The 251,906-nt window shown below is 43.2% G+C and overlaps 4 protein-coding genes across 10 annotated transcripts; 2 read left to right on the forward strand and 2 right to left on the reverse strand.

Annotated features, from left to right (window-relative positions):
• On the reverse strand, positions 2,768–39,293 carry GLUD1 (glutamate dehydrogenase 1). The gene is given in 13 exon segments (NM_001244501.1): positions 2,768–4,123; positions 5,207–5,269; positions 7,880–7,971; positions 8,745–8,868; positions 10,543–10,623; positions 10,887–11,024; positions 11,231–11,368; positions 12,075–12,254; positions 18,219–18,313; positions 23,234–23,297; positions 24,169–24,224; positions 25,473–25,553; positions 38,719–39,293. Coding segments are annotated over 13 exon segments (1,677 nt in total). The 5' UTR covers positions 39,164–39,293; the 3' UTR covers positions 2,768–4,003.
• On the forward strand, positions 39,517–155,073 carry FAM35A (family with sequence similarity 35 member A). 7 transcript variants are annotated; one of them, XM_021073592.1, is made up of 11 exons: positions 39,535–39,583; positions 66,733–66,779; positions 73,639–73,715; positions 95,308–96,846; positions 100,189–100,296; positions 113,178–113,372; positions 113,543–113,677; positions 121,481–121,687; positions 135,991–136,219; positions 139,337–139,452; positions 145,740–146,092. In XM_021073592.1, the coding sequence occupies exons 4-11, from the start codon at positions 95,313–95,315 to the stop codon at positions 145,937–145,939; spliced, it is 2,724 nt and encodes a 907-aa protein (XP_020929251.1). In that variant the 5' UTR covers positions 39,535–39,583; positions 66,733–66,779; positions 73,639–73,715; positions 95,308–95,312; the 3' UTR covers positions 145,940–146,092. The 7 variants fall into 7 exon arrangements, with proteins under 7 accessions (XP_020929252.1, XP_020929254.1, XP_020929248.1 ...); XM_021073591.1 differs by lacking the exon at positions 73,639–73,715 and having other exon boundaries at positions 39,521–39,583; XM_021073594.1 differs by lacking the exons at positions 73,639–73,715; positions 145,740–146,092 and adding an exon at positions 154,701–155,073 and having other exon boundaries at positions 39,534–39,583.
• On the reverse strand, positions 157,750–166,016 carry LOC100625711 (synaptotagmin-15). The gene is made up of 8 exons (XM_003359269.4): positions 165,962–166,016; positions 165,476–165,671; positions 164,791–164,933; positions 163,614–163,909; positions 161,952–162,122; positions 161,253–161,373; positions 160,123–160,302; positions 157,750–159,212 (listed from the first exon to the last, which is right to left on the reverse strand). Exons 1-8 carry the CDS (start codon positions 165,966–165,968, stop codon positions 159,070–159,072), a joined length of 1,257 nt encoding a protein of 418 aa, XP_003359317.2. The 5' UTR covers positions 165,969–166,016; the 3' UTR covers positions 157,750–159,069.
• On the forward strand, positions 192,860–194,229 carry GPRIN2 (G protein regulated inducer of neurite outgrowth 2). The gene is given in 4 exon segments (NM_001245975.1): positions 192,860–193,341; positions 193,344–193,732; positions 193,735–193,748; positions 193,751–194,229. Coding segments are annotated over 4 exon segments (1,356 nt in total). The 5' UTR covers positions 192,860–192,865; the 3' UTR covers positions 194,228–194,229.

Here is a 251,906-nt window from a genome sequence, read left to right on the forward strand (position 1 = left end):
CGCTGAGGTTGCAGGTTCAATCCCTGGCCTCACTCAGTAGGTTAAGGATTCAGTGTTGCTGTGAGCTGTGGTGTAGGTCGAAGACGTGGCTCGGATCTGGTGTTGCTGTGGCTCTGGCGTAGGCCGGCAACTGTAGTTGGGAACCTCCATATGCCACGGGTTGGGTCCTAAAAAAAAAAAAAAAAAAAGACGAAAGGCAAAAAAACCCAAACAAATGGAATTCGTTAATTAGTTCTAGTAGAGTGTGTGTATAGTCTACGAAGATGTTAATACATAGAACATTTCACCTGCAAATAGTTTCTCATCAGTGAATATGATGTTGGCTGTGAGTTTTTCATAAATGCCCTCTGTTTACAAATGGTCTATAATTGTCAGTTTTCCCCACAACCATTGAGTTAATTATGTGTTTCTTCCTTCTTTATGCAATTAATGGGATATATTAGATTTTCTTATGTTGAACCACTCTTGCATTTTTGGGACAAATCCTCCTTGGTCATGATGTATGATACTTAGGAGCTGTTGGATATGGTTTAACATTTTTGTACCTATGTTAATAAGGATATTCTTCATTTTTTATTTGAAATATAGTTGACTTACAAAGCTGTTTCTGGGTGTACAGCAAAATGACTTCAGTTTTAATATACATATAATTTTCTATTATGGTTTATTGTAGGATATTGAATATAGCTCCCTGTGCTATACAGTAGCAGTTTATTACACATACATTAATAAGGGATTTTGGTGTATAATTTTCTAGTGATTTTTTTTCTGGCTTTGCTAGCCTCATAGGTGTTAAGAGTCCAATTTATTTTTTTCTTGGTTTTCTGTCAAAGTTAAAAACTTGTCAAAGAACATTGAGAAAATGAAAAGACAAACCAACAGAATGAATACTTGCAAATCGCATTATTTGATAAGTTACGTATCAAGAACATATAAAACTCAACAACAAAAAGATAAACGATTTGATTAAAAATGGCAAAGGATTTGAATAGAATAAAAATGAAACATCTAAAACTCCTTCTTGGGAGTTAGAAAATGGTGAGGTGGGCATATGTACAAATTGAAGGGCCATAGGCTATATAAACCTATATAAAATCCCTACACCAGTAATTCTCAAAAGGGGGTGACTGTATTTCTCATAGGACATTTTACAATCTGAATACAATGTCACAACTGAGGGATGCTACTGACATCTATGATTAGAGGTCAGGAGTGCAGCTAAACATCCTACAGTGCACAGGGCTGTCCCCTAAAGGACCACCTGTCCCAAAATACTGACAGTTTGAGGCTGAGAAATCCCATCTAAACCATGTCTAAGCTTTGATTAAAAAAAAAAAAATTAAAAAGCCGAAAGTTATTTGTGAAAAAAATTCAGTCATTAACACCCATGTTACAAAGAAAAAAAATTCATTTGCAGAGGTATCTGTGCATGGTTCACAGATGGGCGTTTTCTTCATGAGCCATGCCTTGACTGCTTTATGCATAGCAGGGCTGAGAAAGCCTGCCAAGAATGTTTAGGTAATTTATTTAAAGCATGTGTTAAGATGCAGGATTTCTAAAAACAAAAGAAAATTAAATCGTCAATTCTAGTAAATGAGTTGCCAGATGCAGGGTTTAAAAAAAAAAAAAATCAGCTTTCCACAGGCTGCTGTGTCTGCACCATGGATATGTCCAAGAATAAATAAATGTGTTGGTGTTGCCTGTTTATCATTTATATAGTTTAAAAAAAAAATCAAGCTTTTACTTTCCTAAACTTTATCTATTAGGGTAATTAGAACATTCTGGTGAAGGGGCTTATGAGGCAACAGTTAGGTATTCTTCAGGTGCTACTTGAGTCATCTACAGCTATTTCAAAAGCAATTAACTTTAGAGTTTGTAAGTTTTAAAAAGAATTATAAGTAAATAAGAATATTTCAGTGAAGCCAAGAATAAGTGACCAGAATTTTCTAACTCAAACCTCCAGGATCCAGAGTTGACACACTAGTGCCATTTGCCTATACACAGGCATCGTGAACGGTACAAGTTTTCTAACATTAATACTGTGATGCCCATCAACATGTATCTTACAAACGCCACTATAACTACTCCCGCTATGTTAGCCAAAGGTCACAACTAAGTAACTGACTTTCACATGACCTGAATCTACTGCTCCACCCTGTATTGTTCCAAATATTCTAAAACTTGTTTTCACATTACTTCCCCTTTGGATTTTAATGCTGCCTCTTAAAGGCAAGTAGACACCACTGTGCTGGGGAAGAGCTTGCCATGGCCACAGTTGCCATGGGTTTGTTTATCTACTCCTTGACCTGATGCTCCAAACCACGGAGGAAGAATCAGGACAAAACAGACACAAAGTGCAGCCAAAAGTGATGCTCTAGATATAGCGGCTATGGAGGCTGGTGGGATCAGGTCTAGAATCTACTTCTGTTGCTTATGGTTTTCTGTCTTACTTTCTGTGACTAAAATGATTAAAAACTGAAACTGCAATCAATGAAATTTTCCTTCATTAAAACAGAGGCATATATAAATAAAGGTACATAAATTATGTCAGTCTATCAGCTTTAAGCACTATAACTTCTTCCCTAAGAATAGCCACCGATACTCTTTGAACACAGAAGAAATCAAGAACAAATTTTGGGCAGCTCACCACATAGTGGAAAGAAATGTTATGCAGGTAGTTGTTTCAAAGATTTCAGAAACCCAACTATAGTTTTTATCATCTACCAAAACAGACACTATCAAACATAAAAACACTGGAAACACAAACTTTGGAAAAGGTAGACTTTTAATAACTGCTTTTTATCACCAGGTTAAGTCATGCAGTTACAAAGTAGTTAGAAATTTCTGAAAGGATTTTATTGTTAAAAAAAAAAAAAGCTCATTCTTACATAAATAATATCTAGTACTTTATTGGGATACTACCGTTCAAAGGCCCTGGCCAAATAACTCCCAAACAAAACGCAAGCCCACGTTATTTCCAGCCCACTGGGAATGAAGCTGTGTGCCGAATTTGAGGCCTCTAAAGAGGACACAAAGTCGGGGCAAGTTGGGGCCATTGGCAATGCTCAGAGCCGCCAGCCAGACTCCAAAGAGGGAGCCCAATGTTTTTTATCTGGGACACTCTACTTGAATTACTCTTCAATTAGTCAACATAATAGATCTTTGAAGAGAAGAACAATTAATTAACATGATAAGGAGGTTACTGCATTCTTTGGACTATATGTCATAATTGTAGTTAGTAAATTCCAAGACAGTCTTAATAAAAATAGCCTCGATCATTTGCAGGTATGAAGATAACTTAATTCTCCACTGGGCTTTTTATTTTTGCTGGATGACAATATGCTATAAATGATACCGTTTTTATGTTATAAAAATACTAGCTTTTTTCATGTTTACAGGCATTCACTGCTTGAATCAAGGTTAGGCTTGTTAAGTGATTAAAGGCAATTTTATTACAGCAGCATGTACTTATTTTATTCTAAAAGAATAAAATGCAGAAAGACAGCTTTTATTTTTGTTTGCAACCTGTAAAACTGAGTTATTTTGCTGATGTAAAATACCGATAACTCGAGGACCATGTCACCTTCTGAAAACGCCATATATATACCAGTGTGTCAAAGCACTTTAGAGACGTGTCCAGAGCTGAAGGGGCAAGCAATCGGACAACAGGTGCTCTCTTGGGGCCCCAGCTGACTGTGCTGGGAAGCAGCTATGGAGCAAGGCAGCGAAGCCAGATGGAAGAGACTTTTATTAAAGGCAAAGTGCCCAAATGGCTCTCTGACATGGCTTATTTCTACTATCACATTTATTAGCTTATAAATGATCCCCTAACCTTAATTTTTTTTCTTCTTAAGGGGCTGATTTGGATTGACTTGTTGAGAATGGTATCCATTATCTAGTAAGTCATGAGAGAGAAAGAGATTTCTGTGGTTACGTGTAAACTTGTGATAGGTCTGCAGATGAAGAGGTGAAGAGGGTAGTGAAGAAGTCAGCCTCGGCACATTTATGTGAAGGTCACACCAGCTTCATTGTACACCTTGAAGACTTTCTCGATGGCATTAACGTAGGCAGCTGTTCTCAGGTCCAGTCCCAGGTTATACTTCATGGCTGTGCGCATGATTTGCTGAAATGAAAACGCAATGAAGATCACTAACTCAAGCAGCCAGGCCATCAGCATACAAGGCAGGTATGGGCCTGGTACAGTTACCCTGGCACCATTTTAGGGCTGGACTTGGGTAGCCAAAGAGAACCTACTCAGGCAGTAGAACCTCTAGTCAGGAAGGACTATTCTCTGGAATAATCACTATTATTTCATTGATAGAAGTTGTTCTTTAGAATTTAAGATGTGAGCTGACTCTATGCCCTTGTAGACATCTTGACATCTGGACCAAGTTTATTTTATTTTTTTTTGCTCCCCCCCTTTTTAGGGCCACACCCTTGGCATGTGGAAGTTCCCAAGCTAGAAGCTGCCCTCCTACACCACAGCCACAGCATGCGCGTGGGATGTGAGTTTGTGACCTATACCACAGCTCATGGCAACGCTGGATCCCTGACCCACTGAGGGAGGCCAGGGATTGAACCTGCATCCTCATGGATACTAGTTGGATTTGTTTCCGCTGCACCACAACAGGAACTTCCCGGACCAAGTGTATTTGATATACATCGGGATAATTTAAAAGAACTAAGGATGGGGTGATGAAAATGTTCTGGAGTTAGTGGTGATAGCTATACATCCTTATGAACATACTTCCAGGCTGCGAAACTGTGTATTTTATCTGCTCCTGATATTTTAATTTAAGGCCAAGTGAATATAATCTGAACTCAAAAAGAAATTAAATCTAGACTCAAACTGTGTTTAAGGCATTAAAATAAGGATTAAGTGGTCAAAGAACTTTTCGCATATCCCAAACTCTACAGTAAGGTAGCTTCCTATAGCTCTAAGAGAGTGGAGCACTGAGCTGCAATCCAATTTGGCTAACTGTCAAACATCATTCCTCTTAACTTGGCATTATTATTTATTCCCCAAGTCTGGAAAATATATTGAAGATCCTTAAAAAAACAAAACAAGACCTCATAATTTAAGACTGAAAACATGTTTTGGGACAAACAAGTAAACAGATTATGTGTGCTGTAATAGAAAATAGCACACAATTGACCTATACTTCATGTAGCTAGCAAAAAACATCAACAGCATCTGTATACGTACCCTGGCAGAACGTTCCATAGTGTAAGCTAAACCAGAGTGCACGATGTCTTTTTCAGAGGCACCCTGTTAGGAAATATAAGTTTAACAAAACCATATAAAGACATGCTTCACCTATAAAAGCACAATTGATTCTTAAGTCACTATACAGCCAGACAGAATTGCTTTGTCTTTCAGTAAAGATATACTTGATTTCTGTATAGTATCTTGATACCATTTAAATAGTCATGTTTTAACCACAATTTAGTTTTCACTCTATTTGACGGCAAACATTTTGAGATTAAGATCATGGCAAAACGACAAAGTATGGAACAACAAACATGAAGGCAAGTAGTGGGCTCAGCACTGGTCATCCATCTGAGACGCAGATCACGTTACTGAGGCCTGTCACTGTGAAGAGGGTACAGAGATGATGAAGATCAGTGAAAAGCAATGAGAAGGACTCGAGAGTGAAGAAAATCAGGATGTGGTGTCCTGGAAGCTAAGGGAAGAAATAATTTCAGGGGAGTAACCACTTGTGACAACAGCTGCTGACCAATAAAGATGAGCACTGGTAAGTGACCACTGGGTCTGGTGCTGACATCACGGGTTACTCTGACAAGAACAGTTTTGGTGCAGTGGTGGGCAGAATAAGAGGTTTGAGTATATGGAAGAACTGAAGACAAGAATACATACAACTCTTGAGGTTTTCTATTCAGAAATAAAAATGGTAAGACTTGGAAGAGGGAGTGGGATTAAGATTTACATTTTTTTTTTAAAGACAGCATTTGTTCTATTGATAGAAACGACTGAATAGACAGAAAACTGGTGATGCAAGAGATCTGCTGGAGCAGTGCATTTGAGAAACTGAAAACAGGCCATTTACTTATTTAGGTTACACCTGCGGCATGTGGAAATTCCCAGGCCGAGGATCCAATCTGCACCATAGCTGCAGTAATACCGGATCCTTAACCCTCACCACCATGAGGGAACCTCTGAAAACAGGCCATTCAATGCCTAGAATAAGACTGAGGTTTAGATGGAAGCACAGAGCTGCTCTATAACAAGAGAGAAGACACAAGACAGGGTACAGATAGCAGGAGCTGGGTAGATGTGGAGCAGGCAGGGAACTTTCACTTTTCTCTGTGAACTGAAAGCAGGTCATCAACTTGGGTGCAGGGGTGAGAGAAAAGGAGAAAATACGATATAACCAGGAGAATGAGAAAATGAAGCGAACAGGGAAAAGCAGTTAAATTGTTGGGAGCTGAGAGCCTACTTGAAGTTAATGGTCAGAGGTGAAAGAATCAGCAGGCCTCTTGCTACAGGTGAACAGGCACAGAAGGGAAAGAGAGCTGGATTCCACCAGGGCTCAGGTGTTAACAAGGGGGTGTGATGAGGCAAAACAAGTCCAGGAAGTGACAGTGATGGCGAATCAAGTTTACGTGAAGACAGAGGTGATGAGGGACAGTGAAAGGTGATCAGGTCAATGATGTAGATCCCGGCAGGGCCAGAGCATGGCTGGGGAGGGGGAAACTAAAGTAAAGGAGCTGAAAGAAAAAACTTGTTTTTCAACTGACAATTATTATATAAGACTCTTACTTATTATCAATAAAAGAAATAACATTAAAGCCTAAAATTTAAGTACTGAAAGCCTTTGAAAATCAGGATACTAATACATTAGGTGAAGATTATTTTAAAAAAGGATAAAAATGAAAGCTATCATTGCTGTCCTCTTAATTCCCAACCTAGGAATTTCACTGCTATGCGGCAGGCACTTGCTGGGACACTGGGTGACCACAGGGAGGAGCAAGAAGCCCATCTAGAACACAGAACAGTAGCAGGTCCTATAAGTTACATGATGGGAAGATGAATGAAATGCTAACACACAGTGAGGCCCTTTGAGGAAAGCCACAGAGATGCAGATACTTAAGCAGGGAGTGGGCCAGAGGGACCAGAACCAAGAGACACCTCATACTGGGTAAGCGGAAGGTTCTTTGAGGGAGCAGTGAATACCGAGAGCAGAGAAAGAATCTTTTCTCCTTCCAAACAAAACTCTTAAAACTTTTTCCCATGTTGAATTGTTTTCTTAGGATACATTACCAGAGAGGATGTTATTACAGTGTCAAAGGGCAGGAACACACTTCTGCACTGTCATCAGGATAAAGCTACAACTGTTTCACCACAGATGTGGTGAGTATAAGATCCACTGTCTTTGCTAGCTTAATACATTACAGAAATCTTATTTTAATTTGTATTTCTTTAATGGCAAGGTTAAACAGTAGGATTTTATTGTCTGTCTAATCTGTTTTCTTTAACTCTTCATGTAAATACAGCAATTTCATTTTTTTAGATAGTTCAATCTAGAGTTCACTGTCCAATTTTACTTCTCTAAAGCCTCTTAAGAGTTACAATCTACAGTAATTCTCCACAATTATGTTAGAATAACTTGTTGAGTCATCTGCATTGCAAAAGTATCAAAAGGAGAACTGTTAATCATTTACTTCAAACTAAGATTCTTAGCCCATTTTTAGAACAGAGTGAAAGAGGAAGGTCAAAAGCACACACAAGCACACAAGTCATACAATTACTGTCATGTTGACTACCACTCCTCAATTCCAATTAATCTACCCGGCCTGATCTAAAGAAGAGAGAGCAGGCTGGGTGTGTAAAATGTGACTCTGTCACAAGCACACTCACCGATATCCTGTCTTGGAACTCTGCTGTGGGTACAATGGGAATGGTTCCACCGTGCTTTCCAAATTTTCTTTCCAAACTCTCCTGAACAGACACTATAAAAAGCCAAAAATGACATAACACCAAAAGTGGTCCCAAACTATATCCACAACCCCAAAACAAGTAGTTTTAGAAACCTTTAACATTAATGTCATAAGAGGGTTAATCATTTAAAACTCAAGCTAAAAAGGAATAAAGCACGTTGCCAAATTCCTATATAAATGTGAATTTAGGTCACTGCTCTGTTTCCATAACACCCATTACCAGGGCTTTTCCTTGGCTCTTTAAAAAAGAAAATGCTCAGGGAAAAAGGAACGGAAATCGATGGGAACACTTCACCCAGATTCTCAGAGTGGGCTCAGTAAAGCTCAGCTGGAGGTCTTGGTCTTATTTCAGCTTGAGGATCATTCTAGTGTTAACTCTGGAGCCTACTCTAGCCAAAGACAAGCAGTATTCTCATCAAAAGACTCAAAAAATTCTTGACAGGCCTTTACTAAGAGCAACGTAAGATAGAAATGGATAAGTATCAATGGGAGTTCCTGGTTTAAAATGATACTCTTTATACTACTAATTTACAGCTGCTTTATAAGGTAATGCCCCTAGAACATAAACATTTTAATATAAATATATTCAAGAGGATGAATATTTGAATACGTATTAAGAAACTGTATATTTTTGGTCTAAGACTCCCAAGACCAAAAAATAGTTTTCTGTTCTAAGATTAAATTCTCTGTGAGTTTAATTAGTCCTTTTATTATATTCAGATTTTCCCCAACTTTTTAGATGGCCCAAAAGATTATCTTTGGAGAACAAGATAATCAGAACTTACTGAGCAAGTGGTAGTTGGAATCCCTTTCATATTTGAAGGTCAAACGGCCGTAGCTGACATGATTTAGATTCTTCAGCCACTCAAAGTAAGATACTGTCACTCCTCCAGCATTCAAGTAGAGATCCTATACACGAAGTGACAGGAAAACACCAAAGAAATGAGACAATGATTTTAATAAAACCTTGCAATGAGAGGAGTTCCTGCCATGGCTCAGGGGAAACAAATCTGAATAGCATCCATGAGGATGAAGGTTTGATCCCTGGTCTTGCTCAGTGGGTTAAGGATCCATCATTGCTGTGAGCTATGGTGTAGGTGGCAGACTTGGCTCAGATCCTGTGTTGCTGTGGCTGTGGTGTAGGCCAGTGGCTACAGCTCCAATTAGACCTCTAGCCTGGGAACCTCCATATGCCACGGGTGTGGCCCTAAAAACAAAAAACAACAAACAAAAAGCTTACAATGAACACAAGAGCTCAAATTTAATATTAAAGCAGATTAAGCTTCACATTTCACAAGTATATCTTAGTTTATCAGAAACTTTACGCTTAAATTTGACAACACCCCTTCGCAATCCATCTGAGGTTTTCTCCATTTGGAAGAAAACCTTTTTTTTAAAAAAATCAACATTGATTGTTAGATCCTCTTCTCCAACAAAAGTTCTGAGACAAAACTGCTGCCCACTAACCACTAGATTGGATTGTGTAAGGGTGTTTCACAAGGAGATTAGTATTTCCTCTCTCACTATGAAAGGGCAGTCTATTTCAGTTAAATTGAATTTAAGTGCTTTCATCGAAAAGGGTTCTTCATGGAGTTGCTGTCGTGGCTCAGTGGTTAACGAATCCAACTAGGAACCATGAGGTTGCGGGTTCGATCCCTGGCCGTGCTCAGTGGGTTAAGGATCTGGCGTTGCTGTGAACTGTGTGTAGGTTGCAGACGTGGCTCTGATCCCATGTTGCTGTGGCGTAGGCTGGCAGCTGCAGCTCTGATTCGACCCCTAGCCTGGGAATCTCCATATATCACAGGAAGGGGCCCTAGAAAAGGCAAAAAGGCAAAAAGACAAAAAAAAAAAAAAAAAAAAAAAAAAGAAAAGAAAAGGGTTCTTCAAAATGCCTCATGAGTCTACACTAACTTCTGATTTCCAATCACCTTTTGGTATAGATCCTAGGCACATGTTACTCATATTAGCTTTCTGAGTAAAGCAGCAAGAGACATTTGAAATGCATAAGGTTAGTAATCACAAAAATCATAAGAATTTAATAGTATTTCTAACACATTATACATTTACATAACCGGATTTTAAAGAGGGCTAAATACTTAGGCAAGAAAAAGCCTGAAATTGGAAGAAAATGTTCAAGTCCAAGTGAACTGACAGACAGGCTTATTATATTAACCACACTTATACCTTCTTTCTCTTTTTTTTTTTTTTTAAGGGCCGTACCCTCGCAATATGGAAGTTCCCAGGCTAGGGGTCCAATTGGAGCTGCAGCTGCCAACTGACACCACAGCCACAGCAATGTAGGACCAAGCCATGACTATGACTTACACCACAGCTCATGGCAACGCTGGATCCTTAACCCACTGAGCGAGGCCAGGGATCAAACTCACATACTCATGGATACTAGTTGGGTTCCTTACTGATGAGCCACAGTGGGAACTCCTCTACTTTATTTTCTCAAAAGCAAAATAAAGATGAATTCACTAAGGCTTGGGAAACCAGCAATCCTCCTTCCCCTCCAGTTTCTTGCAAAAGACAGTTATGTTTCCAAGTACATATAAAACTTGGCAAATACAGATGACTTACTGGAATAACCATAATGTTCCTTTCCAGGAAAATCTTATCAGCTTCTGGAGTTGTTGGTCCATTGGCACCTTCAGCAATGATCTGCAAGAAAGTTAGGAACATACAGAAATGTCAGTAACACGGTCAAATCCCCTCTAACTGAGCTCAAGAGATATGTGTATATAGGGAAGGGGCTGTTGGAGAGAAGTGTAATTCCACTTTAAACTGTACCCTTGGAGAATTGTATGCTATGTAAATTAATCCCAATAAAGCTATTTTTTTTAAAAAGGAGGAAACCCATAGATATTTTTTATGACACTCCACATCATTCCACATTGGTAAGACTGAACCCATCATGCTGTCACCTTGGCTTTGACTCTAGGTGCATTGGACTTGGTCAGCTGCTTCTCACTGGCAGCAGGAATCAGTATGTCACAGTCAGCCTCCAAGATGCTCCCTTCATAGATCTTTGCTTTGGGGAAGCCCAGGATTGTTCCATGTTGCTATAATTGATGGAGAACCAGAATTAATGGCTGTATCACAGTTTAAATGTTTGTTTAGTGCCTATGATATAAAGACTCATTTATTAAGAGCTTTTTGAGTTAACACTTAAAAAAAGGCAGTAGAAATAGCTTTCACTAAGACTTATTTCAACTTTACAATATTCGGATGGTCAAATATCAGATTATTAGATATTATATTAACATACCAATTTGAAGTCTTCCAGTTCCTTTGGATCAATACCATCTGGATTCCATATGCTTCCATCAGATTCACCAACACCAACACATTTAGCACCAAAACGATGTAAATACCTCATTGAGTGCAGTCCCACATTACCAAATCCCTATGAAGAACAATTATGAATGAAACAGAAATTGAAGTCCTAGCACAGATGGTACAAAATACACATTTTGTTAGCTTTGAAAAGGATTCTCAAAATCCCTGACAAAGAAAAAATGTACTAGATGATCTCTCTCTAACAATACATTTTTATGTGTAAGAATGTGGAATTCAACTCTTTGTCATCTTTGATAATACATTCTAAAGTGGTTAGATGCAGCCTTGCTGGCTCATAAAGAAATGGCAGTGGTCAACCACGCTACCTAGAACCTCAGACCCTGATGACCAAATGTTCTATGGTCATGAAAAATCACTAACCTAGAAGGAATATGAGTTTTATTTTAAAGTAGTATTCAACTTAATCTAGCTCCCTCTAAGTAACTTAATCAAACCTCAAGCAAATTCTTCCTGCAAACCCTTATGGATACACTTAATAGTATAAGAGATGTCCCTTTCTCTATATAATTTCATTTTAAATACTAAACAAAAGAAATTGGTGATAATTTCATATATGTCTGAGAGATAATTTACTTGGTTTAGTCACATGAATCATACCAAGGTTCATAAAGGATGTACTACTCTATAAGCATCCATCCCCAAACTTGAGATCTAAAGAATAAGTTTTAAAAATTGCAAATCTAAAAACACTGAAAAACATGCTATACGTGTTTCTTTAAGAAAGTTATTCTTTAAGAAAGCAAACATTTTACCTGAACAACAAATGTTTTATCTCCAAACCCTGGTGTCATCCCTAAAATACTCATGTAAGAAGCTTCATTGATGAAGTTTTCAATCCCATGGAAAACTCCACGACCAGTAGCAGAGATGCGTCCATGGATTCCACCCTGACTGATGGGCTTACCAGTAACACAGGCATGGGCATTAATATCCTGCAAGAAAAAGGTGAAATGTCAGGTTAATTTCTATGATAAACTGCAATAAAGAAGGGTTAAAATCAAAACACATTCTTATTTGACTAATATGCATAATAGAAGTGCGTATATTGAAGGTATACTTTTATCAACAGGGATAAGCCTCCCTTTTTCAAATTTCTGTTCCTAGAAAATCTAAAGCAGATTGTATTTTCTGATGTGAGAAACACAGGAATTTTCAGGAATTTAACTCAAGTTAGTACAAAGAGCAATATCACAAAAGTAGAAATAGTTCAGCTTAAAACTATTTATTATTTCTTCAAAAAATGTTTAAGTTCAACTAAGTCAGGGTCACCTATAAGTGGCTTAAAATTTACCAGAAGACTTGAGCACGTATGCCCCCAAAACAGAATCTAATAGGAAGAGGAATTATGGTGTTCTTAAATGGGACTCAACACTGTAAAAACACTTTTCTGTCAAACTAATCTGGAAATTCAATAAAACACCACTTTTAAAGAATTTTCCTTCCTCCCTCCCTCTCTCTTTTCCCCAATTTTTGGCTGCCCTGCGGTGTATGCAGTTCCCGGGCAGCCAGCTCCATTAGAGGATTAGGTCCGAGTCTTGACCTAAGCTTAAGCTGTGGCAATGCTGGACCCCTAACCCACTATGCTGGGCTGGGAATCGAACCTATGACCCAGCCCTCCCAAGAAACTGCTGATCCTGTTGTGCCACAGTGGGAACTCCAAAATGCCATTTTTTAAAACAGGAACCCTAAAAATTCACCTAAGAGTGGATTAACAAAAATATTCATTAAGTTAAAAAAAAAAAAAAAGACAAAATAACTAAGGTTTGCAAGGCAATTTGGTATATTTATCAAAATAAAAAATATCCATTAACCCAGAAATTCTATCTATATACAGTTTTTGTATATATAGCATATTCCATACTACATATATAGTTTTTGTAAGTATAGTATGGTATCACCTGAGGTTAAAAATTAAAAGGGTCCATGAGGGTGAGACACAGAGGCCCATGCCCAGGTGTCAGCAGAGTACCTTCTGCAGCAATGAACAGTTCTAAGAAGCTGAGCTCCAGAGTAACACTCTACACTTTTCTGTACTCTTTGAATTGACAATGTACACATATTCTGGCTCAGAAACAAGCATAATTAGAAAGAAAGGGGCTTGGGAGGGGTTTCCCTTCCAAGTCATCAAATAAACTATAAACTGTAGCAACCAGAATAGTGAACAGAATAGACCCATTGATTGGTGGGAGAGGAGAACCTAGAGACAGTCTTACTATGCATAGGAAATCAATATAAAATGAAAGAAGCATTTTAAATCAGTGGCTAAAGCATGGACTACTTAATAAATTTGTTAAAGCAATTTGCTACCCATGTAAAACAAGATAAAGTAAAACAAAACAAAACAAACAAACAAACAAAAACAACGTGGCGCAGCAGAAAAGAATTCAACTAGGAATCATGAGGTTGCAGGTTCGATCCCTGGCCTCACTCAGTGGGTTAAGGATCTGGTGTTGCCATGAACTGTGGTGTAGGTCACAGACGTGGCTCGGATCTGGTGTTGCTGTGGTTGTGGTGTAGGCCAGTGGCTACAGCTCAGATTCGACCCCTAGCTTGGGAAACTCCATATGTGGCCCTAAAAAGACAAGAAGACCAAAAAACAAAACAAAACAAACCCACAAGATAAACTGCCTTACTTCATACCATACCCTCTATCCCACAATGTATATTCTAGCTGGGTAAGTTAAAAAGGGACTGTTTAAATATTTTTATGAGAGAACTTAGAATTAGTTGTATAATTACCCAAAAAAAAAAAAAAAAAAAAAAAAAACCTAGTAAAGTGATTTATGGCATTTGTAGTTTTCCCACAGTTTCTCTTCATGAATAGTTAACACTTATGAATACAGAATTGTAAACCTAGTGCCAAATGCTTCTGAACAGAGAAAATGCAATGAGTGCAGCTGACAGCAATCCAGCAATCCTGTCTGAGGTCAGGCATGGTGCCGGCTGGCTGTGGGCTGCCCAGCATACCCAAGTGTCCTGGAAGCCCTGGTGGGCAGAGAACACGCTCTCCAGCGCCCACACTCCCGGGCGAGGCTGGACAAAAGGAGCTGCGTGTTCAGGTTCACTCGTTTACTTCTCTGAAAACAAGTACAAAAACTGTGACTCCTTACCCTAGGCCCTGATTTTGAATCTCCTATTAAGCGTCTTTTACCAGTGTTTAGGCCAAGGTTTAGCTGGCAGTGCCTCACAAAACTTTCTTTTGCAGTCACCTTTGGGAATGAGCTATGAATAACAATGTACTGCCTACTGCTTTGTACTATTTAATCCAATGCCTTGCTTAAAAAGGAGACAACACCCAGAGCTCATTTAACATAAGGTGACATGGAAAAGCAATCTTTTGGGGAATAGCAGTCAAAACCAAAATTCTTTCAAGTGTCTCATACTGCTCCTGTTTTATTTCAGGGGATTTGTGGAATTTAGCTGATGTAGTATTTATAAATATTTACTTTGTGCTGAGGGCTGCATTATACTATTATTCACTTAATCCTCATGACTGTTCCATTAATTAGGTCATTATTATTGTGATTTCACATATGAGAAAACCAAGGCACAGAGAGTTTTAGGTACTTGCCAGAGGTCACAGAACTGATCTGTAAAGGAGCCAGTTCTAGAATCCAAGGTGTCTGCCCATGCTCCCAAGTACACACTACACCACCACAACAGATGCCATAGCCCCTATTATCCCTCTCAGAGGCTGATCTTTCCACTAGGGTCCTTAAAGATGAATCTGGATCCAGTCAGCAGAGCAATCCCCTCATTAAATCACCCCAACCTCTACTTCTTGCACAGCAGTGTGGCAGCCCCTGGGTGTGGTTTTGAAATCTCCAGTTAACCCTGTGAGCTCACCTGTGTATGGTGCTACTATGGATATGAAACAAAACACCTAGGCTACCCTCAAGGCTTCTCATCTGCCCCTCCAGTGACTTGAGGACAGGCATGTGGAAAATGTGTTTGACATTTCTAAGGTTAGCACTTAATTCAATGATACATAAAGTTACAAGTATAGTTTCACATTCCTTTCTTACAATTGATACTCCGGTAGTGCAACTGTGTCAAATCTTAGGTGGATACACATAGTTTTGCCAAGAAGAAAGAAAACAGAAAAAAAAAAAGATGAATCTGTGGCTCACAGCCCCATCAACATGCCAAACAACAACAAAAACTTTTCTCTTTGGCATCATTCATGTTGTCTCCTTTCCAGCACCATTTTTCTTAAGTGAAGGCTACTCTTCATGCCCTACTTTCCTCTCTAAACACACCCTCCCTTGCAGTCTGGCCCCAATCTCACTCTTCTACACAACAATCTAGCTGCTGAATTGGCCTCTTCTCAGAAACCCCCTCCCTCAGCATCCACAAGTGGAGCTCTTGGAGCTTCTCATTTTTTTTTTTTTTTTTGTAACTAATTGCTTTCCCCCTAAATCACTCTTCAATCTATTCATTCCTCTCCAACACAGGCAAGCCAATATCACCTCTCTTTTGGGCTCCCATGTAGTCTCCTGCCCCATCTCTGGCAGAGTGAAGCGCCTAATGCACACTTGGCTGTGTCACACACCTGCTTACAACGAGCACTTCACTGGCTTCCCTCTGTTTTTAGGACAAAAACTGGAAGTTCTTGCTGTCGCCGACAGGGGGAGGAGAATCTGATCCGACCCTCCTCTGCCGGCTTCTCTACTCTGGCCACCACAGTCTTCTCTTAGTCTCTTAGGTTCACCTCTTTTCATGGCAGGACTTGTACCCAGGTGCTACCTTCTGCCTCCACACTTGCCCAGCGCCTCTTCAGCGGGTTGAGGTCTACTCACCTTCAGAGTGCAGCCCAGAAGGCTGTATCGCAAGGTGGCTTTTCTGATCCTACTCTAGAGATGTGGTCAGGTTCCCAGTATTCTTTTCATAGCAGCAAAACTTTTCTTTCTAGCCTCTATCCCAGTTATACTGAACTCCTTGCTTGCACTTTAAGCTTCGCATGCAGTAAGTATTTCATACATATTTTAAGCTAAATTATAAGCAGATAAGAGTGGGGGGGGGGTCCCTGGAGAAAGAGATGGTTTTCTTGACATTAAGAGAAGCCAGTTCAGGCCTAAGCCATTTTGTGATATAAGCCTGGGCACAATGTTTGTCCTTGAACAGGTCTCAGTAATTAATGTCTTAAGGTAAAAAAAAGAACTCAGAAACACTGACTGTCACAGGCAAGAAAAGTAACAATAGAAAAAGTAAAGACTCCTATTTTTGTTTCAGTGCTAAAAATTAAGTGCTCAACCACCAGATAGACTGACTGGAACCTAAAGGATGATGATAACGACCTTCCCTGACCCTTGAGATTTAAATTAACAAAAGCCTGGAGTTCCCATCATGGCTCAGCGGTTAATGAACCCTGGTCTCACTCAGTGGTTAAGGATCTGGTGTTGCTGTGAGCTGTGGTGTAGGTCACAGATGCGGACTGGTTCCCGAGTTGCTGTGGCTCTGGTATAGGCTGGCAGCTACAGCTCTGATTCGACCCCTAGCCTGGGAACCTCCATATGCTGTGGGTGCGGCCCTAAAAAGACAAAAAGGCAAAAAAAAAAAAAAAAAAAAAGTAAATTAATTAACAAAAGCTTGGACTCCACAGCATATTCCCTTTATGAACATGCAGGTACTCTTGGCTTAAAACTTGCTCAATTTTACTGTTGGAGAGACACTACTTTGGGAAAGACCCCCAGTGTTCTGACTTGCTGCAAGTAATAGATCCTTCCTTCTCCTCATCTCTGGCTTAGTTGTGTCTTCTGGCTCAACACCTACAAAGAGGTTACACAGTTTTCAGGTAACAAAATGTCTTTTCAACTCACTTTCTCTTCCTACTCTTTAAATGTTTATTTTTCAAGGTTCCATCCCTTTCAAAGACAGCTGTCATGTATTCTTTCTTTATTAGTGGTATTACTTCTGCTCAGTCCCCCAGACTGAATTTTCAAGTCCTCCTGGCCCTCTCCCACTCAGTCTTGGCCTTTTTCTTGGTCCCACACATGCAGCACAGTCCTGCCAAGTCTACCTCTGTCATGAGTCAATGATCCTCACCAGCCCTACGGCTCCCAGGTTGTGAAGGCAGATGCTGACACTGTGGAGGCCATCTATTTGCTCCAGCCTAACACTGCAGCTAACACCTCTCCCCTAAAGAAAGGTCAGCACCAAAGGATCTTCTCTGACTAGCAAGTAAAATAAAAACACTAGGACGTGAAGGAGTTCCTCTGTGGCTCAGCAGGATAAGGATCCAGCCTCGTCACTGCTGTGGCCTGGGTTCAAGCCTTGGCCCGGGAACTCCCACATGCTGTGGGTGTAGCCAAAAATAAGACAAACACTAGGACTCAAACTTTTTCTGAGTTTACTTACTTCATTTTTCTATTACCTTTCTAAATGCGCCTTATGTTCAGACAATTTGAGCCCTACAGTTTCTCTTCCTATCCCCTAAATCTCCATGTTTAAATTCTGTCCATTTTTGAGGACTAGCCCTGACCCAAACAAACAGCTCTTCCAGGAAGCCTTCTTTCAGAAACTCTCTACTTTGGTATTATACTGTCTCCATATCGTATCTGCTTATGTGTCTTAGTTCCTCTAAGTGAAAGCTCTTTGAGGGAAAAGCAGAATTGAATGCTTCTTTATTTCCCTTCTACTCTCTTACAATCCGTCCGGCTCTGATAGGTGATCTGTCTTCGAGGGTCCCACCAGGATAGGGAGTAAAAAGCTCAATCCAAGACCACTACATTTATGATTTAAAAACAGACAGAAGTAAATTAATATATGAATCAAGGTATTGCTAGAGGAGAGGAGAAAAACCCAGTGAATTCTCTTGTACATATCATCAATTGAACAATTATTTCTGGAAGACAGAAGATGAAGCCCTCAGGGCTTTTAGTAGGTTAGGTACTCACATAATGCCCTATGGTGCTGGCATAGGTGTCAGCAATCCAGGACATCTCCCGCTCGCCTGTGCTCATGTCCGGGGCAGGCACATCAATGCCAGGACCTAGGGGCACAGGGAAAGGGCATTGCACCAGTTTTTAAGATGAAAACACATAGATTCTTACAATTCCCTATAACGACAATACTACCATGGGTAGAAAACTTTAGGTTTCATCAAGGTTACTAACTGAAGTCACAGAAATACTCATTAAATGTTTCAGTACAAAATTTACACACACAGAATGAGTTCCCTTTGTGGCTCACAGATTACCAAACCTGACTAGGATCCATGAGGATGTGGGTTCGATGCCTGGTCTCCTCAGTGGATTAAGGATCTGGCATTGTGTGAACTGTGGTGTAGGTCGCAGAGGCAGCTGGAATCCCGAGTTGCTGTGGCTATGGCTAGGCTGGTAGCTATAGTTCTGATTCAACCCTTAGCCTGGGAACTTTCATATGCTGTGGCTATAGCTCTAAAAAGCAAAAACAAAACAAAACACAAAAACCCCCACAAAATTTAAGGTGTTTATGCTTGAGATGAAACTGAATTCTATCTAGGCAAGAGATGTACTTATGTATAAAAGGCAACAAGAACTCCTGGTGGAAAACCTAACAAAACCAGAGTAATCTGGGAAAGAGTAACTTTCCTCATGGAAACAGTGGCATGATTGATGCCAAATTCTGAGTCAACCTTCTTGCTAAGGCCAATGGATACAGAATCCATGTGATGCTGTACCCTTCAAGGATTTAAACTTATTGAAAAGTAAATAGATAAAAAAAAGTGTAGATTTGTTCTCTTGTTAAAAACAAAACAAAACAAAACTGATGTCCAGAGTAAGATCTCAAATGAAAATGTGTTTCAAATCTGTAAAGGCAGGAAACATAGATATAAGTCCATCAAAACAGTAAGAATAAAAAATATGGAGTTCCTGTCATGGCTCAGTGGTTAACAAATCTGACTAGGAACCATGAGGTTGCAGGTTCGATCCCTGCCCTCAATCAGTGGGTTAAGGATCCGGCGTTGCCCTGAACTGTGGTGTTAAGTCACAGATTCGGCTCGGATCTGGCATTGCTGTGGCTGTGGCATAGTCCGACAGCTGTAGCTCCAATTTGACCCCTAGCCTGGGAACCTCCACATGCTGTGGGTGCGGCTCTAGAAAAGATAGAAAAACAAACAAACAAAACAAAACAAAAAACAATCTAATTATCTAGTGGGTCAGTTAAATAAAATACAGTCTACTTATACCAAGAAATACTATGCAGCTGTTAGAAAGTATGATGTATATCCATGTAAATGACTTGGAATCATCACCAAAACATACATGCGGGAAAAAGCAGGTCTCACACAGCATGTATAATAAGTCCCATTCACATAATATTCTCTTTTACACATAATCAATATACAAATATTCCCATGCATAAACATATATGCAGATGTTTAGAAAGATATGTAAACCTTTTCACTGTGTTTGGATTTCAGCCTTGTTTATAACTTCTTATATTGATTATTGTTTCAATTATAAAATATAAACACACTATCTTCATAAAAAAGAATAATACAACTTTAAAATGGTTAAGCTACTGTCTCCCAAACAAAGTTCTAAGAGCTGTACTTAAGTTCTTTCTATAATCATTACTTGAATTAACAGAATAAGGTCCATTTTAATATTCCTTTACATTTTAGGGGCCTAAGTCCTAGAAAATTTATTTCTTTGCACAAGTTTGATGTAACGAACATAGAACTGGTGGAAGACAACTTTGAAATGCCCAAAGTTTTGCTCCATACAATCCTGCTCCTCCTTCTGCACCCAATCTGTAACCCTCCTATGTCCTAGTTCTCTTTTCCTTAGGCGTCTTACAAACCAAGAAATCTAACTTCCCCTACCCGCCCTCATCCCCTACACCCCTCCTGCCTGGAACAGTCAGTTAATGGCATATTCTAGCCTTATCTTCTGAAAAAGTCCTTCCCTGTTCCCATTTTCTCACAATTTCCATTCCTTTACAGGGACATAACTCAATTGGAAGTTAGTAAATTTGTTTAATCATATTGCTTTTCTCCTTCAATTTGTATAAATAACAAATCGCTCCAAATCCTTTTATAGGTATCTACAAAAGTATTGTACTTGTTTTCAGCAATACCAAGTTAATATTCTTGTTGCCCCAAGTAACAATTCCATTCAGAGAAAATCTATTAGCAGGTGGCACATTTGAGGTGCACGGTTTGTCAACCAAAAATGTATAATGACAACTTGTTTTCCAAAAACGGTTAGTCTAGATATGCCAAAGTGAGAGAGCTCCCCTTACCCAAATGCAAAAAATTACTAGGCTTATGAGTTTTCTACTCCATGTAAAACCAACATATGTATATAGAGATGCAGAGATTACAAGTAATTCCTGAATTACAGGCAAATTCTCAAATACTTTTGCCATCACTCGATCCCATAATAGTTAAGTATTATCCTGATAATAAAGACTTCATAAGAATACTGCATACCACTGACACTCTTAGAACAGTATCAAAAGAATAAAATACTTACTACAAAACATCTTTAAACAGCTAGAAAGATGTTCAGTGTTCATGGTCTGAAAGACTCAGTATGGTTAAGATGGGAACACTTGAGCTCCCACTGTAGCTCAGTGTTAACAAATCCAACTAGTATTCATGAAAATGAAGGTTTGATCCCTGGCCTTGCTCAGTGAATTAAGGTTCCGGAGTTGCTGTGAGCTGTGGTGTGGGTTATAGACGTGGCTCAGATCTGGTGTTGTTGCTATGGCTATGCCGTAGGCCAGCAGCTGCAGCTCCAATTTGACCACTAGCCTGGGAACTTCCATATGTTGTGGGTGCAGCCCTAAAAAGACCGGAAAAAAAAAAGATGGCAACACTCTACATATAGGTCTATAGATTCAAAGCTACCCCTTTCAAACCCCAGATGACCTTTCGGCAGAAACTGAAAAGCTGACCCTAAACTCACACAATGTGACAGGGCAGGACCCAGACTAGGGTCTAACTCACTATCTGAAACTCTCTAGGAGAGGAAAGTCAGAAAATAACAGAAAGGACATCAATTCCAAAATTGCTCAGGACTAGTTCAGTGCCCTAGAGAGGGGGAAAGAATGCCAACTGCCTTCTCGTTATGCTACAAAGCTTTCTGGGCCCAGATGTTAGTTTAGTTGCATGGTGGATTTTTGCACATAAGCAAAAAAATCAAATTGCTAATATTTAAGCTTTCAATGTTTCAAGGAATCACTCTGTAACCTTTGGAATTACAAGGTTCTTGTCAATATAGAGAAAATTAAGTTGGAAATAAACTATGAAGATTATCAGAATTAGTAAATTATTTCTGTAAAGGAGGTCCTCAACTCATTTTAACTGCACTTCCCCTGTATAATGACTACGTAAGCACAGCTCACAACAGTGCTAGGGAGGATGCTTTAGAATCCAAATGCCTTGGAGTTCCCGTTGTGGCGCAGTGGTTAACGAATCCAACTAGGAACCATGAGGTTGCGGGTTCGACCCCTGCCCTTGCTCAGTGGGTTAAGGATCTGGCATTGCTGTGAGCTGTGGTGTAGGTCGAAGACACGGCTCAGATTCCATGTCGCTGTGGCTGTGGTGTGGGCCAGCAGCTGTAGCTCCGATTCAGCCCCTAGCCTGGACCTCCATATGCCGTGCGTGTGGCCCTAAAAAGCAAAAAAAAAAAAAAAAAAAAATCCAAACGCTTTTTAAATTATGAAAGACAGACAAATCTAGTAAAGTTCTAGTGTTACTTAAATGGGGCAATTTTCAAAATTAGTATATCTTAAGTTAATAGGAACTTGTCATCAGTGTCAAGAATACTGAAGAAGAAAAACAGAAGGTACAGGAAAATAGTTTTTCTTTCCTGTTTTAGTGAGTCTTCTTAGTTTAACTATGTTAAAAGGGCAAAATTCTATTTTTTTTTTTTTTTTTTTTTTGTTGTTGTTGTTTTGTTGTTGTTGTTGCTATTTCTTGGGCCGCTCCCGCGGCATATGGAGGTTCCCAGGCTAGGGGTTGAATCGGAGCTGTAGCCACCGGCCTACGCCAGAGCCACAGCAACGCGGGATCCGAGCCGAGTCTGCAACCTACACCACAGCTCACGGCAACGCCGGATCGTTAACCCACTGAGCAAGGCCAGGGATCGAACCCGCGACCTCATGGTTCCTAGTCGGATTCGTTAACCACTGCGCCACGACGGGAACTCCCAAAATTCTATTAAATGATTTTATTGGGTTAAAACAAATCAGAGTCTTTCTAAAACAAATGAAATAGACTTAATTTGCTTGAAAAATCAAAGATTAAATAATATTTATATCAGAGAAAAGAATATTCACTTCTCACACAAAAGAACACATAGACAACAGCATAATACAAAAACATCAAGCAAACAAAGACTAGTACCCTCATAAATTTAGTCTGACTGGCAAAAACTCCTAGTAACAAATATTAGGAGCCCCAGAAAGGCTCAAAATCAGCCACTGATGGCAGAGTAAGTCAGCATGAGCCTCTGCACCTCTTAGCCTGTGCCCAAGGCTTAAAGGAAAGGCCTGCATAAGCCTTCAAGTCCTAAGGGCATCAGATTTCTCACTGTTTTTGGAACTCCACTGTAAAACTGCTTTTTGCATATGAAAAATTATTTATATTGCAGGTATTACTCAGTTCTTAAAATCGTTTTGGATGTAACAATAGAGAATGTTCAATGCTGTTATACTGATCAAGGGCCTTTCTCTATGTCTGTGCAAGGAGAAGAGGTGGAAGTGATGCCTCTTGGTGTCTACATGGCATATTGAGAATTTCTATTAGAGATGTATCATAATAGGCCCAGGTATATTCACCATATTTAACACAGAACTCGATTTCTCAAAGGAAAAGGGTAAATCTATCTACACATGTATAGAAAGAGCAGGAGTTTGAATTGAGACAATTACTTTCTAGATGTTTCCACTCTGCAGAAACCTACATAGCAATACATACCAATAAAGCCCTTCTTTGCCAGCTCCATGGTGAACCTCCTTGTGATCTTTTCCAATTCATTATCCTGTCAAGGAAAAAAAGTGAAAACAAAAATAATAATGAAAAAATAATTTGAGGGAAAAACCACTTTTGGAGATAACAGTTGCATTTTATTCTCTATTTATAGAACATTTTCTTTGTGTGATCCTCAGAACAACTCATAAAGAAGGGATATCCATTTTAAATGTTATAAAAGCAACAAATAGGATAAACAATAAAAATTTTACCTAATTAGTTAAGATATGTCACTAAAACCTTGAGATCCCAACGTAAAAATCTCAAATCATAGTTATATATATAAAACCTTATTTTATTTTTTTGTCTTTTTGTCTTTTCTAGGGCCGCACCCACAGCATATGGAGGTTCCCAGGCTAGGGGTCCAAATCAGACCTGTAGCTGCTGGCCTACGCCAGAGCCACAGCAATGCAGGATCCAAGCTGCATCTGCAACCTACACCACAGTTCAGGGCAACGCCGGATCCTTAACCCACTGAGTGAGGCCAGGGATCGAACCTGCAACCTCATGGTTCGTAGTCGGATTTATTAACCACTGAGCCACGATGGGAACTCCAATAATATATAACTTTATATAAATATATATATATATATAATATATTATATTTGGAATATATATTATAATGTAAGCACAAATATAATATGAAGGTACACAAATTACCTTTTAACCAAGTAAGAAAATGAAAAAGGACATTGGTATAAGCAGGTGACCTTTTATATGGCAAAATACTCGATGAGTTAATTATTTACTTGTTTTTTCCATTTCTTTTAAAAGCAACAGGAACCATGAATTTCACTGGTATAGGTAGGGATACACAGAGCCCAGTAATTTCAAGTCCTTTGTAAATGTACCATGTGAAATAATGTCAATTCCATACTTACGGTATAGTTCTTGGGGTTGATCTTAACACCAGCTTTAGCACCCCCAAATGGCACATCTGAAAGAGAAGGCTGAAAGTTGTTATTCCATATAAAGGGTAAAAGAATAAAAAAGCAAAAAGCAGTTATATTTTAAAAATGTATGCCCCTTTAAACTTTAGTTTCAGAAAATGCAAGAAATAAATCCACAATGATCTCTTCTACAACATTGTACTTTCTTCCCCTTTTGGCTGTGCCCAAGGCATGAGGAAGTTTCTGGGCCAGGGATCAAACCTGCACCAAAGCATCGACCCAAGTGGCTCCAGTGACATGGCTGGATTCTTAACCTGCTGTGCCACAAGAAAAATACTAAAATCTTGTTGTATTTTAATTAAAACTCCAGTGAACAGAAACTATAAGGCTAATAAACAAATTACAATGCATATTTAATCTGTGTGCCTTAATACCTCTAAAATATAACAGCATATTTATTTCCCTTCTATCATGGTCTTATTTACAAAGTATAGAAAGGGATTTAAGCAAAGATCTATGCCTAAGAAAAATCCAATGAGTTCCTATAAAAAGTTCCCCATTAAAAGAAGACTAAGTCGGAGTTCCCGTCATGGTGAGTGGAAATGAATCTTGACTAGGAACTCTGAGGTTGTAGGTTCGATCCCTGGCCTCGCTCAGTGGGTTGAGGATCTGGCATTGTGAGCTGTGGTGCATGTTGCAGATGCAGCTCGGATCTGGTGTTGCTGTGGTTGTGGCATAGGCCAGGAGCTGTAGCTTTGATTAGACCCCTAGCCTGGGATCTCCAATATGCTGTGGGTGCGGCCCTTAAAAGCAAAAAAAAAAAAAAAAAAAAAAAAGGAAACAAACTGTATCATTGATTATCTTAAAAGAGTTCCTGTTGTGGCACAGCGGAAACAAATCTGCCTAGTATCCATGAGAATGTGGGTTTGATCCCTGACCTCACTCAGTGGGTTAAGGATCAGGCATTGCCATGAGCTGTGGTGTAGGTCACAGACACGGCTTGGATCCCATGTTGCTGTGGCTGTGGTGTAGGCCGGCCCCTAGCTTGGAAACTTCCATATACCACAGGTGAGACCTGAAAAAGGAAAAAAAAAAAAAAAAAAAAAAAAAGACTAAATCTTAATTAAGATAACTGAAAAGTGATATAAGCATTAAGCTGTGCAATCTAGAAAAAAACAGAAACAAACAAAAAACATTCTGACATGGTACTCCTCTAACATCTTAAAAATAGCCCTGTATGCAAAAATATTTCCCCAAAGAATTACTATTAGGTAGCAACAAAGGAGATCACTTACCAACCACTGCACACTTATATGTCATCAGAGAAGCCAGAGCTTTCACTTCATCTACGCTCACATCAGTGCTGTAACGGATACCTGGCAGTTAAAGAAAAAAAAAAGGGAGGGGGTGAGAAAGAAGGGGATGTATTTAGAACACCCCTCTGGCATGTTGAAAAAAAGTGCTAGAAATTGAAAATGTCCACTTTTCACTGGTTATTTTTAAAAACACTTAAAAGTAGCTTATGATTAAAATCAAAGTCAAAAGAAAAAAAGCTGCTAATTAGACACCCAGAAAGAATGAGCCCTGAATTTGATTCAAGTACTCCCATATTTAAGAGAAAAAGACTGGTGCTGAAGTTCAGTTTTTGCTTTATAGTATGCTCATGGACTGGCAGTTTGAAAAAGCTTCACTAGCCACTTTAAAAAGCTGAGTTCTTGTATGTTTCAGAAAAAAATCTATCTAAACATAAATGACATGTTTCTAGAGAATTTATCTGTCTGCATGGGATCATTAAAGAAACTTTGGCCTATCAGAAAAATAAAATGAATATACTTAGAAAAGTGAAGAGTTCTCTTGTGGTGCAATGGGTTAAGGGTTCCTGTGTTGTCTCTGTAGCCGCTTCGGTTGCTGCTGGGGCACAGGTTTGATCCCTGGCCAGAGAATTTCCATAGGCTATAGGCATGGCCAAAAAATAAAAAGGGGCTGGGGCGGGGGATGGGACAGAGCTCTTATAATAACTGTATCTTGCATATAATGGGTTTCCAGATTATTTGTGGAATAAATTTACTTTTATTAAAATTTCAGAATGAGTAATGACAGGGTTTTTTGTTTGCATATAGCAGACAGCTGTTGCTATACAGCTTGCTTCCCCATTTTGTTCAGGTCTCTATTAAAATTTTTCTTCATTCTGAGAGGCCTACCCTGACCATCCCATTTAAATAGCACCTCTTTCTCATCTGCATTCTCTAGGCCTTGCTACCTTATTTAATGTGTCCCAGGGACTTTATGTTTACTCTCTGGCTTCCCCACCCAGGCAAGACAGCACCATGAGGACAGACTTTCTTTTGCTTACTGATTTAATTCTTGGTGCCTAATCCAGAAAATGGCATGTATTAATAGGCACTCAAAAAGTAAAAGCACCAGGGACTAAGAAGTATTTCAGGAAAAAAAAAAATTAAAAATTTCTAAGACTAAATATTTGTTTTTTAAAACAAAAGTTGGTTTTTTTAATAAAAAAATTTAATGGAAATACAGTTGCTTTACAATATTTTACTAGTTTCAGGTATACAACATAGTGCTTCAATGCTTTAAAGTTATTATAAAATATTAGCTATATTCCCTGTACTCTACAATACACCCTTGCAGATTATTTTATTTATTTTTTAAATTTTTTTAATTTTTATTTTTTTTGCTTTTTAGGGCTGCACTTGCAGCATATGGAGATTCCCAGGCTAGGGGTTTAATAGGAGCTACAGCTGCCGGCCTACACCACAGCCACAGTAATGCCAGATCCGAGCTGTGTCTGTGACCTATACCACAGCTCATGGCAATGCTGGATCCTTAACCCACTGAGTGAAGTCAGGGATAGAAGCCTCAACCTGATGGTTCCTAATCGGATTCGTTTCTGCTGCACCACAATGGGAACTCCTGATTACTTTGTAGTATAGTCTGAAGTCAGGGAGTGTGATATTGCTAGCTTTGCTCTTTTTCCTCAAGACTGTTTTGACTATTCAGGATCTTTTGTGCTTCCATATAAATTGTAGGATTATTTGTTCTAGTTCTGTGAAAAATGCCTTGGTCATTTTGATAGGCATCGCATTAAATCTGTTGATTACTTTGGGTAGTATGGACATACATTCCTTGGCATCCACAAGTATGGCCAAAAAAAATTAATTAAAACACTAAAATGAATAGTTATTAGTGAACAGGCATTATTAGGCATATCATTTAATGGAAACTATACTAGTCCAGAGAATTGGGCTGGGTACAGTGTCCAGCATTTCCTAACCAAGTGAATCCAGCCCCAAAGCAACTGCTGGGGACATCTGCCCTTGCTCACCTCTAGAGATGCAAACAATGCTCTTACACTTCATGCCAGAACTGCTTGGGACAATGTGTATGAGGCAGCTGGCATAGTGTCTGCAAACTTAACCACTATCACTGATATTTTCAGCGTTACAAAGAAGTGGTAAATAACAATTTTTTTTTTTTTTTTGCTTTTTAGGGCTGCACTTGAGGCATATGGAAGTTCCGAGGCTGAGGGCAGAACTGTCGCTGCAGCTCCTGGCCTACCCCACAGTCATAGCAACGCCAAATCCAAGCTGTGTCTGTGACCTGTACCACAGCTCACAGCAACGCTGGATCCTTAACCCACTGAGCAAGACCAGGGATCAAACTCACAACCTCATGGATACTGAGACACAATGGGAACTCCCACACAGTTATTTTTTTAAAGTCTAAATGGATAAGATTTTAAACAAGCAGTTCAATAAACTTTCATTTTTACTACTTCTCAAGACAAATTTACGGGGGTGGTAAAATGGTACACTATTAAAAATCAGTATTTTTCCTATTACACTTGAACTGTTTTCATTGTTCTCTTAGAATCTGTGGAAGTAGTCACTAAGTTACTAAGTTATATTGCCTTTCCTTTCTTTTTTTTGGCTACATCCATGGCATGTGGAAGTTCCTAGACCAGGGATTAAACCTGCGACATGGGAATGACAATGCTGGATCCTTAACCTGATAAGCCAACAGGGAACTCTTTCCTTGCTTTAAGTGGGAGAAGTTACTTTCCCTTACCCAGTGCTTATAACTAATACATTCAGTAGGAAACAAAAAAAAAGCTTGAAATCAGAGTTCCCATTGCTCTGCAGGTTAAGAACCCAACTATTATACTTGAGGATATAGGTTTGATTCTGGCCTCACTCAGTGGGTTAAAGATCCTGCATTGCCGTGGCTGTGGCGTAGGAAGCAGCTGTAGCTCCTTCGATCCCTAGCAGGTGTGGCCGTAAAAAGACCAAAAAAAAAAAAAAAAAAAAAAAAGCTAATTATTAATAATAAAACAAGCTTGAAATAGTAACATTCATAAATCAAACAGCAATCCTAACATTGTAGACATAAATGCTAATTAGACGTAAGGTCCCTCTTCTATAAAAAGGTATAAACAAAATGTCTATTTTATTGCAGAAGTCCTGGAATGATATGAGTCAGAATCTGTGCATGTAACAAAAAACATATTTTCACTGAATGACACCCAGGAATTCCTGTTTGCAAAGTGAAATTTTCTTTCTTAGCCACACCCATTTAGAACTCAACTGCAAGACACTGAAGAGAAGTAGTTACATCAATTACCTCTAGCTCCATTGGCATTTTCTGCAGGCTATGAACCCATGAAGACTTCTAGTGAATCGAGGCAAGGGAGGACTAAAAGCAAAGTACCAGAACAGTCAGGGAAATAAGTCCTTATTAAGGATGGAGACAGAGAAGGACCCAGAATCCAATGCAGAGGGGACCTGGGCTAAAAAGAAGATATATGCTTTTATTTTAACTTTCTAATTAATTAGTGATATGTGAATGTTTTTACTTCTGGAAGTTGGCAGATCTACTAGTACAGGGTGACTCAAGCTGTTAATCTGAAAAACAAACAAACAAAAAGCCTCTCAACATATACCAGTAAACAAAACACTGCACTAAATACCTGAAACAAGTAATGGGCTCCAGTAATATAAGGGAAAGCTAGTTACTCTTTCTCCTCTGGGATTGGAAGCCAAAGCTAATTACTAAAAAATATACTGCAACCTGAAAATTCTTAACCATATTCTAATGAAAGCTAAGAATATGACTGCAAAAAAAGATAACATTCTTTGTTCAATTTGTAAATTCAGTGGATTGGGAGGTATTAGCACAATGAAGGACAAAATGACATATACTCCAAAGTTCTGAAAAAAATGGGGAACATTTCTGAATGCCTACTGAATTTCAAATAGTAAAGTGAAAGACAAAGTCATTCAATAAAGACAAATACATATGCATAAAAGAAAGCTGGAAAAACTTAAAATACTTTAAACCAAAATGAAGAAGGATCATATTTGCAGTAGGAATATTTTTACTTTTTACAAAACCAAGCCTTTCCCCTTTCCTGTGGCAGAGAAGGCTAAGGATAAGCAAGACCAACAGGGATAGGATGGGGCACAGGGATAGAAACTAGAAGGAACAAATTTATTACAGAAATGGAGAAAAGTATATTATAGTTTTTTTTGGTATAATGAAGGCTTAGAGCACCATTAGCCTATGTTGACACTAGCATTACCAGCATTTGGAAAGAGATCAACTGGGTCTTTGAAGGACAGATGTAATAATGGAAGTAGATGCTTTTTGGAGAAGGTGGAGTCCATGGTTGGCAACACTGGAAAGGGAATTGGGTGATCATAAAAATGTTGACCACAGGACTGATGTCATTAGAAACGGGGTCTAAAATGAAGGATCACAGCTGACAGAGTAATCTGTGCTTTCAGTACATCAAAGAAAACCAAAGAAACACTGCCCTTGACAATGTTCACTATTTATCAAACTTGGCAAACTCAGAAGAAGGGTTGGTAATAGAACTTTGAAGTCACACCTCTGATTATCTAGAGATATTAACTTAATGCATAGTTATTTTGAGCTAACTAGTATCCAGATGTTTCAGAAGAACATTAATGAAATACAGGCATTTGAAAACTATACATAGCACAAAAGTATTTCTCAGCCTTTTAACTTAATTCCCAAAGATTTTCCTAAACCCTCCAGGGCCTAATGATTGGTGTATAGTAAGTAAATCAAAAGCAAAAACTGGGTAGGTTGCTATGGTGATGAAAAAAACACATCAGCTCATTACTCTGAAAAAGATGCAGTGAAAACCACAACCAAGCTTGAGCTTGAATTTTTCTTCCTTTTGCTAGATGACTCAAAAGCAAAAACATACAAAAAAGCTCCTACTGACTAAGTCACCATTGTTTTTCATGATGAATCATTAACTAAATACATTCATGAAAACTCAAATAATTTTAAAAGTTACTTGAACCTGAGCATTTTAATAGCGTTTGATTTATTCATCAGGAATGCAATTTCCAACTGTATTGTCTCTTTTCAGAAACTATTTACTCAGTAACTCAGAGTTCTACCACAAGCCTAGAATCCCAGAAAGGCAAAGAGGACTTAGAACTCTTAAAATGCATGTACTAACACTCTTACCATTTACTCATTAATAACTATTTTCTCATTTAATACTGATATAATTCCCTAACTTGTAATAAAGAGTATAACTTATTTAAAAAAGAGGAGGGAAAAAGCAGTGAGGAACCAGTACCCGCCAGCAAGTAATGACCATGAAAAATACTCAAGTCTCACAAAAATTCCTTCAGCACCAGGAAGGAGCATTTTGTATAGGAACTAAGGACAATCATACACTTTAATTGCTTTTGACGGCATCTGTGTACTATTCTATGTACGAAGGCAGGGAATAAACATTTTATATAGTTTTAACCCACTATCAAAATCTTTATTTTAAGCAGTTAGAAGAGATAAGCTTACCAGGAAGCAAATGTTTAGTTTATTCTGTAAAAACAAAATGGAAAATACTTCATTTCTTCTTTCCATTAAAGTTTTAAAATTATATAACACACATGCATATGTTTTCATCAAAATTCAAATAAAAAAAAGCTGAAGTCTTCTGATTACCATTTGTGACTCCAGTCCTTAGGGGTGACCATTCTTAGCAACTTTAATGTACACACATCCTTCCAAGTCATTTCTCTGTATTTATGTACATACATATTCTATACATATTTATAGAATATATAGCTGTTTTGTGCTTAAGTATTTAACTTACTGCCCAATGGATGGAGGGAAGAATATGCATTAAAAGGGAGATTCTGTTAATTTCTGTTTTACGGATTACTTATTCTGATAATAAATGACAGTAAACTTAGTCACACTGCATACCAAACAGGTCTCAAGAAATGATGCTAGTAAAGCTGGTGCATATAAAGTGGGTAACACTTAGTAAAAGACAAAAATAATTTGTTATAAAAGTCAAAGAGGTAAAGACTCAAAAAATTTTAGATATCCAGTTTCATATAAATTATCTACAAATCTAGATGATATCTGAGAGGCATCTTTGAGGAAGAGAAGAATTATAGGGATACTGGAGACAAGGTAGGGATAGGTTCCACAGAGACTGTACTCTTTGCAAGGGAAAGACTGAGAATATAGGCCTGTATTTCCATTTTTCCTAAGGACCATTTTACACCAGATTTCCTTTATTTTCAAAATCCAATCCTTTTTCCTGATAACGTTTTTCTCTCCCTGATTCCACCAGTTTTTCTAGCATTGTTTCAGATAAGAAAACTGAGTCATCTTTGAATCTCCATTCCATATACCCCACCTGTTGGGGGAATCCTGAAGCTACCCAGGAGCCCATCAAAAGCTGCTTCATTAGAACAAAAGGTGCTCTTACCACCCAGGAAATTCCAAGGGACTTAGGAACTTTGTGTAGGATGCTCCTACCATTCCCCATAACTCAGGAAATACAAGGGTTTCAGGAGCTCTGTGTCAGCAACTGGAGTCAAAGGCCAAATATTAGAACAATGGATGCTCCCAGCACCCCTATCACTCAGGAAATTACAAGGATTTTAAAAGCTCTGTATTAGGAACGGCAGGCAGAGACCGAATAAATATTTATCAGGCCATAAAACAACACATAGTCTGTCCCCATGTCCCAACACACACAGTCCTACCTCCAGCTTGGATTAAAGCCACCTCCTCTACTTCTCTTTATCCAAAATGACCTTACCAGGGAGTTCCCTGGTGGTCTGGTGGTTAGGACCTTTCCCTTATCTAACTCCTATCCAGCCTTCCCTACTTCCAGATCAAGACTGTATTTCTCTAGCATCTTTGAACTAGTGTAGCAACACACTGTCCAGTGTGCTTTCAACTGAGTCACTTATTGACTGGTTCCAGGAAGAGAAAATCAACCTTTATAAGTTTCACTTGTGTCATTTCACATTCTCCTCTAGCCAAAAAAGCAATTCAAAAAAATCGGAAGGTCTGGCAGACTTTCTCCAAGAAGAATCAAGAGAAATAGCAATTCATGATAAACAAACTCTTCTTAGTTTTTAGGAAGAGACACTCAGATGAAAGCATTTAAAAATTACTGCACTGAAAACCCTTGAAAAGACATGAAATCACACTCTGGTAGGGAAATGAGTTGTTCTGGCTGAAATTAAACTGTTTAAACACCAAAGCTGTTCAAATTTCTTTCAATAGAAAACTCTCTTTAAATCTAAAATGTTCTCTCATCCTAAATAACTAGAACAAAGGGACCAGTAAAGATATCTATGAATGCATTTGTTTTCTAGGAAGGTAGTTCTTCTAATAGCTTTTAACAGATTTCAAGTGATCCAAAGTAGTAGAAGTCAAGGTGCTGATGGCATGACATGGTTCTCAATCAGTGCTTACCCTAAGATACAATTTGTAACTTTTTTCATGAATAAAGTAATGACTAAGAAGATGGGTGCTGAAATCAGATGGCTGGAGCCTGAACCCAATCCCGATACTTATTGCTGTGTAATTTTGCCAAGGGAGACCTCACTCTTCAGCCTTAGTGTCTGAATTTGAAAAGCTGTGTTAACAATGTATTCATGAGGTTGTTCTGAGGAATCAAAGTGATGCACAAAAACCTTAGCAAAATACACGAGATCTTAATAGATGTTATCTATTATTGCTATCCCTTGCTTTGCCAGTTGACCTTCTGAAAGCAGACTCTCCCAGGTACAGCTGCCTTTGTGACAAGTAACTAAAAATGTCTTGAGCAGCTCTCTTGCAGACTGTCTTCTTCCCCTTCATAAAACCTTTCCTGCCTTTATTAGCAGTATTTCATACACTAACACTTCAGTCTTGATAGTGAGAACTTTTAATTTCTGCCTCTGAAAGAGGAAAGCACTGATTCTTCTGGAAAGCTAGGTCAGTTTTAGATAACAGCTGTGGACTTAAGACTGTTCATGGTTATCTTGTAGGGAAGGATTGGGAGTAGAGCTGTTTCATTTTTCATTTTATAACTTTCATTTTTATCTGAAATAAAATATATATGTATTTCAACAGCAGTTTGTTAAGTAGAGCAATTAGGGGCCATTTATGAATCAATGTCCTTCATTAAAGTGATAGTAAAGGTTTTTTCCTTTATAATTTGTATTATAAAAACCTAATTATGGACAATAGAAAAAAAAAAGATGAAAAGTCTCATTTTAGAGGGATTTTTCAAATCCAAAAGCTAATAACTTAGTCTTTATTGGTTCTTGGCAGAGCCCTGGTATCTTTAACAAAACAGGATTAAGAAACATTTTTCCTAAGCAACCTAAACTATCACCAACAGTGTGAAACCCAATTTCTTCCCACTCTGTCATAAAGTTCATATGTAATGGTCATGTCTTGTACTTAAGGATTCAAACACTGTCAGTCTTATTGGAGTTTTTTACATACTGGTGTTTGTCCTCCAATTTTTGATGCCCCAATTCCTGCAAAGCATACTTTGCATAATGAGTGAGCAGTAACTTTTTGTCTTCCTGCATGTGGGGTTTTTACTGCCAAAGCAAACTAGCTAAAGGAGAATTACACAAAGTGACAGAAGGACTGAAGGACAACCTGGCATATGGATTTCCAAGATTATCATAGCTCTTCAGTCCCTAGTATATTCAAGGAGAGGAGGGGAGTGGAGACACCTGGCTCCCCTAAAATAAAAGGACTTTTTAACAGCAATGCATGCAATTCATATTTAACTAAAAAGTATTAACAACCATAACAATAACAAAGACAAACACCTCAAGGCTAAGAGCTAGAGGGTAGAAGACAAATGACTTACATTCTGATTGAACTTTCAGATTGAGTTAAATTTTAAATTTATATATAAAGTCTACATTTACCTTGTGGCAGCGGATGTAGACACACACTCTAAAAATATTAGAAAGTGTGAATTTATTCCAAGTTACCTATGTTTGATGGTTGTCAGTTCAGCAGAGAAGAAATAAGTCAGAAACCATTTTTTCCAGTGAAATCAGAGGATATCTCATTTTAAAACACTATCAGTACTTTCTACAGTTTCCCCCAAAGCACTACCATTCACCACAAAATTAGATTCCAGAGGCCAAGGCGGACTTCAATACTGTATTGACTCCAATCCGAGCAGCCTCCTCTGCCCCCACCCCTGCATCCTGCCACCCAAAGATGAGAACAAAGACCATTGACCTCCTACAGTTTCGCTTTTTTTGTATTTTGCTCTTAAAAACAAGTCTATGGGTTAACTAGGGTATACTTTTTTTTTTTTTGGTCTTGATATCTGCAGTTAAATAAAAGATTTAAGTCAGTGTATCAGAGGAGTCCACCAACTCTATTAAAAGATAATGTTAGAAAGTTCTAAGATAAGAAGAATCAGTCACAGGAAATTTGGACCCAGTAATTTAAACCTGAAGACCAGGAGGTGGGGGTGGGGATGGTGGGGGGGTAGGGGACAGGAGGACAGGCAGCAAGAGAAAGTAAATTGTCTCCTACAATGAACTGCTGTCATCCATCTCTCTACTTCCCCCTCAAATAACTTTTAGGTAATAAATTTCCTTCTAAAAAGGCATATCAATCTCAGGTAGGTCCATGACCAATAAAATAGAGAGTTTATTCTGAGAATGTTAACAGGAATACTACTGTTAATATTCTCAAAGCCTAAGTTTCCACAAGATTCATCTTTGCTGAAAATATTTATAAGGGCTTTCTTAAAACTTCCCTTCAGGGAGTTCCCGTTGTGGCTCAGCAGTAATGAACCTGACTAGTCTCCATGAGTATTTGAGTTTGATCCCTGGTCTTACTCAGTGGGTTAAGGATCCAGTGTTGCCATGAGCTGTGGTGTAGGTCACAGACGCTGCTCAGATCCTGAGTGGCTGTGGCTGTGGCGGAGGCAGGCAACTGCAGTTCCGATTGGACCCCTAGCCTGGGAATTTAGGTCTGGCCCTAAAATGCAAAACAAACAAACAAACAAAAAAAACCTCCAAAAACCAAAATAAAAAAAAACAAAAAAACTTCCCTTCAGAGCCTTAAAGGATACTCTTTTGCAAATCCTTAACAGATGCAAATCCATTGGCTTCAGTTAAATATGGTTATGTAGGAAAAAAGTTGCACAAAAATGATATGTATTATTAAATATTTACCTGTGATAAAGTACACATCAGCCACCCTTAGGTTTTAAAACCACCTGTTTCCCTTATAGAGATTATAAATTATGATTATTGCTTTGCTTCAACCTTGAGTATTCTATTTTGGAAAACACAAGTACAACGTTGCTCTTGAGGAAAGATTAGAAAGCTGTGGATGGGAAAAAGGATGAAGGGGAGCAGACAAGTTCCCCCTCCCCCAAAGAACAGTTGCTTGACTAAGCAGAGGAATGAGAATAGGGAGAGAAAAAGGATGTTTAAGGGGGGGAAGGACCTTATTCAATGAAGTTCATAGAGATTATCCAAAGCATTTAAAAAATCTCAATCACCTAATAGATGCTGTATTTCTAAAACTTGAAACCAAGGAGGTTAACAACTTTTATAGTGTTTAATTAGAGAAAAAAAAATCACTGAAAATATTTCCCTCTTGGAATATATTCTCTGCAATAAGGGCATCTAGAGAACTTTGTCTAGATACTCGTGTTGCAACAGAACAAAGGGTGGGGAAAAAAATGTAATTGTAATGTATATATGTAAGGATAACTTGATCCCCTTGCTGTACAGTGGGAAAATAAAATAAATAAATAAATAAGGGCATCTAATGGATTAGAAGATCCCCTTTGTTTTGAAAGCAAAGCATGGATGCCTACAGTACCCAATTTTGCTGATCTATTTAGTATTATCTAAACACTTCAAAATATGTTGAAGAGCTCCCACAGGTATATAATCCTCCCCAATCCTGTTCTCTCCATAAAGTCTTTCAAATTTCTTAAGTTAATAAACCTTATACAGGCTGATTTTCCTTCATATTATACTATCTTGCAATGCCTGCTACTATTTATTAATTACAATTAAGTTTCCATTTATATGCCACGAGTTAGTAGTGCTTTCAGTAGCATGCCTTCTTGTAAATGGGATAAACAGAACAGAACTGTATCTTTCGCTCTAGCAGAATAGCTCTAGCAAGCGCAAGTGCTACAATAACAGTGTTTTGTATGGCTGATGCAATTTGTTGCTAGGTTTATTAATAGTTTGATATAAAACTGCTGTGGCAACAAGAGGAAGAGGACTGAAAAACTATGGCAATCTTGAGTTGCTTTAGTGAGTTTGTGGAATTGTGACTCATAATGATAGGAAAGGGCTTGGCATATAAAGAACAGCATAATATAAAAATCAAGGGAACTAAATCAGATTCTGCAGAAAAATAAGCTGATTTAGTTGCATATCTTTTAAATGACTGGAAAATACTGCCAAAAGGACAGTATAAGAACTTGATGTCCATTCTAAATAAACACTACACTTTAATATTTGCTAACTTTGCTTCTTCTTTCAACATTCTGTCTGATTGTCTTGGGATGGTGAGCTTGCATTCTTGGTTAGAGATTAAGGGAGTGAGGAGGAAGAAGGAAGGTGACATAGGAAATGGACAGTGTGAATGTTTTATGTAATACTGGAGCTAGAAAGAGAGATCAAAGTGGTTCAAAAGTTGGTTTTAGGGAGTTGCCCTCATGGCTCAGAGGTTAGCAAACCTGACCTGTATCCATGAGTACTCGGGTTCTATCCCTGGCCTCGCTCAGTGGGTTAAGGATCTGGCATTACCATGAGCTGTGTGTATATAGGTTGCTGACGTGGCTCGGATCCCACGTTGCTGTGGTTGTGGCATAGGCCTGCAGCTACAGCTCTGATTCGAGCCCTAGCCTGGGAACCTCCATTTGCCAAAAGACTGGGGCCCTAAAATGACAAAAAGTAGGTTTTAGGAGAGAAAAACAGAGAGCTGGAGGGTAATTAAGCTCTAAAGCTAAGTCCTAGAAGTGGGTAGGGCCAATGCAAAACTAGCAATTTGTAAAAGTAAATCATTAAGCAGTTTGAAGCAACCTTTGTTCCTATACTAAGAATGCCAGCAGAGCTCAGATTTTTCAGGTAGAGAGATTTCTAAAGATCATCCTTTTAGTCAGCTGGTATAATAGAACACCGGACCAGATTTACCCAAACAAAAGGTCTTGACAAAGATCCTCTTTATTAGCCAAGCAACCTCCAGCAAGATTCTTTACCTCCCTGGGTCCTTTATTCTACATAATTTAAAAAATAGAAATAAGTGGTTTTGCCACGTTATTTTTTAAGCACTTTAAACATGCACTGTGCAATTTTGGGGGGGGGTGTTATTTGCTCAAGAAAGCAATCTTAACTGTAGAAGAAGCCAAATCTACAGACATTCAAAATTTTAAACTACAGGATAATTTGTTAACTATCAAAATTTAACCGACTCAGCTCCTTCAAGTACTTTATCTTTTCCTCAAGCTCAAATCTAGTACTAGCTAGGATCAGTACACACCCCCCGGGCTATTTCATTCCATTGGCTGGCTGGCCGTCCTGCAGTCTAAACCCTTTAGATTTATTGTCAGGACGCCCGGTGTTTGTCAGATGTTACTCTGCTCATGTATTACCTTTTCTGTGTGTGCAAGACCGAAGCCGTCAGGGTAGGAAAATGCATAATTAATAAACATGTAATTAATAAATTCATTTAGTTAGTAAAACTGGATTTCAAACGTAAAAGGCGATTCATTTTGTATGTTCCTGTGTCATCTGTCACTGCTGTAGAAGGGTGAAAAAATCCGCAAACAATTCTTTCATGGTTTGCATTCGCATGAGTCATAGAAGCCCACAAAATCTAGCAGAGGCACAATCAGATAGGCCGGTCAATCCCTTTTCCACAAGTGCTTTTCGTTAAGACCCACCCAATTTGTCACAGACGCTAGGATCAAAGAGCGGTACGGTGTCTTCTGCAAACAGCATCAACATGCAGAAGCCGGGGGTGATGGCTAGCGGGGGAAGGAGATGGGGTAACTATACGGTGGTGATAGGGTGGAAAATTCACTATCCACTGGAGCCTGATACATCCGAGGCCGGGCTGGTGGGGCGGGGGGGACGTGGGTGGGGGACAATGCCCGCCCGGGCTGGACTGAGCCGTGGCGGGTGAGGCAGGCGGCCAGGCGGGGCAGGGCGCGAGGAGCTGGGTAGCGCTCACCTCCCTTGCAGGGCGTACGGTGCTGGCTATGCTGGGCCCGGTAGCCCTCGATAACCTCCCAGGATCCGTCGTCGCGCCGGATGGGGAAGGACAGGCTCAGCACATGGTTGCAGGGCTTGATGATCCGCAGGATGCCACGCACCCTGTTCCGCTTCTGCTCCTCGCTCTCCCGGGTCTTGAGGTCCTCCACTAGCTTGTCCTCCACGATGCTGGCGCCGCGATCGAAGAAGCCCTCCACCATCTTGAAGAAATTGGGGTCGTCCTCGCGGTCGGCCGCCGCCTCGCTATAGTGTCGCCTGGCGGGCGGCGCGAGACCCGGCTGCGGGGCGGTGGCGGGCTGCCCGCGGGTCCGGCCCAGCAGCGCGGCCGAGTCTGCCGCCGCCGAGCCCAGGGCGGCGGGCCCGGCGCGGGACAGCAGCAGCGCTTCACCTAGGCAGCGGTACATGGCGGCGGGGCGGAGGCCGCGGAGGAGAGAAGCTCTCGCAGGCCCGGGGACTGACGGACGGAGGGAGAAAGGACCCGGCACTGTCTTCCCTTTTAAGCCGCAGCTTCCTTCCTTCCTGGCTGTCCCCTCCCCTCCGCCGCTCGCCGCCTAACCCGGAGGACGGACTTTGGGGGCCGCGGGCCAACGTCGCCTGTGAATGGCAGGGCGGGGGGCGCGCGCCGCCCAGGGAGCCGGGCCTCCGCCTCCGCCGTGGCCTCGCCCGGCCTCCCCGGCGGCGGCGGCGGCGGCGGCGCGTGCCGGCGAGGCCGCTCGGAGGCGCGCAGGCGCGGGCGGGCCTAGCGCGCATGCTCGCGGGGCGGGGGTGGGGGTGGGGCGAGGGCTCCCGCAGGCTGCTGAGATCTGCCCGGAGCTGGTGTCCTGGTAGGTCTGTGCGTGGTCCCGGCCTTGCCGGGGAAGGGTTTTTGCCGGGGGAGGGGAGGCCTCGCTGGGGAAGGGACCTTCCAGCCTCTGGGGGGCGCTAAGAGTCTGGTTCCGGGACGGAGCGTGGGTGAAGGTAGTGTGGTCTGGCGGTGGGCCCGGGGCGAGTGAGTCAGGGGTATTCCTTTTTTCAGCCTGCGCGCCCTCGGGCGGGGAGTCCGTCCCGCGTCTGTCTTCCGGCGGCCGGGAGAGGCAGCGGTTGGAGGCCGGGCTAAGGGCTTGACTTTATCCGCCGAGACTGGGAAGAACTCCTGTCAATGGAGTGGAAGTTTTGAGGTGGCTTGCAGGAAGGGGAAAGCAGAAAGCCTGGGAGCTGGGGAATCCCTTACCCATTGGCTTTCACCGCTCGAAGTTTCTTATTTGTCCCTTTCAACTGTTCAGTGAGGTTGAGAGGAAATAGACATGTAAATCATTGTTGTGTCTTTCTAAAATTTACTGACTGTGCGTCCCTATTTCAGAAATATGTTCTTGAAATAGTCTGAAAACACACTATAGAAATGCAATAAAACTAGAAATTCTTCCTCAATAATATACGTATTAATGATCTAGAATAGGATTCGTAGACTTAAAGAATATGAGGGTTTGATTTTGAATTTATACTTGATGAGCTATGCTTAAGTTATAACACTCCTGTGGATAAGTTTGTTGCTTGTAAAAGTGTACTGACTCAGTTTGTAAGACAAGCTATCAAAGGCCATATTACTAGCTTTAGCATCCCCTCTGTACTTTGGTGATTTTTAAAAACGGCATCTTTTTGACTTGCAAAACGACTTTGCCTTCTGATACTGACTTTATTCACTTATTAGAGCATGGATGAGAATTTTTTTTGCCTTTTTTTTTTTTTAAGGGCCACACCCGTGGCATATGGAGGTTCCCAGGCTAGGGGTCCAATCGGAGCTGTATCTGTTGGCCTACAGGATGGCCACAGCAACGCCAAATCAGAGTGGCCTTCTCAACCTACACTGCAGCTCACCGCAGTGCCAGATCCTTAACCCACTGAGCAAGGCCAGGGATTGAACCTACATCCTCATGGATACTAGTCACATTCCCTTACACTGAGCCACAAGGGGTATTACTGTTTATTTGTTTTAAGATTTTTATTTTTTCTATTATATTGATTTACAATGTTCTTTCAGTTTCTGCTGTACAGCAAACTGACCCAGTCGTATATATATATATGTGTGTGTGTATATATATACATATATATATGTGTGTGTGTGTGTGTGTGTGTATATACTCTTTTTCTCACATTATCCTCCATCATATTCCATCCCAAGTGACTAGATAACAGTTCCCTCTGCTATACAACAGGGAGAATGTTTTAATTCTCACAATATTCTGTAAAGTATGAGGTGAGAACCTGGATCTTCACTAAATTACGTTCGGATTAAATTCTTAGATATGTTTTGAGGAAAGTGGTTTAAAAGCTTAGTTTTATTGCCTTTGTTTATCTCCTTGATAACTTTAGCCTTCAGAAAAATAAATGTTTAACTTTGCTTCTTCCAAGTTTTGTTCACCTGAATTCAAGAAGGTAGAAAGGCTATGGAAGGAAGTAAAGAAATTATTATTATTATTTTTTTTTCTGGGCCACACCCATGGCATATGGAAGTTCCAAGGGTAGGGGTCTAATCCAAGCTGTAGTTGCCAGCCTGCACCATAGCCACAGCAATGCCAGGCCTGAGCCACATCTGCAGCGTACACTACAGCTAATGGCAATGCCAGATCCTTAGCCCACTGAGTGAGGCCAGCGATCAGACCCACATCCTCATGAATACTAGTTGGGTTCATTTACTGCTGAGCCACAATGAGAACTCCCGGAAATTATTTTAATTTGAGAATCTCCTATGTATAGATGCCTTAAAAGTATCTCTAAAAGAACCCATCAAGTAGATTTTTGAATTTTTAAAATCTTTTATTTTAAAATTGTGCTCTAAAAAAGGAGGGGGGGGGAATTCCCGTTGTGGCTCATTGGTAAGGAAACAAACTAGTATGAGGATGCCCGTTTGATCCCTGGCCTTGGTCAGTGGGTTAAGGATCCACGTTGCCATGAGCTGCACTGTAGGTCACAGATGTGGCTCAGATTCCATGTTGCTGTGGCTGTGGTATAGGCTGACAGCTGCAGCTCTGATTGGACCCCTAGCCAGAAAACTTACACGTGCTGCAGATGCGGCCCTAAAAAAAAAAAAAAAAAGAAAAACTGGGATTTTGAACTCACTTGTATGTAATTCATTATGTCTCTCTGCCTTTTTCTTTTCTCAGGTTTTTTTTAACTGGAGGTTCAGTTTTTTGTTTTCCTCAGGAAAAGAAAGATAGTACATTCAGTTGTTTATTATTCAGGATACCTCACCAGTCAGTGCCACTTGATCTATGTGGGTGACCCTGTATAAAAGCAAATCTTTATTCTATCTTTAGCATTTTCTTTATAGAAATTTTAGATGAGTTGTGATTTCGATATGGGATTGGGGTTTGAAGAGTAAGAAAGCAAGTGTAAGCTAAAAATTGCAACATATCTGGGATGGTGTTAAAAGCAGACATAACTGAAAAATATACTGGAGAAGCAAAAAAGCACCTTCTTGTTGACCATCACGGAGAGATGCAGAAAAAATAGATTATATCGTGAAGTATAAATGTACATATAATTATACTGAGCTTGTTCCTTAGTGAAAGGCAGGAAAGAAAAACATGACTGAAGCAGTAGGGATTAGGGTAGAGACACTGGTAATGTGGGCAGATAAATTAGGGGGGTCCCTGGAGAAAGAGAACCAGATATGGCTTTCTTGACATAAGAGAAGCCATTTTGTCCTAAGCCGTTTTGTGATCTAAGCCTGGCCACAATGCTTGCCCTTGAACAAGCCTCAGTAATTAGTGATCTTAAGGGAATAAAGGAATGCAGGAATGGAGAAGAGAGAGTCAAACAATAATGCAGTGATAAATCAGACTCCTAGTTCCTCCTCAAGGGATATACCTAATATATCTATAAGTTCTGTAGGGAACTAAGGCCCCTACCCAAGTGGAGGGTGGTATGATGATGTTGACCTACTTGCCTTCAATCAACTAAAGCCTGGACTCTGTCCACCTTTGTCCCAGTTCTATGCTGAGTTCCCCTCTGCTCAGGCCCCTCTGTGAATATGCATGTACCCTTAGCTTAAAACTTACCCATTTTTGCTGTTGGGGAGACATGGCTTTGGGAAAGATCCCTGGTATTCTTTTTACTTGCTGCAGGTAATAATAAATCCTTCCTTCTCCCAGTCTTTGGTGTGATTGTGTCTACTGGCTCAATACCCACCAAGAGGGGAACCCAGTTTTGGGGTAACAGTAAGGGCTGGAGTCAGCTAAGGAGCAGCAGTCTAACATCCTGATGTGGATAGCAAGGAATGAACAGATATTTGCTAGCTTAATTAGTTAGGACGCTCTGGCCCTCAAGTAACGATATCCAAATAAAGACGGTTTAAACTAAAGTCATAAACCAACTGATAATTATTATCTAATAAGAAGTCTGTAGGTAAGGCAGGTATAGGGCTTAGTGATTCAGTGCTTCAGGGACCCAAGGCTTTTCTCTGTTATTTTCAGCAAGTTGGTGATATCTTTCCTCATGGTTATAAGATTGCTAAAGCAGTTCCAGAGGTCACAGACAGACACAAGTATTATGTAGAAGAACAGTAGTTTCCTCCCATACATAGCTCTCTAGTGGTGAAGAAAACCTTTTCCAAAGGCCTGCCAACCAGCTTCAACTCTTAGACCCCAAGAGCTCGGATGGTTTATTTGCCCTGCTCTTGCTGTAAAGGAGACTAGAAAGAAGAATTTCTGGCACTCTTAACTTCTGAAGTATACCCAGGCTGTGCCAGCAAGCAAGAAAGTTTTGGAAGGAATAATTGTTAAATTGGCAGCCAACGGTGTTTGTAATATTTGCCATTGAAAATAACTGACCCTCTCTTTGCTATCTTATTATGGTAATGTATTTTCCTAGGATACAAGTGCAGTTTATGAAGAGTGAAATAGAAGTTCCTGTTGTGGCTCAGTGGGTTAAGAACCCGACATAGTATCCATGAGGATGCGAGTTCAATCCCTGGCCTCTCTCAGTGGGTGAAGGATCCTATATTGCCATAAACTGCAGTGTAGGTTGCAGATGCAGCCCAGATTTGGCATTGCTGTGACTGTGGTGTAGGCCGGCAGCTCTCATTTGACCCCTAGCCAAGGAACTCCAAAAAAAAAAAAAAAAAAAGGATGAAGCATTCTTAACTATGGCACTGGGAATTGTGATGCTTAAGGTTTCATATTCTCTACATTGAGAAATCTGCAGGTTTTAGTTCCCTTTGAAAATTATCATTATTTTTCATGCTCTCTACATTAGAAATCTGCAGAGTCTAGTTCCCTTTGACATCTTATATAATGCTGATAATTTTGAGATTATACCTCCTGGCATTTGTGGTGCAGAGGAAACAAATGTGACTAGGAACCATGAGGTTGCAGGTTCTATCCCTGGCCTTGCTCGATGGGTTAAGGATCCAGTGTTGCCATGAGCTGTGGTGTAGGTCACAGACACGGCTCTGATCTGGCGTAGGCTGGCGGCTACAGCTCTGATTTGACCCCTAGCCCGGGAACCTCCATATGCTGTGGGTGTGGCCCTAAAAGGACAAAAGACAAAAACGAAAAAACAAACAAAAAAACCCTCCTTTTTTGAATGGCTTTTTACCATTTACAGCTTATAAGGCAGTCACTCCCTGCTGTGATGTTTACTCTTATCAAAAAAGAGGATAGAACAGAAACTCATCCTCAAGTTCTGGAAACAATCTGGGAATTGTAATGAAATATCAAGTACTCAAATGATTTCACCAATTTTCAGATGAGCTGCCATCAGCAACTTATTGTCATTAGTGTAACACATAGGCAAGTGGCTTAAATTAACAAGGTGACTAATCTAGCCTTTATTATTATTATTATTATTATTTTGTCTTTTCTAGGGCCGAACCCGTGGCACATGGAGGTTCCTAGGCTAGGGGTCTAATCAGAGCTTTAGCTGCCGGCCTATGCCAGAACCACAGCAATGCCAGATCTGAGCCACATCTGCGACCTACACAGCTCACGGCAACGCTGGATCCTTAACCCACTGAGTGAGGCCAGGGATTGAACCCAAAACCTCATGATTCCTAGTTTGATTCGTTTCCACTGAGCCTGACGGGAACTCCTAATCTAGCCTTTATGTTGAAATTAGAAGTTTTTATTATCTTTGTCTTAAGAGTGGAAATGACAGCCTTATTCTTAGTCTCTGTTTTATAGTAACATACTGTCGAAACACAGCTTGAGATAAGATTGTTTTGAAGATACAGGGGGTAGATATATAAAGGTGCCCTTTATACAGTTTTGTCCTCCACAGTATTCTCATCAACTGTAGAATCTTTATGATTGCATTCTTGCAGGGCCATCTAAAACCAACGAGGCACAAAGGAATTACATCTTAGATTCTAGAAGTTGATATCTGCCAGCCATCCACAATGAAAATTCCAGTCAGCTATTAAAAAAAAAAAAAATGAAGTTTGAAAAGGTGCTAATACAGAAATATCAAGACCTCAAGAATGAGGGAAGTTTGTGATGAAAGATTCAAATTAAAGCAGTTATTTATCCTTGCCTTCATGTGTTTTTTCTAGGTCGGATATAAAAAGGAACAATAATTATCTGGTATATTTTTTTAAGTCTATGCTAATGAATTATAGACTGACTATATTCTGTACTTTCATATTCTTTGTGCTTTAAAAAAATACAACACAGGCATTCCTGTCATGGCTCAGCAATAATGAACCCAACTAGTATCCATGAGGATGCAGGTTTGATCCCTGGCCTCGCTCAGTGGGTTAAGTATATGACGTTGCATGTGTCCCTTGCTTTTTTGCATAGTTGGCTTTATACCACTTCGCCTACATTGTACCTGTTTTTAATAAAAAATAAATCTGAAGAGGATTTTTGCTTTTATGAGAAAAGGCAAAAATAGCATTCAGTGTTTGTTTTGAAGGGAGCCACGCTGTTAGAGGTAATGAAGACCCTGAGCATCTCAGCATCAATTGGCCATAGCTTTTTTTTTTTTTTTTTTTTTTTTTTTTTTGCTTTTTAGGGCTGCACCTGCTGCATATGGAAGTTCCTGGGCTAGGGGTCAAATCAGAGCTACAGCTGCCGGCCTATGCCATAGCCACAGCAATGTGGGATCCAAGCTACGTCTGCAATCTCCACCACAGATCACAGCAATGTTGGATCCCCAACCCACTGAGTGAGGCCAGGGATTGAACCCATATCCTCATGGGTACTAATCAGATTCGTTTCCTCTGTGCCACAGTGGAAACTCCAAGTGACGATACCTTTAAACTGTTCCTGTCCTTTATCTTTATTTTGTGCATCCATTAGCTAGATGTTTTCTAAGATAATTGCTTTTCTGCTTTATACCATTTCCGGCTTATGAAAGCTTTCATTGGAACACTCTACTTTAAGATGGTGTGGGAAACCTGTAGTTAAAAACAAAAACAAAAACAGGAGTTCCTATTGTAGCCTAGCAGGTTAAGAATCCAACTAGTATCCATGAGCATGTGGGTTTGATTTCTTCCCCGTTCAGTGGGTTAAGGATCCAGCGTTGCTGTGAGCTGCAGCATAGATTGCAGACAGGGCTCGGATCTGGTGTTCTGTGGCTGTATTGTAGGCCAGCAGCTGCAGCTCTGATTCAACCGCTGGCCTGGGAACGTCCATAGTCTGCAGGTGTGGCCCTTAAAAAAAAAAGAGGCGTTCCCGTCATGGCTCAGCAGTAACAAACACAACTAGTATCCATGAAGATGAGGGTTTGATCCCTGGCCCCACTCAGTGGGTTAAGGATCCAGCATTGCCATGAGCTGTATGTCGCAGATGCGGCTTGGATCTGGTGTTGCTCTGACTGTGGTGTAGGCTGGCGGCTGCAGCTCCAATTAGATCCCTAGCCTGGGAACTTCCATATGCCAAGGGTGCAGCCCTAATAAGACCAAAAAAAAAAAAAAAAAAAAAAAGAAGAAATAAATTTAAAAAAAATGACTAGATATTTTCAATTTTTTCCACTTTTGCAAATTGACTCTTTTAACTTTGAAATAATTTTTCTTGAAATGATTTTTCTTTCAAAATAACTTTAGATTTACAGAAGAATTTCAAATATACTATAAGGGTTCCCTTTGCCCATCTTTCCCTCCCATAAATGTCATATAGTAATGACATACATTTATCAAAACTAAGAATTTAATGTCAGTACAGGTATATTTATTTTTGATCATTTTAGCCAAATTGATCAACATCTTTTTTGCCAAGTCACCTATATTGTTGTACTGTTGATCTTAATCACAGTCACTGCTCTGTCTTTAGTCTTTTTAGGTGGTCATGTGACTTTCATCCCCTGTTCCTCAGGCTACGGGTGACTGAATCCCTTTTTGGAAGGTGCCTTTGAGCAGTAGCTGCCTTTTGGCCAGAAACCTGTGATGTGACTTGGTCAGAAAAATGGCTTTCCAATTTTAATTTTATTTCTCATCTGTATGTATCTTAGTAATATCCCTGTCCCTTCTTTTATTTATTTATTTATTTTTGTCTTTTTAGGGCCATACCCAAGGCATATGGAAGTTCCTAGGCTAGGGGTCAAATTGGAGCCATAGCTGCCAGCCTACACCACAGCCACAGCAACGCCAGAACCAAGCTGTGTCTGCCACCTACACCACTGCTCATGGCAACGCCAGATCCTTAACCCAGTGATCGAGGCCAGAGATTGAACCTGCATTCTCATGGTTACTAGTCAGATTTGTTTCTGCTGTGCCACGACGGGAACTCCCCTGTCCCTCCTTTTAAATGTGGCCCAGGGAGTTCCCATTGTAGCTCAGTGGGTTAAGAACCCGACTAGTATCCATGGGAATGCGGTCCCTGGCCTCGCTTAATGGGTGAAGGAGCTATTGTTGTTGTAAGCTGTAGTGTAGGCCAGCAGCTGCAGCTCCGATTTGACCCCCAACCTGGGAACTTCCATATGCCGCAGGTGTGGCTCTAAAAAGCAAAAAAAAAAAAAAAGAAAAAACAGAAAACTGGCCAAATGTTTTCTTTTATTAAACGATCAAAATAGTTTGTATTCAGGAGCTACATCATGGTTCACTGTGACTGGAGTGTATGTATGTGTGTAGAGGTGGGCTGTGGGGGAGGCAGAGAGGCAGAAGAAATGGCAAGAGATCAGGTGGGGCAGCTCACCAGATGGTGTGTCTCTTCATAGGACCAATTTGCTGCTTTACAGATATCCTCTGTTATATGTTTATTCTTTGTGATTTTTGATTCTAGGTATGGGGCTCTTTCATAGGTTCTAGAACATTTTTAATTGTACCTCTTCAAATGCTCTCTCTTCCCAGTTCCATCCTCTCTCACTTTATCTTCTGTGATTCTTACCTGTTCTTTTTGTGTTTTCCACCTTTTTTTTTTTTTATGCTTTATGGGTAGGTGCCTGGGGTCAGGCAAAGTGCCACCATAATCTGAGGTGGACCATCAGATGATGCAAACCTTGGTTAAAGGACTTCAGGAACTGGTTTACTTTCAGATGACTTGAAAACAACAACAGAGAGACCTGTCTTGATTCTTTGTTGCATTTATTTGTTTCTGTTTTGCGTTTCTATTTTAAATGGCTTTAGCCTGGAGAAGGCACCCTAGGATTTTACATGCCATTTTTCTATGTAAAATTGTAATAGCATTGTTCTTAAAACAGAAATATAGGGAGTTCCCATTGTGGCTCAGCAGAAATGAAGCTGGCTAGCACCCATGAGTATGCAGGTTTGATCTCTGGCCTCCTCCAGCGTTGCTGTGAGCTCTTTTGCGGTGAGCTGTGGTGTAGGTCGCAGACTCTGCTTGGATCTAGCATTGTTGTGGCTGTGGTGTAGGCCAGCGGCTATAACTCTGAGTCGACCCCTAGCCTGGGAACTTCCATATGCCACAAAAAGACCAAAAAAAAAAAAAAAGAAATATAAACTTATTTGTGGTCTTTTATTTGACTTTGATGTTCAAATTAAAACATGGTGTCTAATTTTAATCGCCTTAATACTTACATTTATTAGAAGGTTTTAAAGTGTATTTTGTCTTTCAAATTTACTTTGATTCTTTCATTCATGTCTAACTATATACTGAACACCTATTATTGGCTAGATCCTGGGGTGAACAAGACAGGCAAGGACAGAGTTTGGGAGGTTAGATTGCAAGGAATGCTAGATAGGAAGGAATAGGGTGCTGTGCTCCTTTATATAGGGTAGTCGGAGAGGCCTCTTCAAGGAGGAAACATTTATGTTGAAACTAAAGGCTGATTTGGAGGAACCTATGTAAAGAGCTACGGGACAAGTGAAGGAAACAGCATGTGGGGAAGCCATGAGGGAGGAAAGACCTTGACATGTTTTAAGAATGGACAGAAACCAGTATGGTTTTGGTTGTCCAGGTGAAGAACAGTACGTAATTTTGGTGAGGTGGATCATGTAGGCAAGGGCTTTACATTTTACATTTGTGCAGTGATAAACTCAGAAGTATAGCAAGGGTAAATTTTGCAAACTGCAAATTTGAATGTGCAATTATGTAACTTTCATTTGTTCTCTATAACTAAAGTTTCCTTAGCTCTGGAATTTCTTATTTCTGCTGGGTAGTGGAAAACAGTCTTGCCAATTTAGGATAAAGTCGGTTGACTCTGGTTTAACTTAGTCAATTCCAGGTTAACTCAGACCCTTGAGTAAATAATTAGTCCTTTGGATAAATATTCAGTTTTTCCACATAGCTGGGTTTTTTGGTTTGTTTTTTTTTTTTGTTTTCCCTATGCTGGAAAGTATTGGTAGAGAAATCCTACAGTATTTTCTGGCATTGAGGAAGGGACATCTCATCTTTGTGCCATCCTCTGCCCTTGGCCACTGCTCAGTTGTACCCTGCATGGCCCTGGTCTGCTCTGCTGCATCTGAAGCTCGTGTTCCTATTGCTTCCATGGCCTCTGGTTAACAAGTCTGTCTGTGCTGGGTCCTTTTTAATCTCAGACCTTTTTGGGTCCCTGCCCAAAGGCAAACTCCTGAATGATTTCTATATCACTCCAGCATACTTGGGACCCTGAGGTAGCTTTCCAGGAATGTGATCTGGGTATGCCATTGACTCTTGCAAGTTTTGCTAAAAGGTTTGAAGTTCCCTGGACCATAACTTTAGGAATGGGAAACATAATTATTTTCTATTCTGGGTCCTTTTGCCAAAAACATACTGAAGATCTTTCTCATCCTTCGTCACCCTAAGACTTAGCCCCAGATGGGAGAGGAGGTAAGTATTTGGAACTTGTGTCTAAGCTATCTGCTAATTACTCTTTCCCTTGGTGCTCCTCCCCCAGGTTTTTATATCCTCTAAGTTGTTGTGGGAGAATTATACTTACGTCACCACCTGCTACTTCCTCTATGCTGTAGTTTACAGTGTAAACCCTGCCAGCAAAGTTTTCTTGCCTTGGGATGTGATATTTAAAGCCATGGTTTTGGAATTTAACTCTTAGTTTGGAGTTTAGAATTTTACTCTTAAGCCTTTAGATACTGCCATTGAAATTATTAGCTTTCAAGAATATGGTTTCAATAGATTAAAGACCTAAATATAAGAGGTGCAACTGTAAAACTCTTAGGAAAATTAAGTGTAGGAGTTCCCCTGTGGCTCAGTGGTAGAGAACCCGACCAGTATCCATGAGGATGCAGATTCAATCTCTGACCCTGCTCAGTGGGTTAAGGATTCAGCACTGCTGGATGTAGGTCTGTGGTGTAGGTCACAGATGTATCTCCCATCTGGTGTTGCTGTGGCTGTGGCATAGGCTAGCAGCAGTAGCTCTGATTCAACCCCTAGCCTGGGAAAGTCCTTATGCCTCAGGTGCAGCCCCTGCCCCCAAAAAAGACAAAAACAATAATAACAAAAAAGAAAAATGTAGGTGTAAATGCTTATAATCTTAGATTAGACAACAGTTTTTTTTGCTTTTTTTTTTTTTTTTTTTTTCTTTTTAGGGCCACACCCACAGCACATGGGGGTTCTCAGGCTAGGGGTCCAATCGGAGCTGTAGCCGCCGGTCTATACCACAGCCACAGCAACGCCAGATCTGAGCCACATCTGTGACCTACACCACAGCTCACAGCAACGCAGGGTCCTTAGTCCACTGAGCAAGGCCAGGGATTGAACCTGCATCCTCATGGATCCTAGACAGATTCATTTCCGCTGCACCGCAACAGGAACTCCAGACATCAGTTTCTTAAATATGACATCTAAAGCACAAATAGCCAAAGAAAACTTAGAGAAATTGGACTTCATGAAAATTGAAAACTTTTGTGTATCAAAGGATACCATCAAGATAAACATCCAAGTACTAATATTTTTCATAGAGAGTAAATGAGTCTAGAACTCAGGATAGAATTCTTAGCTGGAGAAATAAATTTTGTAATTATCAGTGAATAGGTTATGTAAATATGGTAATCCTGGGATGGATATGAGAAGAGCAAAGGGGAACCCTGGGGGGGTATGGCTGAGTAGAGAATGGAAGTGATGATCTGAGGGGTTGAAAAGAGATAGGAATTTTCACAGAGGCTTCCCCAACTTGATTTTAAGTTTCTTTTTCTTTTTTTTTTTTCTTGACTGTGCATGTGGCATGCAGAAGTTCCTGGGCCAGCAATCAAACCCATGCTGGATCCTTTAACTGCAAGGCTACCAGGAAATGCCTTGATTTTGTTTCTTGAGGGCTAAGACTATCATGTTCATCACTATTCCCAGTTCTTCCCATAAAGTAGGTTTTCATTAAATGTTGTTAAATGAAGACTGAAAAGTTTTAAGACAAGAATGATCAGCAGTGTCAAATGCAGAGAATGGGTCAACTACTGTAAGGACAGAGTGACAAGTCACTGATTGATCATCTTGTGTATAATAGTTTTAGGGGCATCTCTGGGGTAGAGATAACTGCCAGGTTGCTAAGAATTGAAGAGTGCGTAGTTCTGAGAGAGTGGAAGCAGGAAGTGCAGACATTCTTTTCAAAAAGCTTGTAGAGGAGTTCCTGTCGTGGTGCAGTGGTTAACGAATCTGACTAGGAACCATGAGGTTGCGGTTTGATCCCTGCCCTTGCTCAGTGCGTTAACGATCTGGCGTTGCCATGAGCTGTGGCGTAGGTCGCAGACGCGGCTTGGATCCTGCGTTGCTGTGGCTCTGGTGTAGGCCGGTGGCTACAGCTCCAATTCGACCCCTAGCCTAGGAACCTCCGTATGCCGCGGGAGCGGCCCAAAAATGGCAAAAAGACAAACAAACAAGCTTGTAGAGATAGAAGATAGTAGGCGGGGGGGTATGTTCTATCAAGATGAGAGGAAGTTCTGTATGTTTATATGCTAAATGGAAAAAGTTAGGAGGAGGGAATAGGTTGAAAATACAGTGTTGTGAGATTGAATATTGTGGAGGTAACAGTGAAAATACTGGATTTGAGTAGGAATAGGAATATGGTTTCTATTGAAGTAGGAATAAAGAGTAAAGATGGTGGAGATAGAGAAAAGTGTTTGGGTGTTAGTGAGGAATTTGAGGCTTCAGCACACTTGATGAATTTTTATCACTGAAGTGGAGGTATCACCTCATTAGCTGAGATTAATGGGGAAGGTGATGGTGATTTTAGGGTAGAGTTCGAGGAGAAAGTGAGAATTTTGAGAAGGCCATTGAAAGAAATAAGAGGGCTAACCGAATGGGTTAGCAGAATTATAATAATGCATTTTTCATGGCTCTGGTATATATAGTCGTATAATGATTTCCCCTGTACCCTTTCTCAGGCCTCAACAACCTGAAGGTCTGACCTGGCAAGTTGAACAGTTGGAGTGATTTTATGCTGAGTTTTATGGGCCGGTGTGGTATGGCAGGATAAGGAGGCAAGAACTTCTGGTACTGAGAGCATTTAAAGTGGTGGGCCATTGAATCTAGGCTGAAGAGGGAACAAATGAAGCCCAAAAGGAGCTGCTAGGATATGAAGTGATTGAGATTGGGTATTGGAATATAAGATTAAATAGAAGGAGCAGTTGCTTGTTATGAATAAATGCAAGATCTGGCTATGGAACGGGTTTCTAAAATGGGGAGAAAGTGAAGGTTCTTGGAGTTGAGCAAATAAGGGAACTGTTAAGCTAGAAATTTTATGAGAGTCAGCTATGTAGGACCTGAGTTGCTCAGAAAGGTAGCAGAATCAGGGGTGGAAAGATTCTGAACCAGGTTCCAAAGCCCTTTGGTAAATGTGGGAGAGTGACCAAGAAGCCAGTGAATGACAAGGAGAGAGAGGTAACAACAGATGACCAAATCCTCAAAAGTACCTTTATTTGAGGGTTAAGAACTGTGATGGTGAACTAGGAATGACTTCCATGCCTTGTATTTGCTGAGTGGGAGAGGTGATAGCTCCCGCCCTAATTAGAGAATAAGACTGTTGACATTTATTTAAATTGGTTGAGGTTTAGGGTATTTGTTTGCAATGGAACAGTGTGAAGAATTATCAGGAAGTATAGTTATTGCAGGATGTGTGATGGTAGAGGAGAGGGAGAGTACAGAGCAGAAATGAGATCAGAGTGGAGCAGGAAAGGAATTAATTGGAAGGGCTTACACTTTGGGCGATTGTAAGAACATGGTGGTCTTTGCTAATTTCAAATTTTAGGCTAATTTTGTAGGGAAAGGCATTGATGCTGAGAGACTGAGATTCTGGGTTCTGCATTAAACTAAATGACTTCATTGTTTTCAGATCCTTGCCAATGTTTAGCATCTGTCGCCTTTGCTCAGCATGTCATAAAGAACCCTAGCATGGGACTGTTTTCTTTTGCGGCAAGGCTTAGTCCTGGGAAGGAGGAAGGCAAAGGGTGGAAGTAGTTGGTGCTCACTTGATCTTTTGGCCTTGACAAACTTGTCCCTAAGGGGTAGATAGATGGACAGAGATAACCCTGAGTCCAAACTGGGGTGATAAAATCATTAGGTCATCAGTCCTTTGCACAGCTCAAACCCAGTTGAGGGAGAGTGTAAAAATTTCTGAGTCACAATAGGACGGAATAGTAAAATGAATAGTTCATGATCTCCTTCAAGGCATATAAATTTAGTAATATTGGAGCAATATTTAAGCCATATTTAAGTTATAAAGTATAACTCGAAATGCTATATTTAAAAAGGCTATTTTTGAAATTAGAGAAAACATATAAAAATTCATAAGTTGGAAAATAATGCTCTAAATAAGAATTTTACCTCTCCCAAAATGTCTTTTTATTTATTTCTTTTTTCCTTTTTTTTAGGGCCACACCTGCAGCACGTGGAAGTTCCCAGGCTAGGAGTCAAATTGGAGCTGCAGCTGCTGGCCTGTACTGCAGCCAAGGTAACATGGAATCCAAGCCATATTTGCGACCTATAGCACAGCTCATGGCAATGAGGATCCTTAACCCACTGAGGGAGGCCAGGGATCCTTATGGTTACTAGTTGGTTTCATCCCCATCCTCATGCATATTAGTTGGGTTCATAACCGAAAAGCCACAGTGGGAACTCTTCCCAAAAGGTCTTAATACCATAGGTTACACTGCATTAATCTTTGGCATATTTAGTATGTGCTTCCAGATTTCTTCAGGTCACAGAATACTTATAAATCATGATGCAAGGTGTTTTTGCAGAACACTAAGAAATATTGATGTGTGTGATTTCACTATACAAACGAAGAACAATTTTGCTAGCAGGAAATATGACTTCATTGTATGTTTAACCATCTCTGCCTCTCACAAACTAATAGATAACCTTTGAAAGAAATCACATTTTGTACTTTTCCCATCTTTGACCACTAGGCCAGTTTGCTTCCATATTTCTATTGCCATCTAGTAGAAATTTAGCCCAAGGCAAGCGGTATCAAGAAAGAGTTAAGCAAAATCGACGTACTTGATAAAGAAAATTTGGGGGAAAAAACTTGGGGCGTTCCCTGGTGGTCTAGCAGTTAAGGATCTGGCATTGTTACTGCTGTGGCTTGGGTTCAGTCACTGTACTAGGAACTCTTGCATGCTGTGGTTGCAGCCAAGAATAAATAAATTAAGAAAGAAAACTTGGAAAATATAGAGAAATAGGAAGAAGGGTCAGTTATGGCTCAAATCAACCACAGTGGACATTTCGATGTATTTGTAGATTTCCTTTTTGTCTTAAATTTTGATTACTTGGTATTTTGTTGGCTTGTTTTAGAAAATTATGCTTGTACTTTAAAAATAAATTAGTAACTTTCTTTTTCACATAGCATTATTCATGACCTTTAAGATATAACTTGCAATGACTGTGTAATGCAACTAATGTACCACTCTTTGTTTAATCCTTCCCCTAAAATTAGACTTTTTTCTTTTACTTTTTCTTTTTCTTTTTTCTTTCTTTTTTCTTTTCTTTTTTTTTTTTTTACTTTTTAGGGCCATACCTGCGGCATATGGAAGTTCCCAGGATAGGGGTCGAATCAGAGCTACAGATGCTGGCCTACACCACAACCACAGCAATGCCAGATCTGAGATGCATCTGTGGCCTATTCCACAGCTCATGGCAACACCAGATCCTTAACCCACTGAGCGAGGCCACGGATTGGACCTGCATCCTCATGGGTCCTAGATAGGGCCATGACCTGCTGAGCCACAATGGGAACTCTTAGACTTTCTTGGTATTTTTAGTTTTCCAGAATGTTAAAGATGTTGCAGTATGTATATTTATATATGGTTTTATCTTGTATTCTTATTAATTTCCATAATATAGATTGTTGGAAATTCATTTGTTTGATCCAAAGGTATAAGCATTTCTGAAGATCCTGACACATACTGCTTAGAAAAAATTCTAAATGGAAGGGTAGCATAATTAGCACTTCTGGTAATGACTGTAAATTTGCCAAATAGGTATAATAAATACCAAATGGAAAAAACACCATCATTTGAATATTGACTTTGAGTCTATGCAATGGATATGAGACTCAGATAGATGGCTGCATCTTGGTGATGGAAACCATTCATGTCGTTATTCAGATGATTGCAGGCTGGATTAAGACTGCCTAGGTTCCACACAATATCTTGGATAACTGAATAGTCGACTACTCTGATAAGACATGATCATTTGAAGCCACTGAGGGCTGTGAGAATGGAAAATAAAATGATGTTCCATCCTACTGCATGCACAGGCTCTGGGCACTGACTCTATGTGCTGAAATTTGTAAGGAGATATTACTGGTTTCTTATTAAGGATACAACTCAGGAACAGCCAAATGGAAGAGGTGCATAGGACAAGGTATGAGGGGAAGGAGTGGAGCTTCCATACCCTCTCAGGACTTGCCACCCCTCCAGTAACTGGGAAGCACTTACCTTGCATTTTTTAAAACATTTTTATATTAGTGGTAGAATTCTCTGTTGTTTATCACAATATTTTTTGTTTGTTTTGTTTTTAAAAGATATTAACCGGTCTTGAGGGATGGTCTGTGGAAAAGAGGGCTATTTTATAAGTTTGGGAAACTGCTACCAGATATATCCCTTTGTCCCTTTGCAATTCATGATGAACATTAGCTTTCTTCACCTTAATAAAGGCTCAGGGAAATGATATTACTACAAATAATTTAACATTTGTCAAGTGCTTATTAGTTTAAGGCTCTGTTCTAACAACCCTACATGGATTAATATTTCTAGTCTTTACAAGTCTGTCTTCTGCAGTTATCTCCTTTATTTTCACAGAAAACTGAGGCCCAGAGTGGTGAAAAAGCATGCCCCAAATCCCATGGCCAGGCTAGTGGGTAGAAGAGGCAGGAGTCAAACCCAGATAGTCTGGCTCCAGAGGACTCCCAGCACTGCATTGTTCTCTTTGTTTTACCAGCGAAGAAACTGGCTTAGCATTAAGTCAAGCATTTCACAAGCTTGTTTGACTATGGAAACTTATCATCTTTCAATATTTTTGTAGGGATTAGTCTTTCCGTGGAGTTAATTCTGAAAAATGCTGCTTTGAGCCAGCCTATGCTGGTGCTCTGCAGGCCTTTAAAAACCATTACTTTAGAATAGAACTCATTGTTGTTGTTGTTTTTTTTTAACTTGGTCTCTTTAGATAAATTTTTTTTTTTGGGGGGGTCTTTTTAGGGCCACACCCATGGCACATGGAAGTTCCCAAGTTAGGGGTCAAATCGGAGCTGTAGCTGCTGGCCTACACCACAGCTCACAGCAATGCCAGATCCTTAACCCACTGAGTGAGGCCAAGGATCAAACCTTTGTCCTCATGGATACTAGTTGGGTTTGTTTACTGCTGAGCCTCAACTAGAACTCCTATTTTTATCATTTTAAATGGTTATTTATTTATTACTTTTTCGTACTTGAAACTCTAGTATTTTGACTTGAAGACATTTTATGTTCTCTTTAACAATAACCGTCCTAGGAATTTTTTAAAAGTCAGCATTACTCTATAGGACTTTTGAGGTACTACAATAGTTCATAATCAAATCATTATTTTATTCTATTTCCTATGCTTTATTATGGTATTATCATAATTTTTAAAAAATTAATAAACTGGGAGTTCCCGTCATGGCACAGTGGTTAACGAATCCGACTAGGAACCATGAGGTTTTGATACCTGGCCTTGCTCAGTGGGTTAAGGATCTGGCGTTGCTATGGTCTGTGGTGTAGGTTGCAGATGTGGCTTGGATCCCATGTTGCTGTGGCTCTGGCCTAAGCAGGCGGCTACAGCTCTGATTAGACCCCTAGCCTGGGATCCTCCTTGTGCCGTGGAAGAGGCCCAAGAAAAGGCAAAAAGACGAAGGAAAAAAAAACAATAATAAACTGATAGGTATTTAGTGCTGTGGAACATTGTAATAATTGACATCAGAGTTTGAACCTTGGCTCTCTATCTTTATTAGATTTGTGACCTTAGAAATGTACTTCAGGAGTTACCATCGTGGCTCAGCATTTAACGAACCTGACTAGTAACCATGAGTATGCGGGTTTGGTCCCTGGCCTCACTAAGTAGTTAAGGATCCCACTTTGCTTTGCTGTGAGCTGTGGTGTAGGTCACAGAAGTAGCTCAGATCCTGCGTTGCTGTGGCATAGGCCGGCAGCTGTAGCTCCGATTCGACCCCTAGCCTGGGAACCTCCATATGCCACAGTGTGGCCCTAAAAAGACCAAAAAGAAAAAAAAAAAGAAAGAAAAAGAAAAGAAAGGTATTTCATTTCTCAAAACTTCTGTTTCTTCTGCCAAAAGGTTACTATCTTGCAGGGTGGCTATGAGAATTAAATGAGAAAATTCATTTAAGAATTTTAGCAGCTGGCACATACAAAGGTCTCAATAAGTGTTGATTACCCTTCTTTTTTTGTTTCCACTTAAGTTATCATCTCAATCCTATACCATGAATGAATTATGAAAATAATTGGAATAGAAAGATCTGTTATAAATTTCAACTGTGTCAGTGCTATGCAGACATCAGCTACTTTTCTGATAAAGTGTTGTTGTCATGATACAGGTTGTATGGGAGTTAAAACCAGTTTCCTTCCGGCTTTCCAACCAACATAATAAGCAAAACCTGACTGGGCAAACATAGACCTATTTATTAGCTCACTTATTATTAATGTTAAACTAGCTTTGGTGCTGACTTCTGTTCCTTTTGAAATTTTACTGTTGTCATTTAAAATCTGACAGACCTTCAAAAGCTTCGTAAAATGCTTAATGGTTTAAATCATCCTTCAGAACATAGAAAGTATATTTTCCAAAGTGGTCCTCTCTATCTAGCAATATGTTCAAAACTGTGCATTTAGGACAAATTTGCTTATATTTTCACATTTACTGCTGGAGGCTTGTTCAGTTTTTATGGCAATCACTTTTTACTTTAGAGGTAGTAGTTCACATGTATAACCAAGGCATGCACAATCATTAAAAACAAAGCTGTTAAAAGAAAAATCTATGGCGTTTTTTCAATTTCACAATGGTTTACTTCCTAAGCAAAAAGAGAATAGCTTTGGTTTTAGCCTTATATGGGGGATTCTTAATATTCTAAGTGCCTCGTATAGCACTGGTATACACTCAGTAAATATTTATTGACTGAATTGGTTTCTAATCCCAACTATGTGCTTTGCAACTTCTGTAACCTTGGACCTTCCTGCACCTTCTTTTTTTTTTTTCCCCTTCCTTTTTTAGGGCCACGTCTGAGGCATATAGAAGTTTCCAGGCTAGGGGTCTTATTGGACCTACAACTGCAGGCCTGCACCTCAGCCACAGTAATTCGGGATCCGAGTCGTGTCTGTAATCTATACCACAGCTCACAGCAATGCCAGATCCTTATACTGAGCAAGGCCAGGAGTTGAACCCAAGTCCTCATGGATACTAGTCGGATTTGTTACCACTGAGCCACAACAGAAACTCCTTTTTGCACCATCTAGATGTCAGTTTCCTGTTACGTGAAAAAGGAGGTATCAATATTTACCTCCCAGGATTGTTGTAGCAATTAAGTGTTTATGCATTAAAATATCCACCCCAGCACATGGAACGTAGTAGGTACACAATGCATTGCATGTTTCCCCAGACATCTCATCACTTTTTCAGTAACATTCTTTTCAAGCTCTCTTTCTCTTTCTCTTTCCCTGAAATTTAGAAGCTGTATTCAAGGAGTTCCCATTATGGTGCAGCGGAAAAAAAACCAGCTAGTATCCATGAGGATTCAGGTTCCATCCCTGGCCTTGATCACTGGGTCAGGGATCCGGCATTGCCCTGAGCTGTGGTGTAGGTCACAGACCATGACTTGGATCTGGCGTTGCTGTGGCTGTGGCCAGCAGCTGCAGCTCCAATTTGACCCCTGACCTCTAGGCTAGGAACTTCCATATGCTGCAGGTATGGCTCTAAAAAGCAAAAAAAAAAAAAAAAAAAAGAGGAAGAAGAAGCCGTATTCTAGAGGGAATATGACTGTTTGCCAGCTAAACTGAAATTGTATTCCTTTGTAGCCCACACTTAGAAAGTTTGAGCAAAAGTGGTTGTATGTCTGGCAGACCTTGGTTTGAATCCTGGATTTGCAATGTACTAGGGTTGTGACCTTAGGGAAGTTACTTACCTAACCTCTCTGTGAAGTATTGTGAGGCTAAAATAAGTAAAATATATAAAGCTTCTAGTTCCATTGCCTGATTTGTATAAGCCCCAAATAGGTGTTATTGTTTTAAGTTGAAACTGTTATTTAACCTGATAATTTACATAATTCATGTATATCAAGAGCCTACTATCCTCAAACCCCATTAAGAGCAAGCAGGAAGATTGTGAATGAACATTTGATGAATTATTATGCAGGCAATTGAATTTGGCCTTGTCTAGAATCAGGTTCTGCAGAAGTGGTATTTTCTCTTATACGTGAGGTAAAATAAATTAATGGGCTATTACTACATTTGGCATAGCCTTTATTTTTCTTTGGATATTGCTTTTCTGTATTGAATATCAATATTTTATTTTATTTTTTTGATTTTTTTTAAAGGGCTGCACCTGGGACATATGGAGTTTCCCAGGTTCTAGGGGTCCAATCAGAGCTACAATTGCCCGTCTACGCTACAGCCACAGAAATGCCAGATCTGAGCTGAGTCTGTGACCTGCACCACAGCTCACGGCAATGCTGGATCCTTAACCCACTGAACAAGGCCAGGGATTGAACCTGCATTCTCATGGTTCCTAGTTGGATTTGTTTCCGCTGAGCCACGATGGGAACTCCTGAATATCGAAATTTTAAAAAGTAAGTGTCAGAGATAGATTCATGGGGGCTAAAGCAGACCAGATAAATTTTGCTATCTAAAAAGTTTTTTTATCTTTTGCTCAACTTCTTCATTAGAAATAAACTTGTTCCGGGTTTCTCACTGTGGTGTAATAGGTTCGGCAGCGTCTATAGAGTGCTGGGATGCAGGTTCCATCCCCCGCCTGAGAGATCTGGTGTTGCCATAGCTGCAACAACTGCAGCTCAGGTGTGATTCCTGGCCTGGGAACTCTGTGTGCCTAGGGACGATCAAAAATAAAAATAAAAATAGAAATAAACATGTTCCTCTTCTGTACTAAAATTCAACATATGGAGTTCATTTGTGGCAGAGGGAGTTAAGGCTTTGGTGTTGTCACTGCAGCGGCTTGAGTTGCTGCTGTAGTGGGGGTTTGCTCCCTGGCCGGGGAACTTACACATGCCGAGGACATGCCAAAAACAAAACAAAAAATTCAACATATGATATTTGTAAGCCAAATTTAATAAGACATTCTACCCATTTTAAAATTAAATTTATTTATTTATATATTTTATAAAATTGATTTCTAACCTAGCAGAAAAAGCATTGTAAGGCTGGTGTTGAAAGTTTTATGAGAATTCATGACAATGGAAAAACTTGGAGTTCCCATCGTGGCTCAGCGGAAACAAGGAACCATGAGGTTGCACGTTCAATCCCTGACCTTGCTCAGTGGGTTAAGGATCTGTCATTGCTGTGAGCTGTGGTGTAGGTTGCAGACTTGGCTCGGATCTGGCGTTGCTGTGGCTCTGGCATAGGCCAACAGCTACAGCTCCGATTTGACCCCTAGCCTAGGAACCTCCATGTGCCGTGGGTGCTGCCCTAAAAAGCAAAAAAAGAAAAGCTTAAGGATGGTATTGGGAATTATAGAAAAAGATTCAATTTTTTAAATGTTTCTAATATCCTTATCCAAATTAATAATGTTTAAAGGGGTACCAAAATAATCATTTATTTTGGAAATTAGCTTCTCTGGTAAGATGTTAACATCTGTTTTTTGTTTTGTAGGATTTCCTTCATTAATTAAAAGTGTAATTCATATAACATTAAAGTTTCAGTAGCATTGAGTATATTCAGTGTTGTGCAACCATCACCATTATCTCATTCCAGAACTTTTTCATCAGCTTCAAAGGAAACTCCTCTGAAGTGTTCCCCCTTCTCCCAGCCCCTGGCAGCCACTAATCTGCTTATTTCGCTATGGTTTTCCTGTTCTCAGTAGTTCATATAAGTAGACTCTTTTCACTCAGAATGTTTTCAGAGTTTGTTTGTGATTTGGTGTATCAGTATTTTGTTGTTATTCTTGGCTGAATAATATTCCATTGTAAGGATATACCACATTTGGTTCATCCGTTCATCCGTTGATGGGTTTTTGGGTTGTTTCCACTTTTTGACTGTTAGGAATGTTGCTTTTATGAACACTTGTGTACAGGTTTTTATGAGGGCATATGCTTTCAATGCTCCTTGGTATATACCTAGGATGGAATTACTGGGTTATATGGTAGCTCTGTGTTTAACTTTTTGAGGAACTGCCAAACCGTTTTTCCAAAGCAGCTGCATCATGTTATATAATTGGGTTTTTGGGTTTTTTCTTTTTTTTTTTAACCACCACACTTGTGGCATATGGAAGTTCCCAGAATAGGGTCAAACTGGAGCTGCAGCTGTGGGCCTATGCCACAGCCATAGCAACACTGGATCTGAGCCCATCTGTGACCTGTGCCGCAGCTTGTGGCAATGACAGATCCTTAACCCACATAGCAAAGCTAGAGATCGAACCTGCATCCTCATGGACACTATGTTGAGTTCTCAACCCACTGAACCACAATGGAAACTCCTGTTTTTTGTTTTATTGTTGTTGTTTTTTTGCTTTTTTAGTGCCATACCTGCCACATATGGAAGCTCCAAAGCTAGGGGTTGAATCAGAGCTGCAGCTGCCAGCCTACACCACAGCCACAGCAACTCAGGATCGGAGCTGTGTCTGTGACCTACATCACAGCTCATAGCAACACTGGATCCTTTAACCCACTGAGCGGGGCTAGGGATTGAACCCACACCCTCATGGATAATAGTTGAGTTCATTACCACTGAGCTACCATGAGAACTCTTTTTTCTTTTTCTTTTTTTAAATTGGCTTCACCCACAGCATGTAGAAGTTCTTGGGCCAGGGATCAAGCACCCACAGCAGTGACCTAAGCCTCAGGACTTAACTGTTCTGCCAGGAAACTCCATGTTTTTAATGTTATTTAAGATGCTTAGAAAAAATGAGATAAAGGTTTATGAAAATGTTAACCTAGAAATGTTAGTACTCATGACAACCCTTCAAGGTTTTTCTTTTTTTTTATGGGCCACACCAGTGGCATATGAAAGTTTTCCAGGCCAGGGTTTGAATCAGAAGTGCAGCTGTTTGTCTGTGCCATAGCCACAGCAATGCCAGATCAGAGCTGCATCTTTGACCTACACTGCAGCTCACAGCAGCACCGGATCCTTAACCCACCAAGTGAGGCCAGGGATCTAACCTGCACTAGTCAGATTCATTTCCACTGAACCATGATGGGAACTCCTCATGACAACCCTTCTGACAAGTCAGATGGAAGTCTCAATTTGCATCATTTGTTTTTCAGAATGAAAACATTAAAATATAAACCTATACTATAGAAATAGTGTCAGTTTTTATGTTCTCTTATTCCTTTACCCACTCACTTCTAAAAGTTTGGAATATGCTTGAAACTGATGCTGTTTACTTTCACATAAAGATAAGGGTCTAAAAGTGACATACTCAGTTTCTCGCTTTGCTTTTCCTTAGTGAGTTTCATATTTTATTTTATAGTTTACTAAAGCAGAGAAATTGAGCATTGTTATGTCTGCAGAAAACAGTCTTGAATCAAAATTTAAAATAGATTTAATTAATTGTGGTTAAATTTTCTTGAATATAAAATTTTTTTCAAAAATATCACAGAGACCTCACTTAAAAATCTTTGTGTTAGAGATGTGTGATTACTATCATAGGTGGCTTAGAGATGATTTTGTCTCCTCTCCTAGTGATACTATCCTTGTCTCTTCTGTTGCACACCGATCAACTATTTTCAACTCCTACATTTGTTCTAACAAACATTTATACAGCCTTCATCAATTTACATGAAATCATTGTAGAAGAATAAAGTATTTTGATTTCTTTGGGGTATAGACTTTCAAAGCAGAAAGGGTATTCAAGAGAAATAATATTTATGGAGTAATTTCTAATGCTAGATTGGAGCTTACATGCTTTTCATGCCTTTCTCATTTAAGTTGATGATCCATGTGAATTTTTTTTTTTTTTTCTTTTTAGGGCCACATCCAAGGCATATGAAAGTTCCCAGGCTAGGGGTCGAATCAGAGCTACAGTTGCCGGCCTGCACCACAGCCACAGCAACGCCAGATGTGAGCCTCATCTGTGACCTACACCACAGCTCTTGGCAACGCCAGATTCCCAACCCATTACGTGAGACCTGGAATGGAACCTGCATCCTCATGGGTACTAGCAGGATTTGTTTCCACTGTGTCATTGTGGAAACTCCCTCCACGTGAATTTTATGTTTGGAAGAAGGAATGTGATTACCAATCATTCCATAAATCTTGAAGTGAGCTCTGGCTCTCTGGGATAAATTAGGCTTTATTCCTTTAAGGATGTATCGTAGACATTGAGTTGTTTTCTTTGTGTAATGAAAAATTAAAATATTTCTTTTTTAGGTAAACTTAGGTTTTAAACTATGAAAGTGAGCTTTGTGGTGTCAACATTGGATACATTGTGTACTAAATTCTGTAAATTTAACCTATAATTTCCATTGTTTTTGCAGTTATTTTTGTTCTTTTTTTTTTTTTTTTTTTTTTTGTGTGTGTGTCTTTTGTTGTTGTTGTTGTTGCTATTTCTTGGGCCGCTCCCGCGGCATATGGAGGTTCCCAGGCTAGGGGTCGAATCGGAGCTGTAGTCACCGGCCTACGCCAGAGCCACAGCAACACGGGATCCGAGCCGCGTCTGCAACCTACACCACAGCTCACGGCAACGCCGGATCGTTCACCCACTGAGCAAGGGCAGGGATCGAACCCGCAACCTCATGGTTCCTAGTCGGATTCGTTAACCACTGCGCCACCACGGGAACTCCTATTTTTGTTCTTAAAATAGTTTATATTATCATGTTAGGTAATTTTTTCTACTTCATTGCTAGAATGTCTGAGTATAGGTAGTTGCATTTGAACTAGAGAAATAGTGTGTTTTTGTCAGGATTTTCCTCTGAATATTGAGGGTTTTTTGGGGGAAGGAGGGCTGTGCCTGAGGTATATGGAAGTTCCCTGGGCCAGGACTGAACTCGAGCCACAGCAGTGACAACACCAGATCCTTAATGGCTAGGCCACCAGGGAACTTGAGTTTTTTAATAAGTTTTTTTATTATATTTTTTTGGCCCCTCATATTAATTTTTCAGTTGATAACCTTCTGTACTGACCAGAAGTAGTATAGAAACTGCAAATAAAAAATCTACCTTAGGAGTTCTTTCTTGTGGCACAGTGGAAACTAATCTGACTAGAATCCCTGAGGATGTGGGTTCGACGATCCCTGGTCTTGCTCACTCAGTGGGTTGGGGATCCGGCTTTACTGTGAGCTGTGGTATAGGTTGCAGATGTGGCTTGGATCCCACAGTTGCTGTGGCTGTGGCATAGGCTGGCAGCTGTAGCTCTGAGTCAACCCCTAGCCTGGGAACTCCCATATGCCTTGGGTGTGGCCCTAAAAAGAAAAAAAAGTCAAAACAAAAAAAGATGAATTCTGTATGATCTTACTTATATGTGGAATCTAAAAAAACCCTGAAGGTGCAGAAACAGAGAGCAAATTGGTGGTTGCCAGAGGCAGGGAGTGGGGATGGGAAATGGGCGAAGGTGCTGAAAAAGTACAAACTTTCAATTATAATATATATAAATTATGGGAGTTCCTGTTGTGGTGCAGTGGTAACAAATCCGACTGGGAACCATGAGGTTTCAGGTTCAATCCCTGGCCTCACTCAGAGAGTTAAGGATCTGGTGTTGCTGTGGCTGTGGCGTAGCTCTGATTGGACCCCTAGCCTGGGAACCTCCATATACCATGGGTGTGGCCCTTAAAAAAAAAAAAGATATATGAATTATGAAAATAAAAGGTACAGCATGGTGATTGTAGCTAGTAGTACTGTATGAATATCTTAAAAGTTCTCATCACAAGAAAGAAAAAAACAGAATTGTGTGAGGTGATGGATGTTAACTAAACTTGGAGTAATCATTTTGCAATACGTGCATATATCAAATCATTGTAGTGTACACCTTAAACTAATACAACGTTATATGTCCCTTGTATCTCAGTAAAACCTGGGGAAATCCAGATAAAACATCAGCAGCTGCTGTTTTTATTTAAGATACTAGTAAAAGGAAAGAAGCAGGGAATTTTGGAGGTCAAGTTTTCTATTATGAGAATGCAACTTAGTGATTTATACATACTTGAAAACAGTTTGAGTGATCTGTGACCAAATAGGAGAAATGACTATTATAGAGAAGGAATATCTGCCCAACTTTTAATTGTTCTTGGTGTTCCAACTCTGATCTTGTTGCCAAGATGAAGAAAAATCTTCCTTCAATTGGTAATTGTAGTGTATTTCTCCATGAAAAGAATATGGTTCAAATGTAATCTTAATTCTAGTTATTCATTTGTTAAATCAATATTTTAAGCTCCTAAAGGAAGGCAGGTACTCTGTCTTATACTGTTTATGTTTACAAGGATACAAAGATGAATAAAACAAAGTGTGGCACAGTTCCTAATCTCAAGTAGATATTTTTTTTTGCTAGATATGAGAACACAAGGGAAGTGACTGAAAGCCATCTAACATGGTTGTATTTATCCTTTTCTTTTTACCATGGTTCTTAGATACTTACGGATTAAATTGGCCTTTATTGCTCAGGATCTCAACTTTATTTCTTAATTTTGTTTCTTTGGAAAAATGTTTCTTGGGTTTTATAACAGAGTAGAACTGAACTTGGAAAGTACAATCCATGCATAAATTGGATACTTTTCCCATTTAGAAATGGGAAAATGCTTTTCTCAGCATTACTGAGTTAATGTATATTAGTACAAAGTTTTCATTTCTAATGGCTGACTTGCTCAGTGAGTGAATGATTGATCATAATCAACTGAAAAGTGTAAGATAAAGCCTGGTGGCCTGAGTATTTTTTCAGGTGCAGTCAGTTCTTTGGTATGATAAGCATCTTTACAAACAACCTTCATTAACTGTTACCTGTTATTTCTATTTTCCTTGGGTAATCAGACACTTTATCTCCTTCCTCCCCTTTTAGGAGATATGTGTGAACGGATTAGAGGCTTTGATGTTTGAGTGTACAAGGTAAGCAGTCAAACCTTTCGGTATCATTGTGGCAATTGAATGATTTGAAATTAAAAATTTTTTAATTATTTAAAAAAGAATAAAGCATCAATTGTGTTAATCATATTTATTTCTGGCATTGCTATAAGCACTTTATGTTCATTATCGGATTCAAGCCTCAGAGAAATCCTAGGAAAAGGATACTGTTATCCCCACTTTACAGGCTGGGGAACTGCCACACCGGAACCTAGGGACTTCTGCTCTTGTCATTTGGCAAGAGTCATGATAGCATGAGCATAATGTTTCTTCTTTCTTGCTCTTTTCTGCCCATCAAATAATTCACTTTTGTTATTTTTTACTTTGCAGAACAATTTTGTTAGACTTCTTAGTTTCCAGGGGTCACATTTAGTTTCCAGGGTGGTTTTATGTCCTTGGAAAATCTTTAAGGACTTTACTTCCATGTCTTCCACCTCTTTTTTAATCTTCATTTTTTTCCCCCGAAGTTACACAGTTTAATGAACTAAGTGGTTCATCAAGGATTATCCAGACAAACTGTGCTTCTCAGTCCCCACCTTCTCTTCCCCTTCTCAGAGGTAACCACTCTCAACTCCTAGCTGTTAGGAATTCCCTGTGATTTTTCTTTTTCTTTTTGTCTTTTTCTTTTTGTCTTTTTAGGGCCATAGCTGTGGCATATGGAGCTTCCCAGGCTAGGAGTCAAATTGGAGATGCAGCTGCTGGCCTCCGTCACAGCCACACCTAATTTGAGCTGCATCTGCCACCTATGCCACGGCTCACAGTAAGGCTGGATCCTTAACCTACTGATTGAGGCCAGGGTTCAAACCCACATGCTCATGGATATTGGTTGGGTTCTTAATACACTGAGCCATGGCGGAAACTCCTCCCTGTGATTTTTCTAGTAATGTATTTGAATTGAGGTTTTTAGTTTATTATTTTATTTTATTTTATTTTATTTGCTTTTTAGGGCCACACCTGTGGCATATGGAAGTTCACAGGCTAGCGGTCAAATCGAGCTATAGCTACTAGCCTACACTACAGCCACAGCAACCCTGGATCCCTGACCCACTGAGTGAGGCCAGGGATCAAACCTGCATCCTCAGGGATACTAGTTGGATTTGTTTCTGCTGTGGGAAACTCCAGGTTTTTAGTTTAGACGTACCTTGTTTATTGTTTTTTTTGTGCCTTATCACTAACTCAGTTCAAAATTTGCTATTTATTGCCCAGATTCCCTGTTTTCTTTCACATAATTTATTCTGTCAATGTTGTCATCTCAGAGAAGTCCCTGTAGACTTCCAATGGAAACTGGAAGAGTTTCCATTTTCTCAGTGTTCAGCTGTCATTCTAGGAATTTCTTTTTCTTTGTGTTGAATCTTCTGTTTCTTCTGCCCTATGTCTTCTTTCTTGGTTTACTCCCACATTTTGCTGAAGAAAGAGTGAAATGGAGGCAAATTATTTGATACCTTGCATTTCTGAAAATGCCTTTATTTTCCTCTTACCCTTGATTAATTATTTGGCTTGAATTATCCTCCATCATGTTGCATTACAAGTGATTGAATATAGTTCCTTGTGATGTACAGCAGGGTTTTCTTCAGTGATGATTTTGTTCCATTGTCTTCTAGCTTACACTTGCCTGTTGAAAATTCAGAATCATTCTAATTCTTCACCTATTGTAACCTATTTCTCCATCTCTGGCAGTTTGTAGGATCTTACCTTGGTTTCCACTATTTTGAAACTTCATAAAGATAAGCTTTAGTATGGATGTATTTTTAAATTCATAATGCTGTACATTCTGTGTTTTCAAGTAGGAAACTTCCATTGTTTAATTCTGGGAAACTTTCTTGAATTATGTCATTAATTTTTCTCCTTTGTTGTGCAGACGTTAAATCATCTTAACTAGACTGCCCATTTCTTTTTCTTTCTTTTTTTTTGACTGCCTGGTAGCACATTTCTTCTCTTATTATAATCTATTTTGTTCTTCCTTCTTTCTATTAATTTCCTTAAGTTTAATTTCCAAAGGCCTTTAGAAAAAATGTTTTTAAATGGGCACACCCACAACATATGGATGTCCCTGAGCTAGGGACTGAATCTGAGCCACAGCTGTGACCTACACTGCAGCTGCAGCAAGGCCGGATCCTTTAACACGCTGTGCTGGGCTAGGGATCAAACCTGTGTCCTGGTGCTGCAGAGATGTCGCCAATCCCATTGCACCACAATGAGAACTCATTTTTTTTTTTTTTTTTTAGTAGACTATTTACTCTTACTTCTCCAAGGACATTAATAATAGAGTTAAAAGTTCTTTTTAATTTTACAGCGCAGTGGGTTAAGGATCCAGCCTTGCCACAGCTGCAGCTTAGGTCACAGCTGTGGCTTAGGTATAATCTCTGGCCCAGGAATTCCATATGCTCTGGGCAGCTGAAAAAGAAAAAAAAGTCCTGTTCAATTTAAAATTTTCTCGTCTCTACATTGTTCATGTTCCCGCCAAGTTCTTTTTACCCCTTGCCCTTCTTTGTTTCCTTCGTTTTCTGATAGATACTTTTCTCAGGTAAGTGGTGAGCCTTAGAAAGCATCCACAAGTGTGACCCTAAAAGTTGATTGGAAGCTATAAGTACATGTCTGTTATTTGTTGATTATAAGCTTACTGTAGGGTGACCTGGCTTTGCCATGTAATTGGGAGCCCTTGATACCTGCTTCTTTCCCCTTTCCATAAAGACAAGAGTGTTTTAATCTTCTGCCTGGGATGGCGGGGGAAAGTCTGTAAGATGGTTCTCTGGAAGCTGAATGGGCTGAGGATTTCTGCATTCATTTTATATATGTATTTACTTGATGCCCCTGGTTGCATTAAGTGTATATACAGTGTGCTTTGTGTCCCTCTGTTAGGAAATCCTTTTCAGAGACTAATCCTCTACAATTTTCCCTTGGTGAAAGAGGCATAGTAACACAACCACATAGAATTTAGGAAGGCACTTAGATGAAGCCCTTCTTTTTTTTTTTTTGCTGTTTTAGGGCTGCAGGTGCAGCATATGGAAATTCCCAGGCTAGGGGTCAAATGCGAGCTACAGCTGCCAGCCTACGCTACAGCCACAGTAACACCAGATCCAAGTCAAGTCTGTGACCTCACCACAGCTTACAGCAACACGGGATCCTTAACCCACTGAGCAAGGCCAGGGATTGGACCTGTGTCCTCATGGATACTAGTCAGATTCATTAACTGCTGAACTCTGAAGCCCTTCTTAAAAGACCTTTCAATCAAACTTCCTTATTTAGTGCTCCTTTTTCCCCTATTTCTAGAGGTAACGTCTGTTACCAGTTCCTGAGCCTTTTGAGAATTACTCGGACTAAGTCAGGTTGGTTTTTGGCTTTCCATATTGCTGGTTGAGGACCCAGCTTTCTTGGATCTGCTGTTAGTTGCCAGTGGTCCATCTGCTTTCCAGCCTTTAAACTTTTGTTTATGCCTTAAAAAATACTTCATTAGCAATTTAGCACAATTTTAAGAAGGAAATGAAATTAAATGTGTGTTCAATCTTCCATCTTTACTCAGAGTCTAGTTCTAGATGTCTTTGTTTAAGCCAGCCTTTGTTTCTTTTTCTTTTTCTCTCTCTTTCTTTCTTGTAACTTACATATAAAATTATTAACCATTTTATTTTATTTTATTTTGTCTTTTTAGGGCTATACCCACGGCATATGGAGGTTCCCAAGCTGGGGGTCGAACTGGAGCTGCAGCAGCTGGCCTGTACCACAGCCACAGCAATGCCAGATCCGAGATGCATCTGCAACCTATACCACAGCTCACGGCAATGCCAGATCCTTAACTAACTGAGCAAGGCTAGGGATCAAACCTGCGTCCTCATGAATGCTAGTCAGGTTTGTTCCCGCTGAGCCACAGCAGGAACTCCCTTATTAACCATTTTAAAGTGTACAGTTCGGAAGCATTAAATACGTTCATAAAGTTGTGCAACCATCACCACTATCTAGTTCCAGAACTTTTCCATCACTCCAAAAAGAAACCCCACATGCATTCAAGCAGTCATTCCCTTAGTTCTCCTTTCTCCCAGCCCATGGGCAACTGCTGATATGCTTTCTGTCTCTGGATTTGCCTACTGGGCGTAATTCTTATAAATGGAATCATACAATATGTGGTCTTTGAGTTATGTATTTTCATTCAACTTGGTGCTTTGGAGTTTCATTTATTTATTTATTTATTTATTTTTGTTTTTAAAAATTCTCTTTTTATGGCCATGCCTGCAGCATGTGGATGCTCCTGGGATAGGAGTTGAATTGGAGCTGCAGCTGCTGGCCTGCACCACAGCCACAGCAACATGGGATCTGAGCCATGTCTATGACTTACACCATGGCTCAGAGCAATGCTGGATCTTTAACCATCTGAGTGAGGCCAGGGATTGAACTCACATCCTAATGGATACTAGTTGGGTTCATTACCCCAGAGCCACGATGGGACCTCCAGGATATACTACATTTTGTTTATCCAATCAGTAGTTGATGGACTTTTGGTTATTTCCACTTTTCAGACATTGTGAATGGTGCTGCTGTGAACATTTGGGTACAAATTTTTGTTTGAACACTTGTTTTCAATTCTTTTGAGTATATACTTAGGAGTGGAATTGCTGGGTCATTTGGTAATTCTATGTTTAATTTATTGGGGAACTTCCAAACTTTTCCATAGCAAATGCACCATTTTACATTCCTACCAACAATGTACTAGTGTTCTAGTTTCTCCACAGTCTTGCCACCACTTTTTTTTTTCCTTTAAGACTTTCTTACTATATCCATTCTAGTGGGTGTAAAGTGGTATCTCATTGTGGTTGTGGTTGACATCTCCTTATTAAGTAGTCATGTTGAGCATCTTTTCCTGTGCTTATTGGCTGCTTGAATATCTTCTTTGGAGAAATTCAACTCTTTTGCCCATGGTGAAATTGGATTGTTTGTCTTTTTGTTGTTGTTATAAGAGTTCTCTATATATTCTGGATACTTGATCCTTTTCCCAAATATGATTTGCAAATAATTTTTTCCCTCTATACATGTTTTTTTTTTGTTGTTGTTTTTTTGTTATGTATTCTGTGGTTATGATGTAATACTGACAGAAATAGTGTCATTTAGGTATATTTCTCTGGTTATTTTCTTTTTTTTAATTTTTATTTTTGCTTTTTAGGGCTGCATCCATGGCATATGAAAGTTCCCAGGCTAGGGATCAAATTGGAGGTACGGTTGCTAGCCTACACCACAGCCACAGCAATGCCAGATCCTAGCCTCATCTGTGACCTACACCACAGCTCATGGCAACACCAGATCCTTAACCTGAAAGAGGCCATGGATTGCACCTGCAACATCATGGTTCCTAGTCGAATTCGTTTCTGCTGCACTATAACAGGAATAGTTTTTTCTTTTTTCTTTTTCCTTTTTCCTTTTTTTTTTTTTTTGCTTCTCTGATTATTTAGAAGGATTGTATTTTAGGTCCCCTACCCCATGACAGAAAGTTTTGTGAAAGACTGATAAGAAATGATTAGAGACAGAAAGTGAAGAAGATCAACTAATGTAAATGTCTTAGCAAAAATGAAGTTTGTTACATTAGTAAGATGTTACATTACATCAAATAGGTATACTTGGAGTTCCCGTTGTGGCTCCGTGGGTTAAGAACTTGACTAGTAGCCATGAGGATGTGGGTTTGATCTCTGGCTTCACTCAGTGGGTTAAGGTTACAGCTATGAGCTCTGGTGTAGGTTGCAGATGCAGCTTGGATCTGATGTTGCCGTAGCTGTGGTGTAGGCCTATAGCTGCAGCTCTGACTTGGTTTCTAGCCTGGGAACTTCCATATGCTGCAGGTGTGGCCCTAAAAAAGGGGGGGGGAAGCTATTCTTGTCCATGATAAGGTGTTGTATCCAGTGTACATAGCTTGCTCCTTCATTTTTTAAAGTTGAGACTTTTTTTTTTTTTTTTTTTTTTCGGTGAGTGGCAACAAAGATGTGGACTTTATTTAGGCACAGCTACATTTCCCAACAAGTAAGAAAGTGGTTTAAAATCACAACTTCCCCAGCAACTGGTTCATATGTACTTCTGACAGGAAGGTGGGAAGTAGGGTTATAGCATTAAGGCCCAAGAAGCTCACTAGTGAGGAGGAGGTAGGCAGGAACAACAGAGAGGGAGAGAGGCCTTGGAGGAAGAAGATAAAGAGGGAAGAGAAGGGTCCTTGAGAAAGGTGGAGGAAGAAAAGGAAGAGGAGGAGGAGGAAGGGAAGGAGGCCTTGGGGGATGATGAGGCAGCTTAGGATGAAGCTGGCCTCAGATCATGTGCAAGGTTGACCATGCCAGATATCCTGGCTTGGTTCAACTGGGCCTGCTCCAGAGGAAGAAATTGCAGCAGGAGGAAGGGTCAGTGGGAGGACCCTGGAACCTAGCAAGGGTTGAGACTTTTTAAACTAAGTCCATTCTTTGTTCATTTGTTCTCTGTCTTTATCTAATCTTCTTTCTTTCTTTTTTTGGTTCCAGGTTCCCATCCAGGGTACCACGTTTTCTTTAGTTGTCATATGTCTTTAGGTCCTTTTCGGCTGTGACAGCTTCTCAGACTTCCCTTGTTTTTGATTAATTTGACAGTTTGGAGGAGTGTTGTTCAGATATTTTGTAGGATGTGCCTCGATTGGTATTTGTTTCATGTTTTTCTTATGATTAGACTGGATTTGGGGGTTTTGAAGGAAGACTACTGAGGTTAAGTGCCTTTTTCATCACATTGTATTAAGGGTGCATACTGTCAACATGATTTATCATTGTTGATCTTGACCTTGATCATCTGGTCAAAGTAATGTTTGTCAAGTTTCTCCACTGTAAAGTTACTCTTTTCCTCTTCTCGTCAGACTATACTTTTGGAAGGAAGCCGTTTATTTGCAGCCCACACCTAAGGAGTGAGTAATTATCCTCCTTTTCCTCAAAGGTGGGTTATCTATGTAAATGATTTGGAATTCTCCTGTGCTGGGAATTTGTCTCTTCTTCCTCATTTATGTGTTTATTTAATCCTTTTTTTATATTGGGATGGACTCATGGATATTTACTTTATACTCAAACTTATAATCCAGTTACTGCTTGATTAATTTTATTGGTAAAATTGTTCCAGTTTTGGCTATTAGAAGCTCTTTCAAATGGGCTCCTATGTCTCTGACATACACCCATCAGTGGGTGTGTATGTGTGTGTGTTTGTGAGTATGTCCTTACTTTTTGGCTCTATGTGGTGCTCCAGGTTCATTTTGTGTATTTCCTGCTGCCATCCTGGAATCAACCATTTCTCCAAAGAGCACTGGTTCCTATTATTAGAGAAAGGAGAAACTAAACTCTAGGTGCTAGATGTGCTTGTTGCTTCTGGAGTCTTGTTACGTATAGACCCTCTCAACTGACTGAGCCAGGACATTTTTGTGCATATACCAATCTGAATATATACTCATATCTATAAATATATCTATATGTATCCATTTATATCTATATTAATCTAAACATGACTTTGTACTAGTGTACTAAAACTCAAATCCATTATTGCATAGATTATTCTAATCTTCTTTTCTGTTTTATCTGTAAACTCTTACTCCAATAGTGAGAAACCTGGTTCACACCATCTGCCATCTGTTTCCTTAATTGTTCAGTTCTAGTATATATGTAATGTACTCTCACAGTTTTGAAAGCTGGTGGCTTAGCTGTGAAGCACAGGCAGATCTCTGGAATCCTACCTGGGCTCAGATCCCAGACCCTGCTGAAGTGAAAGTCCTGATTCCCACTTTCTAAATGTTGGAAGCTAGTGATGAACTGAAAATAGAGCTGCATCAAAGCCTTGACCCAGCTAAATTTTGGAAGAAATTGACTCAGACCTCATTCTAGTAGCCTGTCAGCAGTATTATATCTTTTTCTAGAAGTAGAATATTACTTATTTCAACCATTAATATATTTTTCTATGAAATATTTGGCTTATAATAAAAGATTACAAGGAAACACAAGTAAGAAAATGTGATCAAATGTCAAAAAAGGAAACGGTCAGTTGAGGGAGATCCAGATATATCTCTGGATGGCAGAACTATCCATGGGATTTAAAAGTAACTATGAAAAAAAATATGCTAGAGAATCTAATGGTAAAGATGGACAACATGCGTTTAAAAATGGGGATTTTCAGAGTTCCCGTCGTGGCTCAGAGGTTAACGAACCTGTCATCCATGAGGATGCAGGTTTGATCCCTGGCTTCGCTCAGTGGGTTAAGGATCCGGTGTTGCCATGAACTGTGGTCACAGATGTGGCTCAGATCTTGTGTTGCTGTGGCTGTGGCATAGGCAGCAGCTACAGCTTCAATTCAACCCCTAGCCTGGAAACTTCCATATGCTGTTGGTGTGGCCCTAAAAAGGTCAAAAAAAAAAAAAAAAGAGAGAGAGAAAGAAATGAAGAATGCATTTTATGGGCCTAACACCTTCTCAATATATGAGAAGAAAAGTTTAGTGAATGGGAATACGTATTGACAGAACATACCCAGATTGATAATGGGAACAAAGAGCAGGGAGAAGTAGAAAAGAGCTCCCAGATCTGAGGGATAATATCAGTCTAATGTACGTGTAACTGAGATTTCAGAAAGAGAGGGGAGAATGTGGCAGAAAATATATCTGAAGAGACAGTGGTCAAGAACTTCTAAAATTGATGGAAAATATCAACTTACAAATTCAAGAAGTTCAACAAACTTCAAATAGGTTAAATTAAAAAAAAGAAAAAACAAACCAACAAATAAAAAAAAAATTCCAGGAGTTCCCATTGTGGCTTAGTAGGTTAAGAACCCAACTAATATCCGTGAGGATGTGGGTTCATTCCCTGGCCTTGCTCAGTGGGTTAAGGATCTGTTGTTGCCACAGTTTGCAGTGTAGGTCACAGATGTGACTCAGATCCAGTGTTGCTGTGGCTGTGGCTTAGGCCAGCAACTGCATCTCATATTTGACCCCTAGCCTGGGAACTTCCATATGCTGCAGGTGCAGCCTTGAAAAAAAAAAAAAAACAATTCCAGACCTAAGCACATCATAATCAAACTGATGAAAATTAAAGAATAGCTCTTATAAGCAACAGAATAATAAAAGACATTAAATGTATGATAGTAACAAGGTGAATTATGGCTAAATACTCACCAGGAAAATTGAAGGCTTAAAGACAATGGACATTCAATTGTCCACATTCATAAAAGTGCTGAAAGGAGAACAAATATGTCAACCTAGAATTCTAACCAGCAGAAAGAGTCTACAAAAATAACGGCAAAACAAAGATATTTTCAGATTAAATAGTTAAAGAATATGTTTCTAGCAGATCTGGATTGCCACATTTGCTAAAAAAAATTTTCCATCAGCCAAATACAAAACAGACCAGATGGGACCCTGGGATTGCACAAAAAAACTAAAAAACACCAGGAAGGTAAATATCTGCACAAATATACAGAAAAAAAAATTTGTACCCTCACCTATAATGTATACACACAGACTATTGACTGTTTAAAGCAAAAAAAATTAATATTTATGGGTTTTACAGCATATTTAGAAGTAGGGTATAGAACCATGAGAATGCAATAAGATGGAAATGGAATTTTATTGTCATAAGTTTCATATACTGTGATTTAATATACTCTTATTTGAAGGTAGACTATAATAATTTCGAGATTCATATTTTAATCTCTAGGGCAACCACTAAAAAAAATATCATAAAGAGAAATGCTGTGGGAGTTCCCATCGTGGCACATCGGAAATGAATCCTACTAGGAACCATGAGTTGCAGGTTCGATCCCTGGCCTCGATCAGTGGGTTACGGATCCAGCGTTGCCATGAACTGTGGTGTAGGTCGCAGACACGGTTCGGATCTGGCGTTGCTGCTGTGGCTCTGGCATAGGCCAGTGGCAATAGCTCTGATTAGATCCCTAGCCTGGGAACCTCCATATACTGTGGGTGAGGCCCTAAAAAGGCAAAAGGGAAAAAAAGAGGAATGCTATAAAAAACACATCTGGGAGTTTCTGCTGTGGCACAGTGGGTTAAAGCATCTGTGGAGGCACCAGTTCAGTCTCCAACCCTGCATATTGGGTTGAGTCGGCATTGCAACAGCTGTGGTGTACGTTGCAGCTCAGGCTTGGATTCGATCCTTTCTGGCCCGGGAACTTCCATATGTTTCAGGGCCAGCCAAAAAGACAAAAAAAAAAAAGGAGTACATCTCATGCAGGATTAACTGCTGTGAAAATTGCCCTCCTACTGTAACTAGAAAACAGAATAAAAATGTATGAAATAGCTGTTTTCACATGTTGGACAACAGTCAGCACAGGATAGTGATCTCTGACAGAAGAGAAATAAATGACATGAGCATTCCAGGTTCCCCAGCATGCTGCATGTATTATTTGAAGTATTTGTAAAAGTTAGTGATGTAAATTGAAAATCCTATAACCATGGCTAAAAAATAGTACAAAGCAGAAATGATACAAACAAATAGTAATGCAGTTAAAACAGTGTTTAGAGGGAAACTCTGCATTAAATTTTTATATTAGAAAAGAAGGAAGGTCTCATATCAATGGTCTAAACCAGAGAGCAGCAAACTTCTGCTTAAAGGTCAAATCCAGCACATAATAGAGATCTCAGAAATAGATCACCAGCTTGCCAAGTCAATGCAATGGGAGAAAGACAAATGTTGCTCTAACTCAATATCTATATGGAAAATATTGAACTATCACCTCATCTCACTCTATACATAGAAACTGGTTTTCAGTGGATCATATATCTAAAATGCAAAAACAAAAACTATGCAACTTCTGTATTATCTGTTACCTCATAACAAATTCCCTGAAACTTTATGGTTTAAAGCAACAAGTATTTATTACATTGCAGTTGCTCTGTGTGAGGAACACAGGAGGAACTTAACTAGGTAATTCTAGCACAAAATCTCTCATGAGATTGTAGTCAAGATGTTAGTGAGAGTGCAATCATCGGAGTTCCCATTGTGGCTCAGTGGAAACCAACCCAACTAGGATCCATGAGGATGCGAGTTTGATCCCTGGCCTTGCTCTTTGGGTTAAAGATCCAGCATTGCTGTGAGCTGTGGTGCAGGTCACTGACATAGATCAAATCTGGAATTGCTGTGGCTGTGGTGTAAGGCTTGCATCTGTAGCTTTGATTAGATTCCTAGCCTGGGAACTTCCATATGCTGCAGGTATGGCCCTAAAAAAAAAAAAAAAAAAAAAAAAAAAGGCAATTATCTGAATGTTTGGGGCTAGAGAATCCCCTTCTAAGATGGCTTGTTTCCCTAGGCTGTTATCTAGAAGCCTCAGCTCTTCACTGGCTGTTGGCAGGAGACTCAGTTCTTTACCACATGGGCCTATTCAATGGGCTACCTTGAGTGCCCTTATAACATGGCAACTGGCTTCCCTCAGAGGGAGTGATCAAAGAGTGAGCACTTCTAGCACCTGGAGCTCAACAGAAATGAATTTGACTAGGAACCATGAGATTGCGGGTTCGATCCCTGACCTCACACAGTGAGTTAAGGATCCGGCATGCTGTGAGCTGTGGTGTGGATTGCAGACGTGGCTCACATCCCGCATTGCTGTGGCTGTGGCGTAAGCTGGTAGCTATAGCTCCAATTCAACCCCTAGCCTGGGAACCTCCGTATGCCATGGGAGCAGACCTAAAAACCAAAAAAAAAAAAAAAAAAAAAAAAAATCGAGCACAAAGAGGAAGCGGCATTGCCTTTTATGACAAAGTCTTGGGAGTCACGTATCATCACTTCCACCATATTCTACTCATTGCTCCAGCCCATGCTTAGGGGTAGAGGACTTAGTCCTCACCTCTTAGAGGGAAAAATATCAAAAAATTTGTGGATGTACATGTACTTATTTATTTATTTTTTCCTTTTTGGCTGTACCTGTGGCATGAAGAAATTCCTGGGCCAGGGACTGAACCCAAGCTATAGCAGTGACCTAAGCCGCAGTGGTGACAACACCAGATTCTCCCTGATGAGCCACAAGGGAATTCCAATGGACATATTTTTAAATGTCATACTTCTAGGGGAAAAAAAGAATGTCCTCATGACTTTGGAGTATTCAGATAGCTCTTGGATAAGATCTTAAAACATAAAAAGATACATAAAAAAATTGATAAATTGGACTTCATCTAAATTTTCATTACTGTCCTTTAAAAGATACCACTAAGAAGGAGTTCTCTTGTGGCTCAGCAGGCTAAGGATCCAGTGTTGTCACTTCTGTGACTCTACTTATAGCTGTGACCTAGCATTGGTCCTTGGCATGCTGAGACATGGGTGGATACAAAGAAACAAAAAAAGACGCCACTAAGAAAAAGAGTGCTTAAGCCCAGAGTAGGGGAAAAATATTTCTAGTGTATTATCCATCAAAGGACTTGTATTTAGGATATGAAAATAACTGTAATAACCCAATAGCAAAATGAGGAAAATAGGAATAACCCAGTAACAAACTTTCCCAAAGAGGATCTATTAATGGCCAATAGTCACTTGCAAATATACTCAACATCAAAAGGGAAATATTGCAAAGTAAACTCATCATGAGATACAATTTTACACCCTCTAGAACGGCTAACCATAGCAACAGAAGGTTGAAAGTACTAAATGTTGAGCATGATATGATGCAGTTGGAACTCATCCATTGCTTGTTGGTATGCAAAATAGTATGGTTACTTTGGAGAACTGTTTGGCTTTTTTACATGAAGTTAAACATATATCCATCCTATGATTTGGAAATTCTGCTCCTAAATATTTAATGAGGGAAATGAAAACATATGTCCCCAAAATTATAAATTCAAGAGTGTTCATAGCAGTTATATTCGTAGTAGCCCCAAACTGGAAACAACTGAAGAGTCCATGTATCGGAAAATGGGTAAACAAATCTTAGTGTATACTCACAGTACTCAGCAACTGACGCCCAAGCAACACAGGTGAATCTCAAAAGCATTGTGTTAAGTGAAAGGAACGAGATTAGCATATACTGTACTGTTTATACTAAGTCAAGAAAAGGTACACTATTTTGTAATGATAGAAATCAGAAAATAATTGTAGGTTGGAGAGGGAAGGAAGCTGTTTAGAAAAGGACGTGAAAGAACTTCCTATGGTCTGTGGAAATGTTCTGTATTTTGTTTTAAGTGACAGTTACATGGGTATAGACCATTGTCAATAGCCACCAAGCAGAACTCTTAAGACCTGTGCCTATTATTGAATGTTTAATTATACTTCAGATTTTAAAAATAGTAAACAAGAGCCCAGGGGAAGAATATTTAATGCTAGGGAATGGCTTAGTTCACATAGATGCTGAGATGTACTTGGGAATTTTAAAGGTGAAAGGAAGAAAGTAGTTTAGGTCAGGAAGTTAGCTCTGTCATATATGGTTTACTCTGTAGATTTAATTGTTAAGCTTCTTTTTTTTTTTTTTTTTTTTTTTTAAGGTACGTACCCAGGGCACATGGAAGTTCCCAGGCTAGGGGTCCAGTTGGAGCAGGAACTGCCAGCCTATATCACAGCCACAGCAGCGTGGGATCCAAGCCACAGCTCACAGCAATGCCAGATCCTCCATCCTCATGGATACTAGTCAAGTTTGTTACTGCTGAGCCAAGCTGGGAACTCCACTAAGCGACATTTTAGCATGTAATTTTTTTTTTTTTTTTTTTTTGGTCTTTTGTCTTTTTGGGGCGACACCCGCAGCATATGGAGGTTCCCAGGCTAGGGTCTAATTGGAACTGTTGCCGCCAGCCTACGCCAGAGCCACAGCAACGCCAGATCTGAGCCGAGTATGTGACCTACACCACAGCTCACAGCCACTTGGGATCCTTAACCCACTGAGCGAGGGCAGGGATCAAAGCTGCAACCTCAAGGTTCCTAGTTGAATTGTTTCCACTGCACTGCAGTGGCAACTCCATTAGCATGTAAATGTTTAATGTCTTGGAAGCTTAGCATCCTACTGCCAGAGAGAGGGAGGGAGAGGGAAGTGGAGGGACAGAGGATAGAGGGAGGGAGAAAAATTTGTCAAATATGAAGGAAGGGATTAAAAGAAAGAGAGATGTCCTCTTAAAAGACATTTATTATTCACTTCATTATTAAGTTTATAGTAAGCTTTCCAAGTGGAACTCTTTGGTAATGAAGCTCTTTTGTATTGAAGTTCGGTTCTTACCTCTCTAGATAAGCCAGTGCTTTGTGAGGGTATTTCATATGACTCAATGGCAGGATTCTGGCTCCACAGCTGTGCAAAAACAAAAACCCAGAGAGGCAGGAGTTCCCACTATGTTGCATTGGGTTGAGAATCTGACTGCAGTAGCTAGGTTGCAGCTGAGGCATGGGTTCAGTCCCTGGTCCAGGCACTTTCATGTGCCACAGGTGTGGCCATTAAAAAAAGAAAAAACCAAACCCAGGGAGGCAGTATAATATACTGGTTAGGATCTTAGGTTCTCCAGTTTGATTTCCTGCATTCCAGTTTTAGCTCCACTGCCTGCAGGCTGTGTGACCTGGGGCAGTTTCCTTTAACTTCTTTAAATCTGTGTTCTGAGTGGGGCAGGAGGATAAGAAGGGAAATCAGGTTATTGCAGATAATCCAGATTTGAACCAGGGCAGGAACAGATGAAGGTGGAGAAAAGTGGTCAAGTGCTGAATGAATTTTAAAGGTTGAGCTTAAAGGATTTGATGATAAATTGGAAGCATGAGAAAAAGAGAACAATCATTGCAGACACCAAGGTTTTTGGTCTGAGGACCTAGGAGAATTTAGTTGCTATTTACTGAGTATGCCTTTTTACAAAGGAATGTCAGAGCTTAAGTTGCAAAGTTTTAAAATTTAAAATTTTTTCCCCTTAATTTAGTTAGGTTTTTCATCTTTTTTAGGCAGTAGGTGAGAATGAGAACAACCACAGAGTTGGCATGCAGACCCCTGGGACCCATGTTATGCTTAGGAAATCCTGATTACTAGTTTTACAGTTCAGTCCTTTTGATGTTACATGCTGTGGGGGAAGGGGGAATGAAGTGTGATAGTTTAGGAATACTCCTTTGACTTTTCCTTTAGAAAAGGTAAGGCTTGGACAAGTTTACGTCTTGCTGAGACATTTTCTTGGAAGACTGGATTCGAAAGGTTTTACTCTGTTGTCTGCCGCCTCATTACCCAGAACTTGAAGCCAGGTTGTTTCCAAACTTCCAAAGAGGTTAATTCTCTTTTCTACCTCATTTAATTCTCCTCTCTCTCATAAGATTTTTTTTTTTTTTTTTTTTTTTTTTGTCTTTTTAGGGCTTCACCCGTGGCATAGGGCGGTTCCCAGGCTAAGAGCTGAATTGGAGCTATAGATAGCTGCAGGCCTACACCACTGCAACAACAACGCCAGATCCAAGCTATGTCTGTGGCCTATACCACAGCTCATGGCAACACCAGATCCTTAACCAACAAAACGAGTCCAGGATCGAACCCACAACCTCATGGTTTATAGTTGGATTTGTTTCTGCTGTGCCGTGACGGGAACTCCACTCTCGTGAGATTCTTAAGTGCATGTTATAATTTTTTGGTACAATTCAACCTTACTTGTGTTAGTATTTTTTTAATTTCTATAGGAAAATGGAACAATGCTTCCCTTTACTTAAGTTGTTCCTGCTATAATGTTTCTGATAAAATGTATTAGAAGGCACATTCTTCACTAATAGAACACTTATTCATGTATGTATTTCATGCATATATCTATACATTCTTAACTAAGCCACTATGTAATTTATCTCTACACCAAGACATTTATTTCTATTTTTTGGTATTGAAGTTTAGTTGATTTACAGTGTCGTGTTAGCTTCTGGTGTGCAGCAGTGTGATTCTTTTTTGTCCTCTTTTCCATTACAGTTTATTACAGAATACTTAGTTCCCTATGCTTTACAATAGGATAGACTGAGACATTTTTATGAGTGAAAATAGAGGGAATTTCCGTGGTGGCTTAGCTGGTTACAAATCTGACTGGTATCCATAAGGATATGGGTTTATCCTTGGCCCCACTTAGTGGGTTAAGAATCCGACATTGCTGGGACCTATGGTATATGCCACGGGTGTGGCCCTCAAAAGAAAAAAAGAAATGGAAACTGACAAAACAGGACACCAGGATAGCAAATTTAAACTGAGACTATTCTGGGTAGATCAGGTTGTCTGGTCACCCAATTCTTTTTTTTTTTTTTTTTTTTTTTTTTGTCTTTTTAGGGCCGTACCTGAGGCATAGAGAATTCCCAGGCTAGGGCTCAGATTGGAGCTGTAGCCCTTGGCCTACACCACAAATACAGCAAAGCAGGATCCGAGCCACATCTTTGACCTACACCACAGCTCATGGCAACGCCAGATCCTTAACCCACTGATTGAGGCCAGGGATCATACCTGCCATCTCATGGTTACTAGTCGGATTCATTTCCACTGAGCCATAACAGGAACTCACCTGGTTATCTTCTTAACCCATTTTTTTTTTTATTACTCCTGTGTGTCTGTGTATACACATGCTTTCACACTCCTCACGTATTATGTATTGTTGTTGTTCTCATTTGAGAGATAAAGAAACAATTCTGATTGGATATATAAAGAAATTTATTTTTTATTATGGATGTTTTCAAATATGTACAGAAATAGAAAGAATAGTGTAATGAATCCCATGTAATCATCACCTAGCTTTAAGAATTTCAAGTATAGGGGGTTCCATTGTGGCTCAGTGGTAACGAACCTGATTTAGTGTCCTTGAGGACGTGGGTTTGATCCCTGGCCTTGCTCAGTGGGTTGGGGATCTGGCATTGCCGTGAGCTGTGGTATAGGTTGCAAAGGTGACTTGGATCTGGCATTGCTGTGGCTGTGGTGTAGGCCAGCAGCTACAGATCTGATTCAACCCTAGCCTGGGAGCATGCATATGCCGTGGATGTGGCCCTAAAAAGACAAAAAGAAAAAAAAAAAGAAAAAGAATTTCAAGTTTATATTTTTAGTAAGTTGCAGAGTAGGGTTTTAACCCATATCTATCTTCCTCCAAAACCCATACTTTTAGTTACAATTCTGTGCTACCTCTTCCTTTTGCTGTCTGATACTATTGAGTAACTTTATGATGCTTCCATTTTTCATAAAATAGACAGGGAAAGGCATTATAGTAGTGAGTTTTTAGTTTGGAAATAAGAGGAAGAAAGCACCGTGTTTTAACCACATGTGTTTTGTAACATGCATTTTAGTTGGAGTGTTCTGCAAAGACAAAACCTGCTGATACGGTTCATCCTGTTTTATAAATCTTTGACCCACTCATCAGACTCTGACCACTGTAGAGATAAAGGACTCTGGTTGCATTGGTCTCTGACTGAAGTGGCCCTCTGCCGATTGAGAAATTGTATTAATTATTAACTATGGTAATGGATATGTACTTGCAAGTTTCATCTGGTATCTTAATGAGCTTTAACCCTCCGAGTACACCCAAAACATATCCTAGAATCCTTGAAATTTATAAACATTCACAACTCTTCAGTCTGTGTATTTTTGCTACAATAAATATTTTGTTTCCCTCTACCCTCACTATGTCCCATCCCCCTGCTCACAGACTCACCACTATAAATTAGAGGAATTAGTAGCCACAGCTTTAGATATGAAAACTTTTTTAAAAAAAAATGGTTCTTTTTTTTATTTATAGAACCATACTTTCTTTCTTTTTTTTAACTTTTGTCTTTTTAGGGCCGAACCTGCAGTACATGGATGTTCCCAGGCTAGGAGGCCAATCGGAGCTATAGCTGCCGGCCTACGCCAGGGCCACAGTGTTGCCAGATCCGAGTCGTGCCTGCAACCTACACCACAGCCCATGGCAATGCTGGATCCTTAACCCACTGAGCAAGGCCAGGGATCAAACCTACAACCTTGTGGTTCCTAGTCAGATTCATTTCTGCTGCGCCACAACGGGAACTCCTAGGACCATACTTTCTAGCCAGTTTTTTTTTTTTTTTTTTTTTTTTTTGGAGAGGGCAGGTAGAATCCCATATTTACAGTAGATTATGTTTCAGACAAATAAGTGAAGGCATGCTAAAGTAATTGTTATATTCAAATAACTTTGTATGTTATAGGACTTTGATTTGTTTCAGCCATCTCTGGTCCTGGGAGGTCTTCTCTGAACTCTCAAGACTGCTCTTGTGTCACCTCTGAGTGCTTCAGCAACTTCCCCAGCATAGAGGGCAAGTAGGGCTCTAAAGCTCTGTGGGCTCAGGGCCTCGTAACCTTAAACCATACCAAACTGAATTCAAGGACTATGTCTAGCCTTGATATTGGGTCACTTAGTCAGATTATTCCTTTAAGAAAGAGACTAAATACAACATGGCTTTTTGAAAAATTGAGTTATAGTTAATATACAGTATTATGTTTCAGGTATATAACAGTGATTCATAATTCTCAAAGGTTACAGTCCATTTATAGTTATTATAAGATATTGACTATATTCCCTGTGTTGTATCCTTGTAGCTTATTTATTTTATACATGGTAGTTTGTACCTCTTAATCTCCTACCCCTTTATTGCCCCTCCTTCCTTCCCTCTTCCCACTGGTAACCACTAGTTTGTTCTCTATATCTGTGAGTCTCTTTCTGTTTTGTTGTATTCACTAGTTTGTTTTGTTTTTTAGATTCCACATATAATGTTTGTCTTTCTCTGACTTGTTTCACTTAGCATGATGCCCTCCAAATCCATCATGTTGTTGCAAATGGTAAAATTTCATTCTTTTTTATGGCTGAGCAGTATTCCTCTGTGTGTGTGTGTGAATCACTTCTTTTATCCTTTCATCTGTTGATGGACACTTAGGTTGCTTCCATATCTTGGCTATTATAAATAATGCTGCTATGGACATTGGAGTGCATGCATCTTTTTGAATTAGGGTCCTGGTTTCCTTTTTAAGATATATACCCAGGAGTGGAATTCCTGGGTCATATGATAGTTCTAGTTTTAGGCTTTTGAGAAATCTCCTTAAGAACACCTTTTTTATCTACTGTGATTGTGTCAAATATGATACAATCATAGTAGATAAAAATGCTACGTGATACTTATAGAAATATAAGTCTGATGTTGGGGAGAATGGTTGATTCAATATGGACTAGTAAAGCATAATTGGATAATAAGTAGCTAAATGAATGTGGTTGGATGGAATTCTGCAGTGTTGTATGGAATGAAAACAAGAGATGGTCTAAGGAAAGACAGAGAAAGAAAAATCAGAGTGGTAGAAGAATAAGACAGGAAAGAGTAGTGTTCTAGAAACTAAGGAAATAGTTTCACAATTGGAGTAGCGAAATACTGTGGGTATTCAACAATTTGGACTTCTCTGTTGTCTTAATAGAGATAGGGAATAGAAGTCAGATTGCAGGAAATTTAGGAGAAAACATTAAGTGAGAACACAGAAGCAGTGAGTGTCTTGCACTCTTTTCCAACATTTTAGAGATTACCTCCAGTAGGTTTGTCCCTTGGATAAGACAGCTGAGGCTCCTTTACTGGCTTCTGTGTTAAGGTGGGGAGAAGAGATGCCTTGGGGCTGTATTGTACTCCTTTTTAAACGAATATATTTATTTTATTTTATTTTATTTTTTTGCTTTTTTAGTGCTACGCTTGCGACATATGGAAGTTCCCAGGCTAGGGGTCAGATCAGAGCTACAGCTGCCCGCCTACTCCACAGCCATAGCAACGTGGGATCCGAGCCACGTCTGTGACCTACATCACAGCTCATAGCAACTCCGATCCTTAACCCATTGTGTAAGGCCAGGGATCAAACCCGCATCCTCATGGATTCTATTCAGGTTCCTTAACAGCTGAGCATCGAAGGGAACTCCCTAATGAATATATTTAAATACAGTTTCAAAATTTTGTCACTAACTGTATTCCATAGGGCCTGTGAGGAATGCTGCTAATGGTCAGTCCTATTTTGGTTGAGTTTTCCCAGGCTTCTATCTCCTAGGGCCACCCCTGCATATATTCCTGTGATAGCTCAACATCACTATTTTAAAATTGTCATATTTTAGGGAGTTCCGGTTGTGGCTCAGCAGTAACAAACCTGACTAGTATCTATGAGGATTGGGTTTGATCCTTGGACTTGCTCAGTGTTAAGGATCTTCGGTTACGTGAGCTGTAGTGTAGGTTGCAGACGTGGCTTGGATCCTGCATTGTGGTGGCTGTGGAGCAGGTCGGCAGCTGCAGCTCCAATTCGACCCCTAGCCTGGGAACTTCCATATGCTGCCAGTGTGGTCCTAAAAAGAAAAAAAAAATTGTCAGTTTAGCTCTTCCATTAGACTGTAAGGTCCTTAAAATTCTTTGTTACTGTTGTTGAATTCCCAGTACAAATATCTGTCATGTACTGTTGAATATTTGTTGCATGAACGACTGAATGAATAAATCAACAGTTTTCTGTTTTTTTAAGCACAAAAGAATTTTAATTTGATGGTCTCATAGAATCAAACAAATAAAATGTTTCAGGAAGAGGGGATTGATAAACAGTTTCAAATAGCAGTAAGATAAGGGTTGAAAACTGACCTTTGGTTTTGGCTATTAGCGGTCATTTGTTTCCATAGAATAAAGTGTTGCAGCCAAATGATTGGTGTAAGAGCCATATTTAACTGGTTGAAGAATAAATGGGAAATGAGAACAAAGAAGCAACATGCAAGGTTTTTTGGTTCGTTTTTAAAAATTTGAGACTAAAGAGAAGAAACTGTTAGAAACCCAAAGGTTAGAGAGAGGGGAATCTGTTAGCATAGAAATGTTATGCATTTGATTTGAATATATTTAAGTGTTCCTGCTACATGTCAGAAAAATATATTTCTCCATCTTCCACTAATTTTTTGTTTTTTGTTTTTTGCTTTTTAGGAATGCACCCATGGCATATGGAGGTTCCTAGGCTAGGGGTCAAATCAGAGCTCTAGCTGCCAGCCTACACCACAGCCACAGCAATGCAGGATCCAAGCTGTGTCTTCGACCTACACTGAGCAAGGGCTGTGTCCTCATGGATGCTAGTCAGATTTGTTTCTGCTGAGCCACAATGGGAACTCCGTACTTGGTTTTGATATATCTTCTGAACTTGAATTTTTTTTTTTTTTTTTTTTTTTTTTTTTTTTGCTGTGCTGTTTGGGCCCCTAGTGGCTAATGAAATAATGGCACATAAATAGTAAACTCAATTAAATCCAATAAACCAATATTCCTTATGCAGATTATTCTTTCTGTAAAGATTAAATGGGGTTGGGATATGTAGTTATAGTGCTTAGTGATAATTAGCCCTCTTTGTTTTGTTATGAGTTAGGACTTGACACCTAAACTTACTATAATCTTGTTTCCTTAGTGATAATTCAGTAGTATAAACTGTTTGAAAATAACAGTATATCTTTGTTTTAGCTTATAATACAATAACAGCTGCCATCATCATTCTCAACTTTTATTTTGCATGTTGGATTTAGGTCCATTGTTGTATATCTGTATATATTGTTGTATATCTGTTGGAACATCATATTCAGTTTGAAGATGGTGAGAGAAAAGCCTGAATTACCAAACAAAAAAAAAGATTTGATTATTATGAAAATAACAAACATTAATTGTTCATCACAATAAAACTTTGGAAACATATAAATCTTTTAAAAAACCATCCTTAATCTTGTTTCTCAGTGTTTTCCTTTCTGGGATTTTTTTTTTTTTAATATTACAGAGTACTTCTGAACAATGTAAGGAGTACCTCTGTCACACTTGGTTAAAAAAATAAAACATGGTTAGTACAGTTGATGTCCTTTACAGTCCTAGCACATCATGTTCCTTCCTCCCTCCCGAAGGTCACAACAACCCTGAATTTAGTTTTGTTCTCAGGCATATCTTTAAAAACAAAAAAAATACTCAATGAATGGGAGTTCCCTTCGTGGCTTAGCGGTTAGTGAACCTGACTAGGATCCATGAGGATGCGGGTTTGATCCCTGGCCTTGCTCAGTGGGTTAAGGATCTGGCGTTACCGTGAGCTGTGGTGTAGGTCGAAGATGTGGCTTGGATCCCTTGTTGCTGTGGCTGTGGCGTAGGCCTGCAGCTATAGTTCGTTCAAACCCTAGCCTGGGAACTTCCACATGCCACAAATGCGGCCCTGAAAAGCAAAAAACTAAAATAAAATAAAAATAAACTTAGTGAATGATATGATACCTATAGTTTTTTTGTTTGTTTGTTTGTTTGTTTGTTTGTTTGTTTTTTGGTCTTTTTGCTATTTCTTTGGGCCGCTCCCGCGGCATATGGAGGTACCCAGGCTAGGGGTCCAATCGGAGCTGTAGCCACTGGCCTACGGCAGAGCCACAGCAACGTGGGATCCGAGCCACATCTGCAACCTACACCACAGCTCACGGCAACGCCGGATCGTTAACCCACTGAGCAAGGGCAGGGACCGAACCCGCAACCTCATGGTTCCTAGTCGGATTCGTTAACCACTGCGCCACGACGGGAACTCCCCGTGATATCTGTAGTTGTACAACCATCATCACAAGCCAATTTTACATTTCCATCCCAAACCCCCATCCCATCCCCCACCCCAACCTGTCTCCTTTGGTGACCATAAGTTTTTCCTAGTGTGTGAGTCAGATTCTGTTCTGCAAAGAAGTTCATTGTATCCTTTTTTTAGATTCCACATATAAATGATAGCATATTAGGTTTGTGTCTCACTGACTAACTTTACTTAGTGTGATAATTTCTAGGTCCATCCATGTTGCTGCAATCTCAGGCATATCTTAAAGCTCAATATACTGATATCATAAGTTATATATTCTTCAGATTGCTTCTTTCACTTAAAATTATGTTTGTAAAATGTATCCATGTTGACATGTAACTCTTGGTCATTTATTTTTCTGCCGTATAGTATTCTTTTGCTGAATATCTGATGTTTTATCTCCTCCTCATGGATTTTTAGGTTCTAAATTTTTTGTTTATAAAGTCTCCCATGATCATTCTTGTACTTGTTTTCTCATGTAGATATGTATAAGATCTCTCTGGGGCAGAAACTTTGAAGTGGAATTATTTGTTTGTGTGGTATGTGCCTCCTCACTTTTACCAAATTGTTCTTTAGAGCTGTGAATGAGTTCTCCAACCTTGGACATTGTTAGACTTCCTAAATCCTTTCTCAATCCTGTGGGTATGAAACGATCTCTCTCTCACTTTTTTTTTTTTTGCTTCTTAGGGGTGCACCTGTGACATATGGAAGTTCCCAGGCTAGGAGTCGAATTGGAGCTGCAGCTGCTGGCCACAGCCACAGCCACAGCAACGTGGGATCTGAGCTGCATTTGCAGCTTGTGGCAATGCCAGATCCTTTTAACTCACTGAGTGAGGCTAGGGATTGAACTGTCATCCTCAAGGATACTAGTTGGGTTCTTAACTCACTGAGTCACAATGAGAATTCTCAACAATATTTCTTAAAAACAACAACAAGAGTATTCCCTGGTGATCTAGTGGCTAGGACTTAGTGCTTTCACCACTGTGGTCTGGGTTGGATCCTTGGTCTGGAAACTGAGATCCTACATCAAGCTCTTGCATGCTGTACCAGCACCACCCACGCCCCCCTCCCCACCCCTGCCAAAAAAATTAAGACAACAACAGAAAAGAAGACTTCTGTTATAGAATATTTAAAAGATGTACAAAAGTTGAGTGATTAGAGCTGTGTGTTCCATCAACCTGCCTAGGCAGTTATCAACACATGGTGCATCTCGTTTCATCTATAACCTCCTTCCCTCTCCCTTGTGTTCTAAAGAAATCTGAGATGTCTCACCATTTTATATGGAAACATTCGTCTTGCATCTCCAGCATGTAACTCTTTCATAAATAGCCTCGGTAATATGATCCCGTAAAAAACTCATAATGTCTCACTGTTATAAAATATCAGTTTTAGTTTTTCCAGTTGTCTTATAATATTTTTACATTTATGTCTTCAAATCAAGATCTAAATAAGGTCTGTACATTGTAATTGGTCTTAATCTACAGATTTTCTCCACTCTTCCTAATAACATCTACCTTGTGATCTTAGCAGCCATTGATAATTGCCTAGAAAATCCACTAATTCACCGGGAGTTGCGAAATGGTGCTCTTCTCTCATTCTTTTTGTTATTGTTTCTGTGTTGCTTATTAGAAGTATACCTCTATAAAGAGAGGTTTCCTCTCATCAAATATTTGGCCATCTTGAGATATTGTAGGTAAAGAGAGATAGGATAAATTTTTTCCTTTTATTCACCAACTTTTAAAATTTAGTTACCCAGTATCCTCCAAAGGCTCATTGAGTGAGTTTGTGTTACTCATCTTTGTGAACTCATGGATTTAATCATGTTCGATGTGTTCCAGACCATCACAGTAACCGTCCTCATTGATGCTCAGATTGCCCAGCTTTGGCCAGTAGGAGCCTTTAAGTTGGCTTCTGAATTCTTTTGATTCAGTGCTCCTAGTCTTTGATAGTTTTGTTTCCTGGTATGGTGAAATGTTTCAAGTTCATCTTATACATCCCCTGCCTGAAACCTAGAATCAGCCATCCCTCTAAAGAGTCCTGGTCTCATAGCCATCCTCTGCCTAACACATACCAAAATGTTATGAAGTATTCATCATAATGTTGTTTATATAGACAGTTTAGGCACAGTAGACCATTCTTATCAAGGAGCAGTGGGAACCCTCCTGAAATCTAAATTCAAAAATGCCAGCCAAGGGCCCACCTTACAAGCAGGTCTTTCTAAGGACAGTAATCTCAAGCCTCCTGTGTTAACTCTTTTCTACACAGGTGGCTATTGGTCATTTTATGGAGATAAGGAATAAGTAGAAAGTTGGATAAGGGGTCAGGAGTCCAGAAGAGAGGTTGTGATGGAGATATACATCTGTTAGTCATTAGCTATTACATCAGATATACATCTGGTAGTCATTAGTCATTAGTGAAGAAGATAGACATCTGGTAGTCATTAGAAGGTATTTAGATCCTGAGGCTAAATAAAAATCACCGAGGGGGTGGGTACAGTGAGAACTCCAAGTACTGAGCCCTTGAGCAAGAAGTTGAGGTAGTAAGGAGGAGCTGAGGAGACTGAGAAGAAGCAACTGATGAGGTGGTGTGAGGTGGAATGAGAGTCAAGAGGATGTGGTATCCCTAAAGCCAGATGAAACACAGAAAGGAGTGACCAATGGTGGCAGATCCTGCTGGAAGAGTAAGTTAAAAACGGGGAGTTAACTGATGCCAACGTGGAGGTTATTGGAGACCTTGAAATATGCTATTTCAATGTAATGGCTGGACCAACACTTGACTGAAGTGGGTTTCAGAGGGAATTAGAACAGAGGGAGGATAGGCAGTTCTTTCAAGGAATTTTGTTGTAGAGGGGAGCGTGAAAATGTTGCGAGGAGTAGAGGAACATGAGGCAAAATAACAGCATGTTGCTCTAGAGAGAAAAATCATTGATGTCGGGGGAAGGGGAGAATTGTTAGAGCCTAGTAGGAAAGAGGGTGTAAGTTCTAGGAATTCCCCAGTGGCCTGGTGGTTAAGGATCTGTGTTGTCACTGCTGTGGCACAGGTTTAATCCCTGACTGGGGAACTTCCACATGCCATGGGTATGGCCAAAAACAAATAAATAAATAAGTAACGCCTGTGAGGAAGGGATAGCCCTCGCATAGAAACACAGTTAGTAATAGGAAAGTGGACAAGGAGTTCCTGTCGTGGCTCAGTGGAAATGAATCCGACTAGGACCCATGAAGTTGCAGGTTCCATCCCTGGCCTCGCTCACTGGGTTGAGGATCCAGCTTTGCTGTGGTTGTGGTGTAGGTTGCAGATTCGGCTCAGGTCTGGCATTGCTGTGGCTGTAGCTCCGATTAGATCCCTGCCCTGGGAACCTCCATGTGCCGCTGGTATGGCCCTAAAAAGCAAAAAAGAATAATTAAAAAAAACAACAAAGGAAGGTGGGCAAAGTATATGGGTGTGATGGAAGTGGGTAGGTGTGTTGCTGAGAACTTGTAAATGGAAATGGTAGCATGGTCATCAGCTGCACTTGAGAATAGGGGAGGAGATGCTGGGGATTTAAAGAGTGAAAAGACATTAAAGAGTTATCTTGGAGAATGAATGGACAGGGAAAGATAAAATTTCTGGGATTCCTGGACACCACCTTGAGGTTAGTGATAATGAACTCAAAATGAGACTCATTTTCATTGGCTACAGGTGTTAGATTAGGTAATGCTTCAACCAGGGTTTGAGTTTAGCTGGGCAAATACCTTGGAGAGGACAGCAGCTGAATTTGAGATGCATGATGATGGGGAGTGATTTAGGCTATTTAAGGAGGGAGGTAAAAAATGAGGTTGTGAAAATGTGCTGTGATTGTTGGGTTCATTGTAGATCCCATGTGGTCAACACGTTGTTGGAGTTGTGCATTTAGAAGGAGTGAGTGGAAGATAGGAGAAAGTAGTCAGGGAGTTGAAAACTGAAAATTGAAATTAAAAACTGTGCAGTTATTGATAATGGTAGGGTATGTGATTATAAGAATACTTATAATAAGAATTCTTATGTAAGTTATAAGAATGGATAACTGAGGTGAGTTGGAGAATAAAATCAATGAAGGAGAGGTGGGCAAGGCACGAAGAGGTCAGGGTACTGGAAGGAACATCCACACTGATACTGAAAGAACAAGAATTATAGGAGTTCCTGTCATGGTGCAGTGGTTAACGAATCCGACTAGGAACCATGAGGTTGCGTGTTCGGTCCCTGGTCTTGCTCAGTGGGTTAACGATCCGGCTTTGCCGTGAGCTGTGGTGTAGGTTGCAGACTCGGCTCGGATCCCGCGTTGCTATGGCTCTGGCTTAGGCCAGTGGCTACAGCTCCGATTCGACCCCTAGCCTGGGAACCTCCATATGCCACGGGAGCGGCCCAAGAAATAGCAAAAAGACACACACACACACAAAAAAAAGAACAAGAATTATAATCGGATATGTTGTTAGATTTGGAGGAGGTGACCATGATCGAATTTTCAAGGAATGCTAAGAGTGACTGAGCATTACATCTGTCATTTCCTGTAGACTACCATACTTCCTATATTTCCATATGGACTTTTCATTATTAGAAACCTTCTTACAAAGGACCCTGATCCCTGATCAAAAGTCCTCAATCATACCATGGTCTTTCATAACTCAGCCTTTTATTCTGCTCCCAGTTCATTGGTTTAGATGCTCTCAGCCACAGTGCTTGCCTTCCATAGTAGCATTCTTCCCCAGTAGACTGCAAGTTATGGTTTATAGCATATATTACATTACTTTGAAATTACTAGTTTACATTCCCTATTTTTCTCTCTCTCTCTTTTTTTTTTAAACTAGTCTGATAGTTCCCTTAAGCCAAGATCCTTGTGTGTCTTTTTGTCCCTGTAGCACTGTAAAATATTTATCAGGGAGTTCCCATTGTGGCTCAGTGGGTTAAGAGCCTGACACAGTATCCATTCCCTAGTTCCCAGGCTATGGGTCGAATTGGACCTATAGCTGTCGGCCTACTCCACAGCCACAGCAACGCCAGATCTGAGCTGCATCTGCAACCTACGCTGCCACAGCTTGCAGCAACACTGGACCCACTGTGCGAGGCCAGGAAACAAACCCACATCCTCATGAATACTAGTTGGATTTTTAACCCACTGAGCCACAATAGGAACTACCAAGCCTTCTGTTTCAGTTCTGGGAATTGAGGTCACAGTTGAAGGAAGGAGGCCCTAAACTTGATTGTCAATCCATGGAATAAAGAAAACAGGAGATTTAAAAGTGACTGTAGTACAATTAAATGCTGTTTCCCCCCCCCCCTTTTTTTTTTTTTGGTTTTTAGGACTGCACTTGTGGCATATGGAAGTTCCCAGGCTAGGGGTCGAATAAGAGCTACTGCTGCAGGCCTACACCACAGCAACAGGGGATCCATGCCATGTCTGCGACCTACACCACCACTCACAGCAACACCGGATCCTTAACCCACTGAGTGAGGCCAGGGATTGAACCCACATCCTCATGGATACTACTTGGGTTCTTAACCCACTTAGCCACAAAGGGAACTCCTAAAGAGTCTATATAAGGATTTTTGTGTGTGTGAATATTTTATTTTCTTATGATTTCCTATATATGTATCACTTTTATAATTAAATGGAATACCAATATAAATCACTTCTATTATATTTTTGATTCACAGCTATATTTGCTTTGGGCATGTTATAAGTTAATATATAAAAATTTGGGAGTTCCTGTCGTGGCGCAATGGTTAACAAATCCGACTAGGAACCATGAGGTGTGGGTTCGGTCCCTGCCCTTGCTCAGTGGGTTAATGATCCGGCGTTGCTGTGAGCTGTGGTGTAGGTTGCAGACGCAGCTCGGATCCTGCGTTGGGCTGTGGCTCTGGCATAGGTCAGGGGCTATAGCTCCGATTCAACCCCTAACCTGGGAACCTCCATATGCCGAAGGAGTGGCCCCCAAAAAATAGCAAAAAGACAAAAAAAAAATATATATATATATATAAATTTACTGACAAACATTCATTTTAGATTTTTCATTTTTTTCAGAAACCATGAGTGGAAGATCTCAAGTCCACATTTTTTGGGGTGCTCCACTTGGTCCATTGGAAATGACAGTACCTCAAGAACCAACTTCTTTAATGTCCACTGCTGACCCCTGGAAAGAAATTCAGCTTTTGTACAATCAACATCCTTTACATCTGAAGGATGAAAAATCCAGGCACAAAACCCTTGAAGACTATCAAGCCTTAGAAGCTGTGGGCTCTCCAGATCTTCCTCATGGTCACTTTCCAGCAAATTCTGTGAACAGCTCTGTTCATGTGAAAGATGACTTCATACATGGCATTTCTGAAACAAAAACTTTAAAATCCCAGAAGAGTCACCCCTTGGTTTCAAGTGATGGAACCAAGTCCAATGAGCAAATATGTGAGTTTAAGGGCAGAGTTCAGCATTTAGCTGAAGAAAAAAAGTATCAAAATCTCTTCAGTGAAAATAAGATCGCAGATGAACAACATCAAGATCGGTCAAACATATGTGATCACAACTTTCCAAAAAATTCCTTTCAGTTAGATCCTAAGTGTGCAGCTGTATTGGATGTGGTCTGTAGGCCTGAACAGATGGACACAGGGCCAGGAGCTATCAAAACAAAATGTGTACCAACAGAACATCGTGAAATACAAAACCAGTGCCTGGAGTTCTTTTCCTCTAATTCAGTAGACAAGCCAAAGCCTGAAGAAGCAGTTGGGAAGGTCTCAGGCCTTAAAATATCAACCAATACTGAATTTCTCAGTATAATGACCTCCAGCCAGCTTGCTTTTTTAGCTCAAAGGAAGTATAAAGGGCAGAATTCTATAAATAAGACCGTAAACATGGAGACCGAACCAGAGGCAAGTCATGGGGAAATAAGAATAACCAAAGACAATTTGAATCAGCCTAATGATGATACTGCAGAAGGAGTATATGAAGATGGACAAAATCAAGCTCATTCCCTTGAACTTGTTAGTCCTGTTTGTCCTGAAACAAGAAGTCACCACATTCACTTAAACTCTGATAAAGGTCTTGAAGAAAATATAGGATCTCCAGAACTTTTCAGTGTTGAAGATAAGCTGCTACCGAATGAGATATGTATTGAGCCATGTAGCTCAGGAATACTGTGTTCCCAGCTAAATACTTTCCACAAACGTTCTAGTAAAAGAAGCTGGACCTCTGAAAAGAAATCAGGCCCTCCTAAAGCTCTGTCTGAAGCTCCTCATGTGGCTAAGAAAATTAAGTTGATTTCTAATGGGAGAGATCATATTGTAGCAGTGGGCCAAAGGAATGCATCTGAATTTAAGGGCATTAAAAAAACATCATTGATAAAAAACTGTGATTCTGAAAGTCAGAAGTATCATTGCTTAGTCATGGTGTTATCCCCCTGTCACATGAAAGAAATAACTATAAAATCTGGACCAAATTCTGGCTCTAAAGTGCCTTTAGCAACAATTGTGGTAATTGACCAGTCAGAAATTAAGAAGAAGGTTTTTCTGTGGAGGACTGCAGCATTTTGGGCACTTACAGTGTTTCTTGGAGATATAATTTTACTAACAGGTAAGGTCATCACTGTATAGTGGGAATTTATAACGCTGTGGGCTTTTTTCCTCTCCCACTAAAGCCTTTCCCATTTACATTCAGGGTTCCAACATGATTGAGCTCCTTATGGCGTCTCCTCAGCACTGCCTAAGGTCTTAGGCGTTGCCATTTCTGGGTGTTTGTTCTGGCCTTCTTAGTTCTTTCCCTCCTTCCCATTCAGCATCTCCTTAAGAAGCCTGCTCTGGTTGCTCCTTTCCTGTGCTCTCACTCATAGGGACGGAGTGATAGCACACTTTTTTTTTTTTTTATGGTTTATTTTTTTATGTGTCTTATGTTTAACCCTTTTCTTTAACTCTATTAGCAGCCTTATGATAAAAGGACAACATTTATGCTACTTGACTTAATCTCTAATAAAGCTATAAACATTACATTCTTGTAGAGGGGACATAGAATTTCTATTGCATTTTTATTTTTTTATTTTATTTATTTATTTTTGCTTTTTAGGGCTGCACTCATGGCATATGGAGGTTCCCAGGCTAGGGATCCAATCAGCCTATACCACAGCCACAGCAATGCCAGATCCCAGCCACATCTGTGACCTACACCACAGCTCACAGCAACACGGGATCCTCAACCCACTGAGCAAGGTCAGGGATCGAACCCACAACCTCATGGTTCCTAGTCGGATTTGTTTCTGCTGTGCCATGACGGGAACTCCTCTATTGCATTTTTAAATTATTAAAATTATAGTAGACCCTGGAACAAAATGGGTTTGAACTGCATAGGTCCAGTTATATGTGGATATTTTTCAGTAGCAATCACTGCAGTACTACACAGTTCATGGATGGTTGAATACGTGGATATGGAGAGGTTGGGGTTATAGAGGACCAACTGTAAAGTTACAGGTGGGTCAACCCTGAGTTGTTCAGGGGTCACCATATTTTTTTTTCTTTGCTTTGCTTTTCGGGACCACACCTGCAGTATATGGAAGTTCCCAGGCTAGGGGTTGAATCAGAGCTGCAGCTGCTGGCCACAGCTGCAGCCACAGCAACTTGGGATCAGAGTCTTGTCTGTGACCTATACCAAGCTCACGGCAACACCGGATCCTTGACCCACCAAGTGAGGCCAGGGATTGAACCGTCATCCTCATGGATACTAGTCAGTTTTGTTACCACTGAACCACAACAGAAACTCTTGAGTCACTGTATATTAATCACATTTGGAAATGGAAAGGAGAAAATCCTGGTATTGCACCAACCTCATATAACTGCCAGTGGAGTTGTGGAGTGTTCCCTCCCAGTTATCTTCCCTGTGCTCCTCAGTGTGTATGCATACATGTATAATGGCTAATATTTATGGGAACTTATTTTGTGTCCATCTCTGTATTAGACTTTACAGGTCTTTCAACTCATTACAATGACTGTATGAGGAGGGCACTGATTATCATCCCCGTTTTTAAGCTTGAGGGAAAGGTTAAGTAACTTGCCTACTGTTACCTAGCTAGGAGGAGGCAAAGCAAGGTTTCACCCAGACTCCAGAATCCCTACTCTTTTTTTGGCGGGGGGAGGGGGAGGCACAGCATGTAAAAGTTCCTGGGTCAGAAAAAAAAAAAAGTTCCTGGGTCAGGTATAGAATCTGAGCCACAGCAGTAACCAGAGCCACAGCAGTGACAATACCAGATCCTTAATCCACTGAATCACCAAGGAACTCCAGAATTTTTTTTTGGCTTTTTAGAGCCGCACCCTTGGCATATGGAAGTTGAAACCTCATCCTCATGGATACTAGTCAGGTTTGTTATCACTGAGCCATGATGGGAACTCCAACATTTTATACATTGATTGTATCCTGCCTAGGATTGATCTGTCTCTGTCCCTAATGTAACCGATTTTGCTCTACTTAGAACTGTTTCTCCTTATTGGTATGTTTAGTTCCACTAAATGTTTCTTCTCATTCCATCTTAGATCATACAATTCTCTTTCTCCTTCTGGGAAGTGTTCCTTACCTCCAACGTATTCAGTGTATTTTTTTTTTTCCCCGCTTTTTAGGGCCTCACGTATGGCATATGGAAGTTCCCAGGCTAGGGGTTGAATTAGAGCTACAGCTGCCGGCCTACATTACAGCCACGGCAACGCGGGATCCAAGCTGAGTCTGTGACCTACATCACAGCTCATGGCAATGCTAGATCCTTAACCCACTGAGCAAGGCCAGGGATTGAACCCACATCCTCATGGATCCTAGTTGGGTTTGTTAACCACTGAGCCACAAAGGGAACTCCCCAATGTATTTCACTAGATGATTACTCTTGCCACTTAGGGGAAAATAATCAAAGTCCTTTAAGAAGGCCTTACATTGCATTTATATATGCTCATAGCAGAAGGGGTAAATGCATAGGAATATTTTTTACTCTTTTAGGCACTACTATTTTGGAACAACTACTGTGCTTCCTGCCCCACATGATTTAATTTATCAGAAGTATACATTACATTATAGCACAGGGACCTATATCCAGTCTCTTGGGATGGAACATGATGGAAGATAATATGAGAAAAAGAATGTATATATATATATGTATGACTGGGTCACTTTGCTGTTCAATAGAAACTGACACAGCATTGTAAGTCAACTATACTTTAATACAATTTGTTTTTGATTTGTTTTTTTGTTTCTTAGGGTGATACCGGCAGCGTTTGGAGGTTCCCAGCCACAGCTGCCAGCCTCTGCCACAGCCACAGCAACTTGGGATCTGAGTCTTGTCTGTGACCTATACCACAGCACATGGCAACACCAGATCCTTGACCCACCAAGTGAGGCCAGGAATTGAACCCTCATCCTCATGGATACTAGTTGGGTTCATTTGCGCTATTTCACAATGGGAACACCCACCAATTTTTTTTTGTTTGTTCGTTTTTTGTCTTTTTGCCATTTCTTTGGCTGCTCCCGTGGCATATGGAGGTTCCCAGGCTAGGGGTGGAATTGGAGCTGTAGCCGCCAGCCTACGCCAGAGCCACGGCAACACAGGATCCGAGCCGCGTCTGCAACCTACACCACAGCTCACAGCAACGCCGGATCATTAACCCACTGAGCAAGGGCAGGGACCGAACCCGCAACCTCATGGTTCCTAGTCGGATTCATTAACCACTGCACCACGACGGGAACTCCCCACATTTTCTATTTAATCATTTTATGCCTTTAGACAGATCATTTAACCTATTTGAACTTCAGTTGCCTGACTTGTGAGAGGGGTGCATAGTATTTTGCTCTGATGGTTATATTAACCACAATGAATTTATAAACAAAGAATTCGTTTATTTACAAACAGAATTCATAACAAGATCCAACCTTCCGCTCCCCCCTTTCCAGATGTTACTATTCATGAAGATCATTGGGTTGGTGAGACAGTACTGCAGTCAACATTTACCAGTCAGTTATTAAATCTTGGGAGTTATTCATCTGTCCGGCCTGAAGAATGTAAGTCATATTTTTAAATATAATAATTTCTTAGTATTTAAAGTATATGCACACTTTAGAAAAAAGTAGAGCTAAAATGGTAATTTTACAAAATGTTTTCTAAACAGGTTAGCTGAAAGGTAGTGGTTTCTTTAGTAAGAATGAAAATGGAGTTTATAAAAATGAACTTGTACATTATAAATCATGTTTATTTTAAGAAATATTGGAGTTTGTATTTCATTTTCTTACTCTTAGAGAGTCAATATAGTGGTGGTTCTTAACCTTTTAGGGAGTCATAAACCTCTTTAAGAAGTTATGAGCCATTTTTTTCAGAAAAATAGACATGTAGCTAGATACATAATTTTGCGTATCATTCTAATGGACCTCCCAAATTCTTCTGAAGAATTTCTTAGCCTTGGAAATTCTTAAGGTAATGAAAAAATTAGGTTCTAGGCCAAATTCACATTTAATTGTGTAAGAAACTGCCAAACAATTTTCCAGAGTAGCTATACCATTTAAACTACCAGCAATGTATCTTAGTCTGGGAACTTCCATATGCCGCAGGTATGGCCCTAAAAAGACAAAAAAAAAAAAAAAAAAAAAAAAGAACAAGAAAAGAAAAAGAAAAGAAATAATGACAGTACAAACACTACATGCCAGAATATCTAGGATGCATTTAAGGGAATTATCAAAGAAAAATTTTTAGGTAAACTCATTTTATCAACAAAAATAAGTGAATTAAATTTCAAGCCTAGAAAACTGGCACAAGGACGACAAAGTAAAGCAAAGAAACAATAAAGAATGAAGGAGTTCATGTTGTGGCGCAGTGGTTAATGAATCTGACTAGGAACCGTGAGGTTTCGGGTTTGACCCCTGCCCTTGCTCAGTGGGTTAAGGATCCAGTGTTGCTGTGAGCTGTGGTGTAGGTCACAGATGCAGATTGGATCCTGCGTTGCTATGGCTACAGTCCGGTTCGACCCCTAGCCTAGGAACCTCCATATGTTTCGGGTGCGGCCCTAGAAAAGCCAAAAAAAAAAAAAAAAAAGAAAAGAAACAATAAAGAATGAAATAGAGGTAAAAGCAGAAATTAATAAGAATGAGGATTTTTAAATGATAACTATAATTACTCAAAATCTTGTTTCAAAAAAAAAATCCCAAATAGATGAACCAACTAGTTAATCTGATCAAGAAAAAAAGAGAGATAGCAAAAATATGCAAAATAAAGACAAGGAGGAAATAATCATTGACACTGAAGAAGTTAAAAACCAGTAAAAGGCTATTTCACAGAACTTAATACAAATAAATTTGAAAAAGCTTAGATGTATAATTTTCTAGGGAAATATAGATTGCCACAATTGTTCCCATTAGAGATAGAAGGTTTAAACAGACCAGTTTCTGCAGAAGAAATGGAGAAAGGAACTACCATACAAAGAAATACCAGGCTCGGACAGTCTCCTAGGAAATTCTACCAAACCTTCAAAGACCAGATAATTCTAATGCTCTATAAATTATTCTGGAGTATTGAAGAAGGAAAGTTCTGAATTCCTTTTTTAAAGTGAGTATGACACTGACACCTGAACCAAATAAAGACATTAAGAATAAAAATACAGGCCAGTATTATACATGATTATTGATGCAAAAAATATAAAAATTTTAGTAAACAAAATATAAAACCACATAGAAATAATGACCAAGTGAGATTTATTCTAGAAATGGAAGATTTGTTCAATATTAGAAGAACCATGAATATCATATATTAATAAATCTAAGGAAGAATTACATGGCTATTTCCCTTTGACAAAATTCAACATCCATTTATTATAAAAAGCACTCCAGGGAATCAAAATTGAAGGATACTTTATCCTTCTGTCAGTAAAATACAGTACCAGTACACTGTTACAATTACAATACAATTGATACTACATCAATAAAATAGATTTGTTTAACCCTAATGCCCTACTTTATTTAGTAGAGAAACGCTAGAAGCATTTCCACTAAAATCAGGAAGATAAGAATGTCCACTGTCTCAGTTATTCTTCACCATTATAGAAGAGTTATTAACCAACACGATTAGACAAGAAGTGGCATTTGAATGAGTGATGAAGAATGAAAGCTTACTCTGTGTGAAAAATGCTCTGAGGGAGTTCCCTGGTGATTCAGCAGGTTAAGGGTCACTGCTGTGGCATGGGTTTGATCCTTTGCCTGGAACTTCCACATGCTCTGATAACATATCTGGAAAACTCCAAGGAATCAAAGATAAAATCAATTCAAGCAATAAAAGAAATCAGTGGTATAACAGAATATAAAAATTAATGCTTATTAATAGCTTTCATGTACACAAGCACCAAACAGAGGACATAACGGTAGGAAAATACTGATATAAAAAAGGTATTTCAGAATAAATTTAAGAAGAAATGTACAAAATCTATATGAGGAAAAAATTTAAATACACCAGAGAAAAATAAAGACATGAACAAATGGAAAGACAGCATTCCCTATTCTTGGATGGGATGACTCAACATTGTAATGATACCAGTTCTCCTTAAGATTATTTATTTATTTATGTATTTTCCTTAAGAGAATTTATAAATTCAATGCAATATCAATAAAAATACCAGCATGCTATGTTATGGCAAATACAATTTGATATACACCATAGCTATTCTAGAATAGCTGGAAAACATTGATAAGGAAAAACTAGGGAGTTCCCGTCGTGGCGCAGTGGTTAACGAATCCGACTAGGAACCATGAGGTTGCGGGTTCGGTCCCTGGCCTTGCTCAGTGGGTTAACGATCCGGCGTTGCCGTGAGCTGTGGTGTAGGTTGCAGACGCGGCTCGGATCCCGCGTTGCTGTGGCTCTGGCGTACGCCTGTGGCTACAGCTCCGATTCGACCCCTAGCCTGGGAACCTCCATATGCCGTGGGAGCGGCCCAAGAAATAGCAACAACAAAAAGACAAAAAAAAAAAAAAAGAAAAACTACTAGGGAATAGGCTTACCAGGCATTAAAACATATATAAAGCCTCCGTGATTAAAGCAATCTGATAGTGGTACGTGAATAGACAACTAGACGAATGGAATAGAATAGGATGATGAGAATTAGACCACATACGTATAATTTATTATTATTATTTTTATTTTTGCTTTTCAGGGTCACACCTGCAGCTTGTGGAAGTTCCCAGGCTAGGGGTCGAATCACAGCTGTAGCCACCGGCCTATACCACAGCCATAGCAATGCAGGATCCCAGCCGCATCTGCAACCTACACCACAGCTCTCCAAGCCAGATCCTTAACCCACTGAGCAAGGCCAGGGATCGAACACGCATCCTTACGCATCTTAGTCATGTTCGTTAACCGGTGAGCCACGAAGGGAACTCCCTTCGTGTATAATTTAGTATGTGACAAAGATGGTTTCTGAAACCACTGAGGAAAAGGTGAACTGCTTTTTTTTTTTTTTTTTTTTAAGGGATGCGGGTGCAACATAGGGGGTCAAATCGGAGCTACAGCTGCTGGCCTATACCACAGCAATGCCGGATCCAAGCCATGCCGGATCCAAGCCATGCCGGATCCAAGCCACATCTGCAACCTACGCTGCAGCTCATGGCAACGCCAGATCCTTAACCACCTGAGCAGGGCCAGGGATCAAACCTACATCTTCATGGATATTAGTTGGGTTCGTTACTGCTGAGCCACAACGGGAACTCCACGGTTAGCTTTTTAATGAATGTTGCTAAGGTAACTGGGTAGCCATTTAGAAAAAGATAAAATGAGATCCATTTTGTAACCAGGTAGGATAGAGAAAGAGAATCAGGCATGCTTTCTTGATATGAGAAGGTATTTTTGGCCTAAGCCATTTTGTGATCTAAGCCTGGCCATGATGCTTGTCCTTGAATAGGACAATCATTTTAAGGGAACAAGAGAATGTAGGAACAAATAACTGTTATCAGGCAAGAGAAGTAACAGTAGCAAAGATAATATATCAGTTCTGTTTCACTGGTAATGATTAGCCTGAGGCTGTCAAGTGCTAGATCAACTGGAACCTAAGGGATGATGATGCTGACCTTTTCAATCTTGGAGTCTGCCTTACTGTCCAAGGCCCTTACGAATAGGCGGGTACCCTTAGCTTAAAATTTCCCCAATTTTGCTCTCTGGAGAGATACTGCATTAGGAAATATTGCCAGTGTTCTCCTTACTTGCTTCAAGTAAGAAATCTTTCCTTTTCCATGTCTTTCACTTGGTTGTGTCTTTTGGTTGGATACCCACCAAAAGTTATCCACCAAACTCAATTTCCATGTAACAAATTCTCAAACAAGAATAAATTCCAAATAAAGAATCTAAATGTAAAAAAAAAAAAATAAAACTATATAACTACTAGAAGGAAATATAGATGAATTCCTCTCTAATCTTGGTATAGGGAAAGGCTTTCTTACTATTACTCAGCATCCAGAAGTAGTAAAATACAAGACTGATAAATTTACCTATGGAAAAATAAAACTTTGACCAAAAACAACATAAAGAAAGTTGAGTTCTCGTCATGGCTCAGTGGTAACGAACCTGACTGGGATCCATGAGGATGCAGGCCCTGGCCTCGCTCATTGGGTTAGGGATCCAACGTTACTATGAGCTGTGGTATAGGTTATAGACAAGAGCTTGGATCTTGCGTTGCTGTGGCTGTAGTGTAGGCCAGCAGTCACAGCTCCAATTGGACCCCTAGCCTGGGAACTTCCATTTGCCATGGGTGCAGCCCTAAGAAGCAAAAAAAAAAAAAAAAAAAAAAAAAGTCAAAAGACACCTGATGTACATGGAGGGAATAGTTGCAACATACACCTTAGACAAAATCGTATTACTAATATATAGAGAACTCTTAAAAATTGAGCAACAAAGGACCTCAATGTATAATGAGAAGCATACATGAGAAATTTAAGTTAAAACTACACAGAGATATCATTTTCACCTATCAGACTGGCAAAAATTAAATAATAGAACAACGCATTCTGTTGCTGAGGCTGTAGGGAAACAGGTTTTCTCTTACATTGCTGGTGGGAATGTAAATTGCTACAATCCTTTCAGAGGGATATTTGGCGATATCTAACCAAATTACATATGTACTTAGCTTTCAACCCAGCAACCTCACTGTCCTGCAGATATAATTACAACAATATGAAAATACATATGAACAAGGTTATTCATTGCAGTATTGTTTGTAATTGCAAGGCACTGGAAATAATTGAAATGCCTAGAATGGTTGATTAAATTATAGTAAGTCACATAGTGGAATACTATGCAAATATAAAAGGAAAATGAGGGCGTTCCCATTGTGACTCAGTGGTTAACAAATCCGACTAGGAACCATAAGGTTGCAGGTTCGATCTCTGGCCTCACTCAGTGGGTTAGGGATCCGGCGTTGCCGCGAGCTGTGCTGTAGGTCGCAGACGCAGCTCAGATCCCACGTTGCTGTGGCTCTGGCGTAGGCCGGCGGCTACAGCTCCGATTAGACCCCTAGCCTGGGAACCTCCATTTGCCATGGGTGTGGCCCCAGGAAAAAAAAAAAAAAAGACAAAGCCCTGCTGTGGAAAGAACCCGGCCTTTGGGGGAAGTGAAAGACCAAGGTGGCAAGAACTCAGGGGTCATGGGTTCAGAGGATTGGGTTTCAAAAACTGCTGTAAATTCATACAATGAAATACTAACTAGCCAGCAAGTAAAAAAAGAAAAGAAAAAAAGAGCTCTGTGGACTAATATGAATTGATTTCCAGGACATATTTTTTCTCCAAATTTTATTTGATATTTTAATTTGGGGGTGCTGTGATGTGCAGTAACTTGAAGTAGAAAAGGTCTCAGTTCCTAGACCAGGGGTCAAACCCAGGCCACAGTGGCGAAAGTGCCAAATTCTAACCAGGAGATTTCTAGGGAATTCCCTCCAGGACATATTGTTATGTGAAAAATACAGAGCCTAAAAATGTATATGTAATATGCTATCCTTCCTGTAAGAAAGAAGGGGGAATAAGAAAATACACATATAATTCCTCATTTGTGCAAGAAAAAAAAAATGCAGGAAAGATAAACCAGAAATTGATAAGATTGGTTACCTACAGGGAAGGGCAGAGAAAGGGAATAGAAAGAAAAAGGAAATGGAAATAGGGTAGCATTGATGAAGGGGAGTGACACTCCTAGGAGTAAGTCTTTTTTGTGGCTCTGTCTCACTGAACCATAGTAATGTTTTATATACTCTCCAAAATAAACCATTAAAATCAATTATAATGTGGTGGAAGAGGAACCCAAAATGGAATGCAAACATTGACAAGTAAACCTAACAGTATTACAAATGAATAAAATAGCTAAACAGAAGGGTAGGGGGAAGAAAAGAACAAACCAAAGAAACTGTGAAAAACAGTGTATTGACTGGATTCTGTAAGGCTAAGGAAAAAAAGAAAACTATACCTATGTGCTATTATCTAGTTAGTAACAGTGTTTCTCAAAGAGGAGTGAGTTAACAACAACTTTGTGTATGTATTAGACAAATAAGTAAATAAATTCTAGATGTTGATAATCATTTCTCAGTTTTGCAGAAAGAAATTATATGTAAGAATATATATATAATTGTGGCTCAGCAATAACAAATCCAAATCTGGCTAGTATTCTTGAGGATGCAGATTCAATCCCTGGCCTCCACTCAGTGGCTTAAGGATCCAGTGTTGCTGTGAGCTGTGGTGTACGTCACAGATGCAGCTCGGGTCTGCTGTTGCTGTGGCTCTGGTGTAGGCAGGTGGCTACAGCTCCAATTAGACCCCTAACCTGGGAACCTCCATATGCCGCGGGAGCAGCCCAAGAAATGGCAAAAAAAGACAAAAAAAAAAAAAAAATTAAGACATTAAAGGACTAAATAAACATACTTTTTTCATTGATTGAAAGGTTTAACATTGTGAAGATTTCAATTCTCCCCAAGTTGATCTGTAAATTCAGTATAAATCCAATCAAAATCCCAATAAAATTTTTGCGAAATTTGGTAAGATAATTCTGATATTTAAGAGTAAATGGTCAAAAGCAGCCTGGGCATTTTTTTTTTTTTCTTTTTGGGGCCGAACCTGCGGCATATGAAAGTTCCCAGGCAAGAGTCAAATTGGAGCTGCAGCTGCTGACCTATACCACAGCCACAGCCACACTAGAGCCATGCCACATCTGCACCCTATGTCACATCTCATGGCAACACTGGATCCTTAACCCACTGAGTGAAGCCAGGGATCAAACCTGCGTCCTCATGGATACTAGTCAGATTCTTAACCCACTGAGCCACGATGGCAACTCCAGCCTGGGCATTTTTGAAAAAAAGCAGGAAGGAATAACCTGCCCTCTTAGATATCAGGATTTAGTATGAACTTATAGTAAGTAAAAACAGTACGGTTTTGGCCAGTTGAAGTCAACTAGTTTTTAATTTGGGGATTTCTTTTTAAAATTTAAGTTTAATCTTTTATTATAAATATTTGAAGTTTCTACATCTTGGAAAGCACATCTCCAAGGAACTAAATGGCTTTTAAGTTAAATTCACCATGTTTTATAGATGTTAACACAATGGAAGGGGAAAATGTGTCTTGAAATAATGCGTATAACATGGTATGTAAATGTTTTCCAAGGGATTAGAGAGAGTGGCGATGTTGTAGATAGCTCTGCTTTTAAGACTGATCTAGATTCAGTCTTATCTAGTTATCTAGTTAAGTAATTTCATAAAAATCTTAGGATCGGAGTTCCCATTGTGGCGCAGTGGTTAACGAATCCGACTAGGAACCATGAGGTTACAGGTTCGATCCCTGGCCTTGCTCAGTAGGTTGAGGATCCAGTGTTGCCGTGAGCTATGGCGTAGGTTGCAGACTTGGCTCGGATCCCGAGTTGCTGTGGCTGTGGTGTAGGTCGGTGGCTACAGCTCCAATTAGACCCCTAGCCTGGGAACCTCCATATGCCAAGGGGGCGGCCCTAGAAAAGGCAAAAAGACCAAAAAAGGAAAAAAAAAAATCTTAGGATCAAAAAAAAAAAAAAGAGTCTAATTCTCAATGGAGAATATGCTGTGGAACCCTTGGGGAGCTTCAGGTTTTTGTGGATAAAGTGAAAAACCTTGAACTAATTAAATAACCTTTTTAAAAATTTATTTTTCTTTTTAGAGCCACACTCGTGGGATATGGAAATTCCCAGGCTAAGGGGTTGAACTGGAGCCACAGCCACCAGCCTATGCCACAGCTACAACACACCAGATCTGAGCCACACCTGCAACCTATGCCAAAGTTTTGTTTTGTTTTGTTTTTTTGTCTCCCACTGGCCTATGCCAGAGCCACAGCAAAACAGGATCCGAGCCACATCTGCAACTCACACCACGGCTCATGGCAATGCCGAATCCTTAACCCACTGAGCAAGGCCAGGGATCGAACCCGCAACCTCATGGTTTCTAGTCGGATTTGTTAACCACTCCACCACGATGGGAGCTCCAACCTATGCCAAAGTTTGGGGCAACATAAGATCCTTAACCCACTGAGTGAGGCCAGGGATTGAACCCACATCCTCATGGACTAGTTGGGTTCTTAAACCACTGAGCTGCAAAGGGAACTCCTAAATAACCTTGAAGTTACTTCAAATTTGTTTTTATACATAGGAATTTATATTGCCTGTTTTTCAGAGGTTACACAAGTTAGTAGCTAAATAAAGTATATTCTGAGGCTTTTTTTTGTTTGATTAAGGAAATAGTTAAAACTTAATACTTTGAAAGTATTGCAGTTATTTTTTTTCTGAAAGGATAATCAATTTGGTTAGTTTAGGTTTGTTTGGTTTTTTTGGCAGGTTGTTACAACTCATGAGAGCATTCTTACTTCTGATCAATACGTATATTGTACTTTTGTTCTTTCCTTGTTATGGTAAGGTGTTATAAATTTTACAAACTTAGTCCTGATAATGTGACAGGATTATAAATTTACCTTAAATGTTACTACATTAAATATTATGAAATTACATACATAAATTGAAAGTTAACACAAGAAGTAAACTATTTTATTTGTTTTTTTGGCTGTGCCTGTGGCGTGTAGAAGTTCCCGGGCCAGGGAACAAACGTGTACCACAGCAATGACCTCAACCACTGCTGTGACAACACCAGATCCTTAACCTGCTGCACCACTCAGGAACTCCTAGACTATTTTATTTGGAATCTAATTAATCAGATGTTTCTATATAGATTTTTATGAAGCAGGAATAAGTAGACAATTTACTATTAGGGATTCCCCTAATATCAAAAAAAAAGCTCTTACTGTAGATAAAGAATAAAGCTCAGAGAAGTTATATATGAGTTCAGAGGAGTCATTATTAACAAAGTCAGAATTTGAACCCAGTTCTTCTGTTTCCAAATGTGCTAGATTATTATGAAAGAGAAACCAGAAGGCCTGGTGAATAAAATGGAGCTGTGAAAGGAGATATTTTGGAGTTGGGTTTTGCTGTAACCTAACTGGTCTCCTCCTCCCTACTGTACCCCTCCTTCTCTCATTCATCTTTCATACTGTCTGTTCTTTTCTCTTATCCGCATTATCTTTGCTAGTGATATTACCATTGTTTTATAAAATTCACTTGGGAATTCAGTAACCCTAATTAGAATAGATTTCATGTATCAGATGCTAAAAACTTAAAAACGTTTGTTTTTATTCATCCACTCAGCTGTGCCAGATACTCTCTGCAGTCTTTTCTTTACCCTACACATCTAATTGTTTCTTGGATATACCTCTGAACTGTTTCACAGATCTATCACCCTTTTTCCCCCTGCAGTCTTGCCTGGTTTCCAGCCCTTATCATTTACTGGATGGTCATTAGCCTCCTATTTTTCTTTCTTTCTTTCTTTTTTTTTTTTTTTTTTTTTGGCTACACCCTTGGCATGTGGAAATTCCTGGGCCAGGGATCAAACTCATGCCTCACTTGTAGCCTGCAGCACAGCTGCAGCAACACCAGGTCCTTAATTCACTGTACCACAAGGAACTTCTTTTCCTACTTATGAAAATTGATTTCTCTACATTAAATTGTCTATAAACTTGGATGGGAAGTCATTATGTGTTTTTTTTTTCTTCCAGTTTTATTGAGATAAATATAGACATACAGCACTGTGTAAGTTTAAGGTGTATAGCATAATGATTTGACTTACATGTATCATAAAATGGTTATCACAGTTTCATGAACATCTATCATCTCATATAGATAAAAAATTGAAGAAACAGAAAATTTTTTTTTTTCCTTGTGATTAGAACTCTTAGGATTTACTCTCTTAACAATTTTCAGGAGTTCCCGTCATGGTGCAGCAGAAATGAATCTGACTAGGAGCCATAAGGTTGCATGTTTGATCCCTGGCCTCACTCAGTGGGTTAAGGACCTGGTGTTGCCGTGAGCTCTGTTGTAGGTCTCAGACATGGCTCGGATCTGGCGTTGCTGTGGCTGTGGTGTTGGCCGGCAGCTGTAGCTCCGATTGGACCCCAACCTGGGAACCTCCACATGCAGCAGAAGCGGCCCTAAAAACACACACACATACACACACACACACACACACACACACAAAACCCCACAATTTTCATATGTAACATACAGCAGTGTTAATTATATTTATCATGTACATTATATCCCTAGTACTTATTTAAAACTGGAAGTTTGTACCTTTTGATTGCCTTCATTCAATCCTCCTCCCTCCACCCCTGCCATAAGACATTACATCTTTATTTTCACTAGCTGCTTAGTGAAAATTAGCATTTCTTTCCATTTGAATAAGGCAGCAATCCACAGTAATATCATCAATACTTGTGACTTGGTCACCAACGGAAAGCACGTATGTTCTGATTAAGTTGTTAATGATAACTTGAATATTATTTATGCCCATGATACTTTAAAATTATAGTAGTTGCTGCATATTCTGCTATACCTTGTTATTTAATGTTTTAATGAGGCACATAAGTTATTGCCATTTTAAAAATATTTTGATTACTGTATTTCTGTATAATTTGTTTTACTATCCTATTTCATTTTATGAATTTAAAAATATTACTTTGTAATAAAAAATGTTCTAAAATAATGGTAATATTTGCACAACTTGGTGAAATACTAAAAAAACCCCACTGAATTATACACTTTTTTAAAAAATGTCTTTTTAGGGCCTCACCCATGGCATATGGAAGTTCCTAGGCTAGGGGTTGAATTGGAGCTGTAGCTGCCAGCCTACCCCACAGTCACAGCAGTGCAGGATCTGAGCCACATCTGTGACCTACACCATAGCTCATGGCCATGCCTGATCCTTAACCCACTGAGCAAGGCCAGGGATCAAACCTGCATCCTCATGGATACTAGTCGGCTTCATTAACCACTGAGCCATGGCAGGGACTCCCTGAATTGCACACTTTAAAAGGGTGAAGTTTATGTGAATCACATTCTGATAAAGCTGTCATAAAAATATTATTCTGATAATGGGCCCATATACTTTATTTGGCTACCAAAAGCACCTATGGTAGGTACATAAAGGTTTACAAATCCCTTCTCTTTACTGGAAATATACCCCCCTTCCCAATGACTACCTTGAAAACTTTTGTTTGGCATTTTTCCAAAACCTAACTCAAATATTCCCTCTCTGAAGCCTGTCCAACTTCCCTGGGCAATTATTTTTGTGTGCTGTTAGGAATCCTTATATATATATTGCTTATACCCTAAGCCAGTGTTAGTTACTGACCACCTCTAGGCTGATAATTTCTTCAGCATTGGGATCATGACATGGTATGTCTTTGTATCCCTAGCTCCTGGTGTAATGCCTGGCACATAGTGAATGGTCTACTAATAAGTGAATGACTAAGGAGGCTTTGGTGTGGCATGAGAAATACATTAAGATGAAATGATACTGGGAGAAAGAAAGATGAATGATTTTTTTTTCTATTGAAATTGGCTAATAGACTCTTCTTTCTAAAAAGTACTTGTGTTTTTTGCTAAGATCTTATTTTTGGTCAATAATCATTTTATTAAAGCATACCTACCTTTCCTTCAGTTAAATTAAAATTTAATGAGCTAAACTCATCAATCTGTACATTTAAAATGCATGTATTTTATTGTATATGTGTATTTAATAAAAACTGAGGAAAAAAATTGAGACAGGAGAGAAAAACATCTAGGTCAAGTAATGACTGAAAAATAATTGCTGTGACAATCAAGAAAAGTATTATGAGGTGGAACATGCACAAATGCCAAATGAGAGAGAAAAGCTAAGCTTGGGAGAAGGAGAAATGACTTAATCTGTTCTGTGTAGTATTTGAATGGGTAGGGAGGATGCCAGTGTTGCAGCCAGTGAAAATGGTGAGGAGAGAGGCTTAGAGGTGGGAAAGGACAAGGCATGTTGAGGGAGAGCCAGTTCAGTGAATCTTAGAGTATTTCAGAGGTGAAATGCTGACAGTTTTGAGGAAGAAGAGCAGGGATAGGTGGGGAAGACACGATCAAATCAAATTCCAGGGATTAGGGAATGGGTTAGATACAACAGGGTATGGAGAAGTCAAAAAATAATTGAAAAAAAATTGAAATATTGGTCTTGGTTAATTGGTGGAAAATGATGTTAACAAAATAGAGAAGTAAGGGAACAGGACAAGTTTCTTTGGAAATGGTAAATAATTCCATTTTCATTGGTTAAAAGTATCAAGCTTATTTTGTCATCTAAACTGATTCAAGAATAAGCTGTTTTATAGAAATGAAATTGTGTTTTACATTTAATCACACTTTACAGCATAAAATATCAGTTCTAAGAAAATATTGTATTGAGAAAATATAGGAGTTCCCGTCGTGGCGCAGTGGTTAACAAATCCAACTAGAAACCATGAGAAAATACAATGTTTACATCTTTTGTACGTTTTTTTTTTCTTTTCTTTCTTAGATTCCGGTGTAGTTAGTGATGTTGTACTTCAAGATTTACTGGCATATGTGTCTTCAAAACACTCCTATCTCAGAGACCTTCCTCAAAGGCAGCCTCAGAAAATGAGCAGTATAGAATTTGTAGAATTGGAGCAGCTTCAGCCAGACATATTAGTCCACGCAGTTCTAAGAGTTGTTGATATCACTATACTGACAGGTAAACATTGTGGGCTCCTCCTTAATTTTAGGTTAAAAAAAAATTAAAGTACATGACCATCTTAGTATACCATTTGGTTATCAGTAGATATTTATCATTAAACACTGAAGTACAGTATCACATCTAATAGAGTAGTGCCAATGAAAAAAATATTCCTTTTCCTTTTCCAGAGGCATTATACAGTTATAGAGGACAGAAGCAAAGGAAAGTTATGTTAACAGTGGAGCAGACCCAAGGTCAACATTATGTGCTTGTATTATGGGGTCCTGGAGCAGCCTGGTACCCTCAGCTTCAAAGGAAAAAAGGTAAATACACCAAAAGCATTTAACCTATTTATAGTTAAGTAAATGATTAATGCTTATGAACCTAAGATGAAGAGATTCTGGAGATCAGACTATGTTTGAAATATAATTGATCACGATTAGATATTCTCTTGCAGACTTCTTCTGTTATGATTTTATACCTCCTGCAAGCAATTCAGTGATCTAAAAAGTCCTCTGTAATTAATGGTAGCAAAATAAAAGCTTCCATTTATTCCCAGGTGTTCTACTTTACCTTTTTAGTGAGGATCTTACCTTCTTCTGATAATGTTCTTAAAAAATTTAATCCTGGAGAAGCTTCTTCAATTTTTATTCAGCGAAAGTAATCTAATAAATAAACTTCTCTCTAGTTATAAGGCAGATGTTAGAGGAGTTGTATTAACTCTTTCGTCACAATGTTACTGTTTAATTAATTACTGTGTTCCAGGTTTTTATCCCAGTTGTTTTGAAAGTGTGGACTATTAGCCATAGAATGTTCATGTTTAAAGTATGACCCATGATTACATTTTTTAAAAAATAGTAAATAATGTTGGAGTTCCTGTCGTGGCGCAGTGGTTAACGAATCCGACTAGGAACCATGAGGTTGTGGGTTCGATCCCTGGCCTTGCTCAGTGGGTTAAGGCTCTGGTGTTGCCATGAGCTGTGGCGTAGGTTGCAGACGCGGCTTGGATCTGATGTTGCTGTGGCATAGGCTGGCGGCTACAGCTCAGTTTAGACCCCTAACCTGGAAACCTCCATATGCCGCGGGAGCAGCCCAAGAAAAGACAAAAAGAGGAAAAAAAAAAAGTAAATAATGTATGATGTATTGAATTAAATGGAATTGGTGTTTCAATAAAATAGCATAATATCTTCCTTTTGGTATTGTGAAATCGTTTAGTTTTAACAATCAGATAGTTTAATTACTGGTTTATGAATTATTTTACTCTGCTAAATTAATTCAGAGACTGATTAAGTATGTGATTTATTTTTTCTTACCTGAAAGAGTTAATGTTTCTTGCAAACTTCTATTTCAAAATAGTTGTCTAAAGATAGGATCTGTTGCATTGTCTCTCTTAATCATTAATAGCCCAAAACTAGGATTTGAGATAAGTCTGACTTTTGACTTTTATGTTAAGATCAAACGAAGACAAGTATTTGTGTGGTTGAGAAATCTGACAAACATGTGTCAGTAATAGACAAACCATCCTTATTGACCACAGGTAACATGGCCAGGAGCACAAGTCTACTGCATGCTGGACGGAATGTAGGTCAAAGGTGTTATTCCAAAGCAGATTGCTCCATGCTTAGTATGAATATTCTTTTAAAATCAATAGTTATTTGGTTATAGAAGAGGAATTATTGTTATCTCTAGATAATTCTGTGATATTTAGGTTAATATTGAAAATTTATGAATCTAGGAATTAAAGTGTAATTGTTCTTCATTTGTTCAGTATATTTATTTATAATCATTGTTTTTGAGGTTTTTTATGATTTTTATTTTTTCCATTAGAGTTTATTTACAGTGTTCTGTCAATTTCTACTGCACAGCAAAGTGACCCAGTCATACATGTATATATATTCTTTTTCTCACATTATCCTCCACCATGTTTCATCACAAGTGACTGGATATAGTTCCCTGTGCTATACAGCAGGATATTTTTAAGTTGTAATATCCCTCTTAATACCTCAAGATTATTCTCTCTAAATGGGAAAATACCTTTTTTTTTTTTTTTTTTTTTAAATCTTTTGTCTGTTTAGGGCCGCACCTTCGGCATATGGAGGTTCCCAGGCTGGGGGCCAAATTGGAGCTGTAGCTGCTGGCCTATGCCACAGCCACAGCAACACGGGATCTGAGCTGCATCTGTGAACTGCACCACAGCTCATAGCAATGCCAGATCCTTAACCTACTGGGCAAGGCCAGGGATCAAACATGCATCCTCATGGATACTAGTCAGGTTTGTAACCATTGAGCCACGATGGGAACCCTGAAAATACCAATTTTGAAGAATCATTTCAGTAAGTGAAATGATTTCTACTTTCAGAAATTGTTAGCATTCTAGCCATTCATTTAGTATTTCTCGAGGCATTCCCCATATTAGCCTCTGTACTGGGCATTGGTTTTGCTTGTTCCCAAAGATAACAAACTCACATTTAGGTGATATAATTAGAAATGATTGTCACGCAGTCATTACTGCATACTAGAGATAACAGAGTTGATATTTTGGAGAAGAAGAATAAGAAATCAATCCCAAGTTCATGTTTTTTTTTTGAAACATGTGTTGCTAATAGAAGTTTGGTATGCCTCAGATGTAGGAAGCATTGGTCACAGTTTAGGTCCTAATAAGGGTGGACTAGGGATGTAAGTTACATTTCTTGGGAATAATTGGGTATGCATAAAATAAGCTATTCAGAACTAAATGCCATTCTAATGTAATATTCTCCTGAAGTCATTGAATAGAAGTCTTTTTTTTTTTTTTTTTTTTTTTTTTTTTTTTTTGACTTTTCAGGGCCGCACTCGTGGCATATGGAGGTTCCCAGGCTAAGGGTCAAATTGGAGCTGTAGCTGCTGGCCTGATGGCAGCTAAGTTAAGTTACTAATTGAGTTCTTAACCCGCTGAGTCACAACAGGAACTCCTGCTTCAGGATCCTGCATGTATATGTTTCCTCTGCCTAGAGTGCTTCCCCAGCTCTCCCCTTGGATGGCTCCTTCCTCTCTCAGCTCCACTTTCAGATCCGCACACATGAATATACATAATCACTCCCATAATCACTCTCTGTAGTCCACTCCTGCCACTTAACATAGTCGGGATCATCTAGCTTATCTGCTTGCTTGGTAATTAACTAAATTTCTCAGTAGGTTGTTAACTCTGTGAATGTAGGCACCCTGACTAGTTTGTTCATCATCGTATTCCCTTCACACAGCACTCCCTGTGTAAGTAGATATTTTCTTTAAGAATGAATGAAGAGGAGTTCCCGTCGTGGCGCGGTGGTTAACGAATCTGACTAGGAACCATGAGGTTGCGGGTTTGATCCCTGCCCTTGCTCAGTGGGTTAAGGATCCGGCGTTGCCGTGAGCTGTGGTGTAGGTCACAGACGTGGCTCGGATCCAGCGTTGCTGTGGCTCTGGCGTAGGCTGGCAGCTACAGCTCTGATTAGACCCCTAGCCTGGGAACCTCCGTATGCCGCGGGAGCGGCCCAAGAAATGGCAAAAAGACAAAAAAAAAAAAGAAAAAAAAGGAATGAATGAAGAATAAAATACAGACCAGGGAGTTTCCATTGTGGCTCAGCAGTAGTGACAAACCCAACTAGTATCCATGAGGATGCAAGTTTGATCCCTGGCCCTGCCCAATGGGTTAAGGATCCAGGGTTGCTGTGAGCTGCGAAGTAGGTTGCGGACACGACTCAGATCCCCAGCTGCTATGGCTGTGATGTAGGACTGCTGCTGTGGCTCTGATTTGACATCTAGCCTGGGAACTTCCATTTGCTGCCAGCGGGGCCCTGAATAGCAAATAAATAAATAAATAAATAAATAAAATAGAGATCAGGCAACCATTCAAAATTCCCACTGCTTTAAAGAGTAAGAGACTCAAGTTTGTGGAGTCTATATTTTTGGCTGTACCTGCATGTGGAAGTTTCTGGCCAGGGATCAAACCTGCATAGCAGCTGTGGCCTGCGCCACAGGTACAGCAGCAGCACTAGACCCTTAACCCACTGCGCTACAAGGAAACTTCTGAGGAGGAAATAATTTTACTTGTTTCAAATGATAAGAAAAAAAAAAACAAAGTTAAAAATGCATGCATGTAAATGTTGCCCTACATTAGATTTATTGAAGAAATTGTATTTCCTCTGCGCACTTGAGGACTCAGAGTTAAAGTTAGAACTCTACTCTGGTTAACTTAAGCAGTTAAGGGGGATATTTTGAAAGTATTCAGGAGTTCCCATTGTGGCTCAGTGGTAACGAACTGGATCAGTAGTACCCATGAGAATGCGGCATGTTCGATCCCTCGCCTCGATCAGTGAGTTAAGGATCCGGCGTTGCTGTGAGCTGTGGTGTAGTTTGAAGACGGGGCTTGGATTTAGTGGTGTTGTGGCTGTGGTGTAGGCTGGCAGCTGTATCTCTGATTCAACCCCTAGCCAGGGAACTTCCATATGCCTCATGTGCAGCCCTAAAAAAAAAAACAGAGAGAAGAAAGAAAAAAGAAAAAGAGAGTATACAGATGTGTATCAGGATCCGGCATGCCACAAACTGCTGTGTAGGTTGCTGATATGGCTCAGATCTGGCATTGCTGTGGCTGTGGCATAGGCTGGCAGCTGTAGCTCTGATTTAACCCCTAGCCTGTGAACTTCCATATGCTGCAGGTGTGGCCCTAAAAAGAAAAAAAAAAAAAAAAAAAAAAAAAAAGAGAGAGAGAGTAGATAGTATTTGGACTATATAGCTAACAATTTGAGAAAAAAAAAAAAAAAAAAGAGTTTAACTTCCTAGGAATAATAACTAAAAGGAACAATGAGTAGTAGAAGAAAATATAAACAAACTTATTTGTAATCCAAAGATTAGTAGGTTAAATAAAATGAAGCAACAAAAACTACCATATATAAAAAGCATCATATGGTGCAGCAAAAACGAATCCGACTAGGAACCATGAGGTTTCAGGTTCAATCCCTGGCCTCGCTCAATGGGTTAAGGATCTGGCGTTGCCTTGAGCTGAGGTTAGGTCACAGACGCGGCTCGGATTCTGCATTGCTGTGGCTGTGGCATAGGCTGGCAGCTGCAGCTCCGATGGGACCCCTAGCCTGGGAACTTCCATATGCCGTGAGTGCAGCCCTTAAAAAAAAAAAAAAAAAAAAAAAAAAAGTAAAATGACACCTCAAGTGAAAAATCAGAAAAATAATTATATTTTGTCAGAAAATAATGCGATAAGCAAAAGACAAATATCTATAAGGATAAATGGACAATAGATATGAACATGCAGGTCCCCAAAGAAGACATTAAAGTGGCTAATAAATGTATGAAAAAAAGTTGCTCATACTAGTAATTGAAGACAGACAAATAAAATAATAATGACATGATTTTTCTCCTAAGAAATTGATAGAGAAGTTATGAGGAAATAGCAATTCTTATGAACTATTAGAGATATAAGTTGGCAAAAATCTTTTTTTTCTTTTTTTCTAATTGAAGTATAATTTACTTAATATAATTAGTTTCAAGGGAAAGACCTTTCTTGAAGATAATTAACAATGCATATAAAAGCCTTAGTATTTGGAATACCTTTGGCGTAATAATTACACTTAATAGGAATTTATCCAGGCTATGCATAAAGATGTAGCTAAATTTTTTTTTTTTTTTGTCTTTTTAGGGCCGCACCCATAGCATATGAGAGTTCCCAGGCGAGGGATCGAATTGGAACTGTGGCTGCCAGTCTACACCACAGCCACAGCAACAGCGAATCTGAGCGGAATCTGCAGCCTACACCACAGTTCATGGCAATGCCAGATCCTTTAACCCACTGAGCGAGACAGGGATTGAACCTGTGGCCTCATGGATATTAGTTGAGTTTGTTTTCACTGAGCCACATTGGGAACTCTACTAAAAATATTTTATGTACTATTTATAATAGTGAAAAATGAGGAACAACCAACAAACTCCAATATAGAGGATTGCTATAATATAATTTTTAAAAAGATTTTTGTATGGAGTTCCCATCGTGGTGCAGTGGTTAACGAATCCGACTAGGAACCATGAGGTTGTGGGTTCGATCCCTGGCCTTGCTCAGTGGTTAAGGATCCAGTGTTTCTGTGAGCTGTGGTGTGGGTCGCAGATGCAGCTCAGATCCCAAGTTGCTATGGCTGTGGTGTAGGCCGGTGGCTACAGCTCCGATTTGACCCCTAGCCTGAGAACCTCCATATGCCACTAGAGTGGCCCAAGAAATGGCCAAAAAAGACAAAAAAAAAAGAAATAAAAAAGATTTTGGTGTAATAGGTAAGCAGCAAGGGTGTACTTTATAGTACAGAGAACTATACTCAATATCTTGTGATAATCTATAATGGAAAGAATATGAAAAATAATGTGTGTAACTGAATCACTTTTCTGTACACTTGCAATTAACACAACATTGTAAATTACTATACTTCAATTTAAAAAAAATTTTTGGTGTATCTGTGCAGTGGGTTTTTATGCAGTATTTTAAAATAATATAGAATAATGCTTTATGGCATGGAAAAATATTTTTGACATAGTAAGTAAAAATCAAACAAATTGAAAACAACTGGATGGCCACTAAAATATTAACTGTGTTTATTTTGGGGTGTTGCTTATGGCTGCTATTTATTTGCTTAGAAATAAATAAATAAATCTGGAGTTCCCATAATGGCACAATGGAAACTTCCGACTAGGAGCCATGAGGTTGCAGGTTCGATCCCTGGCCTCACTCAGTAGGTTAAGGATCCGGCATTGCCATGAGCTGTGGTGCAGGTCGCAGGTAAGGCTTGGATCTGGCGTTGCTGTGGCTGTGGTATAGGCTGGCAGCTGTAGCTCCAATTAGATCTCTAGCCTGGGAACCTCCATATGCCACGGGTAAAGCCCTAAAAAACAATAAGTAAATAAATAACATAAATAAACGCATAAATAAATCTGTGATTTCTAAGCATGTATTTTGTAATAAAACAAAAAAGCTATTTTCAAAATAGTGATGATTTTAATCAATAATTTGGAATATATATGTTTTAAATCTTTCTAATGATGCTTTATCTGTACAAATTTACTGACTTGTTTTAGGATTCTCCACAAAGGGGGTTCCCATGTGGCTCAGTGGGTTAAAAACCTGACATAGTGTTGGTGAGGATGTCAGTTTGATCCCTTAATTCAGTGGTTTAAGGATCTAGTGTTGCTGTGACTGTGGCATAGGCCAGCAGCTGCAGCTCCAGCTCCAGTTGGATCCCTATGGAACTTCCGTATGCCACAGGTGCAGCTGTGAAAAAAAGAAAAGAAAAGAAAAAAGAAAAAAAAAAAGATTCTCAAAAAAAAAAAAAAAAAAAAAACAAACTGTCCTATGAAAGAAGCTGAGGAAGTGGGTGGGTGTGTATTAGATTTATGGCCTGAGGTATGTGGGAAGCTGTCATTAGGAAACTTAGTGCTAAGAGGCCTCTTTTTGTTTTAATATAGCTTTAAATTTGAATTTATTAATATATGATTATTTGGCAAGAAATTTTGCTCTACTGTAATTTTAAGGATTAGAATTATTTTTGAAGGAATTAAAAACAGGAGCAAATGCATCTAAATGCTTCTTTTCATTGTCCTGAAAAAAAATCAGCCAAATAAGAAAATTAAGGTGTTGAAAATCAAACAGAGATACTGATTGTGGCAGACATGTGTCCATTTCTATGTCCATATTATTTTTTAAAAATATTTTCTTTAGAGGAGTTCCCATTGTGGTGCAGCAGAAACAAATCTGACTAGGAACCTTGAAGTTGCAGGTTTGATCCCTGGCCTCGCTCAGGGGGTTAAGGATCCATCATTGCCATGAGCTGTATTGTAGTTCTCAGATTCGGCTCGATCTGGCGTTGCTGTGGCTCTGGCATAGGCCAGCGGCTACAGCTCCAATTAGACCTCTAGCCTGGGAACCTCTGTATGCCATGGGTGCAGCCCTAGAAAAGACAAAAGAAAAATTTTTTTATTAAATTATTTATACCCACATTCTTAAGATGATAAAAGTGGTATTTACCTGATTTAATCATGTCAATCTGTTTAACTTGATTCCGAGCCTAGATTATTTCCTTTTTGGTAACTTTTTCTTCTTGTTTGTTTTGTTTAAGATTCTATTTGGGAATTTAAATATCTTTTTGTTCAGCGGAATTGCATCCTAGAAAACCTAGAATTACATACAACACCATGGTCATCTTGTGAGTGCCTGTTTGATGATGATACAAGGGCAATTGAATTTAAAGCAAAATTTCAAAAAAACACACCCTCCTTTGTGAAGATTTCAGATTTAGCAACACACCTAGAGGATAAGCATTCAGGTAAGAGTTTATTTATATAAGATACTGCTAGTTTTTTGTTGTCATTTCTGTTGTTTCCTTTTTTGCCTAACCTGCAGCATATGAGGTTCCCAGGCTAGATCTCTGCCACAGTATCCAGGCCACAGTATCCATACTGCGGTTTCGACCTAAGCTACAGCTGCAGCAACAGGGGATCCTTAACTCACCATGCTGGGCTGGGGATGGAACCTGCATCCCAGACTCCCTCGACACTGCTGATCCTATTTCACCACAGTGGGAACTCCATTGCTAGTTTTAATATAAGCAAAGAAGCTGCCATTTACGGGAAAAATGTATAGTTAAATATAAAAGTGAAACAGATTTTGTAAAATAGCTGAAGCAGATACTGACATCTTATCTTTTTGCCTATAATCTTTTGAGATTAATTTGAAATTGTTAGGGATTACTTCAAATATTTTTGCATATAGTTATAAGCAGCTTATCATTTCATAAGCCAGAAATAGAAAAATGACCCTCACCAGAGTTACTGTTAAGATAAATATTCTATCAAGTTACTAAGTTATCATCTATACATGATTGTTAAAATTTAACATTGGTAGAAGAGCACTTGATGAATTTTATACTCATACACAATTTTCATGAACTAAATGTAATTATTTTGAGTGAAGTAATAAAAGGAGTATGTTTTAGTTTCAATATGCTATATACTTGAATGAAGAGAGAGTAAAATAGTAAAAATAACTAAACGAATTGGTACAATTTTAGTGGGATATACTTTTCAATGAGTTGCATTGACTTTCTAAATAACTACAGAGGTGCTGCTTAAAAGATGCTGACTCCTGGTTGAAGGTGTAGCAAACACCATTTAAATGCCAGTAGTTAGCAAATGTCAATGACTATCAATTTTGGAAACTAATAGAAAGTTTTCCAGTGGCTATTATAGCAAATGTATTTTATAAAAAAATGACATGTATCTGTAGGTTTATTGTTACCTAATTTAAAATTTTTAATGAAGAAAAAATATTTGGTCAAAAATTTTCCACAGAATTTGTGTAAGATTACTCTTTTTGATGTTCTTGAAGGTTGAGTCATTCAGAATAACTCAGGAATTTTGAATCCTGATACCTAATTTTAACTTTATTCTCTCGTTTACATAAATAATTTTCTGAATTCTTACAGATGGTTTTATTTATTTATTTACTTATTTTTATTATTCAATGACTTTATCACATTCATAGTTGTATGATGATCATCACAATCCAATTTCACAGGATTTCCATCCCACAACCCAAGCACATCCCCTCACCCCCCAAACTGTCTCCTCCAGAGACCAAAAGTTTTTCTTTTTTTTTTTTTTTTTTTTTGTCTTTTTGCCATTTCTAGGGCCGCTCCCATGGCATATGGAGATTCCCAGGCTAGGGGTCGAATTGGAGCTGTAGCTGCCATCCTACGCCAGAGCCACAGCAACACCAGATCCGAGCCATGTCTGTGATCTACACCACACCTCACGGCAATGCCGGATCCTTAACCCACTAAGCAAGGCCAGGGATCGAACCCGCAATCTCATGGTTCCTAGTCGGATTCACTAACCACTGAGCCACAACAGGAACTCCAACCAAAAGTTTTTCAACGTCTGTGAGTCAGCATCTGTTCTGCAAAGAAGTTCCATCTGTCCTTTTTTCAGATTCCACATGTCAGTGAAAGCATTTGATGTTGGTGTCTCATTGTATGGCTGACCTCACTTAGCATGATGATTTCTAGGTCCATCCATGTTGCTAAAAATGCCGGTATTTCGTTCATTTTAATGGCTGAGTTACAGATGGTTTTAGAACTTACTAAATGTTAGATGTGGTTTAGGTGAAATAAGATTAGTTTTATAATTTTTTTTCTAATGAAAAGAATCTGGTCCCAAATAAAATAAATTGAAGCTCATCAGAGATCACATGCTAAAATTCTCAAGTATATTTCTGAGGCTTTTTTACTAGCATGCTGTGCCCCCTTTTGGTTTATCCACAGAAATGTAAGGGTTGTGGCATATGCAGTTAATAGAATATCTCAGAGTTAGTGCTTTTCACGTGTGGTACAGAGTATCAGATTTAAAAAAAAAAAATTTAGCAAGGGTTTTGGAATGTAATTTTCATACGAGAAATTACCCTTATTTAAAGTATATTTAAAGCAGCTTCACCTTGGTGATTGTTGACATAAAACCTGTGAAACCATTGCCACACTCATGAAAATATCACCTACCTCTTTGTAATTTCTTCCTTCCCCTCATCCCTGCCCCCTGATCCTGCCAGGCAGTCAATCTGCTTTCTGTCACTAGAGATTAGTTTGAATTTTCTAGGATTTTATATATGTGAAATCTTGCAATGTAGACACTGTTTTGTTTGGCATCTTTAATTTAGCAAATTCTTTAAGGTGTATGTGTGTGATTGTGCATACCAATAGTTCATTCCTTTTTATGCTATTATATGAATATACTGTGATTTGGTGTTTGTTTTGTTTTGTTTGCTTTTTAGGGCCAGACCTGAAGCATATGAAGGTTTCCAGGCTAGGGACTGAATTGGAGCTACAGCTGCTGGGCTATACCACAGCCACTGCAACGCAGGGATCTGAGCCGCGTCTGAGACCTATACCATAGCTCTCCGCAACACCAGATCCTTAACCCACTGAACAAGGCCAGGAATTGAACCTGCAAACCCATGGACACTAGTAGGTTCATTACCGATGAGCCACAACAGGATCACCTTGACTTTTTTTAGCTGTTCAGCTGTGGATGAACATCTAGGTTGTTTGTAGTTCTTGGCTATCATAAATAAGGCTTCTCTAAACATTCAAGTACAAGGCATTATATGGATTTAGTTTTTCCTTTCTCATGAGTAAATACTTATGAATTGAATCAATACCTGGATTATATGGTAAATGTTATGTTTAACTTTTAAAGAAACTGACAAACTGTCTTCCAAAACAGTTGTACCATTTTACATTTCACAGTGTATGAGAATTCTGTTTTTTCTTTTCTTTCTTTTCTTTTCTTTTTTTTTTTTTTTTTTTTCGTCTTTTTGGGGCCGCACCCACAGCATATGGAGGTTCCCAGGCTAGAGGTCTAATCAGAGCTGCAGCTGCTGGCCACAGCCACAGCCACAGCAGTGCGGAATCCGACCCACATCTTCGACCTACACCACAGCTCACGGCAAGGCTAGATCCTTAACCCACTGAGTGAGGTGAGGGATTGAACCTGTATCCTCATGGATGCTAGTCAAATTCCTTTCGCTGAACCATGATGGGAACTCCCAAGTTCTGTTTTTTTCTAGATCTACCTCAACACTTGGTATGGACATTAGTTTTAATTTTTTATTTTGTCCATCCTAAAAGGTATATAGTAATGGGTCACTAGGGTTTTTAACTTGCATTTCCTTATTGGCTGATGGTGTTGAACATCTTTTATATACTTACTTGACATCTATATATCTTCTTTTTTTTTTTTTTGCTTTTTAGGGCCATACCCATGGCATATGGAAGTTCCCAGGCTAGGGGTCGAATCAGCCTATGCCACAGCAAAGTGGGATCTGAGCCACATTGCAACCTATACCACAGCTCACGGCAACGCTGGATCCCCAACCCACTGAGCAAGGCTGGGGATCGAATCCACATCCTCATAGATTCTAGTCAGATTCTTTCCACTTTGCTACAAAGGGAACCCCCATCTATATATCTTCTTTGATGAAGTGTCAACTGAAATCTTTTGTTTACCTATAAAAATCGAGTTGATTGTTTTATTGAATTTTGGGAGTTCTTTATATTCTGGGTAAAAAAAATTTTTTTAACTATAAACTTAGCAAATATGTTCCTTGTCTTTGTCCTAGATCACTGTTACTTGTCTCTCCTTTCTCTTTCTTTCTTTCTTTCCTTTCCTTCTCCTTCCTTCCTTTTCTTTCTTTTTTCTTTTCTTTTCTTTCTTTGCCTTACCCAAGGCATGTGAAAGTTCCTGGGCCAGGAATCAAATCCAAGCCCCAGCTTTGACCTACACCACAGCTGTGGCAATGCTGGATCGATCCGTAACCCACTGCACCACAGCAGGAACTGCTGTCTTTTCATTCTTTCAGCTAGGACTTTTGAAGAGCACAAGTTTTAAATTTTAACGAAGTCCAGTCTATCCATTTTTTCTTGTGTGACTTGTGCTTTTGGTGTCATTTCTAGGAAACTTTGCTTTGCCCATTGTCACAAAAATTCATCTCCTACGTATTACTCTAAAAGTTTTAGAGGAATTCCCATCATGGCTCAGTGGTAGTGAACCTGACTAGTATCCATGAGGATGTGGGTTCGATCCCTGGCCTCACTCAGTGGGTTAAGGATCTGGCATTACTGTGAGCTGTGGTGTAGGTCACAGACGTGGCTCATATCCCAAGTTGCTGTGGCTATGATGTTAACTGGCACCCGTAGCTCTGATTTAACTCCTAGCCTGGGAACTTCCATATGCCGCAAATGTGGCCCTAAAAAGACAAAAATAAGATAAAAGTTTTAGAGGGTTTGTGTTTTTTTTTGGGGGGGGTGCTTTTTAGGGCTGCACCCGCAGCATATGGAGATTCCCAGGCTAGGGGTCCAATTGGAGCTACAGCCACCAGCCTTCGGCACAGCAATGCTGGATCCAAGCTTTGTCTGTGACCTACACCACAGCTCACAGCAGTGCTGGATCCTTAACCCACTGAACAAGGCCAGGGATCTAACCCACAACCTCATGGTTACTAGTCAGATTCATTTACACTGCGCCACAAGGAGAACTCCGAGTTTTAAGTTTTAAATTTGGGTTAATGGTCTATTTTGAGTTAATTTTTGTATATAGTGTGAGGTAAGACTTCAAGTTGGTTTCTTATTTTTTCTTTTTTCTTTTTTTTTTTTTCCTGTATGAATATCCAGTTGTTCAAGCACCAGTTGTTGAAAAGATTATTTTTTTTTCAGTGAATTGCCTTGGCAATTTTGTCAAAATCAATTGTCTACATGAGTGGTCTATTTCTGGATTTTCTCTTGATCACTTTGTCCATCTTTCCACAAATATCATACTATTTTCATCACTGTAGCTTTTTTTTCTTTTTCTTTTTTTTGTTTGATCATTGTAGCTTTATGCTAAGTCTTGAGGTCAGATATTGTGAGCCTTCCAACTTTGTTCTTTCTCAATGTCGTTTGGGCTATTCTAGATCCTTTGCTTTTTCATATGAATTTTACAGTCAGTTTGTCAATTTCTATCAAAAACCCTCTGAAATTTTGATTGGGATTGTGCTGAAGCTATATGTCAATTTGGGGAAAAAGTGAAGCATTTTAATATCGAGTTTGCCAATCCATGAACAAGATGTGTCTCTCCAATTTCAAAGCCATGTTTTGCAGTTTTCAGAATATAGGTAGGGCTTTCACATCTTTTGTTAGACTTATCCCTAGTTTCTATTTGTAAGCAATTATAAATGATATTTTTAAAAAATTTCAATTTCAATTGTTTTCTTGATAATATATAGAAATATAATTGATATTTTTGGTATATTGCCTTATGTTTTATAACTTTGCTAAACTCACTAAGTTCAATAGCAACTCTTCAGTTGATTTTCTACATTGACCTTTTATTTATGAGTTAAGACAGTTTTACTCCTTTCTTTCCAGTCCGGATGCCTTTTATTTATTTTTTTCTTGCCTTATTGTACTTGATAACTCCTCTAATCTACTATTGAAAAAAAGTTGTAAGAGCAGGCATTTTTACCTTGTGCCTGATCTTAGAAAGCATTTATTCTTTCACTATCAAGTATAGTATTGGCTGGAGGTTTTTCACAGATGCCTTTTATCAGGTTAATAAAGTTCCATTCTTTTTCTAGTTTGCTGAAGAAAGATTTTTATTTTTTTATTTTTATTTTATTTTTTTTTTAGGGCTGCATCCTCAGCATATGGAAGTTCCCGGGCTAGGGGTCTAATTGGAGCTGTTGTTGCTGAACTACACCAGAGCCACAGCAATACCAGATCCAAGCGCATCTGCGACCTACACCACAGCTCACTGCAATGCCAGATCCTTAACCCACTGAGCAAGGCCGGGGATCGAACCCCAAACCTCATGGTTCCTAGTCAGATTTGTTTCTGTTTTGCCACAACAGGAACTCCAAGAAAGATTTTTTCAAATCAGGAGTGGATGTTAGAATTTGTCAAATACTTTATCTCCATCTATTGGGATGATTATACAGTTTTTCTTTTTCAATCTGTTAATATAATCAAACACATTGATTTTTTTTTTCTTTTTTTTTTTTATACAGCTGCACCTGCAGCATATGTAACTTCCCAGGCTAGGGGTAGAATAAGAGCTGTAGCTGGTGGCCTATGCCACAGCCACAGCAATGTCAGATCTGAGCTGCTTCTGAGACCTACACCGCAGCTTGTGGCAACACCGTGTCCTTAACCCACTGAGTGAGGCCAAGGATCAAACTGAATCCTCCTGGACACTATGTCATGTTCTTATCCCCCTGAGTCACAACAGGAACTCCACATTGATTGATTTTTGAATGTTGAACCAACATGGCATTTGTGGGATAAATCCAACTTGGTCGTGATGAGTTCTTTTTATATATTGCTCGATTCAATTGGATAACATCTGTCAGTAAGACTTTTTCATGGTTAGTAGCTGGATTCGTTAACCACTGAGCCATGAGGGAAACTCCTTATGTCTGTGTTGATGAGGAATATTTGCCTGCAGTTTTCTTATAGTATCTTTTTCTGGTTTAGGTGTTAGAGCAGTACTCATAGAATGAGTTGGTGTATAATTTTTTCCTCTTCAGTTTTTTGGAAAAATTTGTTTCAGTTATCTAGATTTCTCCTTATCTATTTGGTAGAACTCCTCAGGGAAGCCATATGGGCCTGGGGTTTTCTTAATTGGAAGGTTTTATCTACAAATTCAATTTTTTTAGTAGATATAGGGCTATTCCAGTTATCTATTTCTTCTTGAGTGAGCTTTGGTAGTTTGTATCTTTCAATCTATGCTCTTGGCACCACTACAACAAAAATTTATTGGCATAAAGTTATGAGATTCTATTATTATCCTTTTTAATATATGTAGATGTAGTGATATTGGTATTACATAATATTGCTAATTTGTGTTTTCTCTCTTTTTTCTGATCATTTGTGTAGAGTTTTACCAATTTGATTAATCTCAAATAGCTACCTTTTGTATTCATTAATTTTTATCTATTTTTCTATTTTATATTTCATTAATTTCTGGTTTGATTTTAATTTTTTCCTTTATTCTACTTTCTTGGGTTTCACTTGTTTACCTTTCTTAAGGTAGAAATTGAGGTCACTGATAGGAAACTTTTCTTTCTTTTTTCCAATGTAGGAGTTTCATGCCATAAATTTTCTTAGTACAATACCTAAGTTCTCTATCCATTGCCCTATGGATTATGAAATTTTCCACTCTAGCTGGTGAAAAAATATGCTCTTCCAGAGTTTCCAAGTGGCACAATGGGTTAACGATCCAATGTTGTCGCTGCTGTGGCTTGAATTGCTGCTGTGGCGCAGGTTCGATCACTGGCCCCAGAACTTCCACATGCTGCTGGTGTGGCCAAAAAGTTTAAAAAAGAAAAAGAGATGAAGGCACTATTCCCAGCTCTGTGCAAGCTGCAGGGATTGTTCCCAGTAATCCTTTTGGGTGGGCTTTCCTTTGCCTCTGGTTACATATACAGGTCAAAACTCTGTTGTATTCTCGGGGGGTGGGGAGGTACCCTGTGCAGTTCTCCAGAGTTCTCTCTTTGCAGCTTTCATCTATCTAGTAACTTGCCCTGACAACTCCAGTTGTATTAGCCTTTCAGACTCAAAGCCCTGTCTTCTCTCAACTCAGAAAAACCACCAGGCTTTGCCTTAGTCCTGTTTCCTGCCAGGAAACTCTCTTGTCTGTAAACTGGGATAGTCACCAGGCTTACATCTTTAGTTTTTCATCATTAAGGGATCATTGTCCTCTGTTGCCTGATGTATGTCTTGAGAATTGTTTCATACGTTTTATCTGGTTTTTTAGTTGTTTCAAGTGTCTGAACTGTTTTTACACATAGCACTTGGACATCTAATGTATGGGCTCCCCCCCAACCCCCACATCAACGAGTTCTCCAATTCTGTGAGTACTAACTGGGAGTCCTACACTTTAATTCAATTTTAGACTCCATAGGTTTAAGATCTCTGTCCCACAGGACTACCCTCACTTCAGATGCCACTCACAAGTATTAGGTGCCCAGGGTTCCCTTCTGTCTGACTTGGCTACAAATTTGGAAGTTCCTGTAGCCCTCCCCACTTTCAGGTTTAGTAACTCGATAGAACTGCTCATAGAGCTCGGGAACTGTATTTACATTTATCAGTTTATTATAAAGGATACAACTCAGGAACAGCCGAAAGGAAGAGATGTGTAGGGCAAGGTATGGTTGGGGGGAATATGAAACTTCCATGCCTTTTGCAGGTGCACCACCCTCCCAGCACCTCTAAGTGTTCATCAACCCAGAGAGTCCCTGAATCTTGTTCTTTAAGGTTTTTATTCAAAGTCTCATTATATAGTCATCATTGATTAAATCATTGCTCATTGGTGATTAGCTCAGTCTCCAGACCGTCTCTCCTCCGCAGAGGTCAGTGGGTGGGGCTAAAAGTTCTCACCCTCTAATCTGCATTAGTCTTTCTGGTAACCAGCCTGTATCCTGATGCTACCTCTGTGCCCTCAGTTGCCAATCTTCTCATTAGCACAGGGTACTCTTATTTCAGAGATGACAAGGGTTTTTGGAAGGGAGTACTAGTAACTAAGGACAAAGACCAAGTATTTACTTTTTATTTATTTATTTTTTTGTCTTTTTGCCTCTTCTAGGGCCACACCCATGGCATATGGAGGTTCCCAGGCTAGGGGTTGAATCAGAGCTGTAGCTACCGGCTTACACCACAGCCACAGCAGCGTGGGATCAGAGCTGTGTCTGCGACTACACCACAGCTTACGGCAATGCCAGATCCCTAACCCACTGAGCAATGCCAGGGATTGAACCCGCAACCTCATGGTGTCTATTGGATTTGTTAACCACTGAGCCACGATGGGAACTCCAATTTTTTTTTTTTCGTACTTTTTATTATGTCACAAGATGAGAGCATAAATCTAGTCCCATACTCTACCTTGACCAAGTGCCAGATTAAAAATTTGCAAGCTGCTTAATGCATGTATGTGTGATTTCCAAAATGTGGTTATAAGTTAGCATTATTACATCATAAAACTAAGCTAAGGAGAATGCAAATAGAAAACAAAAACAGCACCTCTCAAAAAAACCATCTTTTAATTGAATACAGAATTTGTTCTTAGAGAAGAACTCCATGTACCCACTTAGGCATGGAAACATTTATTGATGCTGTAATCAAATATAAGTTCTTATGCCTGATGCACAGTGAGGCCAAACAAACTGAAATGTTGGAATTTGGAGCAGAGAAAGGTTTATTCAGGGCCGCTCAAGAAGAATGGGTGGCTCGTACTCAAAAAACCTGAACCCCCTGATGGTTTATTTAGTTTTGTTTTGTTTAGGCATGTGGGAAATCCTGGGCTAGGGACTGAACCTGTGCCAATGCGGCAACCTGAGCTCCTGCAGTGACAATGCCAAATCTTTAACCCGCTGTGCCGCAAGGGAACTCTTCTCTGATGATTTTAAGAGAGAACTTTTTAAGGGCAAAATTGGAAGTGAGGGCTCCAGGGTGTATGACTTTCTTCTGATTGGTTGGTGAAGGTAAAGGATAATGTTCCAGGAATCTTGTGCTCAGCCTGAAGTCACCACCTTCCACTGGAATGGGGACTTCGGTTCCTGCAGAAGAACTCAAAGGTGTTTTTATGTATATTCCTTGAGGAGGAATCAGGATGCTGCCCCAAAGCTGCGCTATTGTTTCTTGCCTGCTCTTCCTTTGTGTCTGCAGCCCCTATCTCCCTTCCCTTATTAGCAACTGTTTAAATCTGTTCTTTGGAACTCTGGGAGAAGTGGGGGACACAGAAAGGATTTGTATCCCAGAGGGCCCCACAAGGTCCTGCTCTCTTTCAATTCTAACAGTTGATTAAATTAGTAATATTTCTGGAAAATAAACGCAGAAAATAGAAAATTTACAAAGTTTTATATCATTAAGCAAATTTGATACAACTTTCAGAAATGGAAATAAGCTGCTTGTGGCTACAGAAGACTCTAGATTTATACTCACTGTTAAAGTCTTGGGTAGTATTGTAGTGCTGTGTTAAGTTTCTAAACTAGTTTCTTACTAACTTGAGTGCCCCTCTCAAACAAAACAAAACAACCCACAGGCTTATGGAGCTGGACCCTGCAAGAATGCCATAGGTGGTTATATTTAATTTGGTGTCATAGAGAAGTCAGCCCCAGTCTGCCTTTCACATAATACAGCTACCTGCTGGGACTTAAGACCTAGAATTAGATTTAAAAATAAGCAACATTATGGACAACAGTGAAATTGGTGACTGCAATTTTGATGATTAATGAATGGTACCAAGGATTATAGCCTCATCAGTTTGGGGGATGAGTCTGGGAATTGGGATTATTCTTGCAAACCCTGGAGATGTACTCCCCGCAGGAAAACCCTGTAAAACTTTGTGCTGTTATAATCAGTCCTTGGTATTGAAATTGAGCAGGACCTAGTGGTGCCCTCCCAGGTACGAAAACCTTTCCAAGTCCCCAGTTTCTTATTTGTAGGATAAAGGCTTTAGCCTCCTAGACCTTCCTGAATACCAAAGAGCAGATTCAAACAATTACTAACCAGCAAAGAAAGGGAATGCAGAAACAAAAGAGGAGCAATCAAGAAATGAAGTGCAGCTATTAAAGCAGGATCCTGGTTCCTGCTCAAGGGATATACATAACAAAATATTTGAGTTCTTCTGTGGGAACTAAAGCCCCCACCCAGGTGGAAGATGGTAACTACAGGCTGATGATTGACAATCCTGGGGCACCTCCCTGCTCCCTCACAACCAACCAATCTCAGGGCCCTGCAGCCCTCACCCCAAATTTTGCTTATAAAAATTCCTCTGAAACTATCAGGGAGTTTGGGTTTTTTGAGCAAAAGCTGCCTGTTTTCCTTGCCTGGCCCTGCAATAAACCTTTTGTTGTAGATTCTCGTACAGGGAGACAGGACACTGAGGTCTTTTTGCCAGGAAGAAGTGTTTATTCCTGCCGGCACTGGCTCAGCAGATTCATATCCAAAGGCTGAGCCCCGAACACAACAGGGCGCCGCCTTATATACCCTGTTAATTTTCCCGAAACATCCAAATTTCTTTGTCCCCGTTATAAGGTGTTCTATAAATTTTGAGCAGACAGTTATAGATATGCCTGTGCTATGGATACAGGTTATGCTACATTGTTGCAGAACTGTGCATGCCAGCGCTCATATGCTGGTGTTGCATGTTGTCTTCCCTTTGTTCTGGGAGGGCCCTTCCCCTTCCCACTTCACTTTCTCTTCTCCAGACTCCCAACATTTCAGTTTTGTTTGGCCTCACTGTGTTTCAGGCACATGAACTTGGGTTCCGTAAACTTAGCCTATGTAGAGAGAGGCTCTTTTAGCCATTTTCCTTCTCTTGATGTTCAGCTACGAGGGTGGAATTCATAGTTTTTATCATTGTTTTGTGTTTTTAAGGCAGACTTGGCCAGAGCACATGGCAATACAAGCAATGCTTTTCTAACCTATTTCATACTTAGTTAAGTGAAAGGAGGAAGAAAGGGAGATTAACATGGGGGAATTTCCCAAGACCACCTGCTTGCTTAATAAAAGCCAGATGGGTTGAGTCTGTGCCTGACTTCTTGTAAAGAAATGAAGATGCTCCCTCAGCAGTCTCATCCTGCCATCAGCAAAACATCAGTGCAAGGAGGCTGTAAGCCCCTTGAAAGCAGAGTCCGCATTCATCATAAACTTTTTTTTTTTTTTTTTTAAGGCTGCACTCTTGGCATATGGTAGTTTCCAGGCCAGGGGTTTAATTGGGATCGTAGACGAGTCTGTGACCTACACCACAGTTCACGGCAACACTAGATCGCCAACCCACTGAGTGAGGCTGGGGCTCAAACCTATATCCTCGTGGATACTAGTCAGATTCATTTCTGTTGAGCCATGATGGGAACTCCCCATCACGAACTTTTAATTCTTTTAAGGAGGTGTGTAAATTTTCAAAAATGTTAGCAATTATATTAACATTCTTCTAAAATTATTGAATTCTTTCATTGAATAATTTCGTAGTGATTCAACATGTCTATGGAAAGGCATAGTGTGGAGTCTCCTGTAGTTTATTAGGTGTGCTGACTGGCACACACTCTCGTAATTCATGTTGAGATGAAACTGACAACACTTATGACTTGAACCTAGCCAGAACTCAGATTGGGACTTGAACCCACAATTTTTTAATTAGAATCACTCACCTGGTGTCTGGATTTACTGAAGTTTAGGTTCTTTGTGTCTCAGTGCAGAAGGAACTTAGCAAGAGACAAAGTGATAGGCAAGAAATAAATTTATTAATATAGGATGCTTGTGAGAGATACAAGCAGGCAGGCAAAGAAGCACTGCTCCAAGGATTTGGTGGGCTACATTTTTATAATCCAAGGAAAGGGGGGAGTGGGAAAAGACTGCCTCTTCCTCTCTTTTGAGTAGGAGTCAGGCTTATATCATTAGCTCCTCCTTCGTATCTGGTAAGAGAGTATGAGGTTAAACTAGGTCTGTCATGGCGCTTATTCAACTAAGCAGAAGGGTGGTAATATATGCTAAAATATGTTGAATCATCTCAGGTGTTCGTATAATGAAGGTCTACTACTTTGGAATGTCATCTTTCCCTTAAACTCCTGTCCTTGGTCCTAAGGGTCATTGTCTTGCTGAACTTGAATGCAGGCCTCATTTTATCTTTCACTTAATGACCTGAGGTATATCTTGTGCTTTTAATTATGGTTTTGTAGTTAAACAAGCCTGCTTCATTCTGATGGCTTTCTTGAGTGGTTATTAACTCCCAGTGGTCTCCCAAAGTTCCCTAGGTCTTCCTCTCTATCTATGGTCCCCTATTGGGAGTCCTACAACTACCTGTAACTATTCTACTCCATCCCTTTCAGAGATATATGACATGATTGGGAGAGATGAAACAATCTTTGGGCACTAAAAGACTAAAGCAAACTGAAAGGCTTAGGAATAGGAAAGTCACCATTAATGGGACTCCCGAAGAGATAACCAGGAAAGGGATAGGACATTCAAATGATGAGTTCTTGATCTGGAGTGCACTACTGCATGCTAAAAGGATGAAAAGGAGCAACCCTAAAGCCTTTAAAAAAAGGTTTTAGGAGGGACGTTCCCATTGTGGCTCAATGATACTAAGCCCGACTAATATCCATGAGGATGCGGGTTTGATCCCTGGCCTCACTCAGTGGGTGAAGGATTCAGCATTGCTGTAAGCTGTGATGTAGGTCCCAGACATAGTTCAGATCCCACATTGCTGTGGCTGTGGTGTTGGCTGGCTGCTGTAGCTCCAATTTTTCTAGCCTGGGAACTTCCATATGCTGCAGGTGTGGCCCGAAAAAGAAAAACAAAACAAAACCGAATCTGGAGAGAAAAAGAGAAGATTGCTCAGATAAACTCATGGCCCTTACTAGTATACAGTAAGTCACTCATAAAGTAGAAAAAAAAGAATGTCTGGCAGATAATAGATACTCAGTATTGGTTTAATTGGGTGAATGCATGAGCCAGTGAATAGTGAGTGAACATGCCTGAGTTTCCTGGTAAGTAACACAAAAAATGTTCAGTACACATGGCCATTACCAACACCAAATGTGGGTGGTAATGGGCAGGAAATTGGCAGGGTGGGGGGGAGTTTAAAAATAATATAAGCCAGTGGCATATTATTTTTGGACAAAGTAGAGAATAGAAGAACTACTGACCTCCTATTTGACTTTTGATGATGATTAATTAAAAAGATGGAAGAGAGAGCATCTTAGCTAGTTTCAAATGTTTGAAGAGATTTCTCCTAAAAAAAGAAAGTAAACTTATTTTGCATGACTCCAGAGGATAGGGAAGAAGAAGACAACCACCTGTTCAGCCAAATTAAAGAAGTAAATTTTTACTTTTACTTGTTGGCAAATCACCCCATATACTCTAGAGCAGATACTGAAGCCATAGTGAATGAGATTGTCTAGGAAAAGAGTGAAGAGAAGACCAAGACCTCAGGTGTATCCTTTACTATATAACTGAATCAACTGTATAGTTAACCAAGTTTGTAAATTAAAGTTATAGTTTTGGCCTTCTAATTTATGATATTTCTTTTTGTTTGTCTTTTTTAGGAGTGATTCTAATCAAAGCCCAGATTTTAGAGCTGGTGTTTCCTATTTCAGCAACTCAGAAGATAACTCTAAGTGCTCACAGTTCTCTGGAGAGTATTTTTTCTGCTCTTCCCAAGGTTATATACACTGGCTGTGCAAAATGTGGATTAGAACTAGAAACAGATGAGAACAAGATCTACAAACAATGTTTCAGCTGCTTGCCATTTACTGTGAAGAAAATATATTATAGGTAAGGCAACTAAGCAAGCCAATTAGATGGAAAATATTTATTATAGGGTTGAAAATGACCAAAAAATTACATATATCAACTCTTTCTAATGAGAACTAATTAAAGCTTATTCAAAAGAATAAATTTTTCCTCCTGAGTGATAAATAGCTATTTATGAAAGCAAAAATTTCCTGGTAATCATAACACGAATTTTTTAAAGCAGTAATTGGGAGATTTTATTGTCTTAAGCAGCTGTGTTGAAGAAAACTTTTACTTGGTTTACATTTTTTTTTTTGTCTTTTTGCCTTTTCTAGGGCCGCTCCCACAGCATATGGAGGTTCCCAGCCTAGGGGTCTAATTGGAGCTGTAGCCACCGGCCTACACCAGAGCCACAGCAACAAGGGATCCAAGCCGCATCTGCAACCTACACCACAGCCCACTGAACAAGGCCAGGGATCGAACCCGAAACCTCATGGTTCTTAGTTGGATTAACCACTGAGCCACGACGGGAACTCCACTTGGTTTACATTTTTAACGAAGATTTAAATGGCTCCTAAGAAACTTATTTCCCCAACTTAACATATTATTGAAATTTAAAGGTTAAAAGTAATTATGAGATGGGAGGTAAGGGGCAGGACTCAAATGCTAGGTAATGAAGAAGGGCTCAGCTGTTAGGTTAGGATGCCATAAAGACCAGCTGGAGGTGTTCTCATTGTGGCTCAGTGGTAATGAACCCGACTAGTATCCAGGAGGATGCTGGTTTGATCCCAGGCCCCACTCAGTGGGTTAAGGATCTGGTGTTGCCACACGCTGTGGTGTAGGTCGCAGATGAAGTTTGGATCTGGTGTTGCTGTGGCTGTAGTATAGGCCAGCAGCTGCAGCTCTGATTCAACCCCTAGCCTGGGAAATTTCATACATCTTGGGTGTGGCCCTAAAAAGAAAAAAGAAGAAAAAAAGAACAGCTGGCGCCATCTGAAACTAGGGTGGTTTGAGCATAGTCCAGTCCTTGACCTTTAGTTCATTACACCTTCATTGTAATACTAAAAATCACTCCTACCTAACTCTTGCTGGTTCCAAGGAGGGCCATACAAGGACAAAAAGTGGGCAGTGGCCCAATTCCTGGGAAATGCCACCCTTCCCTGAAATAGCAAGAATATTACTCCCGGAGTTCCCGTCATGGCTCAGTGGTTAACAAATCCGACTAGGAACCATGAGGTTGTGGGTTCGATCCCTGGCCTTGCTCAGTGAGTTAAGGATCTAGCATTGCTGTGAGCTGTGGTGTAGTTTGCAGACGCAGCTTGGATCCCACGTTGCTGTGGCTGTGGTATAGGCCTGCAGCCACAGCTGTGATTCAACCCCTAGCCTGGGAACCTCCATATTCTGTGGGAGCGGCCCTAGAAAAGACAAAAAGACAGGAAAAAAAAAAATATCACTCCCACTTTTTAACCTATGAAATTACTCATCCCAATAAAAACCTAGCACCCACCCACCCCAACCCAGGGCTGTTGTCACTATCTGGGATGGTCCTCATTCCACCTGTGGAGAGTATATCCCTCCAAATAAGTCAAGGACCCTTACTTGGAGGTCTGTCCTAAGGACGCCTGCTGGTTCCAGGGCAGGACATCTCCCTCTCCTGCAACAGCACCATTGTTGAAAAGCTCATTATCTCTTTATCCCACTAACCTCTTAAGTTCCTTCAGTGAAGGAAACAGATCTGTTTTATTTACTAGTATATGCCCAGTGCTCAGTGAGCTGCCTGGTACATATAGATACTGACTATGTGTTAGTTGAGATGAAGAATGGAGAAAGATAGTAAAGAGTATATAGAGTGCAAAAGAGAGAAGGACCTAGAATCATAATGTAGATAAAGGGGGAGGCGGGTTTTTTAGGAGAAAATCAGTAGTCATCTTGTAGCTGTTATACTGAATTCCCCTATACTAATGAGTCTTTCTAAATTGTTATTTATTTATTTATTTATTTATTTTCTTTTTAGGGCCACACCCATGGCATATGGAAGTTCTTGGAACTAGGGTTGAATTAGAGCTGCAGCTTCCAGCCTACACCACAGCAACACTAGATCCAAGCCACATCAGCAACGTATTGCAGTTGCGGCAGTGCCAGATCCTTAACCCACTGAGCGAGGCTGGGGATGGAACCCACATCCTCATGGATACCAGTTGGGTTCTTAACCCACTGAACTGCAAGGGAAGCTCCTATTTGTAGACTTACTAATGATGGACATTCTGGCTGGTGTGACGTGTACCTCACTGTAATATTTTTTTTTCTTGTGTGTGGCATGTGGAAGTTCCCGGGCTAGTGTTCCAATTGGAGCTGCAGTTGCCGGCCTACTCCACAGCCACAGCAACATGGGATCCGAGCCGAGTCTGCGACCTATACCACAGCTCATGGCACCACCAGATCCTTAACCCACTTAGCAAGGCCAGGGATTGAATCTGAGTCCTCATGGATACTAGTTGGATTCATTACTACTGAACTACAAGGGGAACTCCAAAACAGTTTGTTTTTGATAAGAAAGAATGCAGTGGGGGAAAAAAATAAGTTGATATTAAGATTTTGATGTATATGATTTTCACCTTTATTGTTTTATAAAAATAATTTACACAACAATGTAAAATAATGTTTTCTTATATTAGTACCTAAAAATTGTAAATGAATATGGAATAAATAAAATTTATTGATTTATCACTTGAAACTCTCTTTTAAAAAGCTCCTCTTTTATTTCTAGGATGTTTTAGGATATCCTAGAGTTGCTTCAGGGATTAAAATTTTTTTTGTCTTTTCAGGGCCACACCAACAGCATATGGAGGTTCCCAGGCTAGGGGTGGAATTGGAGCTGTAGCTTCTGGCCTACGCCACAGCCACAGCATCGAGAGATCCAAGCCATGACTTACACCACAGCCCGTGGCAACACTGGATCCTTAACCCACTGAGTGAGGCCAGGGATTCAACCTATGTCCTCATGGATACTGGTCAGAGTCATTTCTGCTGAGCCACTGGGAACTCCAGGGATTATAATTACACTGCATAAAAACTCAGTGATTTTTGAAATTATATTGCATTTAAGCATTTCTTGAATTGAAAATCTTTGAAGGTCATATGCTGTTTACTCTTTTGTAGGCCAGCTCTAATGACCATAGTTGATGGACTATCTAAGGTTTGCATCCACATAGGATCAAAGCTGATAGAGAAGATTCTTCTTAACATTCCTCCTGACTGGCTCAACAGAGTAATAGGTAAGATATCAACAAGCCATAAAGAGGTTGTTCTTGGTGAAACCATTTATATAAGGAGTGTAGATGGTGTATTAGAACAGAAGGAACACTATACTGTAAATTAACATTTTTTTCTTCCAGCATATAAGCAGAATAATTTAGCTTGAGTGAAACACAAGACTATGTAAGTTGGAATGTAAGAATTTCTCTACACTTGTCTCAGAATATGAAGAGATGTAGATGCCTAATATCTTCTTACTCTAAATTTTTAATTGGTAAGAAAAAACACTAGGACCTTAGTTCTATAATAGTTAAGTAAATGAATGTGTAACACTCTCTCTCTATATGTGTGTATATATGTACACACACATATACATACATATATATATATATATATGTATACACACACACACACACACACACACACACACACAAACACACACGAAGATTGTCCAGTGTCAGTGGAATGGATTTGCAGGATCTTCAGCTCTGATGCTAGGTACAGTCAGTGACTAGCAACAAAGTGAAGATAACCCTTTTGTCACATGATCAAACTCTATCATTTCCTCATTACTTTTAGATTCTCTAAGCAGATAAATTAATCTGGTTCAATTGATTGCTCTGGCTCTTAATAGTGGATTACTTTTTCTGGCTTTAATTTTTGCTTGAATGCTGAACATGGCCCATAGATCAATACAAACTGAGATAAACGGTATTTGTACCTGAAATGGGAATGTCTGTTTTCCTAGACCTTTACTGGGCAGGGTGGGGTGGGGTGGTGTGTGATAGAGTGGAGTTAATCTTGTTAGACCAGGAGTTGGATTTGAGTGTTTTATTGCTATGGTTACCTTCAGGCCACCACAGGCTTCAAATTGCTGGTATTATCTGGCAATTTAGCATTATCTGTGCTTATGGTGGGGAGTGGTTTTCTAGAGAGTTCCCAATATTCCTGCTCTTCCATCACCTTTAACCCTTCACTCTGCACCTGGGCCTCAGAGTTTCTCTCCATGGTCTTGTACCTTCCCAGGTTATAAAGGCTCTGTTGGTTGTTATTTGGTGCATCCCAGCCTAAAGAGAGGGCAAGAGTGATTCTCTTTGTTTCTGGTCCAGCCTTAGTCTCACACAGGCCCTGTGTCTGGGTCTTAGATGCAATGTGTTCTTGTTACCAAAACCTGGCCTCTGTCTACTGGTTCCAAATAGAAACACAGAGTTTGGGGTGAAGGAGAAAAAAATAGTTGTATTGCTTTACCAGCTAAAGGAGGCCACAGCAGGCTAATGCCCTAAAGACCTTGCCCTCCTTTAGGGGAGAATAGGAAGTGGTTTTATAGTTTGAAAGTAGAAAATAGGGCCACAGATAAGGATTAGGGTAGATGCAAGCTTTCATTCTTCTTCACAATGGGTGTTTAGTGACCCCAGGACTGGTTCTGGTGGTCCTCCTCTCTGGTTTTCATTTGTTGGGGGTTTTAGTTCTGCAGAAGAACTCAAATATATTGCTATGTATATTCCTTGAAGAAGAACCAGGACCCTGCCCTAAGACTATACTCTCCCTTGTCTCTGCATCCTCCTCCTTCCCTGATTAGCAGTTGTTCAAACCTGCTAGTTGGAGCTCAGGGAAGGTCATGGAGGCTGAAGCTTATTCTCCAAAAAACAATAAATAGGAAGAAAGAAAATAAATGGGGGACACAGAAAGGCTTGTGCCCAGGAGCCGCACGGGGTTCTGCTTGGTTTCATTCTCAGTGACCCTCCTGCCATAGTGTCTTTAGTGGATGTTTGTGTGGTCCTGCCCCTCTCCCAGCAGCAGGGCACCGCTAATGGTCTTGATCGATTAGCATGGTTTTCTGCCCCTCACTCAGGGATAGAGTGATTTTCCTCTTATCTTTCCTCTGTCTTCAGCAGGTACTCATCTGTATCCTGGGGCAGTAGGACTTCTGTCTTCCTCCAGCAGCTTAAGGCTTTTGTTCCTTTAGGGAACTGTCCTGAGTGGTGTTTTGTGCTTTTCCTGGTGACAGCTTCCTTTACCCAGGCCTTCACCATAGCTGGAAACTTTCTCTGATGTCTTGTCCTTCATCCAGCCTTGTGAGAACCTGGTACTCTCTCCCTTGTCTGTGGCTTGCTTGTGTTTTAGCACTTCATTGAAACTTTAAGCACTTTCTTCATTCTTGCTTGTTTGTTTGGTGGACTGTCTTCTTTCTGAGCTCTGTCCCAGGTAAGCCCATGTTTCTGTTCTATCTCATCTTACACTGCAGTCTTCTTGGAAGCTCCACAACCTTGGCTCACTTACAGGTTCAAGAAGATTGTAACACTGTAGTTTACTCTGCTTTTTCTTTTAATTTCTTTCTTTCTTTCTTTCTTTCTTTTTTTTTTTTTTTTTTTTGTCTTTTTAGTGCCACACCCATGGCATATGGAGGTTCCTAGGCTGGGGGTCAAATCGGAGCTATAGCTGCTGGTCTATGCCACAGCCAGAGCAACTTGGGATCTGAGCCACGTCTGTGACCTATACCACAGCTCATGGCAATCCTTAACCCACTGAGCGAGGCCAGGAATCGAACCTGTGTCCTCATGGATGCTAGTCAAATTCACGTCCACTGAACCATGGTGGGAACTCCTATTCAGCTTTTTAAAATAATTATTAGAGTAGGAGCCACACTCTTCCAGTTTTCTACATCGTAATTGGAAATCTCTTTTTCAAATTCACTTTCTTTTCCTTTTCTTTCTTTTTTTTTTTTTTTTGTCTTTTGAGGGCCATTCCTGCAGCATATGGAGGTTCCCAGGCTAGGGGTCCAATTAGAGCTGTTACTGCCAGCCCATGCCAGAGCCACAGCAACAGCAGATCTGAGTTGCATCTGCTACCTACATCACAGCTCATGGCAATGCCGGATCTCCAACCCACTGAGCAAGGCCAGGGATCGAACCCACAACCTCATGATTCCTAGTCGGATTTGTTATCAGTGCACCACGACGGGAACTCCTAAATTTACTTTTTTTATTAATTTTAATTCTTTTCACAGTTTTCATGTCTTTTCTCAGTGTTCTTTGTTACATTTAGTCTTGTCTTTTCATTTTTTGCACAAGGTCAATTAGTCTTTATTTCTCAGAGAAGCATCATTCTCATATCCAGTATACATCTGTGTTTTGCCCATTCCTGAGACAATTAAAAAATTAGTCAGAGTTCTAATTGTGGTTCAGTGGTTAACGAATCCGACTAGGAACCATGGGGTTGTGGGTTCGATCCCTGGCCTTGCTCAGTGGGTTAAGGATCTGGCGTTGCGTGAGCTGTGGTGTAGGTCACAGACGTGGCTCGGATCCCCCATTGCTGTGGCTCTGGTGTAGGCTGGTGGCTACAGCTCTGATTAGACCCCTAGCCTGGGAACCTCCATATGCTGTGGGAGCACCCAAGAAAATGGCGAAAAGACAAAAAAAAAAAAAAAAGTCATACTTTTCAGCATTAATTTAATTGTAACCATAACAGAAAATATGGGTATCAGTTATTAAATGTTGATTTGACTATACTACAAAGCTACAGAAGTCAAAACAGTGTGGTATTGGCACAGAAACAGTCATACAGATCAATAGAACAGAATAGAGAGCCCAGAAGTAAACTCACAGACCTATAGTCAATTAATCTGTGACAAAAGAGGTAAGGATACTAAATAGGAAAAAGAATCACTTCAGCAAGTGGTGCCGGAAAAGTCGGACAGGTGCATGTAAATCAGTGAAGTTACAACACACCCTGACACCATGGACATAAATGAACTCAAAATGGCTTACAGACTTAAACATAAGACATTACACCATAAAACTCCTAGAAGAGAACATAGGCAAAACATTCTCTGACATAAATTGTATCATTGCTTTCTTAGGTCAGTCTCCCAAGGCAATAGAAATAAAAATGAAAATAAACAAATCAGACCTAATTAAATTTACAAGCTTTTACACAGCAAAGGAAACCGTAAAAAAAAGATAACCCATGGGATGGGAGAAAATGTTTGCAAACAATGTGATGGACAAGGGCTTTCTTTCACAAATACACAAATAGCTCATACAACTTAACAACAAAAAAACAAACAACCCATTCAAAAAATGGGCAGAAGACCTAAACATACACTTCTCCAAAGAAGACATACAGGTGGCCAATAGGCACATGAAAAGATGCTCAATATTGTTGATTATTGGAGAAATGCAAATTAACACTACAGTGAGGTACCTCTTCATTTATACAGTTCAGAATGGCCATCATAAAAAGTCTGCAAATAACAGGAGTTCCCATTGTGGCTCAGAGGGTTAAGAACCCAACATAGTGTCTGTGAGGGTTAGATCCCTGGCATCACTCAGTGGGTTAAGGATCTGGCATCGCCCCAAGCTGAGGGCATAGGCTGCAGATGTGGCTTGGATCTGGCATTGCTATGACTGTGGCATAGGCCAGCAGATGCAGCTCTGATTCAGCCCCATCCTTGGAACTTCATATGCCAGAGGTGCGACCCTAAAAAGAAAAGAAAAAAAAGGGAAGATAGAAAGAAGAAGTCTACAAATAAGAAATGGTGGAAAAGGTATGGAGAAAAGGAAACATTCCTACATTGTTGCTAAGAATGTAACTTGGCGCATCCGCTGTGCAAACAGTGTAGAGATTCCTCAAAAAACTAAAAATAGAATTACCATGTGACCCTGCAATTCCACTCCTGGACACATATCTGGACAAAACTATAATTCAAAAAGATAGATTCACCCCTATGTTCATAGCAGCACTGCTGACAATAAGCAATACATGGAGCCAGCCTAAATGTCCATTGACAGATGAAGGATTTAAGATGTGGTACGTATATACAGTGGAATACTACTCCGCCTTAAAAAAGAACAAAGTAATGCCATTTGCAGCAACATGTATGAAATAAGAGATTATCACACTTTTTTAAAATGGTTCTTATTTTTCCTGTTATAGTTGGTTTACAGTGTTCTGTCAATTTCTACTATATAGCAAAGTGACCCAGTCACACATATATATGCACTCTTACATTATCCTCCATCATGTTCCATCATAAGTGACTAGATATAGTTCCCTGTGCTCTACAGCAGGATCTCATTGCTTATCCACTCCAAATGCAATCGTTTGCATGTTAACCCCAGACTCCCAGTCCATCCCAGAGATTATCATACTAAGTGAAGTAAGTCAGAAAGAGGAAGACAAATACCATATGTGATATGATTCCACATATCACTTAAATATGGAATCTAAGATATGACACAGATGAACCTATCTACAAGACAGAAACAGACCCACAAATGTAGAAAACATACTTGTGGTTACCAAAGAGTGGAGGAGGGATGGCCTGGGAGTTTGGGATTAGTAGATGTGAACTGTTACACATGGAAAGGATAAACAACAAGGTCCTACTGTCTAGCACAGGGAAATATATTCAATATCCTGAGATAAATCATAATGGGAAAGAATATGAAAAAGAATATATATGTATATGTACAGCAGAAATGAACACAATGTTGTAAATCAGCTATACTTCAATAAAAAGTTAATTATAACACGTCATCAGATTATTCAGGTTATCATTAACCTTGATCTTTTCTGGTTTATCAAAGTGAAACTACAAACATTTTACGTATTATAGAGAATCCTCACACCTCCAGAAATATATCACTGGCCCTCCAGGAGTCTGTAGACCTAATCCAAGAAAGGCTGGTGGTGTTGGTCAGGGAACCAGTATGGTTGAGCATAGTTAATAGTGTCTTGTTGGTCTAGAATTGAGCAACCTGCTAAATGATTTGATGTCCTAAAAGTATGACAGAATGGACAAATAGGACAAATGCACAATATAATGACATACTTATCTATAATTTTAGTGGTTTTTATTATCAAGATTTGATATTCATTAAGTAATGGATTCAGTGTTCTTTTATATAAACAGTAACTAGATGTGTATAACTGTGATAAGAGCTATAGACTAGATAAAAATAAAAGTACTTTTCTGATATGGACAGCTGCTTTTTTTCAGACTTAATTTAGGAAAATATTAATCTCAGTTCTTCCCTCTATTGTTCCAAGCCACCAGTATCTGTGCTATAATAGGAAACGCCATCAGTCTGAACATTGCATTTTCTGTGCCTGCTCTCCATGATCAGGAGGAATTACATGTCATCATTCTAGAGTAACTTGTGACTAGAAAAAGTAGGGCTAGAAAGAGACATTTACAGTGGGTTTGGGACGTGCGAAACCAAAGGGAACAACAAATCCTTCAGTGTGAGCAGTTTCCATCCCCCTGGAAGGGATACTAAGAGCTGTGCTCCTTTCCTCTTCTCAGCCCCTCCCTCTGATGTCACCTATGGCATGGTCGCTGCAGACCTGCTCCACTCCTTGCTGGCAGTCAGCGGGGCTCTTCGTGTCCTGAAGGTGCAGAGCCTCTTTGTGTTGGATGAAAACAGCTACCCGCTGCAACAGGACTTCTCCCTCCTGGATTTTTATCCCAACGATGTGAAGCATAAGTCCCATGCCCCTCTCTGAGGCCAGATGAAGAAACTGCAGTCATTTCATGGAAAAGCACTGAAATGGTGTCTTTCAAAGTGAATTACCAGGGCTTTTTCTCAGGGTTTTTAAATAAGAATATTTTATAAAGAGAATTGTGCTACATATATTTATTAAAACTTTCTTTTCCCTAAGAAAATTCTGCAAAGTATTTTGTTTGTTTGTTTTAGTCTTTCCCTTTCTGGATTCTAGACAAAAGATCTAGCATGAGAACAACACATAGCAGTACATTAGGAATCAAAGGCTCACTCCATTTAGTCCCTGCTCCATTCCAGGCACCATCCTAAGAACTGGGATCAGACCTGAGGCATTTCCTCGGGAATTGCTTTTCTGCTATGTTTACAGACTCTTAAGAGCTTTCCTTATTCCTGCTTTAATAAACTAGAGACATGACATGATCTCCTTGATTATAACTATTCATGACCATGGGTTAGTTCACGGAAGCCTACATTTAGACAAGTTCCAGACAAGCATGTCTTTTAGTTGAAAGGTTTGAAAATGTGGGAAACATGGTCATATTTCAACTCGTTATGAGGAGACAGAGAGTCATGGTGTTAGCTTATTTCTAGGTCTTGAGTGCTTCGCTGAATTTACTTACTGCAGACACTTAGCAGTTAGTTCCCTCATATGATGGTAGCTGAATCTCACAGAAAATGATAGTCACCAATAAGGAAATAGGGAGGGGTACTTAACGTGGAAGTTTGAAGGATGTCAAGTATTACTAGATTAATCATATTGCTTAAACATAACTAAATTCATGATAAACAGAATAATTATATTTTGCTAGATGTGTTTTTAAAAAATTCTTTTGGGACATTGAAATTATTTCCTTTCTTTCTTCTTTCTTTTTTTTTTGCTTTTTAGGGCCACATGTGCAGCATATGGAAGTTCCCAGGCTAGGGAGCTGCAGCTGATAGCCTACACCACAGTCACAGCCATGCAGGATCCAAGCTTTGTCTGTGACCTACACCACAGGTTTCAGCAAAGCTGAATCCCTAACCCACTGAGAGAGGCCAGGGATCAAACCTGCATCCTCCTGGACACTAGTCAGGTTCTCTACCACTGATCCACAATGGGAACTCAAAAATTGTTTTCTTTAATTCAGGCATTTTTTGTTTTTACCTTGGCTTCCCTAAAAGTGAACCTCAGGAGGTTTGCGATTCTCCCCAAAACAATATTCAAAAGTGGTGTAGAGAGTGCACACCCACAAAAGTTCCTTTTTTTTTTTTTTTTTTTTTGTAGAGAAGGGGCTGTAGTTTCCAACAAAGTCTTCTTATACAGTATATGACAATTTATTGTTAAGCTTCTACCTGATGTCTACCACCCACAACTTGTTCCAGATGGCACCTCCTCTCTTCATCCTGGCATCCCTCTGATTCACTTCAGTCTATACTCAAATAAACACAGGGTAGCAGGTCAGCAAATTGTCTGTATAATCAGGGAGTTCCCGTTGTGGCTCACTGGTTAATGAACCCCAACTGGGATCCATAAGGATTTGGTTTTGATCCCTGGCCTTGCTCAGTGGGTTAAGGATCTGGTGTTGCCATAAGCTGTGGTGTAGGTCGCAGGCGTGGCTCAGATCTGGCATGGATGTGGCTATGGCATAGGTCAGGACACGACCCTAAAAAGTGAAAAAAAAAAAATTGCATAATCAGACTAGACAAGTGAAGGAATTGTCCTTTTGCATATGTGTATAGTACACTTTAATTCATGCAACACAGTGATCTACTACTATCTAGAAGGATCTTATCAAACAGTTTAGTGGGAAATCCTGCTTTTACTTTCTCCTTTATTTATTTATTTATTTATTTGCTTTTTAGGGCTGCACCTGCAGCATATGATGTTCCCAGGCTAGGGGTTGAATCGGAGCCGCAGCCACCAGACTCAGCCACAGCCACAACAATGCCAGATCCGAGCCACATCTGCAACCTGCACCACAGCTCATGGCAACACAGGATTCTTAACCCACTGAGTGAGGCCAGGAGTCGAACCTGCATCCTCATGGATCTTAAGTTCGTTAACCGCTGAGCCACGAAGGGAGCTCCTCTCCTTTATTTTTACTTGATGAAATTACTGGAAAATTTTCCCTCACTTCTAAAGATTATAAATTCCTTATGTTAAAAAGATCACTTCTGGAGTTCCGGAAATTAATCTGACTAGAAACCATGAGGTTGTGGGTTCGATCTCTGGCCTCGCTCAGTGGATTAAGGATCCAGCATTGCCATGAGCTGTGGTGTAGGTCGCAGACGTGGCTTGGATTTGGGGTTGTTGTGGTGTAGGCTGGCGGCTGTAGCTCCCATTCAACCACTAGCTTGGGAACCTCCATATTGCCACGGGTGTGGCCCTGAAAAAAAAAATCGCTTCCCAAATATACAAAAAATATACATTCATGTAACCAATACCAAGATTTAGAACATTTCTGTCACTCTAAAAATTTCTCATCTCCACCTCTAGACATTTCCCCACTCGCAATAGGAAACCACTGTTCTGATTTCTATCACCATAGATTAGTTTTATCTGTTCTTGAACTTCACATAAATGAAATCATGCAATTTATCTTTCTTTGTGATTTGCTTTTTCACACATTTTTGAGATTCATCCAAATTTTTATGTGACTCAGTAATTCATTCTTTATATTGCCAAGTAATATGCCAATTTTATGAGTATATTACATTATTGATTTTCCTATTGAAAGTCATTTCCAGTTTTTGAATCCAGTGTATGAATAGCTGCTTTAAACATCTTTTTATAAGTCTTGTTCTGGATGTATGTTTTCATTTTGAAGCTGTGTAGGGAGTAAATGCCTATTGAAATTGCTGGTTTAGGATAGATAAATATACAACCTTATAAGAAACTGTCAAACAGTGCTCCAAGGTTGTACAGTTTTACATACTCAGAAGACAGGTATGAGGATTCCAGTTCTACATCCTTACCAACTTCTGGGGGTGCCAATCATTTTCATTTTAGCTATTCTCCTGGTTGTAAGGTGGTATTTTATGGTTATAGTTTGCATTTCCCTGATGACTAATGATGTTGAGTATCTTTTTATGTGCTTAACTGCCCTCTGTACATCTTCACTTGCGAAATGTCTGCTTACGTAATTTGCACATTTAGTTTATTGAGTTTTGTCTTTTTTACTGATCATAAGCATGTTCTAGATAAAAGCATATATATACCTAGAAAATATATACCCAGAAAAATAATCCCAAGAAATCAACCAACAATATATTGGTAATACATTAGTTACATATAACATGAACTAAACATAACAAATATATAAATTTAAAATGTAGTAATATAACATATTATAACATGCCAATAATAGTTCTAAATATAATAAAAATAATCAGGCTTAAAGATAAACCAAAAACATTAAAAGCTTTATTTACCCAAAGGAAAGGATTTAAAAACTACAAGGGAAATAAAAGGAAATAGGAATCAACAAAACATTATATGTGCTCCTGCCGGTTGAGAAGATTTGATATGCAGAGTTGATTCATTAGTGACCAAAGTCCTTGAAGGATGGCATAAAGAAGTTAATCAATTGATTCAAAAAATAATTGATGGAGTTTCCTAGTAGCTTAGTTGGTTAAGGATCCAGCATTGTTACTTCAGCAGCACAAGTTGCTGTTGTGGCACATGTTTGATCCTTGGCCCAGGAACTTCCACATGCCATGGGCACAGCCTAAATAAATAAATAAATAAATAAATATTAATTGAGAAGAATAAAAAAGAATGTGAACTATATGCTGTAAATTGGTGAATTCTTTTTCTTTTTTTGTCTTTTTAGGGCCACGCCCACAGCATATGGAGGTTCCCAGGCTAGGGGTTGAATCTGTAGTTGAAGCTGTAGCCAACAACCTACACCACAGCCACAGCATCGAGAGATCCAAGCCGCCTCTGTGACTTACACCACAGCTCATGGCAACGCTGGATCCTTAACCCACTGAGCAAGGCCAAGGCTCAAACCTACATCCTCATGGATACTAGTCGGGTTCCTTAACTACTGAGCCATGACGGGAATTCCAATGGGTGAATTTTTAGTTAAAATTTAAAAAATAAGGTAAGCAAAACAATGAACAAAAAAAAATTTAGTGTTTACAGTATATTAAGTGAAAAATCATATTAGGAAACAGTATGTAAAATACTTCATTTTTGTAAAGATATGCATTAAATCACAGGAGAATGATCAACGGATTTTAACAATGTTCATCCTAAAAACTAACAATTATAGTAAACACTTTTTTTCTTATTTTTAGGGCCGCACCTGTGGCATATGAAAGTTCACAGGCTAGGGGTCGAATCAGAGCTATAGCTTCCAACCCTCACCACAGCCACGCTGCATCCATGATCTATACTGCATCTTGTGGAAATGCCAGATCCTTAACCCACTCAGAAAGGCCAGGGATCAAACCTGCATCCTCATTGATACTAGTCAGGTTCTTTACCTACTGAGGAAGTCCTATAGTAAACATTTCACTGAACAATGAAATATGGAAAAATTTGAGAACAGTAATCAGACAAGAATGTTGTCATCACTTACACCCAAAACATTTCTAGTGTCTCTAGCCAGAGTAATAAAGCAAACCATTGAAATAAAAAAAAAAAATAAGGATTGGAACTTAGATATAAAACTATGATTGTATATATTGAAAATTCAAAAGAATTAAGAGACAAATTATTAGAATTAGTGAGTTTAGCATGATTGCTGGATACAAGGTCAATAGGGAAAGCTAGTTTTATTTAGGACTAGCAGAGTTATATAAAATTTCAAAACAATTTTATCTACAATAGTATAAGAGAATAAAGTGTCTAAAGAAAAACTTAATGAAAGATGTACAAAACCTCTCCACCTACTAATATAAAATGTTATTTAGAGAAATTAGAGAGATGCTAAGTTAAATGGAAGTATATACCATTTCCAAGGATTTGAGGACTTTGTTATTTATTTATTAATTTTGCTTTTTTAGGGCCACACCCGTGGCATATGGAGATTCCCAGGCTAGGGAATCTAGCTAGGGGTCTAGTACAGCTGCTGGGGTACACCACAGCCATAGCAACACAGGATCTGAGCCACTTCTGTTACCTATACCACAGCTCACCGCAATGCCAGATACTTAACCCACTGAGCAAGGCCAGGGATCAACACGCAACCTAATTGTTCCTAGTCGGATTCATTTCCACTGCACCACAAAGGGAACACGTGTTTTTTTAAGATGTCAGCCCTCTCCTGAACTAACTTATAAACTAAATGTAATCCCAATGAAAATCACAACAGGCTTCCTTGTTGGGAGGGGGGAGGGACTTAGTAAGTTGATCCTAAAATTTATAAGGGAATGCAAAGTGTCCAAAGAACCAAGACAGTCTTAAAAAAGAAGAACCAGATTGAGGACTTACTCAAGCAGATACTGACATTACGAGTCAGTAATTAAGACATGGTGGTATGAATATAAAGATAGGCAAATTCACCAATGCAACAGAAGGAGCCCAGAAACAGACCCAAACATATACAGATGCTTGATTTATGACCTAGGTGGTACAGCAGACCAGTGGGGGGAAGTTTAGTCTTTTTGGTAAATGGTGCTGGGATACCTGGATATCCTCACATAAAAAGGAAAGAGACTTGAACCTAATCTTACAACTTACGCAAACATCTATTTCAAGTAGATTCTATATCTAAATGTGAAGGGCAAGGTAATAAAGCCTCTTTAAAATAGTATAGAAGAAATTCTTCATGATCTCAAGAAATGGAAAGACTTAGAATATGAAACACTAATATAAAAGATTGCTTCATTTGACTACATTAAAATTTAAACCTTCTGTTTATCAAAAGAAACCATAAAATGGGAGGAAATCTACCAAAAATGTTAGTAATTAAAAAAAAAAGAATAAGAGAAAACATTTGCAATATATTTAATCAAAAGAAATTCCTACAAGTCAATAAGAAACTCATAAATAAGCCAGTGGAAAAATGAGAGATCCATGAACAGGCACTTCACAAAGGGGGATTGACTAATGTATAAAACATTGTTCAAATTCATTAGCATCAGAGAAGTACAAGTTAAATCCATAACAAGATATGTTTACATATTTTAAAAATGGCTAAGATAAAAAGATAATGTCAAGTGCTGACAAGGACAGAGAGCAATGGGAACTCTCATGCACAGCTGTAAGGATGTAAATTGGTATATTGACTTTAGAGATCAGTTTGGCTTTATCTACTAAATTGGAAGATATGTAAACCCTGTGACCCAGCAGCTCCATTTCTAGTTTTATGCTCCCCAAAATGTATGATGTATCTCAAAACAAACGTGAATTGAAGGAAGCCAAACAAAAGAATGCTTGCTTTCTGATTGCCTACATAAAACAAAACCGAAAAAACCTACGCCAAGTCTGCATAGTTATGTGGTAAAAGCAAAGAAGAGACTGGCATAAAAATAAGGTTAGTGGCTATTTTTGTGGGAGGAGGAGTGAGTAGTGTTTGGGAGCAGGCACAAGGGAAGACTCTGGAAAGTCATGTTTACCATTTGTCAACTTCCTCGCAGCTCCAAATTCGTCCTTCAATACCTACTTTGCAGACAGAAGGCCTCTCTTTCGCAGTAGTAAGATGCTAAACAGTAGAGGGCGCTAGAGACACATTGAGAAAGGCCGGCGCTTTTCTTTCTGGTTTCAGTAGCTCCACATCAGTCCCATGTGGATGTGAGGACACTGGGTGGCACTCTGCTCCAGCCACCTGCTCTGGACTCGCGGTCCCTCCAAAAGCTTATGGCCCGGGGCCGGCCTGACCTGTCAGTCATATTCTCAAGGACCTCCTGACCAGGAGACCCTCAGCTCCAGGCCGCCATCTGGTCTGTACCAGGGCTGCTCCACACCCCCCATTATTCCCTGCAGGTCTGTCTTAATCGGATTTGTCAATCAGTAAACTGGAAAAGCATGTTATCAAAAACAAAGGGCAGATAGAAATCAAACCTGACTACTTGCTCAATTATACTTCATCAGTGGAGATGAAGAGAGAATTTACACAGAAGGAGTAAAGGAAAGGAGAGAGGAAAGAATGAAGGAAAGAAAGGAGAAAGAGAGGAAATGCGGAGAAATGTGTAGCCTCACCAGCAACTAAATGTGCACAAATAGAAGCAGCTCTGTCTAAGAGGCTCTTAAAGGTCCTTTAAGGGAACCCAGGCTGTGGGGAACGTGAGGGCACAATGTGGCATCTCTTTTTTGAGGTCTCTCTGGCAATATGTGGTAATGATACAATTTTTAGACATCTGGAATCAGATTCTAGCTTCATCACTTCCTAAGCTCTGGGGCCTGAGAAATGGCAGCCCCTGCTTGATGCGCTCTTTCCTCACTTCTAAGTGTGGGGAAGTTCCTCCTGGACCGCTTGCAACTTAATGAGCTGATGAACAAAGACCTGGTATAGTTCCTCAGAGCCAGTTGCTTTCTTCCTACCTTGTCAATTCCACGCTGAGAAGCATACCTCTTGCAGTAGAGAGGGGAAGAGTAATCTGAGCAAATAATTCCATACTTTAAAATTAGGAGGATAAAACATAATAGGCAGATATTCCAATCTGCCTTCATAAGGGCAAATTCAATTAAGAAATATGTTCACTATGTTGAAAGAGCCAGTCTTATAGAATGTAATCAGCAAACTATTTCATCCTTTTTTTTTCTCATGAGCCATTCAAACCTGCTTGGCAGGTAGCTTCTCCCTTTGGATAAAATCTAGGGCAAGTCCTATGACTTTTTTGATCCTCTTATATAACAATAAATTTTTCCTATAGCTTCTAGTTGCAAAAACAGATTGTGTCAGCATTTGAAATGTCCAATCTCAAGTAGTGGTCCAAACTTCCAAATTTAAACTTTATAGCCTCCCCTTCACTCCTGCCCTGACCTGGGCTCATGCCTATAGCAGGCTGCAGCAGCAAAGGGCACAGGGCACTATTTTCCTATTTCTCCATTTTGTGCTTGCACTCCTCCTCTCCCAACTTGCTAACAGGGATTTCTGATCATCCACACTGGCACAGGGAGGGGTCCAGGAAGGAGGCCACCTAAAGAGAGGAGAAGTTCAAACATGGCCAGTTATGAACAGGAGTACTCATCCGTGTTCTCCAACAGCCTCCTTGTTGTACAGGTTCCTGTCTGTGACTCTGGTTTGCCCCAGAGTGTGGGTTGACACACAGCACCATCCCTATCCCCTTCAAAGGTCTTAATTACATTTCATGGAGGTGGAAGTCTGGAAATTATATTTCCTAGACACCCTTAGAACAGGGTTCCAAGTTGAGTTTGTTGAATGGGAGGCACTCAGGTGAGACTAGAAAGCAGAAAGAAGGTAAAAAAAAAATCATTTCCTTTCTTCAATATTTATGCAGAATGTATGAAGTTCTTGGAGTAATTTGTACAAATTCCAGCCAATCTTCACTATGGGATACTAAAGAGGCAGCAGAGGCTTTGAGACCCAGCAGCAGCTACATGGCAGAGAGGTCTCCTCCTCAGGGTCTGCCCTGGAGTTTCCCATTTCCAGGGAACATCAATATGGTGCACTGAATTATCACTCCTATTCTTAACCCCTCCCTGTAGTTATGTCTGCTGCCATGGTGCTTTGTAGCTCCTCTCACAAAAAGGTGTAGTTTACCTCCCTGCCCTTGGTTTTGAACTTGGCCCCTTACCTCTGCCAGTGGGATATTAGGTAACACAACACAAGCAGAGGGTAGAACTGTGTTTGTCCTTCTGCCTTCCCCAGGAGAAGAGCTTTCCCTGAACAGCTCCTGCCCCTTTAGCTGGTGCTCAAGAGAGAACAAACATGGAAGAGGCCTGGGTGAGAACCTGAGACTGACCAGACCCACAGCTTAACAGTGAGTTGCCTACCCTAGATCAGCCCTCACTCAGCTGACCCACGGATGTGTGAGAAATAAATGCTCATTTCAGTACAATACTGAGATGTTGAGATTGTTTGTTATGGACCATTATTATAAAAATAGCCAACCGATACAAGCAACTTTTCTCCTTTTAGTTTCATAAGTCTCCCAAGAAGGTTGTATAATTTGTGTCATCAAATCCCCTGTATAAAGTCACTCTTTGCTGGAGTTCCCGTCGTGGCTCAGCTAAAACGAATCTGACTAGGAACCATGAGGTTGAGGGTTCGATCCCTGGCCTCGCTCAGTGGGTTAAGGATCCGGTGTTTCTGTGAGCTATGGTGTAGGTCGCAGACACGGCTCAGATCTGGCGTTGCTGTGGCTGTGGTGTAGGCCGGCAGCTGTAACTCCAATTTGACCTCTAGTCTGGGAACCTCCATATGCCATGGGAGCAGCCCTAAAAAAAAAAAAAAAAAAAAAAAAAAAAAAAAAAAAAAAAAAAATCACTCTTTGCTGAGAAATTTTTTTTTTCTGGGAGAGGAATTCTGAGAAAATAACTATTTTTCTGCTTGAGGCAGAGTTGTGTTCATGTTGAGAACAACTAGAAAACCTGAATAAAATACTGAAAATCTCTTTGCTGAAGAGCTGCCAAGTTGACAAGCATTTGATGGGCCACAATCTTAGAAGAAGGAAAACACAAGGTAAACTGACCCTCTGTGAACCACTTTTCCCTTCAGGAAACTTGCTGATTCTAGTTAAGAGCATTTGGACAGAGGACCATGGCTACAAGGCAGAAAAGTGGCAGTCTCTGGAGCTGGAGATAAGAAATTGGACAGCGGGGGTGCCGAGCCAGTTAGGACTGGAGGGGCCAAGATGTGAGATAAAAGGGAGGCACAGAAAAGTAATTCTAAAACTTGAATAACATTTTTAAACTATTGTAAGAAAAGGAACTCTAAGAGTTCCCATCATGGCTCAACAGAAACGAATCTGATCAGCATCCTTGAGGAGACAGGTTCAATCCCTGGCCTCACTCAGTGGGTTAAGGATCCAGCGTTGCCGTGAGCTGTGGTGTAGGTCGCAGATGCAGCTCAGATCTGATGTTGCTGTGGCTGTGGTGTAGGCAGGCGGCTACAGCTCTGATTTGACCCCTAGCCTGAGAACCGTGGGTGTGGCCCTCAAAAGCAAAAAAAAAAAAAAAAAAAAAAGAGCAAGAGAGAAAGAAAAAAGGAACTCTAAAATTCTATATCCACAAAAATATCCTTTAAAAATGAATCTGAAATAAATATTTCTATTCAAAAACTGAGAGGCCTTGCTACCAGCAGATCTGCTCTAGAAAATACTAAAAAGAGTTCTTCGGATAGAAGGAAAATGATCTGTAAACAGGGGCCAACCCCATATAGCACCCCTCACTTCCCCATCAGAGCAGAGAGCCTGCTAGGTTTATGCCATTGAAATTTTTCAACTGTGAGTTGGATATACTCTTCCATTCTGTCCTGGAAAGGGATACTTACCAACTTTTCCAAGTGGCCTTGGAAAGGCCACTGATAGGCATGAACATTCCCTTGAAAATGTGGAGGTGGTTGGTACCTGTGGTCTCAGGACCCCAGGTGAAGTGGCAATAGTTCCATTTTAGTAGCCAGCTATTCAGACACATAGAGAACGTGTTTTTTTGTTTGTTTGTTTTTTGCATATGGAAGTTCCTAGGCTAAGGATCAAGTTGGAGCTACAGCTGCCAACCTACACCACAGCCACAGCAACGCCAGGTCCAAGCCGTGTCTGTGACCTACACCACAGCTCACAGCCACTTGGGATCCTTAACCCACTGAGCAAGGGCAGGGATCAAACCTGCAACCTCATGGTTCCTAGTCGGATTCGTTTCAGCTGAGCCATGATGGGAAATCCAAAAAAATTTTTATTATAGTTGATTTACAATGTTCTGTCAATTTTTGCTGTACAGCAAAGTGACCCAGTTAATACACATATATACATTATTTTTCTCGTATCTTCCATCATGTTCCATCACAAGCGACTGGATATAGTTCCCATGCTATACAGTAGGACCTCATTGCTTATCCATTCTTTTTTTTTTTTTTGCTTATCCATTCTAAACATAATAGTTTGCATCTACTAACCCCAAACTCCCAGTCCATCCCACTACCCCTCCCCTTGGCAATTACTAGTCTGTTTTCCATGTCTATGAGTCTATTTCTGTTCTGTAGATAGGTTCATCTGTGCCATATTTTAGATTCCACATATAAGTGACATCATATGGTATTTATCCTTCTCTTTCTGACTTACTTCACTTAGTGTGAGAATCTCTAGTTCCATCCATGTTGCTGCACATGGCATTATTTTGTTCTTTTTTTAAGGCTAAGTAGTATTCCATTGTGTATATTTACCACATCTTCTTAATCCATTCATCTGTCAATGGACATTTAGGTTGTTTCCATGTCTTGCCTATTGCAAATAGTGCTGCAGTGAACATACGGGTGCATATATCTTTTTTCTTGAAGGTTTTTTTTTTTAACTTAATGAATTTTATTACATTTATCATTGTACAATGATGCATGCATCTTTTTGAATGAAAGTTTTGTCCAGATTTGTGGTCAAGAGTGGGAGTGCTGGATCATATGGTAGTTCTATATTTAGTTTTCTGAGGTACCTCCATACTGTTTTCCATAGATCTTTGTACCAATTCACATTCCCACCAACAGTGTAGAAAGGTTCCCTTTTCTCCACACCCTCTCCAGCATTTGTCATTTGTAGACTTATTAATGATGGCCATTCTGACTGATATGAGGCGGCAGCTCACTATAGTTTTGATTTGCATTTCTCTAACAATTAGTGATGTTGAACATTTTTTCATGTGTCTGTTGGCCATCCGCATGTCTTCTTTGGAGAAATGTCTATTTAGGTCTTTTACCCATTTTTTTCATTTGGGTTGTTGGTTTTTTTTTTGCTGTTGAGTTGTATGACTTGTTTGTATATTTTGGAGATTAAGCCCTTGTTGGTTGCATCATTTACAACTATTTTCTCCTGTTCTGTAGGTTGTCTAAGTGTTGTTTTAATTAACAGTAACTGGGCTTGAATCTGCCAGTTCAGTAGCATTTGGGTGAAAATACAAACTGCCTGGTAAGTGACAGTGACAAGCCCATGGGCTCCCAGGACCCTGAGTGCATCTGCATGGGGAGTTGATGACGGTGGTTTCAGAACCTCTATCTTAATGAAGTTAACACCGATGCCTACCATAATGCAGTAACCGTAATGGAATTGCTAGATTTGCAGGAAAAGCTCTCAGTCCTGTGGGCTATGCTTTGGCCATGTGCTTTCACCATTTCTTACCCAAAGTGAGAGCCCCCGGAGCTGAATGCTGTTAAACAGGGGAACCACAGAAACTGGTAGCAGACCACCTATCAAACCAACTGTGTGAGGCCTTGGATTCAGGGGAGGGTGAGCTGCAGGCAAGACTTGACATGACATGGGACAGGATTAGACACAGCCCTGGGGAGGGACCTAACACAGAGGTGAGCTCTTCCTTGCCTAGCATTGGGAGCGGGTACTGAGAACCTGTCCACCACTTGGTACTGGGCAGGCTGCTCATGGCCACAGATCCTCTCACAGTCATGATTCCAGGTACCTTCCCTCCTGAACTGCAGGCACACTGTGTTGCCTGGGCAGCCTGGGACTGTTCCAGACCTACACTTCCACCTAGTTCTCAGACTGAGCTCTTTATTGTGGACCAACTGAAATATCCCCTGCTCCCCCTCCCATTATTTCTCCCAGAGCAGCCTGCTTTCTTCACAAGGCAGAAGGCAGAGAAACCACAGCAGAAAAACAGTGTAGGCTGAGCATCAACACATCATCAGCTTTCCAAGTTTACCCGGCACTTCCACGCAGATGACACAGCTACACTATCACTGAATAGAATATTTCTGCCGCGTGTGTGAGATTCTGGTCCAGACTGTGATGGTGATAACCAGGAGCCAGGATTCTCAGCCCAGGCAGCCCAGTGGGTATAGAAGGACAGAGTGAGTCAGAGGGCTCTCAGGCTGGGGAGATGCTAACCACTAGCCATACCGCTGCCCCACCCGGGGCTCTTTTTCCCCTCTTCTCTCCTGCACATCAGCATTCATGTTCCCCCAGCTCGGGCTGGCCCCACAGCCCAATGAGATGCTGGATGTAGCGTTCAGGCCTGTGGCTGTCAGGCATGGCTATGGGAAGAGGCCTCCCGGAGCAGACCTGAGGGTCCCACCTAAGTCAAAGCTCGGTGGTACAGCAGAGCGCATGCCAGCGCCTCACCAGCTCCTTGGGTTTGCTGAGCATCTCGTTCCAGTGCTCCAGCTCTTTGCCGCGGGCGTACATGTAGGGGCCCACCACCACCCGGCCCAGCTCATGGCTCCCTGCGGGGGAGGAGAACACTGTCACCCTCTGGAGCACAGAAGCCACACCCTCAGCCATCCCCAGCCCTTCCCTCTCTCATTCCTCCCCTCGAAGGAAGTGGCCAGGCCCCCTGCCCTTTAATCAGAACTGACAGCCTCCAAAGAAATTCTGACTTTGCTCTGGACCTGGAGCTGGAGCTGGTGGTAAAAGGGAGTCCAAACGGAGAGCCTGCTCTTCGGGGGCACCCACTCTGCCCCCACCCTCCTGAAGGGCCATCAAACCTGCCTCACATCAAATGGCTGAGGAAGGAAGGGGGGCCCCCAGAATGAAGCCCTCTTCCATCAGAAGGCTTGTACATTCAGGGGGCACATTCAGCAATAGTTTTAACCCACCAGCTACCACAGTGGAGAAGGGTCTTAAGCTCTGGCTGATGAGACCAGCTGGCTGGACAGCTCTGCCTCAGTGACAATGGACACCGGGGTGGGGCGGGGGGAGGGTGCATGTGGGAGAGCTGGCTGGGATACACACCCTCTCATCCACTCTGAACCTTACTCAGGACCCTCAAAGCTCATACACAATGCAGGGCACATAATGACCCATGGTACCAGGTCACTTGGCCAGTGGCAGGTAGCCATGTTGCCTCCCAGCCTCTCTGGTGACTTGCCCAAGATGGGGTAGCAGAGAGCATCCTGTAACCTTTCTGGGGTGCTGCAGATGGTCAAACTGGAAAATGCTGGGTGTGAATCCCAGCTCTCTCACTAGCAAGCTCTGTGTCCTTGAGCAAATACCTCAGCCTCTCTGAGCACTAGTTTCCTTAAGCAGAGATCAGAAACCATACAACCTCCTCCAAAGGATCCAAGCTTCCCGAATGCATGCAGCCCCTGGTTTGCCCGGCACCCCAACAGCCTGGGGGTGAGGGAGCAGCCTTACTGTCCTCTCCGGTGCTCTGCAGCACTGTCAGGCTGAGGCTGGCAGTGTCCAGCTCGGCAGGGTCGACCCTGAAGCTGAAGGTCTCACTGTACACAGGGCTGGCGGAGCCCAGCACAGCTGAGGTCTTTTTGCTCTTGACAAACTTGTTGTGGTTCATCAGAGACACTTTGACAAACACACCTGAGGGGCAGTGCAGACCATGGGTTGGGAAGGCACACAGGGAGGGCATGCAGGGTTGAGGTCGGGCTTGGGGGCCGCATGCCCCGCCTGGGCGCCAGGACCTCATTACTCAACAGCTGCTACAGCCAAAGGGCGTTACAAGAGGAAACTGGGTTGATTAGTGTTCTGCTTACAGCCGAGGAAACGCTCAGCACCCTTCTCTTCCTTTGCCTCCTGAACCACCCACGGCTTGGCTGGCCCTTGTAACTTGAGCCTGGCACCACTCACCCGTCCCTCCTCTTCAGGGGGGCGGGCCCTGCCTGCTGGCGGCTCAGGCTTCCTGGGTCCCTTAAACCTCCTCCAGAGGCCAAGTGTTTTTTTTGTGGGGGGTGCTTAGATGGGTTTTGGACCCACAACGGGAAGGGTGAATCCCAGCTTGCTTACAGGGACCCAGCTGCAGAGACACACGGGGGTTAGACAACCACCACCTTGCTGGGGGTCCACGGCGGGGGTGGAACGTGTGAGGCAAGCCAGAGCAGGGCCTCCGCTCCTCCAGCTCCAGGAGTCCAGTCCAGTGTCAAGTTCCACATGCAGGGGTGTCCCTTGTCTCCTCCCCCCAGGGGCAGGGAGGCACAGGACCTCACCCTTGAGGAACCAGAACCTTCCCAGAAGAGTGGGGGTGGAGGCAGGCAGCGCAGTTGAGGAGCTAAGGCACTACTTGTGAAAAGGGAGGGGCACAGTTGGTCCCAGAGGCCTTAGGGGTCTTGAGGTCAAAGGGATGCAGCCTTGGGGGTCAAAACAAGGAAGCAGCTCCTCATACAACTGTGCAGAGAGGGAGGGTGTGGCCTGGGAGGAATGGATGCTCAGGGCAGCCATATCCTAGCAGAAACTGGATGGCCAGGGGTGAGGGCCAGACTCCAGCTCCAGGCCCTGAGCTCGCAGGGTGGCCCTGTCCCAAGAGGAAAACTTACTGACAAAACTCATGTCCTCCTGGAGCCGGAGGCCCTTGGCTCGCAGCACGACCACGGTGAGGCGGTTCAGGCAGTCGTTGTAGCTGAGGCAGAACTGGAGGTCGCCAAACTCTGAGGGAGGCTGGGGAGACCGAGAGGAAAGCACCCAGTCACCCTGGCAGGTGCTGGAGGAGCCAGGCCTTCTCCCTTTCTCTCTGCAGCCAGGCCCAAGGAGCTACATTTCACAGCCACACTCCCTCCTTGAAGCTCATCCCCCATTTCACAGAAGGGGAGACAGGCCCGGGGAGTTGAGGGGCCCACTGAAGAGTGCACTGTAGTAATGACCAGAGCTGGGGATTCAAGCCCAGGTGTGGGGGATTCCAAGGCCTATTCAGAGCCACCCAGACCCCCACTGGGGTTTGAGGGACTTGGCTGGTCCATGTATGGTGTTGCCTTTCACAGCAGTCTGATTTGGATGGGAATCAAAATGTGGGTTTTTCAGGATGCTCCAGGTAATCTGACCTCCAGGCCAAAAGAGCTGCAGGTGGCTCTCCCTGTTGGGCTCCACGCACCCCCTCAGCCCATGCCTCTCTAGTCACACTTGTAGGGGTGGTGGTACGCTGAGGATTGACGCTGGCCAGCAGGTACTGGGCCACACCAGCTGGAGGTCCATGGTAGTGTGACACACAGTAGCACATGTCTGGTGACCTTGACCTTTACCTCCAGGCTCTCGGCCTCCAGGTCTCTCCAGATGATGCGCTGGCAGTCGCCCGCCAGGATTTCTTTCTTCAGGGGGAACAGCACCTGGCCCAGGAGCTGGTGCTTCCTCTGCTTGTCCACGTGGTACACTGAGAACCTCAGCACCCTCTGGGTGACACTCTTGCTGGACACCTGGGGGAGATGAGGGCCAGGTTGGGGTCAGGGGACGGAATGATGTGCTATGTTGTTCCAGACACAGGATCTTTCCATGAGGGGTGTCTCAACCAGGGACCTGCACACACCAGGCATCTACAGGGGACCCTTTGCTGAAGTGGGGCCAGTATCCTGGGGAGGTAGGAAGGGGTGTCAGACCCTGCCATGCAGAGTGTGGTCTGAGGACCAGCAGCACCCACTACCCGTGGGACCCTGTTAGAAATGCAGGACCCTGAGTCCCCATTCAGACCCATGAAGCAGAATCTACCATTTAACAGGGCGGCCAAGTGATCTGCTTACATGTGAAAGTGTGAGAGGACCCCACACTGGAGCCCAGGGAAACTGCCTATCTCTGCTGATTGGGTACTGAACAATTCTCTCCTTGAGACTCAGTCTCCTCACCTGTAAAATGGGCTAATGGTTCTTACTCTCTAGGTTCTAAAACTCCAATCACAGGATCTGACCTACAGCAAATGGTTAATTACTACGATTTTCTTTTCTTCCTCTTCTCCTTCTCCTTCCCCCTTAAAGCACAGAGAGGCCAGGACCAAGTTGGTACAGTAATACGACAGGGAAGTGACGGGTGAAGAAAAATAAGTATGCGAGCACGATGTGTGGCTTGGCTAGTCAGCAAGGCTGCCGCTTTGGATCTTGATGTCCCCGAGAGGAGCAGGTTCACCTGTGAATTCTCACAGCCTCGGCCCCAGCAGGTCAGCCAGGGGCTGGGTCCTGTGCCACCCCTCTTCTCAGCTCTTGGCCACGGAAGAAGGCAAGAATCCCACTCTTCTCAGGTGCTGACTGACCTCTTCTTGCCTTGCCAGCCAGCCTGCTGCCCTGCCCTTAAAAATGTTTGCCCAAGGTCTCTTGGCAGCTCTAGATTGCTGGCTCCCACAAGGGCCCCAGTCACCTGCTGAGGCTCCCAGGTCACTGTGAGCTTGGCTCAGTGTCCCAACAGCCTCAGCACTTCCAGACCCCAACTCCGGCCACCGACTGCAGCAAAGGCACCACCTGCCGCAGGATGGCTCTCGGTCCCTTTCTGGCTTCTCACAGGATGGGTGAGTTCCTGTCTCTGCCCCAAGGTCTCACCCTCCACCTTTTTTGGAAACCTTACCAGAAAGCTCCCAGTGCTTGGGGCTTTGGGGGGCTTCATTGAGCCCCATGGGCCACAGCCTGGCATTCAGTTTCTCTTTTTCCAAGAATATGTTTCTCTTTTTCTGCAGTCAGCCTAGGTGGGAGGAGCCCAGCCCTCTGCCCAACTCATCCCTCTAGTCTCTCATCGGCCCCCTGCCACGAAGGGTCAGGGCTCCTGTACACCCTGACCCGGCAAGTGGGGTAAAGCAGAGCCTGTGGCTCGGTGTCCTGGGGGCTGCAGGGCCCTGGCTAGCACGGGAGGCCGGGGCTCTCCTGCACAATGTCTGTCCTTTCCGGGAGGCAGAGGACACCAGACACTGCCCGTTCCACAGGCCATACCTGGAAGATGAAGTGCTCGTCGAACTGTGGGCTGGCAGTTCTGCGTTTGGTCTTGGACTGGAGGAAGCGCCGCTCATCTGGCAGCAGGTGGAGCTTCACCAGGGGGCTACAGGTCTCTGAGGGGGCTTGTAGCCTCTGCGCCCTGATCAGGCCCACCAGCAGCCGCTCTGCCTCCTGCTGGTATTCCACGGAGAACCACAGCCGCCCCAGGCAGCCCTCAGGGAAGTCGGTCTCACTTTGGTCTTCCGGGAACTTGTACAGCTCTGGGTTGATGGTCCCCACCACACATGTACCTCCTGCGACACACAGGGGCTGGGAGGACTGGCAGGCCAGGGGAAGGCAGGGGCAGGGGGATGCCCCCCTCCCAGGCTGAGCCTTTACTAGGCAGTTCACTGACCTCTCTGACCATGTCTGCCCCACTTTCTTCTCCAGACTGAATACGGCTGCCCTGTCTAGCGCAGCTCTCCCAGGAGGCCTTCTCAGCACTGCTCCTCCCTGGGGTCCACAGTATGCATTCAACCCCTGCCCCCACGACTGACCCCCACCCCCAGAAGTCAGGGCTGGCAGGCATGGGCACAGTGCCCAGCATCTGGCCTGGCCCCTTTCTGTGGTGTTCAGAGGGTGTGTCTCAGTGATGAAGTGTTGCCTTTTTTCTTCCTCTTCAAATTAGAAGAGCCTAGCAGATTACTGGGTGGTTCCTGGGAAAGTCTTCAGAGCAAAGAGGTGGGCTGGAAGCTGTGTGCCCAGCTTCCACCATTCCGCCCTCTGGACTAGCCATCCCATCTTCCTGGAGTAGGACCCAGCACAGGTTCTGCACCTGGGAACACTGGGGTTCCAATCTCAGATCTGTTGCTTCCTGCCTCTGTGACCTTGGGCAAGGCACTGTTAACTTTCCAAGCCTCAGTTTACAAATGTGTCAAATGAGGAGACGATCCCAACCTCCACAGAGGTGTGGTGAGGTCTAACTTCAAAGTGGCACATGAGGCCATATCTGGCCCAGGCTGGGGTGCAACAGACATTTGATAACCCAGGTACCTGGAAAGAGTGGGCACGGGGCAACTCTGGCATCCCCGGGACCATCTAAGCTCTTTTCCAGAGCCAGGCCTGTGAAAGCAGATGGTCTACCCTGGCCTGAGCAGACTGTGACCCCTGGGCAGGCCCTGGCAGACACACTCACCAAAACTGCTGTTGGTAGCCTGTGGCAGGAGCTCTGGGGCTGGGCAGGGGTCCTGTGGGGTCTGGGCCCACTCTCCACTGCTCAGGGGCACCCAGTCTCGGCTTTGGATAGAAGGGGGCACCACGAATGGCACACCTGGTGGCCTGTCCAGAGGCAGGGAGACAACACATAGGTGGCAAGTGAATGGTGTGGCCTCAGAGCACTCAGCCCAGAGGGTTGAGTGCCAGGCGCAGGAGGAGAAAAAGCCAGCAGGATTCAGGAGGGGGCAAGGGCACCATTTTCTGGACCATACTAGGACACGCACACACACACAAACACACACAGCCAGAGCCCACACCTCTGTCTGCCCATGGCAGTGACGAGTGGGAAAAGGAGCACAACCTGTGGAGTCGGCCCACCTGCATTTGAATGCCTGTTCTGCCGCTTCCTAGCTGTGCTATCTGGACCCATTACTTATGTCCTCTGAGCCTCAGTTTCCTCAGCTAGAAAAATGGACTTCATAACACCTTCCTCAGAGCTGTGTTGAGGATTCTGGGTTTCTTTGTGATAGCTCCCCACATGCTGACAGCATGGAGGAGGGCTTCATAAACAGATCTTTCCTCCCCCGACCCCTCTCCAGGGGAAGCTCCACAGGGAGGGCCCAAAGCAAGGCCAAGGGCTCCCTTGGCCCCACATCCTGCCTCACCTGCTTGCCTGGGTCCTGGCATCTGGTGAGCAGATCTTGTTCCCCTGTGAGCTGGAGACAGCCTTGGTCCCCGGCAGCTCCTCATAGGTGAACAAGGCACGAAGCCTCTTCCAGAGACAGCAGCTCACCCCGATCAACAGTAGCAGCAGCAGCAGCAGCCCCCCAAGGATGCCCCCAATCACCAGGGCCACCTGCTCTGGGGGCAGACACCACCAGGACTGTGATGCCTGGGGGAAAGCTTGCCGGCTCTCAGGGCCGCTCTGGGTGGGGTTGTGAGAAAGCAAGATTCCCACACCTCTTGACCCACAACTGTCTGCGAGGAGCAGACTTACTCTCCATCCCCACAGCCCACTTGGAGAGGGGTCCGTGCCCCAGCCGAGGCTCGAGGGGCGGGGCGGGAGGGGGGAAAGGGCAGCGACAGGTGGCGTGGCGGGTGGCGGAGGGGCCGGGGCTCGGGGGCAGGGGTGGGGAGGCGAGGGCACTTACCCGCCATCGGGCTGCTGGTTGGCCGTCGGGGCGCGGTCTCGCCGGTCTTGGTGTTTTCCGCCGCTGCCAGGCGGACTTTTAAAGCGCGGAGCCGGGCGTCGGGCGGACGCGGGGGCGGTCCCTCGTCGCCCTCTGGTCAGCGGCAGATGGCGGGGGCAGGGACCCAGCTCTTGGAGGCCGCAGCTCTTACCCGGCCCAGGTCGTGGCCCAGGGAGGGGCTCAGATCCGACTCTGAGCTCACGGAATCTGCAGGGCTCCGTGCGGGGCGCGGCGCCCGGGGCTGCCTGCGGCCCAGGCGAGGGAGCCAGCCCTCCCGCGGGCAGAGCTAAATAAAGCCTTCGCCGCCGCATCTGATAGACCGCGCTCGGCACCGTGCCCTGCACCCCTGGCGGTCTTGGCACGCGCAGTGCGGGTGTGGGAATGCGCCTCCACCTCCCGCAGATCCTCTGCAGGCTGAGGCCCAGCTCTGACCCATCCTCCCGGGGGGCCTTCCTAGATTTTAGGGCCGAGACTCCGCGTGCTGTCCCCGGCCAGGAGCCGTCGGTGTGATCCCCAGGGCGCGCGAGAAGGCTCTCAAGTTCGCTCTCAGTAGACAAAGCAATGAGGCATTTGAGAGCGCGGATTCTGCAGCCGGACCACTTGGGTTCCAATTCTGGCACCCTCCTCCCCAGCTGTAGTTCAGAACTCTGGACTCACTTTCCACAATTGCTTAAAGATAGTAATTCCTCTAGGATTAAGATATATAAGGGACATTTAGATCGGTGCTGGCCGAAGGTGTGGGAGCGTCTTAGCCCTTGAAGCGTCTGTGACTGGGGATGGAAAGGAAGATATTTGGGGGGGGGGTTAGTTTTATGGACTTGAAGATTGTATCCAAATATCAAGCCTGGATGTTGCTCCCACGGCACCCATGCCTATTATAGGAAGGAGGAGGCGGGGCAGAGAAGATGGAACTATCCCCCCAGGCTGTCTGTGAGTGTGAGGCTGCGCACTACCTGAACCCCAGGTGACCTAGAGCGGTATGGGTGGTGAACAGGGCACAGAAAGGGGTGAACCAGGCGTTCCCGTCGTGGCTCAGTGGTTAACGAATCTGACTAGGAACCATGAGGTTGCCGGTTTGGTCCCTGGCTTTGCTCAGTGGGCTAAGGATCCGGCGTTGCCGTGAGCTGTGGTGTAGGTCGCAGACGGGCTCCGATCCCGCGTTGCCGTGGCTCTGGCGTAGGCCCCTAGCCTGGGAACCTCCATATGCCGTGAGAGCAGCCCAAGAAGTGGCAAAAAAGATGAAAATAAAATAGAAAGGGGTGAACCAGGGAGCCTATGGTCGCTAGAGTGCTGTCTGTATAAGTTTCCCGTTGCTGCTGTAACAAATAACCACACATTTGAAAAACAAAAGTTTATTATGTTAAGAGTTTTAGAGGGCAGAAGACTAAAATGAGCCTGCAGGGCTGCTTTCCTTCTGGAGGCTGGAAAAAATCCATTTTCTTGCCTTTCCCAGCTTCTAGAAGCTGCCTGCAAGTGGTATCTTCCTTCATCTTCAAAGCCAGTAGCAGCTCTTTCCAATCTCTCTGACTCCCTGTCCTTTTCACATCCACTTTTCCTGCCTCCTTTATTACGAGGACTTTTGTGATTACATGAGACCCACCTGGATAATCCAGAATAATCTCTCCATCACAAGATCCTTAACTTAATTATATTTGCAAAGTCCCTTTGCCAGGTAAAGTAAACTGTTTGCAGGTTCCAGGAATTAGGGTGTGGACACCTTTGGAGCTTATGGTGCTAAGCACGATGTCTGGGCAGCCCTCTGGGAAGGATGGTTTATATCTTCCCTCCTGCTGCTGCCTGGAGCTCAGTGCATCCCCAGGCTGGGACCAGGAAGCTACTAAGGCCCATGTGTCCGCACATGGTAACCCTTTAGTTACCATGACCCCTCAATACGGCAACTTCCCACCCCCTGCCCCCTGAACCTGTCCTGCCTAGGCTGACTCCCTGATGGGCATGACACCCATCCATACCGGCCACCTCCACTGTTGGGCCTGAACTGCACTGGGAACCTTCTAGGTGTGGGGTGGGGAAGTGGGTGCTCATTGTCTATACCAGACCCAGAGCGCTCCTCCCTTAGCCCTGTGCTGCGCCTTCCCAGGGCCCCAGCTTCTTCCCTGGCCTCCTCCCCCACCACCCACACCACACGGTCACCAAATCCTGCTGGAGCTTCCTCCTCCATCCATCTCCATCACCTTCCAGAACTTTGCCCAGGTCTCCACCAGCCCTCTCTGATCATTGCATCCATTTCCTCTTTGCAGTTTTGATTCCATCCTCTACCCCTGCCCCAGCTTATGTCTTCCAGGCCCTCTTCCCCACTCTCACCTGGACACCCTCTATCCCCCAAACCCTCTGCAGAACCCAGGGCCACAATGGTAGAACTACTTCTGACACTTCCGCCAACCCACAAGTTGCCTTCTCATTTTACTGCTCTCTTCCTGCCCGAGGCGCCCACCCTCCTTCCCCACTGTTCATCCTTCAAGGGGAACTTCCAGCATCCCCTCCTCCATGAAGCCCTTCCTTGTCCTCACCGTCCCTGCAGATACAGTGTTGGTTTACTGAACTCTGGGCCTCTGACCATCATCCCACCTCACTCTCCCTGGCAGACCAGGACCTCCACCAGGGCAGGGGCCATGTCTTACTCAGCTCAGCATTCCCAATATCCACCTCTGGGGCTAAGACTGTGCTGGATGGTAGATGAAGAACTTGTGCCCTCAGTTGAGCTGTTCCCTGGCTTCTGCCACCGTTGCCCATGTATCTCACACATCCTGGGCCCACACTTTGGGGCCTGATAGGAGCTCCTCGGCCTTGCCCTGGAGACCAGCTGCTGGGTCTTGCGCTTACTTTGCTGGCTTTGTCTGCAAGCACCTTACTTGTCTAGCCAGCTCTCTGAGTTTTGAGTCTTTCTTCTTCTATGGGAAGGTGAGAGCAGATCGCAGAAGGTAATTCACATTTCTTGCTGCTCTTTGTGTTCTGGGTGTCACAATGCAGGCTTGCCATACACGACCCCATTGAGCCCTGCCTTATGTCAGCCTGTAGGGCTGGGGCCACCCCTTCAGATGAGGAAACCACATCAAAGAAATTCCATGGCCTACTCTGTAAGTGGGGGAGCTAGACCTGACATCTGATCCTTCTCATTCCGTCTTCCTCACTGACCTGCCGAAGGCCCCAGGAAACCATTTCCTGTGGAGATGACCATGAACAAGGCCAACAGCTATAGGCACTATGGTCAGTCTCCCTCTATCCTCTGTCCCCTGGAGGCTCTGAGACAGAGCTGGCCTGGAGCCAACTCCACAGAACAGAGTGGCCTCCAGGTCTGGCTGCAGCTCTGGCCCTGCTTCCTGTTTTCATATCTTGCTCCTTACTGGGTCTCTGGGAGCTGGGAAATCTGGAAACAGCAGCAGACAATGTTTCTCTTTTCCGTGGCCAAAAGGAAGTCATATTTCCATTGGAAAAAACATTTCCAAGGAGGGTTGCAGGAAGTCCAAGTGTTTAAAGGCTTGCAAATGCCTGCAGGTGATTAATAATTCAGTGCAATGGATGATTCACGAGAAAGGCCACTTTCAATTAACCTTAAGAATCAGCCCTGCCTAAGGAAGTGTCATCTCTCATCACTTAGGAACAGAGAAGCCAGAGCAGGATAAAGGCCATGCTGAGAAACATGTGGAAGACTGTGTTTCTGAAATTTATGTCAATTCCAGCCTGGTCACCCCAGGTGAGGTGAGGTTTTCCCCACCAGCATCGTCTTTTTCCCCAGTTTTATTAGGGTGGCCTCAGCATGAATATAGCCCCTTCTTCTAAGGGAGTTCCTGTCCTTATCAGGTCAGAAGTCCCCTCCCCCCTGACTCCACCACACTGGCTCCAAATGTGTGCCAGGAACCCACAACTCACTCCTGCCTCCCAGGGATATTCTTTGCTCCCTACCCAGTTCTCCCTACTTCCTGTCCCTTGCCTGGCAGCCTTTTTCCTCTCTGGGCAACAGCATCCTGACTTTTCTTTCTTGGGAACTACTTTCTCCCCTTCTTGTCCACACAGTAGCTGATAGAAGCAAACCTCTTCCCTTTCCCCACATCACCAGCTCGTCTCTGTTCTGGAGCTTTGATCATGACCCAGGCCACAGGGATAGGTTCAGGGGCTGGTCGTGACCTAATCAGGATCAACTCTGGAGTCTTTTTGAAATCACTTCCTTTTTTGTGGGACTTGTTGAGCTGAAGGAGCTAAGTCTGGGGTGGTTGGGAGCACCCATGTGGAGGAGTGTGTGTGAGATGGGAGCAGAGGGCAGTGTGGGAGGCCCGATGACGCCATCTGACACTTGGTCCTGCTGTGCCAGCAGCCATCTGTCCCTGGGTAATCCAATAAATTAACTTTTTTTTTTTCCTTAAGCCAGTATGAGTTGGTTTCTGATACTTGCTACTAAGAATCTTAATTAATTGTTAGCCAAGGCAGGAGATGAATAGAGAGAAACTTCTGTGAGGCTCTCTTTCCCATTTTACTCACATGGAAAGTGTGGGACACTGAGGTGATGAGGCTAGGAAGTGGCTGGGCAGGTATGATTATGATTAGCTATTCTAGCTCTGGGTCTTTTTCTTTTTCTTTTTTTGCTCTTTAAGTGCTGCACTCACTACAAATGAAAGTTCCAAATGCGAGGGGTGAATCGGAGCTGCAGTTGCCAGCTTATGACACAGCTACAGCAACTCGGGATCCAAGCCTCCTCTGACTACACCACAGTTCACGGCAATGCCAGATAGATCCTTAACCCATTGAGTGAGGCCAGGGATCGAACCCGCATCCTCATGGATACTAGTCGGATTCATTTCCACTGAGCCACGATGGGAACTCCTAGCTCTGGGTCTTTTCAACACCAAGGCTGCCCCTCAGACAGAGCAGAAGTCAGGGATTAATGCAAGGCTTGCCTTTCTGAATTGTCACCTGTGACTATGCAGCTGCTCAAGGATTGTTGGCCCCTCAAGGGTAGGGTCTTATCAACCAGGGCCATTTGTGGCAAACAACAGTTAATTTACTATTCAGCTTCCAACACCCAGCCCCACCCCTCCTGCAGCTTCTCCAGTGCTCACAGAGGAACCCAGATTTTGTAGGGGCAGCAATGTGCTTGGCCCCCAGGGATGCATCTGAATGGTCTGAGCCATTCCTGACACCCACATACCCCTTTGCTAGATCCTGACTTGACCAGCCTTCTTTGCAGCTAGGGGTGGCCATAGGACGATGTTTTAGCCAATGAGACACACAAAGACATCTTCCAGGGGCTGCTGAGAAACTTTTTTTTCTTTTGATGTATCAAGATGTTAAATGGATATTTTGGCTGAGATACCAAGAAGTTAGCAGTTGAACTCCAAAGAGTGGGGATGGATTACAATGCAGAGTTTCTTTCCTTTTTCCTTTTTACAGCTGCACCTGCAGCATATGGAGGTTCCCAGGCTAGGGGTCGAATCGGATCTGCAGCTGCCGGCCTACACCACAGCCACAGCAACACCAGATCTGAGCCACATCTACCACCTACACTGCACCTTGTGGCAATGCCAGATCCTTAACCCACTGAGCGAGGCCAGGGATGGAACCCGCATCTTCATGGATACTAGCTGGGTTCATAACCTGCTGAGCCGCAATGGGAACTCCCTACAATGCAGATTCCAAAGGCAACTGAAAACCAGCTGGATGACTGGCCCACAGTGAGAGAGAAAAGGCTGTGAGAGTGAAGAGAGAGAGAGGGCTCGGGAGGTGCCCTTGTTAAGGACTGAGGCTGTGAGGTGGGACCCTCGCCAGGGGGGGCAGGTGGAGTAGCTACACCCTCCCCTCAAGCCTAGGGAACTTCGGCTTCAACAGGACCACACTGAGAACTTGCTGTGGGAAGAAATGGACTAGCAGTTGACATGCACAGGCAGTTGTGGCTTCTGGCTTGAGATGGCGGTGAGAGAGCACAGGAGGCCAGAGCAATCTGCTGCTGTGTTGGCAGTAGCTGCTGTCCCCCTGATGGGGGTCAAAGACTTGTGGAAATTGGGGGTTAGATGTGCCACTTGTGGTGGGAATGTGGACCTGAGTGTGATGGCAAATTACCACTAACCTGCTCCTGGGGGCTTGTTAGGCCGTGGGCCGTGGGCATATTTCCCGTGACCTGATGTGAGCCATGTGAGTGAAAGAGCCGGGGTGTCATCACCTCAGATGGTTTACTGCAAGGGCCAAGCAAGGACAGAGGGCTGAAAAAGTTGAAGCTCCCCAGCGGGTTTCAGGGAAGAGTTTTTAAAAGCAAAGTTGGGGGAGGGCTGCAGGGTGTGTGACTTTCTACTGAGTGGTTGGTGGGGGGGTAAGAGGGTGGCGTTCCAGGAATCTCAGTCATCAGCCTTCTGGTTCTGACCAGTCTGGGGTCCCTGTGGTTGTGCTTGGCAGGTAGTCACTGTCCTCCTGGGTGGGGGGCTTCGTTCCTATAGAATTTGTGTCAAATGGCTATGCATATCCTGTCCCCCTCTTGCCCCGCCAGGAGAAACCAGGACCTGCCCTACTGCTGCATTATTGTTTCTTGTTGACTGTCTTTCATTTGTTTCTGTGCTTCCTCGCTCCTCTAATTAGAACAGTTTGAATCTGCACTTTGGAACTTAGGGAAAGTCTAGGAGGTTGAAGCCTTTTTCCTGCAAACAAGAAATGGGGGACATGGAAAGGCTTTTGTACCTGGGAGGGCCCCACAGATCCCTGCCTGGTTTCAAATCAGGTGTTGAGGGAAGAGTTCCCATTGTGGCTCAGCAAGTTAGGAACCCGACTCTGGCCTCGCTCAGTAAATTAAAAATCTAGAGTTGCCACAGGCTGTGGTGTAGGTCACAGATGCAGCTCAGATCTGGCGTTGCTGTGGCTATAGTGTAGGCCGGCAGCTGTAGCTCCCATTTGATCCCCAGCCTGGGAACCTCCATATGCCATGGGTGTGACCCTAAAAAAAAAGACTGTTGAGGGCAGTGGACAGAGGAGAAGAAATCCCTGTTGAGTGTTGCTTCCTATCACATGTTCAGGTCTCTCTCATGTCTTCCTCCTTCTTTCCCCCAAATGGATCATGTGATCAGGGGCCAGCTTATTAGGCTTCAGAGCTCAAGGCTGAGCTTTCACTATAACAAGCAAATCAATGAAAAGTGCTGAGCTTGTGGGGAAGGTCGTTCTTTGATTACCTTCTGTGGCAGGTTAAAGGATCGGTCCCAAGGCCTCTTTTTCCTGTACGAATATTGTACTTTGCAACATAGTGGGGAAACGTGTTTCCCTGCTGCTTGACTTTGAGCTTGGTCTTGTGACTTGCTTGGGCCAATAACATGTTAGCAGACATGCTGCGAGCAGAGGCTGGGCGTGACTTGCTCTCATGCTTCTGCTATTGAGGTGAGCAGGATGTGTCCCAGGGAGCTGCTGGTTCCAGACTGATGAGAGGTCTGTGGAGCAGATCCAAACCTTATGGGAGCCTGGAATCAATGAGGCCAGCCTATGCCAACCACCCCCCCCCACACCACCACCCAGCCAAGGCCAGATGCTGGTGGATGATTGCCATGGAGATTTTGTAGGCAGCAAGAGTTGGCTGAAACACAGTCATCCTCTTGTTGATTATTTTGGTGAGACTGGAGTGGTGAGCTGAGCAGGGCTCACCTTTAAAGAGCTACATCCTTTCTCCTGCTTCACACCCCTTGCGGCTATGGCTCCAGGTGGATGGTCTTGCCACTTCTCCTTACTGGCTGACTTTGGTCTTCTCTGGACCAGCCTTAATTGTTGTAGGAGTGATAAAGATCCAAGGCCTAGATTTAGGGCAAAGAGAGAAAAAAGCTGAGGGAGGACACCTGGATGAAGGAGTAACACAGCCTCCTTCATCCTTCTGCTACTGAAATGGAACCCCAAGTGTGTTCTCTTAGTGCTGATGGCTCAGGTGTGGTTGACCCCACCCTCTCTTTTGGAGCTGACCTTGATTCTTCTGCAGTTCCCTCTCCAGCTACAGTGATGGGTTCAGAAGACACAGGCACAGGGATGGATCAGGGCCAATGTGATACAGCCCGTTCTTCTGCTGGGATAGAGGCAGCTGCTTTGAATCCAATGAGGGAAACGTGCATGATGAGAAAAGAGCTCTATTGAGAAGAGGATCAACTCTGAGTTGTGGTGCCCAGAGATGAGAGGGAGAGAGAAACTGGGTCCTGGTGACAGTTGAATCCGGACTCCTCGGAAGCCAGAACACCACTCAACTTTTCCTTTAGGTGAGTCAACAAATTCCCATTTGTATTTGAGCCAGTTTGAGTAGCTATCTGCCATTTGTAATCAAAAGTCTTAAATGATGCAAGATTACCACTCTGAGTTCTCTGTTGCCCAAACTTTAACTCGGAGTTCCTTACTTGACCTTATTTTCTGGACATAGACCCTCTTAGGTGAGTGTGTGCACATGTGCTTGCGCATGCATGCGTGTGTGTGTGTGTGTGTGTGTGTGTGTGTGTGTGTTTTCATTGGAAATGGTAGATAAAAAAGAATTTAATTAAAAAGTTTAAGCTGCTGACCAAATACCGTCCCTTTAAAACAGTGTACACAAAGTACATACTTTATTTTCTTTATTTTATTCATTCATTTGTCACTGTTACTCTCTATAGTAGGAATTTTTTATCAGTTAGGATTTATATTGGCTATGGCTTATGGAAAATTTGACAAAATGTGGCTTAAACTAAAAGGAGATTTATTATCATATTTTATTATCTTGAAGATGCCATTGCTTGTGAAATGTATTGCTGTTGCACCACTTTATCTGCATAAGAAAAAATGCTGTCAAGCTATGAAGCAATTCTTAATTATCAAATCGGTTGTGAGATATGACTTGATTTCAGAGATGTTATATGTGAAAAAGAATCTGGGCCGTAGAATTGGTGAAATATGGCGTTACTTAACAAGAAACTGGAGTTAGTGGCTTCAGATTTGATTTGGCGAGATTATCATCCAAGACCCAGGCTCAGGCAGGGAGTACAAAGCTCCCCTTGGGCTTAGGCATGGATGTGTGATTTACTTTGGTCAATGACATCAATATGAGTGGCAGTGACACATATCACTTTCCAGTGGAAGCTTTAAGAGTTGGTCCATGATTCCCCATCCATCTGCATCAGCGTGGTAACTGTAAAAGCATGTGTCAAGAAGCCTCCAGGAGTTTCCATTGTGGCTCAGTGGTTAACGAATCTGACTACCATCCATGAGGACGCAGGTTTGATACCTGACCTTGCTCAGTGGGCTAAGGATCTGGCATTGCCGTGAGCTGTGGTGTAGGTCACAAACATGGCTCGGATCCTGAGTGGCTGTGGCTGTGGTATAGGCTGGCAGCTACAGCTCCCATTCGACCCCTAGCTTGGGAACTTCCATATGCCATGAGCGCAGCCCTAAAAAAGACCAAAGAAACAAAACCAAAAACAAAAACCCACAAAGAATTGAGTCCCTAGGTTCCCAGGCATGAGGGAGACCTGCACATCTGGAGTGGCCACTGATGGCATATCTGAGCCCACTGACCCAGCCAGGCAGCCACCAGCTAGCTCTGCAGCAGTGTCTGTCTCTTTGTCAAGTCTTAGAAATACATGTGGTGAGGATCTGCCATGTCAGCCCTGCATTCCTTCTTCCCTCATACAGTAATAGAGGCCAGGTTACCCTGTCCTAGTCTTGGGGTGGATGTAGTTTGCAAATTGGGTCAATCAGATGCTCTCAGTATGAATCTTGAATCTTGAGTGGAATGCTCTGGATGAATTGGAAACTGATTGGAGTTGATTTGGCCCTGTGGCCCTGTGAATAGATGAGTCATTAGGTCCTACTGTCTAGTCCTCAGATCTTCACTTAGTACAGTTCTTTCTGGGCTCCCTGAAAGGACTGCATATCACCCAGAGATTATGGACTTGGAGCTGGAGGCACCCACTGATTGAAAGTCTAGTCCCTTGTGGTCTTCTGTTGCAGTGGATATGAATAGAGTTTTGGTGGCATATAGTAAAATTGCATTATCTTAAGCAAGACTATTTTAACAAGTAGGTTTATGGAAGGAAGGAGAGGAGTGGGTGTCAGGCAGCCAAAGGTGCAGATTGCAGTGGATGCTTATTGTTTTTGCCCATCCAGAATCCATTCTATAACATTTTGTTTTGAGGGGGGGCACCCTTTGGCTTACGGAACGCCCAGGCCAGGGATCAGATCAGAGCCGCAGTTGCAACCTAAGCCACAGCTGTGACAAAGCTGAATCTATAACCCACTGTGCTGAATCTATAACCTACTGCACGGGGAGCACCTGCATTCCAGTGCTCCCAAGATGCTGCCACAGAATTCCCAGAATCCATTCTTGCTCCTCCTGGTGACAAAACCTGTATGTCCTCTTCTATTCTCAGACCTCTCTTTTTAGGGTAGACTGACTTCTCCTTGACTCTAGAGCTAGGCTTGATCCTGAGATGGCAGTCAGAGCATCACATTCCTTAGACCACAGTGATGAATGAAGAGCTGGGCAGTGATGCATGTTAGGGAGGACTGTTGAGAGTGATGATAACAGTAATAGCTATTACAATAACTTGACATTATTCTCGACTCCTTAAACTCTTTTCCGTGGACTTAGCACTGTGAGGATATAATCCAGGAGCTTCTCAGAGCCAATGACATGTGGAAATCTGGCTAAAAGAGATGGAAAGGAACCAGGTTCTGATGACATCATTTAAGCCTCTGCATTCAGCCAAACCTGACTGCCCTGGACTCTTGCCTTTAAGAGCCAAAGAAAAGTACTTTTAGTGCTTTAGCCAGTTTGAGTTGGGTTTCTGCCTCTTGAGGTCAACAGAGACTAATATATTTCTGTGTAGATATACAAGACATGTCAGTAGTGGTACCTGCTATGCCCATGTGGCTATTGGATGGGAACAGGTACCTGACCCAGGTGCTGAGTTCATTAACTGACAAGGCCTTGTGAGCTTTTCTCTGGCTTTAAAGATGACATATGTCTCTCAGATTCCTTTTGTTTGAAATGGGAGTTTGGAAAAGTGGCAGGAGCAAGGCAACTAGCTGCTGGGGGAAGAAACAAGAAAGATGCATTGAGAGATGCCACCAGGAGGAGCTGGGTCCTTGGTGATCCAAGGTATCCAGGCAGCAGAAATTCTGCATCAGTAGAGGGCACTAGTAGGTAGAAAGAGCTGAGCAGAGGAAAGTCAGGAGGGAGATGGTCCACCTAACTTCAAGAAGGAAGCAAGGCAGCAGTGGATATCTGTGGATCTGTCTTGCTTGTTCCTAAGGATTTTCCAATTCTGGTTCAAATCCACATGCATCTTTATGACAAACTTATTTTTTCCCAAGCAAGCTTCAGGTGGTTTCTCACTTACCTTGCAAGACTGAGCTCAGGCATCTGCCTTCCATGTTGCCTTGACAAACTCCCAGCCTTGGGGGAGGACTGTATCACTGAGGTCACTTTGGGTAGCAAGGGATGGCAACTTAACCCAAACTCATTTAAACAAAAAGGACATTTATTGTCTTCCTTAGCTGAGAAGTCAAGGGATGAGACCAGCCTAAGTCTTCACTGGTGTCAAGGCTCAAATGAGGTACTTAGGACCTTTCTTCTCTCCACATCCTTGCTTTGTCGCTGGCTCCACTATCACTGGCTCACACTATTTGTGTATGATGGTGGCTTCAGTTTCCACATCCCTTTAGGGAAATAGAGTATCTTTCTCAGGACTCCCAGAGAAATTCTTTATTGCATTGGCTCTAAATGGGACACATGCTTATCCTGAACAACCTCTGCAGCCTGGCTAATGCGATGCAGTGATTGGCTTAGGCATTGTTCTGTGCCCCTCCTTCTCAGACCTGCCCAAAGCACCCAAAGCACGTGGGGGTGGGGGAGAGGAGAGGGTGAGTAATTTTTAGAATATAGGTTGAATGGCTGGAAGGGAGACTTCAAGTGAGACTGACTCAAGCAAGATAGAAGTTTCTTTCTCTCTCACCCGTCTCAGGTAAGCAGCCTGGGAGCTCAGGTTTTTTTCTGATCTTGTTGCTTACCTGCCGTAACTCTCGTGTATCTGTGTGATTTGCGATGTTTCACCACCCCTACCACCCAACCCGTGGGAACAGAGAGGAGAAAGAGGTGGGCTCACCCCTTCAGGTTAAAAGCATCTCCTCTCCCCAACTCAGTCCTGCTGGTCAGTTACTTAGGCAAACATAACTTCCAAGAAGATGAGGCAATACGGTCTTTCCCCCTGGATTCCATGTCCCCAGATAGAAGGAAATAATGCCTATTAGGGGTCAGTTAGCAGTCTCACCCCTATTCTGCCCCTCTGGTCAACCAAATGTCTGTGTGCCCCATTCTCCCAAAGCTTCAAGTGTCCTCTCCATGGGGGAGACAACCCAAAAGTTCCATCCAATGCCTGCACCCAGCTATGAGCCTAGGATCTTTTTTTTTCTTTTTGTCTTTTTGCCATTTCTTGGGCCGCTCCTGCGGCATATGGAGGTTCCCAGGCTAGGGGTCACATCAGAGCTGTAGCCGCTGGCCTATGCCAGAGCCACAGCAATGCAGGATCCGAGCCGCGTCTGCAACCTACACCACAGCTCACGGCAACGCCGGATCGTTAACCCACTGAGCAAGGGCAGGACCGAACCCGCAACCTCATGGTTCCTAGTCGGATTCGTTAACAACTGTGCCACGATGGGAACTCCTGAGCCTAGGATCTGGGCGAGGATCTGCAGGGTTAGGCCTGAGTATCAGCTAACACCAACATTCTGATATTTTCAACCATTTCCCTAGAGCTTTGGATGAGTTTTGAAGGCATTGCAGGGAACAATTTATCAACTGCTTTAGTGTGGCATAACAAAGGTTTCCAGCTTCCCAGTCTGCAATAGCACATATTTAGAAACTCTGTCATAAATGGTCCAGGGCTAATAGGATGAAGTTGGGATTTAGGGTTCTTCTAGTTGTTGCTCTGACATCCCTAGGGCCTGCCCTTGTCTAAATGGTATAGACTGGCTTAATGCCATGGATTCATCCCATCCAGTGATGAGGGAAAGGGCGAGGCACATTCTTTCTGAAGAGCATGGCCGAGAAATGGCACTCGTGACTTCTGCTAACATCTCACTGGACACAACCTAGTCCCTTGGCAGGCTTTGCTGCTCAGTGTCTGGGAAATGTGGCCTTTATTCTGGGCAGTCAAGTTCTTGGCTAAAGGAGTTCTGTTACTATAGAAAGGGAAAAGAAATATAACGGAACAACTGAAATCTCATCTTGGCGTGGTCCCTCAAATGAAATGAGGGGATGGATTGTGGGGAGCAAAAAGCAACAGATGTCTACTTCCAGGGCCTCTCCTCTTGTGCCCCAATCCTTTCTGTCTCCTTTAATCATTGTGATCTAATTGTCTGTGTGTCTGTCATTGCTGTCCCTGAATCTCCCATCACATAGGCACCTGTGATTCAGCCTATATTCCCAGTCTAGGGCTAGCAATTATTAGGGACTCCGTAAAATGTTTGTGAACTGAACTGAAATGGCAATAGGTATTCCTGGACAAACTGCTTTTCATTCATTCATTCATCTGTTTGTTCATTCAGTGAGCATCTATTAGATGCTAGGTCCTAGAGAGTCTTCTTTCTCCAGGTGGTCCTTTTTCAATTTTGGATCTGATGGCTAGATCTCACACTTTGGGGGTGTTTTCATCTGGAAAAAAAAAAAAGCATATACCTTTCAACTTAGTCAAACCTTAGGCACCAATGATACACTGACACATTCGAACTTTCAGCATCTCTTTTTCTAAGACTCCCAGAGATGCTGCCCCCAGTGGTCGTTGTGCTTTGGGGCCAGGTCAGCATCACTTTCCCTTGAGTCTGACAACAGCATCTTGCCTTTTCACCAACCTTTGCGACCCTGGAGGGGCGGTCAGTCATAGCACAAGGTCCCCACCCTCCTGGCAGGAGCATATGACAAAGGCTGGCCAAGGAGCTCCTCCCCCACCCCCAGCCCCCGGTCCTGGTCCTGAATTTCCAAGCAGGGTCAGTAAGGTTTGATTTGTGAATCCAGAGATGTGAGGATGTAGATTTGGGGCTGCCAGCTCTCTCTTACAGAGGGGAGAGCATAGGTAAGAATGACTCTAACCCCAGAGGGAAGGGTGTGAGAGACAGAGCCTTTGGATTTAGCAATGCTTAAAGCTGGAGTCAATAAATTCTTTGCCCAAACTCTTAGCTCTTTTATCCAGGGTTCAGTTCTGATAAATGATTGGTTATCAGGCAAATCAGTTTACTTAAAGGCAGTGGGGGAGCAATCTGATTCAGAATTTTTCTAGATTGTTATAATTTTCTTCCTACGCTTTTCAAGTTGCCTTTCCCACACTGGCAGCAGTTTGGATGACTCACTTTCCAGAGCATTTAACCCAGTTTTCACAGGAACAAAACTTTCTTTTCATATTCATATTCCATCGGTTCATGTGCTATTTAATTATCTCGCATAATGTACAACATGTACAGTGGGAGTAAGTTTTGGATACAAACTCAACAGACCCTTGGTAAGCCAACAACTCAATGGGTGAGAGCAGAGGTGACCAGTTAGCTAGAGTGTGTCCTTCGGGCCACCAGCGTCCAGAAGGCTGTGGCCTTTGCTTACCTTTTTTTTTTTTTTCTTTTTTTAAAAAAATACAACCAATATTTATTTTATGCTTTCAATATAAACTAATATTCCAAAGTTTATAAAATTCTAGTTTGCTTTCTTAACAACTAATCAGGAAGAGAACCTAGTATCCTCCCAAACAAAATTTGCTTTATTTCAAAAGTTCCTTTTGTATTTCTTTTTTTTTTTTTTTTTGTCTTTTCTAGGGCTGCACCCGAGGCATATGGAGGTTCCCAGGCTAGGGGTCAAATCGGAGCTGTAGCCACCAGCCTACTCCACAGACACAGCAACACAGGATCCAAGCTGCATCTGCGACCTACACCACAGCTCACAGCAACGCCAGATCCTTACTCCACTGAGTGAAGCCAGGGATCAAACCTGCGTCTTCATGGATGCTAGTAGGGTTCGTTAATCACTGAGCCACGATGGGAACTCCTGCCTGTTCATTATTAAAGGCAACATTTTGGCTTCAAAAATGAAAGGAAAAAGAAAAAGTGAAATAAGAGCGATCAATCATCTTTTCTTTCCTTCCTCAACAAATTTCTAATCTTTGCAGCTTGGGAACCACACCACAGCAAAGCTCACCTTCATTACCTTTTCTTTCAGCCGAAAGAGGTAAAGGACTTGTTTACCATTTTTACTGACGGAATGGGGAACTTGACTCATTCCGCAGGTTGGTTAAGTGGAGCTGGGTCAAAAGCACCTTTTCAAGTTTGAGTCTCTATTTCTCTTGTGACGTGAGTCCTAACTAAATCTTGTTTTTCTTTGATGACGTTTCTTCACGATTACTGGTCCAAACTTGCGTGGGCCCGAGTACTGCCCATGATCTTCTACTGCATTTCTTTGGCCAACAGGCTCTTCCACTCTCTGCAATGACTCTTTCAAACCTCCTCCACCCTCCGTGCCCCACCAACCTTTTCATCTTCCTCTTTCTGTCTCAGCACGTGGTCTTGCCTTTTATTACACAGAGAAAACAGAACTAACAGACAAGAAAACAGAAATCATCATCCTTAAGTTTCCAGATCTAGTTATCCACCCCGGTACTACCCCCTCATTTCTTCTTGCCCTCTAGTCACCCAGAGAAGCCACCCCTGGCCTATTTACTATGTTCAGGATCCCCCTGGGAACCTTCCACCAGCAGAAATGCCCACTCTTTCCTGTTCTTCATCCACTCCCTCTCTAGGGGCCCTTCTCCCCCTGCCAAACATGCTCAGTTTGTGGGTGTGTGTGTGGTGTGTGTGTGTGTTCCTTCTGAGTCCTGTGTGATGCTCCTAGAGATGCCTTCATCCAGATACTCTTCTCACTGTCCAAGGACAGAAGGCACATGGCTGTAGGCTCAGCTCAGGAAGCTCCTGCTCCCCTGGTTCTTTGAATCTTGAGCTGAGAGGCACACGAAGGACAAGCAACTGGAATCCTTCCTTCCTGGGCGATGACAGGGTGAGATGCTGGGGAAGCCCCTGCTGCTGAGGTCTGCAGTCACCTGGCTCCTGCCTTGAGGAACCAAGGCCACTCTCCAGCATTATCTTCCATTCGGGCTCCCTGCGATCTTCCAATACACTCTTTTTATGCTTAACTTAACCAGGGTTGTCTTCTGCTGCTTGAAATAAAAAAATCTACTGTATGATGCTCCATGTTAAAAACTGAACAAAAAACCAGCACCAACACCCCTTTCCAAGTGACACCTTTCTCTCCTCTCCCCTTTATGGCCACACTTAAGAGCTGTCTGCACACACACCGTCTTCCATTCTCCCCCTTGACTCATGCCTCCTTCCACTCCAGTGGCTCTGGCTCCATCACCTCATTCAAGCTGCTTGCTCTAAGCACCCTGGGTCACAGCAATGTCCCTGTTTCCCTCTTTCCCTTCTGGCTGCTCCTTCTTGGTCCTTTGGTACCTGGTTACTCACAGGTGCATCCCACCCCTGTTCTCCACACTCTCCCTGATGACTTTATCCACTCTTGTGACTTCAGGGACCCCCAGGCCTGTGATGTCCGATGTCCTGGGAAATTCCAGTCCTGTATGTGCCTGCTGTCTTTTTTTTTTTTTTTTTTTTTTTTGGCTTTTTAGGGCTGCACCCATGGCATATGGAAGTTCCCAGGCTAGGGGTCGAATTGGAGCTGCAGCATCTGGCCTACACCACAGCCACAGCAACGCAGGATCTGAGCCACGTCTGTGATCTACCCCACAGCTCATGGCAACATCAGATCCTTAACCCACTGAGCAAGACGAGGGATTGAACCTGCAACCTCATGGTTCCTAGTCGGATTCGTTTCCATTGCACCACAACGGGAACTTCTATGCCTCCTGTCTTATGTGCCACTGGCCTCTGTACCTGGTGTCTCACCCACCCAAGGTGCCCCCACTGAACTCCTGAGTGCACCACACCTGCTCTTCTGTCACGGTCTGAGTCTAAGCCAGAGCCTCCTCTCTCTACCAAAGCAATCAACAAACCTCACTCCCATCTCCATCCATGCAATCCTAGCTTGTATCTCCAGAAACTGATGCAAGAGGAGCTTGATAAATATTTGATCAAATGACTGATAGCTGCAAGAACATACTTCAGAACACTTAAACCATATCTTTCCTACAGTCCTGTGAGGTAAGAATAATTATCATCACTCGGCAGAGGGGGAAACTAATGCCCAGAGAGAGGGACAGCTTTCCTGGGGTGTGGGATTGCAGAGCCAGTGAATACGCAGGGCCATTGGGATGCCGCAAATAGAAGAAGAGGACCCGTTGGGCAATAGCCAAGGCCAGGTCGTGATGCTCGGGACCCTAGTGGCAGTCAGGCTGCATCTGCGCGCATCCAGCATGGCATACATCATGACACTCCATGCCAAGCGGGCTCCTTGAAACACTTTCTGTGAGGTTTGGGGGGCTCTCTGATGCTCAGGGAGCTGGGAGCCCCAGATCTGAGTCTTGGATCTGGCACCAACTCTCAGTGTAACCTCATCTAGCTCTTTTGATCCTGGGGCTCAAGTGACTTCCCTAAAAAGGGAATATGAGTAAGATTCCTGAGATGTTGGAGGAAGGGCCCTGATTCCTGAGTAAGGGCAGCAGTGGGTGGCAGCCTCGGAAAACATTTCTCCAATGTGCCCCCGCAGCCAGGGCATTTCTACCATATTGTGTGTGGTGAGGAGGCCAGCCATCTGCCAGACCTTGGGAGGGTACTCTAAGATCCCACTGGGAAGGGGGCTTAGCACAGTCTGAGTCTTCCTGAGCAGAACTCCACCTTCTCACCAGTGACGGAGCCCCACCAGTTACAACCTAAAGCTGATCACTGGAAGGGGTGGGGTAGAGAAGGTAAAAACCAAGGCTTCCAGGCCCTAAGCAGCAGGATCTCAGGCTGTGGGGAGTAGACAGTGGTAGCTGTCATTCAAAGCCAGGTGGGGAAGCGTGAAGGCATGACCCATAGGGCCAAATGTTGTGCGTGACATGGTCATAGGGTGGGCCCTCCACATTCATGGGTTCCTGCATCCACAGATTGAATCAACTGTGGAGGGCAAACTTAATATATCAATCACGATTCATTGAAGCTAAGGATGTGGAATCTGCAGATACAGAGGGCCAACTATAGGGCTTCAGAATCCCCAGATTTTGGTATCTGTGGCGTGTCCTGGAATCAACGCTCCTCTGCCCCACTGACTGTATCTGCTGTCTACTTTGGTCTATGAGACACACTGAGGAAGGGCAGCTCAGAGCTACAGACAGGGGTACTGAGGCTGGGAGCGGTCCCACACGCAGAGAACACACCAAGGCATGGGATGGGGGCAGTTGGGTGTAAGGTCCAAGCCACGCACCCCTCCTCTGGACTAGGTGCCAGGCTGCAGGGAGTGAATGGTGCAGCTTTTGCCTGGGCTTTCCATGCTCCAATGGCTGGGGAACTTTCCACATGTCCCCTGCCCCTAGGTGGAGGAGCAGGGCTGGAAGAGACCAGAGAGGTGAGGCTGGGCCGGAGATCTTCCCAAGCTGGAAGAGCAGCAGAGATGGCACTGCTTCTCAGGCCTTGAATCAGAGGTGTGCGGATCCCTCAGCAAAGGGCTGAGCAAGCAAATCAGAGGTCCCTAGTCCCTAGAGCTGGGATCAACAGAGGAGGGTCAATACTGGGACTCAATTCTTAGAGACTGGGACCCAGAGGTAGGGCAAGCTTCTCTTATCACGTGGCCGTGGGGGAAGGTGGTAGGAATCTCTCCAGGGAGGAAGGAATGGGCAAGTGGCCGCCTAGTTAGAAGTCTGTGTATAAGGAGTCTGTGGCTGTCAGAGATTGGGGGATAGTGTATGAACTGAATGCACAGGCCCCTAGCAGGGCAGAATTGGGATTACTCAGGGCCAAGACTGGCTCCTGGCATCATAGGGAGGGGAGAGAGAAAGGCAGGGCTTTGGGGGGCTGCAGAGAGCAGCAGGAACAAGTGTGGGCTTGGGTGGGGTTGGCTTATCCCCACTCAGTCATTGTGCCTGCCAGTTCTTGGGGTCCACAGGGGCAGGCTGGAGATTGAATCCTCGGAGCTGGGTTAGCTTGGGGGCCAAAATGGAGACACAGATGTGGGTGAAGAAAGGGGTAGGAGAATATGGCCTTTTGGGCTAGAACTGGGGACCCAAATCTGGGCATGGAATTTACGAGGTTGAAGCCATGGGGACGAGGTAGAGGGCTCTGGGGACAACGCCTGGATCATTGAGGGGCCCGTGGTGGCGGAGTTCAATGGACCAGAGTCAGTCTTGGGGTCTGCAAGAGTGAACCTGAGAGGATGGGACTGCTGGTCCAGGGCTTGGAGAATGGAGTTCCACAAGGCCAGGACTAAGAGGGACCTGACTAGGTATCCCAGGGAGCAGATAGGTCCTAGCGCTGGGGTCTCAAGGGCAGCGTCAGAAATCCAAGACTTGAGAAGGGTGGGGCCAGGATAACAAGGACATGGGGCAGCGTTATGAGGAAGGGGGTCCCCAGAGGGGCTCTAGACCTCTGTGCAGGGCCTGGTGAGGGAGGGGAACGAGGGCTGGGGGCGGGGGGAGCTATGAGGACTTGGGCTGGAGAACTGGGTCAGGGGTTGGAGGATTGTGGGGAGCCCAGCTTGTAATACCAGGGATGGCGGGGTCAGGTTGGGAAGATGGGTGTCTTGGAGGGTCCTCGGGCAGGACTAAACAACTAGAGGTCATGGTGGGGGTGGGGCCTAAAGGAGGGGACAGTGGGACGTGCCCTGAGGAAGGGGTCCAGAAGGAGGACTGGGGGACTCGCGGGGTAGAAAAGGGGAAAGCCTGTGGGGCTGTGGGCTTAGGGGGGGACAGTGTGGGGAGCAGTTGCGCCGTGGGGGCGGGGCGAGCAGGGACTCGGGGGGCGGGGCCGGGACGCCGACGTGGGCGGTGGAGCGCGGGGGCGGGTCCAGGTGAGCAGGGCCACCGCCCCCTTCGTCCCTCCTCCCCCGGCCTCCCCGCACAAGTCACCCCTCGGCGCCTCCCTTGCGCTGGCTCCGCGGGCCAGGCGGACGGCGGCTGGCGGCGTCTTCGGCCCAGGCCAGGTCCGGCTCGGCTCCATCTTGGGCAGCTGCGCCGGGCACCTGTGGCGGCCGCAGGAGCAGCGCTTCTGCCGGCCTGCGCGGCCCCGGGCGGGCGAGAGGGTGAGAGGCCAGCTCCATGCTAGCCCGTGTTGGGGCGAAGGGATCGGGGTGGGATGGGCGGCGCCTCTCCTTCCTGTGCCCCGGAACCCCACTCCTCACCTCTCCCTGCGCTCAGACCCTTCGCATCCCGGCCCCCGCCGAGTGCTCAGAGACCCCCCTACCACGGCAGCATCCCTCCTCCCATCTCTGGTCTCGTTGCCTATCCCATCCCCTCTATCACGTCTCCTCCTCCCATCCTCCCATTTCTCAATACTCTGCCCAGGACCCCGGCTCCTTCCACCTCCACCCCTGCTCCATCGCTTCTTCCCCCTCCCACTCCTCCTCCCTTTTCCATCCCCACCTCCCACCCCACCTTCCTCCCGTGCCCCAACACCAAACCTCCCTTCTCTCTCATTCCTTCTGCCCTCCATCCCTACCCCTTTACCCCCCAGCCGCCTCTTCCTTCAGTCACTGTCTTTGCTGCTGGGAAGGTGTGTAGCCTAGTTTGGGGGATCGTGTTGAGGACCTTCTCCCTGAGTCTGGGTGGGCCTTGCATGGGAGGGGCAGGACAGGGACCCTTGCCCTGGGGGAGAGTGTATGGTGTGGTGTGTTTAGGCCTTTGGCCCCCTCAGCCAGAGGCGGCCCGAATATTTGGTGTGCAGTGTGCAGCTGTGTGGATGCTGTTTCCTGCAGGCTCACAGCAAACGGGCCTGTGTGTCGGCCTCTGGTGTGTCCACTGGTGGGATGTGGGCCTATGCTGGTTCATGGGTGTATGGGTGCCCAGAGCCACACAGGTGGGAACAGACCAGCCATGTGGGCTGCTTCTGGTTTGGGGTGGCTGAGTCTGGAGGCTGCCCTCCATCTCAGGTTCCTCCTGGGAAGTATGGGCATATCCTCCTCAGGGAGGAGGCTCTGGGGCTGGTGGGGCCTAGGCCTCTCTGGTGAGCAGAGCTGGGCTCTGGGACCTCTGCCCCACCGTTAACCCAGAACCCTTTCCTGGCACTGCTTGTGACCTGGGCATCTTATTTCCGAGGGCCCTTTCCTCCTGTGACCGGCAGGTTTTATCCCTCTGAACCCTTCTCAGTAGCTCAGGAATGTTCCCAGCTGCGTTCCCCAGCCTTGGCGCTGACTGGTCCTGTCATGCCCTCTTTTGCTGCTGGGATGGATCAAACCACCTGCTCGAGGTTGCCCTGCTCTCCCCATACAATGAGGGGTTTGGGTGACATGTATCCCCCCTTAGTCCCTGAGGGGTAAGTCCATATTTCAACATTTGAGCTGTTTCCCCTCCTGACCACATAGTTCACATCTTCCTGTTTTGGTTTTTCTGGAAGCAGAAGTCATTACCCAAGCCTGATCCTTAAAAGAGGAGACTCACATGGGATGCCACAAGTGTGGTCTGCCATGGGACCTGATGCAGTGGCCTTGGTGGTCCCTGTGGGTGCACCCCTCAAAGGCCCAGGCCCCTCTGCTGGGAGACATAGCAAGAGCTGGAACCTCTGACCAGGTCGACCTACCGTTCTCTTTGGTGGGCCAGTCTGGAAGTTTCTGCAGAACTGGGAGTTTTTACTCAAAATGACATTGGTTGATTGCTGTATGTGAGGCTGGTGGCTCCTCCATTTGCTGACATGCAGCACTGTGGCAGCAGGAGAGTCCGGCCTTGGCCACAGGAATTGGCCACGTTGCAACTTTGGCATCAAATGGGGCAGGAGAGAGAACACTAAGGAGTCATCTAAAGAACACTAGGGGTCTTGAATACCTCTGTACCTGTCCTTTAACTTGTGCTAAAACATCTTCCCAGGTGCTTTTTTGAATGAAACTGGAGGCTTTTCCATGATTTTAATTTTAATTTTATTTTATTGGTGTTTATTGCATTTTCCTTTTTTTTTTTTTTTTTTTTTTTGCTTTTTAGGGCCACACCCACAGCATATGGAAGTTCCCAGGCTAGGGGTCGAATTGGAGCTACAGATGCTGGCCTACCCCACAGCCACAGCAACGTAGGATCCGAGCTGCATCTGAGACCTATACCACATGTCATGTACCGCTGGATCCTTAACCCACTGAGAGACACCAAGGATCAAACCCACAGCCTCACGGTTCCTAGTCGGATTTGTTTCTACTGCACCACAACGGGAACTCCACATTTTCCATGATTTTTAATACAGACAAGCATGCCATTCGGGGCATGTAGCGTGCAGACTCCAAATTTGTATGTGTCCATTTGCGTGTGGGTATGAACATGTGCATGTGTATCGTCCCAAGTTGAGGTTTGAAATAGACTTGGAATCAGTGTGATGATGGAGGCATTAGGAACACTGGTGGTAACTAGTCCTAGTGTGGGATGGGGGTAGGAAAGATTCAGAAGCAAGAGCAGGCTAACTTATGAGGGGATCTCAATGGTTCCCTAAAAGCCATCTTTTTGCCTCTCCCCAATACTAGTCCTGGGATAACTTGAGCACAAATCACTTCAGATTAGAGGAGGAACGTTAAGCAAAGATAAGATGATTAACAATCACCATTCTAGGCAGTCCATACACACAGCAGCCCTGCAGGGTGGAGATTTATTTCCGATTTGCAGACTGTGGGGAAACGAAGGCTCAAAGAGGTTAGGGGTCCTCCTGAGTTGCACCTGTGCAGGAAGGGGAAGAGCCTGGCTTGGAAGCAGACCCCTTGCCCTGCCTGCTTGCTCACAGCTCCAAGGCTCATTGGTCAGCTCCATTGCTTCCTGGGCCGCCCCTCTTGGTGTTGGTGAACCCTCCTTTCCCTAGCATAACTTGAGTAACTTCCCTCAAAGCTCTTTCCTCCCTTGGCTGGGAAGGCCAGCTGGGGTTCAGCTCTGGGTTCTTTGACCTTTCTGAGCTTCTTCAGGTCTCCATCTGCTCCATCTGGTCACCTGCCACTTGTGGAGGAAGGCAACCAACAGACCTCTCTGGGGTCTTTGTGGTCACTGCTCTCTCTGGGGAATGGCCAGCCTTGGGGACTGGGCAGCCATCTGGTGAGGTAGGCAGAGCAGGACCCTTGTCATGGACAGCTTCTCACCAGTTCCTGGCAGGGTCTGAGGGTGCCCCGAGCCTTGGTCTACCTGTTTCCTCAGGGGGGCCAGGACCTGGCCTGGCTCTATGGCCCTTCCTCCGAGGAGGGCCCAGGGCAAGTGGGGCTCAGCGAGAGGCTATGTGTGCTGTCCAGATAGGGTTTCCTTGGCATTCTTGGACTTGTGGTTTGGTGCTTGCCGGCCTGCCAGGGACAGTCTAGGACCACAGCCTTCCCAGCCAGCAGTGTGCCTCTTGCCCACCTGACTCTGGGCAGCCTGTGAAGCTGCTAAGAATCAGGCGTGGTGGGCTGGGCATCCAGGCTTTGTTCCTACTCATTTACCTGTTCCACCATCATGTCATGGTCACCACTGGGAGTACCAGACGCTGTGCTGGGTGCTGAGACTGCAACTGAGTCACGGCAACAACTAATAAAAAGGGATGACAGTAGAGGGTGATAGCGTCCAGGAGGAAGATCTGCAGATACTCAGTGGGGGCACAGAAAACCTCAGACACTCCTGGGTTTGACTCCTGGCTCAGCCACTTACTAGCTGTGTGTCCTTGAGCGAGTCACCAAATTTCTCTGAGCTTTGGCCTTCTCTTCTGTAGAATGGAGAAGATGACATAGCTCCTGAGGTTGCTCTATTAAATGAGACAATATTGGAAAGGAGATGGCACATGCCTGGCCCAAAGTGGGTGATTGGGTACTGGGAGCTTTTATTATTATTATCATCACTGTGATTGTAGTTGCTTTTATCGCCCTTCTCTGTCTATACATCCATCTTAGAGCTCCTTGAGGGTAGAGCCTGGGCCATAGTGCTTTCTGGGGTACTTATCCTTCTCCTGACCCTTCCAGGGGCCAGTCTGGCTTTAGCCCCAAGGAGCAGCCAGGACAGGACACTCCTGCCCAGGTTGGGGCCATGTCTAGAGCCACACAGTCCAGTATGGTCATCATTAACTACATGTGGCCATGTAATGGCCATTATTTATTTTATTTATTTTCTTTGTCTTTCGTCCTTTTAGGGCTGCGCCCGATGCATATGGAGGTTCCCAGGCTAGGGGTCAAATGGCAGCTGCAGCTGCCGGCCTACACCACAGCCACAGCAACGCCAGATCTGAGCTGTGTCTGCAACCCATACCACAGCTCATGGCAACGTTGGATCCTTAACCCACTGAGCGAGGCCAGGGATCAAACCCACAACTTCGTGGTTCCTGGTTGGATTCAATTCTGCTGCTCCATGATGGAACTCCCACATGTGGCCATTTAAATTTCAATTACCTGGAGTTAAGGATCTGGCATTGCCCGTGAGCTGTGGTGTAGGTCGCAGATGCAGCTCGGATCTGGTGTTGCTGTGACTCTGGTGTAGGCCGGCGGCAACAGCTCCAATTAGACCCCTAGCCTGGGAACCTCCATATGCTGTGGGCGCGGCCCTAAAAGGACAAAAGACAAAAAAGAAAGAAAGAAAAAGAAAAGAAAGTAAATTTAAATTACTTAAATGTAAGTAAAATCAGAAAACCAGTTTCTCGGTTGCACTGGTGAGCTGTCCAGTGCTCAGTAGGCACACGTGGCCAGTGTCTGCCAAATTGGATGGCACAGAGCAGCATCTTTCTGTCACTGCTGGAGGTTGTGCTGAACCAGACGTCATAGCAAGCCCAGGGCTCTCAGGTCCAGCCGCTCCAGAAACATCCTCACTGTTGCCTTGAACAGTCACCAGCTATCACGAGCTCTGGGACAGCAAGAAGTTTGCAGTATACAGAAACCGAGTTCCCGAGAGCCCTTCCCACGTTCCCTTTCAGGTAGCCCTGCTCACCAGGCCAGGGAGCTTGGTTTCCCAGCAGTTCTTACTTATCAGGCCAGGCTGGGAGGGCAGGACTGGGATTGCCAAGCGGCAGCTGTGGCCTGCTGACCCGCCCTGTTTCTCCAGCCGGTCCTGCTTGGCGGGGCATCTCAGAGTGATGTTTCTCATTTGCAGCGCTGGCCCTGGCCAGGCTGGCACAGATGCCCCGACCCCACTCCCTCCCTCTGGGGCCTTGCCCAGCCTCCAGTTCTCTGTTCTCTTCTTGTGCCTCCTGCCTCCTGCTCGCCCTGCTCCTTCCCCCGGCACCATCTCCCTCCTCTCTCTCTCCAGGTTTGACTTGCATGGCTGGACCTCCAGGATGCCTTTTCTGATCCATCACAGAAAGTGTGCTCTCCTGCCTTGGAAATGCCCTCCTGTTTTTGGCACTCAGTCCTTTGCTCTGTGGGTTTACTCTTGTGTTCGCTTGTTCTCTCCATCGGGCATGCAGCAGACCCTCTGAGTGCCTGCCATGTGTTAGGACAGACAGAGGGGGAGCAGGCCGGTGGCTTCAGGCTGGTGGGAGGCCCACGTTGGCCAGGTTCTTCTAACCAGGCCAGACAGTGCTCAGCCAGAGACGGAGCCAGCCCTTCTTGGGAAAGCGTCCCTGGGAGGAGGTGCTGGGGTGGAAGGAGCCAGTGCTGACGAGGCTGCCCATGGGCCTGGGGGCAGGTCCACAGGGGTCTGTGTGGCTGGAGAAAGGGACAGGAATGGCAGGGACAGAGGTGGGCAAGAGGGGTGCAGGCATCTGATTGATGGTACAGGTAGCCCCCACTTTTCAAAAGTTTGCTTGTATGATGGACTTACATTAGTTTAGTACCTGTTTTCATAAATGGGAAGAAATCTGAAGAGGATTTTTGCTTTTATAAGAAAAAGTGTTTGCTTTGCTTTACACCATTTCCGTTTGCAGAGGTTTCCTAAAAATGCTCTACTTTCCAATAGTAGAGGAACAGTGGGGGAAACCTATATTGGACCTGATTCTGGGGGGGCACAGTAGATCTAAATTAGTTCCATGTTGCCTAATTCCAAGAGCCTGGCACACAATAGGTGTTCAGGAGATGGCCATGGGAAGAATGAGCAAATGCCCAGTGAGTCCCATGTGTAAAGGGCTGACGTGTGGGACCTCTCCCTACCCCTGGAGCCAGTGAAACCCCTTCACAGTGACCAAGACAGAGCCCCAGAGATTGAGCCCCGGAGATGTGACAGCTCAGCAGGCCAGGCCAGGCCAGAGACAATGGGGAGGGGGCTCAGAAGAACTCAGGGCAGTTCTCAGCAGGCCTTTAATTCACGCTCATCCCACAGACCTTCTCTGAGTCCCCACCATGTGCCACAGAGGCTCCAGTACAAACGAGGGGGACGCGTATAGTCCTGGGAGGAACCAGGCTGGTATTCGCCCATCGAGCTTTACTGGTTATTAAAATTAAAATACTGTGACGCTTCTGTGCTGACTCTTGTCCCAAAGCCCCCACCCCCAAGGGCCCAGCAGGCTAGCCCTCTCCCCTGGCTGCCCCTCCCCCCAGTAGCCCAGCAGTAAAGAGTCAACCGCCTGCCTGGTGGATGGTCTCCAGGACCTTACCCTAGGGCTGATTCTGATCGCTTAGCTCTGGTTTATGGATTGTTGAAGTGTCATCCGTGTGTATAATGTGTGGTGACCTTGATTTGAATTGTCTGGGATCCTGTCATGGTTTGCCTGTGGCTCTGACCTGTCAAGCAGCTGGGACTGAAGCTGTCCTTGCAGTGTGCCTTGTCATGCGTGAGCCCCCAGCTGAGTCCATGGAGGTGCTGCCCGCCTGACTCAGTGCTGCCTCTCCCTCTGTCTCTCTTGCAGGCAGCCATGAGATCCAGCCGCCCTGAGCCTGGGGCCCAGGAACCCCTGAGCCCCTGCCCTCAGCCCCTATCCCGGAGCTCCTCCAGCCTGATGGGTGAGGGCCAGGGGCAGAGACCAGAGCTCCGCAAGAGCACCAGCAGCACTGTATGGCAGGCCGAGCCGGGTGAGGCCAGTGCCGGTCCCCACGTCCCAGAGGAGGAGGGGCTCTGGGCTGAGAGCGAGGAGCAGGCACAGGCCTCCAGCCCCCGGCCACAGCCCAGAGCTGTGGGTCACTGGCGGAGCAGCACTGTGGGCAACGTGTCTACAGTGGGTGGCGGTGAACTGTGTCGCCTGCAGGACCCCAGCGCCGCTGCTGTGCAGAGAAGTCACTCGGACCTGGTCCACAGCACCCAGACCCGGGGCCACAGCGGTGCTCGAAAGGCCAGCCTCAGCTGCTCAGCCCTGCGTAGTTCGCCTGTCCACAGGGCTCAGCTGCAGCCCAGCACACTTCTGGACAGGGCAGCCAGGCCCCCGCAGGCCTGGAAAGGGACCTGGCTCCAGAGGATGGGACTTCGAACTCAGCCTGGACCCTGGGGGAGAGTCAGATGAGGGTGCTGCCACCAGACCTGGGAGGCACTGTGGCGCACAGCAGCAGCCCCAAGGCCACAGAGCAGTTGGCCACCACCTCCTGCCATGCTCTGCCCCCAGCAGCTCTACTCTATGGCATGAGGGAGGTGGGGGCCAGTGGCTGCTGTCATGCCTTGCCTGCCCCAGGGATCCTGGCCTTTCCCAAACTAGTGGCATCAGTGAGTGAATCTGGGCTGCAGGCTCAGCATGGGGTGAAATTCCAGTGTAGGCTGCCTGGGGGGCTTCCTGGGCATTCCCACTGCTGTGCCACCTTTGGGGTTCCACGGGTTAGCCATGGAGCCTGGCACCAGGACCAAGGATGTGTGGACCATGACCTCAGCCAGTGACTTGGCCCCTGTCTTGGTGTCCCCTCTGTCAGCCCAGGATGCTGGTGTGCAGGCGGCTCCCAAGGCAGTCTGCAAGGCTGTGGCCACTAGCCCACCCCTGGAAGCCCCTGTGGCCCTGCACACATTCCCAGAGGTAACTCTGGGCTCCAGCCTGGAGGAGGCACCGTCCCCTGTGCGGGATGTGCGATGGGATGCCGAGGGAATGACATGGGAGGTGTATGGAGCTGCAGTGGACCCTGAGGTGCTCGGCGTGGCCATCCAGAAGCACCTGGAGATGCAGTTTGAGCAGCTACAGCGGGCACCTGCCAGCGAGGACAGCCTGTCTGCCGAGGGCCGGAGGGGACCGCTTCGAGCTGTCATGCAGTCCCTGCGGCGCCCCAGCTGCTGTGGCTGCTCCAGCACAGCCCCTGAGTGAGGCAGGGCAGCCCTTTCTGCTGTCCTGGGCCCATGGACTCAGCCCTTGGGACAGTGGGAGCCCCGTGCTCTTTGGACTCACTGGCACCCATGGACGTGTTTCTGTTCCTGGCTGCCTGCGGACCAGAGGACTGCAGCCTGGGGGCTTCCTGCCCCCTGCAGCCAGGCTGGTTAAGGGCTTGGTTCTCAGGAGCCACATCTGCACATGTGGGCTCTGAACTCTTGGGCAGTTTCAGCACTGTGCGAAAGGGGGATCCTGACTTTTCTGTAAAAATCCTCCACCTTCTGTTCAGTCTCTTCTCATAACTCTGCTGTGATTTCCCTGGAGGCCTCTTGGTGGCTTTATTTTTGCAGCAGCGCTGAGATACAAGGAATCCCTGACAGGAGAGGTGGGGCCTGGAGTGGTGAGAACTGTCTGGGTCTTGAGGGGAGGGAACCGACCTTGTTGAGTCCTCCCGTGTGTCACTGGGCTTGTCACCTTACTTTGTTGAATCTTCACCCAGTTTTACAGATGCAGCCACAGCTGTTTGGCAAGTTTATTGCTGCCATGCCACAGGGTGCACCGCTTGAGGGGTTGGGCTAAGAGCAGAGTCGGGGCTGGCTGAAGCCTGGAGTGTTTTCCTGCAGCCCTGGGCTAGTCATTGCAAGGCAGTTGTGAACAAGAAGAATTTATGGAGCCCATATTCTGTGCCAGGTTCTGTGGGATCCTTGGGGAAGAAGCTGCCTGTGCCCTTGCTGAGCTCAAAGTGTGTGGGGCGGGGTGTGGGGTAGGGGCTGAGCATTGCAGAGGCTGCAGGGCTCTTCGAAGAGCCAGCCCCCTGGGAGGTCATGGTGTCAGGGGTTGTCTCAGGAAGGCGAGAACAGGTGTCCACCTGTCCCCAGATATGTTGCAGTGCCTGAAATTGTACTGTTATCACCTATTCCTTTGGCTTAAGGACTTATTCTCAGCTCCTGCAGTTCTTTGAAGGAGGGAGGCAGGAGTGGGTGGGAGAAGGAAAGGAGACTGGGGTGGGGTGTCTCACTTAGTGGGAAATGGCTGGAGCTGTGAGGCAAGTGGTCAGGGGACCCTGGGGGGTGGGGAGCCCAGGACCCTGGGGCTTGGCACAGCCTGACTTCATTGCCCAAGGGGTGCTCAAGACCTGTGGAGGATGGGAGGAGCTTGTGTCCTTGTCCTGGGGCTTAGTGTTGAGGATTCCAAGCTCCTGGGACAGAATCTGCCAGCCCACACTTGTGAGGGAGCCAAAAGTTGGTGTCCTGCCTGGCATGGGAGGGTGGGGTCAGGGCCCATATGCAGCCCTGTCCGTGACCTGGTCCCATTCCTGAGCCCCCTTCTGTATCCAGAACCCAGGACCTGATAGCTGCCTGGCTTTTTGGGTTTTTTTTTGGCTGTGCCCACGGCAAGTGGAAGTTCCCATGCCTGAGATCAAATACACACCACAATGCCGAATCCTTAACCACTAGGCCACTAGGAAATTTCACAATGGGCTTTTTTTTTTTTTTTTTCTTTTTCTTTTTTAAAGGGCCACATCCATGGCATAATGGAAGTTCCAACTAGGAGTTGAATTGGAGCTACAGCTGCCGGCCTACACCACAGCCACAGCAACGTGGGGTCTGAGCCTTGTTTGCAACCTACACCACAGCTCACAGCAACACAAGATCCCCGACCCACTGAGCAAGACCAGGGATCAAACCAGTATCCTCATGGATACTAGTTGGATTCGTTTCTGCTGCATCACAACGGGCACTCCTACGATGCGCTACTTTTAAAGCAAGAGTGGCATTTAACAGGCCAAAGGGACCAGGTGAGAAAGGCATGCTTCAGGTCAGAATGCATCTGAAGGCCCCAATATGCTTTCTTACCCCCAAATGTGCCTCTCCCACTCCTAGCTTAAGCCATGTGAAATGCCACCCCTGCTTACGGATGACAGCAAATCAGAACTGCTTCTGAGGGTGGGGCTGGAGCAGAGGGGATGGGTGTGGTGTGCAGGAGGGGACATGACCTTATCCCCCTTTAAAAATGTGATCAAGCCGGTTCTCGGGCAGTCATGAGGCTCTGGCACTGTGCAGCCTAGGGGCCTGGCCCTGTCTGTCCTGCCATGCGAGGTATAGGCCAGGCATGTCACACTCTGGGGAGTGGTGTGGGTACCAGGCTGCCCTCATCTGTGGCCCTGCACAGGGGCACCAAGAACTCCAGTGGTGGGAACCTGAGGAGAGGGGTGATGAGCTGGGGTAGGGAGAGTACCTTCACACAGACCAGAGCTGTTCAGGGTCTTGGGGACACGGTGGGGCTGGACAGGGGGAGGGCGCACCAGGCAGGGAGAACAGCCTGACCAGAGCCCTGGAGGTGTCTTCCTGCCTGGGCCAGGGTGAGTCACTGCAGCGCAGGCTGTGTTGGGGTGTTTGTCGGGTTGGGAGGCTGGCAATGGGGTCCTGATTGTGAGATTCCTAGTGTGACTGAGGAAAGCTGTGGAAGTAGGAGCTGCGGAAGCCGGGATGGAGCCAGATTTCATTTAAGAAACAGCCCTTTGGCTGTCATGAGAAGAGACTTGTGTAGAAGAGGTGGCAGGCAGGAGCCTGGCAGGACATGGTGTGTGGGAGCCACAGGGGGACCACTGGGGGGAGATGGAGGGGCAGCTGGGGGCCAGGTGCATACACACTCATGGTTGCGTGGTGGGTTTGGGAAGGAGGAAGAGTTCCAGGAAGCTGCAGTTTCCAGTCTGAGCAAAGGAGATGAGGCCACCACCTGGGACACGGGGAGGCAGTGGGAGGTCAGGAGGGGGAGGTGAAGGGCCACGCTTTGGCTGGGACCAGTGAAACCTTTCATGAGGAGACTCCTCTGTCCTATGCAAATTGTCACGACTTCATTCACTGCTTGCCACTTCCCGGCTGCACCTGGTACCAACATGGCAGACTGGGCTGCACCCCAACTGGGAAAGGTTAGCCTAGCTGCCCACCCACCTCATCATGACCAAGATAAAGATTTGCAGGGTGATGCTGGAATCCAACCCAGCCTGTGTCCAGCCTTGGGGCTGTGCCTGGTTGGCACCTCCAGAATACAACCCCCCACCCCCACCACCAGTTAAGCTTGCCACCCCAAACAGCAGAAATGGAGTCCTTGGGCTCACTAGGCCATGAGCAGATGCAGCTTAATTTCTGAATTCAACCTGGAGACCCGCCCCCAACCTCCTCCTTGGTCAGGCCTGACTAGCAGGGGTTTAGGGGCCCAAGACGTGGCCACCAGTTTTGTTTATAGATCTCTTCCTTTCAGATTCCCGATTTCTTTTTTTGTTTTTTTTTGTTTGTTTGTTTTGTTTTTGCTTTTTAGGGCCACACTTGTGGCATATGGAAGTTTCCAGGCTAAGGGTTGAATGAGCTCTATAGCTGCCGGCCTACACCGCAGCTCACGGCAATGCTGGATCCTTAACCCACTGAGCACGGCCAGGGATTGAACCTGCAACCTCATGGTTCCTAGTCGGATTCGTTTCCACTGCACCACAACGGGATCTCCAGACTCCAGATTTCTGACCAGACTTTCTGGGACCCCTTCAGCCTGGCTCAGGGAGGTGGTGGAGTTTATTATTTGCATGTTTAGTTTTGAATTTGAAATAAAGTATTGGAGGTGAGAGCTTTGCCAGGGAAGGGTCCAGTTGGTCGTGGCTGGTCTTATTTTGTTCTATTCTGGTAGATTCTGTCCTTTGGAGCATCCCCCAGATTCCTGGAGCTCCCTGCCCAGGCAGGAAACCCTCCCCTCTTCTCCAGGGACTTTCTCTTCTGTCCAGCAGCTCTCCTGCTGGGCCATCTGGGCCTCCAATAGCTGAAGCCCGGCTCTCTAGAGCTTGTCACTTGTGGACCTTTCCAGGACACAGGGCCTGCCTCTCCTGTCCAAGCCTAGGCTGCCATCACTCTTCCAGGGATCACCAGTCCCTGTGGGAGAGAAGCTCTTCCTGCCAGAGTGTCAGCTACTGCTGGTCTGAGGTCACAATGTCGGGGAGGGTGGAAAAGCAGAGAAAGGCCCTTTCACACAGTGATATCACCTCCGGAGCTGGATTGGGTCTCCATCCCCTGTACGTTGGATTATCTCACAGGGGGCTTGTGGGGTCTTCCCAATGCAGATCCCAATACTTAAGATATGGAGGGGGCACTGAAGCTTAGTGGTCTAAATCTTGAGTTTGAATCCTGTTTCTCATCTATAAACGCAAGATCTTAGACAAGTCACTAACTTGGCTGATCCTCAACTTCCTTGTCTGTAAAATGGGGATGACAGTGGTTCCTCCCTCTTCGGGCTTGCTGTGGGGCGTGAATGACGTAACCCACCTCAGGTGAAGGTGCCTGGCACTGAGTTAGCACCCAGCACGACTGCTGTTGTTGGGTACCACCTCCACAGCCACCAGCAGGCTAGCTCTTGCCCTGCCGGCTTGGCACTTCTTAAGGCCCACGTTGTTTCCTGAACCCTTCCTCACTCAGCGCCTCTTTCCAGGTCCTTCACCCTCTGCCTTGAACCCTGCCTGGGTCACGTGTGCTCTGGCTCTGGTCCTCAGAAACCCTGATTCCCAGAGCCAAGGTAAGGAGACCATCCCATCTCTCACCACCAGCCTGTAACAGGCTCCCTAGGAGCTTTTGTCTGCTTCCCTACATCTCTCCCCAGAAAAGACACAGTGCTTGTCCTCAGCGTGGTGCACGCACCGTGGAAGCAGCGGGGAGCTGTAGGCCCTGCACCCACTGCTCTTGGTGCTCTTTCTTCTCCACCCCCTACTTCTCTATGGTTTCAGCTTCCCCCCTCTTCTCTTTTTCTGACTCATGTCCTCTTTGTCCCCAGAAACCTTTTTTTGTTTTGTTTTATTAGAGTATAGTTAAGGTACAATGTTGTGATAATTTCTGCTGTACAACAGTGATTCCATTATATACGTACAGACCTCCAGTCTTTATTGTTATTACTATTTTTTGCTTTTTAGGGCCACACATGCAGCATATGGAAGTTCCCAGGCTTGGGGTTGAATCAGAGCTGTAGCCGCCGGCCTACACCTCAGCCACAGCCATGTAGGATCCGAGCCTCATCTGCGACCTACACCACAGCTGGCGGCAATGCCGGATCCTTAACCCACTGAGCAAGGCCAGGGATCGAACCCGCATCCTCTTGGATCCTATTCAGGCTCATTACCACTGAGCCACATGGGAACTCCCCAGACATCCATTCTTTTTCAGATTCTTTGCCATATATTTGATCACTGAGTATCAGGTAAAGTGCCCTGTGCTACACAGCAGGTCCTGCTAGAAAGCTTCTGCAGCTCACTGCCCCTCCCCCTGCTTCCATCCTTTTCTGCCAAGGCTCCACGCTGCCTTAGCCCTCCTGCTCCAGACAGCAGTCTCTCCTTGTGGTCAAGGTCTTGGCATTCCTGATTCCCATGTATCTAGGCCCCTCCTCTTCATCTGTCCTACAAACCAAAGCATCTGCGCTTGCCAGATAGCTTCTGAGCCTCTCCCTGGAGAAGGAGGCCTTCCTGGGACTCCCTGGGGTTGCTTTGTCAGGTTGTTTCCATTGCTTTTGCCCGAAAAGAGAAATCAGTGGTGAGTGATCCTGCTGGGTGAGCAAAGAGGCTTTGATCCAGCTAGAAGGGCACACTGTCAGTCCTTTATTAGCCCTGGCTTGGCTTGTAATTAGTTTGAGGCATGGCCTGGCCTCGATAGGGACACACCATGCTGTCTAGTCTCTGTTTCCCTCCTGTGTGGGGCTGGACTTGTGTCTAGAAGCCAGGGCTGGGGGCAGGGGAAGGAGACTCCTGAAAAGACTTCAGAGATGCTGAGAAGGCGCCCACTGAGAACGCCTGAGCTTGACTCACAGAAGGAGCCTCTGTTGGGGCTGGAATTTTCCATGGCTCAACAAAGAACTACACCTGGGGTGCTGGAGTCCAGCTGGGAGGGGTGGAATTGCCCCTCACCCCAGGCCCACTCGGCCCCTCCCCTTTAGCCTGCCTCACCCTCTCTGTTGGTGTCTCAGTTTTAGTTGTCAAGGGTCTGGGAAGGTAGTGGCCAAGGGCACTACTCTGTATGCAGGCTCTGTGGACACTGTTTCATTTTCTTTCCTTTCAGACTTGAGGGAATTCAGGGAGAGCAGAAGGGGCTTCTTGAGAAGATTTCAACCGAACTCCCTTCTCCCCTGATACAATCCCCTGGGCCCCCCACAGCCTCTTCCATGGTCACACCACTGGGCTAGAGAAGGGGGAGGCAGGATCCAGCAGGGCGGTGGTTCCAGAGGGGCTGGGACCCAGAGCGCTGGGCGCTACTGGAGGCACCAGGAACTCTGCCTGAGACTTGCTGAGGGCAGGACAACTAGGAGGGAGGCTGGATCCTAACTTTATTTGAATTTCTGGTATTTGATCGCTTCTTTTTAGGATTAATTTTGATTTAAAAATATTGCATGAAAATATGAGTTATCTTGATTACCGAGTCTTTTGCCGGCCCCTTCCATTTTGCACCTAGTCCCTTCCTGGCCTCCTCTTAGGCGTCCTAGGTCCCTTGTGGTTACGGAATTGGGGCTGGGAAGCCCCCTTTCCTCCTCCCGCCCCCTCTCCATGAACTGGGGAATGCTGGATGGCACTGGGAAGGGGAGGTCTGTCAGGGGCTTCGGGGAGATTGACAGCGACTGCAGGGGGCGTCGGCCCCTCGTGGGAGGTTGAATCGGTCAAGGGCTTCGGTAAGGGGCTGGTTCCCAGGCTGCGCAGCCCCGCCGGAGAGGCCCGGGCGCCCTCTAGTGGCCGCCGCGTCGCCCTCCAGATGCACCTGCAGGCGCCGGCTGAGCTATTGTAACCCGGTCTGGCACGAGCGGACTCCCTCGGGTCCCACCGAGGGCAGGAGAGACAGGGCGGGGCAGGGGAATGGCAGTCACGACCATATTCGGTCCCTGTGCCTTTCCCTCCCCGCCTCCCGCCACTCCCGGAAAATTCCAGAGGGGAGGAAAGAGACGAAGGGGGTGGAGGGGGTGGAATCCAGGCAAGGCGAAGAGGTGGGTGTGGGGTGCGGTTCTGGTACCAGAAAGGGGAGGGGGGGGCAATTTCGGACTTTGAAAGGCAAGACAGCCTCCATGGGCATATATCTTTGACTCCAAAAGCAAGTTACACATGCCATGGGGGCTGGGGTAGGGGCCTTGTCTTGTAACCCTTCTTTGGCTGCCTTTGCCTTTAAACTCACCTAGAGCCTCTAAATGTGCCCTGTGGACCTACCCCATGAGGGTCCTCTTCCTGGGCCTTGGGAGAGCAGGTGTGCTCTGCCAGGAGTGTGCCTCTGCTCACGGGGGACTGATCCTGTCTAGCAGAGGGAGAATGGGGGGCAGTGGGCTTGAGGAGGAGGCATGAGTTAGAGTTGACTGTCAGAGAGGGACTGGGGCCTAAAGTTCACTGCAGTGGGGAGCTTGTTCTGAGGGGCTTTCCCTCCATCACTCCTTACCTGGCATGATTTCCACTGGCTCTGTTGGCACCTAAGGCTGCCTGGGTGTGCCAGGGGTGATGGCAGCTAAGAGAGAGGTGAAAGGAGAGCCTGTTCTTTGCAGCTCTTTGAGCAGGAGGGCTGGAGAAAGCCTCTCAACTGAAGTGTGGCTGCGGGGTGTGCCTGGGGTTGAAAGAGAGAGTAGAACTTGCACGGGGACAGGCTTTTCCTCTTTAATGGGGGAAGGGGAGTGCGTGTGTCCAGGACAAGCACTCCTCTCTCCGTTTTCTTTTTGCTTTTTAGGGCTGTACCCGTGGCATATGGAGGTTCCCAGGCTAGGGGTCGAATCAGAGCTATAGCTGCCAGCCTACGCCACAGCCACAGCAACACCAGATCCAAGCCATGTCTTCCACCTACACCACAGCTCCCAGCAACATCTGATCCTTAACCCACTGAGCAAGGCCAGGGATCAAACCCACATCCCCATGGATACTAGTTGGATTCGTTTCCACTGCACCACAATGGGAACTCTCACAGATATGTGTATGTATGTATATATAAAATGGCCTCACCCATGGCATGTGGAAGTCCCCCGGGCCAGGGAATGCATCCAAGCTGCAGCTGCAACCTACACCACAGCTGTGGCAACACCATATCCTTTAACCCACTGTACCAGGCCAAGGACCAAACCCATGCTTTTGCAGCAACCCAAGCCAATGTAGCTGGCTTCTTAACCCACTGTGCCACAGTGGGAATTCCCACGTATTTTTTGTTTACATTTTCTTAGACAATTTTTTAAGAGCACTTTTAGGGTCACAGCAGAATTGAGAGGAAGGTACAGAGATTTCCCATTTGCCTCCTGTCCCCACACAAGCACAGCCTCCCCCGTTACCAGAACCCCACCAGAGTGTACATTTGTGACAATTGATGAACCTACATTTGACATAGTCTTTATTACCCAAAGACTACTGTCTACATGAGTGTCTCCTGTTGGTGGCCATGGGCATCTTGACCTTCTCAACCCTTAGAGGGGCTGCCACCCAGGTGGCTCCCATCCAGGACCCTACAGCAGCTGCTGTACCTGAGAGTGTGTGCCAGGTAGACAACGCATGTGCTCGGCTGGCCAGCCTGCCCTGACCCGACCTCTGGAATCAAGGCTGGGAGGAGAAAAGCATTTTCCTTCTGCTTCTTGCTGGGACTGCAGCCTCCTCTGGCATCTCCACGCTGGCTTCCATCATTGATCTGACCAAAGTCTTGTGGCCTTGTCTACATTCCACTTGTGCCCTCGAGACACAAGCAGCCTGGTGGGCCAAGCCTGCAGGGGTCCTTGATTTCTGTATCCATGCTGAGTGGTTGCTGGGCTCAGGTGGGGCTCCCCCACATTCCATTTTGGTAGGTGCCATAGAAGAGTGAAGGCTGACCCCCTTTGGTGGAGCACCCACTGTGTGCCAGGCAGTGGGCTCCAGACAAGCAGAGGTGAGAGCTCTGTGGGGCATCCTCCCCATCAGAAGCACAGCGAGAGGGGCGAGTAGCTGGGTGAGAGTGCAAGGTGATGAGCTGCCCTGCTGCATGACAACCCAGAGCATTCTGCCTCCAAAGCCAGGCTTCTCTGGGGCCACCAGTCCACTTATAAGCCTTGAGCCATAACAGAAAGTGCAAGAGGCTTCTGATTTCCTAAGGTGCCATTTCTGCTATCATGGCATTTTTTTTTTTTTTTTTTTTTTTTGTCCTTCTGCCTTTTCTAGGGCTGCTTCCACGGCATATGGAGATTCCCAGGCTAGGGGTCTAATCAGAGCTGTAGCCGCCAGCCTACACCACAGCCACAGCAATGCCTGATCGGAGCTGAGTCTGCAACCTACACCACAGCTCACAGCAACGCCAGATCCTTAACCCACTGAGCAAGGCCAGGGATTGAACCCGCAACCTCATGGTTCCTAGTCGGATTCATTAACCGCTGCACCATGACAGGAACTCCCTATCACAGCATTTTTTAAAAAAAGTTTAAGAATTCCCTGGTGGCCTAGTGGGTTAAGGATCTGGTGTTGTCACTGCTGTGGCTCTGGTTACTGCTGTAGCATGGGTTCGATCCCTGACCTGGGAAGTTCCACATGCTGCAGTCATGGCCAAAAAAATAAATAACTAAAAATTAAAAGTTTCAATTTGGGGGTAATACTAAATTTACGGAAGTGTTGCAAAGGTAGTTATTGCATACCCCTCATCCAGCATATAACCATGGTGTATTTGTCAACAACCCAGCAATTAACTTTGGTACAGTACTGACTAAATTACAAACTTTAGCAGCAGCTCAGGTCACTGTTGTGGCACGGGTTTGATCAGGAACTTCCGCATGCCCAACGTGGCAAAAAAGACAAAAAACAAAACCTGGAGTTCCTGTTGTGGCTCAGCGGGTTAAGAACCTGACATAGTGTCTGTGAGGATGCTGATTCCATCCCTGGTCTCTCTCAGTGGGTTAAGGATCTGGCATTGCTGCAAGAAGTGGCGTAGGTTACAGATATGGCTCGGATCTGGTGTTGCTGTGGCTGTGCTGTAGGCGGCAGCGGCAGCTCTGATTGGACCCCTAGCCTGGGAATTTCCCTATGCCGCAGGTGAAACCATAAAAAGGAAAAAAAAAAAAAAAAAGAAGAAGAAGAAAAGGGAAAAACACCCTACAAATTTGACTTAGCAGTTCCCAGGTTTCCCTTTGATGTCTGTTCAATTCCAGATCCCTTCCAGGAGCTTCATTGTTTTCAGTGGCCACGGCCTTTGAACCTGCTGTGAAGTCCCTGCTCTACCCTCCCTGCTTCCCTGGCTTTCCATTTCCTTCCTTTCCCTCCACTCCCCTCCCCAGCCCTTCCTCTCTGTCCCAGGCTCAGACACATCACTACCCTGCCTGCCACAGGTGCTGGCAACGAAGGCTCCCATTCTGAAGCAGCACAGCAGCCGGCCAGGGGCAGGACATAGCGTTATGGGTGAAGGTGGTGGGGGCAGGGGCCTTCCCTTCCGAGGGTCTCTGGGAGCTGACTGTACACACTACAGAGGGCCTGTCATTGTGCAGTTTCCTGGGTCCAACCTCCCTCTGGCCTGGGTTGTTCTCTACCAGGGCCGTTTGGCTGGGGTGGAAGCTCTGTGTGGCTGCTTCACAGCCAGCCTGGAGAGGAAGGCGACCTTTCGTCTGTGGGCTCAAGACCCGTGGGCTGGGTGTGTTGCAGCCTGGGGGCAGCCTGTGGATGTCTGGAGTCCCCAGGCCATTCCTTAGCCTCATCTGTCCACCATCTTGCCCCATGGAGGGGGGGCTTCAATGCTAGAGGCAAATGGGGGGGATCTGTGGGGAGATGGTTTCTCAAAGGAGCGAGTGCAGACCGCAGGAAGGAGTAAGGAAACTTGGGGGAATTGCAGTTGAGGGGAGTTTCCTGGAGGCCCTGCACCACCAGCACTGGCCCACGGGGACCCATGGCCTGACACTCTATCCAAGGGTCACACCCAGGACATCCTCACATCCCGTCATGTGACCGCTGGATGCCATGGTTATACACTCAGAGAGTGCTCACGTCCCCTGTGGGAACCTGGTCTCTGCAAACTGTCTGCCATGTGGAGCTGAGGACCCCCAGCCGGGCAGTGTTGCCCCCACAGTGGGCTCCCTTCTGGAGCTAAGGGGTTGCTACCTGGACTGGGGTTGGGACAGGTCAGCTCTGGGAGGTAGCTCCTCCCACCTCTCTCAGGAGTAGGTGTTTCCCATCCAATCACCGCTCAAGAGTGTTTGAAGCTGTGTGGAGCCGCCCTCCGGAGAGACTGAGCAAGGAGGCCCGGGCTGCAGCAGAACACGCTGGACTCAGAGGTCATGGTGAGGACTGTTTGCCTGAATTCAGAGTGTCCAGGTGAGGGGGAGTGGAGGCTGGACCCCGCTCCCCTTAGGCCTGGGCTCCTCTGTCCTTCCTGGGACCCAGGGGCCGGAGGGGCAGCAGGAAGGGCTGAAGGGCGGGGGTGGGGTGGGAAGCGTCCACTCCTAGGTTCCCAGCGTGGAGTGGGGAGCTCCTCTGAGTCAGAGCTGCTGAGCCTGCAGGAGCCCCTGGACTGCAGCTCACGGCAGGGGGTGGGAAGCAGGGGTGCTGTGACAATCCCGCTGTCTCCTGTGCTACTGACTCCGTGGGTAGGTCAGGTCTGGGTCAGGGAAGAACTTGTTGGCTCAGGTTATCTGTCTTGTCCTTATGCTGCAGGGACAAGGCCATGGGGGCAGGTCACTGTGGGTGAGCATTTGAGGAGCTGCTGAGTGTTTGGGGGTCTGGTGAGCATTTGCGGGGGTCTAGTAAGTGTTCAGGGGGCCTGATGAGCATTTAGGGAGCCTGGGTAGTGTTTGAGAAGCCTGCTGAACATTCAAGGGGAGCTGGCAAGCACTGTGGGGGAGTCTGCTGAGCATTTGGGCCTGGTGAGCCGTTGAGGGCCCAGGTGAGGAGGAGGATGGGAATGTTGGGTGGGTTTGCCAGCTGTGTGCACGTTCCTTCACCTGAGAACTATTTCCTGAGTGTCTTCTCTGTGCCAGTCGCCACCTGTAGGTGCCCATGGGGACAGAAGGAGCCTTCCTGCCTAGTCACAGGCTGGTGGCTCACTTGGCCAGGGCAGGTCACCGGGACGGGAACCCTGACTCATCTTGCACCCTCTGTGTTTTGTGAAATCTTCTCCTAGTGCTCACCTGGGTCCGTGTGCTTAGAAGGCAGAGGGTGGGGTGGATGCAGCTGGGGAGGTGCTGGGTGGGGAAGACAGTACCGTGTGCAGGTGCACCCACCTTACGCCTGGGACTGTGATTTCTAAGGGCTCGGGGTGAGCTGCACTTGGGGAGTGGGGCTTGCCTGGAAGGTTCTGGGTTTGTACTAGTGCTGAGCACAACTGAATCTGTACTTGAAATTCAGAGTGCTGGGGAGTTTTCTGGTGGTGCAGTGAGTTAAGGATCCATTGTTGTCACTGCTGTGGCTCAGGTTGCTGCTGTGGTGTGGGTTTGAGCCCTTACCTGGAACTTCTGCATGCCTTGGGCACAGCCAAAAAAAAAAAAAAAAAAAAAAATCTGAGTTAGTATTTCAAAAGAATTCTTGTGAAGAAGAAGAAGGGGAACTATTATAAGGGGATGGGAGTATAGTTATAGGGGGAGGACTGTTACAGTAGAGGGGGGCTAGTATTGTAGAGAAAGGGCTATATCTGTACAAGGGGCTTATTACTGTAGAGAGGTGACTCATATGATAGAGGGGGAATATGACCATAAATGGGGGTTATGACAATGTGGGGGGGTATTACTGTGGAGAGGGGATTCTTAGAGTAAAGGAGGACTACTACTGTAGAGGGGGGACTATTACTATAGAGGGAGACATGTTATGATGCGGGGACTGTGATAATACAGGGAGCTGTTAAAATAGAAGAGGGACTATGACAATAGAGGGGGACCACTCTGAGGAGGGGAACTATTACATTACTGGCAGCACTATTTTGGTAGAGAGTGGACTCTTACTATGGGGCGGTGGCTATTGCAGTAGAGGAGGACTATTATTATTAAGAGGAGACTATTCGAGTATAGGTGAGACTATTACATAGAAAGAGGTGTATTACCCTAGGGGGGACAATTACTGTACAGAGGGGACTATTATGAAAGAAGGGGGACTACTAGTGTTCAGGGGTACTATTATAATGGATGGAGGTCTATTACAGCAAAGAGGGACTACTATGGGGGGGGACTATGATAATAGAGGAGCATTATAACTGTAGGGGGGACTATTACCATAGAGTGGGGACTATAACTGTAGAGCTGCACTGTTACTATAGAGGGGGACTATGACACTATAGTGGAGCTACTGGTGTGTGTGGGGGACTATGTCAATAAAGGAGGACTATCACAGTAGAGGAGGGACTATGACAATGGAGGGAGACAATTACAGTAGAGGAGGACTATTATTCTAGAGGGTGGATTGTTACTATGGGGGGGACTATGACAAAGAGGATAATTGCTCTATATGGGAGGCTGTTACTACAGAGGTATTATATAAAACAGAGAAGGACTATTACTGTAAAGGGGGGGTGTTGCTGTGGAGGGGGGATATAAAAATAGGGGTGAACTATTACTTTAGAAGGGGGACCGTGACAATAGGGATAGCTCCTGACAAGGTCTGCAAGCATCTGGATAGCTGGGGCGAAGGAGGTTTCTCCATGGAGAAGAGTAAACACACGTATAAAGGCCAGAGTGTGGGTTTGGCAGGAAATGTGGCCTCATGGCACGTGGATTACAGGCCCTGACTCAGGAGTGCCCTGAGAGGGGCTTCTGCCCAGGTGGAGGGTCTTGGCTGCAGGTTGGGCTGGGGAGGAGGGGATCATGTAGGTAACCAGCCCTTGTTCTGAATGATCCTGGTTTCTGAGCCCGAGGGGCGGGGTGGGGGTCAGTTGTGTGGCCTGGTAAGGAAAGGGGATCCTGAGTCCCAGCTGAGTTTCTGTGGGGAAGGGTCTTTGCAGGAAGCTGTTTTCCGGACAAAGAGGGTGAGGGATTTTTGGACCTTCAGGTCACCTTCAATATTGTCAGAAAGCAATGGGCTATGACAGGAGGCAGGGGACACTCAGATTTGGGCTGTGACAGGAGGAGAGGACACTCAGACCTGACCTGTGTTAGGAAGGAGGGGACATTCCACAAACATGAGAGAAAACATACAGTTTTCTTTCTGGAACCAGCATGAAACCACAATGGGACATGCATCGCAGGTGGCATTGGGGAGGACCTGAGGAGAGGTGGCAGAGACCGAAGAGTCTCACCCTTTTTGCAGCTTTTTGCAGCATGGACACCACCTGTTCCAACCATGTGCTCAGATAAATGATCCCAGATTTCTTTTTTCTTTTGTCCTCACAATTTGTTACATCTTATTGATTCTTCAATATAGGCATTAGACCATTCTAGGTGATGTGATAAACAAGACATTACAACCTTACATTGTACCATGGAGAGAAATGGTTATTAATAATACAATTGTAGGGACTTCCCGTCGTGGCGCAGTGGTTAACGAATCCGACTAGGAACCATGAGGTTGCGGGTTCGATCCCTGCCCTTGCTCAGTGGGTTAATGATCCGGCGTTGCCGTGAGCTGTGGTGTAGGTCGCAGACGTGGCTGGATCCTGCGTTGCTGTGACCCTGGCATAGACTGGTGGTTACAGCTCCAATTAGACCCCTAGCCTGGGAACCTCCCATGTGCCGCCAGAGCGGCCCAAGAAAGGGCAAAAAGACAAAAAAAAAAAAAATACAATTGTAGAACTGCATTATTTAATTGTACAGTTGCGTTATTTAGTTATAATTATCATAAATTCTTTGATGGAGAGGAAATCAGAATCAGTTCTAAGGAGACTTCAGCATTCCAAGAATGATGTCAAATGACCCCATTCATGGTGGATTATGCACTTACTTATTGAAATATATTTCTTCTTCAGAGATTCCTTGTTTTGTATCAATTGTAGATTTTTGGTTTGCAGTTTTTCTGAAGTTTTGATATAAGAGTCTATATGAATATGAGGTTGTTTTAAGTTGTTGTTCTCTTAATTGCAAGTTCATCTCCAGTGTCCTGCATTTGTACCCACCTCTTCTCATGATTCCTGATTTTGGTGGTATAATTGTGCATGGATGATTTCGTATCTTTACTGTATATATATATATATATATATATATATACCTTTACCGGTGAGCCTTGTCATTTGAGGAATTTTTGTTTCCTATTGCTGTCTTTTCTTTTCTGCCTAGAGAAGTTCCTTTAGTATTTGTTGTAAGGCTGGTTTAGTGTTGCTGAATTCTCTCAACTTTTGCTTATCTGTGAAGGTTTTGCTTTCTCCTTCAAATCTGAATGAGAGCCTTGCTGGGTAAAGTAATCTTGGAGGTTTTTTCCTTTCATCACATGAAGTACATCATGCCACTCCCTTCTGGCCTGCAGAGTTTCTGCTGAAAAATCTGCCGATAACCTTATGGGGTTCCCTTGTATGTTGTTTGTTTCTTTTCCCTAGCTGTTTTCAAGATTTTCTCTTTGTCTTTAATTTTGTTAGTTTGATTAATATGTGTCTCGGTGTATTCCTCCTTGGGTTTATTTTATATGGTACTCGTTGTGCTTCCTGGATTTGAGTGAGTGGTTCCTTCCCCATGTTAGGGAATTTTTTGGCTATTATCTCTTGGAATACTTTTTCTGTCCCCTTCTCTCTTCTCCTTCTGGCACCCCTATAATACAGATGTTGGTGCGTTTCACATTGTCCCAGAGTTCTCTGAGACTCTCTTCATTTGTTTTCAATCTTTTTTCTCTTTTCTGTTCTGCATCCGTAATTCCACTAATCTGTCCTCCACCTCACTTATTCATTCTTCTGCCTCCTGTATTCTGCTGTTAGCTGTTTCTAGTGAATTTTTGATTTGTTATTGTATTTTGCATCTCTTCTTGTTTGTTTTGTATCTTGTATCTCTTTGCTCAGTGTTTCCTGTAAGTTATCCATCTTTGCCTCCAGTTTCTTTCCAATGTCTTGCATCATCTTCAGCATCAACAGTCTAAAGTATTTTTCCTGGAGGCTGAGAATCTCCTCATTGCTTAGCTGATTTTCTGGGGTTTTTCCTTTCTCCCTCATCTGAGTTATAGGTCTCTGTCTTTTCATTTTTATAGGTTTTTGGTGTGGTGACCTTTTTACAGATAAGAGTTGTAGCCTTTTCTTACTTCTGGTGTCTGCCCCCCTTGTGTCTGAAGTCAGTGTGGGGGTTTGCTGTAGGCTTCCTGATGAGAGGGACTGATGCCTGCCCACTGGTAGGTGGAGCTGATTCTATCCCTCTGGTGGGTGGGGCTTAGTCTCTGGATGGGATTAGGGGCTGCTGTGTGCCTGAGGGGTCTTTAGGCAGCCTGTTTACTGAGGGGCAGGGCTGTGATCCCACCTGGACTGTTGTTTGCCCTGGGGCTTCTCAGTCCTGACTGAAGGTGGGGCCAGATTTTCCCAAAATGGCCACCTCCAGAGCAAGGCAGCTGCTGAATATTCCCGAGAGCTTTGCCTTCAACGTCCTTCCCTCCTGACAAACCACATTCACCCCTGTTTTTCCAGGATGTCCTCCAAGAACTGTAGTCAGGTTTGACCCCGATTCCCATGGAGACTTTGCTTTGCCCTGGGACCCAGTGCACGTGAAAGTCCATGTGCGCCTTTTAAGAATGGAGTCTCCGTTTCCCCCAGTCCTGTGGAGCTCCTGCGCACAAGCCCCACTGGCCTTCAATGCCAGATGCTCCAGGGGCTCTTTCTCCCCGTGCTGGATCCCCGCACGTGAGGGTTTGATGTGGGGCTCAGAACTCTCACTCTTATAGGTGAGTCTCTGTGAACCAGTTAGTTTTCAGTCTGTGGAGCTTCCCACCCAGAAGGTATGGGGTTGTTTATATCGTGAAATCGCCCCTCCTACCTCTTGATGTGGCCTCCTCTTTTCTTCTGGAGTAGGGTATCTTTTATAAGGTTTCCGGTCCATTTGGGTGGAGATTGCTCAGCCTTTAGTTGTGAATTTTGTTGTTTTTAGGAGAGAAGTTGAGCTCCAGTCCTTCTATTCCGCCATCTTAATCCTCTACCCTCAACGCCCCAAATTTCTTCATGTTGGAAGTGAGTTTGTGTTTGGAGCCAGGCCCCCCTGGGGCCAGGTTCTCCCGTCAGGATTTGGGAGCAGGGGGTTATTTCTCTGTCACATTTCAGAGACACACCCAGTTTTGAAGAAAACATTCTGAGATGTGACAAGGTCAGAAGCATGCCTGCCTTTAAAAAGATGTTCACACATTAAAAGAGACAAAGAAGGTAATCCCAAAATTTCTATTTTTTTGTTGTTTGTTTTTTTAGGGCTGCACCTATGGCACATGGAGGTTCCCAGCTAGGGGGTCCAACTGGAGCTACAGCTGCTGGCCTACGCCACAGCCACAGCAATGCGGATTCCAGCTACATCTGCAACCTACACCACAGCTCATGGCAACGCCAAATCCTTAACTCACTGAGTGAGGCTAGGGATCAAACCTGCAACCTCATGGATACTAGTCAGGTTCATTACCAATGAGCCGCAACGGGAACTCCTCCCACGTTTTCTAAAGTAAATGTCCTAAGAAAGGGAAAGGGGAAGTCTTTCTTTATTCTCAGAGAATTAAGCCCAGAGGTTTGAATTCAGATTTGCTCTTACACTGCCCAGTGTGAGTCCCAGGCGGGCTGTGTAGAAACCAAGTTCTCCCACCCCCTTTGCAAATTCGTCTGCACTGTGGATGGATGTTTTCTGTTCTGTCTCAAGGTAGATGAGGTCCCAGGAATTATTTCACTCCGCTGAGGATTAAAATTGCAAAGCAATGTGCTAGTAATGGAACAATTACCACCATCACTCCCACTCCTGGAATAGCTACTACTAGTATTAGTCACAGGGCAGACTGATGCGGTGTGTGCACCGAGGATGCCAGGCAGGTGGGCAGGCCTAGGGGAGGTATGAGGTAGGTACGAGGAAGGGCTGATCTTTTCAAGTTCACATACCCCTGGACACCTTGGTGTTGCCCGTTAGTCCTGACGATGTTTGAGTCCGAGTCCTGTCGGGGGGGCTGGTGACAGGGTCGTGGACAGGGGTGCGCTGGCCAATGGTCAGGACCCTGCTCTCCAGGGAAAAAGCCAGCATGCACAGTTTATGCTACAAGTTGATATGAAGGACAGTGGTACACATATGATAATCTACCATATGATAACTGATAAGATACAATCCTCTATTGTCAGTGCGCTCCTCCCGAAGGCGCGTTTATGGTGCAAGGGTTTATCAGCTAAACTGATATACAGGGTGTGTACCACACAATTAACAAAAAATACTAATGGACAGGATTCTGGTGTCAATTCCAGAGAGCCCAGAGCCTCACAAGATGCTTTTGTGGATGCTTGCCTGGCTCCTGTTCCCCTATCCATATGGCCCCCTAGTCAACATACAATGTGGTTCTGAGATTGCTTGGTATTTTCTTTTTTTCTTTTTGTCTTTTGTCTTTTTAGGGCCATACCTGCAGCATATGGAGGTTCCCAGGCCAGAGGTCGAATCGGAGCTACAGCTGCTGGCCTACACCACAGCCGCAACAATTCGGGAGCTGAGCCATGCCTACGACCCTCACTACAGGTCATGGCAATACCGGATCCTTAACCCATGGATCGAACCTGCATCCTCATGGATACTAGTCAGGTTCGTTAACCACTGAGCCACGATGGTAACTCTGGTATTTTCTTAACATTAAGGAATAAGACTGCAAACTCCACATGTGTAGTCCTCACTCCTTCCTCGGTGATGTCAGCAGAGGATCCCATCCTGGGTTTCAGATGCCAAGAGTGTTCTCTCATTTTCACCATGCAGCACTGTGAACACGCACCTGTGCACCTGGTCTGCACAAGTCACACTTTCCTCATAACTTTTTTTTTTTTTTTTGTCTTTTTGCTATTTCTTGGGCCGCTCCTGTGGCATATGGAGGTTCCCAGGCTAGGGGTCTAATCGGAGCTGTAGCCGCCAGCCTATGCCAGAGCCACAGCAACACAGGATCCAAGCCGCATCTGCAACCTACACCACAGGTCACGGCAATGCTGGATCCTTAACCCACTGAGCCAGGCTAGGGATTGAACCTGAAACCTCATGGTTCCTAGTCGGGATTCGTTAACCACTGTGCCACGATGGGAACTCCCCTCCCCATCACTTTCTAAGTTTAGACCATCAGCAAAACAATCAACCAAGGCTGGGTTGTGGCATTTGTTGTTTCTGTGGTGTAGGTATTCCCACGGTAGCCAGTTTAAAGCTTTCAATGTGGCATTCCTGAACATGGGGTTGGGAAGAAACCCAGAGAGCGTTTCCGCCACACACGCTGTAGGGGGAGGTGGGGGAGCCAGCGCAGAGATGGTAGTAGATGCAGTACGATGATAAGTGGTGAGGTCTGGTCACAGTGGTGAGTTTCAAGGGTTTGCTGCCTTTATTCCTAAAATGGTTTATTCAGTGCCAAAGTTGTAAGTACACTTCTGACACGAGCTGTGTTTAACAGTGGCTCCTGCCATTCCTGAAGATTCCAGCATGGCTTTCACGGTGGATGGCAGCCAGCCCAGTGCCCTCTCCACTTCCAGGCTCTGTGCTTGGAACCCAGAAGTTAAACTGAGAAAAGACAGACTAACAGCTTATGCCCTGTTTCATAAATGTTTGAATGACATGTGGGAGTTTAGAAAGAAATGTTACCCAAGGGGGGCAGTGAGAACTGGGGACGTAATACCATCATGGGCTGGACAAAGGAAAGGTGTCTGGGGCGAGTAGGTCAGGAAAGCCCAGTGAATGAGGGTGTTTAGGGAAGTTTGTGATGTGGATTCAAGTTGGTGATTTTTTTTTTAATTGATGAGCATTATCAAGCAGCCTCCTCTTCCACATATGGAAGAAGAGGTCCCTACAAGCAGGCATTTCCTTTATCAATGGAGATTTCCTTTACGGAAGGGATGCTTGAGTCCTGTTCTCAAGTTTCCTGAGTCTGCTGGTTCTTAGCGGCCTTCTGCTCAGAAATATCCTTAACACCAAACAGGCACATTTTGGGTTGGTGAGTTCTGGTTTCTTCATTTGAAACTCAGAGGTTCTCCCTTAAAAGAAAAATGGGGAATCCCTATGAGAGACCAGGAGTCACCTGACCCCCTCGGTCTGGGATCATTGAGACCTGGCCCAACTTGGATAGGATCCAGGAGGGCACAGCTTCCAGGCAGTACTCCATTGGCTGTAGTACTGAAGGGGGCCCAGTGAGGTGGGTGGTTGAGAGGGGCACAGGCCCGCCCCTGTTCTCCTAATAAGGACATCAGAGTTGTCCCTGCAATGGGGCTGACCACACTCCCCCTTGGGGCCCCTGTGATGCAGCCATCCCATGCTGCAGAGGCCTGAGAGTGGGGTTTTGGAGTCCGAACCCTGGCCCCAATCCACCAGCATTTCAGAAACTTGCATGTGGGCTGTGCGGGCCATCCTAGCTAGATGGCACTGGGATGGAATCACTTCTGTGTGTGCCATGTGGCAGCGTCCAGCTCCAGCCCCCTGGACACTTGCTGCCTGAATGTCACACACCTCCCTGGTGGCCTGGGGTCCCACGCTTATGCCCAGGGGGACATTTATGAGACAGGGCATAAGCTGAGAGAGCCATGGGACAGGCTATGAGAGAAGATGGAGGCAGAGGGTGCTAGTCGAATATCTCATAGATGGGGAGAGGGTTGGTTGGTCTCTGTTGCTGCTGAGACAGAACAAGAACAAAGGGGGGTTGACTCTTGGTGTACTCGATGCTGTGCAGGGCATGAAAGATCTTCCTCTACTCTCTTATGTTCTGTACCCAGGATCTGCAAATTAAACTGACAACAGATTAACAGGAGCAAAAGGTTTATTATGTCTGTGTACAGAGGCCTTCACAGAAAAGAAGTGGAGATGCAAAGAGATAGTTAGATAGGGTTTACGTGCCGTGTGACAAAGGGTGATCAATTTCTGGAGAAGAGACAAGACAAAGGAAAGCAGCTTTCAGTTTCTTGGGGCAGTAAGTTGTGGGAAGGTAAATAAACAGGGGGACATAATGGAAGACAGAGCTGATTCAGTGAGGTTTGTTACACAGACTGAAGTTGGTACCTTCTCAGATGATAAGATCCTTTCTCCCCTTCCTGGTACAGGAGAGGGAGGGGACCAACCTCACAAAGGATCAGGCAGGTGGAGGGGGGCAGTTTTTCCTTTTGCTGCTTCTCAAGCCTTCAACTCAAAGTAACGCTTGGGCCAATGCGGCATATTTGGGGTGGCAAATTCTGAACCCTCTCTGCCTCTACACGAAGAGGTTCTAACAGCTGGAGATGGTACCGGTGGATGGACCCCCTCCAGCCTAGAAGGAATACCTCCCCACCAGAGGAGAGGGTCCAGAATGTGGGGCGGATGGCCAACACGCTGCGTGGTTAACATGGGCCCTGAGTGCCTCACATGCTTTAACTTGCGGGAGCCTCCCTATGATCTGTGAGATGGGCCCTATTACCAATCCCATTTTACAGGTGAGAAACCAAGGCACAGGCAGATGGCTCACTGGTGGTGGAGCTCAAGTACAAACCCAGCTCTCCACCACCTCTCCACAGACGATGGTGTCTGTGTTTCCTGGGGCCGCTGTAACAAACACCACGGATGAGGTGGTTAAACAATAGACATGTATTGACTCACAGGTTCCAAAGGCTGGAGCTCCGAGTTCAACGTGTTGGCAGGGTTGGTTTCTCTGTGGCCTCCCTCTTTGGCATGGAGACAGTCATCTTCCTGCTGCGTCCTCTTTCAAACAGAACCAGAGCCAGATGGTCTTTAAAGCAGCCCACACAGATTTTATTCAGCAGCTATTGCAATGGAGGAAAAAAACCTCTGTAGAGAGCCAGGCTCCATCTAGAATGCAGAGTGGGCAAGGGGTTTACAGCCAGCGAGCAGAAGGAGGGAGCAGTGGTGAACGCTGGCTAAGGTAGACATCTGGGGTCAGTGGGGATTCAGGCTAAACTGACCTGCCAGGATCGTTGCGATAAGTCATCGCCTGGGGGAGGTGGAGGACGAGGAACCAATCAGATAGCCCAGGTGATCAGGTACTTGGGGTGAGCAGGTGTCTGGGGTGACCACATATCGAGGGAGGGTCTCTCTGCAGAGGAGGAAGGATCTTTCTCTGCTCATCTTGGTTCTTCAGCTGGGGCCCCACACACGAGACTGGCCAAGGACAGATCAACAAGAGAAAGACACACACAAGTTCATTAGAATAGTGTTAGTCCACAGAAGCTTTCATGACGTTGCACATGTGCATGGGGGCATCCAGTGATGATCACCCCAAGAGTGAATAGAGCTGGGCCTTGTCACCCCTCATGGGCTGCACAAAGGAAAGGGGTCTGGGCTTGTTTTGAGGGGGAGAAAGTTACAGAAAGGCAGCCAGAAAACCATGGTGAACAAGGGTGTTTAGTGGGGTTTGTTCAATGGGCACCCCCTCTGTAAATGTGAAATTCCTTTGCAGAAGGAATGCCTGTGCCCTGTTCTAGAGCTTTCCCTACATCTGCTATTTCTTGGTGGCCTTTAACCCAAAGTAATCCACATGCCAAAGAGGCACATTCTGGGGTGGCGTGTTCTGGTGCCCTCACTTCTGCATTCAGCAGGATTTTTGCTGAGACTGGGCTGTGCAGGCCCAGCAAGGATGTGGCCAAGGTCAAGGCCAAGGACTGGGACTGGGTGAGATATGGCTGAGGAGAGTCTTGGTCACTTTGTGTGGTCCTGGGCATGTGCCTGGTGTCTCCATGGCCTGATCCCCTCTTCTTATAAGGACACTTGTCCTATGGGATCTGTTACCTCAGAGTAAAGGGGGATTGTGGTCCTCCTCCCACCCCCCATGGAAAGAAACATTCACATCCTGACCCCAGGGCCTCAGGACATAATGTCACTTGGAGTCGGGCCTCGTCCTGTAAGTAGTTAAGACAAGGGCATTAGGGTGGCTTTAATCCCGTGTGACTGTGTCCATATAAGATGAGGGGAGACACAGACACAGAGGAGAAGCCATGTGAAGATGGAGCAGAGATGGCCCTGGAACTTCCATATGCCGCAGGCATAGCCAAAAGAAAGAAAGAAAGAAAGAAAGAACCTCCCAAACCCACAAACAGAAAAGAACTACGTTTAGTACATGTCAAGAAAAATCATAAAGATCTGGAGATCCCGTTGTGGGACAGTGGAAACGAGTCCGACTAGGAGCCATGAGGTTGCGGGTTCGATCCCTTGCCTTGCTCAGTGGGTTAAGGATCTGGCATTGCCGTGAGCTGTGGTGTAGGTGGCAGATGCGGCTCGGGCCCTATGCTGCTGTGGCTGTGGCATAGGCTGGCAGCTACACCTCCGATTAGCCCCCTAGCCTGGGAACCTCCATATGCCGCAGGTGCGGCTCTAAAAAAAAAGACAAAAGACCAAAAAAAAAAAAAAAAAAAAAAAAAGAATCATAAAGATCATGAAACAGGACATGACGAGTGGGCACTCAGGAGTGCCTTTCCCTGGTCACAGCCTCCTTCCCATCATGAGGTAGCTGTTCTTTCAATTTCATGACTGTGATCTTGTCCTCATTTTACCCCCAGGCAACGCATCTGTAAATAACACAGCCCAGGTTTGCCTAGTTCTGAACTCTGTCTCGTGCATGCTGCTTTGTTGCTCTTGGTGCCTTAGCATTGTGTCTGTGAGATACATCCTGTGGGTATAGTTTTTAAAAGATAATTTTTATAGTTTTACTAACTTTATTTTTTAAACTCAATAAATTTTATTATATTTATAGTTGTACAATGATCATCACAACCCAATTTCATAGCATTTCCACCCCGAACCCCTAGCCCATTCCTCCCCCCACCACACAACCTGTCTCCTTTGGTGACCATGAGTTTTTCAAAGTCTGTGAGTCAGTATCTGTTCTGCAAAAAAGTTCGTTGTATCCTATTTTTAGATTCCACATATAAGTGATAGCATGTGATGTTGGTGTCTCACTGCCTGACTAACTTCACTTAGCATGATAATTTCCAGGACCATCCATGTTGCTACAAATGCCATTATTTCATTCCTTTTTATGGCTGAGTAATATTCCATTGTGTTTATGTACCACATCTCCTTTATCCACTCCTCTGTTGATGGACATTTAGGTTGCTTCTGTGTCTTACTTTAAATAAAAACATACTCAATGGCTGTGGAATATTCCTTCATATGAGCATGCATAGCTCATTGCTGCATCTGCTTTAGGTTGGTTTCAGGTTTGGCTCCTGCGGCTGCAGAGTCCGTGTCTGTGTGTCCTGGTGCAGTGCTCACAGGTTTGTGTTTAACTGGGAGCAGCACTGTGGGTCTGTGTTCAGGGACTTCACTGAAGCCAGATTGTTTCAGAAGTTGTCCCCAGCTGGGTACCAAGCTTTCCAGTGCTGCTGCTATTTGATACTGTGTCTTTAATATCTGCCCATCTGGTAGGTGTACACATAGTTTTTTCTATGGTTTTAATTCTTAGTAAAGTTGTACATCTTGTTGTATTCATGAACTATTTCCCGTGGTTTTTTTTTTTTTTTTAAATTTAAAAAATTGTGGTGGAGTTGCTATCGTGGCTCAGCGGAAAACAAATCTGACTAGTATCCATGAGGACACGGATTCGATCCCTGGCCTCACTCAGTGGGTTAAGGATCTGGTGCTGCTGTGAGCTGTGTGGTTAGGTTGCAGATGTGGCTTGGATCCCGCATTGCTGTGGCTGTGGTTTTGGCTAGAAGCTACAGCTCCGATTCGACCCCTAGCCTGGGAACCTCCATGTGCCGCGGGAGCGGCCCAAAGAAATAGCAAAAAAAGACAAAAAAAAAAAAAAATTGTGGTTAAATGCACATAACATAAACTTTGTCCTCACCATTTTTATGTGCTCATTTCATGGTCATGAAGTAATTCACACTGTTGTGCCACCATGATCACCATCCATCTCCAGAACTTTTTCATCTTGCAAAACTGAAACTGTCCCCATTAAACACTAAACAGTTGAACAGTAACTTCCTCCACCTCCCCCAACACCTCTCAGCTCAGCCCCTGGCACTCACTTTCTGTCTCTATTGATCTGACAGCTCTAGGGACCTTGTATGAGTGGATCAAACATTATTTGTTGTTTTGTGTCTGGCTTATGTCACCGAGCATAACGCCCAGTCCAAATTTCCTTCCTTTTTTAGACTGAATAACACTCCATTGTATGGATGGACCATGTTCGTCTTCCCCATTCATCCATCAACGGACACATGGAATACCTACATTAATTTCTCATACTTTATAATATTGGTGGAATAACTTCAGAAAGTCCTATGACTCAGAAGTCATTGGCCATCAACTTTTTTCTTGAACCTTTTATTTTGAAAAACTTCAAAGTTAGGAAAAAGGGAAGAATACATAGGAGTTTCACTTGGGTTCAGAAATTAACAGTACTCACTTTATTCCCTGCGTGTGCTCTGCGTGTGCATACATTTGCTGTGCATGAGCGTGTGTAGTGCATATGTGCATTTGCACATGCACATCAGTGTGTACATGGGCAAATGGGGGCTACACATCCGTGTGCATGTGTGTTCATATACTAGTGTGTGCATATATTTGTACTGTGCATGTGCATATTAGTGCATGTGTTGTGCGTGGCTGTGTGCACACCCATGTGTTTTCTAGGACCACTTGCAAGTCAGTTGCAGACTAAGTTGGGCCCCAGATATGTCAGCATGCACCTGCTCAAACAATCCTGCAGAGCCATGTAAAGCTCATGGATCCTGGGTATTTAAATGGATGGAGCAAATGTCCTAACAGAGTCTGTCAGTCTGTCTTTTTAAAAATCTTTTTAGGGCCACACCCATGGCATATGGAGGTTCCCAGGCTAGGGGTCAAATCTGAACTGTAGCCACTGGCCTATGCCACAGCTTATGGCAATGCCAGATCCTTAACCCACTGAATGAGGCTAGGGATCGAAACTGCATCCTCATGGATGCTATTTGTTTCCACTGAGCCACAACGGGAGTTCCAAGAGTCTGTTTTTTTGGTTGCCGTAACTGTCTCAGTAACATCCTTCACCTGCTTTAAACCCAATTCAGAGTCCAATTCAGAGGCCCTGACTTGGAAGGGGCCACCACCTCTTTCCTCCCAGGGTTCTGTTGCCCAGTCAAGGGAGTTCATTCTCCCTAAATTCAGTATCAGGAGTGGGGTGTGGGGTTGACAACCCCACTGGGTCTCCCTCATGTGAGACTGCATGTGGGGGTGGTGGGAGGCGGGCTGGGGTGGGCTGGCGGGTTGTTGTGCAGAGGAGCATGTGGAGCTTGGCCTGAGGGTTCTCTGCTTGGGCGGCTTCTGTGTCCCAGCCTCTTCCCTCATCCTCCTCTAAAAGACAGCACAGTGCACACTCTGGGCATCAGCCCCAGGGCACGAAGTTGCCCGACTCAGAGCCCCAGGTGCTGTCAGCCTTCCCACACCCACTGCTGTGAAGCAGGATCTGAGCGTGCTCCACCCTGAATCCATTCTGGGGATGGTCTGTCTGGCCTGGGCTTCCAGTGCAGCTGCCTTGTGCTGGGAACCTGGGAAGCTGGGATCAGGCCACTTCCAGTCAGTCCTTACCGGAGACGAGCTGCACCACAAGAAGCTCCTGGTTTACCTCTGGATCCTGGCCATAATATGGCCAGAGAAATTGGTGATGTTTTTTGTTTTGCATGTTGAAGATTTTGTTCAGTTTCCTGATGTGGGTGGGGTGTTAATTTATTCTCTAAGAAATGTACATCCTGGAGTTCCTGCCATGGCTCAGAGGAAATGAATCTGACTAGTATCCATGAGGATGCAGGTTCAATCCCTGGCCTTGCTCAGTGGGTTAAGGATCTGGTGTTACCACGAGCTGTGGTATAGGTCACAGATGTGGCTCAGATCCTGCATTGCTTTGGCTGTGGTATAGGAGGCAGCTGCAGCTCTGATTCAACCCCTAGCCTGGGAACCTCCATATGCCGTGGGTGTTGCCCTAAAAAGACAAAAAACAAACAAAAAAAAGAAATGCACATCCTAGTTCCTGCCTGACAGTGAGCCCCTGTCCAGAGCTGAGAGACCCCACATGTGTGACCTGTGCCTCCTAGGAGAGCAGCCCTAAACTAGCTGAAATCTGGCCAAGTTCCATCTACACAGTAAATTTAGATCTTTCCATGCTCTGTCTACAACCGAGAATGTTTAGACCTGACCATGTGCTGTCTACAGTGGGAACATTTAGACCTGTGTTCTGTGCACACTAGCACACGGAGACCTGGGTAGAGACTGAGCCTGGCTTCAGTGGTGGGAGCTTCGGGGGGTGTGGAGACCTGGGTAGAGCCGGGCCGCAGTCCTGGGAAGCTCTGTGTCCGCATCCGAATGTCAGTGCTCAGATGGCTGGGGTCTGGGTAATAGCCTCTGCTCTTGAGTGTGGCTACATGGCCCTCCCAGGGGTCGGTGCTGGGGAAGGGGCCTTAGTCCTTACCCCTGTGAGGGGCTGGTAAGACTCCTCAGGTGGGCTGCTTGGTAACTGTTCCAATTCACCAGCATGCACACAGTGAGCAGGTAAGCAGGTTTACCTGGTGAATTGATTGCTGGGCACGTGGATGTGGGCTTAAGGCCGATGGGCAGCGGGTGAGGCTGCTGCTGTGCTCCCTTTCCAGTGGACCCTCCCCACTGAGCAGAGTCGGGAGCTGCCCCTTTCAGCCCTGCCATCTTGAGAGTTTCCTCAGTGCCTCAGTAAGAAAGGAAAGGAGCCTGCCAGGACCAAGGTAGTGTGTTCAAGGTTAGCATGAAAGCTTTAGAACAATGAAAATGACCAACAGGAGGGGACTGACTTATCTGGGACTCATCTCTGGAGAGGAGGTGGACCCTACACTTCTTTCTGCAGCCCCAGGGATGCTCACACGTTGGGGGCCAACCCAGCACAGCCATGGTGTCCTGACCAAGGTGGGTGTGGGACCCCAGGGGCAGGGTCTGGGGATTGTGGGGGTCAGGCCCACAGGTAGGGGGTGACCCCAGGTCTGCCTGCAGTGTGTCTTGTCCCCTCTGAGATTTCCAACAGCTGAACTGAGGGTGTTGCCCTGATTCACCTGTGGTCCCCTTTCTTCTCATTTAATCTTGTGTTCACATGAAAGGAATCTTTGAACAGGTTTCTGCTCCATGTTCTGCTGTGATCAATAAGTAACCCTTGGTGGGATCATATTAATATCACAGCATGATATATATCATATCTATTCCACAGAGGTCACTGCCCTCTGGGTTCCCCTGGATGGAGCTCAGGGAGCACAGACTAGCCCCCCTAAGACTGGTCCTCTACCTGCCGTGGGAAGGTACCGTGATAGCCCCCAAGGTGGGGGATGGTGCTTGGGCCTCACATTTGTGATAAAGGGGAGTCAAAGTGGCGTCTCAAGTAACATCATTTAAAAAATTATTTTAGGAGTTCCCGTCATGGTGCAGTGGTTAACGAATCCGACTAGGAACCATGAGGTTGCGGGTTCGATCCCTGTCCTTGCTCAGTGGGTTAAGGACCCGGCGTTGTTGTGAGCTGTGGTGTAGGTTGCAGACGCGGCTCGGATCCTGCGTTGCTGTGGCTCTGGCGTAGGCCGGTGGCTACAGCTCCGATTGGACGCCTAGCCTGGGAACCTCCATATGCCGTGGGAGCGGCCCAAAAATGGCAAAAAGACAAAAAATAAAATAAAAAATTATTTTAGGCATTCCCGTCGTGGCTCAGTGGTTAACGAATCCGACTAGGAACCATGAGGTTGCGGGTTCGATCCCTGCCCTTGCTCAGTGGGTTAACGATCCGGCGTTGCTGTGAGCTGTGGTGTAGGTTGCAGACGCGGCTCGGATCCCGCGTTGCTGTGGCTCTGGCGTAGGCTGGCGGCTACAGCTCCGATTCTCCCCCTAGCCTGGGAACATCCATATGCCACGGGAGTGGCCCAAGAAATGGCAAAAAGAGAAAAAAATTTATTTTAAGTGAAATAAAACACATCACATGCCCTTTACCATTGTTGTCCTTTTAAGTGCACGTCTGAGGCATCAGGTCTCTTTACCTTGTCATGGAGTGCGGGGAGCTGAGGAGATGCAGGGACTCAAGGAAGGGACCTTGCCTGATGGCTAAAAAAAAAATAACCCCAAAGGCAGGTTCCTAACCAAGGAAGGGAGCTCACCTGAATGGTGCATGCCAAAGGCGGGCTTCTGGTCAGGATAGAAGCCTGCCTGTACCGTGCAAAACTGAGGGCAGGCTGATTCTTGCCTGTACCGTGCAAAACTGAGGGCAGGCTGAGGCCTGCCTGTGCGGTGCAATCCGAGGTCAGGCCTCATTCCATGGCTCTCTTATTGATGTTGATGGGGAAGAATTGGGGCCTTCCCGGGAAAACAATTTCCATGTTTGCGCCGGAGAACATGGATTGTTTCTCGGGTGACCTAGTCTTTCCTGTTGTTTTACTTGTTATTCAGTTTTTCCTCAGTCTTTCCTGTTATTTCCTTATTATTCTTATTTTCCTATGGTGATTTGTGATTTAACAAAATGACAACAATATAAAAATTTCATCCTGATGGACTTTCCCCATTCAAATCCAACTTAATTAAAAATATAGTGTTTATCTACTAACTAGTTATACCGTAAACTTTAGAGTTAGGATTTTAATGAGGTTTATAAAAGTTAGACATATATTATTCATGATCAAAAGAAACCTAGCTATGAGAGTTGTCCTTGATTTTAGAAACTTTTAAGTGATAGCTAACTGAAGTTGATTTTCTCATACTGTCCTCTTGCCATGACGCCTTGGAGATAGCACTAATCTAAAAACGAGACTTGTGAATGCCAAATCCTTATGACTGTAGCCTTTTAGGAAGCATAATCTGGGAGTTAACTTTTAGAACTTGACCTTCAGGTGTACTTTTAACATTGTGGTGTAATTGAAAACTGTCTATATAAACAATCATCTATGCCAATAAAATTTGAGCAGTCCAGCGCCCTGAAAGAAGGAACAAAGAGGCTGTCTTTGTGTGCATTCGCCGACACCGTCCATCTCCAACAGGGTGCACATCCCTGGCTGCAGGAGCTGGACTCTGGCAATGGAGCCATCACATGACCCCTAGAAATTTTCACCTTGTAAACCCCAAATTCCCAACCATGAAAGTTTCACTCCCCCCGCCCCCCACATCCCTGGCACCGACATCCACTTTGGTCCATGAGTTGTTAGCTCCAGGGCCCCCATTTGAGTGAATCCTGAGGTGTTTGCCAACGGGTCAGTTTGGAAGAGCTGCCCCTCAGTCTGAAGCTCTGCCTGACTGCACTGGAAGAACTTACACTTAGGGACAGGATGTATGGGGGACAGTGTGTCTGGGGTGAAGATGAGCCAGGACCTGACCAGCCATCTGTGGACCCTCTAGTCCCATCTCTGGGGCTGTGCCTCATCTCCGTCACTGCTGTCCCTGCTGGTGGCCCTGGGATCCTGGTGTCTGAGTGAGAGTCCTCCGTGCCCCCGCTCCTCTCCCCTCTTCCTGCTGGTTGGGCAGGGAGCTGCTTGCTGGGTGGTCTCTGTTCCTGTGGTAGGAAGGACCCTGCAGGAAGAACCCCAGAAAGTGTGGGTTGTAATTGCATGGAGCCCCCACAGGACAAGTGTTGGGGCTGTGACAAGTGCTCAGGCCACTTCACTACTGACATGGAATGTTCCCAAGATCCTGCTCACAAGGGAGTGTGTGGGTGGCCTGGGACCCCGGAGGCTCGGTCCTGTCCTGGAGCTCAGAGAGAGCATCAACCAGGGGCTGTGGATTCACCCTGCGTCTCAGTCATCTTCCTCTGTCCTGTTGCTATCAGGGTTCTTGATTTTAGGCATCCTGGGATAGCAGCTGTTCTTTAGGCCTAAAGAACAGCTCATGAGTGTAAAAACATTTTCAGATGAAAAATATTCGATGACTATCTCTATACTACTTGGTTCTTGACTTCCATCAGTCATAATTCTCCTGGCTTTAGATCTGATGTGGGATTATAGAGGAGTCAAAATTTAAATCTTCATAATCTATGTATTTTGTAGCTTCAGTATCACTGATGACCTCTAGTCTTTCCAGTTAGGGAAGAGTTAGTGATTTCACGTATCATGTAAAGGATTCACAATGATGATAGGGTGGTTAAGATTAGAATGATGGCTGGTAAATGGTTCAAACTGTCTCTACTTGTGCATCTAGTGTACATGTATAATTCAGTTTAGGTGTCAATATTAGTGAAATAATATAAATGACTAGAGAATGTCTCCAAAAAATGATTATTACTATTTTTGTCTTTTTAGGGCCACATCCGTGGCATATGGAAGTTCCCAGGCTAGGGGTTGAATCAGAGCTGTAGCCACTAGCCTGTGCCACAACCACAGCAATGTGGGATCTGAGCTGCGTCTGTGACCTACACCACAGCTCATGGCAAGGCCAGATCCTTTTTTTTTTTTAAATTGTTATTTCCCCAATACATTTTTTTCCCTACTGTACAGCATGGTGACCCATGTATGTTACCCATACATGTATAGATTCTTTTTTCTCACATTATCATGCTCCGTCATAAGTGACTAGACATAGTTCCCAGTGCTACGCAGCAGGATCTCATTGCTAATCCATTCCACAGGCAACAGTCTGCATCTATTAACCCCAAGCTCCCAATCCATCCCAGTCCCTCCCTCTCCCCCTCGGCAACCACAAGTCTATTCTCCGAGTACATGATTTTCTTTTCTGTGGAAAGGTTCATTTGTGCCGCATATTAGATTCCAGATATGTGATATCATATAGTATTTGTCTTTCTCTGACTTACTTCACTCAGTATGATTCTCTAGTTCCAACCATGTTGCTACAAATGGCATTATTTTGTTCTTTTTTTGGCTGAGTAGCATTCCATTGTGTATATATACCATGTCTTCCCAATTCATTCATGTGTTGATGGACATCTGGGTTGTTTCCATGTCTTGGCTACTGTGAATAGTGCTGCAATGAACATGCAGGTGCATGTGTCTTTTTTAAGGAAAGTTTTGCCTAGATATATGCCCACGAGTGGGATTGCTGGGTCATATGGCAGTTCTATGTATAGATTTCTAAGGTACCTCCGTACTCTTCTCCGTAGTGGCTGTACCAGCTTACATTCCCATCAACAGTGCAGGTGGGTTCCCTTTTCTCCACACCCCCTCCAGCATTTGTTATTTGTGGACTTATTCTTAACCCACTGAGTGAGGCCAGGGATTGAATCTGCATCCTCATGGATCCTAGTCAGCTTCATTTCCACTGAGCCATGACAGGAACTCCCAAAAAAATGCTTCTTAATGTGTGATCATGAAAATGTGAAAGTTCTTCCATGATAGGTGATGTTAAGAGCCTGGATAAAATGGATATGCCTTAGTGATATACAGGATTTTTGCCTCTGATTTAACTTTGACAGGTTAATGTAATTTTTTACTGTTATCTCACTTATTGAGAAAGGCATAATGATTATGGTGTTGGCTTGACACTGGTTGACAAGAATTTGATTCTTTCCTTATTTTAAATTTACACAGCTAGGGTCTTCAAACATAGGATACAGTGGAGGGCATCTGAATAACCATTCTAGCTGAAGAGCAGTAGTTTCCACTACCTAGACTTCTCATGTGGAGGCACGTGCCTCTCAAATTAGTGTTACTGCCATTAATGAGATCAATGAGCCTATAGATGAAATAGTTCATGTTGTGTGTGTATCAGTGTAGTCAGAGTGATGTAGTGACACCCCTGAAAGGCCAAGAAAATGCTGTGGGAAGAAAGTCATGTGTGCTACTACAAATGTAACTGTCAAGTGAATTTCTGCTCATGTTAAGTGTATAACCCGAGAATAGTGTACAAAGGGTGCAAAGCCTCCTGTAAGCCTCCTGAAGGCTGCTCCCACTGACATTATATAACGGAATTGTGCTACTACCTAGTATGTACTGTGGAGGACGATGGCTGGGGATGAATTAGCTATGATTCATACCACCTACTGTAAGAAAGAGAAAGCCTAAAGCTTATCACACAGTGGAGATGATGTAATGTTACCTCCCTGAAGAGTTGCTACTCAGCTAAATACTCCTTTAGAGATAGAAAGAGTTAAGGTAGCTGATGTAACGTATGCTCATGGGTTGACACCTATCCCTACAGTAAACATATGACGGCCCACAAGATAAATCCTAAAAAACCAATGGACATGACTCATTATTCCCCTATATCTGAAAGGCTCTTTTTGTACTAAATAGCATGTAATGATATGTGAGATTATTCCAAACTCTGATAGGCTACAAATATAGATTTCTGGGTGACCAAAGAATCAAAATGGGGAAGTTCCGTTGTGGCTTAGTGGTAACAAATCCTACTAGTATCCATGGGGATGTGGGTTCAATCCCTGGTTTTGCTCAGTGGGTTAAGGATCTGGTGTTGCCGTGAGCTGTGGTGTCGGTCGCAGATGTGGCTCAGATCCTGCGTTGCTGTGGCTCTGATTCGACCTCTAGCCTGGCAACTTCCATATGCTGTGGATGGGCCTAAAAAAAAAAAAAAAAAAAAAAAAGGGATCAAAATGAGTGTTGGTATTGGATGGGTCTCCTCCTGCAGGATCAAAAAAAGTAGTGTTTAGGTTTCTATCTGTTAACAATATAGGTAATTCCGGCTGCTAGGACCGAGAGGGATAATTACAGTAATATGGCTGTAATTGGGGCAGATCAAACACATATGGTGTTTGGTATTGGGAAATGTCTGCTGGTTTTATATAAAATATTATAGAAATAGAATTATTAGCAACAAGAATTGAAGACACTTACTAAATGCAAGCAGAAAATGGTTAGGTCATCAGAGGCTCCTTCACGAACAGATTGCCAGCTAGAGGTGGATATATGTTTCCACTGGTACCAGAACTGTCCTTTACTACTGATGATATGAGTAAATGGGGGGAAGGAGTCAAAAGTTTGTATTATTCATTCAGAAAAAAGCAGTATCTGGTGCTCCAGTTATTAGTAGGACAAGTCAGTTTCTGAACGCTGCAAACATACTGGGTACAGCTATGAAGGAAATTATGACAGGAGTTCCTTGGTGGCCTAGTGGTCAAGGATCTGGTGTTGTCACTGCTGTGGCACAGGTCTGATCCCTGGTCCAGGAACTTCTGCATGCTGCAGGAGGGGCCAATAAAACTATTATAATGCAGGGGCTGTTATAACTATGATACAGATTTGGTCATCTCCAAGTAGCGCTCCAGGTTAGCAGAGCTCATCACAGATTAAGGGCTGAAGCTGTTGCCTGCTGTTCCAGCTCAAGTACCAAATGGTAAATATATACTGCAGACATCTTTGCAATTTGTTGAAAATAATCAGTAGTTTATGAATGCAGGTAAAATGACTGAGCTAGCATTAGACTATAAACCTAAAGAAAGACATTAACCCCTCTTTTGCCAAAATCTGTGGTGAATCAATAAAGTGAATTGTAAGTTCAAAGCAGCAGCTAGTTCTGTGGGTGCCTTTTTTTTTCTTGAAGGCAGAAGTAGATTGAAGCCTGTTAGTTGACTGTAGTATTTACTTGTTAACTAAAATTCCCTGGGGTGGAAGCCTATCAGTCTAGTGAGGATTTGGTTTAATTTAAACGTTTTATTTGCATTCAATGGATGTAAGAGAGTCTTGCAATCCTCATTTTCAGGAATTTTAGGTAAACTGTACCTGCTTAGGGTTTTGAAAGCTTTTGGTCTAAACTAACCTAAATTCCTAGACCAGCACTGACAGAGCGGGTGTTAAGGGTAATATAACAGTGTGGATATTATGATTAGTAATGATAGGGAGGCTATTTGTTTTGCATGTTCAAATTGTCATTTTATTTTTATGTTTATTGAAGGGAATATAGTTAGCAATGTGGAGTATGTTGGCTGCCAGTAGAAATGTATGCTGAGTGCTGCTATGACGGGTATTAGTGTTGGTAGAATGATGTTAACATTTTTGTTATCTCTTGAATAATTATCATTTGGGTAAAAACCAACCAGTGGTGAAAGACCTCCAAATGATACCATAATGGTGAGGATAAAGACTGTGATGGGGGGTGTTTTATTTCATGTGTGTGATGATGATACCATTGGGGTAATAAGGTGGGTATAAATAGTAAGAAGATGGAGTAATTATGATGTAGTCTGTTTAGGATTATTGTGGTTGGATTATTATAATAGCTGTATTCATCCTATATGGGCAATAGATGAGGAGGCTATAATTTTTTCTAGGTAAGTATGGTTAAGTCTGCCTCAGCCGCCAATTACTCATAATACAGCCGTGATTAATACTGTGTTTAGGTTGATGGGTGGTGAGATTTGGTATAAAACTAACAGTTGTGCAAGTCTGTCACGTTAATAGCATCAGGCCTGCTGTTCATGGAATGCCTTGTGTTACTTCAGGAACTCAGAAGTGAAATGGGGACAAGTCCTAATTTTGTGACAAGGGCTATTGTTATGGTGGATGCTGTAGGATTAAATATTTTTGTAATCCATACTAAGTTAGACAAGGAAAGACAAACATCACATGATATCACTTATATGTGGAATCTAAAAGAAGGATACAAAATAAACTTCTTTGCAGAAGAGAAATAGACATACAGACTTAGAAAAAAAACTTATGGTTACCGAAGGGGACAGGTGTGGGGGAGGGATGGACTGGGGGTTTGGGGGTGACATATGCACACTGTGGCATATGGAATGATTGGCCACCGGGGACCTGCCATTTAGCACAGAGAACTCTACCTAATATTCTGTGATAATCCATGTGGGAAAATAATCTGGAAGAGAATGGATGTGTGTACATGTATAACTGAATCACTTTGTTGTATGGTAGAAATTATCACAATATAGTAAATCAATTATATGTCAATAAAACTTAAAAAAATGAAAAAACCCAAAAGAAAACAATAATAGCCATTATAAGCAGTACTGATGTGGTAAATTATTTTAGAAAATAAATTGTTGGATGCTTCCATAGCTTACGAGTTAATGTTTTTATTAGAATAGGGTTAACATTAACCAGTATGAGCTTTTTATTACAATTATGGTTCCTGAGATAATGGTCAGTAAAACAATAGGGTATATTAGTAAAGGAAGGATATCAAATAACACTTTGGGGTATGGGCCTGCTAGTTTACTTAGTGAAACTTACTATATAGCATGTGGTATACAGAGAACATAAAAATTCTTTAGAGCAGGTTCAATCCCTGTGAGTGCCTGAATAAGAGGGCTTCAACTGCTAACTCTATCAAAATCTTTTGTCAGACATATTTCTTATGTCTGCAGAAGGGATGCCTGATGTGATGACAGGCAGTGGAACCTCTCATATAGACAGGGCTCATGTTAGCGGTAAAATTTTTTAAATAAGAAATATGAGATGTATAAATTGATCATATCAAAATCGTGGGTAGGATGTTTGAAATCACAGAAAGGAGATGGTTAGGGGTAGGTTTTGGTTTTAATTTTATGGCTGCACCCATGGCATATGGAAGTTCCCGGGCCAGGGCTCAAATCCAAGCCGCAGTGCGACCTTCACCACAGCTGTGGCAACGTCCAATCCTTAACCATTGTGCTGGGGTGGGGATTGAACTGGCAATTCAATCCAACCCGCTGCAGTTGGACTCTTAACCCACTGTGCCACAGCAGGAACTCCAGTAGTGTTTTTGGCTGTATGTAGTTCTGACATGTAGGGGTTGTGAAATGCTCCTAAAAATAGGATTGTTGTGAAAACATTTATTATAATGATATTGACATATTGTCTAGGAAGAACAGGGTGAATGGGCCTGCCATGTTTCCTACATTAAAGCCAAATACAGGGATTTTTTTTTTTGGTCGTTTTTGTCTTTTTCTGGGGCTGCACCTGCGGCATATGGAGGTTCCCAGGTTAGGGGTCCAATCGGAGCTGTAGCCACCAGCCTATGCCAGAGCCATAGCAACGCCAGATCTGAGCCATGTCTGTGACCTACACCACAGCTCACAGCAACGCCGGATCCTTAACCCACTGAGCAAGGCCAGGGATCAAACCCACAACCTCATAGTTCCTAGTCGGATTCACTAACCACTGAGCTATGACGGGAACTCCTAAGGCAAATACAAGTTTTGATTCTATTTCTACTTCTGTTAAATCAAATGGGGTTCCACCAGATTTCTGCTAGAATCAAATTCTAGGTAGGGGTCACGAAGGGGAAATTAGTCATAGGTGTTCTTATGTAATTCTTACTGGTGAAAGTGTAAATGATCCATTTATCAGTAGGACTGGTAAGAGAATAACTGCTGGTGTTGCTTCATATGAGATGGTGCTACTGCCATAGAACTCCAATTAGTGCATATTATGTATCTGAAGCTCATTCAGATCAGAGGATGGAATAAACAGCTAGGCTTCATTATCTAATATAAATAGGATGCCTAGGTTTATATTAATGAGTGAATAAAAATGGGAAGAGGACTTCATATTAAGAGAGCCAGAGTTAAGGCTAACATTGTATAATAATATTTACATTGACGATGCTGAGAGTTGTAGTGGATCTTTAATAATCTGACTGCATCAGCAATGGGTTGTAATAATCCATAGGGGCTGACGATGTTTGGCCTTTTCTGGATTTGTATATAGCCTAGGATTTCCCATTCCGATAGTGTAAGGAAGGATATAGCCAGTAGAAGTGGGTAGTGAAAGAATATTGATTCTAAATATATTCTTAGGATATTTTTGAACCTCTGTAGATAAAGGTTTAAGTTTTATGCAGTTGCTGGGCTCTGCAAACCCTAACTAACCCTGTCTATGTGGGGTATGTGTAAATTAATTGGGGATTATATCATCATTTAGTTTGAAGACATTTGTAAAGTAGGCTTTATTTCTCCAGTCCTTTCATACTGGTGAACTCAGATCATGTAGGACTTTAACTGTTGAACAGACCATTAATAGCAGTTACACCGCTGGGATGTCCCGAGACAGCATCAAGGCCATAAACCCTGCTGTTGATATGAACTCTAGAAGAGGATTATGCTGTTATCCCTAGGATAACTTGTTCTGCTGAACAATGTTTTAGAACAATAGGTGATAGAACATTTTGACTAGATGGTCTAATTTTAATCACCTGGAGGTTGTTTTAGTCTCCAAGGTCAACCCAACCAAAACTGTTAATCCATAAAAGCTATGTTGTCCCTTAAAAGTTCAGTTTTTAATTTTTTGTCACTCTTTTTGGCATGCCCATGGCATGCAGATGTTCCCAGGCCAGGGATCAAACCTGCACTACGGCAGTAACCCGAGCCACAGCAGTGACAATGCCAGATCCTTAACCCACTGGGCCTGTTTTTTTTTTTTTTTTTTGGGGGGGGGATTAATTAAAGCTCCATAGGGTCTTCTCATTTTATTCCCACCTCTTCATTGGAAGGTCAGTTTCACTGATTAAAAGGGACAGTAAAACTCCTGTGTGACCACCATACAAGTCCTTATTTAGAGAACAAATGACAGTGCTACCTTTCCACAGTCAGGATATTACAGCCATTATTAAACAGATGTCAGTGGGCTGGCAGTGCCTCTAATATCAGCAGTGCTAGAAGTAATGCTTATTTGTGATTGCCAAGTTCCTTTTACTTTTAAAATTCTTTCCTTAAATGCATACTTGGGTTAACATTGTTTGAATGGATTAAGTATTAGCATAGGTTTATGGTTAACTATCTGTGGATTATCTGTTCTGATAATAAGATTATGCAAGGAGAAATATTTCTTACTCATATTAATATACTGCTTCTGGAACTATACCTACTCACTTGTGATGGAACATGATGGAGGATAATGTGAGAAAAAGAATGTATATAAGTAAGTGTGACTGGGTCACTGCTACACTGCAGAAAATTGACAGAACACTAAACCAACTATAACAGAAAAAATAAAAATCATTAAAAAATAGTATTGCTTCTGTTAACAGGTTAGTCTAGCACTGGAAGTTGATTTATTTACTATTGGTATTAAGATGAATGTGTGGTTGACCCTGAATGCTTTACTTGATGGCTACTTTTAAGCCGACTATGGTATTATGCTTATTCTCTAACGTATGTATACTGTATCTAAAAAGCTATAGATAGCATCTTACAGTAACATTTAAAAATTACATTAAGTTATGTTTTTAAAGTAATATTTAAAGTTGAACTAAAATTCTTTTCTGGGAGTTCCCGTTGTGGTGCAGTGGAAATGAATCCGACTAGGAACCATGGGGCTGTAGGTTTGATCCCTGGCCTCGATCAGTGGATTAAGGATCTGGTGTTGCTGTGAGTTGTGGTATAGGTCGCGGAAGTGGCTCCGATACTGAGGTTGCTGTGTAGGCTGGCAGCTACAGCTCTGAATGGACTCCTTGCCTGGGAACCTCCATATGCCGTGGGTGTGGCCCTAAAAAAGCCAAAAAAAGAAAAAAAAAAACCTTTTCTGGACAATCAGCTGTCACCAGGCTTGTCATCTCTATTCAAAAATCTTCTATTTTGGGGAGTTCCCATCGTGGCTCAATGGTTAATGAATCCAACTGGGAACCATGAGATTGTGCGTTTGATCCCTGGCCTTGCTCAGTGGGTTAAGGATCTGGCGTCGCAGACGCCGCTCAGATCCCTCATTGCTGTGGCTCTGGTGTGGGCCGGCAGCTACGCTCCGATTAGACCCCCAGCCTGGAAACCTCCATATGCTGTGGGAGCGGCCCTAGCAAAGGCAAAAAGATAAACAAAATTCTTCTATTTTGCCATTTAGATGGATTTGCTCTTGTAAACTGTTCATAAGTAGCTCACTTGGTTTTAGGATATTTGTTCTTTTTGTTAAAGTCTTCTAGTTAAATCATTATGCAAAAGGTAAAAAGGGGTAAATTTTTGGTACTTTTAATGCTATCATCATTCCCTTCTGCTATTTTATCTATATAGCACGATTTAAATTTATATCTTCTATACATTAGATGTTGAGTAAATGTTCCACTTAATTTACTTCTGATAGCTGAATTTGGTAGGAAGTGTTCAAGCAGCAGTATGAAATGTCCTGCGTGTAAACTACACTTTGATTCACCCAAGCACACTTTCTAGTATGCTCACCTTATTACAGCTTATCTCTTTTTATATTTGGTACTTGTTAATAGGTTATGAGAAGTTACATTTGAGGAGGGTGATGGCCAATGTGTGTGTGCGTTATGGCCCGATTCAATCAAGCACCCTATTCTGAATTTACTACTAAATCCTCCTTTAGTTTATTTCATAAAAACTTTCATATAAATTATTTTATATTCTTGTGGTAGAAAACATAGCCCAACTCTTCTCCTTCCATAGGTTACACTTTGACCTAACATTTTTATGTCTGACAATTACGCTTACTGTTGCTGTTTACCAGGCTTTCCTGAGGATGGCAGTCTACAGGGCTGGTGAGGTTTATCAGTTTATTGATTATAGAATAGACTCCTCTAGAAGGGCGTGAAACACCATCAAGTTCTCTTAGGCTGATGCTAGGCGTATTCTGGTGAGTAAGTTTATCATTATAATTATTTAGACTTAGGGCTTAGCATAGTGGGACACCTAATCCCAGTTTGGATCTTACCTGTCATGTAATCAGAAATATTAGTCACTTTTTTTTTTTTTTTGTCTTTTTTTGTCTTTTTGTTGCTGTTGTTGTTGTTGCTATTTCTTGGGCCGCTCCCGCGGCATATGGAGGTTCCCAGGCTAGGGGTGAATCGGAGCTGTAGCCGCCAGCCTACGCCAGAGCCACAGCAACGCGGGATCCGAGCCGCGTCTGCAACCTACACCACAGCTCACGGCAACGCTGGATCGTTAACCCACTGAGCAAGGGCAGGGACGAACCCGCAACCTCATGGTTCCTAGTCGGATTCGTTAACCACTGCGCCACGACGGGAACTCCTTTTTTTTTTTTTTTTTTTTTTTTTAGGGCTGTACCTGTGGCATATGGAGGTTCCCAGGCTAGGGCTCGAATCGGAGCTATAGCTACTGGCCTACATCACAGCCACAGCAAAGCCAGATCCGAGCTGTGTCTGCGACCTACACCACAGCTCATGGCCATGCCAGATCTTTAACCCACTGAGTGAGGCCAGGGATCGAACCTGAGTCCTCATGGATGCTAGTCAGATTCGTTTCTGCTGAGCCACAATGGGAACTCCGTATTAGTCACTTTCACAGCTTATTTTTATTTTAGCTATAGCTTTGTGCAGCTTAGCCAAGACTTAATATTTGGAGGTAATCTTTAACATGCCATGCTGGATTTCTATTGATATGGGTTAATCTTATGACAAGGTGGATAAAAAATTTACCAACCGTAATTAATGCAACTTGCTCAAACTTTCTTTTATGGCTTTTTATCATTACCATTTCCCATGCGGGCAAAGTTAAGCAAAGCATTGTAACTACTTTTTAGGGTGCTTGATGCCTGCTTCTTTTAATTTTTTTTATGATTTTACAGGGCCATTCTCAATGATCAGATACTTGCATGTGTAATTTTTTTTTCAAAGAATAGAAATATACAGACCTTTAATATCATTAGCATATTTAAGTTTGGTGGTTTTTTAAAAAATGTATTTATAGTTGTACAATCATCATCATAACCTAATTTTATAGCATTTCCATCCCAAACCCCCAGGCCCCAACCTGTATCCTTTGGAAACCATAAGTTTTTCAAAGTCTGTGAGTCAGTATCTGTTCTGCAAAGAAGTTCACTGTATCCTTTTTTTGGATTCCACATGTCAGTGATAGCATTTGATGTTGGTGTCTCATTGTCTGACCAACTTCACTTAACATTGTAATTTCTGGGTCTATCCATGTTGCTAAAAATGCTATTCTTTCTTTCCTTTTAATGGCTGAGTAATATTCCATTGTGTATCACATCTCCTTTATCCACTCCTCTGTTGAGAGACATTTAGGTTTTTTTCCATGTCTTGGCTATTGTGAATAGTGCTGCAATGAACACTGGAGTACCTGTGTCTTCTCAAGTCATGGTTTTCTCTGGATAGACTGCATGTGTAATTTTATTAGACTTTAGTAGTCTGGGGCCATACCTATGTGTTTATGGAGTTAGTAAATTCATCAAGGCATTTACAGTGCTTCACTTTGTGAAGCTACATCAACAGGTTGAGTTGGACTGTGTATGCATAAGTTTTATGTGATATATTGGTATTCATTATAGTAGTTTGGATTGTGTTAAAATTAGTACTGAAATGTTAAATATTTTTTCTTTGGAGATTATGAAATGTATTTATTTGATGTAAATGGCAGAGATCAAGGGGGATGTCTTTCTCTGTAAGACTCAGATATCTAAGTCATTGATGGGTATTATTAGGAGGCTAGTTTGTAGTTACATTAACTTTGGGTTGGTAAAGTAGGGACAATATGTTTTTAGATGAGTAGCTGACTCATGTTGTTATATGCTTTACCTTATCTGGGGAGTTTGGCAGGGCAATAATGGCATGCAAAGTATAAAGATTTAGTGGGAGGTAGGAGGATTTGGTTAAGGCGCTCTTTTACCTGGTATACATGTGTGTGTGTATGTATGTAAATGCTCTATGTTCTGTGATCATTGTCTTAACATAGTTAATTATGTTGGCAAATAATATTCAATTTAAGCTCAGCTATAAGTTGCTTGGCTGTGTTAAGGCCTCTGATGACCACAGCATCCCCCTAAATTAAAAAAAAAAATACCAAATGCATGAAACCAGTTGTGTGTTAGCATAAGCTGATTTGACAGTCCACTAAGATGTCTTATTTAAGGGGAGAGAGTGGGCAACTTTACCTGAGATGGCTGTAAAGAACCAGATGCCAGATATTGCTTATAGAAATCCCCATGGGAGTTCCTGCTGTGGCATGGCAGGTTAAGTACCCAGCACTGTCTCTGCGGCAGCTTGGCTTATTGCTGAGGTGTAGGTTTGATCCCTAGCCCGACACAATGGGTTAGGATCAGGCATTACCATGGCTGTTTTGTAGGTTGCAGCTGCAACTCAGATTAGATACTTGGCCCAAGAACTTACATATGCTGTGGGTGTGGCCACCCCCAAAAGCAACCCCCCTGGTTCTTGGATCCAAAATGTGGAGAGAGGCACATTTGTGGGTAGGCTGATGGTTTATCAAGGCTTTTTGACTAAGCTCTGGTTATTGGTTAGGATAACCGTGTTGTACTGGAAATGATTGGACATAATGTGGCATGTACAATGAATAAACATGTGGTATCCTATATAGTATCACTTCAATTACCCATGAATATTCCATAGGGACTGGAATCTAATATGGATTGAACTGTTTAACGTGTCCTATAATATCAATAGGCTGATGTACATGCTTATACACATGGGATTGAGAATGTGATTATATGAGCATATATTATATAAGATAAAGCGTATGTACTAACTTATATGTGGAAGGGCATATAATGCACAAAGTATGTAGTAATATCAGTTTCTACGACGTCATTTTTTAATGTTTACACAGCACTTAAAGTGAATGTCCTACAAGCAGTTATTCAGGGAATAGTGTAAGTAGAACTTAAGCTTTGGGAGCTGAAGCTGCTTCCATGAGTCTTAGGAAGAGATGTTTTCCTTTTCTGATTTACCAAATCAGGGTAATAAATATACTGCAAAGATTCTTTGGGGAAGGTTACTTCCAATAATGCTTGTTATTGGTATAAGGACAAGAATTAAAAGAAAGTCTAGAATAGAGGCTAGTTCATGTAGCTAAAAACCAAAACTAAAGCTGAGATCAGTGCAGCCCAGGTTTTAGTCTGTGGCCAAAGAATGAAGAAGCAGCAACTTAGTTCACAGATCAACTTATCACCCAGGTGGTGAGAGGAATTTGATTTTAAAGAGAAAAGACAAAGGGAGGAGGAATGAAGCTAGTCCACCAGGGAAGGGGCAGGGCTTTCCTGGAAATGGGGTACCACTCCCTTATCCTCTTTTTCTGCATCTTCTGGTCATGGCTGTTGGTAGGTGTGTCATTTAGTAGCTAATGTAGTAAAATCCATGTAGAATGAGACTCAGGGCCTGTTGGAGGTCAGATTCCTCATCACCCTGATTCCACCTGGTTCATCTGGTTTTTGTTGGTCTCTTTGTATACCTTCCTCATCTCCAGACCCTCTGACTGACGGTCTATCTTCTGAAGCTGCTTCCTGAGGAACACGGGTGTGGTTTCTCCCTGGATTAGAGAAGAACTGTTCCTGACTAGCCTCAGATAAGTCTGATTTGTCTCCAGGCTGCAGTCCCAGCTGCACATAGCCTTGTCTTAGTATCATCTGAAGTCTGATGGCTTCAAGTCATTTACTAAAAAAGGTGACAAGGCATTTAAGGAGGCAAGGCTCCAAGACAAGCAGAAGAATAAAGGCAGTTAGTAGGCTAAGAAATGGAAGAACCCATGTTAAGCGGGGAGGCTGTCTGCCCATATCCAGATGGATCCTGGAGATGGACCTTGTGTGTTAGATCTATGCAGCCTTAGAGCTTGTTCATGTATCTCTTATGTTTAAATCTGGTTAGATGGAGGTAGTGACATACATGCAGCAGGTTTTACAGATAACTGCAGACTCCCTCTTGCCTAGCCTAGAGATAGTCAAGGGCTAGCGTACTGTTGGAACAACATTTGATAGTGAGTCCACAGAAATACAGGGCCCTTGAAAGGCATACCCCATGTTTTTAGACAAGTCCTCAAAGGCCTGTGAGAGATTCTGTAAGTGGTTTCATGATATGTGAAAGCTCCCCAGGGGGCCACCGGTACCAGAGCAATCCGTACTCCTGCCAGAATTAAGTCCTACTGCCCTTTTATCTCAAAGCTGGGTGACATTATGAATGGTTAGATCTAGGTTCCTAGGACTTAGCCAGCCTAGTGTGCACTGTATAAAAACTGGGTATTATGTAAGCAAGGGTGTAGGCTTGAGCCCATCCCAGAGAAGAGAAAGATTTGGGGGTTGTTCTGATGGGGCAACTGGTTTACTCTCAGGCCACAAAGGAATAGGTTACCTGGGGGAAGCCCATGCCTGGTGCATTTCTGAGGAGTTGAACCACCACCTCTCTGAGTGGCTAGCCCAAGAGGGGTTGTCCTGCAGTGTGGGGAGAGAAGCCTACCTACACAGCTGGGATCACGGGGGGAGGATTCTGGACTAATGGTTCTCTCCCAGGCCTCAGGAGGGCCATATACTAAATGCCAGACAAATTGCTATCTTCCCTCTCCAACAAGTACACACCTCTAATCTTGTCCCTGTGTGCGTTGGTGCAGAGGGCACTGAGGGGTTGAGATTTCCATAGGAGTCAATCCTGGGTCCCTTAAGCTGTGGGGTAAGGGAAGAAGCACTGATCAGAGTCCAGAGAAGCCCCAGGGTGTTACTACAAGTTCCTCCCTTTGGTAGGAGCCACTGATCGGGGCAGTGGCAGCAATACAGAATGAGTGCTCTGTATTTGCTACAGATGTTATTGTGAGGGTGGGGTCCAAACAGAGAAGCTGTGTTAGGGACGAGGTGTGAACTTCAAAAGGGATAAATTTAGCAGGCCTAGGATGTAAGGTGGCAGTGAGGTTGTCGTTTTGGCGGTAAAATGTAATAATACCTTTAATCCATAGGTATTACTTTGTGGGTGGGGGTGAGAGACCAGCACCAGGACAGATTTTGTACAGGGGTATAAGCTTCGAGAAATTTATTACTACATTCAGGTCCTAGTCCATGTGGATGGCTGTAAGAGAGCAGAGAAGGTAAGAAGGAACAGACAATAATGGCTGCTCACCCTACTTTCAGTGTTAGTCTCCCCTGGGTCCAGCGTGGACAGAGATGTCTGACACAGCAGCACAAGCCAAGTAAGGCAAGAGCAATGACGAAGCCAATGACTAAGCCTATCCCCCACATCTCTTGGTAAATTTGTCCTTTTCAAAAGTCCCCTAAGGTCTGTGTCAGGTCACAGGTGTACTGAGTGGGTGGCTCAGTAACTCCTTCCTCAGGTGTAGGTGCTGGCCTCACTCTGGTATCGTGGACTCAGAGTTGTGCCCTGTAATTTTAAAGCAGAATGAGTAATCAAGATTATGATAAGGTCCTGTCCACTGGTCTTGTGGATTTCCAGCTTTTCAGGTTCTCGAATAGATCCAATCCTTAGGGGAGAAAGGATCTAAAACCATGTCAGGAGGGAAAGGCAGTTCTGGATTCCCGCAAGTGTGTAAAGCTTCATTTCCCCCTCTCTGTAGGGCATATTTTAGGTGGTCCATATCTCCCTAAGGTTGGTTTTGTGGCCAGTTTCTTTAGGAGTGTAAGTTTTTTTGTCTCTGAGATAAACTGTAGCTCCCAAATTGTACAGTAAGTCTTTTCCTATCAGGGGAACTGGGCATTCTGGTACATTAAAGAGTGAGATAACATCCTCCCTTCCAAATGGCACTCAAGAGACTCCTTAAAATTAGGTTCCTGGGACTTCCCTTCCATTATCCCACATTTATCTTTGGTTATTCTGCTTGTCAGGTGTTCAAGACTGAGTAAGTTGCCCCTGTGTCGACCAGAAAGTGAACTATTTTACCCTTCACAGTCAGGGTCAGGTGAGGTTCCTTCAGGGAGCCCCTGGGACAACCTTGGGACCCCCCAGTCCTTTTGTGTGTGTGATCAGCGAGGATGGGCCAGGGCACCACAGTCCCTTAGCTTCCTTCCGGGATGTCTGGGGCATTCTCTCTTCTGGTGGTCCTCCTCAATTCACTGTGTACACTGACTGGCTTTAAGCCCTTCTCTCCATTATGGGCGTGATCTTTGAAACTTGGGGCAACTCACTGATGTCACAGGGTCCCTTCAGGGGAGCCCCATCGTCACTGGGAAGTTGACTGACCCTGAATCAGTGAAGCCAGAATACCGGCAGTTCATTCTACGTGTCTGTCTTGGCGTCTCCCTCCAGATTCTGGCTCCTGAACACCTGAAATGCTGACTCCACTCCTAGGAAGTGGGTGTGTGGACCTTATCTCCAACATCTATGATTTTCTCCTAATGTCTGGGGCACTCTGGGAAGGTAAATGGGACTTAAGAATGGCCTGCCTTTCCACTGACTCCAGGTTTACATTCGTGTACACATGGAGGCACTCCCTTACGCATTCCAGGAAGGCCAAGGAGTTTTCTTTTGGTCCCTAGATCGCTCCCTGAACCCGACTCCAATTTATGGGTTTCTTCCCAGCCCACTGAATCCCCTTAAGAATCAAATCACTGAATGTGTGAGGTGCTGCCGACTGTTTTCCTCTCGATGGTCCCGTCCAGGGTCCATGTTGGGAATGGCCTAGATTCCCAGCTAGCCCCATATCATTTGAATCGCTCTTACCAGCTTCCTCCCTTGCATTAGTTATAATCACTGCCTTTTCTTCCCCAGGATTAGGATGTTTAGGAGAGTCTGGACATCTGCCTAAGTGGGAAAGAGTGTGAAATATTCCCTGGACTAAATTAAGGATGCCCTCGGGGTCCTCTTTCAAACCCTTGGATGGATCCTTCCAGGTACAGAGATCTGAGGATGAAAAGGATACATATACAGCAGTCAGTCTGCCCTCTCCAATGGGGGCTTCCCGGAGGTGGAATAGCCTATTGATTCCAGAAGCCTGGTACTGAACGCCGCCATGGGTCTGCATTGGACTAGTCCCGGGGGGTAGGCATGCCAAGAGATGGAGGTGGTGGAGGTGAGGAGGAGGCAGGGGCAGCAGGAGGTGGTGGTGAACTGGAGGGAGCAGAAGGAACCAGGGGGTGGATGACTCAGAAGTCTTGGGTGAATTGTCAGAAGGGGGAGGGAGGAAGTCAAGAGGATCCTCAGGCTGAGGTTCCGTCACCAGGAGAGATATTAGAAATAACCTTGTATTTCCTAGGGAGGCCCTTGTTTTGCCAAAGCACCGTGAAAAACTGGACATAGGGGATCTTGTCCCATTTTTAAAAAATGCTGGCAGTAGAGGTCCAATGAAAAATGGTATTTAGAGAGCTGCTGACCAACACCTCTAGAAAAACTAACCCTACCACTTGTATAGAACTATCATTTGTATAGAAAGAACAAAGTAACAAAGAGCCCTCCACAGCCCAAATGATCCTGAGAAAAGAACACAGCTGGAAGGATCTCCCTCCCTGGCTTCACAAGTTACGAAGCTACAAGAACTAAAACTGTGGTACTGGCACAAAAAAAGACACATGGGCCAGAGGAACAGAATAGAGAGCACAGAAATAAACGCATTTGTATGTCATCAGTTAATTCACAACAAAGGAGCCAAGGACACAAAATGGGAAAAGGACCGACGCCCTCAGTAAATGGTGAGAAGAAAACCAGACACTACACATCAAAGAATAACTGAACACCATCAACACCACACACTAAACTCACTAAAATCCACAGTTTTCCACACCGAGCGGATCCTTTGTTGGATCCTCTGGAAATGTAACCCCTTAGCAATAAGCTACACGCAGGCTTCTCCCCACTTTTTCCTCACCTTGTAATCCCATGGTGGTGCCTCCTCTGGAAGTTCCTAAAGACAACTGGTTCCTGTCTGCATGGACTTGATTGAGTGCTGTCCTGAAGCTGAACTCATGGTGGATCCTAAAGAGACCAAGCTTCTATCAGTGGCACATGGAGCCATGTTACCCCAGGAACCAAGTTCACAGGTTGGACTTCTGTTCAAGGGTCAGGGAGGTGGGCTTGGTTCCGCTTGCTGGCCAGCTGGGAACCTCAGTTCAGGGGAAGCCTGCAGAAATCACTAAATTTGGAAATTCAAACTGAAATAGAGCCAAATATTCCAAGACTTCTTGAAAATTATAGAATTGGAATACACCTGTAAATCAAAAGAAGACACACACTTTATAACTCACACCAAAATTCACTCAAAATTATCCAAATTTAAAATGGAAAACTGTAAAAATTGTCGATGAAAACATAACAAAATCTACATAACCTTGGGTTTGGTGATGAATTTTAACATAAAACCCCAAAAGTCTATCCACAAAAGAAATAAAATTTTGAACATGGACTTTAAAGAGTTAAAATTTTAAACTCTATTAAGTATTTTATTCAGAAAACCAAAAGCCAATCCACAAACTGATAAAAAAGATCTGGATTCAAACTACACCAAGAAATCTAGGACAAACACCATTAAAAATGGGTAAAGGGGCATTCCCTGGTGACTTAGGAGTTAAGGACCCAGCATGGTCACTGCTGTGGCTGGGGTTTGATCCCTGGCCCGGGAACTTCCACATGCCACGGGAGCGGCCAAAAAAAAGGGAGGTGGTAAAGACTGGAACTACATCTGGCCAAAGATTTACAGATAATAAATAAGCATATAAGAATATGCTCAGCATCATGTATTATTAGGGAATTACAAATTAAAACATCAATGAAATAGCATTGCACACCTACTGGAAGAAACAGGAACTCTTAGCTGCTGGTGAAATGCATAAACAGCTACTTTATTTTCAGCTGCACAAGTGGCCAGTTAAAGTTCCCAGGCCAGGGATTGAACTCATCCACAGCTTTCACAACACTGGATCCTTAACCTGCTGAGCCACCAGGCAACACATACAGCTATTTAAAAAACTATTTTGGAGGTTTTTTCCAAAGTTAAATGAGGCTCATCTGAAGATCCAACATCGTGCCTCCAGTATTTAGACAATTGCTTTGAAGAAGTATGTCCAAGGATCTCTATTCATGATGGCTATAAACTTAAATTGAGGTGCAATTCAGTAGAAAAAAGCATAAGCAAATTGGGGTTCATCCATATCAAAGGGGCAGAATATGCCACCCCAAAATACACCTGCCTCTTGGCATAGGATTATTTTGAGCTGATCACCCTTCTTTTTAAAAAGACATATGACACAGTCTTTGAAAACCAAGTCGAAATGGCCCTTCTGTGAGGGAAGTTTGCATTACAAAGGAAATCTTTATTAGAAAGGTTGTCTCCCTCTCCGCACTGGGAATGGAAGGAAGACTAAATCTCAAGAAATTCTTATCAATGGAGAAAACTAAGACTTAAATCTGCACAATAATCATAAGCTTCTTCTGTTTTTCGATGAAGATGGTATTTAAGGTGATGGCTTTGGCCATTTTAGGGCAATACTCAGTATTCCCAAATATCTCCCTTGCATGTAGCAGGTACACATGTTATTAAACTTCTGATGTTTTTTCTAGTTTATCTGCCTTTCCTCTTCATTACAGGGGGTGAGGTCAATGAAGAAGAAAGAAGGGTAGAGGGAAAACTATTTTTCCTCCCATACACATGTAATGGAATAGCATTCAGAAATATAAAGGAATAAACCATCAACCCATAGGGGAAAAAATAGATCTATATTGTTAAGTGAAAGAATCCAGTCTCAAGTGCTACATACTTATGACCCCATTAATGACATTCTGGACCAGGTAAAACAGATCGTAAACAGGTTATGGGTCAGGGATTGAGCTATTTCTTATGAATAGCTGAAATAGCTCAGTTGGGAGAGTGTTAGACTGAAATATTCCATGTGATACTTTAGTGATGGATACCTGTCACTATGTATTTGTCTAAACCCATTTTTATAGCCCATCAAATCAAAGTATATTCAAATTTAGTTATTTAAGATATGGATGTATTACAGAATTTAACAAAAACTAATTTAGAAATGTATTAAAAAAACCCTCACTGTCGGTGGTGGGACAAAAGGTACTGATCTCAGTAACCCTGGCAATAAATGGAATCTGTAGACTAAAGGCAAAATGTACTATCCCTAAACAGTGGATTCTACTGTATGAAGTGCCTTCCCTGCAGGTAGGAGCTAAAAATGCTGAACCCACTGTATCTGTAATATGGAATGGAGCTAGCAATGAATTGAAAAAAATGACAGATGGTGGAAGCAACGTTTCTCACCACTGGAGTGGCAATTTAGCAATTAACAATATCCATGTAATAATGGGTCAGGTTGGTGACATCTATATAAACTAATCTTTAACTTAACATGGATACAGACAGTTCCATATAGAAATCTTTGTAATTAAGTGTATAAGTGTAGGTTGGAATAAATGCTTCAATTTCAGTGCATTGTCAGCTGAGTACATTTAGCTTCCAAATGCAAGTTTTTAACACCATCCTCTAATAAAAGGAAACAGGGCTCTTTGAAGATATGTCTGCTAGACTCAGAGAGTAAACGTATGAGCCAGGATAATCTTGAAGTATCAGAAAGTAAAGAAGTATCAAGAAAGGGAGTTCCCTTGTGGTACCGCATATTAAGGATCCAGTGTTGTCACTGCAGTGGCTTGGGTTGCTGCTGTGGCATGGCTTTGATCCTTGACTTGGGAACTTCCTTATGTCCTGGGCACAGGTGAAAAAAAAAAAAGGAGCAAATAAAAAAACTCCACAAGATGTTTTCATTTGACATAATTCCATGAGACACTGGAAAAAGCTCTCAATAGCCAAAGCAAGAATGAACCAAGCACCCCAATAGTGACTGAATTATAACCATGAGTATAATGGACGTGGGAAAAATAACTTCACAGCAGGGAAACCTGACAAACACGACCTCAGCCACATGACCAAAAGTAACATGAATGGTGATTAAGTTGCCTTGAGAGCCTGTCCCCAGATGTACAATGAATATGCACTTGACCTCTGAAATCTGCCTCCGTGAAACCCAGAAACACAGTCTAATCTTGAGAAAAATTCCAAGTAAATCCCAATGTGAGACAGTCTACAAAATACCTGACCAGTCCTCTCCACACTGTCAAGGAGAATCTGAGAAACTACCAAAGCCCAGAGGACCCTAAACAGATATGATGACTATATGACATGTGGTTTCCTGGATGAGGTCTGGCATATAAAAAGGTAGAACAAGGGGAACCAGAATAAAATAATGGACTTCAGCTTATAAAAAGGTATCAACATGTATTCATTGTGACAGTTCTATAGGAAGCGAAAAGGGGAAAATTTAAAAGGCAAATAAGATAAAACTATTGCATCAAACTGGAAATTTAGAGGAAATGAGTGATTCTGTAATGATAACAAATTTACAAAATGACCCTAAAATAAGGAAAATACAAAGAGATCAATAAGCTACCTCTTCCCTCAGCTGGTTCTCTTCTCATTACTCGGGTTTCCTTCTCCTGGAACAGAGATGTCTGGCAGCTCCCCTAAGATCTGACCCCACTTAGTGTATTTACCGCTGCCCACCATGACCCCCATGAATGAGGACACCCTGCCAGAGGGAGGCTCAGGGATTTTTTTTTTTTTTTTTTTTTTTTGCTTTTTAGGGCTGCACCTGTGGCATAAGGAAGTTCCCAGGCTAGGGGTCCAATCGGAGCTGCAGCTCCTGGTCTACACCACAACCACAGCAACATGGGATCTAAGCCACGTCTGCAACCTACACCACAGCTCACAGCAATACCAGATCTTTTACCCACTAAACGAGGCCAGGGATCAAACCCATATCCTCATGGATGCTAGTTGGGTTTGTTACTGCTGAGCTACAAGGGAACTCCCAGGAGCCTTGGGGAGTATTGATTCTGACATGTCAGCTAGACTTTTTTGATTCCAATGGATTGGAAACATTGATATAAATTTGTAAACTTCTTAATGATAGAACTAATACTTGCAAGAGGCAGTTATAAGAGTGATTTTAGGCCTGGTGGGACAGGGGCTCACACTCTCACAGTGTGACCTGGCCCCTTTGTCCTACTAAGTGACTTTGTGGTGGCCCCCTCCTCTGCACAGACTGTCTCTGCATCAGGGGCCTCCAGCAACTCCAGGTTGAAACTGCTCATGTCCATTTTACTGGGAAGGGTCTTTCATTTTTTAGGTTCCATGGGAGTCAGGGCTTTAAATCCCTTTGCTCTGGCCTGGGTCACATTCTCATCCTTGAACCCACTAGAGTACCAGGAGGATGGAACATGGGATTAGCCAGAGGTAGGCACATGTCTACCTTTGAGGTGGGTGGAACAGGGGATCAGTCCTCTTCAAATGTGTGGACCAAAAGCTGACATGCTGAGAATAGATGCCGGGTTGGGGAAAGCAGCAGATTCCACATCACTGACAGCTCACTGAATAACTGTGTATCTGAAGCCCAAGGAAGGAAGGGGTTCTCTTAGGGTCAGGGACTGGGATTACCCATCCAGTGCTCTTATATCCTTCCAGGATCACAAGATCTTCTTCCACTTGCTGAAAAAGCAACTTTGTTGGTGATGGTAAACTCAGAGTTCCTGCCCTGGGTATCGGGTCCTCACATTTCGGAGACTGGCCAAGAATAGCCTGTGTGCCCTCAGAATGCACACGGACCTCATTCCTGACCTTGGGAGGTGGGAGACCAAGAGTCATATCTGCCCCTGGCCACATTAATCACCTACCCGTGAAGAACATATCTACTCATCTTTCAGTCTTTGCTCTCTACAGAATAAGTATTTACTAGAGGGGTAAATACTTAGTCAGTGAAACAATGGGACTCTCAAGGATTATTCTACACCATAACAGAGTTGGGGGCTTTCCAGAGACCACAGGGTATGGGCCACAGAAGCACATACCTCCCCCCCAAGGCCATATGGCCTCAATGTGAAAACTGCCTGTAAGGAGGCCCAGCTGCTTCCATACCTTTGATTCTCGATGAATAGGAATGTCAATCTTTGTTACACCCTGAAAGTCAAAAGACTACAGGGCCAGTGTGTGCGGCTGCCATGATCAGAGCCATAATGCAAGATGTGGAGGGTTACTGCCCGTCTTGGCAGGATAAGAGGCTGAGGAAGGAGGCATTTGTCTCACTGACATGGGTGTTGGGGATGGAAACAGCCCAAGGAACTGTCTGGCGCCCAGGTAGCTGTTCACTAAGCAGCACAATCAGCTTAGTGACTGGTCACAGCAGTTTGAAGAGCCAAGGCTGTCCTGAGCTGGAGGACCATGGATGGCTGCCTGGATGCTCAGAGGGCAAGGGCTGTTCTGAGACCTGAGCGTTTCTACATCAATGTGGGTGGAACAAAGGATCCATCGCGTCCCCAGTAGGGCCTTGCCAGCCCTCAAGAAGGCAACAGCTGGGGGCTGGAATCTCGATGCACCCAGTCCTGTACAGATCCACAAATGTCTACTGAGTGCCCTGACAGAGTGGGGCCTGCATCACCGTTCCCAGGCAGGAGGGTGGACGGAAGCCCTGCAAGACCATTGAGGCCCTAAGAACACTTGACTGAGGCTGAATTCAATTTGAAACAGTGAGTGACCAGAGCAGACATTTCATTCATCTTCTATCAGAGCCTAGGACTGGAGGAGAAAAACAATGGTTTAGCTCAACCTTGACCCTAACCCTGATCCTAACCCTAAACTCTGACCCTGGCCTAATCTTAGCTCTCTCTAGCCTGTACTTTAAACAAGTACCTTACCTAACCCATACTCATCCCTGTATCCTACCTGAACCCTAATTCTAGCCCATACCCTAACACCCATACTCCTCACACCCTGAAATGAAAACCATAAACCTTAACCAATAAACAAAATTATTAAATGTTTTCAATAATCATATGCATAAATAAGTCATAACTGTAAACCATAACCACAAAACTTAAACCATAAGGGCAACCCTAAACCATAACTCAGCCCCAGCATCCACAACAGTCCCAGACCTAATGCTAGCTCTTCAAACCACCACCACCAAACCAAATCTAATAAATCACACAAATACATCATAAAAAAGAAAACTATATTAGTATACCCTATAAACAGGAATATAAGAGAGTCCTCACCAAAGAGTAACATGAAACCAGTACAACATTAAGTGAGTGATACCATAATCAAGTATCTACACTAGAAATGTTCAACATGTTAAAACTAAGGAATGTATTAAACCATAATAAAGGTGTGAGGTAAAAACATATGATCATATCAATTATTGTGGAAAAAGCTATAATCAAAATCCAGTGCTGTTTTATGATACAAACACTCAAGAAAGTAGGAATAAAAGAAAACTTGTTCAATATGGAAAAGAACAGTATACAAGCATCATGTTCAAAGTTAAAGACTGAAAGATTTACTCCTGAAATCAGGAGCAAGGCCAGGAAGCTGTTACTCAAAAGCGTACTGGAAGTTCTACCCAGAGTCTTGAGGAAAGAAATAAAGGCATCCAAGTTGTCAATGGAAAAATTAAAACTGTGTCCATGTACAGAACACGGATCACATCATCTTACATACTAAACTACCTATATCAACAAAACTTATTTGAGCATGTCAACTTGTTCAGCAAAGCTGTAAGAAAAAAGTCAATTCACAAAAATCTTAAATGTATACACTAGCAATAAATAATCTAAAAAAGAATTTATGAAAACAATTCAATTTTAAATATCAACGATAATATTTAGGAATATATATATATTTCTTTCTTTCTTTCTTTTGTCTTTTAGGGCCACACCCATGGCATATGCAGGTTCCCAGGCTAGGGGTTGAATCTGAGCTGGAGCTGCCGGCCTACACCAAAGCAATGCCAGATCCAAGCTACCACCATCTGCGACCTATGCTGCAGCTTGAGACAACGCTGGATCCTTTAACCTGCCAAGACCAGGGATCAAACCCACATCCTCATGGATACTAGTCAGGTTGTTAACCCACTGATCTACGACAGGAACGCCTTAGAAATATATTTAAGTAAAATATAAGACTTGTTTTTGTGTATGTAAAGTCTACACATTTGAAATTAGTGGAAAATACATTATTTTTCAAAATACCACATCAGTACCATGCCAGAAAAGCAGAGAAAACATCAAACATCCATATAGAGGCCAAGCCTTACCAGATCCATTTCACCCAAAGTCCACATGTAACTTAGAGATACTGTGGGAAGATTGTATTAGGAGTCGATTTCTTCCATGTTGTGGGTGACCTGAAAGTGGGAGAAACAGTGGGATTTCTGAATTTCCATTTTCCACATTATTCCACCAAAAAACTATTAAAAATAAATGAATTCAGTAAGTTGAAATCAATAAAGTAACAAAATCAATACACAAAAATCAACTGCAGTTCTAAACACTAATAATGAATCATTAGAGGGAAAAAACAGCCCTATTTATAATTCCATCAAAAAGAACAAAGTATCCAGGGTTAAATTTAACCAAGGACATGAAAGACTTGCACACTGAAAGCTTTAAGACATTGATGAAGAAACTTAAAAAGACACAAATAAATGGAAAAATAGCCTATTCTCATGTAATGGAATAATACTATTAAAATTTTCATTCTACTCAAAGCAACAGACACAGTGAATGCAATCCCTACCATAATTCCAATGGTATTTTTCACAGAAACAGAGCAAATCATCCTAACATTGGTGTGGCACCACAAAGGACCCCAAACAGCCAAAATGCTACTCAGAAAGCCGAAGAGGCTGGAGGCATCTTGCTCCTAGACGCCACAGTACAGTATGAAGCTACAGTCACCAAAACAGTGTGGAATTGGCACAGGAACAGGTGCAGGGACCAGAGGAACTAGAGAGCTCAGAATTAAAATCACAAGGACAGTTAATTATGACAGTTAATTTATGACAAAGGGGCCAAGGACACACCAAGGGGAAGGACAGGCCCCACAATAAGCAGTTCTGGGAAAAATGGACACTACATAACTCATGTTGGTTACACGAAGCACAAAACTGACTAAAAACCCTTTTCAACATCAAGCCCTTCTGGGGTCACATGAAGCCCCCGCAAGGCCAAGGCCAGTCACACTGAAGCTTCTCCCTACTTTTCCTCCCAGGCCATCAGGAAACCCAGCTCCTGTCTGTCTGGACGCAGACCTGTGTTGCCCTGAAGCTAAATCCCAGTGACTCCTAAGGAGACTGAGCTCCTGTCAGCAGAGTTGGTGATCCAAGGTGACCCAAGCCTAAGCCCTGCCGGTGCCTGAAGAGACTTGGAATCACTTTCCACTGCACAGAGCCAAGTCGCGGGTGGAATGTGTATACGCTGTGGGTCGCGGGGTAGGGACTTGGCCCTCCTGTGGATAGCGTGGGAACTGCAGGCTGTGCCTCACTCACAGGTCACTGGAGACAGCGCCCCCTGCTGGCACAACTGCTGAATCCCTTAAACTGTAGAAATTCAAAACGTGCCAAAACTTTTCTAAAAATAGTTAAGGAACAATTAATTGGAAACCCCAGGGAATGAAATGAATTTGTTGCAAACTTTACGATGTACATCAAGTTCACGCAAAATTATCCATACACAAATTTTAAATACAAAGCTATTAAAAATTATTTAAGAAAAAATAGAAAAACAAAAGGAGCTTGGGTTTGGTCATGTAGATCATGAGCTCTGAGTTTTAACACACGACAAAGAAGGGAATCCAGAAAGTAAAACAAGGAATATCATGGACTTTGTAAAATTCAAGATTTCTACTTTGTGGAAGGTCTTAGAAAAATCAAATGACAAGTCAGAAACCGAGAGAAAAATATTTGCAAATAGACATTTAACAAAGGATTTGTTGCAAAATATACAAGGAATTCTAACTCAAACAACCCTAAAAAAATAGGGAAAGCTCTGAATAAACACTTGATCAAAGAAGGTACACAGATAGTACACAAAACTATGCCCAGGATGAGGAGGCAGAGAAACAACAGTCCAGCTTAAGTCCCTGAGTCATGTGCGACCCTGCACTAGTCCTGTCCTTCCTAGAGGCCTCAGAGACGGAGAAGGAGGAAGGGGAAGAGGGCTAGTTATGCTTAAACCTAACTCTAAACCTGACCACTCTTGCCATTTTCATTTGACATGGTCTAGGAGCTATAGTAATTATATGAGAAAAAGAAATAAAAAGGAATCCAACGGCAGAGGAAAAAGTAAGACTTTACTGTTT

This window comes from Sus scrofa, chromosome 14, assembly GCF_000003025.6.
Source record: "Sus scrofa isolate TJ Tabasco breed Duroc chromosome 14, Sscrofa11.1, whole genome shotgun sequence".
In the NCBI taxonomy this organism is placed as follows: domain Eukaryota; kingdom Metazoa; phylum Chordata; class Mammalia; order Artiodactyla; family Suidae; genus Sus; species Sus scrofa.

Excerpts from the sequence above, each read along its gene's own strand:
- FAM35A (XM_021073589.1), top strand. The coding sequence starts at position 95,313 with ATGAGTGGAAGATCTCAAGTCCACATTTTTTGGGGTGCTCCACTTGGT. Across the intron at positions 136,220-139,336 it reads GTGAAGAAAATATATTATAG|GCCAGCTCTAATGACCATAG; the intron begins GTAAGGCAACTA and ends ACTCTTTTGTAG. Across the intron at positions 139,453-145,739 it reads CTGGCTCAACAGAGTAATAG|CCCCTCCCTCTGATGTCACC; the intron begins GTAAGATATCAA and ends TCCTCTTCTCAG.
- LOC100625711 (XM_003359269.4), bottom strand. Across the intron at positions 163,910-164,790 it reads GGCTACCAACAGCAGTTTTG|GAGGTACATGTGTGGTGGGG; the intron begins GTGAGTGTGTCT and ends TGTGTGTCGCAG. Across the intron at positions 162,123-163,613 it reads ACGAGCACTTCATCTTCCAG|GTGTCCAGCAAGAGTGTCAC; the intron begins GTATGGCCTGTG and ends CATCTCCCCCAG.